This window comes from Pseudopodoces humilis, chromosome 8 (assembly GCF_049639895.1).
Source record: "Pseudopodoces humilis isolate 2021_Gansu_Grassland_sample_001 chromosome 8, ASM4963989v1, whole genome shotgun sequence".
Lineage (NCBI taxonomy): Eukaryota > Metazoa > Chordata > Aves > Passeriformes > Paridae > Pseudopodoces > Pseudopodoces humilis.
Genome location: NC_142207.1, coordinates 27,113,513 through 27,382,500, shown reverse-complemented (window position 1 = coordinate 27,382,500; position 268,988 = coordinate 27,113,513). Strand labels below are relative to the sequence as shown.

Sequence of the window (268,988 nt, the reverse complement as noted above, 5' to 3'; positions counted from 1 at the left end):
GGCACAGCAAAGTTTCCACTCCTCTGTCTCTGCTGACCTCGCCACCTGCACAAAAGGCACTGTCCCAGTGAACACAACAGCAAACAGAAGAAACATATGAAGCTGACTGAGCAGCTTAGGAGGAAAAAAAAAAAGTTATTTGTAACCCATAATAAGCTCATAGCAACCAGATGACATACTAATTTACTGGCTGCTTTACACTGTGCAGTCCCCAAAACTAGTGTAAACAGTGCATTGCAGGAACGATACTTAGCTATGCATTTTCTCACCAAACAGTTCTGAGTTACAAATGTAGAGGTGGTTTGGTTTGTTTTTTTAAAACTATATTGCCCCAAGAAATACCAGCAATAGTAAGACAAGATGAAAAAGAAATTGCCATTTCCCAACTTCAGTAGACCCAAAGGCTGGCTCAAGCATTTTATTCGACAACTATGCCCCAATGCCAGCTGATCTCTTAAGTTTGCTCACCCCTGCCCTGACTTCCTTTATGCCTTTCAAAACATGTAGCATCTTCCTCTTGGCATGTGGGGACCCTGTGAAGCCAGAACTGTTGCTAATTTCATCTGCTCCACATTCAAAGACTCTTCCAGATTCAAGTTTATGTTACCACTACATTTTTTGCTAAATATCCTTCTTCCAGAGTCCCCATCACTTATATTCTAGAGTTTGGGAAAAGCATCACAGACAGTTGGCAGAGAGCAGCCAGGCCTGTCTCTACCAGGTCTCCCCATATTTGAGACTACCTTATTTATAGGCCAAATAAATTATAAGATTAAAATAACCATGTTTTGTTCAGCCAATTCTTGGTGCTGAGAGGAACTCGCAAAAAATAAACTTATCTACAGTAGTTTGTGGAGGAACTTAAATTACATCTGGCCCTTAGCCAAGTACTGCCATTAGAGAGCACTACACTTCCTTGTCCTTGTCTGTATGTGTCCAGCAGAGGAAAGCCAGAGGACAGGCACTGTGTAGGAACTCCCTGAACTTGTGTTCTCCTGGTGAGCCTCAAAAGGGTTCCCTAATCCCAACAGAGCATCTGTCCCAGGCAAATTAGTGCTAGATAGCTTGAAAATACACAGAACAACACCTCCACCTCCACCTGCTCTCCCTAGCACACACAGAAGTTTTTTTCTGCCTCATTTGCCTGGAGCACCAGGACAGAAGAAGCAGGTCTGACCCTCACAGGGATCAAATGAGACATCTCCTGCACAGTTCCATCTCTTCTGCAGACACACAGAATAATGGCTGTAAGAAGGCAGCACAAAACCTAGCTTGCATCTACTCTACACAAGACTCAACCTCTTACTACATAAGCTACTCCTATGTCCAAATAACTGCCTCTGTTTCTCTGCGAAAGGACTCCTTTTCACACCACACATATGTGAAGCTGTTATTCTACAGTTTCTCCTCAAATACAGTGCAGCCTTCCAGGTTATTCTACCTCATCCAGAGCACAAAAGACCCACTACTTCTCCAAAGAGCCACTACGGGCATCCAGCATATACAATAAATACACAAACAAACCAAAATAGAGGACATTTCCAGACTAAGGCAAAAAATCTTATCTCAGGAACATAAATATGCTATGCTCCAAACAGGCACTTCTCCCCTGCCTAACTCTATCAGGCTCCAGCCAGCCTGTTAGCAGTTAATTTAAAAGTTCACAGGTGTTAACAGGACAAGTAGTAGAATATTCTGCATATTTTGGTGTGACAAAACCCTACCATGGGGATATGGTTCACTCAATGCAGAAGAGGTGAAATGTTTTCATCAAATTAAGCTTAAGAAAAACCTTTCCAGCCCAGAAATCTTCATTTTTCTTGTGTAAACTTTTAAAATTTTGAAGCCACTAGCTGTTTTTATTCTCCCCGTCAGATGATTAGAAGATTGTGGGGATTTCTGTACAAGACCTTAATTTGTCTTTAGTTGTCTGAAACACACTTTCTAACCATGAAACTTTGGTAAGAATTGCTTTCTTACCAAGCTTCCTTTTCTTTATTTTTCCTCCCCCCACCTCTTCACCCCCTCAAATACATATAGCTCCAGTGCTGGTTATGCAGAGGGGCAGAAAACAGTTGCTTTTGCTTCAAGTTGACATTTACCTTTTGTAATGATTCCAGATGCTGAAAGCAAGTTAGAGACAAAAAGCTAATAAAAACATTAATTTCTGTCTTGATTACCTTTCCTTGGACCACTTCAACAAAAAGAGGAATTTTGCTTAAGAAGTTATATTACCTGCTTTGGTTTTCCAGGCTGTTGACAGGAATTTGAACTGAAAAGATGTGGGAAGAATATGCTGTATAAAACAAGGCATGATAATGAGGAAAATACACTGCTGAGATACAAATACTATTGGTTTTGACAGTAGATGCTAATAAAGCCTTTCTCAAAACTTCTATTGCCTTGTTCTGGCTGTGTGGGCAGGACAAATGAAGGAAGCACAAAGAGACTTTTAGCCTTTGACTTCCACTCAGGGGGTGTTGGATCGTGCTACTGAAGACTTCAGGCTGAGCTGTGTCCCATGGCTCCTCTGCAGGATGGGCTGGAAGTAAAAATGATTCAGCAGGATCAATTTTCAATATGGTTTGCATTGTGATTTTCAGGCAAATCCCTCACCTTTCCTGAGCTCATATTCAGGCTGATAATAGATCTTGTACCTGTGACAGGAACACCTAGCAGTCTGTTTTCTGGCCTCTACCTAGCTCTCAGAGAGATGTGGCTGAGTGGCAGCCCCCAGCACATCCTCCCCAGCATCCTAGGAGCATCTCAGAGGTGGAAGGAGAGACACAAATCTGTGTGGTTCACAGAGCAACAGCCAGATTTCATACGGGTGACTGCATCGTCTGCCTGTTCCACCTACCCATAACATGAACCCTGGTTTAGTGGCTGCATAAGCCCAGACCCAAATGTTTTAGATCACCCAAATGGAAATGAGTAATAATGCCCTCACTTTGTACTTTTGCACTCACACAAGCATTTTTCACCAGAGGCTCTCTAAACTCAGTGGGTCCCCTTATATGTATTCCATAGAAACAGCCCTGTTCCTATTACCCCAGAAACCATATACATGTGCTTCTTATGTAGTACAGAATAGTTTCAGCTACACAGCTCACAGTCTAAATACACAGATTAAACTATGCAAGGTATGGAAATAGAAAAGAGAGGTGAAACCTCTTGCCCAAGACCAGTGATGACACAAAACCAGTTCCACTCCATCCACCACCCTTTGCTGGATCACTCTCTCTTGCACTGCTTTAGTTGCTCCTGATTTTTTCAATGAAGCCGCATTGAACTGGAAAATGATGATTCTTTCAGGCCATTCACATTAATCCTAGCAGGCTAATGGCCTCTTGAAATAGTGGGTTTTTTTTTGTTTCTGCTACTAGAAGGATGAGTGCTGGAGACTTGGTCCCGCACACTGTTCTACACCTGGGGTGCTAACACATGAATTCTTCAGTAGTGGGATAACACCAGTTCCTGCAGAGAGAATGGGCAGGGATCCCGTAAGTTATGCTTGAAAAAGAGCTGACAAGGGATGCCAAGTTTTGTCCTTGTGTAAATTTACAGTTGGTGGCATTTCCACTGTAAAGTGCCATTGTCAAGATTTTAGGATTGGATCAGAAAAAAAAAAAAAAAAAAAGCATTTGACTGAAACTTGCCATTCAACTTATCATCATCAGAGTAAAATACCATACTGTACCAAGAATGAAAAGAGAGAGAGAGAGAGAGAGAAAACAACAACATTTAGCAGGTTTTAAAATTATGCAGATATTTTTAATGGCTTTGGAGTATTCAGACACTCACTCATATGTCAGAAAACAGATTTGATTTATAGGAATGACATTTGGCAGAGCAATTAATCCATACTATGTTCTAATCATGTTTGGTATAGGGAGAGGAAAAAAAAAAAAGTCAAACTTAGGTTTAAAGCTGATTGTGCCAGGAATTATTTTCAAAGAAGACTCATAAGGGTTTTCAGCAAGCTCAAGGACAAAATCTGGTCTTTTATTCCTTCCCCACTCCATCACCCAACACAAGAATGAAGGCTACATCCCACTTGCTAGTTGAAACTCAGCAATTAAAATTTTCTTGCCTCCACTAGATGTGAAACAGGAGTACGGACCTCTTCGGTTTCTACGCATAGACTCTCATTGCCACATTATTCCTCAGCCCAAATAAGACTGTCTAACAGAAATTTTGAGAGGGAAACTATGGGTGGTTCATCAAAAAATGTTGAGGTTTCATCCAGCAGAAGAGAAATTTGCCTTTGCATGAGCACTCTTTGATCTGCTTTGTCTTTCCAAGAATGAAAGTTAGTCTCCATAAGGTCCATTTTAAAAACACAATTTCCGACAGGAATTTCCAGCTCCCCACCTGGCACTGCTTAGATCACTGCCAGAGCATTTACACTTGGCTATAGGGGCTCCTGTGCTACAGGCAGCAGAGCTGCTGCTCAGGCACCTGCAGCAATTTCCACTGCAGCACAGAACAGGTCAACAGCAGAGTGACACCTTCCCATCTGAGACCCTGGGACCCTGTGTCCCCAAAAACGGATGCTTTGCTGAGACCCAGCCATGCGTGGGAGGGCACAGCTCCTTTGCCCAGCACCTGTCCTCACTCCTTGAGGTACAGCTGTGGCTGCTGACACCTTCTTGTTCTGTGCTGGGTTTGTGTAACCATGAACCTATGTTCTTTTACTCCTGTTTGAGTCCCTGATGTTTCACATCCAGATGACAATGACAGACCATTAAGACAAACTTCTCTGACAAATCCATTATGGAATACAAGAGCAAGCACCACATGGTAGTTTTCACTTATGGACTTTGCAGAAGCTGTGAGTTATCTCATGCAGTAACTACATCATGTCTAACACAGCACTTGTGCCAGTTTGCTGGGAGAAATCTTTCTTAAAGGCTATTTTGTCTCAAATCCATCAGATTTAGATTTAACAGCTGTTTCACAACATACCAGTGCTTTATCTGTACTTGAGCTTGTATCCTGGACTGCTCTCCGCTGGTGGTTGGACATTTATCAACAAACGCAAAAAAAATGCAATAATCTGATTTTTCTCCTGCTGTTTTTCTTTTAATTCTAATTTTTAAAACCAGACCTCCTCCCTTCACTAACTCCTTCACACCCTACGTTCAGAAACTCCTGCCTAATTTATTCACAGATGAAAATATATTCCTCTATACTTCTTCCAGGCTAGCTTTAAAAATCAGAGGTTACACTTTTAAGACAAATAAATAGTTATTTTAGCATAATGGTTTAAACACCTGCTATGAAGATTGCAAAACCATTCACATTCTACCTATAACTCAGTTTTCTGACACCCATAACTCAGAAAATATTTGCCTCTGGGTTTAATAGCTTCCATATTCTTTTCTGTCTGAAGATGTACCGTTAAGTATTGTTACTACTGGAGGTGTGTTTGGGCAATATCTTTCAGACGTATTTGAATTAAAGGGAAAAAGAAGATACACTGAGACACTGACCAGATACATTATTTTTGGAAGATGAGTACAGAAAACAGCTGTCCTGAGTTAGCTTCTACTGAAAATTAAACCTCTAGAAAAGAGTAAGGTAGGAGAGAAAAGTTCAAAATATCTTCAGGTGTGACTTTTGCTCCTCAGGTAAAAGTCACTGCCTCCTTTTGCAGGCAAACGAGGATTCACCCCTTTGCGGGTTTGTGCCAGCACACACAAAAGAGCTTCCTCAAAACCCTCCTGTGCGGTCTTGTGCCTGCAAGAAGGGAAGGCAGCACTGGGGCAGCTGCTGAGATTTGCTCCTCAGACTCTCAGGCTCTGCCCCACACTGGCTGGGGGGCAAGAGCACACACACAAATGCCCCAGGGATGCCACCCTTGGGCCACCAGCCAGCCCGGAGTGGCTGGTGTCTCTACAGAGTAGAGACCCATACTTCTGTCCTTCTATTGTCTTTCTATTGGAAAAGCTCCTACCTGTTCAGATGTTGGTCTCTGAGTGTCAAGGACAGTCCATTCTCTCTTTGCCCCCTTCCCAGCAGCCAGCTTTGTTCAAGCCCTGGCTTTGATCTCAGCACAATGCTGTGAGCTGTTTTCACTGTGTGAAGTCAAGCTGGAGGATGGGTTACCCAAGGCATGAATTCACAGATGACTTTTAGCACAAATAGTCTGACACAAAAAAACCCCACAACATAAAATTAGGAAATAATTACTAAATGTGGCATTTCAAGTTCCCTGCCTTTTCCAGAGGAGCATCTCAGGCTGTTATATTTCCAGAGAAATTACTCAGATAGAATTGGAACAGATAAAGTCCCAAATCAAGCAAAATTTCATAAGCAAGCATGAGGTCTAGTCCAGTGCTTAGCCTAGTCAAAAGACACCTATTTGCCTCTCTAGGCCATACTAATATGGAGTCTGATTTACATATTTTCACATATAACTTGATATTTTACCATGAAAGCTTTCCATTATACCTGCCTGAAGCTTTATCTCCTAGATTTACTACTGATCAGTGCTTTTTTCCCTGCACTGACAGACAGGCACTGTCAGAGGAGCCATTATTTCTCATACATGTACACAAAACTGGTAAGTGTTTTAGGTTTGATGTTACAACTGCTCACTGTCACCTTGGTATCTGCTGCTGACAGTTATTTCCTCCACAAAAATCCTTGTCAGAGTGCTTACGTTTTTCTGGAAGGCTTTCAAGTTCTCTTTGAGAGCCGAAATCCACATCACACGCAGGCACACAGGCATGCACACACACTGCTTTAAATATCATAACAAATGATGCCATAAGCCTTTCCAAAGCATCTAAAAGAGCTCTTTCACAGGATAACGTACGTGGATTTTTCTGAGAATGCTTTACACATTGTTTTTTAGTTGGCTGGTTTGGTTGATTTCTTGTTGGTTTCGGCTTGGGGGTGGCAGGTGGTTGTTTTGTGCTTGGGTTTTTTGTTGGTTTTTTTAATAATAGGAAATAAGTGTTTCCTCAGTGCCTGGATTTTGAAATCTGGAGTGTGGGTTCTTCAGTAGATGTGGCAGCATGTGGGTATTCTCTCCTGTTTTTAGAACTCAAGTTGCTATAACAACCTACGGCATCTGCTCAGCCCACTACCTAAGCGGCCTTTTTCCTTTCTTTCTCCTTTTTTTTCTTTTTTTTCCTGTTGGGTCTCCTATTCTTCTGAAGTCAAGTGCTTTGCTTTGATTTTTATTTAAGGAGCTAGCTTATGCTCCAATGTGTATATGCAGAATGAGCTGAAAGAAGCCAAAATCTGTGCTGAAAAGATCACAACTTTTGGAGAGTATCTGGCTGAGTGGGACGAGCTCAGGGCTGGGCCCTGTTCCCGCTGAAGTGAAGACACACCAGTTCCTGCTGTGAGCCTGAAATTCAGTGCCACGTCTCATGAAAGTGGGGGTTATTCTCTTGAATGACAGACAAGTGATGGACACTACCAGGGAGCCATCGACAGAACAAGAGCCAACAGATGGACAATCTTGTATAACTGGCTCTGTGTAATTATTATGTTTCCTCCTTATCAACTGCTTTCTTCTTTTCTGGAGAAAATTTTGATTTTACTTGAAATGGATTTTTTCCAGATTGGTGGAGGGTGGGAAAGGAAGAAAAAATAAGGAAGATTTTTTTCTTTTTTCTTCATTCATACCAGAGCAGCAGAACCATATTGGTACTGGGGCTTGGAGGATATCCCACCTCCTTCATGGGTTAGCTGCCCATATTTCATGCTTCATCATAGAGCTCTGCCTGTGAAAAAGAAGAGCTTGTCACTGCTAGAATCCCTGGCTGCAGTTCATCAGAGAAGGTACAGGACAAAGTCCTATGCACATACAAGAATGGGAATGTAGGTACAATTCCCCATAAAGAAGACAGACACTGGCTTCAATGGGAATATTTCTGGTTTAGGATGAAACATTTTGGCTGTGAGTTTTTAAAATTACTTAGGATTTTCTATACACATTAAGCACTTCCATTAGAAGTTTTCCACAAAAATTATAAAAGGTTTTCTCAAAATCATTTGCATTTTCTTATCAGTCCAGCTCCAAAATGCTCTTACTGTCAATCAGCAGATAAGCAGGGTTGGGCATTAACAGGTCTGCCCAGCCCCATAGTCATGGCTTCTCAGGAACCAGGAAAAGAGATGGCATTCCTTAGGGGCTTTAGGGCAAGCATGTCAAATGTCTTAGGAGCAATGGAGCAGTGTTCAGAGCCATCTGCTGAGCAGCCAGCTCTCCCATGTATACTTCTGCACACAAGTAACTTGTCAACAAACTGAGCTATGAGATGCCTTGTCCTGACCCAAATGTACCTTTGGCTTTGTCCCCAGACCAAGGCGCTGCCAAGGCATACACTCAGAGCTGTAGACAAGGAAACAAGGATTTGGAGGCTCTTGGCTGCCACAGGAGCTCTGCAGGGAAGCAGCACTGGAATGACAAGCTCCTTGTCATCTCATGCAGCTGTCCCTGCCTGAAAGGAAGCTCTGCAGCAAAAGGAGATCATACAGCTAGTGAGAAGCCAGGTGTGCTAAAGTGATTTATCGTATCACTCCAGCCTTGGTCATTCCATGCCACTCTTACACCATATATTGAAGGCAAGAGTTCACAGGGATCAGGAGGCTCAGCAGCCAGCAGGGCTGAGCCACACAGGCAGGAGACAGTGGCTCTTGGATCAGAAGCAGCACTTCTGCAGGGCAGGAACTGACTCAGAGCTATCCCATGAACTGGGAGCAGAGAAGTCTTTCAGTCAAGTCAAGACAGTCTTTCCTTTCTCCTGTGCTACCACTAACCCTAATCTTCACTTATACCTTGATACAGCACAATGTCCATATCTACTAAGGGAAGAGGTGTCTAGGCAAGGTGTCCTTCATCTCACATAAGGACTTTTAGAGCTAACTGTAATTCAATGCCATGAAAACTCCCATGAGGGGCAATGAACCTGGTTTCCCATTTTTCTCAGGAGTCATAAAATAATATTCTCTGAAATCACACCTTTCTCCTTCAAAGCTTCTGTGTATATTTGGTAACTTGTACATATGTCATTTCTGTACGACAGCCACAGCTCCCACCTGGAGTTTTGCAACATTGTCCACATGTTACCTTTCCTGGAGGATATAAATGTGTTACTGATACTATTTTTGCACTACAGAGAGAAAATGAAAATTAAGAAAAAAAAGCAGAAGGAATGAAGCTGCATGCCAGCTGCCAAACGGGGACTCACCTTGCCCTGTAGAAGAAAGACAAAGAGGAGCCATGTCTCCCCTTTACCTTTCAAACACACAGAGACAGGGTCTCTCTCTGAGCACAGGGATGAACACCATCCTCATCTTCCAGCACTGCTGTTGCTTGTCAGGGTCCTGAGGAGACACCTCTGAACTGCCACACCTCACCCCAGCAGGTAGCACTGGCCTCTGAGGAACTGCAAGGCTGAGGGCACTGCCAAGATGGGAGCATGAAAACCCATCAGTGCAGGAACCAGCAGTGAGTGAGAGAGGACCTTCATTCATCAGCAGCCAGCAACAGCCTTGGCCCTAGCACTGCCTGCTGCTTCTTTTGCATAGCTTGAGGGCAAGAAACCTGTGGGCATCCTCACTGTGATTCCAGCAGGATTTCTGTGGAACTGATTGGAAAGAACTGGAAAAGAACAGAAATCATTTTAGATATCATAGAGATCACGTAAGCTAAAGTGAAAGTGGGAAGCGCATCCCCAAGAAAGATTTCAGCGTTAGGGCAGGAGCCACGTTTAAGAATCTAAACAGTGTGCCAGCTCCAGATTAAGAGCCAAAGAGTGACTGCAGATGGATTTATCCTGCAAATGTTTCCTAGTGACAGCGTTTCACAGTGAAGCACATGGATCCTCACCTTTGGAGACACCCATGCACACGGACTCCAGAGTAGAACAAAAAACTGGGCTAAGAATTGAAACCATTTCCAACATGCATATGTTTGGCTCTATAGGATAATGACTTTTTCTTAATCTCTTTCAGTCTCACCCAGGGTTGCAGTAAATTGGCACAAATTTGCTTTACTCTGCTAGTTTACATTAGCTGAAGACCTGGCATTCAGCATAACAAATGTGTGATAAGCCTTTACAATGTTCCCAAAAACTGGTTATTGGAAAGGCAGAAATATCAAGACTAGTCTAGTGGACAACACAGCCACACATAAATTTGACTTTCACTCTGAAAAATGCTATGGTGACCAAAAGATAACATCTGAATATTTTAAACTGACAAATTTATTTCTATTCTACTTTTCCAAGCCAAGTGTTTGCCTCACTGATTTGGGCAGGAAAGAGGACACGTAAGCATCTGTTCATTCATCAACTTTCTCTAAATCCCAGGATTAATAGACTACTACTACTATGAAGCCTGAGCAGGAGATAATATAGCTAGAGTCAGAGTTTAGTGTAACTTAATGCCCCAGTCACAGAAGCATGACCTGACCCAGAGCCTTCAGTCCCAAGTGTAAGTTATAAACAAATTGAATAAAGATTTCTTTCATTGTAGACATAACAGTTTTGATCACAGTTAACTAGAGTTCCTCGTGAAAAGTTAACAATATTATAAAAGCTACTTTTTAAAATTTTGTTTCAAAATTTAGTATTAAATTTTCATCCCTATTCTGACAGAGTTTGAATCCAGACAAGTCAACCAATCTTCTGGTCATATCTCTGCATTGATACTTAGAAATCATAGATATAAAAGAACACATCTCCCTTTTTTAATATGCTGAACTAAAGCCCTGATGAGAAACATCCTGATCAGTATGGCTGCCCTCTAAATTAAGATCCAGAACTGGGTCTCAAATCCACCAGGTGTCTTTGGAGGTCACACTGGCTGCAAGAGAATGTGTTTCACCCTTTCAGGCAGAATTACAGATCCCTCTGAATATTTTGTGTGTTTGGTTCTTTGGCACCGTTTTGATTTCCATGCAGTTCATTTCAGTGGCATTAAAATTTGGACTCTTCCCTATGTGCTTCCCACTTCAGCACTGATCACTTGTGAAATAATTCTTCTTCAACCTAGAAAGATGAACATGAGAGATTGCCTGTGTTCCTTGGGCAAGTTGTGACCAAATACAGACCAAGAGATGTTTAAAAGTATTTTCATTAGGCAGCATTTCCAGCTGCACTACTAACACTGCTCAAAACAGAAAGCAATTCTCTTCCTGGCATCGTTTCAGAAGATTTAAAATGCATCATTCTAATTACTGCCTGACAAATAATCTTGGAATGCTAGCTGGGAAGTTTGCAGTGCAGACAACTGATATATTATCATCACACTGGTATATTGAACTTTTTATGATGTCTAATATCTCTAGATTATAAATGAGGGAAAGCATTCTTTGCCACTGGCGGAGTACAGCCCTCTCACACACAAACTGAAGGTTCAAACATTATCATGACACGGCTATAAATCCAAGGTCATTTTGTGGTAAAACAGTCTAGAAGAGTTGCCAAATCTGTCTTCAGACTACTCTTGATCATTCTGGACAGGGATTTCATTCAGTCATTCCAGAAATTGATAGTACTCCTTCACATTACCCCAACTCATTGCAAGTCTGCTGTTATAGAGTGACTGCCTAATCTCAGGAAGATCAGAGCTTCCTTTATCAAGTTCACACAAAGACCTGTAACTCTTTCTAGAAGCAGAGTTCAATTCAAACTTCTTTGAAGGTCTGAATAAGTCATTCTTTTAACCTCTACAGGTTTCAGACAGCAAGTGGGATTTACAGGTTCCAAAATACCAACAGGAACTTTGATCTCTTCTTATGTACAGCACTACTGTGGCAGTTCAGGAGATGCAGAAAATTCACTGGGTTGTGGATATGCCTGCTTTAGCTACATTTTGAGGAAGCTTCCATGCCAACTTTTCTAAGCACTGCCTGTCACCCACGTGAGGTGCACTCAGCATGCAGAGCTGATTCAAAGTCTAAGTGAATCCAAGTGAACAAGTGTGATTCAGGTGCCAAGAGATCAAAAGAAATTTCAGGTGGGAAATGCAGCCATTAGGAGAGGTAAGAAAGTGAAGACAGATTAAAGTCCCCCATACCCCTGCAATGCCCATGCAGCCATGAACCAAACCAAATAATGTAACTGAGAATTCTGCTAGCTGTCATCTGTAAACACCTCTGGCAGTAACTGCTTATCACTCAGGCTAGCAATGTGGACTCATTTAATGACAATCAATTAATTTAAGCTACCCTTTCTCCCTGCCTTTTTTTTTTTTACTTCACAGAAATAGCTATTTGACATAAACATCTTTGTTTGGCATATCAATAGATCTGCTGCTAATTATAATGCTGAACCCAGATGCTTGGTGGAGGAAATTAATCTATGTCCTGTATAGTTTGTTGGGCTTGTTTTAGTAGGTTTGCCAAATATTTAGTGAAACCCTCATATGACTTTTATTATCTGGAGATAGATATTAAAGGGCCAAATACTGTTCTTGTTCTCACTGGTATAAACCTGAACAGCTCCATGGAGGGAAATAAATATAGTTAAATTACTATGGTTTTACATGATGTTAATCTAGATTTACAGTACTGTAAATCCTCAGCAGTGGAACCAGGAAGCTAAACCACAAATACTCCATCATGTAAACCTGGGCTCTTCCCTTAGCTGAAAAGCACAGTCTTAATCCTAAGAAAACTGACAGTATTCATAATGTATGTTGCTAAATTGGCATACAAAAATCACTTTTTTTTTTTGCAAGTTGGCCTACAGAAAACACCTGTGGAATAACTGGCATCAAAATTCCTCTATTCAGAAAAGCAAAAATGTTTCATTACAAAACAGTTAAAACAGTTCAAGCTATGAGCTGCCTCAGGAGCCAAAGAACTCATTTGCCTGCTTGGCTCACCTGAGTTTCCCATAAAACCCTGTAGCACATCACTAGCGGAGGAAAGCTGCTGCTGATGGAAGCTGTTGTGAAGGCAAGACAAACCCAGGGTTAGCACTGGCCTTGGATACATGCACTGAAGACCTGAAGTCCCAGAGGGCACCAAGAGATCACTTGGGCCCAAGAAAACTTCACGCTCACCCAAAGGAAGTTCCAGCAGAAAATATAGTCCCACCATAGAAAATACACATTTCAGCTACAAAAAAATTGACTATATCTCTGCAGAAAACACTGGGGTTTGCTAATCTCCTTTTTCCCTATACATTTTTATAATATAATATTTTTCTGGTGAAAAAATGTGAGGTAGGGAACATGCAAAATAACTGGTATTTCCCACACAGAAAACAAATATAAACTTTTGACTCTAAGCTTTAAGCTAACTAAAAATAAACAGAAAACGCCAACAAGCTTTAAGCCAAAAACCCCTGAAGTCAGCATTTCCCACACAGAGGCCAATATATGTAGTGAAAAGTGTATTTTCTATGAGAAACAAAACAGACAAAAAGCTTCCCACCCTGCTTGCAGACAAAACTGAGTAAGCCAGAGGAGCACTCCTGTATGCCAACTGACATTTGAGGATCAGTATCATTTAGGCAATAAGACCTAAAGACAGGAAATTTCCAAGAGAAAAAAAAATTTTAAAAGCCTGCTGAGAAATTATAACCTCTGGTACAATGAATGGCTATTAACCCCAGCTGGTCATCATTTGCAGAAATGCCATAGACCTTAGCTGGAGGGAGGATTTTAGAAAGAAAATATATTTTTTTTAAGTAATAACATAAACTTTAAATAGATGATTTGGCCATTCACCTGTGTAAATGCCATTCACCTAAGGCATTTACAGTGCCCAGTTAATTGTAGTTACCCTGTTGGAAAGCCGCTTTTCAGAGAAGCACCAGGAGCTATGTTTATCAATGTGAACCAGGCTGCTGCTATCAGAAGGGGCAGCAAGACCCCTGCCACTAAGGCATGATTTCCCATCTCATGGAACAAGCTGAGGAGCCCAACTCACAAGTTAAAGAGATCCTCAGGGATCCACGTAGATCAAAGCAATTTACAGGAGCCTGAGGCTAGAGCTGTACAAACTGAGTGAAGTCCAGTTCTCAGCCCGACAGTAATTGAGTGGGACAGATTTTGGGCAAAACAAATTCCTGCTTTGTGCAGGAAGGTTTTGTTACTTAGAAGGCCTCCACACTTTATTCCTTCACAGGTACAGTAAGCAGCAGCAGAGAAAGTTGCCTGTTGAGCTGATCCTCTCTCGTTGCAGATTCAAAGACACTGCCACCAACCAGTAACTTCAGAACATTTATTCTCTCTCTTGCATCCTTTTGCTCTGATATTCTCCAGGGAGCTGTTTGCCACCCAGGTTTGTTCTGCATTTTTCCCAGACCACACAGGTTTAATTTTCAAGTGTCTTTTCCAAGCAAGAAGGGAAAAACTAATTTGCTTACATTAGCAGGAAGTTAAGTATCTCTCCATGCAGTGGCAAATGCTTGCCCTTTTTGATAGATGTGTCGTGAGCAATGAGTAAGTTCATCTTTGATGTGGGTTTGGAGAGCTACAGTGCTTTGTGTGCTCTTTTGGGCTAAAGCAAACACAAGATAATTTGCCTTTCTGCAGCATGGTTTCAACTCAAGCTAGAATTCGGCACAGAAAAACAATGCTAATAAAGCAAGTGTAAAGGAAATCCAGATATTTATGATTTGCATGACAATATCTTCTACATTCCTTTGGACATGAGAAGAAAAGTGGGACTTTAGACTCGCAATATTCTGCTAGAAGCCCAGCTACACATTACAGCTTCCCCCTCAGTAATAACTAGAAACTAGGTTGAACTAGGTGTTCAACCTTGCTTTCCAGAGGCAGACCTTCAACTAACACCTCATGCTGCAGCTGCTGACAAGATAAACCTTTCTCCCTGCTCAGAGATCTGAGGGACAGAGATTTTGACCAGAACACCTCTGAGGACAGTAGTAAGAGCAGAGAGGCCTCAGACTATTCTAAAGTGCACCAAACATATATTCATGAATGGAGTCAGGGTATAGAGGGTGCAGCTCACAAACCAGTCTAAAGGGAGAAAAGTAGTTCAAAAAGCAGTCCAGTTATGAGTCTAAAGAGCTGGAAACAGTACTATTTCTCCCTTTTAAACTGCGGCAGGGTTTCCAGAAATCACAGCAGAAATGTGGTTGCCATACATTTAAGAAACTGACTTCAGGTGGGCAACCTGCTCCAACAGATTTTGCATTAACACACCAAACTGTACTTGCTAACACTTCACATCAAAAAGCAGGTGCACGCGTACATGCGCAAGCAGCAAACTAGGACTCCAAGCCGTGATCCAGTTGGAGCTTGATCCAAGGAAGCATGGGACACTGCCAGGGTTCGAACATGAGGCTTGGCTCCAGAAAGGATGGGAACCACTAGACGACACACTCTTTGGCACAGGTGGAGCACAACCCCAGAGATCTGGAAGACAATCAAGTACAGACAAGCCACTGCAGCCAGCACTCAATACAGCTTCACACAAGCGTCCTTCTGTAACCCTCCAGCTTTACAGTCATTCGCACAGTGAAATGGCAGCAGCAAAATGCAGAATAAAGAGGAGCCAGACTTTCAGAAATCAGTGTGATATATAGCCCCGTAGAATAATTATTCATACAGGTAAATGTTGTGCAGTTATTCTTGTGGTATGCTTTTTACTGTGATTCAATCCACAGTGAATGCTATCAGTGTAGTAAGCTAATGGAACTGAAACCTTAACTAAGATTATTGATAGCGCCCTGTATCTAGTCCATTATAATCTCTGCATAGAGATTGTGGAGTTCATAATAGCTAGCAATAAAATATTTTTCTTCATAAAGAAGGAAGATAAACAATGCACAGATACTCAATGATTTAAAACATAAAAATATACAGTACTTGTTCCATGTAAAATGGCATTATTGTTTCCTAAGAAGTTCATTGCACTGTCCTTTTAGTTACAAATCCTGTTTTTTCAAGGCCAATCTAATACAGAGTCATTTAAATTGTTGGCATTGATATCTCTAATAAACTGCAACCTGATAATCAAGGACCATAAAGGATTACTTTCTCTTAAATTATCCCAGAGCAGCCATAAAAGTACAAAATCCATGGAACCATGTGTACCTAGTCCTAATGACAAACACAGTGCTTCATCCTTCTGGCCTCAGCAAAACCCAATAGAAAGGGCCCTGAAAATACTAAAACGGTTTTTCCCCTCAAATATTTACTCATACTTCCTCCTTTCTCAAAACAGATGCCAAGCTTCTGCTGCCTCTTCATTTTCAAGCGTGTTTGTCTCTCTGTTTTAACTCTCCTGGTGCTCTGCAGGAGCAGCAAGGCCTGGGGCAGGTTGCACCCCCTGTCACGTTCTCACCAGGAAGGGACTGGGAGAAGAGCTGCCGCTTCTGTTTTACAAGGGTGCTCTGGGCGTTGGCACGTACGCAGACAAACGGGCTGTTTTACTTCCTCACAAAGGCAGACTTTATTGACTTATTTATTATGCCTTCATTTTACTCAGGGTGGACAGAAACACCCAGATTCCCTTTTATACAGAAATCCAGTAACAGCAGAACTATGGTTCCTTGTGCTAATACAGTGAGAACCCAGAGAAAGTCTCAATGTGTTTACCCTGAGCCTGAGCCCACCTGGGATCCTTCTCCAAACATTAAATTAAATGCCCTAAATTCTGCATCAGCCAGATACTGATGATTTGCTTTGTTCACCTAATTTCCCTTTTACCCTGAGTGCCAGCCATCGACAACATTTCCCTGACACCTCTATGAGCTTTTCTTTTCTCTTTCCTAGAATGCCCTTTTCCCATTCACATTTTGTTGACTAAATTCAAGCTATAGAATAAATTTATGAGAAGAGGAAAATACCTTGTGGGCCAAAATAAGCCAAGATAGGTCTTACAGCAAACAAGGCCCATCCTTGCATTGGGCCAGTCCCACATTCCTGCTAATATGGAGGGAATGGCACTGCTGGCAGGATACCTGTGGGGAGCACAGGCTGCCCCTTGTGCTGTCTCCCCAGAGACAGCATCACTGCTACCAGACTCTCCTGGCCTTTCCTGTTTTGAAAGGACAGGAAAGGGAGGCCCGTGTAAAAGCGATACAAATAACGCCAAGTAGAGACATAATTAGACTGCCTTTTCAACAATACCAAGAATCACAAGCCTTTAGTAACAAGTGACATTTTTGGTCTTGAACAGATTATAAGTGCTATGGAATTGAAAGTCAACATGTTCCTTCCATTCACTAGCTCACATTTCTCTCACAATGGAGCCCCTTTATTAGCTAAACACAGTCACCACATCCAAGCAAAGGAAGAAGCAAACTGGCCTAAAAGTCTTCAGTTCTGTGAGGTACCAGCTGCAGGAAAGATTTCAGGGAGAGGTGAACTCAGCAAAGGCACACTGGGGACACCAAGGACAGCTGCAGCTCTGGGTACTTGTGCTCCTAAAGGCTTGCCAGAGTAAAGGGCTCTGAGAGCCACAGCCGTCTGTGAAGCAAATAGCTAAATTCTCTTTCATTGCAATTTTTGTTACTAATGATTTTATTGTTTCTCCACAACAATGCCAACAAGCATTCATTCTTCTTCCTCTTTGTATCCTTTGGTGCTGATATCTCCCTCTTCAGTTGTGATTTTCTCTGCCACCCAGAAAAGTGTGCCTAGGCTACATGCAGTCACTTACACCAGAGCACAGCAGATTAAAATTGCTTCAGGATCAGGATGGCATTTGCTACCTTGCTGTACTGCAGGCATCTGCCCTCCTTCAGCCAGACGTGGTGCAATGGTGATTCCAGCCTCAGGCCTTTAAAGGCTGCAGCTCTGCTCTGTCCCATTCCCTTCCCAAAGGGTCTGTCTATAAAGTTTTCAGCAAGACACAGTTATTGAAACTCTGAGTAAACCAATGATTCATTAAATGACCTATCAGATGTAAAATACATTTTTCATGGTCCTGCAAAGGAAATTTCTGCAATAAGATTAAAAGAAGTCACTGCCAAATATTTCAGAGGACTAATGTTTATAGATTAAGACTGATTCCATCCTCCCTGCTGGAGCTACAGCCACACAGTCAGTGTAAACCCAAGCAAAATCAGGTTCTGGCTAATTTTAAAGTGCTACATTACTGAACCTCTAACTAGGTGGGGCAAGTGGGTGGAAAAGCTATTAGTAGCAAACAGATAATTTTGGGTACCTGGGAACTAGGAACTCAGGGAAAAGTGGAAAAAATACAACAAGAACAACCAATCATCTTAAATGGGTCAGCATTTAGGAATGCAGAAGTTTGTCATGCCCTTTTAATTATAAGGGTAAGTTTAAGAATAAAAGACACAATTACAGCTGAAAAAACACCTCACTTAAAGACAAAGGGAATAGTTATGCTTCCTGCAACCTTCCAAAAGAAACATTTCTAATACATATATACATAAAATACTATCAGAAACTCAGTAACAATTGTTTTAAAACTTCTGACCCATGCAGGAATCCCTTCCTAAGAATGTACTCCAGGTTTGAAAAGTGACTTTGTAAACACATTATGATTTTACAAAGGCTGTGTGCTGGAGCAGAAGTGTTCTCCAGTCAAGCAAAATAACAAGACCAATCTGTAGAGCTCCCCAGGCACAGCCATCCTGTCCCCAGCCACAGCATCTCTCCACAGACCTTCAGAGATGGACTAAGCAACATGGCACAACACTCATCCTCCACTAATATCACACCCATTATTTAGCCTCCACTTTTCCAAGTTATGGATCCCAGTTCTGCTCATTCTGGTATCAACAGATACTAAAGCTCCTTCTCCACTACTTTACTCTCTCATTTCCTAGGTTGCCCAGGCAGTCATAATGTACCCAGCTAACATGGGAGTCACAAGCCTGCACAAGGAACCGTAGCTTTGGGTCTTCAATGTGGTTCTGAAGTTTCCTTTGAGTCTCAGAATTTTGTAATTTTAAAGTCCGACCTCAAGGGGGAGATGCCAGAGTTAAGGATCTTCATTGATTAGCATGTGCATATTGCAATAATCCTAAAATTCGGGAAGGCCCACATTGCATTGCCAAGATAATCCTACAATTTCCCTTAGCCTTTGAGCTGTGCTTTCAGTGACAACTCACACTGACCCTCTGCCAGCTGGAACCTGACACTGCTCCTGAAATACAAATCCACATCTGTGAGTTGATTCTACAAGCCAATCCTGAAATCCGTCCTTGTCAATGGAAGCCCAGAACTGACCCCATTGGTTGGAGCAGATTTATGCATCAAGCATACACTGATTATAGGAATGCCAAATGTGTTGCAGGATTACATCCTTAGTTTCCATTAATTAGCAGTGCGTCTTTCCAGGCAGTTAAAGTAGTAATCTTCTGCTCAATTTTCCACAGTTTGAACAAAAACACAGCTATTCAGTATCCTGCTCTCAGCAGCACAGACATCAACCCAAGCCTGGCTCAGTTAAATTGATCTAAACTCTCAGCTTCATTTGGTTCCCCATGGCACATTTGGCATTCTCATCGGGATAAACTTGATGCCATGCACTTCATGTCATTTATGGCACTGGGCAGCATATTTACATTATTCATTTGATATTGATAAAAAATATTTACCTTATTCATTTGATCAGGGTGCCCACAGACTCCAATCTCTACTGACAGATCATGTACTGCCAGGATACTTTAAGGAGTCTGAGAAAATAGGGAAGAGCCTTGGCTTAAACTGAGGTCAAAAATCTACAGATGGTTTTCAGATAGATTCAGCAAAGTGGGACACATTAGGTCAGCAATACATTGAGAATACTACTGCAAGGGATTTTGTTACTGAATGTGAGAGGGGTGAATGTGAGATACCTGCAGTTTGTGGGCTTGCAGGAAGGCAGGCATGCAGGTGATGAACCAATGGTGCATCAGTGGATAACAAAGGCTAAAACATGTTCAGAAGCTCTGGTCCAAGGTACTGCCCCTACATCACAAGAGTACACTCAAAAACCAAGGCAGACACTTGTGAGTGGGTCAGCACCCTGTCTCAAAACTCACAGCACTTAGATGAGATTCAGGGACAGAAAATTTTGACAGTCAAAGCTGAGTTTGGTTCAAGCCTGATCTCATCTGTTATCAGAAGCTGGACTTTATCTTGTTCATTTAGTATGGCAAAAACATGCACCTTCCTTTCAAACAACAGCCACATAGAAAGATGAGGTTTCAAACATCCTTTGCAAGAGAAAAAAGGGCTCTTCACAACCATCTTAAAGTTATGGGCAAATTTATTGTGTCCTCTACATTTCTCTTTCCCTTAAATATAAATCTGTGCTGTAACCATGACTCATTCTTACTCAGCTTTTCTCAGATTTCCATAAGCAAACACTTGAAGCATTTGTATATTTGTGCACTGAACATAACCTGACTTGCCTAGGTCTAACATAATATAAAAAGCTCAGTACTGTATGTAGCTCTGTCATAACACTCAGATTTGCTGGGGAGGAGATTGGCAGGTAAATCAGTGGGTTAATATTCTGGTGCTTTTCCAGCAGTCCCCTGCAGAACAGGCAGGCTTTTTCTAAACAAAACCAGAAGGGAAGCCATCCATGCTGCTGGCAACAGCACACACTGCTTGAGGTGTCCCCTCCTGCAGACAGAGCTGGTGGGGAGCTGTGTCCCAGCAGGGAAAGGCCAGCATGGGTGGGAATGTGGCCTCTGCCCAGCTGGTCACACGCTGCTCCCGGGCAGCCCATGCAGTCACACTCTGCACCTGTGGCAAATTCTCAGTGTCCAGGGCACATGGTAGGGGCTGAGAAAGCAGCCAAGCTAAGGGCAGTCTCCATACTGCATCACTTGTCCATTCAAGTTCTCCACAAACATTAATGGGACAGATGGAACAAGTGATTGGTGTCTAAGTGATTCAGCTTCTACTGGCTCAAACTGGAGCTTGAAGTTAACATGTACAGGCAATAAACTCTCAAAAGAAGATATACAAAGCAACAGATAATTTCGTTGAACAAAGCTAAGTTATAAGACATTTGCAGAGCCCCAAGCTCACCTAAAGGCACAAAGAACTCAAGAAAGTATCAAAAAAGTTATACAAGGAAAGAGAGAGAATAAAATAAATTCCCCTAATGTACCACAAATATCCACCACCACACACTACCTACAAACCATATGTTTTGCCCATCTGTTCTGTTATCTTCAACTAAATTTATAGTATTTGGGCTATCGGAAGAATTGTCAAGCCTGAGCTGGGCAGGATTATAAAACCTAGGTGTTATTACACTTTAAAAGACATTTTCCCCTCCCCCTACCACACCAGGCGCAAGATTATACATTTCTCTTGCAGCCTCCTGGCTCTGGTACTATAGAGGATGCTATGCTTGTTCTCAGCTATGGTAAGGAGTAAGGCATCCCTGCCCCCAACAAAAGAATAGTTCCTCTGCCTTTCTGATTTTGCTCTCTTCCCCATCCTTCTCTCTAGGCAGGTTGAAGAAAGAGGTCCTAAGGCTGAGGGTGCAGGGTCACCTCCTGTGGTGCTGCAAGCCAGTGAAGCTCACTCTAAGTCAGGAGAGAGCTCCTAGTTCTGCCTCAGCAAGGGTCAGCTCTCTGGGGCAGGGCTTCAGGAGCAACGCTTACATTCTCCAGCTGCTGAGCCAGAGCTTCAAATTTGAGCCATCAAGGGCTGTAGATCAGGGCTGTGATCATAAAATGGCAGTGCAAGCAAAGGATTAGGGCAGGAGAGCAGACATTTACTTCAAAAGCGTATGTGCAGTGGACATCTCCTTGGGAAGAAAACAGTAAGGCCCCCTAAGTGAACCCTTCCCACCAGTCCATATACATCATAAGCCAGAGAACACTGTGCTCCTAATACAGAGCCTGCTTCCACAAACTGCATGTTACTGCCACTGAGGAAGCCAACAGCTTTTAAGCTGGTCTAGGAAAAAGGATTTCTAAACACAGAATGTCTCAGTCTACTTCTTCACTGCTAATCCTATACCCACTCTTTTGGGTAGAGCTCAGCATGCCAGATATTTAAGAACCTTTAAAACAGAGCCCAAATCTTGGAGGCTTGCATTTCTAAGTGCTGTTCTCCACTGCATGCTTCCATGCATGGTGTGTTAGCTCTCCTCTGCACATGCAGCAACAGTGCTTTTCAAAATGTGTGCACACAGAGGGAAACTGCTTGGAAAAACTCAACTCTGACTGTCAAGTCAAATAACAGACCTTAATACTGAACCCTCCCCACCTTGTGCACCAAACTCTCCAGTTAGTGCATCACTCGCAGCAGCTGTCTACCTCTCAGCACCTCTTTCCAGAATGCAAAGTGACTTGCATAGCTCCAAAAGCATCCTAGGAAGTCCACAAATAAGTACAGCGGGGAAGATTCCAGTTTGTTTTTTCACTTGCCAAGGATTAGGGTAAACGTAACGATTTTCTGCACAGAAGGGCTTTAAAGAGCGTGCAGAATTCCAATAGGTGTCTCATTAATGCCAAGTTGTGGAGCACACGGTGCTGCACTCCTGCTGTCTGGTCCACCTGCCCGGTGCCAAGCAGTTCTCTCCAGTGCTGCCTCAACCTGCCGACTGCCAGGTGATGGTATCCTGCTGCCCAAAGCCCTGCTGTGGAACCAGTGCTGCCTTCACCATGTTCCCTCGTTTGCTTCAAGAGCTGATTTCTGAAAGGTGCTAAAGCTCAGCATCGACCCCTGGGAGAGTCCAGCTCCCCTTTTGCCCTTAAACAGCATGGACAGAGGATATGCTGGCACAGCATCATCTCTCTTCTGCTTTACCAGGATGGATGGCAGATTGCAATGCAATTTTCCTCCCAGTCCCTCTGTATTCATGATTTCCACCTATTGTAATCAGCAGACATTTCTGAGCCTGACACTATCACAGAAGAAGCAGTTGAGTTCAGAAACAAGTGAGAAGTGCTGTTCCATTTTTACAAATATTGCTGCACACAAGAGAGGCATGGATATCCATTCAAACTGCACAAAATTGAGGTTGTTTTATTGTTTGTTTTGAAGGGTCTTGGTCTTTTTACAGACCTTTTCAGTAAAGGGAAAGACTTGCATTGTGGACATCCATGTACTTGAAAGGAAGGCCAGGCTACAGAGTGAGTCCTCTCTTCTTATAATGTTCAATCAAGTCCAGACAGGTAGAGCATCAGACACCCTAGAATGCCCTGGAGAGTGGTAATCACAGCGGGGAGGTGATGTGGGAGCAAATCCTACATCTAGGCAGCAATCCCCTAGCTTTTACTACAAATAGAGCTGTGTTCAGTGGCTTAGCAGCAATATTTAAAAATTAAATTTTAAACAAACAGGAGGACTCTTAAGAAGATCTGCTCTTGATGAAATGTTTCCTTTTTTAACCCTTCAGAAAAATCACCTATGTTTAAAAGAAAAACATTCAAAAATATTCAAACTATTCTATTCTTTTCCGTTAGCAGGAGAAAATACGTCCTTTTATAAATCTGAAGTTTTAAGCTTGAATTTTCACTGAAAAAAAAAAAGCCAATCTTTACCAATGCCCCAAACTGAAATACTCCAAGAAGTGCAAAGCATGTTATTTTGATACAGGTATAGCTATATGGATATAATACAAAATATTTCAACACTTCTAGCCAAAGCTATTAATTGAATTTGATCCAAAGTAATAGCTGTCTTTGCTTCAAAATTGTATTTGTGGCAAATGAAAGTGATTAGGTAAAAATAATCAATTTTTTAGCCAAGTTGTTGGTCTTTTCATATTCAATAAAATTCAATATTACATTCAATGTTGTGTTACAAACATACTAAGTTCATAAAAGCTGTTCCATTCCTAAAATCTTGTTAGCAGGGTTGGGTCCTTTTTTCCTACACACATCCCCATTAATTAATGGCTCTAAATATGAGTCCAAACTCCATCCCTCATACTATCTGTGTAGGGCTGATGAAAGGCAGTCACACAGGCAAAAGAAGAGATTTCCGAGAAAGCAATAACTCTGCTCATCTTTATCCAAGGAAGTGGGCAGAGGGTTACAAAACATCTTCACTTTTCTAAAGCTAAGAAATCTGACCTGGAACTGACAAATGTGGATCCAGGAGTCCTGCAATGCCATTTGGACAGAGTCATTGTGATAGTGGAGCAGGCCATGGAAACCACCCACGTTTGAAGGAAATCAAAACTTGATTCCAAAGTTAATCCAGGATTTCAGAAGTCCTTTTGCATATATGACATGAAAGAGATCACTGTACAGGATAAGCAAAGATAAAATCTTGCACAAGGGCAGGAAAACAGGCCTTGGCACACCAGGATTTAGGAGCAGGGCTGTGCTGCATTCATTCCCCTACATGTGCAGGAGTGCACGCACATGCACGTGTGCTGCACACCTGCAGCTGTGCTCCCTCTGTTCACTGAAACCCTCTTCTTCTCACAATTGCTGCCCCTAAGTAACACTATGTGCTGCTGGTGTCACAAGGCAGGACAGTCAGCCTGTGATCAACCAGCCAGCCAGAAAGAACAACACCACTGGGGATGTATGGTTTTGCCTTTTCCCACATTGAATGGGGCATTAACTTCAAAGTCTATGACCCTTTAAATCTTTAACAATAATTAATAGGAGAAAGATGACTAATATTTGTGTTTGCCCTTAAACCTGCTCTTGGGAGAGAAAATAAAAGCTCAAAGAAAGTGACATTTTGTGCAAGCAAAGTCAACAATATTAGTTATTCCTGAATTAGTTTGTCTTAACTCTGGTGTTAATGCTTTACTTGGCCTTGTGCTCCCCAGTGGATTGCATTTAGCACTTCAGTTCCTACAGCATTAAATATTTCACTGCATGGATCTCTCAGTTCTAACTAGGGCAACCTCAGGGCTGCAGCAATGTCTGCCAGTTGCCGTGGGCTACTGCAGCCCTAAGAAACTGTCACAGTCCAAGAAAATCCAGCTTACACTGGCCAGTCCTGGATTCCAAGCCTTGGGCTTATGGCCTCCACAGTGTCCCCAGAGCTGGGTCTGGTCCCTTGGTCCAACACACCAAGTGGGCTGATGCTTTCTTAGCCCAGAGGAAGACTCACATTACCATCTCTAGGCATTGGCTTCAACACTGCCCACAGCAAGTCAATATTTCATTTCAGAAGGTTTGTTTTCTTAAGACTTAAATAGTGTGATGGGTTGTTTTTTTTCTTCATCCATCAAGATCAATGTATCCTAGTATACACTTGAATTTACAAAATTATTTTAAGAGGACTCTGTGTTCATACCATCTCCAATGTGCCACCTCAGAGAAAACCAAAAAAAATTGGAAAGCTGTTCTTCCACAGCAACCAGAGGTCTGATGGGCAAAGCCAGGCTTCTTCCACCCTGTGTGTAACAGCCCTACCAAGAGGCATATATACACATGTAAAGAGTTCAGAGTCCAAACCAATAAAGAAGACAAACTCTCCAGTTTTTCCTGTGCCAGCTTTAAACAGCCCTCAGAAAGAAGTAGCTCAATTGTAATTTTTTTCCTAAGCTTTCACTGCAGATGCACACAGACCATTTTAAGATGCTGTCATGATCACCAGATCCTGGCATTGTTTTTTGCATACCAGTATGTAAAGCCAGGTCAGCAAATTCCCTCCACTGCTCACTCCTGAGCCAGGGACAGCAGGCATTGAGAATTTATTCAAGTCTCCTGCAAAAAATCATGGGGAAGTTGGGAAATATAGGAATGCCCTGTGGTAAGGAGATTTTCATATCCAGCTCTGCTGAGTGCACTGCAAACACAATCTAAAGACATGTCAAAACAAGCGGAGTCTGGGCCAGAAAACATGGAGCTAAGCAATTGCATTCCATCCTCCCTCTGTCCCCTGTTCAGGAAAACTTGCTGCCACATTCAAGAATAGGATGAGCCCCAGGATCCAGAAAATAACCAGATGAGTAAATTAGCACTTCAGTCCAGCCCATGTTTCAAAGACGTCAACTTCCTTTGGAATTTTCAAGCCCACAATTTTTTTTGTTATTTTTGCCCTATTTTAGGCATCACTTTGTGCCAGGCTGCCATTTAAAGACTATTTAAATTACCGTAGGAAAAGAAAATTTAAATTAGATTTTGTCCTATTTCAGATTCCTACCAATCAATAATGCAGCAAAACTGAGATGGAAAATGAATGTCCCTTATTTCAGGAGAGCCCACTGCAAGGGCCTGATCCAAAAGCCACTAGGGAGTTAATGGATTACATTCTTAACAAGTTTCAGATGATCAGTCATTTCCATCAGTCATTTGCAGAGATGGGAATGAACTTCAAAGGGTTTGATGTAGAACTGAACTTCCAAGGCTTTCTATCTGAACATCCTGGGACTTATAGGTATGTTTCCAATCATCTGCAGATGCAGCCTGCAATGAAAGGAAACAGAACCCTAAATGTTCTGCATTTTGAAGACAGAGAGGTCAAAAAAAAGTGGTTTTTTTGCAGGAGATGGTCAGTTTATTCTCCCACTGATTCTTATCAGGCACTCACACAAGCTGGCAGTGAACAACAAACAGGAGCCAAACTACTGGAATTTAATGCCTCATTCTCCAAAAACCGTAATGGCTTATAAAGATACACTGTGTTCTCATTCAGTGCTAATTTACTTTAACAATAAAGTTATTGTGACTTGTATTCCCACTTCAAAGAGAGTTTTTATGTGGCAGCTGGGAGGGGCATAAGTGGGAGTTTTCCTCTGGTGAATAAAACAAAGATACAGTAAGGTGAAGGGAAAAAAGCTCAGTAATTATCCTCCATAGGGTGTAAGGCTATATAATAGCAATGCCTCAAATTATTTGCAGACATGTCCATGTATTTGAGAGAAATAAAAGCTTCCAGAGGATAACACACCTGTGCCATGGCTAACTGCCCTCACTTGCAAATTAGAGCTGCCCAACAGATGTTTATTCCACCACACACAGACAGCAGGAGCAGTAGGAAAACTTTGCCTCTTTGAGAAGTGGAAAATTATTAAGCCCACCCTAAACTGGTACAAAGCAGCTTTGCCTATGCCTCCTCCTCTGGCAGCTGCTTCAGCCAGAGAGCTGCTTATCCTTGACAGGATAAGCCCAGAGGTGAGCTAGCCCAGAGGCTGCCTGTGAGGTGGGGAAGACTCAGAGGGGACAAGAGAGGCACACCTGCACCAATGGAAAGGTGCCAACAGCACCTTCTCCTGCAGGGAGAGCAGCCTTGAAGTGCAGAGGGAAGAGGCAGGTGCAAGAGGGCTCCAGCACTCCTGCAAGACTCCATCAAGCCCATCACGGAGCCCTGGCAGCAAAGGTGTTCAGTGACTGAGCTGAGGCACGACCAGCCCATCAGAACAATTTGGATCCAGCAGCCTGAGCTTAAAGCAAATTGACACTTCAGCATTTTTGAGCCACTGTCCAGGATTTTCCAGCGTGGTTTACAACCCCACTCCAGCATGTCTGGCCGGGCCAGTCCTTACTCCCATTGATTTAGCTCCAAAAACACAGCATGAATATCTGTGAATAGCTGGCTCTAGCATCTCCCCTTTCTGTTATTAATATGCGCATAGCAAAAGCATTTTGCTCTCCTTTCTCCTGCCAAGCATCCCCAGATTCCTTTCACAGCACCACTTGATTCAATCCAAGCACCCATGGAGCACAACATCTCCCTAGCCTTATCAAAAACTAGTCTGGAAGAGCAACCCAACAGAAGAGCTGTTTGCAGGATGTTGGAAGGGACAAGGTCAGCCTAACTTCTGCCCTGTGGGCCTCAGCTGCCTGGAAAAATGCTGACTAAAACAGTTCTTCTTGAAAAAGATCAATATCATTTTGTTCAAACCAAAATGTTTGGGGAAACATGTCGATTATGATAAAACTGTAATGGGGAAAAGAGTGCAAACATTCCACTACAATCGTATCATATAATTAATGCTACAGTAAATATTTACCTTGACCCCTTGTAGCCATGCATTTCATATTTAATATGACTATTACATTTAACATTAAAACTAATAGAACAATTTCTAGGGAAATAATCAACATTTCCCTGAATTTGCTTAACACAAGATGATGAGATTTTAATTTTTCACTTCAATTACAAGTGAATTTTAATTTTTAAACACTTAGACTTCCTGCCAGATAGGAACTTTCCTTACCACCAACAGTCCAAAGTCAGAGTAGTTCACTAGAATTGCTGATACGCCTCCAGCCTCTTGCTACTGCAAGAGCCACTGGGAGGTGGTGCACCAAACAGGCTGTCACAGGGCAAAGCTGCTGCAGCACAGAGCTGACATAGCACAAGTGAAGAGGCAAAGACAGCACGACCGTCCAGAGCCTGCTCCTAGAACACTCTCCCCGAGGGTCTGCCAAATGACCTCCCATCATGTAGAGGTAATTGGAGACATGCATTTGGCCACCACAATTTTTTCATCTCTTGCCCCAGCTTGCCAGCCTGTCCCTGGAGATATTAATATTTCCTTCTAACTGCTGAACACCCAGTGATCTCCATCTTGCATGTGTCACACACATTATTAGAAACAGCCTTATTTCCCCCAAGTGCACTGGGAGATCCATCATTCAAAGCACCATGTTAGGTCCCAGCCTCAGCAGCACAGTCCAGGAGTGTGGTGGCAGCCACCACCTCTGAGTGTGTTACAGCCACCATGTGTGACACCTGTTCCATCTGCTGCTCATTTGTTGTGATTGCTCTGCAGCTGAAGTTCTTGCAAGTTGAACTCCCCAGATAGGGAGCTGGTTGCTCTGCACCACAGCTTTAGCCATGTGTCATTAGAGAAGTTTGCCTGAAGAAAAGGTTTCAAAATGTTTTGCAGAGTTGTCATCTACCTTTGTTAAGTGCAGCATTCACTTAAGCTTATCTCTAGCTATATAAAGTCTATACAATTATACATACATTGCCATCACTTAGCCTACCAAAATACAAAATCTCAGAAATATGTTTCCTGTCTTAATGGTGGGCATGGTAAGGTCCTTAATCAGAGGCATTTAAAGCACATTTAGAATAGTCTTTGAAGCCAGCCACATTTTCTTTTCTCTGAGCCCATCACCCTTTCCTCCTCTTCCTTGCCTTCTGGCAATTTTCTGAAATGCCAAGTGCACTGCCTGATATAACCAGCCTCATTTTCCATCAGAAATGCTCTAGCTGATCCTGCTTTGCACATGGAGCTTGTACTAGATGGTCTCAAGAGGGCCCTTCCAGCCTCACCTGCTTTCCTTCACAACAAAACCAAACCAGTGTGGGAGAAAAATCTGAGCAATAAAGCATTGTTACTTCCAAAGGAAAAAAACTCTGCTCTTCCTGCTTCATTCACAACCTGCTGCTGCAGCCTTTTCCAGATTACTTCCCAATACATCATCCAGTTGCAACTTGATGCATTATCTATCAGCTGGATGCAACTGGGAATTTTGCCAAAATATTTAACAGGTGTCTTGCAGTATTTGTCAAGCATCTTACAGCATCAACTGTGAGTCAGGTGAATCTGGGAGACTTTTAACTTGCATTTGTTTAAACCACATATTGGAAAGCTGTCCCACTTTCTGGAGTGGGTTGTGCATGCTTAAAACAGAAGCCCAGTGCACCTGAAAAAACCCAACCAGAAAAGGTCTTTTACTCTAAATTCTCAAAATTTTTACTATTCTACTTGGTGTGCTGAGTTTATCAATAGCTGGGCTTGGGAATATTGCTATTATCAACTGAGAATGTTTTTGAACATTATGAAACAAATAGCTTTGCCTTATAACTGTCATTTTTGTTAACTGCATGCTGTACACATTATAAAATCTTTCAACTGGATTAGGAAACCTAAGACTCAAAATAGGCTGAATAAGATGTAGGTGATTTCCTGGTATTTACTGGGTAATTTGAGCAGCTTCTTTTTTCTCTTCTCTTGCTTCACCAAAAGACTGTGACTTTGCTGAGATCCCACAAGTTTAGTACCCTAGAGGAGATTTCTGACCAAACTGCATATGTATAATCCCAGTTCTGCTTTGGCCATGACAACTTCCAGATTCTTCCAAATGCTTTGTTTGTTTCTACTGATAATTTATTCAGTGGAGGAATGAAAAGGAAATGAAAATGAGTGAAAATGCCTATTTGTTTACCTGTTTTACTCTGCAAATACCTCCATGCCACCTTAGACACTTCTGAAAATAATCCGTCTCTTACAGGCAGTATGGATGACCTCCTTGGCATCCCTGCTGCTTGTGGCTTCAGTCACGTTGAGTTTATCAAGAGAATTTGTCTGCAACACCCTACACTGACCATGAAATCATATTGCACGTTATTTTCTTTTCCATCTGCACTTCCCACAACAATCTACAAGGAAGCAGGCCTTAATACTTCCAAAGCATCTTTTTCTGACAGGTCTGTTACTTGAATACGGTCTGTACGTCCCACCTGGTGCCCTCCAGTCCACTCTCCCTGCTGGCACAGAACTGCCCACTCTGCCCTGCTCCCTTCCAGCATCCATGAGCAGTCATGGGATGCAATGGCAGGGATTTGAGGTGGTGAGATGCCACAGGCAGCAGAAGGAACACCTCAGTTGCTGACATGGCTTCACCCAGCATCCACTTGGTGAACTGAACTGGACTGTACTTAGGCTTTTCATGTTCCTGCTCATCCTTTGAAGTAATGCTTATGTTTTGTTTTCCCCCAGGAAGAGGCATGCCACTGTTTGTGTGGGATGGAGCAAAGGCTTTTGCATCCCTGTTCAGGCAGCTGACATGGTTATGAACTGTTCATGGCCTGACATGGTTATGAACTCCACACTTCTGTTGTTGCTGGTCCTCCATGACCTTGACCTCACAGTTATTCCTGTGCCATTGGGGTGGCTTGGCCCAAGCAGAGGAGCAGAAAGAATTCCTTAATCTGGCAAATGAAAAAGGGAAGATTTAAATGAGGTGCTACTGATTCTTCTGCCAACTCTGGACTGAAGACAACAGAGCATGCAATCAAGGGGTTTTGCATGGACTTCCTGCTGGAAGCTCCAGTCCAGGGAGCACAGCTTTCCACGAGAGAACAGGGAATTGCTGTATTTAGGTTCACCTGCTGTCTGTGCTCCCATGTGCTAGCATTATTTTAAGGGTCCTAGGAAGGTGCTGATAATGAGGACATGTACACTCATGCTCTTCCTTCAGCTGCAGCATAGAAATACCCTGAGATGCCCTGTGCCTCAGTTTATCTGTAAATATAGCCTATCTAATAATATTTCCCTATACCTGATTTACAGCTGAAAGGTGCTGAGATAGCAGAAAATGGGGGTGTAGGAGTACAGCAGTGAAGTGTTCTACAGCTGACTCAGGAACTCCAGGTAAAGGTGTGAACCACCACTGGTTGAAAGAAGTACCTTATATCAGAGCTATTGCTTTAGACAAAAAAAAAACCAAAAAAACAGGCAGAAAAAATAGAAAGGTGTTAATGCCAATAGAACAACACTATCTTCTAATGCATTTTCCACTTCCACAGAAAGTTTTATCTAGCATTAATGTCAGTGATATGGGAAACAGGTGTTCTTTCTAGGAGAGGTCCAGCAGCAAAGGCAATTTGTGTCTCTGCCATTTAAAATTACATGCTCTCTGCGGGAGAAGAGATGAGAACTATTAGATGAACATTTATTTGCTGCATTTTTAAACTCTGGCACACTGTATCAGAAGACAGGTTAGCCTACCTGGGATTCTGGTATCAAGTACAGCAGCCTACCAGTTAATAAGTTACTTAATAGTTCATAAAATATCCTCTAGACTCCCCTCAGACTATAACCATTCCCATGCAGCAAACCAAGCATTGATCACACAATTACAAGCAGTTTCATATCAAATGTCAGAAAGCAGAAGAAAGACAGTGCTAATATCCATTAAATTCTTGATACTTTTTGTTGAGGGGTGAGAAGACTGGCATCCTGTCTGCATGCTGGGGGACAGACCCTTCCAGGCTGCCATTTCATTTGGTCACTAAAATGTAGAGAGACAACTATACTGTGTAATCATCCCATGACACTTCAGCACAAGCTTTATACCAGGATTCTAATACTGAGCTAAATCAAGACACAGTTTCTCTCTTCCTGGACAATAGGCACAGCCCTTGGTGGCTCATACAGACTGCAGCAGGAGGAGACAGTGGCAGAAGCTAAGACTGGTTTCCTCAGGATCAAAGGGCACTATCCATTGGCACAATAACCCCAGCTAAAGTGTCTGGATGGACTTTGAAATATGGCAGAAAACGTGAAAGTTTGCAAATTAACTTTTATGTTCCACCCCATTCAGCTGGTGTGAAACGCATTAAATGCCACCATGGAGTGTGTCAGGGAGGGTACAGGATGGAGAACATTGCATGTGAACATCTGCACTCACAGGGTCACTGGCAATAGCAGTGGTTATCTAAGTGACTGACAAACCAAGCCTCTAGCTCAAAGGTTGTTATTTCATTTGTATCTTTGCTTACGTCCTACTACTAACACGTTGTTTCTCTCCTCATACACAAATCCTCACTAAGAAACCTATTTAAACTGGAGTATCTAATCAATAGTAGAATATAGTGCAGTCATAAACTATAAAAAGGATTAATGAGAATTTGAAACTATGTAGCATGCTGTCCTAAAGGGTTTTATTCCAGGAGAGGTCTGGTCTAAATGAGTATTCCACATGTAGTGACTTATGGATATGCCATGCATGCCTACGCTAGTATACCAAATAATGAATGAAGTTTTTGCAAGAAACATAGGGCATTTACTGGATGAAGGTTTTTCCAGACAACAGTGATTTCAACATTAGAATTATAAACCACTTCAAAAGTCAGTATTTCTTCATAGTACATGCTTGTTATACAGAGTCAGCACTGGATGCAAAGCACACATCACAAACGATGCCTGCTCACGAGCAAGTCGCTTATCTGTAAACATATATTCTCTGAACACATGCACTGGACCTTGCAGGCACACTTCGCAGCATCCAACATTCCTTAACTTCCTGAGAATCTGTGGGCTGTTTTAACAAGAGAATCAAATACCCTTTTCAGTAATAATCTCTCCTTCCCCAGAGCCTTCTGGAGAATTTTGTTGTTGTTGTTTGATTATTTTTGCTGCCAAATGCACACAGAGCTGTATAAGGTAGCTTTTGTCTTCCACAAGAGCAAGCTTCATTGACCCAAGAACCTCCAAGGCAGTGTCACTTCACTCATGTTAGTATGCATGGCTGTGCTGCTGGAGCTGCAGAGAAGGCCTCCAGGGCTTGGCATTTCAGCATGGTGCCAGAAATGACATCATTTCTCAGTGAACCCTTGGAAGAACCTCATAAGTTTGGATTGGGCTGAGCAGACCTGGACAGGTGCTGGTGTGTGATCAGGCAGAGTTTTCCAGGAGCAAGGCAGAACATTGTCCCAGTTCAGGCTCACAGAGCACAGTGTGGCCCTGGAGCCTCAGTGCACCCACTTGGGCAAGCTCATTCCTCTGCTACAGCCCCCAGGAGCCACTTCTTGCTGCTTCTGCCTTTTGCAGAGTGAAAGGGGTAACTGAGCTGGAGGAGGCCTGCAGAGCCTCACTGTGCAGGGGGACAAGTGCCAAGGAAAGAAGCAGGTTGACTTTAAAAGCATCACGATGCATTTAATGAAGCTGGCAGAACAGGAAGAAAGAACAAAAAACCAAACTCAAGGCAAACTGCAATCGATCTGGAAATTATTAATATTTGAGACAATAAAGGCAGACCCCCTGAATACTATTTGCATAGAATCCCTCCTCAGAGCCAAACCACACTTTAAAGCACTTCATCTGAAAAGAGCTCTGCTGAATTGAAACTGAGCTACTACCATGACTAGAGGGTTTTGGTGCCAAAAGATGTCAGATTGAACACGAAACAGAATTTTCATTCTTTTGTGTCCTCCATAAATATTAACAACTTGACACCCCATAATGAAAGCAAAATGCACTTAAGCACGGGCAGAAAAACCAAACCAGCCAACCATTCTTCTTTCAGGAGTACAATTGGAAATTAGCTGTAGAGGTCAGAGTTTTCCAGCATCACTGTAGGTTGGGATTAACTCCACGGATATTGAGCACACAAGAGGAGAATTTGGCCTTGCATGGTGCAAGACGATTGTAATTCCATGAAATAACCACCCCATCCTTCCCACCCTTAGCTGGATGGAAGCAGCTGCTAAATCCTTGTCCACCAACTGGCCTCAGCCCATGCTCATGGCCAACAAGCAGAGGAGTGAACTGCTCCTGAGGAGACCCAACCCTCACTGTGGCCAAGAGGCAAGAAGTGACAGGAAAAGCACAGCAGCCAGGATTTGCTGTGGCATTGCTTTGATTTATTTTCCTCATGTATCTGATAAAAGTATCTGAGTGTCTTTGGGGGAGGGGGGGGGGAATAAAAAGTACCTCAATTTAAATCAGAAAATAATATTTTTGTATTGGTCCCCACGTCCATCAAAAAAAGGACACTTTCTCTAGGTAAGAACTTCCACTCTCCAAGACATGCAACAAAATACTAACTGCAGTGGGAAAAATAAACACACAATTCCTTCCCCCAAAACACCAACCCCTGCCCCCCCCCCAAAAAAAAAGAGGTAAACCCAAATCAATCTGGAATATCCACAAAGCACACATTGTTCTGAATTCTGTGTTTCTCTTCAAGCATTTCCCAATAAAACTTTTCTAGATAGCCTTTGGAGAGAATGGAGGAGGGCAGGAAATTTCCTCTGTGTGGGAACAGTATTGGGGAATAAAAATAGTGAAATATTTGTTTCAATTATTCCCCCTGCATAAGCCAACAAAAGCTTTTGCACACACTGTAAGGGAAGAAACATTTAAAATACATAGGTTCTTGACCAGAGCAGCACAATTCACTAAATATATCTCTGTAGTACCTCAATGCTACTCTTAAAATAATTTAAAAAGCAGAACATTGCTACCACCATATTTAGTGGTACCATCAGATATTTTCTTCCAACAGTTTTAGAGCCAACTTCAGAAAACAAAACAAGAATTAAAGGGGCAGAGTTGCATCAGGCAATAGGAGTACTCCCCAGCCAATCACAAATATTTGAACCTTTTACTCTTTGCGCCTTGTAAGTACCCAGAGAGTCTTTTGAATGTCTGTCCGGCTTACCACGGAGTTTTACTTGCTGTGTCTGAGGCATGAGCAAACAAAGCTCATGGAAGGCTCTGGACACCAAGACAAAGAGCAGCTTTGCTCAAGGAGGGCTCCCTCTCGATAGGGTATGCATGAATGCTTTGCCTGCTACCTCCTGCTGCAGAGATCGGGGCCTACCTGAGCTCCAAGTTATGTTTCCACATTCTCCAGTACCGAAGGAAAGTCTGTTACCTAATTTCTTTGTGATTGATTACTGCATGGGAAGAGAGTAGCCTTAGGTAAATTTCTGAACTACATGCTAGAAAGATGGCCCAACATTGAAGAAACACAGCAGACAAAGAATCCTGTTGTTTCTACCATGAAATGAAGTCTGTTTAAAGTCTAGGAAACCCAGCAAACAGCTCTGTGCAGATGTATTTCTGCAGTGAGTCCCTAAAATTATCTGGGGACCAGTTACTGCTATTGTCCTGGCTCCTTCTTTAGCACAACCTTGAAAACACTGGCCTTACCCATCAAACACCTTCTGTAGAAATCTCAGACCGTCCTGAAGGGAACCTAGACCTGCCTGGAAAGTACCACCATCTCCTACTGAAATAAATTGTATTTTCATGCTCCAGTAAATACAAACTGGGGGTCTACCCCCTTCAAGGAAGAGTTAGAGCTCAGCAATGTTCCTAATCTCTAAATTGTTTAAGTAATTTCATTTGACTTTGCTGATAGATCAGGAATGTATTTTGCAGAATCATTTACTGATTGCCCATTTCATTCCTTTTGAAGTGTTTTCAGAAAGGCAGGGAAAGGACAGGAACATTTCCTATATTGTCTTTCCTCCACTTGCACCATTACAATATTTGTTCTTAGGTGTTTGGATATCCTCTCCAAGTAAAAGGGGATGTTCACTCTCTCACTCTTGCTGCCCACCGCTGCCGTTACTGCTCCCTGGCAGCTGCTTTAGGGGGATGTGCAGGAGCAGCTGCTGTAGGAATGCACAGAGGAGTGATGACCCCTGGCAGAGGTAACTCACACCAATGCTTCTAGAAGGGGCCACAAGCCACCTCTTACACCATCACCCATACAAAACTTCTGCCACAAAACTGCTCTGAGCTCCCCCAGCTGCCTGCACACCATGGCCTCCAGTATTCAACCAATCCCAGAAAGGGTTTCACCAGCTCAGCCTACATTTATTTAAGAGCATTTTGATGAGGTGTGCAGGTACTTTACTGCATGATCATGATTGGCAACTGTTCAGGTGAGGAGCTTCTGCTCTAACCCCAGCAATTGGATCCCAGCAGCCTATCCTATCCAGCAGATGCTACTACCCTTCCCAGGGCTCAGGTTTATTTGATCCAGCTTTTATGCAAAAGCACATAAAAACAATATAAACACATTTATATAAGAGACAAATGTGTGTGTTTAAATTAGCTCATTCCACAAACATAGGCTATTGAACAGCCCCATCTGCACATGGGTAAGGCAGCAATGGCCAGGTGCATGTGTAGGAGAAAGGCAGCATGAAGCAAGGAGGAAAAAAGCAGGAACAAGAGCTGAATGCAACATAAGGATGTGCAGAGAAAGACAGAAAGAAGACAGACCCTGTTGTTTCTTAGCCACAGATGGGGCTGACCTGTGTCACTACTGCTGAAGCTGGTGTGGAGTGGAAAGGCAATTCCAGGGCTGTGTGTGGGGATTCTGCAATCCCACTACCATCAAGCTTCACTCCTCAAGGGCTTTCTGCAAGATGCTGGGCCTTGGCAAGCCTGGCATTCACTTGAGTGTGTCCCACAGCCCTGTGGGCTTCCTATGCTGTGACAGCCATGGTATTTCACTGGGAATGAACAGGCGTCTGAAAGAGTGGAAGAAGAAGAAAAAGATCAAAAAAAACAATCCAAAAATCCCGGTGCACCTCTCTGCCATCTGCTGACATACAAGTGGCCTGTCTAGAGAAAGATTTATAGTAGCCCTCAGAGTGGCTAGATGCCAAACCCCCAGGCCCCAAACTTCTCTGGGAACACCAGCTGGGACAGAGTCCCCAGCATTACTTCATTCATGAGTTTGACTTAGCTATGTCCTTTCAGCTTGAAAGATATTTTTTGAAACATGCTAAAGCTGAAGTAGAAAGTTAGAACTTCCAAGGTGACACCCTCAGCTCTGACCAGGAAGCCAAGATGACAGGTGCTCAAGGGCAGCAGGGCTACAGCAGAGCAGAAAATCTCTCCTCTTGAAAAGGAAAGCAGCACTGAGACAGAATCCATAAATACTCTATGCCTGGAGTCTGGTCTGGATAAAAACCACAGGGAATGCCCTCAGGACTAAGTGTAATGCTCTATACTTTAATGATACCTATCCTTGCATTGTTAAATCTGCTCTTTGCTTAGGTACAGATGCTAAGGTGCAGACTAGCTGAGCACTCCCTTGGAAAATCTGTGGCATTACATACCCAGATATTTGAAATGTAATGGGCATTGGTCCCTTAAGTCCCACAGGATTCGTCTCAAGAGCTTATTCTTAATTCCTATGCATCTCCACCTTTACATGAGTGATTAAAATGAGCGTATACCACTGGATTGTACTACGAGTATCACTGAAATTTACATATTAAACATGCTTGTCCTGAACTGGCCTTAGACAATCCTAGCCTTTTACCAGAGAAAAATTTAGTAAATTTTTTTTAAAATCTTTAAAATATATGTAATTAAATTATTCTGTTAAACCTTTTGATATGTATTAAAGCTGCCATATTAAAAAAAAAAATCACGTTGCTAATTTAATTTAAACCAGCCGTGAAAACAAAAGATTTAACTACACTGCAGTTAATGATTCCAATAAAAAAAAACAACCAAAAACTAGCTGTTTACATGTTTTACACAAAGACTTTTCCTGGCCCCTTTTAGCTGTCCATACAATACATTGTTAAGTTAACACTTAATAACACCAGCTTAATATATAACAGAGGGAAAGTGCACTGCAGCCTCATTTGCTCTATTTAGCAAGTCCTATTAAATTCTGGTTTTCTCCCTCAGAAGATCGTAAATATACCAATGTTCACCTTTGAGAATGAAAGTCTAAAGTGCAACATAATATGGGCAAATCGTTTGACAAGTAATTTGTGAGCCTCAATTTGAAACCACATTAAAAGTACCTATTGTGCTAAATGGGAGATCCAAGGGACGCCAAATGGAGCATGAGGCAGAAGAGGGCATAAGCTGCCATTTCCCTTCTCTCCCGAACCCTGAGAGCCCAACTGGGAGCCAGGCTGACTGACACTACCTGCAAGCCTTGGCTTCCAGAGGAATAGTGCTGTGAAGGCTGGCACAAGTTAAATCCCCAAAGAAACAAGTGTAGGAGGAGAAAACACATTCTGGCTAGGTCTTCACCAGAGATACGGTTCTCTTGTCAATAGCTGGTGGGACACCTTCAAATATATGAAAGAACTATAAACAAAGCTAGGAATATGTCTGGGTTTGAGTAGCAACAAAAAAGTAGAGCTCCTGCTAGTGCATTCCTGACAGCACTGACTGACACTCAGTGTGGGTTTTGGGTGTTTCTGAGGGTGGTGGTGGTGTGTATTAGCTCCTTTGCTGGAGTCCAAATTCTTTCAAAAGATATTTTACTGCAGAGCACTTAGTGCCTCAAAGCCTTGCCTGAATTCCCAGACAACACAAGCATCCTCAGACATGAAGTTCCAGGTCCAGCTCTAACATGTATATATTTTTACCAGTTGTTCAAGGTATAATGTAATTAATTATAACAATTCAGCAGCAATTGAGCATGCATTTGACAAAATATTATAACAAACACAAATGAAGAGATAATTTCTAGACACATTTTTTCTTTCTAAACCCCAAACTTTTTTGTGATATGTTCTAAATGAGGCAAATTGATACAGCTGCAACATTACCAGGGCTCTCTTGCCTCATACTGAGGTTTGGCTGGTAGAACCTGAAACTTCCCTTTGTTAGGAAGAGCAGAGAAAGCCTCTAATACCCTTTACTTCCAGGTGGCTATATTGTAAATGCAAAGCAGAATCTACAGGTACCCCAAACAGAGAAACAGAGAACATCTCTAGCTTTGATTCTCCATCACCAAGCTGCACTTGACAAAGGTGAGAATGTCTGAATCATGCAATTCAGTTCGGGGCAGACACCCAAGACCACTGGGGACCTGAAGTCCAGCAGGGTGATCTGCCCAGGCTAATTATTTGGTCTGCAAAAGACTAAGGCAGCTCAGCTGCTGTCCCACTCCCATCTTGCTCCAGCGAGCTGCTCTGTGCATCTGTTCAAACCCCAGCCAGCCTGCATGTCAGCTGGGCTGTAACTACAGCATGCATGAAGCAAAACACACAGGCAACAACTGCAAGTTCTCCCTTCAGAAGGCTATACTGGGTTTGGCTGGGATAGGGTTAATTTTCTCCATCATAGCTTTATCATGCTATGTTTTTGATTTGTGTTGAAAATGGTGTTTTCATTGCACCCCTGAGATCCCTGGTTACTCACTCCTACTCAACACAGGCCTGCTGCAGAAGAGCTGTTCCAGCTAGAGCATCTCAAAGGATTTGTTTGCCTGAGAGATTCCCTGGTGTCCCCTTTTGAGGCTTAACCCCCTTTGTAGGTGGCACCAGTAAAACTCACCTCCACTCCCCATACATTCAGCGCTTACACTGTGACCCAGCTCTCTAGAAACTGTTATACACAGCATGTAGGGATGCTGTGGATTTCATAGGATGCTGATTATACACAGCTGCAGAAGACATCCAACTATAATATTGATACAGGGTGGATCTCAGGGCTGTAAATTTGCAGAGACATTCCATAATCAATTGGCATCCAACATTACAACTTGCTGGCCCTCAGGAGCTCTGTCAAATGCATGTGAGTTTTAATTAAAAGACTACCCACAACTTTGTAAAGAGCTAAAGATCAAGAGCCTGCAAAAACTGAAGAGCAATGAGGATTGTCGTGTTCTTTTTACCTTCAGATATGCTACCAGTGGCGGTCACGTACTAATTACAGGTCTCTTACAACAGCACACCAGGCAGTTTTCCAGGTATCTCCACTGCAAACAGCCAAACTGCAGCTTATCAGACTCTGTTCACTTTGTCCCAGCTGGAGATGTTTCAACACCTCAGGTTCAGTTCTGGGGAATTATAATATTTTATACTTCAGGTATTTAAGTTCTATAATGGATAAACTGATGAATTTATTGCTCCTCTTGGATGCTCACCAGAGCAAAACTTACCTTGAAGAAGCTAAATGAGCAACAGGACCCACATCAGTAGTGCCAATATACCAGAGGGGATCATGTTGTTCAGAGTGCCTGCATTTGGGGTAAGGGGAGTTGAAACCCAGGTGGGCCATCTCCCAGCTTCAGGGGCATTCAGCACTCACTGGTAAGTCAGTACAGCACACAAAATACCTGAGAGCAGCAAAAGGACATTGGACAAAGCACACTATTTGAGCTGAGTCTGCTTTGGTAAAAACCAAAATATGTTTCATGCCATGGCATCTTCAGGTTGGTGGACAGCTGCAACAGCTCTGGATTGTGTTTGCCTTTTTTCAATTCTATGGTGGCAGCACCAGAGAGGTCTTTATGTAAGAGCAGAAATCTTGCTGCATTTTGCAAGTTAGCCTGATGTCACACAAGGGAATGCACAGGAGTCTTTTCTAATGGTTGTTGAGCCTCCAGAATTTACACAAGTGGTTTTTTGTCTACACCCTAAAACATGTCTACCTTTTGCTAACAGTGATGTTTAGAGAGGTGTTGGCAGCTGATTGTATCATTTCATATAAGCTTCAGGTGTTATTTGTGGTGGACTCCAAAGGTGTCTCTGAAAACATTTTTGTTCAGTTGCCTTTCCAGATAGCAGAAATCCTAAATTCTCTGTATTTGGCTCTGCATAATGTGTAAAAGAGACTGAATCTTAATGCACAAAACAATGACTATACATTCATTTACCAGTGGAAATGACGCATTAACAGTTGTTAATACACAAATATAGCTAAATTGCTAATTCTGAAGCTTATCTCTGTTCTCTTGGTTCACTTTAGTCCACTAAACCCTATGCATTTGTGAGCTGCTCAGTAAGGATCCACAAAGGTTTTCTCAGAAAAGCAAAGTGTCAAATCTCAGCCAGGAACCACAGCTCTCCAGAGAAAGGAGAAAAGACATTAATAAAGAGGGAGAGTTGAGTCTGTGTAATCAGGGCTCACATCACATATTACTATGTATGCTAAACCTCCTGCCTATAATATAGATGTATCAAGAGCCTGTAGTTCTGGCCACTGCATATTTGGAGATATACAAGTTTAGATTTTAAACATTTATAGAACAAAACTAATCCCACTTTGGAGCTAAAGAATTATTATAGGCAAGAGTCTTTCATATCAGAAATCTTTCACATGTTTGTTATCACATAAATCCTCCAGAATATATTCTAGCAGAAATACTTGGCACTGTTAGAAAGCTCCAATGTACTCGTTCAGTTTTAAAAAACGAGTTAAGATTGCAAGGGCAGAGATGCAGTCATATCCCTGAATATAACCTGAGATGCAGACAAACCAGTAGTGGGAGGACCATTTATACTTAGTGACTAGGTTGTCAGCATGAAAACCACAAGTGGGTTGTAAGTGTAGGGCTGGCTGTATTTAGCTTCTTTATATTTGCTGATTCAGCTCTGACAATCAAGGGATGTTGTTGCTCAGTTTGACTAAGCAGACAGTTCTGTTTGCCTTATCTCAATCCATTTGGCTGATAACTAGGCCTGACAAGAAGCAACAGTGTTTTCTTTAAAGATCATCTTCTCCAAATGCAATCTTGCTTGTCTTCACCACTCGTGAAACCAGACACATGCAAGAAAGACTCCAGCTATGTCCTCTTTATGCCACACAAAGCCAGAACTAAAGACATTTGGTCCACAGGAAGGACTTATATTCTAGTGTCACTTGTGAAATGCACTGCCAAACAGATCATAATTTGGGGGTTTTTATGTTTCAGAAGTGTTTTTCAAAGTGTTCATTAAATGCCAAAACACTTCACACCATGTTTTTCTTCAAGCCTGGCTGTATGACAGATGTTGACCTTGCCCACAGTTACTGGTCACTATTAATCAGAAACAGCTCCTCTTCCTTTTCCCCTTCATTCAGGAAACCTTGCTCTTAAGTGGTTTTGGTGCCATTTTTGGAGAAGCAGTTCAAAAAACTACGAACTAGAACTTTTATCTTTTTTTTAAAGGTCTAATGCTATTTTGAAAGTTTATAAGCAGTCAGAAGTGACATCACTTTTCTAACATATGTTCTTAAGCATAAGCGGTGGGAATTTCAAAGCACATTCAGCATTGGCCTTTTTTTTTCCCAACTGAATCAGCAGTCAAACTTCTATTGACCCTAATGGCAACTAAATTCAGCAAGTACCATAAAAGCCTCACTCAAAGTAAAGCAATTAAGGAATTTGATAAAACCTGCAGTCCTGGGTTTCAGGATTAAAGGACTCGTCAAGTTGTTCCTCTTCCCCATTCACGACCAGCACCATCTGGGCTCCTCAGACATCGTGTGCCTCCACGCAGCAAACAGACATGGTCAGGGGCTACAGAAGCTGGATTGCCTGCCTGGGCCCTCCTGCCTTCATAAGGCTCTCTCACCTTCCTACACAGGATGAAAAAATAATAAGGCACTGTTTTGATAGAGACAAAATGGTTGTTCAAATACTTCTGCTAATTTCACAAAGATGCATGATAATGCTTCACATATGGCTCTGTGCCTTTTAATAACAAAAATTGAACACACATTTCAAGACACAAGTTTTGTTGATATGCTGCTGATAGTCCAGAGTAACTGTTTGCCTTGTGGTTTTAATTATTCTAAAGACAGCCCAGGGATCATTTACCCAGAGCTAATGGGTTTATGGGCTCTTTAAGAAGCATGATAAGCCCACAGATGTGGCAGGGAATGGCACGGGGGTCAGAGCCACCGTGGGGGCCTACACTCTGGAGGATGAGGAGGTCACAGGGAAGGGTTTATCCAGCAGCCTCCGGCCTCTTAATTATCACATGGCCGTTAGGATAGCTGTGTTCTGTGTAAACATCCCTGTTTTCTCTGGAGGGGACTCTGATCTGGAGAGCACAGTCCACAGCCTCGAGAGCCGCTTCCCGGCAGCACACCCAAGGATAGGGCCGGAGCGCTGGTGTGGGGAGCACGCCCTGAGGGCCCTGAGGGCCCTGATCCTGCCCAAGGCCCTGGCATTTACCCCGGCAGCCGCCCTGGCCTGTGCTGTCCCTCACAGCGCCACAGCGCCTCAGGGCACCATGGCTGTGCCGCTCTCCTCAGGCCCTGCCTGCCTTGCCACTACCTCCTGCCAGTCCTGGGCCTGTTTGAGGCAGAAGCTGAGCAGCTGGAGCAGGACTAGCTGCAGCTAAAATGACAACACTGCGGCTATATAAAGAGCTTTTTTTTTGCCCTGTAAAAGGAATTAGGCAACGTGTGACTGTTGTCACTGTCCTGGTCATCAGCTGCACAGCTCACAGGGAGCACACCTGGGCCTCTCCAGAGCCAGGAGGACAACCTCTCTCTCCCATGGCTGCAACTTCCTCGCTGCAGTGCTTTTACCTGGATAGCAAGTTTGGAGGGTTTGAAACTGCATCAGGATGTTTTAGGCCCAGCTCTCAGTTAGCACTGATCTAGCACAAAGTCACGGCTGCAATTCCTGGATCACACCAGAAGAAGGTGGGTAGGAATCTGGCCTCTTCTTTAAAGACTGTGTTACACCATGTTAAGCACAGCTTCTTTTAGAACACTACCTGTTAATTATTCTAGATAATTACTTTTATTTTAGGGATTAAACATAATGAATTTATTGTATAAACCCTGGAAACATTTTGCAGGCAGAAGATGATTTTATCTACAATATGAAAAGTACAACTACAGAATGGTTGAAGCCCTAGCAGGTAGATGCCAACAATATTTTAGGATTCAAAGTTAAAAACAGATTTAAAGTCAGTAGCTTCACAGACGGCAACATAGTCATCCTCTCTCAGGAGCAGAAGAGTAATCAGACTTGCCAGCTGCAAAGAAATCTTTGCAGTTCATGTGGGCCTTAAGAAAGGGATCAGGCCTGCCACATTATAAGTTTCTCCTTCTTTGTGAGAGACCCTATCAATTTTGCAGAGGTTTTCAGCCCATTATCACATTACAGGTAGACAGTTGTCATAAAGCATTAGATCTAAGCAAGGCTGACAGGCGTAACTGCAGGGTAGCTCCAGGCTTGGCAGTCTGTGCAGCACCTGCAGGCACAGGACCAGAGTGTGCTCCATCAAGAGACAGGCTGGTGTAATCTGCTGTGAATCACTTTGAATTGCTGCCCTTAATTGACAGTGCACTCAAGACCTGGCTCACTATGTAGACAAAACTCTAAGTACCAGTACACACACAGTCCTGCCAGAAACCTGCTTGCCCTCGGATGAGCAATGGCTACAGACCCACCTTTTCCACAAGAGCAAGAGCTCTGTATTTTGTTCTGCTTCTTCATCATTGCAGGCTCATCAGCACCACGAGAATAAGCAAGAACAATGTTTCTCCTAAAAATTGTTGAGGCTTTATGGAGGAAGAGGAGGGTAGGGATTGAGCAGTCAATGTGCTACTGTATTGGGGAAAAGGAGACAGACACACACACACTTCAGACAGGTTCAGAAAGCCCAGACCCAGGGGAAGTGCACAGCCAGTATCAAAATGCTCTAGGACAAGACCTTTGGGGTGAGATTGCAACCCCCTCTCTCTCTGGGGATATCAACATCCCAATTCAGGCTTCTCAGCATCATTTTTTACAGAGTACACAGGGAAAAACACATCCAGACAATACAGAGAGCAGAGGACAGAAGGCATAAGTGTCATCCTTGAACTCCACCATGAGACTAATCCTGCTCCCTCCAAATAAGCAAAATCAGGTGCTGAAATTTCCTTGGCAAGGTGAAGAGGATTCCTTTTATTACTGCTGTCTCAAGTCACCTCCTGAACAAACTCTCACCTCCTTATGTCCCAAAGTAGGCTGTAAGCTGGACAATTCCTTTAGCTTCAAAGCTTGTTGTCATCATTGGTATCAGAATTTTAATGGTCTTTTAAACTCAAATTCTTACGTCTGCTCTCCTGGAAGCTTCAAAAAAATTGAAAGTGCTTAAACGCCTGCCTCCCTGCTGCCAATGGAGGATGTAGAAAGGCCAGAAAACAAAGGGGATTCAGGCCTTAGAGGCCCCTTAAGAGTCTCAGTTTTTTAATTGACGTTCCAAAAACGTTTGCTGAAAACATTAGGAGGAAACACAGAGCATACTGGGTGGGACATTCTGGTTGTTGAGCCAAGTGCCTTCTCTGCCACAGATGCATTTTCTGGCTTCCTGGGGAGAAGCTAGCTGAAAGAAAAGCCATAAAGAGATTGCATGGCTGAAGGAGCAGTTTCCATGACCAGACAAACCTTTCTCCTTATTCTCTGAAGGTCTGCAGGGCCCAGACTACAGTACCTGACCAGACTGGCAGCAGCTTGCTCAGAGCCACATGATCTACCCAGGGCTGCCTGCTGCATCCAGCACAGGCTCTGCCTCCCTTAGCACCCACAGGGATCCCTCAGAATCCAGCCCCATCTCCTTGGCATTTGTTTAACCCCATACGTTCATTTCAAGGGCCAATTTGTATGAGGGACCACCAGCAACAAACGTCAGATATGGTTTAAGACTTGGTTTGAAGGCATTTAGATAGAAGAATAATCGCACAGGGATGTGGTTTACTCTGGAGAAATAGAGGCTGTGCTTAAATGTCTGAAATTCCTGGTGACTCTAATAATTGTAACCTCCGCCTCAATAAAATGCACAAATGATGTTGTTGAAACATTTCCAATCAAAAGGTATTATTTTTGGTTTAAAACATATGCAGTAGTCAGTATTTAAAAGCAAGACGTCTGGGCAGGCTTACCTCTTTCAGGGGAAAACTACTGGAACACAGGTCTAGTCTCTCTTTCTCTGTTTTTATAGCCTTAGTACAACATTATAACCTTCATACAGTTCCTCTGTTGCTTTTTCTTACCAACCAAAAAGTAGCTCTACAGTCATTTACTGGAGAGGTTTTTTCACTTTAAGGTGTGTTTCAGAGCTTGGCCTGGGAAGACATCACATCCCTGGAGAAGCACTGTCCCTGGAGTAGCTGAGCGTCCTCAGTACCACAAAACCCAAAACTTGGCAGTGCTCCAAGCCTGGTTATTGTGCCAGTCTAGCAGGCACCAAACTAGTTCAGGAACCTGAGAGTCCCTTGCCCCTTGACTTGGCAGATCACAGGGCTACGTAACACTGGCTTGTAGGAGAGGATTTTATTTTCAGTGGCATCTTGAGGCTTCGTGACACCTACAAGGAAGTCTCAGAAGGTATAAGATGGTAAAGTGCCCACCTGCAGCTTTAAGTGCTTAAATATCAAGCACATGTATTTAGTATGAAAAGAGACCTCAGGATCCCCAGCACTCTTGGAATTTTGCCTTGAGCTCTCTGCTGACCTGCATTGCTCACATGAACAAAGTCAGATGCATCCCACAGAAGCTGGCAGAAACTGGGCCAGTGTTTCATGATTCACATGCCTATAGGATTAGTTATAATTAGTGTCTTCAAGTAAGACAATAACCATATCATGCTATTGCACTCCATGGATGCAGTATCAGAACATATGGAAGACATTTATTACTATAAATATTCGGGCACTTGATAGTTATCCAAAAATATAAAATCAGGTTAATCATTCTATCCTACAATCCCTGGCAAGAGATTTGAACTCAGGTTTTTCTGGCTCAGTTTAAGGTTTCACATATATGATCACTTCTGCCAGCTGGCAGCACTAAAATCTTAGGCTAAAGTTGTTCTCCAGGAGCCAAATCTATCTGCAGAGTAACGTTACAGAGCTTAGCTTTTTGCATGCCATATACTACCTAAAGATATCTTGCTGTTGCATAGAACTATGAAAGTTTATGTAGGCCAGATAGAAGAATTACTTTTCTTTTCAGAGTTAATCATTAACATCTCTCAGGGAAATAAACAACCGAGGTTATTGTCTTATTTCCAAAGGTTGTCCTGGGGCTAATGAAATAATTAATTTGCCACATAATACAAGGGTAGCTATGCTGTCCCCACATTCATATATGTAAAATTGTTTCCAAAAATAGAAAAAGAATAGATAAAATGGAAGACAAAATTTCTGAAGAATGTATAGCTACCCATCGGAGCAAAGGCATGGGAGAATAAACTAACAAACTTCCCTTTTAAAAACCACTCAGCAACAGGAGCATCAGTTGTTATTTGACTTCCAGTAACACAGCAACCATCCTTGGACTTATCAAGTCTCTCACAAATGCAATAAAACTCAATGGCCATTTTACAATCTATTAGGTGTCATTAAAGATACAAGACCCATGTATTCCTCTCCAGTCCTGCTCTTCAAGGGAAACTGCTGGGGTTTCAGTGCACTCAGCTCATGATTTGTGAAGTTACAGCAAATGCAGGTCCACCCTCAGCTCCTGGACCTGCCTCAGCCCACCTGCAGCATCACCCACACATATAAAATAAAGTCACTTTTCAGATACCAAATATTTAGAGGCCTGGCTGCAGCTCATGAGCCCAGTCCCAGCACTGCAGAACACACAGGCCAGGACAGCTACTTTCACAGGACACAGAGTCACAGACAGAAAAAAAAAAAAGGCACTGAAGGATCAGTGCCAGCCCAGCATGGAGGCACCCCTGCAGGGAGCTTCTTGAAGTGGGAGGCGGGCGCAGAACCAGCAGGACCCACACACAGCTAAAGCCTCCAGCAGGAGCCAAGCTGGCTCTTTACAGAGGCTCTGTGACACATCTGTGCCCCATCCTCCAGTGCATCCCAGAGTGGATGTACTACCTAGGTTATTGCATCAGCCATCAGCTTATGGACACTTGACAGGAACCAGAAAAGATGGTGAAACCTTATTGCAGATGATCATAAAAAGAGAACAGCATCTGCAAGCTGGACACAGTGATGCTGGGATCTCTCTGGAATGGGGATTCCCCCCAGTTACAGATAGCTGCTCAAGTATTTGCCTTTGAAACTTTTTTTTTTTTTAAAGAGTGTTGTCACCCTGACATCCCTGAAGAACAAAACTTTCCTGTATCATCAGAATAACAAGGTGCCAAGCAGATAAACACCCTCCCTTTGAGCCACATAAAAAAAAGGCTGAAGCAAGTGAACACATGCAAGGTTTTTGCACTACATAACACAGGACCTCATTTTCTCTCCCTTCACTGGGAAACCTCAAGTAACTCAAATAACCTGCTTAAAGGAGGTTCAAATTTCCCTTTACTAGTCTTCACCCGTTTTACAGCTTAGAGACTCATCCCCACCATCTCACATCTGTGCTCAGAAGGCATCCAGGCTCCCCCTCTTTATCCTGTTTGCTTCCAGGATGAACCTGCCAGCATTCTCACCTTCTGTAGCCCTTCCTGCTCCTCTATCAGAATGTTGTAGGTAGCCCAGTCTCTCCTGCTTGTGGTGGCAGGTCAGCACATACCCACAGGCTGCAGAGATCCCAGGAGACCACCTCTCTCTCTTGCCTGCCATTCTCCTCAGAGCTCTTCACTACCTGCTAAGTAAAAGAGAGCTGCCTCAAGCCCTGGCAGCAAGGCAGTGGGCTGAGCTAGCCAAGACTCCTCACAAGCTCACCTTGAGGCATTTGAGTGGCCTCATCCCATGCACCACTCGGGTGCTGAGTGAACAGAGCTGAATGAATCCCTCCCTGGGCTGAGCTGCTGCTTTAAAACACCTCCACATCACAATTCGAGCAATGTACCTCTCCCAGCACACTGCTGCTATTTGGGCCCCAGGGACAAAATAGCCAAGGCACTACACTGCAAGTTCTGTAGCTCAGTTGGGAAGGCTGGATCAGCAACTGGATATTGCAGTGGCTGATGTGTTCCTTTACATGGCCATGCATGCAATATATGCTGCATTTTACCACATACGTGCATTTGCAAGACAATATGTTCTTTTTATCCATAGAGCCTTAACTAACATTGATCACGCATCACAAAAAAGGAATGATTTTCAGAGGGTAAATGCCTGTTAATCATAAGCTAAAGGGGAAAGGAAAAATTTTAAGTGATATATAAAGGGAGGAAGTGACTCAGTGGGTGGGAGGGAGGGGACAAGCATTCCAGACAGATGGGACATGAATAACTTTTCCATCTCCCTCTCTCTCTCTTCTCTCCCAAGACTTGCAGGAACTGCTGTGTTGAAATAGTCAGTCATTAACTATTTGATGAGGTTTTAAAATCTGAACTGAATTCTCTGGATGTAACCAGCTATTATTACAGGGTCTGCCTCATAGCAATGCAAGTGTTGGAGCCCTTTGGCAAGCCATAGCGGTGAGGGCAGGACAGAGCACTCTGGAGGAAAAGCCACTAAATGGCATCAGCTGTATAGCTCTGCACAGCCCTGGAAACGCTGAAGGAATCAGAGCAGTAGTGATTAGTGAGTTTGCAGATCCACTGTGACCAAGCAACAGGGCATCCATCCGCACAGCCGGCAAAAGCGCGGATACGCCGGCACTGCTCATCCCGTGGGAGAGCCGGACTCTGGGTGTGCTGGGTGAAGGTCACCCTGGAGGAAACTGCTGTGCTTCTCCAAAAACTCTCTGGCTTTTGCTGTCCTCCTGAAGGGCAGTCCCTGGGGCAGAGTCTCCCACTTAACAACATCCACCTTTTCAGAGGGCTGGGGTACAGCAAAAATACCCTTTTGGTGCCAGCTCAAGTGCAGGATTCAGACCATGGGGAACCCCTCCTGCTCAGACCACCTTATGCTACGCAGTCTCTAAGCAAACCTGAATGAAGCATTTCCCTCCATGGATGCCAAAGGCTAATTGACCAGCACGAGACCTGCTGAACTTGGTGGAACCAGGGTAGATATAATCACTCAGGAGAGCCAATAACCAATTAACTGAATGGCTCCAGCAGTTTTGAGGTCTGCCTTTTTATTCAAGAGCAAATCAAAGATCAATTTCCTAATAAGCTTTGTAATATCTGCTATTCTTTCTCATTATTATTATTAGCATTGCAGCAGTGTTTTGTGCATATAATGAAAGAGTAAGATGAGTTGGAGTGGCCTCAGTGGTTGGAAAGGAGTGGGGGAAGTGTCAAGCTAAAACAACCCCATATACACATCCACACACACATATATAAACCAGGGATGGTATACAAGCTCTTCATAGCAAAGGTCAGGTCATGAGGGGATTCTGACCACAAAATAAGAATCTACCCCGCCAATAACTTTTTCCAGTTCAGGTTTTGCACAAGGAAAAGCAAAAAACTTGATTACATTCATCAAGTGTTGCAATGTCATGGTTTAGCCTGGCCCTCCCAGCACTGCTGCATTGTCCCGTGGGCTTGGTCAGTTGCTGCTAGCAGGCAGAAAGCAGTGGGAGACATTTGGGAATTGCATGGCAGCCCAGAGTCCAGCTGCTCCTGGCCTTGTGGCAGTGACAGAGCACAGCAGGCACGGTACAAGGACACGCTTCCTTCTGCCACAGATCTCTAACAGGGGTCAGGGGCAGGGAATACCTTCCTCTGCCTCCATCACATGCATCAGAGCCCCAAGAGATGTGCTCCTCAAATCCCATCATTGCATGCCCTGCAGTTCCCCTTTGCGTTTTGCTTTTGAAATTGCAGGTTCCATTCTGTCTGCAGCTACACCCCCAGCTCAAATCATGTTCCCTTTGTCAGAAAGTCTCCAGCACTCCTTTCAGTCTTATGCCTTGCAGCAAGGCAAGAAACAGCAGCCCAATGTACAAATTCTTCCCTGCCTCCCACTCCCTCTTCTTCTCCTCCGGAGAAATCAGGGACTCTTGGAGATAATGGTATCACCTATAAAGATACAAACAGCATCATCTACATTTTTCAGCATCTCCAGCATATTCCATTGTCTGTTATCAGGCAGCCTCTGGTGAAAGTGCAGGTTTCTCTTTTGGATGCATGACTTTGCATGGCTCTGGGAAAGTCCCCTCCACAACAGCAGAGTAAGACTGCTTTCATTTCTCTTGTGTGCATTTTAGCTGAGTGTTTTGCTAGACTGCACAAGAAGAAAAACATTGCAAAATAAGTCTCTGAAGGAGAAACTGAGAACTCAAGAGAAAGGGGATGATGTTGAAGCCCTTTCTTAGAGGAGCTGTAGTTGGATAATTGTCCAAGATAGACTGGCTTGTTGACTTTCTCACAGCAAAAGGCACAAGGCTGTTTAATTGATTTTAGCCTGTAACTAAACATATACTTCTTTCAATATAATGAACAACAATGCTACAATACTGCTCTCCTAATGTAAATTGATCCATTACAGATGAGTGTTTAGATCAATGTGTGATGTCCTGATTGGAAATAAAACTGTTTGCTCAAGATCACTATAAAGACAATGGGCACTGATAGATGGTCTTTATGTGACAAGGAATGGCTCTTAGAACGGAGATTGCCAAGACCATGCCCATCAATTATGAAACCAGCATTCACCCGGCTGCCATGCGAGTGTTTTGAAAGACTAGAAGAAAGAGGAAGAGATCCCAATTACTTCTCTCAGCCCCACCGTCCTTCTCACTCTCCAGCATGGAAACTCCTTAGCTGCGGGCTCACTGGTGTGGGAGCCACAAGTGCCTGGGCAGGGCACCCAGCACCCGTGGTTGTGTAGGGCTGAGTGATGTTGTTCATCTGCCTGCATTACACTGGGGCTCATTTTCTCCCAGAGCAGCTGGCTTCCACTGGGGAATTGTGCCATGGTCTGTGTCCTGTATGCTCATAGGCCGTGTTCTGTCATCTCCCTGCATTTAGAGAAAAGTTAATGGCTCCAGCTACTTTCCCAGTCCGTTGTGATCAATCCACGTGCCTCTCTTGCTGGTAGCTACTTGCTGTGGCCTTTCATTATCTCTCTTGCATGGGGCACTTCTGGATTTTCCCTTGTGTACTGAGGGGGTTGCTGGAATCCAGGCTAGCCTGGACTGTGTCCCAGCCATTCATTACCGGGGCAGCTGCAAGCACTTCTCTTTCTCCTGGGGCTGAGCATCTCCTCTGAAGGGCTCTGTCAGTGCTCGTCAGGGCTCTCAGTGGCATGGGGCAGCGCCTGTGCCACCCCTGGGACCTGGCAGCCTCCTGCCAGGGGAGCCCCACAACAGCCCGGTGGTGGCTCGGTGGTGGTTTGGTGGTGGCTCGCCCCAGCCGGGAGCAGCCACCGAGGGGCAGCACTGGGAGCAGCAGCCGTGCCTGTCACTGCGGACCCAGGCAGCCACAGATGTCCGTGCTGGGACAGGGCTGGGCTGGCTCAGTGCAGGGACACCCAGCTTGCAGGGGGTGCAGTTGCTGTCTATGAATATATTGGGTGGTGGGTGGCCAGAGGTCAGGAAGGGACGCTGGGTGGGGGAAATTAAATGAAAGGACGATGTTGACACAGAACAAATGATGCTAAATGGCTTGTGAAAAGAGATTCATTGAGGGAACGATATTCTGCAACAGCCTTTAAATACTAACAGAGGAGGTTTGGTTGGTTTGAGAAACCAAAGGCTGAACCCTGTGGTGAAAGACTGCATTTGCTGGTCATGTCCTGCTCTACTTCCCTTCCAAGAGTCTCCTTCATGTCAGTGAGACCAATCTGCTGCATTTTTTCCTCTCAAGGGCTAACAGATTCCAAACACTTCTCTGGTCATTTCTGATCATAAATAGCTGAGTCTGTGATGAGTGTAGCACATACTTCATCATATGGTAAAGAGGCACCAAGGCTGGACAAATAGGGAACAATCTGTTAAGGCATGAAAGAGTGCTCTCTCTCCTCTCAAAGCCAAAGGAATGTGGTCTCACTGACCTGGTCAAACTTGGGCCATGGAGAGGTCACCTCTTAAATTTAATTGTAAGGAAGGTGACAGCATGGTGGTTGTTGCTACTCAGGCACCATGGCTGATGCTCAGGCTACTCAATTATTTCATCCCAGGAACAGATGTCCCGAGGCCATGACAGAGGAGCGCTGTTGCTCTCAGCATCCTTGTAGCTCATGCAAGCTTCTGTGGGGTCCTTCCACTTTTTCTCAGTCCCATCCTTGTTAAGAAAAACACAGCATCAAAGTAGGATAGAGGGGCTCTCTGTGACTGTGGACAAAACAGTTCAGCTGATTTTTGGGTGACTGAGAAAGATGCAGCATCACCTCCAGCACTCTGTCCTGCTACCTCAACAGCTAGGTAGGGCTCAGACTGGTGTCGGCCTCTGGAGGGGTCCACAAAGGGGACATTAACCTTCTGTCTCAGAAGGATTGTGGTCCATGCATGTGCACTTAGTTTGTGTTTGGCTGGCCCTTCCACCCTGAAGGAAGTCAGTTCCTCAGTAAGCCCCAGGCTGAAAGTTGTGCCCAGAGTCACCAAGTGAGGAGACATTGGCTGGTGGCACGTTTAGTCTGGTGCTGTAAACAGGAGTAGTGAACACCACCTGCATTTCTGCTCTTGCAAATCAAAATTGTTGATTGGTCATAAAAATAAAATCTCTTTTCTGAGAACATTTCATTGGAGATCTACACTCCATGCCAAGGAATGTCATTCCTCATGGCTATGAGATCAAAATCTACAATTATGTAGAATTTATGCAGAATAGAACTATGGATACCTTAACTGTGACAGATACTATCTGTGAGCATTCCAGGCTTACTAGCAGCAAATAACCTTTTCTTTCTAAAGCTTTTCTTTCTGTCATTTTTCTCGATGGACTCTCAAAAGGAGTACAAGGGGGAATTCTGTCACTAGCCAAAGCAAAATTTTCCTTGAAACAGCCTCAGCTGAACAATAAGGCCTCAATTCAGGGAAATTCATTTGATCAGGACAGCTACTTCTGAGAGAAAAAAAATATCTATCATTACCTGCAACTTTCACCCAGAAGAGAAAAGCCTGACAAAAGACAACACCAGGAAGGGAAAGCCAAATTCCCCTTAGAATATGGTACAGATTTAGTAGGGAGAGAAACCACCATTCAAACAAACTACTGAGGGCAAAAGTGATTTTCCAGCTCCTGAGGTCTTCAAATCAAGACCAGATCCCTCTGAAGGGTAAATTACACCACTCCTCTTAGGAGGGACCAGCTGTAGCTCCTGAAACTGTACCACAGCTCACAGGGGATGACTCTTGCCTTGAGCGAGCGCTGCCTTGCAGACAGAGCCAGCAATTGCGGGGCTGGAGCGTGGAGTGCCTGGTGTGTGTCCCTGACCCTGGCAGGCTCAGGAGAGCCTTCCAAAGACAGACCTGCCAGGGAGCAGCAGCCACAACTCACAGCTCAGCAGCTGAGCCTCACTTTGCCTCCCACCACCTTCATTGCCCCTGGCTCTAGCGAGCCACACCCACCAGTCAAGCACGACCGGCATTCACCCATCAAGAACCAAAAAATTTGGAAGGAGGGGAAAGCCTGCAGAAATCTGCACTTGAACTGCTGCTGTCTCTCCCTCACCCGAATCCTCTCTTTGCCTGAGGTAGGGCTGACTCACCCAGAGCAAGCTCTGCAGTTGGCACAATCCCCACCGCCTGCACCACAGGTTTCCTGCCATCCCAGAGAGATGGGGCTTTCACACGCCTGCACCATCTCTGTGTGAGCAAAAAACAAGGGGGTCTTGGCAGGGAAGCCAGAGCCACCTCTTTCCATCCTTGCTTCTGTGAACTTTCCCAAAGGTTTCAAGGGTGGCCTGCATTTGCGGTTCCCTGTTGGCTTCGTCACACTGCCTGCTCCCCGAGTCTCAGGCTGCCAGTGTCTCTCCCCTGGATGACTTGGCTTGTGTTATTTTGTGTTAAAACCACTATGTTTTTTTAATGGCTATAAATAAGTTAAAACTGCATCTTTAATTAATCACTGCACTTTATACTATAAGTGGAGAGTTTTTGTAATGATTCGTTTATAATTTTAAGATGCCATTTGCTCACTGTCAAATGTATCCAGCTTTTATCCCTCTATGTTTAACAGGTTCAGGATAGAAACAAAATTTCATCAATGAGTAATTTTTATCCATTTAGTCTAGAGCAAATAATTGGTTATTAAGGAAGTGGAAAGATTGAGGGATACTTTACCTAAGCAACAATGAACTTGAGACACCAGTTAGTATGTTCATCATCTTAAAACATTTTAAACTAATCTTAACATGTTTATTTTTCACTGACACAGGTTTGAAACTGGAAATACATATGTCTAGATGACTAAAACATGAAAAACAAATAGGAGCAGCAGCATGTAAAGTATAGAGAAGTAGAAGCATTAATAGAAATATTTCTGCTATAGCAGCAATTGAATGATTTTTTATTTTTTTATGGTTTGGAAGAAGAACCCATATGTTTATAGGATTTTTTCCCCCCAATTAAAATATGTGTGTATGAGTGTGTCTTTCTCTAAGTATTATTTAGCTACACACACACAGGGCTCATCTATAAAATTCTCTACCAGTGAAGTGAGAGCTGCTTCTCCTTTGGTTTCTTGTCCTACTTGCAGGCAGAAAGGACACCCAATCCAACACCATCAGCACCTTCACAGCACCTGCAGGTGCAGTTTTCAACGCCAGTTTATGCCCTCTGTCACCTCCCGTGCCCATGAAGGCCGGTGGAGCCCCAGCCTTGGGCCATTGACCAGCAAAAGACTGCCCAGAGCTCCGAGCACAGGCAGCAGAGCCAGGCACCAGATCTGCATATGCACTCCTGTGGGAAGGGCACAGGTATCCCAGGACCCCTCAGAGGTGAGTGCAGGGACAGCAGCTGTGCATCCCAGTGAGCAGCACTCCACAGGTGCTGTTGTGCACAGCCTCAGGTGCCCAGACATTCCCCAAGACACAGAAAGATGCTTGGTTTTATTTGGTCTCAGATTAAATATAAGTGGCATGCAGGTGGCTGGGAACCCGAACATGAGCTTATTCCTTCACCTCCCTTTATTTTTTTTCTCAAGAGAGCACACAGATATTTTATATAAGAAATAAATAAGCCATAAAAAAGGGAAGAACTGTTGTATTGGAACTAGAGAAAAAATAATAAATGCTTTCAAAAATTGCTCTACCTCAATTCCTAGACAAGTTTGATGTGCAGTATATGATTTGTATGCTAGGATTGAATCCAGGCACTTACCACTTTGTTAGCTTAAGAATTTTGAGCAATTTTTTCCATTTATCTGTATTCTCCCCAAAAACATTTCACACATTTCTCAGATACATCAATCCTTCCGGCATTCCTCTACACACTCAGTAGGATGCCCCGCTATAAATATAATAAAGCCTTTTATTATGTCCATTAACCATGGACATGTGTGCTCCAAAAGTTTCCTGACACGCAGTCATTTGTGGCTTTTTAATTATAAACAGAAAAAAAAATCTACCAGCAAAAGAAGACAGCAGACTGGAAGTGGATGTTTATGTGTGTGTTTTGAGTATATTCCCTGACAGGCTGAAGGCACCCCCACTCTCCTTCCATCCCCACCAGCAACAGCCTGTGCAGGCACCTACGTGTGCACAGAAAGCCAAGGACACAACAGGTTAGTCCTGGTGACACACATTCGTCACCTGTGCCAGCTCCAGGGGACTGAGGAAGGTTTTCAGGACCCAGTAACACCGATCAAACCTTTTTTCAAGAGGCAAATATGCCCCCTCCATCTTGCAGACCTTGTTCCAGCTGAACTCAGGAGAAAAGAAAAAAGGCCCAGTAAATTACTTGACAAATTAAGTCATATTTATTGAATGCGTTTTATTTCAACAACCAAAAAATTCTAACAGCCTAACAATGCACATAAGTTAAAAATTAATTATCACTTAGTGATAACGAAGATAAAGTTGATTTACATGGAAAAATGAACATTTACAATATGTTAATCCTTATTCACATTGTTGATACCGCAATAAAACACAATTTCTTTTTTTTATTTTTTATTTCACAAAAAAGGCGGAAAATTGTGCTTTGTTAAGAGGCACTACAAGAAAAGTTTCTTTCTCCAAATAGATATTATATGATGGATATTGAATAAATAGACATATATGCATTGTAATTCGCAAAGTTCTGGCAAGACCACAGGCTAAAATGCCCACAGATTCACTTAGAACCACTGCAAAATTGGCAGTGAAATTAAAAATAAAAAGGCAAGACTCAGCATTGAAAAAATACCTAATAAAATTTTTGGTTGAAGTGTAAAAGATACCAAATGTTGATGCCATCATCAGATGAACAACTTACACAGCTTGGCAAAATTCAGTTTCCTTTCAAATGTATGGAGTGATTTTAGCTACAGGATAAGAAGACAGTTTTGAAAGCGTAGCTCTGAGAGAAACATAAAGCAGCAACCATCGAAATTCTGATTAAAGCTGCAGCATACTACAGAACTAAAGGATGAAGAGCAAAAGGGGCATTAAGTAAGCAACCCACCATAATTTTGCAAAGGTATATGAAATTTATGCAGAGATACTCATGTTTCAAACATTAGCTCTGAAAAAATCTCATAAAAACTCCAGAGGTTACTGAGCAGCTAGAATTAGCTTGTATTGCAACGTCTTCTCCCTGTATATTGTCTGTTCTGAGTAAATATCTACACGTAGAGGTTTGTCTTTTGTTTTTAACTCCTACCTTTTATACCTTTCAAATATATAAATAGTATTAACAGTTATATTACATTGCCTGGTGTAGTAAACAGAAAGTAACTTTCAAAGTGATATTGCATGAGGTCTTTGTCAAGATTACATGAAAAGCCCATGTGAAAAAAAGGAAGAAAAAAGCCAGAAGCCTTGTTGGTTATGGCTGCAGTTTACAGGCGTCTGAAATCGATCCAGCTGCAAGGTGAGGTCTTTGTCTCGGAAAGCATTGCACGGAAGTGAAAAGTAAATGCTACTTGGCGTCTCTCTCGACAGGGTGCCTCAGAGCGGGTGGATGCTATGGCAGACTGCAGCTTTGTGCTCAGGCCATCCAAGAGTCAGTCGGGCTCGGCTCGGCTCTGTGTACCGTGTGCTGCGGAGCGCCGGGGCCCGCAGGGAGCGGGGCTGCGGCTGCGAGCGCTGCGCTGGCACGGACCGCGGGACACGGGGAAACCACAACGGGAACACGGGGAGGCTGCGAGGAGGGCGAGCGGGGAGTCGGCAACGCAAACCCTCGGGCTGTCAGCAATCTACCTGGACGGGATTCTCGGGATTGTGGCATTTTGTGTCGCAATGTAACTTTACACGTGTGAGTGTGTGGGTGTGTTTGTGTGTGGGTGTGTGTTTCACTTCAGTATAAGGAAAAAACAACAACAAGAAGGAAAGCTTATAAATTTTAAGATCTGAAACAGAGAACAGGTAAATAAAATCCACGGTAAAATGTGGTTGGTAGTATGAATTCCATATATCAAATCTCAACACGTTTATCTTTCTTCTCTTTCTATAAAGACCTTGTTAATGGAAAAGTCTTCTATGCACTGCATTTCAGTTTTAGTCATTCTGAATCCCATGAAAAATCATCTGTTCACTACGGAAAGGACTATCTGGAATGGAACATGCTGTATCCTTTTAAGTGTGCACTGTGTTCAAAGTACTTTTAACTTAACTTACTTGTTTTCTCTTTAAGGTGCCCTGATTTCTTTTTCCGTTTCCTCTCTTTTTCTCCTCTTTTTTTGGCAGTGTTGATTTACGTCTTTAAATACCTCAAAAATTACCCATCAAGTTGCCAGATAGGAAGCCATATAATAATGAAAAAAAAAAAAAATCAGGGATAAACATAGAAAATAAATAGGAATTCAAAAATAGTCACCACACCCTGAGAGCAGGCGGCAGTTTATCAAAAAGCCAAAGCAACTCATTGTGAAGTGGTTTTAATACATAAACAAGTCTCATCTTTAAAGAACTCATTTCACAGTCTATACTTTCAGGTTGTAAAGTTCCGTCCCATGCAATTTAATATATATATTTTATGTAAATATATATATACACACACAAAGTTGTAAATTTCCCTTCACTGATTTCATAGGACTTTTTCTTCCCATTTACTTGCTAGCTGTCCCTTTCATAAGTGCAAGATTGATGAAGGCATAATCCTATGTGACTACAACGATTGCTTCAGTCAGATGTAGGAAGTGTAACACTCGAATGTCTGTGTCAAGGTGATGTCTGATTGGGCAATGCTGAATTCATTCGGTTTGCACATGGATCATGCGCAACAAACAAACAAAAAGTAAAATGAGGAAAAAAAAAATCAAAAATAAAAACCAGAAAATCCTTGGATCAATGTATTGCTTTCTGCACTCCTATCTCACATTATCTCTGGTCGATGTCTGCTGGAGCCACCTTGCTTTTGTCGGGATTCTCCTCCTCAGCCTCTACTTTGTACATTTCCTCAGAGCCTTCCTCACTGTCGTTCTCCTCCGACTCCGTCAGCAGCTCCTCATCCTTGTACTCTGCCACATCAACCACTGTTCCTAAGTGCTCTTTTAGCTTCCCGTGGTGCTTTACGTGGTAACGCTGGTTCTGGAAGAATTTGATGATGGTGTGTTTGGGGAGATCCAGCTGAGCAGAGAGGGTGTGGATGGCTTCCTGATCAGGGTAGAGACCCACGTCGTGAATAAAGCTTTGAAGGATACCTAGAGCTTCCAGTGAGATCTTGGTACGGGATCTTGGCTTTTTGGCACAACTGTCCTCAGCAGGTGGAGGAGGAGCCTCTTCTCTGGGTGGGGAATTCTCCTTGGCAGGCTGGGACTGCTGTCTGTGCAGCACCTATAAGATCAAACAGACACACACTTCACATGCTGACCCCCTCAGTGCTTGATGTAAGGGCACTTGTACAGGTCTGTACACAGGACCTACTTTGTTTTGGTCAAGAAAAACACAACTAATAGGCATTTTTCCAGTGCCCTTCTCACCTGTAAGACAGCTATACCTGTCTGTACAACTAAAGACTGAAAGGAGGAAGTGATATAAAAGGAAAACAATATAACATAAATGTAAAGCCACAAAATAAGTAAGAAATACAAAATGTAAGTAACAAAAAGAAATATAAAATAGCCAAAATAAGAATTAAGTCAAAAGGTATTATAGTCTCATTGTCATGATGACTGGCCAGTCATCCCATCTCAGAAAAGTCCCATCTCCTGCTTTGCTCCTCCTCTCCCCATCCTTATTTCCTCTCATCTTTTCAGGCTAGACACTTTGACCATTTCTTCAAGACTTCAAGTACCACCAAAGGGCTAGGCACATGTGGGACTGTCAGGTGCTACTTTATGAATAATGATTTTGCATTACAATCCATCACAGCTACTTTATAGAAGTGTAAGAAAAAAAGAAGTAGAAGTGCAGAGATTTGTTAGGATTTCCCTTCTCTCAAGAGAGACAGCATAGTCAATGCTGTTGCTTCACATAGGTGGCTTTAATGTGTCTCCTGAACAGATTTCTCTGTATTACATCTGTAGTAATTTCACTAGTTGAGGAGCTCTGAGTTCAAATAATTATAGCCCTCCATTCTGAGACACCCTCTGGGCAAACACACTTTGCAGTCTTGTAACAGATTTTCACCCACAGTATCTCCTTTTTGGCAAGTTTAAAGAAAGCATATGTAGCTCTTAATCTTCCTAACAGCCACTTAAAATGACTAAGAAAGGGCCTCGTGTAGCCCTTATTCCAGGGGAAAAAATACCTGCTCTGAATTGTTCAAAACACAGAGGAGCTCCATATGCTTTCTTTAAAACCAAATCTATACAAGAGAGATTAACAGAAAAAATCCCCTACAGGACTGAGCTGTATTTGCCCAGAGGTTTCTTCAGATGCAGGGAAATAATTATTAGAGCTTGACACTCAAAGCTAACAAAATCAATATGGATAACTATTTTCTCCCACAAGTAAGAGGGAATTCTGGCTCTTTAACCAGGAAGAAAATGTCTTTGTTGCAAACAGTAAGGTCCAGAGACTCAACCCTACATTAAAGCTAACAAAAAAAAACCCAAAAACACAAAGATATATAATGGAAATCTGCTGAGAACTTTCACTGAATTTCACACGCATACCGAGCCCCCAGTAAAATGCTACACTAGTCAAGTTATTACCGCAAGAGGGAAGTCCGCTGTGGAATATCAGCCTGTTAGGCAAATAAATGAAAAGGCTCTGTGCCGAAGAGCCCTTTATTCATTTCCTTCCTCAAACGTTCCTGCCATAACAGTTTGTAACATCAGCGATCTCCAGTCGCAGCTTTTGGGAAGCGGGTCGCAGTCCCCGGGCACTGCCCATGGCAGCGTGGCCGAGGAGCCGAGCCTGCCGGGGATGCTGTGACAGGCCAGGTCCCTGCTCCCCGGGGGCTGCAGCTCCCCGGGCACACAGGCAGGAGCCGGCACCACGTCCCGGAGCAGCGGGGCTGAGCGAGGGCTGGCAGTGCAGGGACACAGCTGCGCATCCTGCTGCTGGCAGCGCTGCCCGCTGTCCCCACGGGCACAGCCGTGCCAGGACAGCGGCAGGAACAGCCCAGCAAGGAGCAGCTCTGCACGGACAGCCGAGAGCAGGTGCCAGCACAGGACTCGCCACCCTGCGGGCGAGAGCTGAGGCTGGGCAGAAGCGCCACAAACTTGTTTCGCTGCCAATATGTACGTTTTCGTCCAAAGCACAGAAACACTCAGGGTGCCATAGAAAGGGCTAACCAAGGAGCGGGGGGAAAGGGGGAGCTCAAATGGAAATGACAGATACTCTGGTTTATGTTTTATTACATCTCTTGCAATAAAAGAGCATAATGTTCCAATGAATGGAATCGCTCAGCTGCTCTTTGAGGAGTTCTTTTTTGTCCATGGATTGCTTTCAAAGAGAAGGGCTGACGTTTCCAAATAGAGGGTTACAGATGAGGGTGGGATCCATACCTACGTCAGCAGGGAGCACTGAAAGCAGCAGAGCCCAGGATTGCAGGCTCCCAAGCCCCATAAATTTGTCACACAGACCCTACCTAATCTCCTCTGTTGTGGCTTCTGGTCCTGTCCCCTGACAAAGTAAGGCCCAGAGCAGCCAAAATCAAAAGGATTTAACACCACAAATAAACTGCCAGGGAACTTACAGACAGCGTCACACAAAAGCTGCAAGTAGCATTGCTAATCAGAAGCTGGATTCAAGTAGCATCTAACAGAGATAGAAACACATCCAGAAAGGGTGCGAATTACTCAGTTCATTCTTGTTGGCGTTGGAAAGGGGCTTTTTTTTCCCTTTTCAGTTGACAAATAGCATGAGAAATGATCCAGCTTGAAAAATGTTACAAGACTTCCAATCAAATATAATGATGAAAAAAAAATCCAACAGTACGGGATTCAGCAGCAGTAAAATGTTTAATTTGAAGGAGATGAAGAGATGCCTACAGCATCTATAAAGCAATCAACCAAAGAGAAGGCTGAGTGCGGGAGGGAAGAATAATTTCAATTAACCCTTCCTTTTCCAGAGTGACCTCTCCACCTTCTCCAGAAGAGAAAATGCAAAACCTGGGGATTATCAGTGTAAAATGCTAGAAAAATGTTGTATTTTATTTTATCTCCTGTTATCCTAGGTAATGAAAAAAACCCAAAAACTAAACCTGCTCTTCTAACAGACCAATCCCATTGTTTCATTAACTTCTGGGGGTTTTCTCTGGATTGCCAGTGAGATTAAAAAAGGATTTCAGCCACACTGTATTTTTCAGCAACAGAACTTTAGCCATATAGAGAGAGATGGATAAATCCACAGAATGTCCTTCAGATCTGGGCTGTGGTCAGTTTTGCAATTCCTTCTGACAAGGCAGGCTATTTAGCACAAAAGAGAACATTTTTCTATGCAAACCAGATCAAATGCTGAGCATATGGTACAATATGAAATCTAAATTACCTTTATGTTAAATATTTGCTTTAAACTACACTTGATTGACGAGCATGCTGGCCAATTTGAGTGATTGGCTTACTTCATGTCTGGCTCTGCATGCTACAGCCTCAGAGGAAATGGACCATTATTGGAGTTCCAGATTTTCAGATCTTGGGTCATTATTAGGCTCCCACATCTCCAGGTAAAATTTCCAGCAGCTTCACACACTGCTGTGCACACCCTGCCATATCACTTTGGGTTTTGGGTCAGTGCTGCTCTGCCTCTGCACTGCCAAGAAGGAAACATCACCGATCTTCCGTGTACAGGGTGCATTTCCCAGCACAGGTGAACCCTCCGTGATGGCTGGACCTACCACAAAGCACCATGTACATGATGGGCTTCTGAGATAAGGGATAACAACAATGGCCATGCTCAGCTCTCCTTTCCCCAGGAAAGCTGGTGCTGGGCTCAGAAGGGTGCACTTTGTGGCACAGATGCCCCACGCCCCCCTTCCCACTCCCGTTTCCGTCCCCCATGCCCTTCCCCACTGCTCCTCAGCCACAGGTGGGGCAGCCTCCTCCTTCTCCTCCACAAGCCAGCACCATCTGGAGTTGACTTCCCTTCCTTTTCCTGACTTCCTATCTACTTTCAAATCAAATGTGAAGATACAGATTTCCTTCCATGCCCAGAGGACTTATTCATTTCATTCCTTCAAGAGACTTAATTTTTCAACTCTATAGGCATGGCTGCCTTTCAACATTTGAGAGCAGAGCATCTCTGGAAGATGCTGCTTCATGAAGGTTCATTCAGGTAGACTTTCTCCTCACAGACAAACTTAGCTTTTTGAAACAAATTCACCAGCCTTGGTAGAACGCTTGTAAGAAAATGACTGTGATGGAAGTTGACTTTAAATGATAAAGTGACTGGTCTTAGATCTCACTGTACTGAAATATGATTTGAAGGCCGCAATGAAAAGCAGCTGGAAGCCATGTGTAAAATATAATAGTACATGCCTACAGGGAAGGAAGTGAGATATTGAATGATTAAATTTAGGAGAGTATATAATATACTGTATCATTACAGGGGTGATCAGGATTATTTGTAATAAGCTAAGGGTTTGTGGTCCATCTAAAATCCAAAGAATTATTGGGGGAAGGGACTGTTGCACTGTTTTACACACATCCACTCCCCATGTCTCCATGTGCTCCCAACAGAAGAAACCTGACTTTGGCATTCCCACAGAAAAGAGGTGAGCAAACTCAAACTGAAAGATGAACGTCATGTAACTGCAGTCTGTGCCTGTACTTTATTTAATTTTGGCTGGATTCACTATGCCACTGATGTTTGTTTCCATTTCCACCCACTTTCTAGCTAGAGCTACACACGTGACAGTGAGTGGCTGAGGGAGCCAAGCAGGATGCTCGAGCAGGAACACACACACACCCGGACACCACCAGCCGTGAGGCACCAGCTGACAGCACTGGCTCAGTGACAGGTCACCCTCCATTGCCTGGACAGCCTCTGCAGCACGCTGGAATCAGGAACCGCATTTCTATGTGAAAACTCCAAGCTCTTTTGTTTCCTAGTGTGGTTCTGCCCTTCCTTTTGCAGAGAGGATTGGTCATGTGAGCCCCCTTCCGCTGGGATTTGCTGAGATGATGAGGTGCCCCTTGCCAAGAGAAGCACCAAAAATGTTACATTCTTGAAAGACTGTGCATTTGCAACAGAGACTGCCCTTGCTGAACAGACACCACCTGCCTCTGTGCGCAGACAGTGTGAGCACTGACAGGTACCTTGACGGCATGTGGTAGTCAGCAGCAATTTTGATAACCTGAACCCACAAGGAGCAAAGTTGAATGGATTGGCCTTCTCTTTGCCAGAGGAGGTTTAGATTGGGTATTAGTGAGAGGGTTGTAGAGAGCACTGGAACAAGCTACCCAGGGAAGTGGTGGAGTCACCATCCCTAGAGGTACTTAAAATATGTGTAGATGTGGGTGGCACTTAGCGAGACATGGTTTAGTGGTGGACTTGACATTGGTGGGTTAATGGTTGGACTCAGTAATCTTACAGGTCTTTTCCAGAACAAATAATTCTACCAATCTGTTCTCAGTGGTGGGAAGGGGTCTCACCCTTCTGTTTTTCTTCACCTTTACACTGTTCCCATAGTAACACTGTATCACATCAAGGACTTCCACGCCAAAGACAGCAAGATTTTAGCCTGCTTAAGGACCCCAAAATTAAGCTAGAGAGAAGAGACACATACTACAAAACATAGGTCCAGAACCTTCATTTCGTACACCAGTCATCTATTACTGCCCTTCAAGCAAGCGTTCACGGCTCATCAGCAGGAGTTGCCACCAGTTTGACCCTATGCAAAAACAATTCACCACATCCCTCCTGTCAGCAAGCCACTGGAAAATCTCCTTCCCCATGGCCAGCTGAACTCAAAGGCAGCATGGAAGACAGGCCTAAACAAGGTCTTCAGCTGCATTTTACTGAGCAACACCTCACCTCTGTAAGCTGAGAGTCCCCCGGCAGTGTCCAGCTATCCTGGTAAGTTTACTGAAGAGACAAACTCCCTTTTGTTACAAAAAAAACTTATACCAAGAAGGAGACACTGTCGCTCTTACCAGAGTTTACAGGACTAATCTGCAGGAGATTATCTATTCAAATGAACGGCCTTACACTCCCTAGCCCCGGTCTCTCTTCACATATAGAAATGTGCAAGAAGAGAAGAGAGGCAGCAGCTGCCATAACCAAGCCTCCCCCCCGACAGCCTCCCAGGCCGGGGCTCACAGGGCTAAGAACATTAATTACACACAATCACTGTGCCAAGACTCTTTACAGGTTTCTAGGAATGTCTGCACAAGAAACTGTAGCAGAAGTTACAATTTGCACCTGTGTTCATTTCTTTCCTATTAAAAATGCGGGTCTTAAGTCTACTCTTTTTTCTTCCCTTGCAAAAATACATTCATTTGGGTAAACACTGCAGCACTAGTCGCAGCACCAAAGGAAGTATTTTCTTTGGGCTCATTCTCAGAGTGATTTCACACCTTGACACCATAAAGCTGTGTTAAAGACTGTGGTTTAGTTTCCTTGCTTTTCTTGGATTATACAGTATCCTAAGGTCAAAACTCAGGGAAATCCAAAACTGTTATTAAAAAAGAAAAAGTATCTATGAAGTGATGACAAATTGCAGACTACAGGTGTTAGATTACATTTTGACTCCAGGCAGGTTTAATATACTTTAGTTTCCTTTTACAATTGCCCTTAGCAGGTACTGTTATCGGTAAGGGATTTAAAAAAATATATGGTACTCAATAAAAGAAGACCGTGTCAAAAGAAATCAATATGAGCGTGCAAAATGGTAGGAAGTCTGACATGGATAAATATGTTCACTTTCATCTAACTTGAGTCTGAGCTTCTTTTAATTTTGTAGCTTAAATGCTGGACACACATCCTGTGCATTTTCCAATGCAGCTCAGTAATTGCTTCACAAGAGTAAACACCCTTATTAGAGATAATTAAAATACTTGTCTGTGATATGATGTACCCCATCTCATGAACGCCAGACTAAACCGACAACAAGAACTGGCGGCTACACCGCCTGGTAAGCCAGCAGCTCTGGGTACCATTCATTTTGTCTGCAAAGCAGTCACACACCAAAAAAAACCCCAAATATTCAGGCCTTTCCTATCACCCTTCATCTGCTCCTGACCACCAGTGCAGCCAGAATATCAGATCAGACAAACCCTGTGTCCTAAGTCTATCAGCTCTGAGGTACAATTCACACTCTGAGCTACACAAAAAGGGACTTAGAGAGGACTCTTGAGGAGAGGAATGAGTTCCACAGGGAACCCGAAGTCAAAGGCAAGTTTGGTTTCCAGGCTGGAATGTAAACTGGCTGAAGTGATTCATTTCAACATCTTTGGAGCACACTCACCACATGCTTCCCTTTGCTTTATGGCAGCTGCCTTGCTCAAGGGCAGGAAATAGGCAGGGATTTGAAAGCATGGCAGGACACTGAACACCAAGCCTCTGAAACAGCAGCCCCATCCTGCAATTCTCCAGGACCAAACTATCAAAAATGGTCAAAAAGGTGACAAAAAAGACAACAGAAATTAAAAAAAGAGGGAAAAACCCACAAAATTTTCAGTTGTACATTGCTTTTGGCATCCCACACAGTGATAAGTATAAGCAAAACATAATTAATCTTGACTTGAAGGCAGGGGGAAGGTGTCTCTCCCCCTCTCCAGCACACACTGCTCCCATTAATGCTAACAGGAGCTTACCATGCATCAAAGAGCAAATCCACCACAAAACATTTTTAAGCGCTATCATCACTGGAGATAAAATATAAATTACAGCCTGATTACACAGCACTGCTAAGAGGCCACATGTGCAGCATAGCTTGCAATGACAACTTCAGATGACCAGATAACTTTGGGACAGGTCTAAGAGGTTACTGTAAAACATCTGTGCAGAGGAATCTTTCCTTGTCTTTGCTTTTCTTTCAAGAAGCTGTGGCACTGCTGTCTGCACAGTTGTTTGAAGAATGTTTACAAATCAGCTTGACAAAGAGAAAAAAAACTTCTGCCACCACTTGACCACAATCATGATCTTATTCTTCAGTAATGCGTGGTTTATTTCCCTTTCCTGATCTCTGTTAATAGACAGCACGTGCCTACACAATAGCCACTATTTTGTCTGTATAATGTTAAAAAAATAAATCAGAAAACTCTGACAATGCAGAACAGTGTCCCGGTGTTTCCTGGGGTAACTGTTCTCCCTCGAATGCTAACTCAGCTCTTCCCACAAAAGCACAGAGGCACAACTTTCATTGCTGTGCAAGTGCTTGAGAACTGGCTGATTTTATGGGGCAGCATAAATGAGCTCATGCTGATGAACATTCATGTATTAGCTCTGAATTTCCCATCCTGGGCTGGTTCAAGCCAGATCCTTAAGTTCACTGAAGAGTAGCTGCAACCAGCATGGGGTACCTCTTCCTCTAATACCTGGCTGCAGCCTGGGAGAGCTGCCAGCAGCTCTTGCCCAGCCCTCAGGTGGTGGCAGCACGTACCTCCCACACCCATACACACCCGGCCGGATCCATTCCGGCTGCTGCTGGCACAAACCAGGGCGCTGGTGACAGAGCGGCCGATGCGGCCAGGAAGCGTTGCACAACCTCACTGCAGACTCTCTCCTGAAGGCATCGGTGATGGATGGCTCCATTGTCTGGGGATGGGGCACAGCCAGCACAGCTGGCACAGGGGCCAGTTTGCTGCACCCCTGGCAGGCAGGACTCTGCTGGCCTTGGAGAAGCCACATGAGTCTCTCCTGCCCGTAACCTGTGGTGGCAAGGCAGTCTCACCCACAAGGGGAAAAGCAGCAGCCTCAGAAACACTGCCCTTCTTCATGGTGATGCTGAGTAGAGACCCTCAAGTGGGACTTTTAACACCTGTGTGCACCTTGAGGGCCACAAACCTTCCAGTTCACACCTTCTCCAAAACAAGACCATGAGCTTTGTGGGCCTCTGACTTGCCTCTTCTGTGCTTTCTCTCACAGTTCTAGAAAGGCTCTCTGGGGTGCTGTGGTGTGCAGAGCTTTGCTTAGCACTTTCCACATAGAGCCTGAGCTTGGTTTTGGCTGAAGGGAGGGTCTGACAAAGATTTCAAGTCAGTTCTGCATTTCCCCATCCCAACCCTGATAAATCCTAATGAGGAGCTGGCAGAATGCCACAAGAACTAAGGAGGCAGCAAAAGGTTCTTTGGTTTGGTTTTCTGCAGACAAAACACTTTGGGTGTCCTCTATGCTTTCTTGTTGAAATAGCACTACACATATTCTCCTTTTCTTTTGAAAATCAGAAGAGTATTTGTGGGCAGTGTGAGCAAGATCTTCCCTGACAAGCCCCAACCTAGAGCCATGCTTAAGGTCAAGCTCTAAACCCCTAACTATGGTGGCATGAATGGCGCCACTATAATCATGTTGTTTTCCAGTTACTCAGACCAGGAGAAGGCACTGCATTATTTCAGGAAGGTTATGTTTGGATTAGACACTGGATTCTTGTGGGGGGGTAATTATTTGTCCCATCAAACTGTTTTAGGTCCTTACAGATGGCTATTTGGGGTTTCAAGAATACCCAACTGTACTGCTAATTTTTACAATGGGAGCAGTTAGAAGTCAGGAGAACCTGACTGTTATGGTTAGTGAAAATAGCAGATTTGTGCTGATAAAACACTACTCAGCATGTTTTTTGGCTTTTGAGATGTAACCACCAATGCACTTAATAACAGGACTTGTGCAAACTATACTGTGTGAATCAAACACATAAAAGTATAAATATTCCTTTTTTTAGAAAGCAAGTCTTAAAAAGTGCATTATAATCAACTACCATGGTAAAAGCAAAATATCCAGTATTACCACACACGCAACTGGCATAATGTGCTTTATTATACCCTTAGCTTGAAACCGGGTAAATAAAAATCAAATGGCCAAAGTACAGTCTCCTGCACAGATTAGGTCACTGAAGACAGGATGCCTCAGAGAATTAGATCTGAAATCCTTCGTCCTCCCGATTAAGCTCTAGAAAAGGTGAGCATGTGAGAAGACAGAGGGAGCTACCCTGGCATCTCATTCCCATGCTGAGCTCCACATCTCACTATCAGACCTGTACCTATTTTACAGACTCTGGACGCTGGTAGAAAATGACTTTGTGGGAAGTCAACAGCTTGTGCAATTTATATTCAGTTTTTTAGTTCATTTTTAATAAAACAGTTTAATTTAAGGCCAGAGGGGCAGTATTAGGACAAAGCAGAAGATGCCATTGTTACGGCCCTGGGATCCATCCAGCTTTGCTGCTGGCTGCTGTGGGGAACTCCATGGACTGCTCTGTCCACGGCTGGCTACACAGACGTAACCACAGGGGTAAAGCTCACACTTCATACAAGCCTGCAGCTACTGTAGGTCTATGTGCAAGGAGCCCCAGCTTTTGCTAGAAATGCAGAACACCATTCTCTGCTTCAATAAGGTTGGGATTGTGTGGCATTTTTCAGTCAAAAATCTGGTCAAAAATGTTGACTGAGTGACATCAAAGTATTGACTAAGTCTACTTTGCCAAACTGCTTGCCTGGGGCAGCAGAGGGGTGAATATTCTGACAAAGTTCAAGCAGTTGTTTAGGCATTTTTTCATGAAACAGCATATTCTGGTTGCTCTTATTCAGAAAAACTTTTGCTCTTCAAATTCCTCCTATTTCCCTTCAAAGCATTATGTTGCTTGTTGCTCTAAACTGCCGCAAACCTTTTTTATTTTTTTATTTGAACTGAAAATAATAATTTAGAAAGGACCGACATATTTTTTTCTTTCAGCATTTCAGAAATGTCAGCAACCTCTTTAACTCAGCTCAAGCAGTTCTATAGCTCTAGGCTGTACCACCCAAGAAAGAGCAGCTCACAGCCATCTATCTACCCACCTACCTCCTTCACCATCGTATTTACTAAGGGTTGTACTGATGGGAGCTCTGCAAAATGTGATGCAGTTTATAAAAGGAGATGGATGTGACTCTTTTCTATCTCAAAATCCAATAAAGCTGATGATTTTTATTGCATGTGGGAGTCCTTTTGTCAATGTAACACTGATTAGCAGCTTGGCCAGTAAGTCTGATAAAACCAGAAAATACTTCCAAATATATTCTGGCCAGAGACACCTGGGAGCAAAGTGTAAGTGTTGCAGCTGAAGGCTCCAGGGTCACACATGTACCTTGGGATTCCTTCACTGGTTCTGTCCTGTCTGGCCATGGTTTTGTTCCATTCTCTCCAGAAATAACTATTCCAAACCTCTCTTATCCTTTAATCTTCCTGAAAAGGGGGCATCATCTCAAAACTCTTCCCCGTCACCTTTCCAACATGCATGAATGAAGACAAAAGACTTATAGTCTGCCTTGGGCAGGGGTCCAGACTAGACTCTAATGGATCCCAAACATAGCAATGCAGCATTCTTACTCCTCATCTCATTTAAACAAGGGAATACCAGGAATAACATTACTCCAAGTCAGCAGTGCTTCCCTGGTGCTAATCAGGCCATTAAAAAGGCATAACCAGTTTGTTTGACACAGAGGGACAAAGAGAACCACAGAAATTAATCAAAACCAGGGAAAAATTAGAAATTAAAAGTAATAATACTCCTTCCAGCAAACCACAGTCTGGGTGTATGATAAGTGGCTAAAAAACACTGTCACTGCAAATCTAAAGACAAAAAAATGTCTCCTGACTGCATGAAATGTAAATTAAACTTGCTCTGATACAGCAGCATTTACTTCACATGGCAGTTACTTGCTGCTGTCAGGAAATCCAGACCCCTGTGCTGCAAACGAGAGCTGCCACAGCTGACCCTCCCTGATCTCTCCTGTGGAAAACACACACGCTCAGAGTCAACAGTTGGAGGGAAAGGAAGAAAAACCCAAATGCGGCAGACTTGCTAGAAGAGATTTCCATGGAGGTTTCCTCCCCAAATAAGCAGATGGTTTCCAGTTAGTCAGGGTCAGGGACTGCCCGTGTGGTTTCCTGCCTGCTTGCCTTTGTAGCTTATCTGGGCCTCATCAAGATATACAGTCCGAAAAAATTAGAATGGCTAAGTACAGGAATTAGGGAAACTAAATACAAATGAGCTCTGGTCTGCACTTGTGCAGAGGAGCAGGGGAATCTGTGCCCGCAGGTGCTGACCCCTCTGCCGGGGCAGCCACTGCACTGATGTGCACAGCTGGGCTGCAGCACTGCACATCTGCAGGGGCCGGGCCAGGTCTCGTTAGTGCCGCAGTGCCTCTCCAGGCACCAAAGCCATGCCTGACTCCATCCAAAACACCTTCAGCAACAGCCCAGCTGCTTTGAAAACACCCCTGACGTCAGTTTACAACCCTGCCTGCTTTAACCATGGTGCCGGTGCCCAGCGGCAGCCCAGCTCCATGGCCTATTCCCAGCCCAGCCCCATGGCCTATTCCCAGCTCCATGGCCTATTCCCAGCCCCATGGCCTATTCCCAGCCCCATGGCCTATTCCCAGCCCCATGGCCTATTCCCAGCTCCATGGCCTATTCCCAGCCCAGCTCCATGGCCTATTCCCAGCCCAGCCCCATGGCCTATTCCCAGCTCCATGGCCTATTCCCAGCCCCATGGCCTATTCCCAGCTCCATGGCCTATTCCCAGCCCCATGGCCTATTCCCAGCCCCATGGCCTATTCCCAGCTCCATGGCCTATTCCCAGCCCCATGGCCTATTCCCAGCCCCATGGCCTATTCCCAGCCCCACTGGCAGCACAGTGCATGGCTATAAGATTTGCAAAGCTCCAGGCACATGCTGGCTCTTGTAACGCTGTGCATGGGAGCAAAGCAGAACTCCACCAGGAATGTATGCACAAGCTGCCATATGGAAAGGGCATTCTCAAATTAAACCCTGAAACCCAGATGAGATCTGAGTGAAGGACAGTTTCACTTAAAGGAAATGTCTGAGGTCAACCAGCAATTAACTGAAAGGTTCTGATTGAATACGCTATTGACTGCGCTCACATCAGACAGCTTCCTGTTTATTATACCTTATGGGCTGTCTAGGTGCCAAGACATTAAGCTGTCAATAATCTATTAATACTAAACAGCTCCTCCCTCCTTACTCCCCCCTTGCAAATCCTCTTAGGCTAAGAAACTGCACTAAAAAGATGGAAATTTTTGAAGTGAGATGGAAATGAGCTTTTTAGGGTATTTCTTTGCTTGGTTCCAGCTGAAAGTACAGCAACATTCATAAACAATATAACACGCAGTCTATAACTACATGGAAAAAATTGTGTTAAAAAAAATCAGCCATGATTGAGACCATATCCTGAAATCTGGCTTTCTTTTCCAAACCATCTTTAAACAGTCTAAGTTAAATTTAATTAACAATTTACAACAAGGAGAGAGAAGTTATTTAAAGACAGGCCTACAGGTCCTTAACATTCAGTGTCTGGGAAACAGTTGTATATAAAAAAAAGTTTTAATGAATTTAATAGAGAAAAGCACTTTAATTAAATGCTGTCAAAGAGGATTGTATTAATGACTGCACACAAAGGAATTTAAAGCAAGCCAAGTATATTTAGCAAATAGGAAGTAGGCTTTCAGAGGCTGCAACTATTTATGTTTCTGCCATTGCAAATGCATCTAGGAGATCGTGTTGCCAATTGAAAGCAGTTATGTTATTAGATATGATTTTATTTATTATGGATTATTAAAATTTCAAATGCTGCAGGGAATATATTTATTTCACTTCTCAAATGAAAGAACAAAGATATTTCCTCCTTGTTCAGTAAGAGGAAAATTAGGAGAGGAAATAAATAATAAATAATAATAATAACTTAGCACTTAACTAGTAAAGTGCTGTCCAGACAGATCTTTTTATGGGGCTTGTTGAGTCCTGAAATTTTAGTGTGTCTCTTTCCTTCTGTTACAACTGGATGAAGTCACAGCTGATACCACAGCTTCCCTCAACAAAGTACAGAAAGAGGAGACAGTTCTTACTTCTTGTGGGTACAAGGGACTTCTGTGATACCCTGCATGGTTCAACTCTAAGAACTACCAAAACCCCAACAAAAGGAATCCTGGCTGCCAAGTTTTTGCCAGCAAGACTCAGAATACCAAGGTTTTCCAGACCTAACCATGAGACAGCCACATATCGCTCATAAAAAAACAGAACAATTCTGGCTCTGCATTAAGACTTTGTGCACTATGTGCTCACTTTCCTCAACATCTGCATGATGGGACCTCTAGCAGAAAGGAAGGGGCTCTTCACAACTCTCTCTGCCCTCGTGCCTTGCATTCAAGTGTGGCACATCCAATAGGCACGGCCTAATAAGTGCAAAATGTAGAGCTTCAAAACATAAATCTGAGGGAAAAGCAACTAGAAAATACAAGGGTGCCAACATTATTTTGGATTATAATGGCACAATGTGTAAAACTAAATTTAGCCTCAACTGGAAATAGAGGAATGTTTTTTTAACACAAATTTAATGAGATGGCTGGGTCTGTAATATCCAGGATGTGTTCTGTGATTTACCACATCCTTTTTGCCATATGTAATGGTAAGAGGTTAATAATGATTTTAGATGATTCAAACTTCCAAATGTTCCACCAGAGGCACCTTATACATTCTTGTATTCCTTTGTTTCTGAACACCAAACCCTTTTTAAGTTAGGCACCACAATGGGAGTTAGTCCCAAATTACTGGTTTCTAAATGTAGTTACTTGTAGTTAAGATTTTCATCTTCTCATTTGCAACATGAAGAACTGAGTAGAACTGGGAGAGAAATCACTGGAAAGGAGGCACAAGGGGATACCAACTTCCTTTCACAATGTGAGTAGCATCATAAATAGTGAAGTTTAATTTTCTAAATACATTATCTGATTTTTGTTTAAGACTTTAATAAAAGTCATGTGTGATGTGTGTAGCCTTTGTTGTTCCACAGCTAGGGATCTTGCAAACAGCTTCGCTTTGTCTGTGCCAAGATATTTTGGAATATTCTTTGAAACACTGTAAGCATAGATGACTGTGAGAAAAAATATGTGCTACTGTACTTCTGGATACTTGATGCGTGAGAATAGTGCATGCACACAAAAACACTTCTCCTTTCAATCTGCAATTCCTGTAAAAGTCCATATAAACATGGAACAATGTACACAATATACTGACCCTGGGGAAAAAAAAAACATATCTCTGCACACATTACAGTCTCTGGATATTTTCAGCCATTCAGGGGACAAAAAAAAAGCCCCAAAAAACCAAAAACAAACCAAAAAACCCCAAAAACAAACAAACAAACAAAAAAAGTAAAAGGATGCAGCAAAGAATTTCCAAAAAAAGACTGGCCCTGGGCAAGGAGACTGACCATCTATGTCCTGCTCTGTCACAGCCTAACTCCCAGCACTGTCCAGAAGCTGCACCATTTCCCTGGAGGATGCTGTCCAACACGGAAGGAAGAGTAGCTCCTTGCTCTTTGAGGGTCAAGCAGTGCAAAGTGCTTCCGTAGCACTATTCTCAATGGTTTCCCTCCCCATGTAATTTTTGTAATTGCCTATCTGCAGAAAAAGACCAGCTGTAATGATCCAGGGCTCTAACTTTATCCTAAGATTTCTGCATACAGCCTGAGAATAAAATGTTGCATACAGCCAATAGCCTATAAACAGTTACACATCTCTGAAGCCTGAAGTGTGGGGGACATAGAGTAATTATGGAGCATTAAAATTAAAATTAAATTAAAAAGAGCAATATTTTTAACTGCAAAACTTTTCAAATGTAAATGGAACAGAGGCTCATCTAGCGCCTTACCAGCCTTCAAGGTTTGCCTGCTGCTGGCAAGCTTCAAAGGTTATGTGAATTTCAAGAGCTTTATTTAGTGATCTTGCTCTCTATGTTTGCTCATCCTCAACCTACTATGGCTCCTTACAACACTAGCAGCTTAGCATTTACAACGGGGTCAGGACTGTAAGAAATGAGGGCTAAATCTGGTCAAATTGTGTGTGAAAGGCAAAAGGGTGAGACAACAGGGGCCAGAGCTACAGTGATGTCATTTGCTAAAACAACAACTTGTCAGAGCAACACCAACACAAACCACCACCCTGCTGCTTCCTGCCAAATCTCAGCAGCGCTAAATCTGCACATTCAGATTTTAAGGGAAATTTCTGCCTGGAGCATTTTGCCATGGGAGCCAGGGCAGCCCAAGCAGAGCTGCTCTGGGGCAGCCTCATAGAAAATGTAGCCTCAGAATCATCTGTATTGCAAGATGCTGCTGAAGAAAAGCACTAGTCATATTCTCAGGGCTCCTTCACGTAGGAGTCCCACCTCATTCCTGCCCTGTCCTCAGTTGATCCTGGACCAAATGAAAGCTGTTTGGGAACAGGTGTCACTGGAGTGGCCTCATGGTTTCAGGTTCTGTACAAATGTGAAAAGGATGTACTATTCTGACAAGACTGAACTTGCCACCACAGAAAAACTTGAAACTCTGCAGTTTACTTGATCTCCCATTTCTAGGGTTAAATGGAACAGTACTAAACCTAAACTGATTTCAGAACAGAGGCAGTTTGGCTTTAATTGCAAGTACACTCCCCACTATCATTCAAGGGGAATAGCAGGCCTAACATTAATAAAAATCAGCAGCATTTTCAGCCACATTAGATACCCACACTAAACAGAAACAGCTGAAATGGCACAGTAGGCAGGTTTGGCTGTAGCAGTCACAGCTCAGCGCCTTTCCCTGCAATTGTGGTAACTATCAATCACAAGAAGATCTACTGGATACTTCAGAGTCAAATACAAGGGGATTGTTGTATTTGTGCCCTTTTGTCAAACTTGTGCAAGGCTCCTGAACTACTGTAACCCATCAGAAAAATGGTATGCACCAAGAGGATGGAGAAGCAGAGCATGCAGCCACAGCTGGTACTTCAAAATGCACCATCTCTGGCTATGGGGCACAGGTACTGGAGAAATGTGAGAAAGCAGCTCAGAAGTGGAAGATCCCTGAGTTGTTTTTGGTTTTTTTTTGCATGTACCACATGCTTTAAAGACAGTTCCCTTACCCTGACCCAAAAGCAGTCACACACAATAGAGATAAATGCAGTGTGAGTGGCATTTGCAACAAATATTGCTTTCAGCTTTAACACTGCATAGAAATGGAAGTTACATAGTTTGACACTTTTTTCTGTGGTTTTTTAATAGTTTAGACTGAAAGGAGATACTGAAATTGGCTGTTGTCTAATTTTGGTAGGACAGGTAACTAACAACTAAGAAAGACAGATATTCTCTACTCACAAAATTCACAGGCCTCGTTCTGACACACATTTCCCTCTGTAGCTCTAAATCAAAAAAAACAATAATCCAAGTGCAACCCTCCCAAACCAAAGCTCTGAGCATTTTGAGTGTAATGAATAACCTACAATACAAGTTTCTCTTAAAGTCCATCTGGATTTGCTGAGTACAAGTTGTGTCACCAGTCTCGACGACCTCTGTCTGAGCAGACATCACATCCAGCCATGGATTAAAGAACTGGGGAGTCAAAAAGCGGTGGGTATCAATCTATGGTCTGTCTTTTGGGTGCAGAGAAATAATCAAAAAGCAAAACTTTCACGGTGCAGCCATTGAGAATGAATCACAGGGCACAGCATCTCCACAAAAAATTTGTCTCAAAACAGTAAGGACCAGACTCAGAGCTAGCGGTTTGGGAAAGTAATTTTTGTCCAAGTCTCACAGACAACTCAGTCCTAATTTCTAGTATGCAAAATCCCCTGGTGTAACTCAAACACAGCAAAACCTCACTGTGCATATCATCCTATAGATCATTAAGCACACCATGTTCCCCTATGGAATAACACAGCTTTGCTTCACTCATCACATATGATTGCCTAAGTATTATTAATTAATATTATTTTTTAAGAAATTTTAAGTCTCACTGGTTTTTCCATCTGTGTGCTATGCATTATGTGACCCATGAACTCCAAGACATTATTTAGAAACAGATATTTCATTAGGAAGCACTACTGATGTTCATCCCCCTCTTTATTACTTCTAGAAAGAGAATATAAAATTAGTTTCATTGGGCTGCCATTGCCACTTGCCTTGACCCATTTTTACGAGGGCTCCATGTTCTGCTCTTTTGCATTTCATTGTCATTTCTAAAATACTTGTTCCCTTCCATCCCTCACAAATTATAAAATTAGTATTTTATTTACTTCTGCAGTATGCTATTTTCTGCATATTTAAAGAGATCACAATGTTTGCAGTGAACATACAATACAGAAGAGCTTTCCTAGAGCTTTTTACTATGCCTTCTTTTACTTACTAATGTTCCTCCTTGATTTATGATCTGAACTATTATACATTGTCTATATCAACATTTAGACAAATCAACTACTGTCATTGTCTAAATCAAAGCTTTTGAGAAATAAGGGGGTGGAAGGATGTTGTTTTTAAAAAGTGACAAAAGTAACAGTGTATCAGAAAGCAACATTTGATTGCTCTTAGGTAAGTACGTACCTACCAGCTTCAGCAGATCTACCTGTCAACTTCAGAGAAAATGAGAGGCAAGGTTTCCGCATTCCCTGAATAGAAGGTACTTTGCTGCAGTGCTGGCTCATTACTCCAGAGAACCGTCTTATCCACCCGGACACTCTAGAGACAACAGCCTGATTCATGGCTTTCCCGATGGAGTCAGGTTTCTCTGCCCCAGCAATTAACAATGAATTAGCACTATATTAAAGTGCCAAGCAAGATGGTTACTCTCTGGAGTGGTCACCTTGGACACAGCAGAGGAATAGTGGGAGAAGGGAGAGAAATTAGATTTACTGTGTCCCAGCATGTCTGTAACAAACACGGAATCCCTGGCTGGCAATGGGAAGCAGCTGTAGGCACTTGTCAGCATTAACACTCCAGAAAGGTCCAATGCCAGGAAACAGCCAGGGAATGGTGGGATTTAGCAAGGGATGGAAAGTAAGACAGGGAAGGCTCACCTCTGCAGAGCAGGGAGCTGATCACAGAAGCACAAGGACTGCTTGCTGCAAAGGGACTTCTTTGCACACCATTAAGGGCCAGGCCAGACCAAAGGGCCAGACAGGATCCCACTCCTGGTGGTGGTGGTGGAAGAGGTTGAGAACACAGCAAAAATGTAATAATGCTTTCCAGGATATCCTCCAGGAACCTGTGGCTCAGGCACTCTGTAACTCAGAGGTGATGTCCTTGTGGTACCCCAGCTAGCAGCAACCTCACTGCTCTTCTTAGCAGCACTTTGCTATTACACCACATTGCATGGAATGGAGGGAGAGCCTCTTAATGGACACCTCAATTTTCTTAAAAACCAAATGAGAGGCTGTGGCAAGCTCAGCCTGCATGCACAGCAACATGTAGGTGTAGCATGGATGCTCCATAACCAGTGTGTGAAGGAAAATCCATACTCTGACACATCCATATGGTCACACCCAGTGCTGCCAGAGAACACAGCCATGTCACAGAGCTCCACAGGGCTCACATTTTATGACTTTTCAGGACAATAACAAACAAATCAAGTGTGCAGGGAGGAATTTTTTAAACACTCAGCTTCCACTATAGATATTATTCATTTCAGAAACAGCAAAACAATTAAGTGGATAAATATATGGCTGATGGGAAAAAAATCTAATGGAAGAGAGAAAAATAAACATGTTTGTTTTTAAAGCCCTGAACCTAAAGCTAAACAGTGAGGTGCAGGCTAGTAATACCAAAGCAGTGAGGGCAAGAGCCTTCCACAAAGGAAACAACAATCCCTTGAACACAAAGAACCAGCCTGTGTCCAGCTAATCTCCTACAGCACAACTGCCCCACTGAGCACACCCGGCCTTTTCCAAGACAGAAACCATACCCAGCCTTGGGGTTAATTCCCTCCCTGAAGTGTCCCCAACACTGTAAGCAGCAAGTGAGCTACACAAAACACATCACAATGATATCTTTGCCATTTCCAAGAAGCCTTACTGAGGAAAAGGCTGCAACATAGCCTGGTCATGCCTCTTGTGACAATAGGCTAAGATATTCTTTCAAGTCTGACAGGGGGATGTCCTCAGCCCAGACAGGTTAAGTCATGGTGGCTGGGAGCTCTGGCAGCAGTGAGGGACAGCCTATTTTCAGGCTCTCCCAGTCTCTCAGCTGAAGGAGCAGGAGACCCAAGCAGCAGACAGAAGTTACCATACACACACCTAAGCCACCAGAGCCAAGAGAAAGATGGGCTGGGCAGAGAGAGAGAACAGAGGTAAGATCCTGCCTGCTTATATGTTACAGTTCTGCACCTGCTGTTATTCACAGCACTGCTGCTTGTATCTTCTTCAAAGGACTGTCATTTTGCTATCAAGACTGCAGGTAAGGGCTTGACTTACAGCACACTTCTCACCAGCAAACCTGCAAAACAAAGTAGGTCAGTGACTGCAGCTCTTGGATGTTTCCACCCCCCGCTAAAATGCAGCCAGGCACTGTGGCAGACATTCTGCACCCGCCACTGCTTTGAGGAGGAAATGAGAGTTGCTTTCCCACTTGACACTACAGGGGGAATTTCAGATAGGCAGAATGTAATTACTTGGCCTGGAGTTCAGCCAGGAGCAGGGCCCAAGACCCCTACCCTTATGTAAAGTGTCACAAAATCTCCAGTGACTGCAAGTGTGAGGACCTCAGCTTTGCATCTCTGGCTGCTGTCATTGGTTCTTCATGGCTAATTACCTAATAGTGACCCTTGCAGCAAAGCTAAAAAACAAACCTTGCTTTTTTAAACAATTCAAGTCCCAGAGACTGAAAACTACGCAAAAATTACTTGGTGTTGGGTATCTTTTGACAGTAGGTAGCAGGTGGACAGCAGACCTCCCGTGCCTGGCACTGGTAGTGTGTCACTCAGAAACCTACTGGGGTTTTTGGATGGGCAAGCATAGCTTTAAAATGCAGCACCCCCAAAACACAAGTCTACTGTATCAACTGCATACCAGTCTCCAGAGTTTTGTTGTATGTAGTTGCCAGCTGGTCCCATTTATTTTTCTTCATTTTTCATATTTTGACTGTAATAAATAATTAATCCATGGCTTTGTAACTTGCTGACAAATACAAATGCACAGCATTCCAGCACAGCGTAACTTGTCACTCACAAGAGCCAACCTGCATGATGTAGAAAAGTGATGTGCAGAAGGCTTTGGAAAGTAGGCTAATCATCAAGGTCACTCACAATATCCCAGGGAAACTTTTTCTGTCCCTTACAAGGTATTACCACTTGCTGTGGGCATAAGAACTGTGTTAACATGTTCAAGTCTACAGAGGTCTAGCTGTCTTCCAACATGTTAGCTTGCCCCTTTCTTCACCTGTTTGTAGCTTTCTGCTTCCAAGCTCCCATAAACTTTTTGGGATGTGGAAGATAAAACTTGCTACATTAATTACTTAGAGCACTTTCCCTTCTTTATAGCCCTGAGAAGCTGAACCCCAGGAAACAGGAAACAGGTTTTTTTCTTCCAGGCAAAGACACAAAGGAAAGCAAGGAGGAAGAAGTTAGCAGAAGAGACAAAAGAGACTGAACTAGGCAATAATTAATCTGAGTGAGACCAACATGTTTCAGATGGTCAGGACAAGACAGAGAAACCTCTTGCCTTTAGGAAAAGGTGACTAGATAGCTGGCAGCAATGGTAGCAGCACAAGAGCAGCAACAAAGAATAGAGGCTGAATGCCAAGGTTCACAGCAAGAATAGCAAAGCAGTGCAATCCACCATCAAACAATGGGCAGAGTGAAGGTGGGAAGAGGAACTGCAAGATTATCAGAGAAATGCACAGTACAAACAGCTCCCAGAGTGGTCACATAATCTGGCATCAAGTGAATGGTACCAAGTGCCAGGGGCTGAACTGGAGGGCTGAAGGGAAGGAGGGCTGCTGTGGAAGGTGTCGCCTCAGCTTTTTAGATTGAAGAAATATCTCCTGAGCCTCTCTTGACCATCTCTAGATGTTTGAGTTTGTGACATACATTATTAGTTATCAGGAATACACATTAGGCTGATTTTCTCTTCTGACTGAAGCTAGAACTGCAAAGAAAAGAGTCTGTAGTATTTTCACTTTGTTTTCCATACACATATTTGTACTTATTTATTTCTCATTCAACTAATACCTGAGACAAGAGTAGAACAAGGGTGTATCAACCAAAAATTCATACTAGTTAGAAATGCATAGAGGAGCGAAACAATCCCAATGAGGCTGTGAAATGAAGGCCCATTCCTCACAAAATGCTCACCATGGTCATTTCAGAATTACTTTTAAGTCTCAGTCAATACATAAAAAGCCTATCACCGTGTCACACTGTTGAACCCCCATGTGTTACCCTAGTCCTCCCACACACAGACACCCCGAGGAAGCAGACAGTGCTCTGACCTGCACGGGCTCGGGTGTGAGCTGGACCACGTGCTGCATCCGCTCGCTGTGGTGGTGTCTGGACTCTTCCTCGTAGATCACGTCCCTCTCATGCTGGGGAAGGTTCAGGAAGCGGCGGATGGTGCACAGGTTCTCCCAAAGGGTGCGGTTCTCCGGGCTTGGGTTTTCTTTCCAGCGCAGCAGCTCACACAGCCAGCCCTGCAACGGTAGGGTCAGCACAGTGAATTCACTGAGCAGCCAGGAGCCACATGGGAGCTGAAGGTCAGCTAGACTTAAAGCTCTGTGCTGAAAGGTTTGTTGGTCTCATCTCACACATAAACCCCCACCACCCCAAGCTGCCCTTTGGTCTCAATAAATCCGTGCTATATTCTATTTCCTGCAAGTTGGAGAAACTGGGACAAGCAGCAGCGCTCAGCAAAAACCAGTATCTTGCCCCCATCATATTCAAACCATGCTCAAAATGCTCATGTATAAATATTTTTCCTACAGAAAAGAAAGATGAAACAGAGATGCACCTTCACTTCCATTTCAGAGCCCCTTTCATTTCTTCATCCAAGCAAGAGGAAAGGAGACATAACTCCTGAGACTTGCTAACAACCCTCACTGCAACCTGCAGCTGCAGAACCAGAAATTCAACACTATTCCAAATGTCTAGTAGAATATACTGTCAAGACTTCTGATTTGCTGACCCTATGTTGCACTGACTCCCCCAGCTCTGAACCCCACTAAAATTTTACAGCTTTAAATAATAAAATCTAAGAGAAGATGCAGCCTTACAGAAAGAGACTCCTTTAGCACAAAAGAAAGAAAAAAAGGTTCCTGCAGAAGTTACTAGAAATACCAAGATATTAGGCAGAGGTAATTCTAAACCCAACTACAGATCATAATAAAAGCAGACTTTATTTCTGCTGTCTTGTTTTAAGGTCAGTTTGAAATGCTTTTAAAAGGTTACTGCTATATGTGAGGAGCTGTAGGACCTCTCCAGAGGGAGACTGCTCAGACCTCCAAGGTGAAAGCATCAGCGCTCCAGGAAGAGGAAACGACCCTGGACTCCAAGGGCAAAAGCTGTTGGGGTGAGGAGAGCCCGGTGTGTGCAGAGCGTGCCCTGGAGTTCCCAGCAGGTGAGCCAGGGATCACGGCTGCTGCTGCTCCTGCCCGGTGTGGGGGCACAGCCAGCCCTGCCCTGCCTGCCAGCAGCCAGCCCACTTGGGGCTGGGGACAGAGCCTCCCCTCTGTGCCTGCACAGGAGACGCAATGCAAATGACAGAAGATGAGAAGATAATGCCGAGGATGCTGTCAACGCGCCTTACTGACTCCTGTCAAAATATTTTACCTAGTAGCTTTATAACCCATCATTTTCAAGCTACAGCTCAGCATTCTGACACCATTTTGACAGGCACCTTACAATACCTAAAAGATAGCTTGATCAATGTTAAAAACGTTTGGTAGAAGAAGTAGCCAAAATTGTGTTTTTCTGAACAGTGACCAGAGCAAGGTGAACAGCGAGGTTCATTACCAGCCCACAGGGGGGCTTCTCGGTATTGCTTTTTTGTGTAACAACTTGTAAGCCATTGACAACTTCTACCGTGCACTCTAAACCCTGTGTATAATATCATAAGCCGTTGTTTGTCTTACTCTCCACTGTGTCTTCTGCCTTAACCCCCCCAAAAAAGGCAAGATTTGATTATCTCCGCTGCATCAGCCAAGACAGCAACACCAGCTGTTCGCATTGTGCAGCCTCTTCCTCACGGCCTACATGTTAATAACCTGATCATTCCATTTTCTCCTTCAACTGCCGGCTGCAGCACAGCGAAGAGACAAAAACCCAGGCCCATCTGCAGCAGCTGTAGGCACTGAACTGTGAAGCCACCAGGGATTTATAAACTAATCTGTAACACAACACTGCCTTGTTTTTACAAGTGAGAGGCCACATTTGTGCAGACCTGATCTTTTCTTGCAATAAACTTGGAGGGCTGGGGGGTGGGGGGGGAAAGGATGAAAACAAGATATGTAATTTACTTAGGGAAAAAAAACCTGTTGTATTTTCAAAGTGTTTTGATTGGTATTTGGGCAATCTCTCAGCAGGTGAAGTCTGCATTTTAATGTGGTTTGGCCACATCCCTTACTCTCAATTCTCCTCCTTACACTGCTCAGAAATCCACCAAAACTTTGTCTGTTTTAGAGAAAGTATAGGAAGAAAATCTCCCAGCTCCACAATGTTTTCTCAGGGGTTCCTCCATACATTTGAATTTCTGAAACGGAAAATAAACCATCTGTAGAAAAAACTGGCTCCTGTTGCTCCCTGTTTTCAGTGATCTGAGCAAGTCTCCGAATGAACTCTTTCAACATGTTTCAAGCAGGTATGCTTAGCACCTCCTGGGGGCTGCTGCAGCACGAAGACCCATCGTGTAACAGAAAATCCAGAATGAGCCCTGCAGCTGGCAGAGCTGGAGCCCATTGCTGGGCAGGCCTGTGGGAGGATGGGGTGCCTGGCTCTGGCAGAGCCCAGGCACAGCTCGGCAGGGCCACCTCCTCTTCCTAGCGCTGGACCGGGCAGCCCGATGGCGACTGCCGTGCTTTGATTTATCTGTCCCGTTATAATCAGCGCTCATTACAATCACTTAGAGCAACACTACAGGCCTCATTACGGACTAGGCACTCGCTGCCATTACTCTTTAAGAAGGATAGCGCTCAATTTGCCTGGCAACATGCGAGGTCCTGACCTTGGAGCTATTAGGGAAAAGATTAGACTGCAGTGTGACCATGTGTGCAGACATGAGCAAACCAAATTAATTCCTGGCAAAGGGAGGCACCAGGCAAAGACCCTGCCGTCCTGAGGACACCTGAGAACTTCTCCATTCCCCAAAGGAGATAAGCTAATGGCACGTTTAAAGGAGCCTGGTTCTGAAGGTGAAGCACATCCGTGGTATTTAGAGAGATATTAATCCAGTTTCCCCACAAAGTATTTGCTTGGCTGATCAGATTAAGGGATCTAGCCTTCAACAGCACACCCCCACCACAGCAGGCCCCAAGAAATCTGTGATACTTCACAGCCTCAGACATATTGCACCATGTGTACCCAGCTGCTACAATAATTAGCTTATGAATGTATCAGCTGGTTCTGTGATTTTTATAAATAATAACTAACCTACAGAGCAGAAAGATTTCCACGAGCCTAATATTAGCAAGAAATTGCAAGGTGCGCCTAACTGAATTGTCATTGTGCTAAATGCCCTGTCTTCTCTCATGTTGTGTGGGACTGGGTCTCCCTCAATGCCATTTATAAATATTTATTTTTTGCGATGTATTTGTGTCAGCTTTCTTCACAAGAGCCATTTTTCGCTCACCCCCCTGCCACGTACACACACATACCCACTGCGTGCATGTGTACACTTATCTGCATCAAATCTGTCCTTTCCCTACTCTTTCTCTATCCTTCCCTCTCTTTATTCAAGCATTCATTCAAGACCTTCTCTATCCACCTATGGGGCTGTTTATTAGGCAATAGCTTTGACTAATACGTGAGAAAACACAGCGTGCCGCAGCTTACTCACACGTTCTTTATGGCTGCAAGTAACCGCCTTCCCCATGCACAGATGAAAAGTCTGCATCGGCTTTTTAAAATTATTTATTTAAATAATCTTAGCACGCCATCCAAGAAAGTTTTGCAGTACCAGGCAAAAAAAAAAAAAAAAAGTGTAAATGTCAAATAAAACAGTGACAGATGACAGTATTCTCTATTGAATAGCACCGTTTCTTCGTGCATGTTCAATGAGAACTCATGAATTATTAATACACAAAATCTCCTTTTACTGTTAAAAATCTCAACTTGGCGTTTTTTGGTTATATTTTTTTTATTTTCTTTTATTTATTTCTTTGGGGGTCTGTGTATGTTACACAGAGCTTTCCAGGAGGATTATTTCATTTAAGAAATACTAACATACAGAAATTTTTGGAGCTACAGCCATTCACAGTGAATTTTTATCTATAGCTACATTTATTGGCATGAAGAAGGAAAAGTGAAGGAGATACTATCTCACCACCTTTTTCCCCACTCATCCACAGCATCTGAACGTCCTGCATTACAAGTAAATACAACTTCTGTGAACGTATTCTGAAAAATCTAACAAATAACACACCCCTCCCCAGACGTACAATACGCCGTGTTTCTGGTTCTGCCTCCCCTGCACATCGCAGGTCTCGCTCCACCACACAAACAGCCCCCTTGGCTGCCAGACTTACCAGAGAGTTTGATACACACCAGTGTCAATATGGGTGGCAGAATCCAGCCCTTAATGTCAGCTTCTAAGGTTCCCAAATGGGAATGTCTTCCATTAAAAATAAGAGGAGGGAAAAACAGCACAATTAAAGGATGCTTTTGGCTCTACATTCAGGCACACCCTGTGCTTGCGGTTACAAGGAATTCTGCTCAGAACTCCCATCATTTCACCCCAAAACTTCTAGAGACATCAGGAATGCAGCCCAATTTAGCTCATTAAAGAGAGCTGCAGAGAAGTGCTGGCCTCTATTTTTGTTGTTCTCATGAGACAAGATAAACATTTTCTAAGCATTTTGTTTGATAAAAAAATAATATCATATTAATGTCCTATTTTTAACCTCTCTCTGTGTCTTCTAATCAAATACATTTCCACACATCTAAGCAAACAACAACAAAAATCTGCAGAAAGCCAGCCATTCCCACTGTGCTTTTATGCTGTTAAAGAAACAGCATGCTTAGAACACCAAAGCGCAAGGCTTGGTGCCCTCAAACCCCCTCAAGGACAGCGAGCTGGTGCAGCAATCCTGAGCCATATCCTCTGTCACTTATCCCAGAGCCCTGCTTAGCAGCTCGACCCTTTCACTTTTGCTGTGTTTACCCTGGAGCACGGCAGCCAGAAGTACCAGACTAGATTAAGGTCAGTTTTTCCAGCGCTCAGTGAAGGTGTGCAAAAACACACTGACCCCCAAAACTGCTTCTTGCAGATCTGCTGCCCTGCAGCCTGCCAAGGACCAAATTTCTGACCAAGGACAAAGAAGGCACATGGGAAGAGTTCAGGCTCACAGTCATGCTGGGGTACAGGCCCATGTTTACACTTTGCCAAAAGCCACTGCAGGAGGTGGCAGTTGGGTGTCCACCGTGACTTATTCACAGGCAGCTGTTCTGTTTTGAGCGTGGATAAACCTGCAGCTTAACTGACCTTGTGTTTCCCTGCACTTACATTAAAATTAATAACAACAACAACAATAATAGTAACAACAATACAGCTGGTTTTCTGCACTGACATTTTCTAGGGTCTCCAGTGAAAGCATGAGTAGGCAAATGAAGAGTTTTTAGTAAGAGTGATTCAGGAATAAATCTCAAAAATAAATGTAAAAGGCCGTTTCCTCACCCACATCATCAGTGCAGAAAATGTCAACATATGTGATAAAAGGGAAAAAAAAGCAGCAATGATTGACGCAAGTCTTGAAAGATTAGTAAAGAAATGCACTCCTAAGAGAAGGCTCCCTTCCCACGTGGGATCACAGGAGTCCTCTGGACAAACTTCCTCAGCATCTCTTCTCTCCGCTTAGTTTGGGACTCTACAGTACAAAATGAGCTAGATAATATTCAGCTCTTGTTCCTTAGTCGCCAAACTCTCTTACCATGAATCCAATAAGTGTCTATTAAAATAAATAAACCCCCTAATGATTCAAGATAACCTAATCAAGAAAGCTGAAATGGATAAAAGACTAACTGTAATGGAGAGTTCTGTCATGGCTTCAATGAATTCTTGATGAGGGCCGGGGGAGGGGGACTGAACCTGAGAAGCTTTACTCGGAGAATTTTGATACAGTTCAAGGTTAATCACTCCACAGTCTGGATTTTCTGAAATGCTTGGTACTTTTCCTCCCCAGAAAATGCAAAGCACTTTCATGAGGGACACTTGCTCACTAGCCTCATAAAGCATGAAATTACACAAAAAAAGGAATGAGATATACGCATCCTGAAGTACCTTAGGTTCATGGAAACACCGAGTCTGCCTAGAGCTCCTGGCCTCAGAGGGAAGGATGCTGTGCATTGAGGGTATCTCCAGCATTCCAAGTTCGAACTAGCTTCTCCCCACACTAGAGAGGAAGTATGGGCTTGTGGTTAGGGCAGGCAGCCCACCATCAGCTCCCACATCTGCCAAGGACCTTGTGAGCTAAACCCCAGCTCCACAACTATCCCTTATTCATTCAGCTGCTGAGAGGCCAACACACTGCTGCAGATGCTGACATAGAACCATGGAATAGTTTAGGTTGGAGAGCTTTAAAGCTCTCTAGTCCAACCCCCCTGCAATGAGCAGGGACATCTTTGATAGGTAAGGTTGGAGTCTAAGCAACCTGAATATTTCAAGGGATGGGGACGCATCTGCCATTTCTGTGGGCAGCCTCTTCCAGTGTTTCACCACCCTCATTGTAAAAACCTTCTTCCTTATATATCTAGTCTGAATTTATTTTATTTTAGTTTCAAACCATTACCTCTCGCCCTGTCACAACAGGCCTGGCTAAATAAACCTCATTTAAGTACTGAAAGGCTGCAATGAAGGATCCCCAGGCCCTTGTCTTGTCTAGGCTGAACAGCCCCAGCTCCGCCCGACTTCACAGGACAGGTGCTTCAGCCATTCATCATTTTTGTGGCCCCCTCTGGACTTGCCCCAACAAGCTGAAGTCTTTCCTGCATTGGGGACCCCAGAGCTGGATGCAGCTCTCCAGGTGGGGTCTCACCAGAGCAAAGGGTCAGAATCACCTTCCTCAACCTGCTGGTCACACTGCTTTGGCTGCAGGACAGAGTTGATCTTTTGGGCTAACAGTGCACTTTGACAGCTCTTATCCAGCTTTTTACCTACCAGTGTCCCCAGTCTTTCTTGGCAGGGCTGTTCTCAATCCCTTAATCCCTCAGCCTGTGCTGACACCCAGGTGCAGGACACTGTACTTGGCCTTATCAAACCCCATGAGGGTCATATGGGCCCACTTCTCCTGTCCTGGATGGGGTCACACTGTGACTGCATATGCAAGACAGTAAAAAAGAAGCTTCCAAAGGTACTTCAAAGAAATTCCAAGTTTAGTCAAAGAGAGAAATGTCTTTCTGCATTTCCTCCATATGTGACATGAACATCGAAATATCAGCACAACAGATATGGCCAGCTGTAGAGATTCAAAGCATCATAAGGCACTGTGATAAAGCTGTAAGAAGTGCCCTGTATGCACACACTATATACACTACACATCTTCACCACCAGCTGCTTTTTCTAGCTGCTGTTCATCATCACTGGAAGCTAATTAGTTCAAGGCCACAGAAAACACCTATTATAAGCTAAAAGGAAGAGAGAAGGCATCCCATCCTATCAAATGAATACAAGGCAATGTAAGTTGGGAAGGAAAGAGAGGAAAGGATGAAATTAAGGGTTTCTAAAGCTAATCCTTCCTCAAAGTGACACTGCTCATTCCTCTTTCATTGCCTGTACTTCCTCCTTGGAGGATGAGCAGGAGGTAAGGGCATGGGAAGGTGGCCATGGTGTGGAGTCCCATCTAGCTTGGGATCCTGCTGTGGGCTAACACCTTCCTTGGCTAGAGTAATGGCAGTGAGGCAGGGATCTTGACATGGAAAAGGAAAGTCAGAGGAAAGGCAAGGAACTATCATAGTAATTTCCACCCACCCATAAACCTGTTTTGCTTTTTTTTACCTGACAAGCCTCAACTGAAGGGCTTTTCTGTCTCCAAACTCAAACCCTCATCAAGTTTATTGTTTGCTTACTTTTCAACAGGATAAAAATATCAGAGGGTGGAGAGGTGGTGGAGGGAGCTAAACCCAACCAAGAGAGATCAGAGATCTATGGTAACTTACCATTTTTTTCAAATGTTGCTCCAAGGGGTCTCTCTTGCTTTACTCTGGTGCTACTGGAATAAACTCCAGTCCCTTGAAAAGAATTTCAGTTTCAAGGCTATACTTTTTGTTTTCACTGGACCGGTGAAGGTACCACTTGCCTTTCCCAGGGCTGATCCCCAGCAATGTGCTTCCCCATGCCACCCCAGGCTGATTAAGAAGAGTCTCTTGCCCTGGGAGAACTGTGGGAAGTTTGATCTCCATGTCCATACAAACCCTGCCCTCCCTCAGACTGTCAACAAGAGCTTCAGCCAGCTGTTTATTTTGATAGTCACTGTTTATTATGAACAGAACTACATTCCCAAACCTATTTTGCAAAGACTAAGAAAAAAATGTCTGCTGAGCACAGCACAGCCTCAGACAGGGCTCTCACTAGCAGAGGTCAAAGGGGTAATGCTGCTGCACAGCATTAGAGGCACACGGTCATGGGGGAAATGGTTTTCCTGAAGTTGCACTGTAAAGCAGCTGTAGAACTGAATGTAGAAGCCAGTTGTAAAACCAACAATCCAAACTTGCAGTAATCCAAGGCCATAGTCTCTGCCTGTCCCACTGCCCAGCTCTGCACACACACAGGCCACCCAAACCTCTCTGAAACAGCACGTCAGAAACCTGTCTTCTTGTGACTTAAATATAACCAGGGGAGCTCAAGTCGTAGACTGGAAACCAAACCCTGGTGCTCCAGCCACACTCAGAAACATTCCCAATGTGCTGATACAGGTTTAGCCACTAAAAGGGCACTGGCAGGCAGCACCCCCAGACAATCCTGCTGTCCATCGGGTCCATCCCTAACAGCTGGCAGCTAAAATAAGAGGGCAGCTGTGGAGGCTGTGTTGTGAGGGCACTGAACTCTCAGCTTCTGACGGCTTCAAAAATACAAAGGGATGCACATCACAAAGGCTAAAAATATCTAGATATAAGGTGCAAGGAATAAAATGCATATTAAGGTAAATAAGTGATGAATAAGTAAATGTCTAAAATAAGTATCTTGAAATCTTTATGAAGGTGGATTTCCTTGAATTCTTACCATACTACTTTGATACATCCATGAGGCCCTGAATCTTGCCTTTATGTTGACTTGTGAGCTTTGTGATTTGCAACCTCAGTTTCTAGAAACTGCCCCTCTCTTCAGTTGTTGAGACTCTGCCATGGCTTAAGAATGAAGATGGTTACTTGTTAAATTAGAGGTCAATTAACTCCACCAGTAGATGATGCCACTTGCAGTAACTGTTCTCAGTGGGTACCACTCTTCCTGTACAGAGACAGAAGAGGAAACGAGGCCTCCGTTTCCTCTGGATGTTCTCTCGGGTACATGACATACAGCCCTGTGTATAAAATGTCAAAACATCCCTGTCGGAGATTCACTGCCTGCTAAAACTGTGAAGATCTCACAGCACCGTGGATTGCTGTTGACAGAACAGCAGCGCCCAACATAACACATGCCTTGTTAGCAAACTGGAAGCCTCTCAGTAGTCTGGGGTGAGGGAATAATAGAGGAAGCCAACGCAACACAAGCCAGGCCTGTGGAGAATAGCAAGTGAGCAAACCTTGGCGGAGAGTCCAAGCAAAGCCTCAGACTAGTTCTTTTTTCCCCCCTTTCAAACTCTTTCTTCTGCAAACATGGGCAGTTTTCAATGAGCGCTTCCCACCATATAACTCAGCTGCTGAAATCAGCAACATTTTCACCAGAAATGCCCACAACTGGCACAGCTGGTCTGTGCAGTGCACTGGGAACACCCAACTGCTAGTTTTCAGACAAGCTAGACTTAAAGCAACACACTGACCATGACACCGTGGCTCTTCCCCATGCAAGCAGCTTTGCCCTTCCTTTTGGCACTTGTCCGGGCCACACAGCTCCCCAGCCAGCAGCAGGGCACCACAGGCACACCAAGCCAGGCCTGGGGCAGGCACACAGGTGGGCTTTGAGGCGGGGGGGCCCCGTACCACTGTGGTTCTTGGCTGTGGCCTCCTCTGTCCCTGCCTTCCAGTGTCCCCATAAACCACTTTCATGCTCCAGCAGAGCACTATGACATCTCAGCGTGGCGAACGCTGGGCTATCCCAGGGAGCCAGCACTGCTTTGGCAAGGCTGCGAAACAAAAGAAACATCAGCCTCAGAAACACTTCTTTATTCGCTGCTGCTGAAGAAACAAAACCTTTATGTGCAGTAACTTTGCTTTAAACAATAACATTTGTGGATCCTGTTCTTAACCTTTTGCATCTGGTGTTCAAAATCTGCCCTGCTTTTTTTCCACGTGAAAGACTACAGATCTTATTTTTGTTTTGGCGCTGGTGTGCGATGCTGCCAGAAAAGTACATAAGCTCAAGCTGGCACAGACCAAAGCTGGTGAGCCACCCAAATTATTGTTGGGTGGTTCAGTCCCTCTCTATTTCAAGAAGCCTCTGGGTATAATGACAGGAAGCTTGCAGGCAATTTTAAGCCAAACCTCAGAGAGGCTGGCATTCGGTCTGTGTTAAACACTCCTTATTAAAAGCTGTCCAGTCCGGATTCTGGGTGGAACTTTGATATCTGCATGGAGTAAAGAATAAGGGGCACGTTTGCAAAATCAATTGTGCAGTTTTTATATTTACTGCACGTTTACCACATATGTCATTTATTACACAGTGGAAAACCGTTAAATGCACAGTAGTTGTGCCAAGTGGCATTATGCTTTTAACAGCTTTATTCGTTTAACAGCTCCAGTTCTCATTATATTTTGCCATGTGGTACATGAGATTTTTATGCATTTAACAGTTTAAGAGGGTTCCATGGTATTTTCCTTTTATGTATTTCATACTGAACCTGGGATTTGGTTTGGGGGGTAGAGGGGCTGTAACCCCTGCACCCTGACAAGAGAAAGCAAAAGGCAAAGAAAATTAACGATCACACGAAGAAGGAAAAATTCATCAGATCTCCACATGTCAGGACACAAATACCTGTAACAAGGACAAGGCTTTCCCATGTGCTTTGATAGCCTTTGATGCTTTCTTTATATGCCTTTCAACTGCTTATTTTACATCTACTTTAATGACTATAACGTTGTTTCCCTGCAGAGAGGGAAGTGTGTGTTTTCCAGAGTGCATGCACCTAGATACTTCTATCCCACTCTCTCATTGTCACGTGCACATTTGTGCATTTTTGTGTGCATATTAATGCCCTCTCCTAGCTGAACTGAATCATTTCATCCAGGATCAGAAGCAGCTCTTTTCACTGAGTAAACAATTCCTTCCAACAATCTCCAATCCACTTGCTGCCCTTCAAAAAAACATCTGTCTGTCCTCCTTGCCACAAAATCCCTTCTGGTGCGTTATATTTTTTTAAAGAGTTGAATGAAATTTTTAAATTAATGGATTCTCTTCAAGATTTCACCCGACCTAGGCTTGCCCACATGTATTTTTTACACCCAAGGTAGAAATGAATCCAGCAGAACTCACTGCAGTGCCTTCATATGCCTTTTTGTAAAAATGATTGGATCCGATGTGACTTATTCACGTGGCAATACTGTATGCAGCACATACAACATGCTAAAAAGGAAACACCTGCCTAATATGCTTTTTCCCATTGCCTTCCCTCAGTTAACCACTTGAGAAAGCGATTTCATTACCTGCTGAATGAGTAGGTTACTGCCATTTTGAAAGTTCCTTGTCCTGCTAGCAGAGGTGTAAGTTATATACCACACATGGGAAAAGAGAGACATGTTTGTACAAAAGGGGAGGAAAAGCTTGGTTGTGAACTGACCCTTTCCTCAGCCTCTTTTAAAGGGGGAAAGGAAACCACTTAAGCAGGCAAAAGCCAAACATGACAGGTTCCCCAGAGATTAGAATTATTATTATTATTGTAGGAACAGATGTAATTTTATTGATGGGAGGAAGAGATGGATCTAGTCCCAACCCCAGAGTTTGCTTTAAAAACAAAACCCTAGAAGGCCCCACAACAATGAAATCCCCTATACCACTCACCTGACTTTTATTGGCAGCCACTTTGGCAAACAGAGCTTGAGATACCTTGGCCCTTTTCATCTCCTGTTGGATCTCATCATAAATGGCAGCTGTGATGTTGACGTTGGAGCTGTCCGCCTTAATGGGGAGGTCTGTTGTTGGTGTCGAGGTTTTGGCCTACCAAGAGACCATGAAAATAATAATTAAAAAAGTGCTGCTTTCAGCCCAGCCATCTGTGCAGAAATTATCAAAGGATTTCAGTCAGCTGATGCCAAACTGCATTAGCTACAGAGGGACACTTCCTGTCCATTATTCTAATCAGGTTAATTGTGATTGGAAATAATTGCAGTGCATTCCTATAGGACATGCAAGGCCCTGTCAACTCTCCCCCTCTCCCTCTCCCAGCATGTTTATTGAGCAGCTCAACAACAGGATAGGTAGCTGGGGCACTGGGCTGCAGGCACACGCTGACATTGGCTTTGCCAGTCAGCTACTGCAGCACAGCCAGCAGGCTCTACCTTCTCTCCCCCCTCTCTAAAAGTGGCCTACACCTTGGAGGAAGAGCCAATTCTCCCAGAAAAAATGAGTAAATGGGTAGAGGTCTCTAAATAATAAATTATTACTCAATTTAATGCACTCCCTCAAGTCTCCCTCATTCTTTATTAAAACTATACGTATGTCACTTGAGTATGTATGGTTTCCCAGCCTTATCATCATTATGCTAGCCAGACAGTCACCTAATTTCACCTAGGAAATCAGTGGAAATGAAAAAAAAAAAATCATTTCATAAAGCTGGGCTTTGGCATGCCTTTGATGTGCTGCCCTCATTCTCCTAAACTCATATTGAGATTTTGTGTATTCCACTGCACTCCTTTTAATTGAATGATTTCCCATCAGCTTCTGTGACAAATGAAGGACAATAACGGACGCTGCCAGTGCTTTCCCTGGGCTGGACTACCCCTGCAAAGCTTCTATCAATACAGTTCAAAAGACTGCTACAGGATGTCAATTTAAAGCCCCTTGGACTGGTGGTCCCCAAAATGCACTGGCAGGAGAGGGAGTGAGGGTGGTGTGATGCTCACTGAGTGCTCCCAGCAGCAGCTGCCCCTTGGAGACAGATCTTATTTACTTTCCCGGGCTCAAAGAGGAGAGATATCAGGGCTGATCACTGCACCCCTTATACCTTTTAAGGGAAATGTGGGTTACTGATGTAAAATCTGTTCTGTCTTGAGACACAAAGGTCTTAGGAAAGAACACAACCTAAATTGCAAAGCTCACACTTCACAATAGACCCAAATCACCCATATACCCCAGTGACACTCATATTTGGCTCAATTATGAATCTTTTCAGATGAATCGTGTTTTTGTGTCAGAGTTGAAATCTGCTAGAGTATATCTAATGTTAATTTTTAACTAGGCAGACATGCCCAAATGTTTATTTGTTAATAGGAAGGTTAACTAGGCAAAACCAAACCTTCTGAACTTCTTCTGTTCTGTTGTCCTCCAAATCTTCCTTTTCCTGCCATCTCTTCCATACTGAGGCCACGTTAACAATGGAGCCAAAATCCAATCAAGACTCTAGACTAATTATGACTTCCAGATAAAGCCTTAACCAACCTGTATCTTCTCCCTTTCCAGGTTCAGCAGGCACTGCTCTGGGTTTGCTCCCTGCCTGTCATAGGCAGGACACATGCAGGAAGGGTGTAAGATTTTCCTGTTCCCTAAGGCCAGGCCCGTGGGCAGGCAGAGGCAGCTGGACAGCAGCTGGGGCAGAGCATGGCCACCGTGCGCCAGAAGGCCAGGGCTAAACCTGTGCCATCCACAGCCCATGAGCTGGGTACAGTGCAACACAGGGACCGGCAGGGACACCCTGCTCTAAAATTCAATGCTTACAGATAGATGAGAGTTAGGGCAACTGTGGGAAATGTAAGAAAACAACAAAGACTTCACAGAAAGGAAAAGGACTGTCCAAGTCTGTCAGGACTGATTTAATGGAGATTTGTCGGGTATAGAAAAGTCTTTCCAGGCGCTGGAGCCTTTGGCTAGCACAGCAGCCAAGGTCACCATGGCCTCAGAGGCTGTTATAGATGTCTGAGATGCTGAGAAGAACAAAATTAGCACATAAAAGAAAGATTCAAAATATAACTCCATCCTGCATGGGTCTCCTACACTTCTAGGTCCACAGCTACATGTGAGGAAAAAGCTTGCCCTGCACACCCGGAAAGCTGCACCATTTTTTATTTAATCACAAATTAAATTAAAATAAAAATTAAACAAATTAAAATAAAAAGGGAAAATACCAACCAAAAGTCACTAAAATAAAGTATTTAACATTAAAACTCCTAGATTCAAAGCTGGTCTTGATATTAAGAAGTAGTTGGCCACTACTGAAACATCTTATTGTAAACAGTGGGGGAAAGAAGAAAAAGTGTTTGCAACCACAGTGCCAGAGCACTGCAACCCAGCCCCTTACTGCTGGAGTTCTGTGTGGACACAGCTCCTAACAGCTCAGAGCACCTTCCCCACAACAGCTGTATCCCATTTTCTGGATCAATCTCCCATTCTCACCTTGAGGCAGGTCCTGAGCCAGGGACATCACAAAAGGGTGGCTTGGGGCTGGCTCAGAGTCAAGGAGAGCTGAGCTGGGTTACTCTGCACGCCCTTACACCTGCCTGCACGACAGCCCCAGCACAAGCATTTCCACAGGTATCTGCCATTCCTCTCCTACCCTGCACACTCAATCCCAAAAGCACTGCTGCAGGATATCAGTATCTATGGAAACCACGTTTCCAATTGCCATTCCATCACCTTCTCTGACACACTGACACAGTTCCTGCAAGGCTGGTACAGCTCCTACTACTGCTGCCCCAAAGCACCCCGCTCCAGGGTAGGTAAGAGCTGCCGGGGCAGCTGACGCTGCCGGAATGGCCGTGCTGCCCACGAGGACAGCATTTTTCTCGTCACAACCAATACCAGGCATATGGGGAAGCACAGTAGCCGTGCTGCCTGCCCGGGAGCTGGGAAGAGCCTCATTTGCAGAGGTGTCCAAGTTGTCAAAACAGCACCTGTGCTGACTGGTGCTGGCCCTCTGAGGGCTGGGGAAATGTTACACAGCGGGCACAAGGCAAGCACTGGGTAAACCTTTGTGTGCTGCTTTTACTGATCAAAAACCTAACAATATTCTGTTGGATTCTTCACACTGAAATAAGGCAAATATGGGCTGGTTTATACTTCTAGAGTATGGTTTTCTAGCAATATTTAGCTCTTACAAAGGCAGGTAAAATTTCTATTATTTTAAATCATGTTTTAGCTGTGGCTAGAGCATGGGAAAATGGTATATATATAAACACAGAAATGAAATGGGCCAAGAGATACAATTTTTATTCTCACTGGATTGTGTCTAAAGTCTCCATTTCCTTTCAGTGCTTGATTCTAGTACAAAACCTATTGCAACCAATATAAGCAGGAGTTAAGCTAATTCTTCAATGAATCAATACAACTGCAGAAAAGTGGCTACACTGCTTAAACAGTACAATGGTGTACTCACTATAAAAATACCTATATATTTTTATTTTCAGTTATAGGTAACTAAAAAAGGTAAGGATCATACGATGAATTTCCCATGTAATGAAAACAGTGTCAAACTGGCTTGGCAGGATAAGCTTGCTTTCAGTGAAAACAGTTCTTTACATCATTTATTCAGTGAAGCGCACCTACATGTCTGGGTTAAACTAAACAACCTCAATGGTTTCTAAAAAAGCAACACACCTTCCCTAAGGACGGTCAGTTTGAATGTAAAACTTCACTCTCCCCAGCAGTGCTTGCTTGCTTGCTTACTTTTAGCAGCTGTGACTACAGAATTCAATGAGAAGTGATCATTGATATGATTAGAAGGGTTACAGGGGCCCATTTACTGAAGATCAGTAAAGTGCTAGAACTGATGCATCATGCCTGTACTGTTAGAAAACTCAGACTCCAGTCAGGCAAATGTCATGACAGGAGTTGAGTGGCAGCCCTGTGCAAGCACCCTCACTTTACAGAGCACACATGTGGGACTGCATCAGCCTGGTACAAGGGGGGATGACTACTACAGTGTAGTTTGTGGATGCTCTTTCTTAGTGCAAAGGAACAACCTACCCAAGGAAGAGTGGGTGGCAACAGCACATTAATAAACACATGCAGTTAAGTCAATGAGACAACAGCTGCTTGGGAGCTCTAAGCATCATCTTCCTTCCCAGCACGCTGTCCATCTCCACTTTCTGTACCTCAAACATTTACTTGTAAAAGCCTCTAACTCAAGGACTGTGATTTCCTATGCAGCACAGTATTTTCTAACAACATCTATCTAATGCAGTATCAACCCCTGCTCACTAGACACTTCTTATGGCAACACGTATGGACCAGAAGCCCAGAAATTTCCTGTGTTCTGAAGAAGGTAATGGGCACAGGTGAAAAAAGCCACATGCACTGTCTTTCCATAATATATTCTATAATAGCCATTTAATGGACATATATCAACAGCCTGTATGTAATGCCCACATGCACTCTTTCAGGCACTAATGTTACATACTCTTTGGTATTTATGGCATTGATTAAAGATGGAATGATCATCACAGTCTCTTGCTGACATCCACTAAATATGTCTTAATAGCCACTCCAAAACCTTATGAAAGATTTTCCACAACTCATCTGGGCAAGAAGAGCAACAGACGGGGGAAGAGTGGAAAGAAACTCCTTTCCTGGAATTATCTGGACAACAAACAGGTAGCAGGGGATTGCATCTTACCTGGGGTGTTCTGGAGGAGCTTGGGCTGCTGGCAGCTGAAGACACCATGCTCACGTTTGGGTTCATACTTCTCTCTCTCTCATCCTGATAGATACGATCCCGCTCCGAGTCAGGCAAGTTGAGGAAATTCTGCATTGCCCGTAAGTTTACCAGGAGGGACTGAGAAGCTGTCCTAGGATCTTCTTCTTTACGCAGGATCTCTGACAACAAACCCTGGTTTTAAAAAAAAAAAAAAAAAAAGCCAGTCATGCGTTGATGCGTTTCTTTGGTTTTTAAAAATTTGTTTAGTGTAACCAGCTGGGTTGCAATACTGAGAATCTACATCAGAATCTCATGGGCTCTCCCTGAGGGGATATTTTGTAGGAAAGTGTTTGTCTTCTGGGGGCTGGGGTTTATTTTGGGACTGTCCTATTCTGGCACGGTAATAAGCTTCTGAGTATGGAGATGCTGGATAGGAAGGTAGGTGCACTGGTTACAAGAAATTGCAGTTATCACCAGGTGCTTGCTGCAAATATTTTAGGAGCTGTTAGATCTCTCTCTCTCTTTCTCTTTTTACTTGAAGCTGGGAACACTTGGCAATCCTGTTCATCTTTGACAAATCTGCCAAGGTTGGTAAATTTAGTTTCGACATTTAAACAGTACAGGAGGTTTATAAAGAAAAATGGTTGGCTAGGTTTTGATGTTACAGTCCGCTCATTTCAGTTTGGACAATCATTTCTGAAAGGAGAAAAATGAAGCAATAATAAAACCTTGAAATCTAGCTTTAGGGATTTAACCCATCCTTTCATGCCTCATTTTAAAATACCACGGGCTTCACACTGCAACTGTGAATGAACACCATATTAATCTAGTTTTTACAAAAAAAATTTTCCAAAAAATAAAGAGCAAAAAATATGGAAGAATTGGAGAGATGAAAATTCAAAATATAACTCATTAGAAGAGGCTTAAATCTAATGATGGGATTAAATTTATGCGTAAGAGTACACACTTGCTCACACTCAATAGTTCCATGGATTATCTAAAAGCTAAAGGCACAACACACAAGTCAGGATCAGGGCCTACAGAAACTACCAAGGGCACAGCATGTGCCACCAGTTTCTCCCAGGCACCCCTTCACATCTAACACTTCACAAATTGGGATTTCATTCCAAATAGCAGGAACGGCATTTTCCTGAATTATACCTGTTTTAATATACTGGCGTGCAAGGAAGCAGAGAGGGAGCATTTCTGCCCATCAAGACTACTTTTATCTTAATGTAACATATCATTACGAGATCAAAACAATATCTTACGTTAACATGCAATTCTATGTGCTCATTATTTCAAAAGGCTATTCTGCCAATATGCTTCCCTGAGCCATCTGACACCGCTCCTGCTTCCCTCCTGTCACAACCCGGAGGCTGTCGCTGTCTGCACCGCTGCTCCCAGGAATTCCAGCCACAGCAGCCGTGTGAAATCCCAGTTGGAGCTGGGAGGGCTCACCTTGGGCTGCGCTGGGAGAGGAGCAGCTCAGCAGGAGGGTGCACAGGGAGCCTGCAGGTCCCGACACAGCCCCGCTGTGCCTGTTGACATGAGTGTTTTGCAGTTACTTCACAGCCAGGACCCAGGCAAGCTGCTTCCCAAGGACAGGCAAGGCTTACTCCTTTCTTGTCAGAAAAATGTTACTAGAAAGCAACCACATACCCCAAGCCCTGTAATATTTAGCTCTCATTTCTTTTCTTCCATATCAGAGAGCCTCTTCCAAAAAGCCTTGCTAAAAGCACTGTCACTACAGTTGGCCAATTAACCAAATTCCAGCATTTTTGTATATATTGACCTTATTTACCAGTCTTCCCAACAAAACCAAATGACCAACAAATGCCATATCTCTATCTGCATTTATCTGCTGTTGAACACCCACACTAAAATACACATGTAAAACCTCTACTTCAGCAGACTTTATACCACAAGTGCTCTAAGTTCTACACATAACCTGAAGGTAGGCTCCATCTTTTCAGCTCCTCATCTACATAATCAAGCTGAGACACTCACAATTACATTTTTGTGCAATGATCAGTGTAGGCACCAGAAGGACTGGAGCTGGGAATGGAATCATGGTTAGCACCACTCAGAAGTGGGATGCTAGAGAGAAGCTGGGTGGTGAAAAAGATTTGCTCTCTGGGAAAAAATCTGAAGAAGTTGCAGTGCTGGGCTGTCCTCTGGTACTTTGTGTGACCTCAACACAACTGCATGCTCATACCTGGCTTCTTCTTCAGGGTTTACCAGCTCTCAGAGAAGCTAAGGAAATTCTGAAAAGCTTTCTAAAGTTTGGCAGGCTCATAGGCTGGGGGAGATTAACCAAAAAAGGACACACAGGAGCTTGAAGCCACAACCCGCATGATTATAAGACCAATGCAAGTCTTTATTAAAATTTTCCCCTAGAGTCAGTGAAAACATCTTCATTGCAGTAAATAAAGGAAATATTGGTTACACCAATTCTTTAGATTTCCCATTCCCCGTGTCTTTGAAAGAATATATATGTAAAACTTCTTTTCAAAAGAAAAACTCAACTTCAAAAAGAAATGAGTTTAGTATGAAAGAAAGGGACCTGAAAGTTACTGGAGCTGAATCTAAGACAGTTTTTTCTCCCTCCCATTTTAGCCTCACTAAATTTATGGTCCAATTTAAAAAATAGAGAGCAGAAACATATGTGAAAGCATACCAGCAATTACTTTTCTGTGCAGTCACTGACTCTGTATGTAAATCAGAGGCTCACAGGTACGAGTGACTTGGTCATGGCACTAAGAGGTATCTCACCACCTGAGATACCAACCCTTGTGCTTGAAAGCTTTGATTTATCACCAGAAACATCTTATCACGCGGTAGATTTGGTTCCCGCGCTCCTGCTTCCGTGAGGGTCTCATCCTGAGCTGCTACAGGGACACAGCAGTATTTTGATAGCGTTCCACCAGCACACCGGGAGCCTCTCCTCCTAAGGCAGGCACCTGCTCCAGGGGGGCACTCGCTGCTTCCCCAGCACCGCGACACAGCAGCCGCTGGCAGGGGCGAGCCCTGCTCCCCGTGCCCCGCTCCAGGCACACAGGTAGGAAATCTGGCTGCCAACAGGGTTCTTCTGCAGCTCCTCTAAGTGCTTTGGCAGCTTAGGAACCATGTAAACAGCAGGAGAGCTAATAAGAGAACTGACTCACGAGGGACAAATCTCGCGTCCTCCTGCAACTGAAGATAAACAACAACGCCGGTAAACAGCAGCAGCAGATAGCTGAGTGATAGGGGAGGACAATAAAATAAAGTGTCTTGAGAGCAATAATGTTTACAATAATATAATTCTGAGCTAGTGAAGTATATGCAAACTAACCAGTGAGCAACATTATAAAAAATAAAGTGATATTAAATAATCTGTTCAGCCTTTTTGTCACCTGCAACAAATTAGGCTTTCAATATGCAAAACATCTTCCTTCCAGAAAAACAAATGATCGTGATTTCATTTAATTGTAATTTAATGAGGCATAATGTATTTTTTAAAGTGATATACACCAGGTGTGTGGTGAGGAAACTGGCCCAGCCAGACAAACCCTACTGTTTCTATTTTTGAGAAAACCCTAAAGCCAGCCAGAGACTGTTTTCATTTCTGCAAATTATGTTTCTGCTGGAGGGGGTGAGAGAGGGAAACCCACAGCATTCATAGATTTCTTATAAAATTCCATTGGCTAAATTAGCTCATTCTGACTTACTTACAACTCACATATTAAAAAATAAAAATAAAAAAATGGGCAGTTTGCAGAGTAACTGATTCTGCAAACCTAAAAGATCATCTTCAGGGACTAGAAAGTCTCAGTATGACTTTAAATAGCCAAACAGATCTTCTACATAGAACGCAGCTCCCAGGATACATTTTAGGACATGTAGCTTGATAATATCTTTGCTTTTCCACTCCTCTGCATCATTTTTAAACCGGCTGCTGAAGAGGCAACTGATGAAGTTTAATGTTCACACAGGCTGTGCTTGCAAATGAGGGGTGTGATCACCCTGAGACAAGGGCTCTGCACAGCCTGGTTTACCCTTGGAAGTTGCACTATTTTTAAAATTACACACTGGATCCGTAACTGACTTTAAGAAAATAATACCTGTGGTGGAGAAAAAAGCACATGTCCAATCAAAACAAAAAAGTCACTGAATCTATTTAAGGCAGGAGTAATTCTGACTGTGTTTTTTCAAACTAACTGAAATGCAGTTCCTTCGGGCCAGCAAAGTCACTGTCACAGGGGTTTGCTTTGCATTTATTCTATGAAACCCCATTTGTGAACTTCTTTTACTTTCATTAACTACAAGATTTCCAGGACAAACAACCCAAACCTCACTGGCACTTAATCTTTTTTTAAGCAGCTTCTGAGAGATGATACAGCACAATGTAGAGCATTGCTATTCCAACTGACTCCAACATCCAGTGCACCAACTGACCAGCCTTGGAGGCAAACACAGGCTCGACCAAAGCACACAGAATGAGCAAAGCCTGTGTGCCCTCTTCCCAGAGTGCTGCTGCTCAGGCCTGGGAAGGGTGTCAGTGAGATCTCAGTGGGACAGCAGACTGCACTATCCGTGACCAAAGGCAGGACAATTTTGCAACTGGAACTTTTGAAAAGCAATCTGGATGGGGGTGAGGCGGTGCTGCTGGAGTGCAGCCCAGGCACTCGTGTCCTGGGGACAGAGGAGGACGAGGGCCATCAGGCAGCAGGAGACTCCCAAGCACTGGACAGGGCCTCACACACGTCAAGTTCAATGACTTGGATAGAAGTCCTGCTCTCCCACTTACAGACATAAGCCATTTGACTACAAAACCAGGCACTAATGTTAAAGAGGTTCAGAATAGGCTTTGGACAATCAAAACACTGGCCAAGGCAAAAATTTAAATAAACCAAACTAATGTGCTAAACCTCAGTTTATATGTTCTGTATAAGGAAATTATATATATGAAGGACTGAAAAAGCATAAACACTTTTTCAGACTTTCAGTCTATTTGTGTCATTCCATACTTCAGCTATGGCCAAAAGCAACAAAGAAAATGCTGAAATACTAGAAAAATATTGCTTCTGAAGTGCTTAAAGTTCCAAGTACTTTTAAACCGTGCACTTGTACTATCAAGTCTCAATAGAAAAGTTATTCTGCCTTCCATCAGGGATCGCTGGGACTCTGATCAGGATGAGAAAATGTAGGGATTTATTCAACTTCAACATCTGGCTCTTAAAGGTCAGGGATGTCCACCCATCCCCTCAGCACAGAAAGCCTGTTTCCAGCACAGAAGGCAGCACACAGGGAGCCCCTGGTTAGCTATGTGTTTCTACCAAACTACATCATAACTGTACCTTGAACATACAACAACAAACTTGATTTTGCCAGGCTAAAATGACCATTTATATTTACAGTTGTCCACTACTTGCAGTTGCAAGCTGGAGGCAGCAGGTCAGTGCAGGACCTCTGCAGCAGAAGTGCTGACTTCTTACAACCCTTCAAAGGAATAAAGCATTTCCACCTGCTGTGTTTTTCTCACATCAAGGCAGGATTTTATAACGACATCTCTCTGCCTCTCTGCATTTACTCCAGGTCTCACCTTCAGTATTGTCTTCCGGACTGAACAAGATACATTCAACAATTCCAAAATATTTCTCTTTGCCTCTAAGTATACAGCACTCGCCAAGAACCTCTATATATATGAAGTACTTTAAGGCTTCTTGGGACTCAAGCTCATTTTCAAATGCTCACTGCTTTGTTTCCATACCCTTGCATCTCTTCCTAATTCAGCTAGGATATGAAGCAGAAGTGCTGGAAGTCTATCAGAAATGCTTATCCTGGCAATGTGTCCAGTCTAATTTTGCTGAACAAAATTGCTTTAGATAATCAGTGGAAAATTTTGAGTGGTTAGCCAAACCAAGCACCTTCATATCCATTCTGTCACAGTTTCCATCAGGCAAAAGTGTTTTTGTACTGGGTCCCCTAACCAGCTCTTCTTTCTCAATAGTAAAAATGTCTGTATCAGTAAAATAGTAAAATAGTAAAAATTTGTATCAGTTTTACAAACCTCAGAACTTGAAGGGTTCTGACTGAGGCTAACTCCCCGTGAATGGGAGACCAACAGTCTCCCAGTACACTTCAGTGAACACATCACATCAGTCCTTTATTTAGAAGAAATCTTCTCATCTCCAGATTCAGTGCCTACAGCCAGAGTATGAGCCTTGTTCTTAAACTCATTTAACTAATGCTAAAATACATACATCTCAGGAGAGAGCTGCTTAGGCACAAAGCATTTAGAGGCTGATTTGAATAAAACTTATACAGGGTGCAACAATGACAATTTGATTTTTATTATTAAAAATGAAGTGTTTAAATCCTCAAAGAAAACGGCTTTATTACATTAGTTTAATAAAGCCTCTTTTTTATTATGGTATCTGTTTTTATGAGGGAAGACAGGATGTGCATGCGGATCTGAATGTGGATGCATGGTGAAAAGGAGGCAGAGAAACATGGACCACCTGCAGCCACAAAGTGCCACCATTTATATGACATGCATGTCAGACCTTTCCCCTGAAATATGCTGGAAAGTGAGCAAAGACACACAGCTTGTGCACACTGCAGATCTGTGCCTTTGCTTCCAAGGCTCAGGACTCCTGTGCATCAGCTGAGCAGGCAGCAGCCACCTCCTACAAGCACACATTCTGAAAGCCTGACTCACATGCTACTTAAGATCTTTTCATTCAGCCTATTGAATACAATTAAGTTAATTGAAACTGAAATTTTGGGCAGTGCAAAATCCACTGTTGGAACAAATATCCCATGTACCAAAAATCTGCAATTTATTAAAGTAAGCACTTCCCTTACAGACTGCCTTCTTTCCTGTGAGTACAACAGAATGTTGCTTGTGCCACATTACACCCAAGAATAAAAAAAGCAGGCAGCAGGAAAGGGTTTCATGCTGTAAGAGAGAGTTTTCTATGAGGGTAAAAACCATGAAAAAATTCCCCCAAAAACCCAAACCAGAAGCCTTGCTAATTGAAAATCTGTACACAATGGGGCAGACACCATAGCAATGAATGCAGCATGACTGTCTCACTAGATACCAGGCAGAGAATTAAAGCTCCTTGTGCTCCTCTCATTTGAGTTAAAGGGAAAATTATTTGCAAAAGTAATTCTGTCCAGGATTTGGCTCACAAGCAAATAGAGGTGGAAGAGTCAGTTATTTCAACAAACCATATTTCTGATCTTAATGCCTTGTAGAGGACTCTTTTCTGAATCCACTTCTGTTTGGGGGAATTTTGCCAAAGAAAGCAGAATTAAAACAAGGAGTCACAACCCACAGCCTTATTTCCTTAGCAACCACACTCCTGCTCTCAGAGCCCCCAAACCCACTACAGGTGACCAGTGACACCTTTGTATGCCAACAAATGTTATTTCCCTCTTCCTCACTGCAGAACACTGGACTTGCCTGCAGTTGCACCAGAAGTTGGGGCAAAACCCAGCATCAATCCTGTGTTCCCCTATGCCTCAACCCACACCTGCAGCCAAGGTGTGACCAAATCCCTTGAACAAGGAGGATCAGTGCAGTTTATTTCATCATAAATTTCACTACATCTGAAGCTTGTGGAGTTTCCTCCTCCTCAGGCTTTTACTTCCTTTAATCCAAAGAGACGTGGCTGGCACCAGCTACGCAGGCAGGAGCTGAGCTGGGTGTGTGCTGCTTTCCCATCTGCAGGCTGGGAAACCAACGCTCCCACATGGAGCTGCTCAGGGGCAGGAAGGAGGGAGCAGGGCTCTTTGGGAAGGAAGTTACAAGCAGCCTGAACACGTTGGTGTTTTTATCCAGCTGTCTTTGTACCTGGCCCCACAATGATTTTTTGATTTAAAAAGCCTCAGATTCAAGGATATTTCCAGTTTCAGAGGCTGTTCAGTTAAACAAGCACTGGCCACTCGCCCAAACATTTTACTAGTTTTTGCTATTATGTCACAACATCAGCCAAAAAAAAGATGCTTGAAAAAAGAGAAAGACACAAACTGAAACACTCCTTCAGTCTGTAGGCTTTGCAGTCCACTGGGCACTCCCAAGGACAGCAGCAGTTCACTGATCAAGTGATGTTAAACTGTCTGGACTCTTTGTAAGAGCCCAAGAAACTGTCCTGACTACAACTCCATAAGCCTGCAGCAAAGAGAAATGCTGAGCAAACAAGAAGAACAATATGTTCATTTTCTTTATGCAGAACAGGATTCAAATTACCTATTTTCCAATATGTATTTTGAAGAGTGGGATCACTTCAGCCCCTCCATATTTGCTGAAAAGCTTTCCAGCAAAGTACAAGGTAAATACAAGAGAGCATTTTCATGCATTTCCTTTAAAACAGTCCTCTTAGTCCTACTTTTTTTCCTGTAACCAACATCACCTACCAATTTATCAAAACATAACAACCTGCAATAAGCAAGTTCTGGTTATTACAACCTTTTGGTTGCAATCTGAATGCTATATTAGGAAACAATAAATTGCAGGATGGTACAAGGACTCTGCCCTGAGGATGGGCCCAACTCCATGTGTGTATTCTCCTCCAGGAAGAAGTCCATAGCCTTGGCCATCAGGCCCCTTGTCCTGCCTCCCATTTCAGAGTATCTCCACTGGCCAACGTGGTGCTCATGCTTTCAGGGGCCACCCATTACCTGCAAGTTATCCTGATGGAAAGACACTGCAGGCTTCAGCCAGGTAGACATTTTTTGAGAACTGCAGCTTGCACTGGAGCAGTACTGCACTGTACTGACAGCCTTTTGACTTCACTGCCTACTTGAGACCAAGGAGAGACATCAGCTCCCTCTGTGCACTTACACCTCCTCACCCTGTATGGTCTGTATATTGCAGGCCCTTCCTTCACTCACTTTGATTGCTTTTTAAAATGTGCACAGGGCAATTCCAAGTGTGAGGTACACCTGCTCTAACTCCGACAGTTGTGCTTTCCTTACAGATTTGCAGTATTAATCAGAATCTTCCTTGTTTTTTTCTCAAGATTGAATGGCTTTATACAATCAAAAAGTGCCAAAGTCTTACAGAAATCAAGTCTTTCACTCATGACTGTTTAAATAATAACTTCAGTCTACAGCTTGGTTTCAATGTCTACGTGCCTTACGAAGATGCCTTCAATTTTAAAGGTATCAGGTATGACTGATATCTAACTCTCAGGTGTCTGACGGGCCTCATAAAACTGTCTGCCTTCAATTCAAACCCACTCACACTCCTGCATGCAGTTTTTAAGGTCCAGATAAGGATGCCTAGCTTTCCATTAGGGAGCTGTTAGTTCAGAGCAGCAGTCTGAACAGAAGGAACAAACTACTTCAGTAAGCGACACATTCTTCTGACTTAGGGGTCAGAGGCAAGAGGGAGCCAAGGCCAAGGATCCTGGCCATAAAAAACTTGGGCACAAGCAATGCAATCACACAAGCAAGAAACTGAACCTCCTGCCCCAATAATACTGCTAACTGCCTTAGCCATGGCAAGCTCTCTCCATGCCACAAGAGCAGGGAAGGCTACACAAAGCCCAATAGGGTGTTACTCCAACAGGCACCATTCTCACCACTGCTGAGCAGATTATGGCAACACCATCTTAGACAAACATGGCAGTGTGCACCACCATTTTAAGTATTTTGAAGGTTGTGTAGGAATTGCTTACTTATTGAAAAGTAATAAGTGTATTGACTCTGTGGGTGTGCTTCTACCTATCCCATGTGCTGAATAAATAGGCATTTAGATTCCACAACAGTGTGAATTAAAATTATGGCACTAAGTCTCTAAATATAAGAAGCAGCACAGGTTAGCCCAAGACACTTATTAAAAATCAGGCATATACACTTTGAGGGTTCTTCATTCACACTTTCAAATGAATGGGGAAATGTTCACTTTGGAACTTTTTGTTTGAAAGAAACCCTTTTCATGGCTAACTCAGCCTGGGCCAGCTCCTCACCAAACAGCCTGTGCAGCTCTCCTGTGCATACAGCAGGTACTAAACCACCTGATGTTCAGTCTGATTTGCTCCAGGAAATCCAGAACTTGTCACAGAGCCTGAAGTGCTTTGTTTCCATGTGTGCAGACAACATGGCCATAGGTATAAGCAAATACTGTTGTCTTCAGTTATGTATTTCCAACTTCCAGAGGAAGATTTGGATGTTTCACAAACCATACAATTTTATCTCTCCTTCTTCTGACCCTCCTCACGTTCTCTCTCCCACGCACACATGCATACATACAAGTGTCAGCCACTTGTTCCGATGGATTTAGCCTAGTTTGGATCAAAGCTTCCTCTACTTCATTTAACAGATTTGCTCAGATGGAAGGTCTCAGGGGAGAAATAATGTTAGTAAGAAGGGGCTTTTCAGCACTGAGTATGTAGGTCATTGGACTTTAAAATAAATTAGAGAATAGTTTATCTATTAAACAAGCCTCACAGTACATATTTCATGAAGCTATACTTAATTATAGGCTAATGTGCACCACAGAGCTACCACGAAGAAAGATTAAGCAGTGGCCCATAATGCAGTGATTAATACCATTATTAGCTGGCTGGCACACAGCATCTATTATTTGGTACCATCAGGAGCAACAACAGACCTCCAGTTTCCAATGCTGGCACTTCTGTGAAATGCAACAAACCCAAACCTTTCCAGAGAGAAAAACACATGCCTCTCTGTACCTCAGAGGCAGCAGGGGGGATGCAAGGAGGTGAGAGTAGACTTGAATTTCCACTCCAAGTGCCCTTTACAGAGTCTGCTTCTCCACAATGGATATGTGGGAATATCCCACCCCTTCTACTGTGCAGTGCAATACTGACTGCCTAAGCCTCTCTCCTTAATAGCCTGAACAGTCCCTGATGTGTGAGGGGAGCTCGATTTGAGTTGGAATTAACAGCTGAGGACAAGGAAAGGTAAGTGTGTATCTACACTCTTCTGCTATAGTGATGGCTCCTGTGGACATGATGCACAGTATGTATGACCACTGGTCTTCGGTATTAGGGTGCTGCTGAATAACAAAATACTGTTGTGAGATGAACAAATCTTTTATGGATGCTGTCCGTAACACTTGCCTGTTCTGGAATCAGTATGCACATAGTATTACTTATGATGGAAGGTAAGAAGCGGGTAGTATCTTTCTTGTTGGGGAATCTTTGATTTAATAGCAGACTTGGGCCTTCACAGCCCAGGTCTCCCAGTGTGGCTAAAGGAGAGCTTCATGTTCATTGACAGTGACAAAAGCCTCACTGGCAATGTTATTGCCGACCTCTTGCTCCAGTTCAGAATATGTCATTCTGTCAATACCATCCACCTTGATTATACCAGGCTTTATATACAACGGGTTATGATCCCAGAGGGATGAAAAGCTTTTCCAAATTAAAAGCAGCATTTTAAAGAGGAAATACTCATACATTCCTATGTAGTTTTCATTTGATATCCTCAAGGCTAACCCCAGAACTCGAGTGTTTTTTTCTGAGTGCAGCCATCTTATGAATTTAATGGAAGAAGGGAAGTAATAAAATGTGCTCCATACTTTAATTAGTTCCCTCGTAACATGGCATTTCCAAAATGGCAGTGCCAAAGAAAATCATTAATCTAGGAGAACAGACGAAGGCACTGTATGGGGCAAGGGACAGACCTCCTAGAGATATACACTCCCCTTTTTCTTCTCTTGCTGGTAAATCTTACCTCAAAGAACAACTCCAGCTACACAAAAGGAATTTGTACCAATATTAAATATTAAGCCACTTTCCATTTCTTAAGCCTTGCTACAGAGTACCACAATTGAGAGATCACATATTGTATCCTGCAGGATAAATGTAAATGGCCTGTCTTTCCAAGCATTCACCCTGGGTACTCCAGGTGCCAGGCTTAAGCTGATACTACCATGCAATCATTTCAACATCTGCATTTCACTAGATGAGTAAGAAAACCTGTGTCAGATGTATGAAAGCAAACACAATTTGCTACAAAAGGCAGACACTTCCCAGCACACTTGCATTACACATTTCTCATGGGAGCAGCCTCTGGAACCAGTTGTGGCATCAGTTGTACCACAGGAAGGAAGTGAGGAAGCATCAGAAGGAAGCTCAAAAACACCTCTGACTCTCAGTCTCTTATTACCTCCTCCTGGCAATCAGGTAGGGCAAATGTGGAAGTTTATAACCACAGAGAGGAGCTCAGGGAAGAACTCCCGTGAGTAGAATGACTGCCAGAGAACAAAGCTCAGGTAACGGCACAGGAGTGGCCAAATGCAAACAAACAGCTGTTCCAGGAAGAAACAGCCTTGTTCAAAACTGACAAAGGGACTGGAGAAAGGACTGAGAGTGGTTTGACCTGTTTCTGTGGCACACCCCCTGCCCTGATCTGCAACAACCACACAGTCCCACAAGAGCCACAACTTTGCCCCTTCTTGGTTATAGAATAGAAATTGATACCTGTGTTCGGTTGAATGCTACTCTTGCAAAGACAGCTTGAGACACACTGGCTCTCTTCAGCTCATCTCTGACTTGCTGGTAAATATCTGGAGAGACTTCCACCGATGAATTTGATGGCTCTGGTTTGACAGCTCTAGGGATGGGTGGATGATTCAAGAACTGCTGGTTGATAGCCTGTGGGTGCTGGTGAGCCAACAGTCGGCTGACAGCAATCTGCTGGTTTATCAGATGGGCCATCGCTATCTGCTGCCTCACCAGTTGTGGACTGAGCTGAGGAGACAGGAGGCCAGGGTTTATCATTGTTTGCATCGTTGGCACTTGGTTTCGGATTGGAGTACTGTGGTGAATTTGGCCATGAGGAGACTGTTCATTAGATTTTCCCAAAGTTGCCAGCTGGTTGATATTTGGTAAGTGCATGGGACGTTGACCAAGAACACAATAGTCTGAAAGGTTTTCTCTTTCCACTCTTTCCACTGTTAAAAGAGAAAAATTAGCTTGCTGTCATTTCAGTTTGCACTTAGGGCAAGGACTATATTGCAGGTGACTGCACACAACAGCACCTGCTTTACTTTGTAAGTCTACACTTGCACAGAAGTATCATAGAAACACAAGCAAAAGAAACAGAAAGTAAAAGCAACAAGAATAATTAACATTCTTTTTGACTTCCCAGGCTTCACCCACAGCTCATGAAGATTCCTTATAAACCAGCAGCAAGTACACTCTCCAGCCTCCTTCACTAAAGAAACAAGCCTGGACACTTCCATTTACACTCTTACTAACATTGGAATCTGTCAAAGCAAATTGATTAACCTTTCAAAGTGGTCAGTGTTTCAGAATCACTGTCATCTAGGTAAAGGAAAGAAACCCAAATTGGTATCCACTCACACAAACCAAATGGAAACAAGGTCATTCCCTGCGCAGCTCATGGCACTGATTTTCATTACAAACTTGGCAGCTATTACCTTTTCCACATAAACTCTACCTTGCACTGTGTGTGGATAAAGCCATCTAGTACCATCAGCTCACCCAGGTGCACCACAGCAGACTCATGCTGGTTGTGTGAAAGCATGTTACAAAATAGTGAAATTCACAGATGAGAAAAGTTTAAAGGAAAGGTTCCTACAGCCAAAGTTTCATTGCCACAGCTCTGTCCAAAAACTTTAAAGCACTTATGCACAAATGCCCACTTGGAAGAAAGTGCCTTCACTCTCTTCAAAAAAACTTTGTTTAGCACAACACTGATCCTAAGTGACAACATGTTACAAAAAATTAAACTACACACAAAACGCGTATACAGTAATTTTACATACTGATCTGCATTGTCCCTGTTAAATATCTTACGGCTGCAATATCACAGTATCTTTTCAGGTAACTGCAAAACTAAATGCACATACTACAAAATTAAATTTTCTCTAAAAGTACCATTTGAAACAGGAAATGAAGTTTAGCAGGTGCATAGATATAACTCCTACCTCAATAAATTTAAGCAATCAGAAATCATTTTACAGCAGGTTGCAGATTCCATAAGCCTCCCTATATGCAAGTGAATAGGCATTTTTATATTGATCTGATATAGAAGTGTTTAGAAACATGTATCATAGAAAACCACTACTTCACCCCTGCACTGGTCTCAGCAAATAACAAGATAGGATTTAGTTCAGAATATTATAACTTGTGTAATGATTAACAACTGCACAAGGTTGTTTTTTTAAAAATATTCTTTTTAAAAACCTAGTCTATATAAAGCTTTGAAGTTTTCCACAGTTAATACTCAAAATGGCAGCTTACTGATGACCTGCTCTGTTTTCTTCTAAATAGAAAAAGCTCTTTCCACCTTCCAGAGTTAAGCTAAGACAGAGAGGGAATCATTCCCTGAACACATACAAACACACAGTTACTGTCTTTAGAACTGTCACTCCGGAACATCACAAGTACTGAATTTTACAACTAGGTGAATTAATACTCACGATTTCCTTGTATGAAATTTTAACTCACTCTTCCCATTCTTTAAAAGGAAAATCCCATAACATATTTAGCCTATTAAATAATCACTTTAAAAAATTCAAAATAATTTATTTTTAAGAAAACTATTAATTCCACTTTTCCACAAAACCTAATGCTTCAACCCAACTGAATTTCTATTTAAGTGTTTATCTGTCTTTCAACTATGAAAGGCAATGCAAAATGTGTGATACACAAATATTATTGTCATCAAATGACCATTTTGCTGTGTTACTCACAGGCTGTCAGATACGTAACGCAGGTATTTCATCTTGCTGAAAATACTAAAAAATCCCTATTCAAAAGCTGCTCCTCATGATGTCAGTATGCCTCCCTGCAATGAGGTACAGAAAGCTCCATACCACTTCAGGAACAGACAGAAAATCAATGTGAAATATGCAACAGGAGTAGTGCTAATTCCAGGGATGGACCTGTCAGCAATACAGAGGTGTGGGCAGGGGAGTGAGGAGGGGCTGCTTTGTCACAGCCTCAGACCACGTTCTGCAATACAGATGATTCAGAGCCAACATGGCCATACTATCACCTCCTCACCAAGCCTGCACCTGAGTAATGCCATTAAATACACACAGGTGGTAGCCAAACGCAATTATTCCAAAGGTACAATAGCCACTTGGCAGGTGTAAGTAGAATGAAGCTGTTGCTCATTGCAATGAAATACTTGGAGCATCCTGCTATATCACTGACAACCCTAAAAATCTAGAGTTCTTCCGCTAGGAGTTTCAGAAGAGCTGAAAAAGTTCTGAACTATTTGTAGTTTGAGGAGCACACAGAGAATAAGTCACTGAAACCAACAAATTATTACTTGTTAGAACATAAAAACAGAAACCAAGTGTTTTTGAAAACTTGGTGAGAAATAAATATAAATAACATTCACTTTCTGGGCTCAACCACATTTGCCAAGTTTCCACCCACTCTTGACTTCAATGCCAAGTTATAAACCCCTATAAAAATAAAGTTTAAGATGAAAAGGCTGCCAGGCTGTTAATCTCTGCAGTGCTACTTGGAATTACACAGAAACATCACCTGACTTGCTTCCATAGGTATATTTTTCCCTTATTATCAGTTTCCTTTTTTGATCACATTAGACTATACAGCCCTGCATGTACTCCCTATAAACAAACCAGATTCTAGTCACTTTGACCACTTTAGTAATAAAAGGTTACCATTAGCAGTTACACTGGATGGAAAAAATGTGCATTACTCAACTCCTCAAGACTCTCCTTCTCTAACACATTGCCCGTATCTGATTCCCTGTTGTTCTTTGGTAACCATGGACTGGTTACCAAATCTGCAGGGCTGAACAGGAGCAAGACTGAGACAGCCCTGAGATGGAGACTGGCACTGTCCTGAAAGACAAGACAGCTTCCCAGCAATGTTCTAAGAAAAAAGGGATACAGGAGCCACCAGCATTCTGCCTCAAATCCTCCTGAGACAGGACTTTTAGCTTTGCATCGTCCATCTTCCATGTTCACACCTGATTACGGTCTTTCCTCTGTTCACTATTATTCTACTCAAACTGAAGATACGTTCAGAGCTCTTGTAGTCTGTACTGACTGGAATGTAAAGTTGTACTGACTGGAATAGAAGTATCTGAGGACAGAGCAGCAGGACCTTACACTGGGAAGGAAGGGTTCCATGGATACGTGCTGTCAACATTCAAGTACTGCTGGTAAACTACTTTTGCTAGCAATGCCTGTGGAAGATAAATAAAAGCTGGTTCAGGAGGCTGTTACCTACCTCCATCTGTGGTGTGACCACAGCAAAAGACATTGCAGTGTTTTCGTTTTCTCTCTGCATCGCTCACTTGGTATACAATTCTGCAGTTCTTTGCTTGAAGAGCTCATCTAAACCGAACACAACAGCACTGCCATACTGCAGAGCCATCCACCCTTCTGAAGCCAATCACTGGGTAGGCAGAGACTTGTGGCTAGACAACAGGTACTGTGCTAAGCTCAGCAATTAGCCCTGACAGCACACTAGAATAGCATCTGCCCTTAATTTTTCTATACCTCCCTAACATGTCACTACCTCTACAAGAGTCAGAAACCAACATAATCCCCAGAATGGGAGCAGCAAATTATTGAATTTGAATATTCCGTTCTCATCCTATAATGATTACCATGTGTGTCAATGTATTTCAACTCCATACTGAGTTAAAACTTCCTGGATACAGCACAGAAAGAATTCACTGCACCCTTCCCCTGTGTGATGCTCTTAACCTCTAGCCCAATCTTCTTTGCACAGTCAAGCAGCTGACGCAGACCACAGCACAATAGCTTGGGGTGGTCTGCATGCAACTTTCCATTTAAAATAAAACCAGCTCAAAAGATTTAAAATAAGATTTATTTCTCCACCTTCTCTTCCCCTCACACTTTATTGCACTGAGTTGTTAATAGGAACATTCTGACAAACAGCCCGTGGGGCATTTAGGGCTCATGCATGGCACTGAATTGACTGACAGCACTGGAAACCAAATTCCTATGCACAATAAGGGATGCAGCAGGAAGAGCAAGAGTGTAACACGTCTCCCAGCACTGCACCACAAGTGGGGACACAGAGGACCCGCCAGCATCCATGACCCAGCGTGTCCGGAACTTTTCAGTCCCACAGGCACACAGGCACTTTGCCCCAGAGTAAGAAGAAGCTGGTAAAGAAACGTTTTGTAATAAGTTACTAGCCGGCAGAATTGCCATGCTTCAATTGTGACAGGATGTCACCACCCAGGGCTGTTCTCCAGTGCTTCAGTTTGCTTCTTTGTTTTATTTATTATTTAAAACCTGGTGATCATAAAAGCCATTTCTAGCAGTGGTCATGGCCAAGTCGGGAGAGCTCTGTGAACTCTGGTATACCCTGCACTAAGCTTGAGACAGAAAGATTCCCACAATTTCTCCTGGCTTAGCACCATCCTGCTCACTGGAGCAAGACTTGAACTTTGGAACCATGCTTGGGGGACAAAGCACAGCACCAGCTCCACCTTGGAGAGGCTGCTGCACTACACCCAGAGGGTGCCCTCCTGCTTACGCTACAGAATTACAAACCACCACGTTGTAAATAACAGAACCACTCCAGAGCACAGGAGGTGCTTTTAAAGTGCAAATTCCCTATCTTTTTATCTGTAATTGGGAAAATTACTTATTTCTTTTAATTACAGCCCACTTAACCACTTCAGTGCAAAAGGCTGGTCTGAGGAGTCTCATTTTCATTCAATATCTAATCTTTGTATTTATCCATAGTAATTTACTGGCTTCAGTGCCTGATAGCACTGAGTGCCTAGGCCACTTGCTCCGGCACTCAGCACTGGAGGAAAAGCAGGTTGACCAGAGAGGCAGACATGACATGAAGCTGTAACTTTTAAAACCTTTCCCTTACCCTACTCCTGCAGGACCAGCACAGAACTTCAAAATAGCTATAGAGCACATACAGAAATTGTTTGGCTGCTGGCTGTGGGTAGCAAAGGCCTTTATCCAAGCCTAATGGAAAACAGACAGGAAAGGCCATTGTCTGTTCTCTGTTGAGTTGCAAACCATTCAGTTCCCACCAAAGCACAAATCACTATTTTTTAACTTAGAATCATGATTAAATGTGGACCTTTAACCACCAATCACCAATCTGAGGTAAACTGAACAGAGTGTACTAACATTGCTGAGTCTCTGTGCAAGTGACCTTCTCATCCCTTATCCTCAAGACTAGCTCTGAGTCATCCCTTGGGACACAGGGATGCTAACACATCTTCCTGCAGTTCCACTCAAGCAAAGGAAGTCATATTCTTCACATGGGCTGCCCCAGGACAGACTGCTTCCAAAGATGCTTGTCAGAAGACAAGCATCATCATCTTATTTTTAGGTTTATTTTTGGGTTTGTGTATAGGTTCAAGAGGCACACAGAAGCATGAACTCAGTTCTTCATAATCATGTTAACAATGTTTGTCAAAAGGACATGCCAGATCCATCTGGCGGAGAAAACCATTACACTGAAGGTATTCTAGTGACCACCTGCTCTAACCCATGAATACTGGTCAGGTGAAATGGAAAAGGAGAAGCAGCAGAATTGTTAGTTAGAGCTGTCTGACAGAAACACAGGCAGTACTGGTTTAGATGGACTGATGTTATCATCTGATATAAAAATATCTCACTTCCTGTCAAAATATTGTAACAGTAGACCCAAATCTTTTGTGGGCATCTCAAAAGGGAGGTACAAACCTCTTAGATGACCCAGCCAGTTGTGCAATCCCTCTGCGGGATACATATGTGTGTCTTCCTGATTCACATCAGAGATGGTGAAAGGAGGGAGACAGAATATAAACATCATTAAGTCAGAGGCACAAACTCTTCAGATATTTCGAGTGAAGAGAATGCCATTCTGCTCTTGGAGTTACATATTCTATGGAATACATGGGATCTGAGAGACACTTTGTAGCTTTTCACATAGGAAAGCTTATGCCTGTGTACCTAAGCTTCAAGTTATCCTCCTGTTTCAAACTAATCTCCACTAATTCTTACTTTGTAAAAATCAGTTTTCTTCTGAGCTAGCATGCCACTGTTTGGCAACACAGAAATAGTTTTTTTAAATATGAAAGAAAATTAATTTTGAGATTCCGAAGGTTAAAACAAAAACATGTTTGCTTTTTAGAAAATGGAGATGACCATTCTTCACTAAGAATTCAAAAGGGCAGAAGTCACAGCTGCAGCACGCAACTGGTCCTCACTGAGAAAAGCACAGTACTGCAACAGAATACATTGTAAAAAAAAGTTCAGTGTCATCATTTGAGCAAGACACAGGACAAGTGGCTAGACAGCTTCTCCACAGAAGGATTTCCAGTCTTTACTGTGTGGCCTGTGTTGCCTAAAGCAGCACTGGCTGCAGCTCCAGCCACACACAGGCGCAGGAGATGCCACTCAGCAAATCTCACGTCTCCTCTGCCACAGCACAGGCACCATGAGCAGTGACAGCCACTGCTCCAACACAAGCCAGGGAAGACTTTCTGCAAAGCTAAGATTCATATAGGCATTCACCTTAGATAAAAATTACTCCCAATTAAAAAAATAAACCCAAAGGGTGTGTTTTATTTCTTTTTACAGAGAGGAACAGCCAAGAGGGCCACAACTCATACACCCTTGGAATGCAAGGCAGCAGCTAAACTGGTTTTTAACAATACACATGCACAAATCCTTCAAACTGGCACTTAACATTACTGACAATGCTGAAATACAAAATGCTAATGTGGGTGGGGACAATGGCAGCCAAGAGGTCTATAATTCTTGCTGAATCTTGACACTTTTAATTTATATTTAAAGAGAGAGGCCACTTTTTCCTCACCATTAGTAACAACTGATGAACTACACTCCTCATAAAATAGCACAGCAGGCCACTGACTAAGAGGATGTCTCAGAGTCAAGAGATGACCTTCAGGTCATGTACATTACCTAGATGCTGACAAGTTTGCCTGTGATTAATGTTATTTTTCTTCCTTTTTATTTAAGAAAGTTAGGAAAGTTCTGTTTTTAGGGAAATGAGTACACAGTAAGGAGTGTAAAAGTAAGCAAAGGAGAAGTTACAGCAATGTCAAGAGCCCCACAGCCGACTCTAAATGCTTTAGTGCCAGAGCGACAACTAATATCCAAACAAGATATGAAACGCACTTCCTTAAAAAACTTAACATTTCCGCAAAAGGTCAGGATACATGCATATAAATACATAATATATCTAATAAACCCCTCTACTTACATGGAGAGAGGTAAACACAGACGCATGTATCAGTAAAGAGGGTATTTTTAAAAGTCAGGAACACTGTTGGGCAAAGATCTGGTGTGCCTTTTCAGGAGGCTTCCACAACATCTGCTTCAGAGAACAATTAAAAACTCTTCCTCAAGGCACATAATGACAGTTTTCCCCAGGCTCACACTGGCATTATCACTGCAATCCTCAGTTCCTTCAGCCTGGAAATATGAAAGCTGGGAGCCTTTCTGAACCCTGTTTCTAACCTCTCTGAAACTACACTGGCCTCTAGGAACACATTAAGAGTGAAACAGATTGCTCTGTCTATCCATTATTGGAAGTAAGCAAACAAACGTTCAAGAATATAAGAGCACATAAACAACAAATCAGTAATATTGGAAAAATCAAAGAGAAGCCAAAGCAGATTCTCAATTTAAGAAAGCTATGAAAGCTTTTTTTTACATTCTTGATATGTTGAAATAGAAATAATTGAGGCCTCCTCCTTTAAACAAAAAAGCCTCATCATTCCACAAAAACTTTGAGACAGCCACAGTCTCAAAACTCACATCCACAGAAAGCTATATTTTGACAGACACTGATGGCAGGAGCAAAGATGACATGTTCTTCATACGCAGACAAAAAAAGCATGTATTTTTATTTTTAAGTCCACAATGTATTTATTTCTTCCCGCTGCCTTCCTAACTTCCTCCCACCGAGCTAAGTTGTGTCATCAGGCAAAAAGAAAATATTCACACCAGTTAAGATTTTCAGTTGTGAAAGAATTCTGATACAGTGATAGTCCTTCTGATAAAAATAGAAAGCATGACACTTGGAAGTGAAATATCTATTGAGAAAGAGAGCTAAAAAATATTCTAAATGCTACAAACACAAAACACTGGGACACAAGTAGGTAACTCATACGAGTTTGATCCTTAACAATTACCTGAATTGCATGGTTAAGTTCTGAAATACCTCTCTCCATACATACCTATATATATATATATACATATATAGTTACTTACAAACTGTTGTTTTTATTCCTGTAACTATCTGTTAATCAAATTTAAAATCAATGCAAACCTTTCAAGCAATTACTAAAATCCTGCATTTCAACAATGCTGAATGCCTTCCCCCAGCCTCGGCAAGTTCAGCTTCTAGAGAAATCACGATGAGCGTTTCTCAGATTGAGAGAAGCATCCCCATGGGACTGGGCAGGAGAAAAGCAGTTTGAGAAGCACTGGAATAAGCCATTGGTCTGTAGTTGTCATTGATTAGTATCTATTCTTTAGTAAAATAGGGGGATCTCTGATTCTTCACTGAGGCAGGTTTAAACATAATTAAGCCTTGTACTAAAAAGCCTTGCATACCTCAAAGAGAAAAAGTAAATAAAAAAGCGAAAAAGAGGCTTCAAATAGTAAGATTAATTCATGGTGCATATTTTGAACAAAATTACAACACATAGCAAATAGCTTAATTACCACCTCATGTGATTACGGACACTCATGATTGCAAAAAGTCCACAGTAGAGCTGTTAAGCCTTTTACTTCCCAACCACTGTACACATTCCACTGGAACTGTTTTAATATAAGCTCTCCTTCAAATATATACTTGTATCCCAAAGAGACTGGAAAGAGTGGACATAATCTCCCTCATGTCTTCACACACATCCCAGGTGGCAGACCCAGGACCAGACAAAAAGCCTCACACCTGCCAATTCCCAAATCTGGCTGTACACTAACTCTCACGCCGCTGAGTAAACTGTGAAAGTCTTAAAACATCAAGGGGATGGGGCAGGGTGGGAGAAAAAAAATTCAAGCAGAATTTTATTCTAGCATCATCTGACACAAGACAAAATTGTCATGCTGAGCTGAACTAACTGAAAACTTTTTTAGAATTATGAGCATAAGTAGTTCAGCTGTCTTTTCGGTGAGTTCAACAGAATGCACACTGAGAATATTTACTTGAGATTTGATACAATTCCATTTGTGTACAGCTTTTACATCTGTTGCTAATTATATCAAATTATTGATTGTTCACTTTCTTATATTATTTAAACATTAAGTATGCACTCAGCAACCTGATGCTTTTCTTTTTATTCTTTTTTTCAAGAGAACTTTTTGTTTCTGTCTGCCTTTGGTTGTAATTACTTTGATCTTCCAGAGAGTATAATTAATTTACTGTTTATTTATTTCTATGAGAAATGAAAAAAATTTGACCTAGTAGATCTATCTGTGGCAATTTGTAACAGAATCACATAGCTTATGTTTAGGAAATCATGGTTTTGATTAAGAAGCAACCATTTAGTTCCCACTGTTTTATTAAAACAGACATTAGCAGATAATAGGAAACACATTTAGCACTGTAGGCTGCATTTAGTTTGCAACGTCAATAAAGTTATTTTGAAGCCCCTTCCTATTTTGTATTTACCACAGCTCATGTGAATTGTTTTTTGCTTTTACTTTCTAGTAACCAACTCTAGAGTTACACAAGAAGAAGGCTGCTGGTTCCAAGGACTCTAAATCATCGTTTTACCTAATCTATCCAGCTACAGCTAAAGAAACAAATCACCACATCATCCGTTCACCTTCGTGGAAGTCCTTTCTTAAAGTATTAGTGAAGGAGTTCGTGATGACTGATGCATGTGACTTGAGTCACTGATTTTGCACACTAACTGAGCTGTCCTGCAGGACTATCTGGCTATAGAAAAGAAACAAAACAACATGAAATGAGAGATGATGAGAAACTGAAACTACCTAAAGAAGTGCAGAAGTCTTCCTGTTTGCAGGCAGTTAAGATTACTGCTCTGAAGTTGCATGGCTGTTTATTCTCCATGCACCACTGTACCTGCCACAGACTCTTTGTTTTCTCTCCCACTCATATGGTTGATGAATCAACACTACTTGAACTGCTTTATAGCAGCTTGTGTTTACTTCACACATACCTTAACCTTCCTTTTTCTCCTCCTACTAACACACACATAAACTTCCAAACAGCCACGACTGGCTGTGTCTCTGAATAGCACAGATACAGAGTTATCTGGCAACCTCTTTGGGTTTGGATCCTTGACCTTTTGATTGAGGTTTCATTCTGCTTTTGCTGCACTTAACAATTTAACTGTGCACTTACTAAGTAAAAAAAAGTAAGGGTGTAAGCTGTAAGAATGGAAGAAAGTGGAAGACAACAGTATGCTAGAAACACTCAGAAGCTGTAGTAGCATCTCTACAGTTAAGAACACTACAGTTAAGGGCTTCCAGTGCCTCTGCAACTGGCACCCTTGCCCAGTTTTAAAAAAAGAAAAATGGGGAAAAAAAAAAAAAGCCTATTTCTGTTCTCCCAGAACAGCAAGTAAAAGCGAATGCTGATGACCTCAAAGCTGTTTGATTCCTCTGATTGCTTTTTAACCATGAGGATATGTTAAAGCACTTTGAATAAAATTCTGTTATTAAGAGACACCATTCAGAGAAAAGAAACACTTCTGAGTCGCACAATGACAATTTAGAGAGAAAAGAAAATTCCCAGTTTATTTGGCATGAGGGTAACCACATACTAAAATGTCCAATCAACATTTTAACTTCTAGCCTAAGCCATTTTAGAAGGTGAAAAGCAACATCTCCATTTGCTTGCCTGCATTGTTACCCCAGTCCTGCCTGGATAATTTTCCTTCTAGACACAAATAATTTCACCACGGAACATTCTTTCCTTTTTTCCCCTAAGTGAAAATCTAATCATTGCAGAGCCCAGGCATGAGTGTCTTACAGGTATGCTCTGCACAAGCCAGACGTGCAGAGAAAAACCAGATGCCTCAGAACTTGTTCTGATGTTTCACGCAATTTTGTTTCATGCGTTCCTAACTCAAGCAGCAGACTTTTTATGGCATTACTGTGCAGATTTCTAGTCTGTCCTAAGGAGACAAAACAAGCAACCTTTAATAGCTTATGTTTGCCAGCCTTTTATGAGGAAAAGATGGCATGCTCTTTATGAAAGGTGATAGTCTTCACACAACTGAAAATACAATGGTTTCTCAGGAAGGACATGACATTGCCCCATTTCTTCATAATGTTTGTAAATTCTGTTATGATTTTCCTGGGTACTGAAAGGATCACAGACAGAAATGACAGTAACAGTCTATGCCTTCTTTCAGACAATGAATCCTCCTTTCAGCTGTGTAAGAGACAGAAAAACTATGGAAAAACCCTATCCAAGGATACAACTAATCTCCAAAAGTGATGGATATTTGGGTAGAGAGGAGCCAGGTGGAATTATGAAAAAGTTTTCTACTGTCCTCTAACTTCTGAGAATTTAAAGCACATGAGTGTTTAAAAAAAAACCAAACCAAAAACCTACTAAAACAAACAGTCCGCTGCACACCTAAGTCCCTTGCCAAAGGAAAGTGAGAATGAAAGAACAAACCACACACAATGGATGCTTGTCACATCATTTTGTGCACCACTGACAGGTGATCAGACAGTTCAGTGGGAAGAATGGGATGAACTTTGAATAATTTTACTGCCTCACACACTGCAGACCGACTAATACAATTTCATTACAGCAAAAACATAAACAATGGGCTATTTTTCTCTTAACTTCAGTGGGTGCAGCACCTTGTTATTTGCATGTGTCTCCCAACAATCAGTATTAAATCCTCTGTATCCAGATTCCACAGGATAAAATACAGCAGGAATGCCAGTACACTTTGCAATATTAAAAACAGAGAACAAGCGTACATGTAATTAAAAAAGTTAGGTTTTCAGCTTTCAGGAACAAAAAAAAACAAAGGCAACTTACATACCAATTTAACTTTTAAATCCTGAGATACTGTAACATTTTCTTTCCAAAATGTTTTTGCTTAATTTAAAACACAGTTGATCTTTCAGCACAGTTAAATGGGATACTTTAAGCATGTTTTGTGTCCTGTGTTTTCATGCCAGCCTTGTTTGTAAAGTATCAGATTTAATTTCAAATGTGCTGTGACTGTGTCCTCTTTGTAGACAAATTCACAAATATTATTATTGCTTATTACTTTTATTTAAAGCAAATCATCTCAAACTGTCAGCAGAATTCCAAGAAGCTGGAAAGTAACAAAAAGAAATCAAATTACCTTTAATCTTCTTGTACTTTTTGTACCATCTCCCAAACTCCTGGCACTTGGTTGCTGACACATTGGCATAGTATGTACTATTTACAATGGATGAAATCATACTCTGGAAGTATAGAAAGAAAAACAAAAAAGTGATTTAAAATATCTTCCACAATTAGAAATCTTTTCCAGGGAAAGCAAATGACATGCGAGTGCATAATGATCATCCATTTGTGACTTTAAACCCAAAAGAACTGCCTGATGAGTACAAAAAATTGGTTTTATTCTCCAGTCTATATGCCCAGCCATGAATAAAATCACAAAATAATAATAATTATTTTGTACAATTATGTAAAAAAAAAATGTAGTACAAACCTACACTGAGACCTGCAGTTCAGGTTGGGGGAAGAAGTTCTACTTTGCTTTGTACTTGTGATATTGCAAAAGCTAAACTTCAGTTGCATAACAACAGGCAGTGCTGTGCTGAGGAACACATGCTCACTGCACCAAGCACAATTTAGGAACCAGATCCTAAAGGTAAGATTAGATGCTCCAGCATGCATAATACAAATAATGCTTTTCAGTTGTCACTGTTCTGCTTCCAAATGCAGCAAGGCTGCACAGCCAAGAACTGGAGAACATCCGTGCTACTCGCTGCAGAACAACAGTTAGGCAAATAAGTTAAATTAATATAATTTATAGAAACGTGTGATTAGCCCTTGTGTGAAAAATCACCCAGAAGAGAAATTAGCAGTGCCATTCAAAGCACAGGGAACTACACATACTACAACACAGAGCAGTCAAAACCTACAAGAAAGCTCAACAAAACTGAAATCACTTGCCTAACCAGCACCCCTCCCTACTCTGCAAATTCACTGACTGAAGAGACAGCAGCAGACTGGTTTTCCAGTACCTGATACCAATAAACAGGATATTTTGTATCTGGGGTGCTTCTGCCATAGGGTAGCAAACAGCCTCATTTACTGGTAGTTTTTCCATTCTCTTTGTCCCTTCTCTTCCTCCATGCTATAGAGGAGGCATCCTTTTAAAAACGTTTTGCTCTTCTTTTCCCCTTTCTGATACCTTCCAGGGTCAAATCATTTAGGAATGACTGTGTACACTGTCAGCAAGAAAATGCAATCTAACAGCACCAACACATAGGAGCCAATGCACCTTCTCCACAGATTGTATTTTATTTTCTTCACACCCTCCTTCTGCACTTATGTCAAAGCTCAGAGAAAGCTGTGGCACCTTGTGCAACCCTTCTGCACCGAGAGGAGAGACCAAGTATGATTTCACAGCTCAAACCATGGCTTCAAGCTCTGGCCTATGAGCTCCTGCAGGCTCTTGGCCATCTCTGGAAAGCTACAAGGCTTATGCACTGGCTCAATGAATTTAACCATGCTTTAAAAACAAAATCATCCCTGCCCTCTTCTAGATTTACCCAGCCTCCTGTCCTATTCACTGCAGTATCACAGGAGTTAGGAGAGTTCCTAACTCTCGAGTTTCAGGAACTTAAAAAATGTGAGCAAAACTGAGCAACTTAAAATAACTCGGTGATACAGATTACTTTCAGTCTTCAACAGGTAATTTCACTTACACTAAAGATGCCCTTCTGCCTTTTCACTCTGCCTTTTCTTCTCAAAGGGTGCTATGGTGCACTGCAGTAGAGTTTGAAGGCTATGAAGTAAGAGCCTTGTTAAGCAGCAGCTCCAATTTCTAAAACTAAGACTCAATTTTCTAATTAAAATCAATATTTTGAGACATAAACCTAGCATTGTGGCAGTCAGCAGCAATTCCCTGCCCATAAATCTTCCCTTGCTCTACAGCATTTTAACAAGCAATAGAATTCTGAAAGCCTGATATGGCAATAGCCTCTGCTGAAAAAGGCTTTTGAAAGTGGAGCAAACCTGAGGTTTTTTTGCATCACTTCAGTTAAATTTCCATTCACTGAGGAAGGATGGGGAAACTGTTGAACTCTGTCTACATATCAATTTGGTTCTCTTAATTATTTTTTTTTTGGGGGGGGGGCAGGGGTGAGCTCCTTCTCCATCTAGCTCTGGAAGAAATCAACATTACTGAAATCATGGGGCTACTAAGTATCACAGAATATATTAACCCACCGACCTTTATTTGAGAAAGCAAAACTTCAACTATATAGTAAAATCAAACAATACATCAACCATTGGTGAAAAAAACCCAGGACAGATTCTCTTCTGCAGAGGAAAGAACTAGAACATTTTTCAAACCACCTCACTATTATATGTAAAGGAACACTAGGGGTATTTCTCTTAGGAATCTTGATAAGTCTGCAAAAATGTAATATCCATTTAAAAGAGAGCAGGGGAAAAAAAAAATCACTCTCTAGTTGCAAATTTCTAAATAATGCATAATATTTCTGGAAAAATCCTTAAGGAAGGAATAAAGCAGAAGAGATGTTTGGTATGTGTGTGGCCATGACAGCCATGTGGAATGAAAACTACTTAGACCAGGAGCTAAGAAATATGCACACAAAGAAAATCTGGTGCAGTAAGTTCAAGGAGAAAAACATGGGACAGGCTCACATCCCAAGAAAGACTGGTCCAGCAAAGAGACAAAATGCATGGTCAGTGCTGAAATGAGTTATATGACACAGGAAAGACAGAGATCTCTATGAAAAGATGGAAACACTGAAATAATTGGATTTCTTTCTGCCACACACACTCCCCCCACCCACCCTCCTTCCCCCCAGCTTGGTTAACTGGGATTTATTTGTTTGAACAGGAGCCGTATGCTAAGGGTAGCTAAGCTGCAGACATGTAATACACCTAGCAGAAAAAAACCAGAACAATTTTAAATCAAAGTGAATGATTACATTTCCCATTAGCAGCAATCAGAATCCCCATCTGGGCTGCTTGGAGAGCTCAGGCACTGAGAACCAGAGACGGAGCACTGTCGCTGGTGGGAGCGGGAGCTCCCTGTGCTGCCCCTCTCCACTTCTGTACTTGAGGCACTGTGAACACATTAATAAACAGCAGCATTTACTCTGCAGTTTGACTCCTAAGAGACCACTCTGCAATTTGCTGCTGTCAATAATATATTAACCACAAGGGGGTTGTAATGACGTTTCACATTTGGCACGGTATTTTTTTAAAACTGATTTGGGAGAAGGAATTGTATTAGAGGCATATTCAGATGATGGTAATAGACAGCTTCTATACAACCTTCCATTGTATCTTATGCATATTGTAAGCTAAACCAAAAGAGACCGAAACTTTTTATGGCAATAATAATAATGATACAAGCTGCATTCTGCAGTCTCAGTTCAAGGGTTAGTCACTACCCAAGGTCATTTATACCTGTGTTTAAAAGTAAGCAAGTTCTGTTACCTGCAGAAGGATCTCCTCTTAGCTTTGTCTGCTAAATAAATACTGGGGGGCAAGGATTTTGGCTGCTACACTTCTGCCATCAGTAATTTTGTAAATGCATGTCAGACTGAGGCTATAGAAAGAGTAAACCAACTGCAGCGTTTCCACCTGGTAGGCTTTGAAACTGAAGTGGGAGGAAACAGACCTAGACAACAAATGAATTCTGCATATGAAATGATGCAGTTTAGTTATGCTGGATATTGAAGAAGACTGGGCAGAGACAACCATATGCTGCAATCGTCATTAGCTGACCAGATTCCACAGATAATTCTATTTAAAGAAATTACACTTAAACTGTGTGAAAAGGAAAACACTTGTATTCAACGTGTGTTCCACACTACGTGTATCTACAGTGACTGTTACTCCTTTACTAAATCAGCAAGTTCCGTGGCTTTTCCTTACAAAACCCTTCCATTCCTGTTAGTTCTGCAGATCCCACATGGCTAAAGTAGGTGAAGAATGTGATTGCTACCAGCTCTGTATTTCACTCTCTGTGTTGTCCCTGGAGTTGTAATCATACCACAGTGAGGCAAAGTTGTGGTGAATAGAAAGAATTCTCTTGGTTTCTGGAGGCTTTGGATCATGAATTGTAGGATGAACATACAGTGCAATGGAAGACAGACAGTCACAGGATAAATAAATGTTGGATATGAGAAAACAAAGCAATGGATTTCTAGGAAGCTGGAATTACCCATGTTTTGACTTTTAGAAGACACAGAGGACAGATTAACCTGATTCTAGTACATGTTTTGGAATGCAATATATATTTATTTTTTTTCCATGCCTAGCAAAGTTACCTGGTCTCAGTGATAAAGTGTTACTCCGTTTTTTCTGAGAGGCAAGGAGAAGTAAGTCATAAAAATTTTATGAATGTCTCATTATGACAATCTGAAGTACAAATAGAGCTCGTGACATCTGTAGGAACCTGTGTCTTAGACATGACATCACTGCCGTTTGTAAAGCAGTCATAGAGAATGAGGCTGAGGGTTTTGTTCTTTTTTTAACATAATTACATATACATGTTTTTGTTGCTGTTTCCTAGAAATTGGGGCACAACTGTTAAAACTGCATACTTTTTATCATGGTTGCAGGCTGATGAGAGGTACCCATGGGTTAGAGGGAAGGCAAGCCTCTGCTAGTGGGAAGAAGCCACTCAAATCTTGCATTTGAGGATCATCAGTCCTATTGCAATAGGTCAGATAAAAGTCTAAATAAAGGATTTACATGTCTATGAAAACCAATCAATTAATTCATAAGTTTTACCTGGCAACCCGCTAAGGGAACATGGTGTGAAGATACTATTTAACATGTTCATTAGAATTTCTCCTTTCTAAAGAAAACAAGAAATTTATTTGGTATTTATGGCATTGTTTCATGTAGGCTCTTTACAGAACAAGTATGAGCTTTAGTTTGAGCTTTCTTTCCCTAAGCCTGGTGAAAGCACTCACCTGTGAGAGAGGGCATTCTTTGGCTAATGTGCTCTGATTCATCTCTTTGAGCAGTTCCTTTAAGGCATTGCGAACTGTGGCATGGTTCCACTGCTCTGCTGGCAAGTCTTCCAACTTTGAACAACTGTTGAAACAGAAAGCAAAAAGCAGATAGAAACATCACTTTCACAGATGCTTACTTTTTGCGTGCAAGTGCTATAGACCTTTAAGCAGCAAGCACAACCCTGGAGTCTCCTGCTTGGCCAGCCCAACAAGGTGCTTCTCCCCTCTATCCCTCTCCCACCAAGCACGATTACCAGAAGATGTGCAGTTCAACACGCGGCTGCTGATCCTCCTATGGTATATGCGTGCATAACCAATCTTGCTGGGGCCTGATGGAGAGCAAAGGAACTGCATAAAGCGAGCCCCAGGAATGGCTGAGTAAAGCCATCCTCTCCAGACAAAGATACTCCTGCTGGGGTAGAAAAATAAACATATATGCTGCACTGCCACTAACAAAATCCCTGAACAGTGAGGGCCCTCACTGTGTGACTTTGAAAAATTAGTTTAATTTTATACAGGTTCTTATGCTGCCCTTATCACTGAAGTATCCAAGAGCCTTTCAGAAACACATTAAGCCATATGCCCAACATCTGTCACGTGCAGTTCATTCTCACTTTGATTCCACAAGAATTGCATATGCAGTGAATCTTCTGCCTTCATATGACTTGTGCCTCTTTTAATTTAACAAGCCTATGGTTTGTGTCTGCATGAATGGGGACAGACCCAATAAGCACATAAAAAGGTGGGAGAAGTTTGGCACTGCCATTTCTGCTGCAGAGCCTTAATGCATGCCCTCCAATGGCCCCAGAAGGTGGTTCTGCCTTCTGCCCTTACAGCTTGGCTTTTCCCTCAGAGCTGAACCTTTAGTTGTACTTGAGGAGTTCAAGTATCTGTGATTATTTTTATCTCAAAGTCATGGAGACTGTCTTTTATTTATGTGGCATCTGGGCATTCAGGCACTTTGAAGATAAAGAATTAGACCTTAATCTCAGGTTCATATCCTTTGCTAGTACAGATGTGACAATAGACTACATGAACTCCTCGTAGCTCACACTTCTGAGGAAATGAGTTATTACACTCGTTTCATAGCAGCTATAGGGTCTAGACACTCTTTTACAACTACACAGCAGAGATGCAGCCCAACTGAAAAATTTTAACAGCATAGAAAACCAAGGAAAGACCTGCTCATGGAAATCAGAAAACCCAAGCACCATTAGAGATTCAACAAGAAAGACATGTTGCTGTTTGGAAGTTTAATGTCACTGAGGCATCAACTACCTCCAAATTCTAAATTGAACTGAACAGTTGGAGGGTATGTACCTGTCACCAAAGGACATGCACATATCCCTGTGGGCCCCTCTTCTGTCAAAGCCAAAGCTTCAAAGCATTGTCAGCAAGTTATTGCAGACTATCTGCTATTTTTCACTCTTTTCTCTGTCATGTTCTAGCCATACAGCTATGGGAGGCTGTGCAATGTAGGCTTATCTGCAGCTCTGAATGCACTGCCCTGCCAGGGACCTTACATTTGAGGACTCTTTAGGAGGCCAAGGGAGAGAAAGAAGAAATAAAAAAGGAAGGAAGAGTGGGAGGAAAGGAGGGTAAATAAGTGTAAAAGCGTTGGGAGCTTTTGCTTTGCTAATCAGAGCTAGCCCTCAGGGAAGGAAAATATTTTCCAAACACCAAATGGAGCTGCAGTGACACTTTCCTTCCCTGTCTTCTGTTTGCTGGAAAGACCACTGGAGAAAAAAAAAGAAAAGTAAAAAAAGCTCCCTTCCTCCACATCTCAGCAACTGGCTGCAGAAGACCTGGATTTTCACAATGCAGCCCCTAGAAAAAGGCAAGGAGTTTATTATTTGATAAAATTAGAACTTAAGAATCCATTAAATTATGGGCTGTAGAAAGGTCTGCCTCTAAAAGCCCCATACCTTTACTTGACAGTGTTTCTGCCCTTCCCCTCTCTGTTGCCATACTGCTACTTCAGAAAACATACAATATCAGTTGGAACATGCACCAAAAAGCTGCCAGGTGACCCACCCTTCTCTCCATTTTCTTTTCATTTCATCAAAAGCCCAGAAATTAATGAAGGCAGGATGTGCTAATCTCTGTAGCAATGCTGTAACCAGCAGAGTAGCTCAGAGAATAGGGAAGGACAGATGTTCAGAAACACCCACCTTTGTAATTGGATTTTCAATGTCACAACATGATAGACATCTTGTAGCATGTCGGCTACTGTCGCATCTGGTGCATCAGTCACATAACTGAGAGGGAGGGGATTCCACCTCCCAAGCTTGATTATTCCTGAAAAGAAAACAAAAAATCCATACTTTATATTTTATCAGCCATTTACTAAACCCTTCAGACAGGTTGATTTTCCACAAGATTCAAGATCTGTCTTCAGGTTTATTGCAGTCTTGCCCAGTAAGACATGTTCTACTGACTCTTGAGCCAACGAGTGAGGAAGAGCAGGAATAGGTTTAAAATTTTTAGCAGACAGTTGCTGACATGTTCCTGACTTAAATTTCTTCAAGGAAGCACAGGCGACTTCCTCCCTTCACATCTTTCACTAGCTCTAAAGCCTAGTTCTTTAAGTTAGAATAAGCTTAAGTACTCTCTAGTCCTGATTTTGCAGTCTAGAAAAGCTTTCCAGTAAATAAATGTATTACTTTTGACTTGAACAGGAAAATTCCTATGCGTGGGCTCTCAGCACTGTTACAATCTAAGCATGGTATGATTCCCAGTGTGGATGGATGCCACTGGAAACCCACCAAGTAGGAAGCGTTCACTCCCAGATACAAATTGCACTATGCAGACGGTTGCTTTTCTTTGTGGGGAAAAAAAAAATAAGAACCAAACAACAGCAAGCTGCTGACCGCAGATCCAAAATAGCTTTTTGGAGGCGGGGGAGAATGCTGTAAGTTCTATTTCTACTTCTGTTCATTCTTTAATAGGGATCATCACCTCTTCTGGATGAGCTTGTCACAAAGACTGTAAACTTGGATGGCAAACCATTTGGTGCAGAGGTATTATTTCTGTTTAGACAATTGCAGAGAGCCCACCCACACCAAAAACAATGACTAATCCCAGGAATGACTTCCAGGAAGACACCAAACAAAGAAAGCCACAGTGCCATCTTACATGACAGCAAAGCAGTTCAGCCTTGTTCTGCAGTACTGCCACTACTGCTTTTATTTCCTCCTTCATTGTGCTCCCATTGTCCCACTGTTCTGCTCGCTTAACTTTCCTCAGCTCAGCCCTACAATTCACAGACACCATTCTCCCATTCAGACTGATGCCTCCTGAGGTTTCTTTATATACTGTTTAATCTCTGAAAAGACATCCATAAACTCAACTGCCAGAAAAAAAGGAATACACTAATGCATGAGACGACTACTTCTGAGATAACAGGCGCGCCAAGAACTCCTCTTGGGTATCTGGAAGAATGTTGTGATGCCAAGAAACTTCAACCATCTCCTCCTCACTTTCTCCTCCCAGCCCTTCACCAGCTCTGGAACTAATTGAACTGCCGTAAATGACAAAAACCTTTTATCCTGATCTCCCAAAAATGATCATAAAATAAACACCACGCTGAAACAGTGAAACAAAGCTTCTCACAGAGACAATAACAGAACACAAGGAGCCCATGAAATACGTGCTATAGAGTACTTTTCCCCATTCCTACACAGATTGAAGAGGAAATAATTTTAGTACAACTCCTTTTCTGTAGCACTTAAATCTTTGCATTTACCACCAACGTACTGCTTTGCAAGGCATTCTGTCACCACATACTGAAAGAAGCTGAAAGTGACCTAGTTCATCCTCAGTGGCACAAAGTTTCACTGTAACATACTGGTACAGACAGGCTAATATTTCAAGAGCATATTAGAAAGCTTTTGGCAAAGAGAGATATTGTCCAAACGAAACAAAAAGCTAGTAAGTGTTGCTTGATATCCAATGCTTAAAAATGGGACATAAACAGAACAAAAACATTTCAATGATGCACTGTTTCAGTATTAAGATTTAACAATCTGGTGCTGAATATGCTGCAGTATAAATAGTGCCTGGACTCAGATCCAGTAGAGTAACACACAGCACTCATTCACAGCACCGTATGTCTCCAGTGCTGGCTCCTTGAGTCATATTCCACTTGCCAAGAAAAGCTGTTTTTCTTAAGGGGATAGTTTACTTAATGTTATCTCTGGTGACAACAAGAAATGCATATAGTACAGCATATATTAGTCATGAAATGAGCATCAAGGGTCCACTGAGTAAAATACATGCTGGAAAAACACAGTTTAGCTGCTGACTTCCTTCACCTCCTCCTGCTATATAATAATGTAAAACAAAATCACCCAAAAATCCAGAAATCTATACTGGCTTCACAGAACACTTGGCTTCCTATGTTCAACCTCGCCAAGTTTTCATGTAATTGAAAAAATAAGCATCATATGTGCCCCATAAGTCACATCTAAATTGGTAATATTTTACAAGAGGCTTTATTTTTCATTCAATTAAGGAAAGCACTCAGAGAGCACACCATCTGCAACTGCTTGGGCCTGGCAATGCTAGCAAAGGACAAAGAGATGGCCGGGAAGCACTGACATTACTAAAGGTGTCCCCAGACTAAAAGGGTTTGAAGAAAAAAAAAAATCCCAGTGCAAGCAGAGTGCACCATGGGAAATACTATGCAAATTGTTTTACAGGAATGTCTGCTACTACTGGAAATTAGGGAGATTTTTTTTTTTTTTTTTTTAAATCCTCCTCTACAACTGGAGAGGAAATTGTTTTGGCTGGATTTAAACAAACACAGGTGTTACCATAATGCTCAGTGCCTCAGCACGTTAACACCTGCTGAGAGTCCTCTACTCTGTATTACAGCACTGCTGATGCACGCTATTTTTTCAGCAGGTGTGATGTGACGTGTGAAATACTTTTTTCCAGAGCACATTAAGCTGGTCCAAACGATAGCCAGAAGCCATGGTTTCCATTCAGCTCCTCAGCAGACTTCAGAGGTGCTTGTTTCATGGCACCAATACTGTACTTCAGGCAACTCTTGGGCTATGTTTGGAAAGATGATGCCAGCTAATTGAGCAAATGTGTTCTCTGCATACTAAGACATCTCTGAATGACTACTCAGTCAAAACTGAGTGGGCCAAAATTTTCCCCCTTAAAAAGGTCCCTTCTTATCCAGACTGAGTGTTTCTAGCATAACAGCAACCCTGAGATGAAAACAGCCTGGTAGCAAGGCGTCACTTTCACATGCACATTTTTTATTGTTCCTCTCATTGACTTCAAATGATATAGCTCAGGCCTTTAAAAAAATCACTTCAACTGGCCGGGCTGAGCTTGTATCCTACCACAACTAACACTTGGGATGGGGAACAGGAATGAGCAAAGGTCACTGTGTTATTAATGAATACACTACTGCTCCAAGAGTATCACTTCGCTTTCAGCTCCAGACCTTCTCAAAATTATGTATGGATAATGCATATCAGATCAAAAAGCTCAGGAAATCAAAAAACACACCTTCCTTGAGTTCCCAAAACTCTTCTGTTAACAAATCTGGTTCTCTTTCCTGTAACTATTGGGTCTTTTTTCCTGTGAAAGTTTTTTGAAGGGAAACCTAACAGATTTCAAGGCTTGCATACAACTCAAGATATGGCTATACACTAGAACAGCTCTCAACTCACCACAAAATGACTGAATGCAGCCCAGGCCAGTCAGGCAATAAAAGACAATAAAGACATCAGTTTTCTCAAAAGACTGTTTTCCAAAATCTATTTTAGAAGAGATCCTCTATCCACACTGGCTGTTGGTTCTTGAATGGCATGTACTTCTACAGTCAGGTCTTTCATTAACTTTAAGCCTCAGCTTCATCAAAATGCAGACAGGGAAAAAAGACAAAGTAACTTCGCATAGAATGTGTGTAACTCCCTTTACCCATAAGAATGGCAGAACACACCAGTGGCAAACTTCTGTGAGCTCGAGTGTCAGGTTTGTACATAAACAACCACTGCAATTTACTGCTGTTATTCCACTTAGGCCAATGATGTGCCAGCATGTTTCCAACTGAGTTTCATTCAAAAAGCAGTTCCTTTGGAGAAAAAAGTGGTAACTACACAAGTGAGAGCACAAAGAACTCTACACTGAACAGAAGCCTTGCCCTGCTATATCACAGCTGACCCATTCTATATTCAGCAGAACTCATCACAGGATCCTCATAAGCTTTATTTTATCACCTGAAGAAATGATGCCCCTAAAGTACTGGGATTATTCCTAGGACATCACCCTACTGAGATGTGAACTGAATGGATACAAGGCTGGGTATAAAGCAGACTTCCAGAATCACTACTCAGATCAGGAGCATAAAATGACAAAAGGCAGAAAGTTGCTTTCTAGAAAAGCACAGCTAAGCTGGCAAACCCTTTCCATTATTATGTAGTTCACACTGTCCCATAAAAATTATTTATCTATATGGGCTAGAAACCTCATTTGTCATTGCAAATGGAAAGACAGCCACACAGTACACTCATTCTAAGAATGCCACATCTGGGGTTCAGAACATACATATCCTAGTCTAGCTATGACACTTGGTCCTAAATGGAATGAAGACCAGGTCCTGCATGTCCCACTCAGCTGCAGAGGTAACTTTTAATATGGACAGCCCCATAACAATTACTGGAGTCACCTCAGGCACTCTCCAATACATCACTGCTGTAAAATCAAACTCTTAAAATGGGGTATTTTCCAAATTCCTTTTTATGGCTAAACAGAGCAAACAGGCCAGAACATGCTTCACCCTTTCAAACTATCCCCTGCTCTCACCATGGCTATACTCTTGATTCCATCTTTCACAAATTATGAGCATACCTGCATTACATCTTAAATGGATACTCATAGTGTTAATGCAAATGCATGCACAGCATTAATGTAATTTATTTTAAATGCTAATCTGCCAGGGTTTAAAGTTCGTCAGGTGTCCTAGAATTTGTTTCTTTGCATTCCAGGGATCCCAGGACCACAGCCCCAGAGTGGTAGACTACAAACATGAGGCTGGTTGAAGAACACAACCAGCATTTGCTGTTGACCTGTGAATTCAATCAAGTAGTTTTGATCAAACATTGTGCTTTTTAATAGCAGCTCTTATCAAAACAACAGACACTCTGGAGAAACTGCAGGTTAGCATTAACACCCAAACACTTCTGATTTCTTTTACAGCTCCAAATGAAACACCTCAAAGAGATACCAAATAAAAGCCCCACTTCTGGGACCATCAAGCCGTCTCTCTATCAGCCACTACTGCAGGACTTCCCTTCAAGACGGGTAGGGTCTTGTGACAGTGATTGCATCTGTTTATCCCCTTCAAAGGCCTCTTGTCCCTATGCTTTAGTATGTAATTTTCTTTTGTTAAGCTGTGTTTTGTTACAGAAATTGAAACTGCCTGTCCCATGTAGTAAGTACAAAGAATTATTTACTCATAAATTAGTTTGCAGAAAATCAAATCCCCTGCAGTACATAACAATTCAGCCTGTGTTTCTACACTAGCTGTAGTATATCATCACACTGTAACAACATAAAGCCATAATTTGTAGTTATTACTGTTAATCCAGCAAAGTGAATGACTTTTCAAGCAGAAAGGATGAAAAAGCAATGGGAAAAATTACAAGAAAATCAACTGATTATAATAATTTTTGTATTATATTATTGAGCCGTCTTTTCTAGCTTTTTGGGAAATCTAAGAAAATATTATACTGCCTTTGCCCATTGTTATAAGGGTGCCTATATTATTCTATTGAATTTCAATTGATGACACATTGGTGGAATAGATGAGAAAAAAATAATCAGCAGAATCCTACCCTGTACTTCTAAAGCATCTTTCATGAGAGGGCCCCAGTGCACTTTAAAAACATTAATTAATCAAACTTTGCAACATCCTACATGTGAGGTAGACTGTATTCTGCCAATTGACATATTGGTGATGTAGTGATTGAAAGCATACAATGAACATAATCCTATACTTATGCCAATACAAAAGAATCCCCCTCTTTCCTCATTTCAGTCCATAATAAATAATTCAGTGTGAGAACAGGAATAAACTATGTGATCACACTGTGATGCACACATCCACAAATCAACAGGAACACCCACAATCCCCGAATGACGAATGCTTCACCCCAGCTCATGGGACTTGTGCAACTTCAGGGCTCTGCACAAAAGGGTGACCTTCACCCAAGGGGAAAGCACAGCCGAGCTCTGGCAGCACAAAGCCCCTTGAACTGCTGCTGCTGAAGTCTTTGCTCTTGCTGTTTAAAAATCCTCTCAGAAATTCTGTGTACCAGTGATGGTTTAGAGCACAAAACAACACATCTATGAGCCAGTCAATTTAAACACTTTCTGGCTTGCACATCTGTATCAGTACACATACTGTAGTATAGACTATGCATTTACATCATTACATATGATATTTATATGATTACATATTAAAAATTTTATAGAATCATGGGTGTAACTATCAATAGAAAGACTGTTTGTGGTACAAGGTTTAATGCCAAACTTCAGAGTACTTTCATAGATGAAAATCACTTTGATACATGAAGCTTGGTTTTGCATTTATAATTTTTTGAATGCTAGCATTGCCCCTTCCTTTCCTACAGCATGACTGTACTGAAGTATTCGACTTAAATAACATACACTAAACAGTTTAATGGCTTGTAATTCTACATATCGGGTTTACATTTTACAGTAAAAAGATTGTGCCTCGTGTAATAGATGCTGCTTCACATTTGGGAAACGTTATGTGAGGACCCTGACTTTTATTAGATTAATTCAATATAGGCACTAAGTTACTAGACTAAATTAATAAAGATCTTCTTAAAAAAAAAGAAAAAAACTAGAGGGGGAGAGAGTGAGTGAACAGAATGAACCTACAAATTAAATAAAATTTTCTGGAGCTTGTTATTTTGGAAGTCTTTATTTAATTTTCCAACCTCTATTCAGTATGAAAAAACAGTCAATAATTGGTAAGGAAACAGGAAAAAAAAATTGATACTATTTACTTCAGGGGATTATTTTTAAACCTGTTATATGATAGAACAGGAATACCACAAATAAATAGAAGGGCAAGGAAGCAAAGGAAGTACTATTAAAAAAACAGCAAGACAACAGGCCATTCACTTAAGTTTCCAGAGGAGATTCAATGATCCTTGTAGGTCCCTTCCAACTCAGAATATTCTGTGCTTCTGAAGTATTTTTTACATTTCCTGTATTACTTAGAAAACTACCACCTCCACTGAGGAAAACCACATGCAGTCCTGCATATTATCTCCCTTTTGTCATTTTTGGGATAAGTGTGGACTTGCCTTGGACAGCAAGAATATTCACAGAGAGAGAGAAGTCCACTTCTCTCATCTGAGACAGAGAATCACTCCTCTAAATACCACTTCCACGGCAGAATACAAGGTCTTTTAAATCATGACAACTCAGAACAGAAAGGCTACTGCATCCAGGTATCTTTCAGAACCCTACCAGCCTGGAGCTCAGCTTCACGCCCCACCAGGTGTCTCCTGAGAGGCACCCTCACACTGGGGCTTTCTCAGTGGTATTATTCAGTATGCCCATAGGATTGCAGCACCCACTGCATGCCACCAATGTCACCCCCACATAATGCCCAGAGCAGGGCATTCCCCCCAGCTGTGCATGAAATTACTGTCTTTTGGGTAATCTGTGCTCTTGTGGTAAAATCTTTCCTAGCTTAGTCCTGGGACACCTGAGCTTGCTCAGCTGCACAGGAGCACAGGCTGTGCCTCCTTCCAGGGAGCAGTGCCTGCTGAATGCCCTTGAAATCCAGAGTGCCACAACTCAGCTTATTCCCTGATCACAGCACTTCTTTAGCTGTTGCCATGAGTAGAGGTTTGCTTTGCCACCTTAAAATCATGGCTGTTCCTCTTGCTTCAGACACCAGCTGTCTCTCCTTGAGTCCCAGGGTCCCTGGTAAAATGTGCTCCTTCTCTGCCATCCCAGCGTGGCACCAGGACCTGTCTCTAATTTAGGGCCTTTCCAAAGAGCCAACATAAGCAGATACAGTTAGTGGGGACCTGCAACGTGCTTCCAGATCAGCCTTACAGACTGAGAACTGGGGCTTTAGTGTAGTTGCATCAGTTGCTAAGAAACATGAATGCAAGTGTACTCAACAGGTGGTGCTTTTCTCCACTGCACATGTTCCTGAACAGCCATAAACAATGCCTGGATCATCTCACCAGAAATTTTGGACCTGGTGACCATATTGCCACCTCACCATCTATAAAGGGCTGCACATGAGTAAAAGGACCAGAGTTTTACACAAACATTTGCTGTCGAACCTTCCTTGTCAGCTTTTTGCCAGCCAGCCCATTGCTATGAACACAACCTGCCTCATGACACATTCAGCAAAAAAAGGGTATCTGGGCAGAGAGCCTTAGACCCCTACCTTCCAGAAGCCTTTCTTGAATTTTATATGATGTTTCCCAATGGAGAAGAGGAGAGGTAGAAGATATTTTCCCTGTCTGAGGAAAACCCTGCATCTGATTTTAAAAAGGTGCCAATGTCCCAAACTCTTTCAATTCACCCAACTTCAATGCTTGCCTATAAGCTTCCCACAGAAAGTCAATCTACTGAGCGGAAAAAACAGCACAGTAACATGGCATTGCAGCTGAATACATAAAAGACATTTTAAAGGTTATAAAAGAGCATTGCTAACAGGACATTGTAGAGGATAATAAGCTTAGACTTAAGCCTATGGACATTGTTTGGCCTTGTATGAATCTGAATATCCTTCCCACTCAAAGCAACAGCTACAGAGAGCACAGAAAGTCTGGCTCGGACTGCAAACATACAGTAGCCAACTATCTTTGTGTTGAGTCAACTACAAGTAGATTTGAAAATTCATGGGTCTCAAGTCCAAAGAAAAATAAGGGCATACAGCATGCTGTGCTGCACAAACAAACCTCTAAACTAATGCAGTTTTATATTCTGGCCCATGTAGTTTAACAGCTTAATCTCTTTAGTTTCAGATTTGTGTCTTGGGGTTTTCCTTACGCTCTATAAAGACTAGCAGAATGCTTTTTTCACTAAATTCTACTTCTGGTTTGCCTTCTGTCTTTTCTTTCCTCCCACCAGACATTCAGTTCTTGACTTCCATGAGAAAAAAAACAACATGAACAACTGAAAAACTAGCAGGACAGCATCTAACTATCAGGATAGAAAAGCAAGTATTGCTGAGGAAATAGAGGGATAGAGGACTTTACTGATAATCTCAAATGACTGCTTCCACTAATTCAACATGAATGCAGTAAATGAAGATACAGTTGCTGTAATTTTTGTCATTCAACCTTGAAGCCCTCTGCTCTTTGCACCTGCCTTACTGTAAGAGTATATCCAGATCCATACAAGATCAAAAAATATCCACAAGCATGATCCCAGTATCTCTAATGACATTCAGTTAAAAACTAATTCCACCATGAAGCAGTTAACAAGGATGGTTACACTTGTATTTTAGTATTTTATATTAAAAATTTTTATGGAAGCAATAGTATCCCTGAAAATCTGCATACAGATGTATATTTAAGAACAGGCAACTGACCTAAGACTGTTTGTTGATACTTAGGCTCAGACCTCACTCACAGTTGTTTTACAAACAGGTAAAAAGTAAGGGACTAAACCTCACCCCTCCCTTAGAAGTTGATCGACTAGAGAGAAACAGAGAATAGGATCTTTAGGGTTGTAATATCTCTTTTCAAAATACATTTTAATAACCCTTGTTCTTAATTTGGGCAGCATTGCAAATTCAGATGAATTTGATTAAATTAAATAAGAAATTTTCCTTTACTGACGCTTATTTCAGTTGATAATCTGATCTCAAGTTCCCCACCTCTCTCTTTTATTCCCAGGAAGAGCAAAAAAATTGCATTTCTGACAAGTCTAAATAAAGCTTTTCTGGTTACTGAACTATGCTACATTTCCTATCAACAGAAAACAAAAGCGGAAAAAAAAAAAAGACTAGTTCACCACTAGAGGAGATGACTCAGAGCAAGCAGGAACTGTTACCAGACTCAGAAAAAAACTGTTTTCCCTTGTACCATTGATGAGCCCACATTAATGCTGAGATGAACCTAGATTTGTTTTCTTAGCCCACATCTTCCTAGAACTGAACCTATTTTCTTACAAAGCCACCAGATCCTTTTTGGATTCTGTTAGCATTTTAATTTCACGTTAGTCATTTTGTGAAGAAGAGACCAAAAAATAGAAAGACAGAAATAACTATTTTTTTTTTTTAATTTAAATGATAAATTTCTGTGCACATGGCAAAGACTGGAAAGAGTTACTCACATTTTGGATCTGGAAGTTTGCAGCACACACACATCATGCTCAGAAGCATTTCCAGTTCCCCACTTCTTTAGTAGCAGCTAAGATTGTCATGTAATCACAGCATATAGAAATTGTGGAGCTGCTATGAAGAAAAGTAACTCTATCCCAGAGTGAGTGTTTAATGGACAGACACTCCAAGCCCCAACAGCCTGAAGCACTGGTGGCACTGTGAACACCCTTTTGAGATGGTGGAGAGCTCTAACACCTCTTCTCACCACTTCTTCCTCTTTCCTAAACTCTATCTCATGTTCAAATCGAAGAGATAAGAAACTCTGCATGGCGGTATTTCAAGAGAAAAGGGAGGAGAGACTGTCATTTCTAATCATCTCCCAAAGCCCCAGGTGTCCTCGGTTCACGTATGCACAGCTTCTACGTGTGGAAGAAGAAAATTAATCTAGAGGCCCATTCCCAGTTCTGGAGAATATAATTAAAGAAAGATACCGCAGGATGATGCCTTATTCAGAACATGGCACCAATATTGGAAAATCCCTGTAATCTACCAGAGATACCATTTCCCCATAAGGCACAACCTATACTGCTGCCAGCATTCTCCTATGTACCACAAATATAGAGTATCTGATTGGGGATTTCAACTACTAAAATTGTGCTAAAGGAGAAAACAAGATATAAATAACTGCTTCACAAAGTCCTATGTAGGAAGATGAAGACACTGCACGCATCTTCTCAAAGAATAGGCTGAACAGCTCTCATACAATCCAGCTATATATTCTCTTCTCCTTACTGGCACAGGGAACCAGAGCAGATCTCAGCACTGAGGGAGCATTACTAGCCCAACACACCAAGGAAGCTTTGGGAAGTTTATCGTTTTCACAATCTGATTGATTTCAAAGGTCACCCTGGAGGAAAAGCCTCAATCTGGTTCCTGCCGACACAGTCGTTTCCCACAGCCAGTATCTATTCTCTGCTCTTGGCACTCACTCAGGTGGTGGGACGTGGGTTGCACTGTGGGTATCTGCATCTTAATGAAAGTCTATTTTACTCCCCCAAAGCCTATTGTTCATTTGGAGGCATGGAGAATTACTGGTTGTTTCATACTGGAGGTCTTGAGACAGGTATACACACCAAAGAAGCAAAGACTTTCTGCGTAAGAAAAAACTTTGGAACTAAAGAATTATCCTAAAAATCTGAGATGCTTAAAATACTATAGTAATTCAGGCTTAAAACTATTTGGAATTTCTTCTAATCAGAAAAAAAAAAATACCCTCCTTTCTTCATTTGACGTCTGAGTTCATGGTGGATGAAAATCCAATCAGGGGAGCCTATCAGCACTAAAACAGCTCTCATGTTTCCCAGGTGATGACCTCAGTTTACAGTTTATCACAGATTAACTCATTTGAAAAGCTTATGCAGTACAGGTCCCAATCAGTGTGACCAGTCATCACTGTAGTGTAGATGGAAAAGATCAAAGCCAAACCATTAAAATTGCAATCTAGGAGAAAAAAATTCAGTATTAAACAAAATTGATAAATTAGAGATTAATCTATAAGATTTTTTGAGAAATGGTTTTGTCTAGATGAAGTGTTCTAGACTAAACATGTTATACTGATGAAATTCAAGAGGCTGTTTGGTCAAGCCATGCTGAAAATTAAGTTTTACCCAATCTCATAATCAGGAATAATTTTATTGCTGGAGGTCCAAAACAGTGACCACTTTGTTACCTCCTTTACCTGCTTCTCAGGTGAAATGTTTTTGATCACATGTTCAAAGAAGCAAACTGAAGATACCAAGGCCCATCATCTGGAGATGTCTAGAGAGCACTGCTAATTTAGAAAAAGTAAGGTAAGAGTTTGAAATCTAAACACTTTGTGTTAAGGCTGAGCTAACAAACTCTTTACAAATGAAATGGGGGCACTTAGGGACTCAAGCCAGCTTTTATCCCAGTATGTAGTGTACAAAAGGCTTCATATTCCATTCACTGTGGTGAGTACCTCCATATGACCTACATAAACAAAAGGAATGTCATACCTGAAGCATCTTTTGAGCCACTTTTATACTGAAAGAAAGTATTAGCCAATGTAACTCAGTATCACAACCTAAACTTTTGAGCAATCTTGGCAGAACTGCAAAATTATGCTATTATTATGGCTGAGGAGTTTTCTGCCAGTAGAGGAAAGGGAATTTTCAGTGCTGTGTCTCACAAAAGACAGGAAGGCTTGACATATTGATGGGAAGAATGATGTACACTCTCCCTCAGCCTCAGTGAGACAGCAGAACCCTCCACCAGCAACTGCACCCGGACAGAAAATGGTCTCAACCTTGTTACCAGCATTTTAGGCCCTTCTGTGTACAAAGAAAACCATTTCGATTTTGAGCTTGCAAATCAATGAATAGGTCTTCTTTCCTGCTGAAACAGACCTCACATTTATCATAGTGAATAAGATGCTTTTGACCCCATCTGAGAATCCCCCATGGCAAGCAGTTCTGCTGGTCAGTGCCTGCTCACCCATCCACCCAGGACCACATCACTGTCACCTTCCTCCTCCCGCCCACGCCTCGCTGTTCCCGTCTCTGAATGACAGCCAGCACCTCCCAGCTCTACAGGAATAAATCTCCAAACCACAAACCTCTAACATCCCTTCCTCCTCCTACCCCCAAGGCAACGAGTTACACTCTGTTTAGCTTGAGTCACGACTTTTCTTCCCATCTTCTTCCCGTGCATTTTACTCAAATTTATAAACAGAGGAAGAGGGTACTAGAGGTGCTGTAAGAGGGATGAGCAAGGGACGCCTGCTCCACAAGAGCCGTGCCCAAGGGTGCTCACTCAGCCCATACAGAGCGGGGCAGCCCAGAATACACCAAGCTGCTGTTCCCAGGGCAGGGAAAGCTGCCGTGGTGGAGGAGGAACAGGGCAGGCAGGCGTGGCGATGGCTGCCAGTCAATTCACACCTCAGCATTAGCCTTCTTCACTGTGCACATATGGGCTGCACAGCCAACTGCCCAGCTGCACACACCCCTCCCTCACTGCAGCCAAGGAGAGAAAAACATCACTGCTTTCCACTAAAATGACCCACTTTACTGCCACAACAAATCTTTTTTGATATATTCTCTTCTGGATCTGCTTTCATGTATGCATTTTTAGATATTCAACAGAATAACTATTTCTAAATAGCAGGTGTGATGTCTTTTAAGTGAATGCAAATATTATGTGCAAAGCCACAGTAAAGGGAGAGTACACAGTAGTCAGTTTAAATCCTGCTCCCTTTACTGATTTTCACAGTAGAAGCACTAAAGCATTTGTAGGGAGCTGATACAATATAACACAAAGTGGATTAAAATTAAAAGAGGAAAAAAATAAAAACCTTACTTCAGGGACTAACACTTTCCTGCACATAAATACATGTGTAGCTGTGCTAACTCTGGACACTACACATTTGATATGTATGTTTTAAACTTAGACACAAGTACACAGCTTGCTGTTATAACTTGGAAGTACATAAGTTAAAAAAAGAAAATTGAAAAGCAAACAAGTTTTTTCAGCTGTTTCTCCTAGAAATGCCAGAAAATTTATTGTATTTCATCTTGGGGTATGGACATTAGTAGTTATTCTCTGACAATATTTATATGAGAAGCTTGAAAGCTATATGAAGTTGATAAAGTCATTATTCTTATTACACAAAATTATCTTCAATCCTTTTGTTCACCAAACCACCACCAAAAGATGATATTATTTCAGAATATTCCCTGTATAACACAGAGCAGCAGACTGTGGAAGTAACAGATATTCTGCTTTGGTGGATATAAAAATCGGGAGAAAAAAAGAGAGAATCAGTTCATAAAACCACAACTTGCGTAACTGGCTTTGCTTAAATGAAAAACAAATCAACTGATCATTTCCTGGCAGATGAAGCATTACATTCAAACAGAATTTAAGAATTTTATTCTTTAATTATTTAGCCATATTCTTACTGTCTCCCACTATATTCCCTTTTTATTTAAAACTGTTTATAAAGCAGATACATTTTGAAGGAGAAACTCTGTCTCAAACTACAATAAGTTTGAAAAGGAAAACATCAAAACCAAATCATCTCGAATCAACGTATTTTAAAAACTTACAGCCATGCCTCCTGTACTGTTTAACTTTCTCTCTTGGCAAAACTATTCCAAGAATTTTATAAGACTACAAATATATTTGTTTAATCCCCCAGTCCCATCTCTCCACAGACGGCTTTTAGGTGGATTTGTTAATAAATTGTTAATAAGCAGTGGCACAGCCTTGGCGGGGGAGTTTCCCAGGTGAGAGCTGAGCCCTCATGGATCCAAGCTCATCACTCGCCACATTGCTAATGAGACAAGTGCAGCCCAACACGAGGTTAATTGTCAGAAGCAATAATCTAAATTAAACTGGCCAACATTCAAGTAAAAGGTACCATTTAAAATATCCTCGTCCAATGAAAGCAATCTCAGGAGTTTATTTGCCTACTCAATATAGAATTCCAGGTTTTAAAAAAGCCCTACTTCTTCCCCTCTAAGGAACCAAAGCAATTATTTTTAATACAGTGACATATGTTAGACAAAAGTATTAAAGAGGGGGCTTCAATTCCACTTCAAGTCTCAATGGAATTTTCCCTTATGTGATCACACATCTGAGCTCAGATTTTGCCCTAACCAGTGAAGATTTTTTGTTAAACAACTGCTATTAGCTGATAAGAAATCTTTTCACAAATAATCCCGAAACATGGAAGACCTAGTGTGATGTTCCCAGCACTGAGAAATATAATGAAAACAACATGGAGAACTAAAAAAAAAGAAAAAAAAAAAAAGTGAGAGTTCACAAAAACATTTGAGAAACAGCTCAAGTCAACTCCAAGCTCACTTGGTTTTGGCTGGGACTCTGGGCTCACAACAGCTTCAGCCTGCCAAAGTAAATATAGCCACCCGTTTGTTCCCGATGCTTTCGCCCAGGGAGGGACCCGCTCCTTTGCTTTCCCCTGCTATGATAATGACATGTCTGCTAGGATTTAACTGGGGTTCACATCCCTGCCTGCCTTTGAAACAATTATTATTCTGTTAATTGTGAGAAGAAAAGGACTTAAGTGCCACCTTGGACTGACATAATAACCAATACCTTCCAGATAATTATTATGCGCTGTAATTAAAATAATGCACATCATTTAGGCAAAAACTTTAAAAATACCTTGGGGTAAGTTGGGGATATAATTCCACACAGGGAATCTGTTTAATTGTGGTTGTAACCATAGAGGAAAAATATAGCATTTAAGATAAATATTATCCATTTACAATGCAGAGTTAGTATAAAAAAGCATCTAATAAACATGAATGTTGTGGTTGTAGCTACAATGTTTTATGCACGTTTACCCACAAGGAATGACTGCAACATGTATGAAAAAGTAGTTTACAATTAACCATTTTTGTATTTTCAAAATTATTTAGTTCTTTGTCATTTTTAAGAAAAGCTGGTAAGTGGAAAAAAAACTCCTTTTCAAAGCACTCAGTCATCTGCATTAGTGACCATCAGAATATCCAGGTTTGCAGAACTCCTTAATTTTAGCCTTGAACATGAGATTATTTTAAGGTGGGTAATGCAATGGAAAGCCTCTCAATTAAATAACAATAAATGCAACAAGAAAGAAAAATGCCTCACAAAATACTAGGAAAGACAGTAGATTCAAGTAAGTAATATTAAAAAAAATTGGCTCAGCTTTTAATGATATTGCACAAGTGCCTTTCTTTTTCTAACACAAAGTTGAACTCTTGAATCACTACAGATGCCTTAGTCTAAGAGGTAGCTGGCAAACACGATGGCATGAAAAGCATCTTGCATTAGACACGGCCAGTTCCAGATTAAGATGCTGACATGAACTAGTTAGAAACGTTTTTACATTTCTCTTTTATTAAATTCCCATTTGGGAAGCTGCTGGTCCCTCTTCCAAAGTTGTAAAATTCAATCCACAACACAGAAGCTCTGTCACATTCCATTCCTTGGATGCACTGGCCAGTCGACTGCCTACTCAGGAACCCAAGGAGAGCGTACAAAACGATACTCTCGGTGTACTAAAATGAACCCTGGAAGTTTGACAGAAGCACACATTTACCTCTGTTAACCAGCACAAACACCTGCAGCAAGCCGTACTAGTAGGACAACTAAAGATGATTTTTTGAAGACAATTGGCAGTGGCAAAACTGAGAAGATTCTAGAGTTGCTGAACTTTGATGCAGGTACTAATCCTAGGCTACTGCCAGCGCTCTTCCTGCCTGATTCTTAAATGCATACAAAAGCAAACAGCAGATGGTCAATTCATAAAACCGGCAATATTGGCATAATCAGCACAGAGCCACCGGCCTGTGCCTGCATTCAGCCAAGCAGAGGCTGACTGATCAAGACTGAGCCAAGACCAGAGATGCTTGGAGAACACCTACAGAAAGGACTTCACTCACCAGGGCACCCTGAGGAAGGTTCTTCATGGTCCAAGGTAATCCATTTACAAAAAACATTTTTCATTTCTTTCCCTATATAGTGGTTTGTTCTCTTTCTCCTTTTAAATCTGAATGTCCTATTTCAGATGTGGGAAACAAGCATTTTAATCTTCATTTCTCCCTGAATGTTATCAAAGGACAGTAACACGGTCTCACTTAAAAATGTAAGGAAGTAACTTAGCAAATAACTGTTATGGATGTAAGGACAGTGTTTTGTTTCAGCATTTAAGGCAAAAAAGAAAAGTCCAAGCAGCTTTTTAAATTGCACTAAAAAGACACTAGGCAGCATCCATTTTATCAGTTCTGTTTCTGAAGCTTATTCTTCATTGTTTCATTGCTGATTTTAAGAAGGGCGCAACTGCAACAAGGTCAGACCTGTTAAGTACTCAGGACACAGGGGGTCAAACAAGACAAGCAACATAAAACAGGCTTGTTTTTTTTTCCTTTTTCTCTCAAATGAAGTAATGTCCCATGGAAGTCTTCTTCTTGCCTGACACTTTGCACCTCCAGCAGCCAAGAAGCAAAAGGCACATTAGACAGCTGTAGGACTTCTATCTGGAAGAAACGCAACATTTCCTGTCCAAATCCAAAGACAATGAACACAGCCTGGCAAACTATCCAGCAGCTGTGTAGGCCAGATTGGTGAGGTTATAGTTAGCTATTTCTTTCAGTTTAAAGCCCAAACTGCAAATGTTTTTTCAGTCTTACAGATTTAGCAACTCAAGCATGCCGGATGATGATCACCTTTGCAAGGCTAAGCTACTATTTATCACTAGTTAGAATTAAATAAAAGCACAAAGACAGATTTTGAAAACCTAGAGCACATTCAAAAAATTACACTCTGCTCCAACACCTAACACAGTAATAGATTCTCACAGGAATAGCTATTTCACTGGCAAGATAGTGCAATAATGCAATTACTGCCATTTAATTAATTTATATTCTCAAAATCTGTCTCCTTACAATTTCTAAGTATTTCACTTTAACATCAAGACAGCATTTTCTGTCCTGGTTTGCCATAGCAACCCTTGCAACAAATGGCAGTTGTCTATAAAAAGGGGGGACCCTTTGAGTATGCATGCATGGTTTAGTATGGTTTGTTTTAAAGCAGGTCAGAGCACAATGGACCTTTTCTGCCGTGTGGGATTGAACACCAACAAATCTCACTTCAAGGGCTGCCACGCTCTTCTGCAAAATGAAATTACACCGCTGCTAAGTCTGGATGTAATTACAGATATGAAAGGATGGCTATGAAAGTTGTTTGCATCTTCCTCTCCCTCCTCTACTATAGATGTATTTGCCATACAGCTGGTAACATCCTGAACAAGCAACATGCAGCAGATTTAACATTTCCTTTCATTTTAAGTATTAGTATACATTGGTGGCTGTTAAAGCACGTTTACCAGTAAAGAATGAGACCTTTGTCTGTCTATTGCCAGCAGAGCTCTGCCCTGCCTGCCTGCCTGTGCAGCCCAGGGCAAAAGTTATACCAAGAAGCCTTGACCTCCAGCCCAACAAGGACACTTAAGTAGGGCTAAGGGTAATCCCAACTTCTCCTTGCTCATTCAGCTTCTCGAGCTGTTTAAAGCAATCATTACCAACACAGCTACATTTTGCGGTCATATTATAAAATGAATCATTGTTCAACAGTCCAAGATTGCTAAACTTCTTTTATGTGTGGTTTAGAGTAGAGTCACTGGTTGCTCAGACCCCTCAGAGCTGTACTTCCCCCAGTCCAGTCACAGCAGGGAAAGCGCTCGTCTTTGGCGCTACTCCAAACATAAGATGGTGTAACTGAGCAGCATTTGGCCTCTAGTGTTCCTTCTCACCAGATGCCCATGAGATAGCCAAGATTTTTTTCAGCACTTCTATATGAAGAGCCTTTACCTCTAAGAATCTCTATTGTGCAGTTTTAACACATCTTCTTTACTTCTGGGAATTAAAAAATAAATATAAATATCTACCACTCTTTTTGAGGTACTCTGATTATACTCTCTGAAACATTACTTCTCAGTACATGTTCCTACAGGCACAATTTCTGTTTTAAGAGAACCTGTGGAATATCTGATGTTGGGATTTGGTAGGAGTGAATGAATGCTCCATTATTCACCCTGGTGGTACAGCAGTGGTTGCTCTGAAGTTTTATAATGCAGCATATTGCTGTAATGACATCATATGACATCATAAATCTCCTACAATTTCTAAAGCTTCCGATGAATGTTTCTCCATAAGCACCTTGCTAATAAATTAAAAAAAAGTTAATAAAATAAAAATCTTTTTATTTAGAAGTCTAAAGACAAGTACTAACCACCTTGTGCTTTAAAACCAAAACTCTTTTACCTTAAGCTTCACAGAAAAGAAGGCACCATCTTTACATACGGATGAAGTCAGATAGGATACCCTGCTTTCCCCCGCTATTTGAAAACCTCACAAAATATATGAATCTTAATTTGAATTAGTATTTTTAAAAAGCTCTCTGTAAAGAAAAAGTTACTGTGTTTGTCCTTATTACAAGCAAGTGTTCATGTCTCAACCACAAATAGTCCAAATTAACAACTATTTTCTCCTTCTTTTAAAACCTTCCTACATTACATACACACTCAAAACTACTTCAAACAAACTTCTCAGGCCTTGCCAAAACGGTGGATATTTACTATTCCCACCTTCAATCAAACACAGACACACACAGACAACTAAAGCAACACCTTACCCTACTTTAAGGCTCTTAACCCCAGGCTTCACGTGTCTCCCTCCTCTGCAGCTTTGTCCTTCCTCCAGTCTTAAGGGAAGTACTTGAAATCAAGTCAAAGCTTACATATATTAAGACACACATGGCTCCTTACTCTCAGTCTGAAGAGTTTCCCACACTTCTGGCCTCTGAGAACACAGGCTTTCTCCATGACTCTGAAGTGGCAGGAGGATTACTACAGGCAATCCTGATTTTGCTGTCCCAGTCTTCGTCACTGTGTCTCAGATATTCACATAAGCAAGCAAGAACCCAAACCCAAACTTTGAGGATATATTAGAAATAACAATCAAATTACTCTGAACATCATTAATCAAAAAGTATCCTGCAAAAGGATGGCTTTCAATATAAGGAAAAATGTTCTGTAGTAAAATGGCTTTGGACTATATCTCCTGTAGCTAAATAACTCATTCCAGAATAGCTGTATCGAGTTTGCTTTTCCATATTAGGATTCAGCCGAGAACTTACACGGATAGAACACCCTAAACAAGCTAATATACATAAAACTGTGTGAACCTGTGTTGCCTATGATCCTAACCCACCTCACAGCACATTATTTACTTCTTCATACAAAACAAGTTTGAAATACAGCTTGAAATACATCTGGAAACAAAAATCATGTTTCAACCTCTGCCCTCAAGTGCATTAGTGGAAATCAAAAACTCCACTGACTTCAGAAGCATTTGACTTTATATTTACAGTTTGTAACTGAAAACATAGCTTAATTTTCTGGTAAAGAATCCCTTATTCAAGCTACAGCACCAACAACTATGAACACTAACAGCACTGTGTGAGCTGATTCTGGACCCTACATCACAGCACTGGATGCCCACTTAATTTTCCTGTTTCACCTAGTCTTCACACCAAGACAAAACTTTCTAGTTCCATTGTTGGCCCTACTACAATAGTAGCAGAACCCTGATTCCAGTTTCCACCGTTGTGAGAAGTATTTTTCTCTGAGATATGCACCTCATGCTTACATTTTAAGAGGTCAGAACATTATGTCTACTGCTACCAGCTTTTTCACTCCTATTCTTAACTCTTCCTACTAAGGATGCAAATGACATTGTCAATGACATTGTCAGCCTGGACTTCCCTTGGCTGAAAAAGTCATGTTCGTGATGAGCAGTTCCTGCTTTGGCATCTCTGCTCCTTTCTCACCTCTCTTCACAGGACATCTGCTGGAAAGCTGTGCTTTTCCATAACCTTCACTAAACACTATTAGCTCCCTTAAGTCACTTCCAGCCCCAGTTTCTGCCAATCCATGTGCTGTTCTGCCAGAACATCTGTAAGATGCTAAATAATATGTATAGTTTTAGGGAAATATCTAATCTGCTATTTTTGAAAGTTCAAATTGCTTTGCTGCCAACAGCTAGGAATATGATAACAAGGTATTACTTCGTACTGAAATCCTCTTTTTTTCTGGAAAGAATTAGAAAACGTATGAACTGTCCTATAATATTCAGTGGTTTGCTGAGCATAACTATGGTCCAGCCACATGCCATAGTGTATATATAGCCTTACAAGTTTATAACATACTGAGGTTTCTGCTTAATTTAAATCTGCTACTGAATTCTAATATCCATTTCTCTCGTTTCCTTGTCTCCACACATCCCCCACTGACACTTGGTGCCAAAGGCTGAGAAATAACAAAAGGGCCACAGGAGGCCCTAGGCATGCTTGAAATTAAGCAAGCCCCAAGTACGATTACACTGTCACATGCCTGCACGCCTGCAAAGTAATGTGCTTCAGAGAGCAAGACTGCATCCCAAAGTTAACAACCAGCTCCTTTTTGTTCCCAGCAAATTAAAATGCTTGGATTCTTTTCTATTCCATGTTCTCATGCCAAAGACAAGATCATGCTAACAAGCTTCTGATGGAATCCTCTAAGAATTTTTTTTTTTATCTTTACAAATTAAATTTTTACAGAGAAGATGAAGCTCCCCTTGTCAAGAGCCCCAGAAATATAACAAAATGTCAAGAATTAACAATGCCAGATACTACACTCCTACACGGGGTTAAATTTTTTTTCCGAACAGCACACAGAACTCTGTCCCACCCATCAGATGAGCTACTATACTTCTATTAGCGTTCTGGCACCTCCTTCTGTACAAACATAGCCCTTTTGCTATAAAACATGTTATATAAAAGACTTAATCCATCAAGCACAGAAATAAGGGATTTTTTTTTTGCTTCTAGACTTGAACTTATCACTCCTTGTATAAAACAGCATCTTCTTCCCCCCAAATACTACATCACACAACTAGCTGGATGTAAAAAGACATTCAGTAGGTGTATGAAATAGGGGAAACCAGGACCAGCCTTCCTTTATATAGAGAAATTGCTACGACACAAGGCCTGACTCAATGGGCCAATGCTCCACGACAAAATTAGAATATATTCCATCTTTCTCCCTGTTAAGTGACAAACTGCACCCCTCAACTGTCCTGGGAAAATACCTGCAGGTTTTGTAAAAGATAAATGCTATGCCAGTATAAGAAGTTATTCTGTCATCAACCAATTAGGTTTTGTACCTAAAAATATGTGGACTGCCCACCTACTACAGGATACACATGCCACGGCAACATTGCTGCAAATGCACATTTAGATAAACATCTTGCCATACTGCACACACAATGGTTTTAATAGTCCTAAACACAGTTCAGTTAACAGCAGCTTGCATCCATACCGAGTTCCTGGATACGTGACCAGATAAAATCTAGCTAAAATGCTAAGCACTCAAAGGAAAACAAAGTACACGCTTTCTATTAACTGCACTGGAGTTAACACTGCCATCATGTAATCTGTGGTGAAAACATGACTTTTTTAATGTATTTTTTAAATTTCTTGTGATCTATTAAAAGACATTCTATTTAAACAGCATTGCACAATTTCCAGACAACTGAATCTGTGAAAAAAGCCTTATGGCTTTGTGTCAGGTCTTGCCATATTATTATGGTGCAAAGGCTACATAAATTTATCTCCTTCTAATTCTGGATTTTTTTAAAATATGAAGACACTGGAGGGTTTTTTTTTTCCATCTGCAGCTAAGATTTCTCTATCTCCTTCACATTTACATGCAAAATGTGAATTTGTGCACAAGAGACCCAGATTAAAAAAAAGATAAGGATTCAAGGAGAAGCCTTGAAGATGTACGGTGACAATTTTGTTCTGTAACAGCCCCTCCTTCCACAAAATTGACATTGGGGGCACCACAGTGCCAGGACTGTACCTGCAACTCCATCCCAACTCTGGTCAGCAAGGAGAAGAGTCGGACAAGGATTTACTGGACCTCAGTGGCCTGGTGCCAGTGCTTACTACACTACCAAAAATCACACTGAAATCCCTCACAAAATCACGACATTGCTTTTATACACAGTGTAGAAAAACTTGTCTCTCTTCATTTTTGCTTTCTCCCTCTCTGCTTTCTTGTATTGACACACACTCAAAACTGTGAAGTACGAGAAGTTCTTGCAAAATAAAGTTTTAATACAGAGCTACAGAAAGCTAAGGGGAAAAAAAGTAAATCCCACGTTTGTATGATTACAAAAATGTGCCTTAACCTTTTTATTGAAATCACTTTGGATTATTAGGCACACTTTTTTTTAAAAGGGTAATCCACATTTCACCATAAATGTTAAATTTTTTATCTCATACCAGTCAAACCAGAACACAGAAACTCTCTAGCTAAAATTATTACATTTCTTTCCTACTCACCTTTATGAAGTGACATACTACCTTTTTGGCACCCTCCTACAAAAATTCACAAATCCATCCATACATAGGGATTTAGACAATTTGGCATTGATCTTTTAGTATCTAGGAATAACAGTCAGCTTAAGAGAAGCAGCTTTGCATTAGTAAACTTCATAATAAAAGTACTTCTGGATAAATAAATAAAGAAATAAATAAAGGAACGTCTCTGTTATGCAATTCCAAACTAATCCTTCTGATAAATTTATTAATTCAACTCTCCAAAGGTCAGTTTAATATTAATTTGTTCCTTGCACTAAATGATGTATTAGGGTTTAATCGAAGCTGGTTAAACAGATGTTTAGCAACATTCAAACAGCATTAGCACCAACAATGACACAGTGCAGTACAAAATGGCAAATGTACTATACAATATTTTAAAGTTTCAATGCCAGAACACAATTCTATACACACACATATATATATATATATAATTCTATAAAAAGTTACAAAAGACAAGTCTTTAATAAATGCCAGCTTCTAATGAATTCTGCCATAAGGTTAATATTCAATTCTCAGATTACTATGTCACTTGATAATGTTCAACACCCCATTGTTTCCAAAGCTTTTTTTACATTGTTCACAAAACCTACTGTGTTTTCAAGGCAGGAAGGCACAGTTGTTCAGGATTCCACCTGAGGGGGGGATGTCCTAACTGTGCAGCAGAATGGCATCCCCTCCAGTTGTGTGACACCAATGGAGCCAGGGCAGGACCTACATTTCCCTTTGCATCAGGGAAATGCCCCACATCCAGCAAACTGTTCTATACATCATCCCCAAGAGAAACCAGACATGAAATTCTTCATCTGTGTGCTCCAGTCTACACAGCAGAACCTCTCTTACCTAGCTGGAAATCATTTTACATGCAGCAAGTCACTTTTTTGCTGAGCTAAAGCACACTTTTGGAATCAACAGGTCTTTGCTCTGTGAACAAGAAAAAAGTTGTATGTTTGATCCACAAAGCAGATCCCACTTCAATAAACGCACATAAAATGTATTTCCCTTGGAACAGATTTATCTCGTTCTGCATAGGGTTTTATTTTATGGGTGGGCCTGGGTTTTGTTGATTTGGGTTTCTTCCTTTCATGGCAATTAGTTGCAAAACACCTTAAGATGCATTGCTAGAATGGCTGCTCGACAAATAGCACCTTGCAACTTATTGTAAAATATTCAGACACTCAGCCCAAACAAATGGTGTCTGTAATAAAAATACTGCCATATATCTTCATTTGTACTAGAACAAATCCATTTTATTTGTTTCTGTGTTTTAGTGTCATAGGTCTCTTAGAAAAGATGATTTATAATTCCTTATGCAATTAGATATGAAATTGTCTTACTCTGCAGAAAATTTATAACGAAGGGACCAGGTTCAACCAGTTCCACGGAAAATATTTTGATAGCATCAAAATAGAAGGCACAAAGATCTTTAGTGTTTTAACAAATTAACACATGCCTTTTGGGTAAATTATTGTACATGCTGTTAATCTTTTAATTAGGTTCTCAATTTCACATACACATTTATGGTAGGGAGGACTTTAGTGATCAGAAAATGCAAATATATGGTGTTGCTATGTTATTTTAATAGATATATCAAAAAGGTAAACAACTTCACCCCCTAAAAGAACTCTAGTAGGTGTAGTCCTTTATTTGAAAGTTCCACAATAAAATATTAATAAACCTCTATTAATATTACTAACAAAATACCACTCTCCATTTTGTTATTCAAATAAATATGGTTTTCAGATGGAGAAAAGTAAGACTTGTTCTCCACGGTTATGCTACAGAAAAGGAAACTTTTATGTTTGTAATGCATATAGCTTTTAGACCCATCACCAACATTTAAAAATATGTAATTGATGTTATCTATATACGCAGATATATAAATAGTGACGTTTCAAGCACATTCTATGGTAGCATTTAACAAAATGCCAATTTTCTCATGCTGACTGCCACATAATACTGCCTAAGCATCTCCTTCCAGAATCTTGAAAAAATACAGTATTATCTATAGCTCATTATTTGATAGAATTTTTTCCTCAAGCATTTGGTCCAGTCTCAGTTTCAAGACAAGATAAACACTTTTTTCTCCCACAGACTATTTCATAGATTCTATAGCTGGTGCCGAAGAAAAACCTACTCAGAAAGGCAGACAAATTGCCATCAGTTAACAATCCCTATGCCAAGGGACATTTTTAGCATGGTGTTGTCTCTGTAAAAGTAGGAATTATCTACTAGCTATGCCAAATAATGATTTTCTGTTAGAAAAAGGAAAAAGGCCAAAATGTGGCTAAGCAGCAAATATATTATAAAAACAAAGTATGAAAGCAATTTAACTGTGAATCCTGACTGGCACACTCATCTTCCTCCTAGCTTACTTGTTTGAATTTAACTCTTCGTTGGTAACTTGGAAACAGCCAGGTGAAGACAAAGGTGCTACACATACAAAACAGTACGGGAAGTAAAAACAGAATGAGATACGGACCCCAGATCCCAGGGCTATTCTAGCTTTATTGACAGTTATTTCATTCTAGAATAATTTTTCATTTGGGATAAGGTTGAAAATAAAATTGCCCATAAATACACAGAGAAAAATGCCCCAACCTCATCTCATCCAACCTCATGCAATGCCTTTTTTAATCACACCTGTATAAACATGTATTATTTTAAATTATCTGGATAAATCAATGTCATTTACTGGTCAAAAGACAAAGTAAGAGCAATTCTCCGCAAGCCCTCCACCAGTAAAGCAAGGAAGAGACACGCACCCTGAACAATCAGGCAGCTCAGTGGATGGGAGGAGGGTACACACACCCACTTCTCTCAGACATAGCTTGAATGTGAATCTTCATCGGTACTCTCCAAGTGGGTTTCCAGTGAGCAGGATAGGAGGTAAGAGGAGGTCACTAATAGCAGTCTTTTGCTCATCCTTTCCTATTCCATTCCATTAAATGTGGCCATTTAATCTGCTGCAGACCCCCAATGACAAACAATGCAGGAGGGCAGAACGCCCTTGTAAAATTCAGCCGGTATGAAAGGACTCAAACATCAAATACAGCTGCTGATTGACAGCTTCATTTATATTCCAGTAAGAACCAGGAGGATTAAAGCCAGGTCCTTTCTACAATGCTCATGTACAGCGGTGAGGAACCATCTGAAGTGACCCTTTGCTGTCACTGCCAGGAGGATCTCTCCTGAAGAGAAGGAAGACACTGAACAGGGGGTCAGTGTGTTGGCCTCTCTTTTGCTTTTTTAAACCAGGGAACATTTTTAGCACCCTCCGATTTTCTATGCCTACTTTGTTAGGTTCTCAGTTTAAAAACAAAATGGTTTTCATGCTTAGTTTGTCTACATGGTTAAAGGGGACTGAGAAGTATTGCTTTACACCACAAGTTTGACAGAGGCCCTGGAGCCAAGCACCTTTGCTCTCCACAGGCTCAAACCAATTTCCCTGAACACAGGTAGCAAGATCCAGAGTGGGGCACTGATGATAAAAAACGGACTTCAGACAGACCAGCCAGCAGAAAGAGCTTTCTCTTCAGCAGCATAGCCACTAAAAATGCTGCACAGGGAACGCACACCCGAGGCAAACCAGGGACTCTGAAAGGTGGGATTTACTTCTAAATAAGCAGAAGCCAATCTGGGGGATGTGCCCTACCTCTGTTAGGTTAAAGAAAGAAGCAGCCGGGGGTGGGCTCGGCTTTGTGTGCCTGTGGGGAAGGCAGATGGGGCAGGGCAATCTGCAGCTGGAACAAAAACCAGGCCGTTCACGCCACTGGGTTAAAATGCTGCTTCCCTTATCTAGAGGAGGGAATGGAAAAAAATTTCAGCAGGTAAGAATATTTTAAAAAATCAAAAAAAAGAAAGGAGGAAAAAAAAAAAAAGGAAGGGGGAAAAACTTACTCTAACACATTAACCAGAACCAAGCTTTGCTCTGCTCATCCTACTGCATGTTTAAATATTTATCTTGCTAGCTAACAGGCTGTTAACTGCACCTCATTTTCCTTCTCTGGACAGGGGAAGACCCAGCCTAACCTAATTTATTTCCACTTTTAAGTAGAGCACTGCATCACTATCAGATTCGTGAAGAAGAAAAAAAAAAAAATGAGTAAACAAAATTTTATTTTTAATTAAAACTAATAAAGACCATTTATCAGTTTTACTCAAAACTGCTGGTGTTTCTCGGACATGTGGGTTTAGCTGAGAGGTTGGAAAGGAGACAGGAAAAATCTGAATTTATTACACATTGATCTAAGTTTTTAATTGAGTACACATAGGCCTTTCAGAGTGAACTTGATTTCTATTTCACCCCAAACTACTGTAATGGTCGCTGTGACACAAAAAAGCTTGTGGCTCCCTTTCCCCAGCATTTCTTCACTGGTTTATAACACAGGCAGAATACAGGCAAATCTTTCCCTGAAGAGTACAAAGCTTCAAGAAACCTGTCCTGTAGTGTTATCTTTTCGCACACAGCCTGCCACATAAAGTGAATGGAAAGCATTAAAGAACATGGCCCTCATCAAACTAAAGCACTGATTCACTGTTATAGCCTGTGCAATATTGCTCAGAAACAAAGGAGACAAGAACAAAAGGTTTAATGATTTCTTCCCATAGCACAGTGCGAGTTTGATCCATTATGACCACGGAACAAACAAATGGAGCACACACCTCTGCAACAGGTTCACTGGAGCCCGCGGGGCTGTCACCAAAACACGGTGCGCTGCTCCAAAGCACTCGACACCAAATGCCCTTTGCAGGTATGTGGGGTCTCACAGAGAGAAGGATGAAAGGGTGTCTCACTGGAACAACCAAAGCCCATTGTGTCCACTCTGCTCCCTCCTTTCCCCCTGCCCCCTCTCCTGCTTACAAGCCTGCTGTGCTCAGTCACAGACCGCAAATGAGACGGAAAGCAGCGTCAGAAATGCTGAGCTGTTCAGGACTACCTCTACTTACCCTCCTTTAAGCTGTTCAAACACTAATAAATTACCCATTTACTTATACTACCCAGATGTTTGCCATCTAGAAAAATAGATTATTATTTGTAGAAGGGTTTGTTCCATCACAAGAATCCTGTAAATAATATATTGGGATTTGAATGCCAATACCACATGCTAACTTTTGTACGTCAGTTTAGGGGGATGGCAGAGAAGAAAAGGAAAGACAGACACTTCTTGACCACTAGTCAGAAGTTAAGGACTTTCAAAGAGAGTTTATCAAAAACTCATGTATTTATGCTGTTTGGATAATGAGGTTATATAATATAACAGCACAAATGGAGAATAAGGATGACAAGTAATCTGAGATTAAATAATTAATTTAATTCTGAGCTTTTGCTTCCTCATATATATTACACTTTTATATAAATATATATGCATGCATGTATATGTATAAAGTGTGTGTATACTAAGCTATAAATATATCATATATGTTTATATATATAAACCAAAGTAAAACTTAAAATATATTCCATTTATGTATCTATAAATATGACATTCTAACATTTCTTTATATGCCACATTTTCCATAAAAAATGTGACCCTAATTTTAGCAAAGCCTACAAATATAAGGAGCCTCGATCTTCGTTGCTTCTTTTATTTTTTATGTAAGATTTCTTAGGAGTTCTGAGGAACTCTTAAAAAGAATTCTAGGGCTTTAATTGAAATGGCATGAGATGCTGAACCTTTAACAACAGTGTCTTTCAACCCCTGTGTCCATTATGCACAGAAATGCCTATCAAAACCCACAAAGAACCAAGAGGTTTTCAATATTCTCATTAAAACGTGACTTTCTCTCATAGTTCCAGCTAATTGAATTTCACTTACAGTTGTCATGAAGTTTTGTAGGGTAGACAAAACAGTGATTTGCTGGTAAATGATGTATATAGGGAGAGAAATAAATATTTGAGAAGTTCTTAGCCTTCTTTCTTCAAACGTCAGGGAGAAAGACAAAGAGTACAACTCAAGCAATGAACAGTTCAAGAAAGAGCAGCTTTTACAAGGAAAACTTTGATCTGGATGGCTGAGTATCACTGCAAGAAATCCAGTCTGCTTAGCAATCTCAGACAAGTTGTCATGGAATTGCAGGGCAGAGTTTACTGCAAGATGTTGGTTCGAGCCATACCCCTCACACACACTACTGTTAAATTGTTTGACTTGGGTCTTTTATAATGCCACCTGCAAAACTGGAGAGAAGAAAGGAGAGTTTGCCCATTACAAATATCCCAGTAGAGGCAAGGGGGACAAAGGGGATTACTAAAGGTAAGAAGGTCTTAATTAGAGATGGTATAAAACCTAACTGATGAAAAGAGGTGTGAAGAGAGCTGGGTGGATTTCTTTCATTTGCTTTGGGGTGTTTTGTTTTTAATCATATGCATTTAGTAGGGTGAGAATAGTCCATGTCAAGAGAGTTTGAGCTCAGAGAAATACAGCGGCTTTCCATGGATTGACAACTCTTAGGTAAGACCAACACGCTGTCTCTATTAAAATGAAAAAGTAAGAAGTAGCAGTAAGGAGTGACAGTCAGTAAGTGACCCAATATTTAGCTGTTTGATCACTGTATCATCTTGTTATTTACGGTCTTCTATCACCAATGTCTCTCTATTATTAAACTCTTCTCACTAGAATGTCTTTGATCACATGAATAGGGTGCCACAACTCAGACAAAAGTGACAGCGGGCTGAGGGGTCAGAAGATCCCAGATTATAGCAGCCTTGTAATTTATTGCACATTATTCACATGAGAAACCTGAACTCAGGTTTCCTCTGATTTTTCCCATACTTTTACCTTGCACTTGTGTAGAAAATAGTGTATCTGGCCTTCCCAGCTACAACAAACTTGGGTGTATACATCAAGCACAGTTCAGCAGGGTTTCACCACACTTTTACTGTACCTTTCTCGATACAGAAATATAAAACCAGCTTGTGCGTGTGTGTTCAATACAGCCCCCAGCTGGTATGTTCTCCCTTTACCTGACATTCAGTTGGAAGCTATTGTGGTTCTGGAGACAGCACAGATGGGAATATTTCACAGGATCTTTCCCTACTAATCATCTGCTCAGGTCCTTCCAATTGCCTCAGAGCCCTACCCTCTTGTACCAGCTTAGGCAAATCCATTCTCCAATCGGTATTTACACCCTTCAAATATTTGTACACATGGTTATAATCCCATAAGGGGCAAGATGGTCATGCTGCTCTCACAAAGGCTAGTCTGAGTGGAGGAGCCCAGCACTGTGGCTGCCACATTCTTGCACACAGCAGCCTGGGGCTTGAACAGATTCACTGAACAGCCCCATATCACACAGATCTGGCCTGCGCTTTGAAGTAATACTAAAACACAGGCCACAAGCGTGAGGGGCCTCCAGTTAACAGCAGAGAGCAGGGCTGAGCTCACGCACATAAACCTTTGAAGAAAACGAACACACTTGCAGTCTGGGTTATTTCCCGCCCCAGCCATGTGCACCAGAGGAGAGTTCTTAACCTGTCTGTGCCTTGGTTTCCTTCCTACACACTCAGAAAAGCCACCTTTCTCTCTTATAGCAGCTCACTGCAAAGACAGCTCCATCAGTGCTCCAGAACACAGTTCTCTGTAGAAGCACTGAAGCCAAACTGCACCACAAGCAATATCAGAGCTTCACAGTCAATGCAGCTGGAGTAGAACTGGAGTAGGTCCTGAGGTTCCTCTGGGTGTCAGCTACTCTGGCCAGGCACTGATCAGCTCAACAGAATTCTCCTCTTTCCCACTCCAGTGATGCAAAGCTGACAGGGCTGAGCCGCTTGATCTCGGCTCACTAAGCCACAATCCCCAGAGAGAATCACTCACCTCTGTGTCCAGCTATTGCAACTCCACATGGCAAGGCAAGATACTCCTTTCTTGTTCTTGTACTACACTTTCCCCACTGACCACTACCAACCTCTCCTTCCAGCCTTTCACTCCACCCACCCATGCACAGCTCCTTGCAAGCATAATTTTTCCCCCCTCTTAAGTCTGTAGACAGCATTAGAAGAAACTGAGCACAAGAAGAGAGGCCTCTGAGGCATGAATGCAAGGCACTGCCCCTTGCAACAGCTCTACTCAAGGTAACGCATTGCTTAAGAACCAGAGCTTGACAACCTCTACAGTGACAGGGATGGGAAGGATCTCTTGCTCTGTGTTAACTTCCCTCCACTGTTTTCTCACTCCTCCTCCTGTTCAGCTTGACATCTGAGCACCATTTCACTCTTCTGTACACCCCTTTCCTTGTCATGGCCACACATAGCAACTAACCAAGCAACCATCCTGTCTGTGCCTGTCAGTGCCTGGTTAAAGCTGCCCCCAGAGAGCAGTCAGGGCAGGCACTCCACTCTGCCCTGCCAACACACCGAGCTCAAGTACCTGAGAGGACAAACTCCATTTCAATGATCCATTCAGCTCTGCTAACTTCTGCAGACAATGCTCGTAAGTTCTATGTACACACCCGCAACAGCTAACAAGCAACTGGTCAAAAGGAAAAATGTATATCCACAGGACTTCACACTATTTTCTTTTTCACATGGATTGTAAGAAAGTAGATACTAAAAGCATCAAACTAACACTGTTCTTCTTCCACCCCACACTGAGGAGGGAATCAGCTTTCACAGCAGGTCCCAAAGCCACAGGACTGCACGCAGGGTACACCAGATTGCAGTTACTTTCATACTACTTTGGTCCCAGCACTCAGCACTGTGTATTCTATGCACCTCCCATCAGTTCCGTTCTCTTGCATAGCCCTGTTAGAATACCTTACCCACAAAAAAAAAAAAATTTAATATCAGGGCACGTAAACTTTATTAAACCACATATAGAACAGGTGTCCCTTTAAAGCATGACTCTTTTCCTCTCTAAAAGGCCCATGCAGCAGGTTCCCTACTGTCAGGTGTAGACTCAAGTGATGAAAGAAAAATACATAAATGTTTATTAAACCTTTGTTGCCATTTACACCACCAACTTTCACACCCCAGTGCCAAGCTGTTAACAAATTCCCATGCTGTTCCAGAAGAAATTTCACAGCTCCTGTCAGAAAAGGGAAGTTTCATGAGGGCAGCACTCGCTGGAAAAGTCTCTGCTCCCACCACCATCAACAAAAAATCAGAACCAGCTGTTTGTGGAATAAATGTGTCCTGCCCAAATTGTATGGGAATAATGAGCTTCTTCCAGGGAGGCATGGGGCCACCTTCATGTATACGTCCTGATCCATTCTTGTCTCAACACTGTTTGTGCTACAACTTACCAATTTACCTAGCATGCAGGAATAAAAATGATCCACAATAAGGCGAGTGACCACAAGTCAGTAGATGAGGCTCAGGCCAGGTGACAACGGTGTGTGTGTGCTACAGATCAAATGTTCAGACACAGCATCACCTCCTCAGGGAGCTGTGCAGCTCCAGGCTGCAGCCCAGGCCAGCAGGGCCCCTCCAGGCACACGGCCCCCTCGGCACACACCACCTACCACCCGGTGCCATGTTCCCTTTATGCCAGCCAGGCTCTGCTGTGCTGCTGTACAGCTGGGAAGCACCAGGCAGGGCTGCACATGAGGCACACACCAACTCGAACCTCCGCAGCTCTGCAGGCAGAGCAAAGGCAGTGAGAAATCTACAGCAATTCTCTCTGCTGCCACAGCTCTTCTATCCTGCCCAACTCGCCCTTCTATCTGCCACAGCAGACCCTGTTCTAGAAAGAAAAGGCAAAAGCAAAACGCTTCTCGCAGGATGAAGTGAAATTGCAGTTCCCCCAAAAAAAGACGGGGCCGAAATGAAACACTTCCCCAATTCAAAAGGTGTTACATGCTAAATTACAGCTTAGACAGCTTTTACAATACCAAAGCTTTGACAAACCCATTTACTTTGTTCCTGGAGGACATGGGGACACTTCCTCATGTCACTGCTTTGCAGAGCATGATGCTCAAGAGCATTTTAAAAATGCACCTGAGGACCTTCAACTTCTCATGCAGACCCTGTAATTCAGTTGATCATAAAAAAGAACTGACCATTTATTAATATGTTGTGCTAATGGAAATCAATTCCAAGCACTAGAACAAAAGCAGACTTGTCCTACAATCATAATGAATGAAGTAAATAGCTTTATTTTCCCCACCTTTTTAGCATGAGAAAGTTGTGTTCCCAAATAAATCCTTAGAATACCAATTTAGTAGCACACTTCTGGTCAGCCTTAGTTAACAAATTAGCACACTGTACTCTATAAAGCTTTGCATTAAACAAAATAATCTCAGAAATCTATTGGCCGTCTCTGCCTATACCTCACCCCTCAGCTTACAGACAGCTAGCACAGAGGCAAAATACTACAGAACATGCTGCATACTTCAGCTTCATACCTCAAGATCAGCATGGTCTGCAGTATTTGTTCAAGATGCCTAAAAGACACTGGTGGACTGGCCCTTCAGTGTGAAGGTAAATAACCTGACCAAGAGATTTGTTAGCTGATGGATCTTTAAGGTTATTTTCTGTCATTCTAAATATTATACCATGTGATGTTGCCTAGAGGAATGTAATTGCTGCCTTAAAGATGAAAATACCTTAGTCTTTTCTTCTAGACTAATTGCAATAATTAGAGATTCAATTTCTGTTTTCTAGTGGAGATATTTGAGCAGCACATCAAGCGACAGATCAGTATCTGAACCTGCTCATTGTTAAAGCTCAGTGGCCATTTCCTCCCTGCACAGTGACTAATTTCCTTCATGAGTCAATCTGTCTCCTCCTCTCTATTCTCACAACAGAGCGATGCCACAAAAGCGAGGTTCCCCCGAGCGAGATGCTCAGCCAGCGTGGGTCACTGCACTGGATGACATGTCCCCTTGGAGCAGGTTTTCTGCAAAGCCCGTTCCCCTTCACAAGTGCCAAGAATCAAATCTTGGCCACCTAATGCAGCATGTTCCACATGTTAGCTCGCAACATGTTGGGCAACTGTGTTAACTGAGATGGATAGTGCTGTCAAACAGAAAGCTGGCTCACCAGGATGGAAACAGTGGGATATGCTGACCTTTTACATTCAGGAAAAAAGAGTCCCTAAGATGACACAAAGCATTTTGTATTGAAGCCCAAAACAACTACCTTCTTGCAGGGTTTTTACTACCATATTGTGTAAATAAACACATGTACATAAGCTCTGTCTGTATGAAGAACCTGAGCCTCTCAGACCAGAGTCTGACAGAGGAAATGAATCATTATCACCCTGCTTGGAAAGAAGTTTGCACAAGGAGCCCATGCGATTAACCACTGCCTGGAACTCCTGGATTCAACACCACCATTGCTCCTTCTGTTCCAACATTCAAATACCTAACCATACAAAACAGATCAACAGACAAAATTCAAATCCCCAGGCAAATTGCTATTAAGCTATTCAAAATGTGCACAGGTTTTATTGGTGATACGGAGATAAAACAAACTTACAGGCTTCTCATGCAAAAGAATAAGCACTGAAATAACCTGTTTAGTATAAAAAAGCCTCTTGAAATTCCAAGTTCATTCTGGAAAGATTTTTCCCAACCCACCACCTCCTGCCCATTTCCCTCAAGATTACGATTTTAGGTTTGGGTTTTTTTAAGCTTATATTTTGGGTAGAGAGAGGAAAGCTTTGTTTATTTTAAGATTTTGCTGCTAACAGAGAATCATCTCTGAGTGGAAGGGACTATGGAGCTCTATAAAGGGTTTTACAGCAATATAGTAGGTAAGCGAAAACAGAAATCAGCCTGCACATTTAGTCCTACAACTATTTGTCATAAAGACAGCATGCATATATATGTAACCATTATCTACAATGCATAATTTAAAAAATTAAAAACTACAATATGCTGTTCAAAACTGCCTTGATACAAAGAGGAATACTGGATACCATCTAGCTGTACACCTAAAGGTTCTATCTTCTGTGCTGACTTCCTCGAAGCAGCAACCTGCCTCATGATACAGAACAAGTGTGCCGTGAATATCCTGACTGATCATTATCACCAGATTTCACACTTCAGCAAGCTTTCTAGGCAGGCTAAAAATGTAGGGCTTGTTGTGCACCTAGTTTAGGATTAAGCAATTAACACAACTGATATAAACACTTTCAAGATTTGCTATCAATTTTCTTACTTTTTCCTTACATCAAACAACCTCAGGTGTGCTGTCTTCTGCAGTGCAGAGAAGTGGGAAAAAACTATTGAATACCTTGTGCCTGAGCTGCAGAGCTGTGGGAATACCCCAGAGCCAGGAGCGCTGTCTCCACCAGCTGGCTAAAGAGCACATCTTTGCGAACCAGAACGAACTCAGCATGCTCTTCTCGATTATCGTATTCAAGAGAGGCGTCTGACTGCTCCACCACACAAAAGACTGGAATCATCAAACCTACATGGAAAAAACACCAGGAAAAAAAACAAAAACACAAAGCATCAATAAGAGGAACAAGAACTGTGTCATACATGTCTGATTAAACTTGTAAATTAACACACCTCCTAGAAGACTCATCGTAAGTGGAAATCTGCCTTTCTTCCTTGTGAAATAATTTTTGTTTTCTTTCCAAGCAAAATACTGAAGTCTCATCACTTGACTCATTTAAAAACCACACTAAAAGCTCTAGAGGATACAGTTCAGGAAAAGAATCATAGCCAGCATGAAGATAAACAAGATTTCCTAATAGCATTTTCAACATTGCAGTTTTCTACAGTTCTATCAATGTCCCTGCCTCTTTCAGGTCATTTCTCCACATTCAGCCATATGAAAACCTGACACACAAATGCCACTTCTGCTTCTCTCTACACAGTGAAGTTATGAAGAAATCAGCAGAGTCTGATCCCCTTGGGGGACCCTGGGATATTTGTGCATTTTCAGATCATTTCCAGTCTTCTCACTGTACAAGGAAAAAACTCTTGCATTGATTTTGTTGAAAACTATAATCTTGTGTTGGCAGCTGATGGTCACTCAGACCCAGACAGAGACAAGGCTATCTTTCTGCTACATCCATGAAGAGCATGAGAACAACTCTTTTGGAAAAAGGATTGATGATGAGGAGCAACTACAGAAGTGGAAGACTCAGGGGGTGGTCCAGATTCAATTTTGTTGTATTTTATTGTAAATCTACTTTTGTGGTTATAGGATCAAGTTATCTATGACATTAGATAAATTGTGAGTTATAAACTTCAAGGGATTCAATACTACAGGCAGTAGAGAAATGTGCCAATTTGCAGGAAACAGCCCTACAGCATATTCCCAGAAGGAAGAGGGAACAGACGGAATTCTGCACGGCCATTTCCACCACCTGCTACAGGTCCATCTACCAGTCACAGACATTTTTTAACTGGCTACATATAACCTCTGAGTCCCTAGGTAAACTAGAAAATATTGATGCAGAGAACAATCTCAACCTAAAGCACTTTTCCAAATGTGCCATCTAAGGCTCATAATGTCACCAGCAAGTTCACCTCTTAATCTTGCTCTTCAGAATGAAATATAACCATTTCCACTACCTACTAACTACAAAAAATATCTGAGTATATTGATGAACTTCAGACACAAATCACTCTATTCTTGGACCAGACACTTCTTTAAGGGAAAAAGAAGAAAAAGCCACATTTCAGTTCTCCTTCATGAATTCTATTAAATATTTTTGAGCTACTGTCAGTAGCTTCAAAACCTAGTATCTCAAACCAATAGCTATATATTCCTTCAGAGGAGTCACCCTGCCCTGAAATAAACAGTCATACCAGCATCTGCTAAGGAACTTAAATACTCCTTGTCTTGAATTTTGAGATACTAGATCTACTTTAAAATATATTTTAGATAGACAGTTCTCAGTTAGTGATTTACCTAGCACAGAGAGACTCTCAATTTGACATTCTAGCTTCAGGAGCTATACACTACAATACCCACTTGATGTGTTTCAGTTCTTTGTTTTAAAACACATCTCAAAGTAACATGAAAGAAGGTTACAGCATCACATTGACGCTGCTCCCTCTTCACGGCTTGATTCTGGGTTAAACTGATACATTTTGCAAGTTCAAGCAGCCAAATTCTAACACATAGTGCTAAAAAAAATCTCAGTGAAATAAAATCTCTAGGTGATTTCCTGAAGAGACAGCACATGGGTGATCATATTCCTCTGAAATCAGTGACAAAATTTTTTCTCCTATCAAAGGTTAAAATTTGAATTCTATTTGTCCATACACCATTTAATTAGTTAAAACGAAAATAAGTCTCTTTAAGTGACAAACTTCCAGTCCTGTCGAACATACAGGCTGTCACAGCACTTTTGATGGGGCTATTAATGTCTTAGCAAAAGATTAAGATAATTGGCCAAATGCTGAGGCTGTAATATCAGTTGTGTAAATTACATTTTGGCAAGACAGAAAAAGTGGTGAAGCAAACTGATGAGAAGGATGTCACACTGTCTTTTATGCTCCTGCTGGATGCTTTCCTTGTCATACAACAGTCTTTCCTTTCCAGCACAGAAGTTGCACCTATTCTCTGCACACATCCTTTACTGTGTGAGTACAAACAAGATCTCAAATGCTAGAATGGATGCCATTCATTCTATCACTTTATGGATAGCACAAAGGACCCCACACAACTCCTGCCCATGATGACTCTCCTCTGCCCATGCTTGCAGGAACCCTGCTAAAGAAACAGCTTTTGAAAAAAACATCTCTGAACTCAGTGACTCAGAATAACTGATGATAAGCTGCTATTGTACCTTAAAAATCAGAGAGCAAAGGGCAGGTTACCACATCTGTCATTAATGACCCATTGTCATGCCTCTTACCGTAGCACCTGGAATCTTAATACTGATTTTAAAAATAAAATACAAAGCAACAGTAATCAAACTTATTTCCAAGCCAATCTCATTCCAAGGAAGTTTCAACTGCTTTGCTCTCTATTTCACATTAGAGAGTTAAACTGTCGTATCTCCAAAGAACTTACTACCTCAAACTACTGTTTCCTAATGTTATATGAAAATAAATATACTTTCAGTATCTTGGAATCAAAAGGAAAAACATCTGCAGACACCAATATGCTCTTTACATGCTGATATACACCATGGCTTGCTCCTACATGCATATATTACACCTCCAGCTCGCTACAAGGCCCTTAGAGAAGAGCAATACAAGTTAGTCACTACTCACTGTCATTCCAGCTGAAGAACTTGGAGCGGTACTCAGAGAGCTGGAGACCAAGCATCCATAGCAGTCTCACATGCGGCGCTACCGCAGCGCAAGCCAGCCTTACTCATAAATCCTGGAACTCCTCAGCTCTTTCCCTAACGAGCGAGCAGCCAGAATCCCTGTCATCCTCCCTCGCCTGTGCACACGCACGGAGCAGGCTGAGGTCTCCCGGCACTGAACTCGCATGCACTCCTCTCCCAGCTTTAGAGAGAGGTTGCAGGGACCGATGCTGCACAGCTCATGGTACATCACACGCTGCTTTTCACACAGGGAGAAAACAAGGAGTAATCTGAGGGCTAAAAAGGAAAGCGCTTGTTTCCTTAAAGGACAAACACATCTCACACAAAACATTAACAGCAATTGCAAATCATACTAAAGGCTTTTTCTCCTTGATTTTGATTAACGTAACTGACTCATGGCCAGCTCTTTCACGCTTCCCACAGAGCTTTGACCCCATATAGATGGCATCTGCATAAAATGCCAGGGGAACATAAACCAAGATCTACAGAAAGGCTTTTATAAGGACATCCATAGGCAGCAAGAATTCCATCTAACCCACGAAAGAGAGCAATGCAAAACTGTTCCCACCATTACCCAGAAGAAGAGAATGGTTAGCAGCAATCAGTACCTCTGTATTACACATTTAAAGCAAATCAGAGATGTGATTTAAGCTCCACTGTTGCTTTCACAGAAAAGCTGCAATGTACGGAGACTTTGTAAACAGACTTGCGCTTTTTGCCAAGACTCTTCTAAGGGGCAGAGAAATTAAGAAGAAATTAATTATGTATCAAGGAGACCAAATGCACATTTTCTCCTCCTTGACCATTTTAATCTATAGTTTTATTTCACTGAGAAGTAATCAATTCTTTAAAAATGAAGGAAAGAGAAATAGATATTTTATTAGGGAAGTGAAAACCCAAGATACTCTGCTACATGAAGTGTTCATTTCTACAAAAAAAGACTTAGAGTCAGTTAAAAGCATTATCAATCTGCAATCATACAGCTCCCTGGAAAACATTTTCAGTTGTAAGACTTCCAAATAAAAGCTGCAGATTTCTAATGACAAACTAGAAGGAAGAGAAGAAAGCAGTTATTAAAAAGACCTGCACTATTTCTTTTGTTCATTTGCAAGTAATACTTTGTCCAGCACATGCTTTTTTAAGTAATAGATATGATACTATTGGCACTTAACTTCTATGCATGGTCTGCTTGCACAGAAGCATCACAGGCAGAGCACAAAGCTGAGAGCTCTTACAGCCACCCACCTCTCCGGCCATTAAACAGGGAGCAGAGCTTGTGTATCCTAGTAAGAATAAAATGAACATCAACTAGAAAGAAAAAGCACCAATAAAATTTATTTCTTTTTAGATTAAAATCTCTTTCCATCAGGTGAAGTTTTGAGTCCATCAAGGTGTTATTTAATTTTATCTAATTTGAACAATTTCCAAACATTAGGTTGATTAATTTCAACAGCATGGTGTTATGGAAAGATTTACTGTACAGGGGTTGTCTAGCAGGGAATTAATAAAGAAGCCAGTTCTTTGCCCTGAGTAACATGAGGTTTTAAGACTTCCCAGATTTCTAGTGGGAATACTTCACAGCACAAGCATGTTTTCTTCTGGGAGTAAAACCCACCAAAATTATTAAAAACTGAGATCAAATGGTGGTGTCAAACCCAAAGGAAATCATTCTACAGTGGAGAGATTTTTATCAAGTGAAGAAAGTGGAAAATAAAGTTGTTGTTGTTACTGTTATGCTTTGGGTTTTTAGGTTTTGTTTGTTTGTTATTTTTTTGTTTTGTTTTAAACAGAACACAGACATACATGCAGAGTAATCTTCCCCGAAGACAAAGCAAATTTCTTTGCTTTGAATGGTTTGGAGTTCAGAAACCAGGACATCTACTTGAAAATTCATAAACTACTGAAAATTCTTCATTGCTTTATGTAGAAAACATTTTCCTTAGCAGAGACTGCAACGTGGGCCACTCTCTAAGGCTTTTCCACCACAGAGAAAAAAAAAATAAATAAAAATCTTGGCAATTGCAAGAGCAGAATCCACAAATGCTTATGTCCACGCACACCTAAAAACCACTGAAGTACAAGCAACTTTGGTTGGACTTCTAAGATGAGACCCTTACTCTACAACAGAAACTAAGAAGCACAATTAGCAAAGCATGGATTGTCTTGAGGAAATTATCTAGATAAAGATTCCATATATTTAACAATAAAGCATGCTTCCACAACTGGCAGTAGCCACAGGAAGCAATCAAACTACAAACATTTCCTAAACCTAATCTGCTTCTGTTTTTTTCTTTAGAGAGAGACCTTTATCCAGCAAAGGCAGTCAAGGGAAAGCAGTCCATTTATTTATTTCTCTCTGCACTGCAGTAGAGCTGACCTTACACATACCAATTTGGTATTTTAACTGTCTTTCCCTTTCTTCTAAACAAATTTGAAAAATGAACCTAAACTGAGAAAAATGCTTTAAAAGGCAGAAATCAGCACGGGCAAGGTTTGCCAGTTCTCCTTTTCACATCCAGCAGCTCTGATTTGAAAAGGAGAAGCCAATTAAGTTTGACAGCTTTCAGTTACATAGAAATACCTGAATTTCCGTGGCAAAGATGCCATCCTGCATTCTAAAGTGTAACACAAATCCGTAATTTCCTTTCTGAAAGACTTAACCCCACCACTAAGTTAATAAAAAAAAAAAAAAAAAAAGGAAAGAACAAGAGAAGCTTTAAAGCCTCAGTGTGTCACTTCTTCAAAACGGTGTAAACTGCAAATCCTGAAGTGATAAGAAATTCAAACCTAGTTCACATGCTAATAATCAGGAGGTTTCTGTTAAAGACCTGACTAGCTGAACATAGAATCAGAATCATTTCAGTTGGAAAAGACCTTTAAGATCACATGTAACAACTGAAGATAAATTCATAATTTAAAAAATCAACTGCACTCCAAAACGTGGGGTATTTTGTCCAGTTGGCTAGGGCTTTTTCAAGAGGAAAGACATCAAATAGTATTTGAAAAAAAAAAGCCAGTTGTTCTGATCTCAACACCACTTTTGTTTAAATTACACCGTAGCTAGCTGTAGCTGATGGTGATGCGAGATCTTCTCAAAAAAAATCCTGCAGAGTCCAACTGAGGGCTGCAGATGCAGGAGACACAATGACAGGCTAAACAAGCACCATCACACCGTTTCCACAGGGCCACACACACATGACTGTTCACACTCAAGAAGGATCTGGCTTGAAGCAGATCCCAGGTTCAGCTCATACCGGTGCAATTCCATGATAAGGTGGAAGAGACGCACCTCTCTCATTTCAGCAAGCATTAGACATTGTCCATTAAGGCTCACTTTCAAGTTACCCCATGAATTATGAATACAATTAAACTGGACAGAATATAAGTTGTTGTCACTTAACTTATTTACAATAAATGCTTGGTTTGGGTAAATGGACTGCGTTTCAGCCTCTTACTTATCAAGCACCAGCTTACAACAGTCTCATTATGAAGCTGAGAATTCTTTCACTGTAAATCTTTTTAATGGGGACTGAAGGAATGACTTTGCAGTTGTTTGTCACTAACCACTTGGAACCACGTGAAGAAAGCCGTGTGCACACACCGACAGGCAGCCAGCGGGAAATCGCTATGTCAAGTAACAGGAGACTCTACCAAGATCTTCACAACTGTAAAATCCTACGCAGCATCAAGCACCTCATTACAGCAAAAGGTTTTGTTTAAAAACAAGGAATTACATTCTGTTAATCCTCTGCTCTCCAGTGTGCTCTAGACAAAATGCAAGGTATCTGATTTTGCATATAGGCAGTAATGTGATGCTGTTAAACTCCTACTCTTCATGGGTTTATAAGCCCGCTGCAAACAATTTGTTCCAGGATGCAATTTGGTAAAGAAGAGCTCAGTCCACAGATGATTTTAATACAATGTTTGCCAAAGAAACAAAATCATGTTAAATAACATTACATTGTAGAATTTTTCTTCTTAGGAGGGCCAGAGGAAGTAAAACTAAGGACAATATCTTTCTACTCCTCCTCGGCTATTTTTTCTGGCTTTACATATTCAATAAATCTGTAGGCAGGAAATGCATTTCTATATTTTATATTTTAGCCAATGGCGAATGCAAACCACAAGGTATTATTTACATCTTTCTTCAGCTTCCAGTCCTTTCTGTGGCTTCAGTCTCCCAGCCATCACAGCTATCCCAGATCTCAGGAAGTCTTATAAATAAGTCACTACCATCTCTGCAGATGTCCTCTGCTTCTGACAGCTTAACTACCCAAAGAATTCTTCTCCTAGCTGAAATAACAGCCTTACCATTTAAAACAAAGTATTTCAGGCCACTATCCCACCAGAGAAACATATTATGAAACTCATAACCTGATTTGATAATGCTTGAATTTCTAAAAAAACGGTATAAAAGAAAAGCCATATTTAGAGCAGGTGCTGTGACAAACAAGAAATGAGAACTAGAAGAACACCAAGCATTTACCTCTGGCACAGCCTCTCCTGCGGCGTGTCTGGGACAGAAGTGTTACTTGCAGGCCTTTCCTTAGTCAAAGCAAACCAGCTCCTTCAGGTAACAAATCCCCTTTGCTAAACCAGTTGCACTAACTTAGCCTGAAATTTGAATCTCTCACACCGGCTGAGTTCACAGAGTAGGAACAGGAGCCCCACTGGGGCTTTGTGCCACCCTGTTAGCCCAGGGACAACCATGCATGGGGCAGCCAGGAGGTAAGAGCAATTAAACAGGAGAATAAAGCACTTCCACCTCTCCAATTAAACAAGCAAAACCAAGAGCAATGATAGCCCAGAGCTCAAAATACTGCTTTGAGGGAGCCCAAGTGAGAAGGCAGCACAAACAGCTGTCTAGGTTGCTCCAGCAGAGAGCTCAGCACCGCTGGCAGGCAGGAATCCTGTGGGGCACCAGCACCATGCTGTCCACCAGAATCACACACAGGCCTTCCAATCCATGGAACAGAATAGCAGAGAATAAGTTAGGTTGGAAAAGAACACTTAAAATAATTGAGTCCAACGATTCCCATTGAAAGGAAAAAGGTGAAGACATTACAGCTATATTTTTCCTAAATAAAACAGCTCGGTTCTTTCAACTTGTTTCCCAGTTATAAAAGAAGAAAAAATACTCCATAGCCATACTTTATAATATGAACTAAATGGAAAATCCACTCCTTTTACTCAAAAGTGGAGGAATGAATACTTCTCAATCAGATGACTTTTTGTTAAAATGTCATCTTAAGCCATTAATTTCCTGTAAGTTTTAGGTTTTGGTTTCTTTAACTTAAAGACAAGTATAGAGTTTGTGAGGGATTTTTAGTTTGGGGGACTACTTTCTGTTTCTTTTCTCTCGAAAACGTAACAGAACTCGCCTAAGGGGCTAAGACTCTCTATGCCAAGTTCCACCCAAAATTATTTTTAATGACCAACATTTTTAAACCCTGAAAACTGGAACCACTAATAAGCCCTTAAATTCAGTGGTGCTAGCAGATGCCACCATATTATGTAATTTTTGAAGGAAAAAAAAAATCTTCTAGCAAAAGCATTTTAATGAAGGTTCTATTAACTAGTCTCCTGGTACTGGGGTAAGTCCCCTGGAATGCAACAGAAAAGCTTTCATAGCTGGTTTGAGGTTTTATTTCTGGAGAAGTGCTGCAGACCACACTCGGGCCTATTTTGGGGTCTCCACTGGGACCCACCAGCAAGTTCTTTTCTCCTTCATGTCCATCCTTCTGTGAAGCACTCCCTGGCAAGAAAAAGTATAAATCTTATCACCCCTTCTCCGTGTTACAAAGTAAATGTCTGCCAACATACACCTCTGCCTTCAAACCCACTTGCAGGTTCCAACAGTGAGACAAGCTGAATTATATGCAACCACTGTAACCACTGCCTCCTTCCCTCCTATCTGACAGATACCGGCAGTGCTAGAAAATGTCATTTCTAAGTGGCAATGTCAAGAGATATGGCAGCACTGGCTATGGGCAAAAGTTACAAGTACGCAAGCAAGAGGACAGGCCACATTAAACTCTCTCTGAATAAATGTTGTCAAACTCAAGGGTAATCGATGAAGCTCTTCATCCTGTTTCAATTTCAGCAAGGGTAAGGCTATTGCTGTATCATTACTAGATGGTATTTTTCTAGTAGAAAGAGACCACAGAAATCTTCATCAGATCTTCAGTGGGAAAAAAAGTGGAGGAGAGAATTGCAAATGAGAAAGTGTAGAAGCCATTCTGTCCTCCAGAATGCAGCCAACTTCCCCCTCTGTCTCCCTTGCCACCAGTCAATATGGGGTCTTCAGACAGACTGCAGCTACAGCCCATTGCCCATGGCTCAGCAACTGGCCTCTGGGGTTTGGTCTTTCCTCACAACTCCCATCTTTTACACCCTTGTGGACAGAGGGCAACTTCTGAGTGGCCTTCTCTTATACTGTCTTACAGCAGAGTTGTGGGGGAACCACTCTACAAATATAAGATCATTTAACAGCTATCAGTTTGAACATTACTCCTTTAGGAATATTTACATTTATCCGCCCGCAGGTCACATTAATCTAATAGGTTTTAACAACTACCAGATCTTTATCAAACAAGACATGAGGTCAAGGACAAGTTAAAAGGTAACATTCTCTTTCTCAGGTATGCACAGTACACTTCATCCAGTCAGGAATATTTTGGGGCAAGGGTGTGAAAGACCTACCTATAGGCTGACCTACTGTGTGTGGATTCACTTGTGAAGAGTTAGCAATGCTTCTGGGGCTCAACAAGCTGAATTGCTATATTATTATGGTACACAGGGCTACACCAAAGAATTAGATACTTCTGCTAGTGCAAATCCATGTGCTCATTGAGAGGTGTTAGCCAAAGAACGCAGATTACATCTGTGCTCCAAAGGCCAAACGGGATCCCAGTTCACTTTAGGATGCCATTCCAAATGTTGATTTATAAAGCTGTATGATACAGGACTAGAGCCAAGGCTACTGTAGCAAGGCTCTCTCTTCCCATGTACAGTACAGCAGAAAAAACACTTCTGCTTACAGCTCTAGGAGTCAGAGAAAATGGAGAGCCAGCATCCCTCAACTTCGGGCCTTCAACTACAGTTCAGTCCCTTTGCAAGAGGCATACAGACACACGGTGCCTTGGCACAGGGCCTTTCTGCCTTTTGGGTTTTAATCTGAACCCTGAGATGGTGAGGTGGCTAAAGGGTCACAGAAGAATCAGACCCAGGTAGTGATGGCTTAAGAGACCAAGTACTCTTATTTGCATTCATGTCCACAGATTTGAAGACGGTACAAAAAAACAGTGAAGTATATGTGGTACATGAAGTAGCACTGCTTTTCATTTTGAAAGAGAAGGAAGTAATTTTTACTACTTTCGGCATGTCCGTGGCACTCTCAAAGCACATCTAGATAGCAGGTCAATATGACACTGTAATCATAATTAATGTCATCAGAAAGGCTCATTATTATGAGCCTTATATAATTCATTATTATGCCAGACCCAGAAACTCAGATAATGCCGAACTTGAGCGTTACTGTCAAGCAAGACACCTACTTACTGCACACTTGCTCACAGGAGCCTATATGAAGTCTACTATCCAGACTTCTAGCTTGAGAAACAAACCACTTTAAAAAAAAAAGGAAAATTTAAAAAAAAAACTCACACTTCTGTTAATCTGCATTTTCTCCAAGTCTAAAAATTGGTACCATGTATGACAGGTCCACCTCATTTTTCTTAATGATGTTTTTATTATTCTTTCACTCAATTAAAACAGAAATGGATATTGCATCTTCTGACTGTATAATTGTTATTGTAATCTGTTTTCGATCACTGCTTGGGAAATGGGTCCAAAACAACATAAACTATCCACAGCCTCAGAATACAAGTCATTTTCTTTTACTACGATACTTAAAGAGACATCTATCATGCTGCTCCGCTAACATGTTTGTATTATGGCAAGGAAGTTATTTGTAAGTTGGGAAAAGACATTATGAAAATCACCTTTTACTCCAAAGTATTGTATAACTCATAATTTATAACTACATTTCTTAATAACCGTTCAAAATAATACGGCTGGAAATTGTGCACATCTAATTTTAATATATAAATAATGGAAATGCATATAAACCAAAATATGTTCAAAATATGAATTTATATTACTCTCAAAAAAATAGGCTGGTTATAGTTTTGAAAATAACATGCTTCATTTCCAATATATGCCTGTCAGTTAAATTTATGGCAAAACATTCTCCGTGAGTTTAGATTACTAAGATGGTAAATACTTCTTTGTGACTTTTCTCACTTATCTGAAGCTTCCATCCAAATGCTGACAAAGTCAGCAACTTCTCAAGAGTCAAGTTTTGGTGATACCCAAGTAAAGACAGACTAATCCAGCCCCTTCTCAGCATTACAAATGGAACAGCTGAGAGAGAGACAAAGTAACCTTGTGGCTGTATGCAGCCATACAAACCATGCTTTTGATATAAGGAACTCCCCCTCCCGACATTTCACGCCAGGTTTAGTACCTTTGAAAAGATTTGCAGTCAATAGTGCGTCTTTTCATCTCAGTGTGTGTCTTTGGGAAACAAATGAGGGAGCATATTTAAGTGGAAGACATTTCTACTGCATTCTGAAAATGCAGTGGGTATGTGGTTATTTCAAGAGATGCTGTAGCTTCATGTGTCTGACAGGTATTAAGATTTTTCTGACCTTCTTTACCCACGCTGACATTGCTAATAACAAGGTACAGTTGTGCTTAAATTTTTTAATATTGCATGTCCATCTGAAACAAGGACATCAGTTAGAGCACAATGACTAAACATTTTTAGCCAGATAATTAGCCAGATAATTTTCTATTTAGAAAATAAGTCATATGCCTAGACTCTTACCTAGAGCTACCTGCCCCTTCTCTTCAAGTTCTTTCTGTTCCCTTCATACAGCTTCTACAAATAATGACAATCTTCTCTTCTTCCAAACATCGCTGTATGAAACACCAATAATCACTCAGCATTCGACAAGAAATTGAAAATCTATCTTGAGTTCACAGTACTCCTGCCCTAGCATCCAGCTTACCATAACATCGACGCAGGGCTCACACTTCATTTTTTAAACAATCTGTAAATTATTTGTGTAGTTTTATTCCAAGCAGAAGTGTGTCCTGGAAGGAGGTTTTACATAAGTCCTCTGACACTAGCAACATTGACATTCACACCTTTAAAAATCAGAGTAAAAACACGATACCAACCAACCAACCAACAAAACAAACAAACAAAACCTTTTTATAAGAGTTTTTCAATGTCAGCAGCCCTAAACTGCTAATAGACAAATATCAAAATCTTGTGTATTTGCAAATCTTCAGGGGACACTCACAGAGCTAGCAAATATATTTTAAAAGAAAAAAAAACCAAACAACTAAAAATACTATTTCATGTTTTTTTAAAGTTCCCTGAAATAGAAGAAATAACACCAGAAATATAAAATATTTTTTTCCTCACCAATATTTGGATCAATCCAAATGAAGATGGGGACAAAATATACTCAACAGCTGCAGTAAGTGCTTTCATACAAAGCACAGGAACTCTGGATAAAAAAAAAATAAAAATCCCTAACTATAGAATAGTGACAATATGGACAACATGCCTTGCTGGCTGAGAACGTATCACACATTAAACAGTCAACACTTGGGAACAGGCACGAGAACCTCAACTAGATGGGCTAACAACTGCCCCCAAATGAAACGGCGAAGAGTATTTTCTGTCTTTCATACTGCTAATCAATGTAAACTCATTTGTCTGCAGCCCCGCAGCAGAGACGCTGCTGATGAGCATTCTGCAACAAGTACAAAGCTTCTTGCAGGGCAATTTTTTTTAGTATCGCTAGAGGCTAGAAAACATTTCTCAAAAGCCATCAAATTCTCAGCTGCCTTTTGTCTGCTATGACTATTTCTTACATCTGCACTAGTGACACATGCCACCGTGGGGACTGATGCAGCTGACCCCGGACATTTGGTACAGTAGGAACCAATTACCACAAGGCGATTTCTTCAGAGCTAGAAAAGGCTCTGGCTCCTTGTTCAGCACACAGGGCTGGTTTCAAAAGCACTCCGAGCTTCAAAAGGAGAGCACGCTCGATCAGTAGTTACAGAGCATGAATCAGGTACAGGTTATCTCCAACAAACCCCCGTCCTATCAATTCAAAGGGACTTGGTAGTACTTTATACATTGAAAAACTGGGCCTTTAATCCTAAAAACACAGCAGTGGTTACTAATTTAACTAAATTATGAGGGGCAGTAATTAAAGGCCTAACTTAGCTATGCCTTGCAATTTGAGATTCAAAAGAAAATCTTCCCAAGTTTTACAGATTTTTAGCTATTTTGAAAAGTTTAAAAATAAGATTTAAAAGCAGGTTGGGGACTGCTCAATCACAAAAATAAGAATTTTCCTAAACAGGTCACACAGATGTTTGGTGAATATAAATACATGACTGCAATAAAACTCTTCATTTTACAGCACCATAGTTGCCATATGGTATTACCATGTCCTCTGTCAATGCGAGTGGCAAAAATTTTACTGGTTCAAGTATTTTACTTAAGCTCCAGACCACCGTTGTGGCCCTTTTTCTCCCTATTCCACACAGACAGCTCTAAAGAAAACATCAATAATAGAAATTAACTGCAAAAATAAATATTCAGACTAGCATCTCCATGAAGAGTACTAAACTCAAATACTTTAAAAGGAATTTCAAAATAAGTGATACCATCTGAAAGTCTGTGCTACAGACTAGAAAGTTTCAATATGACATAGCTGTCTGTTGAAATGATGACTTGATTACAGTTACATTATGCCAGGTTTTTTCTATTTTTAAATCAAGATAAAACATTCACCACAGTAAGAGTATTTACATAGAATATAAGGATTCGACAAAATTAGGTATTTGGGAATCTTCAAACTTCACCTCTAAGTGTTTATTCATAACAATAGAAGTTTGATACTGTTGGCCTTCCTTCAATGTCCAAATTCTTCATCTAAATTCTGAGTGGAAGATAAGGTACTGTTTAATTTCTTGAATATATGTTACCTCACTGGCATCTTTCTGGTTTTCATTATTTTTCCACCTTCTTTAGGAACAAAAACAGTTCTGGGGAATCACTGAAATCTCCTGTTAAGGTGAGTTTGTCAAAGAATTGCCCTGTAAATAATTGAGAGTAAATATTCTATGTTCTATCCCAGTGAAACCAAGAAAAGGCAGAGACCAACTTAAAAAGGGAGGAGTAAACAGAGAATTATTATGGATTATTTCAATTATATTGGTTGCTTTTTCTTTCCTTTGGTTTACGATAAGAATAACAGCATGCAGTTAACTAACATGGCCATGGGTGTGGAGAGGAAGCAGGGAGATGACTTGAAACACTTAGGAACTGTTTCGGGGGAAAGAAAAAAATCTTACTACCACTAATCTTAAATCTTGAATTCAAAATTGTTGGTGTCTTTCTGCAGATGCAACTTAAGGGTTCCAAAATTATCCTAAACATCAAATTATGTCTAGGTCATTGAATGGGTGGATACCCTATATTCTGTTTAATGCGTATGTTCAATTGCACACGTACTTCAACCGTGTCTTTATTTTAATAACAGACCAAGTACTGAAAACACATAAAGAAAGACTATTTTTCTACCTCAGCAAAAATACAGCTGATACACTGCATGACCCTTCATGAGTGACTGCTCTGTTTGTTCTGTTTACATGACATAGCCTAACTGGAAAAGGGAGAGAGGGGTGAAGATCAGCAAAAGACCAGAAACTCATTTTTAACAATTGATCTCGAAGAATAAATCACCGTCTTGCTCTTCTTACTGTTCCTGCTAAATTAGCCATTTCTTCCTCAATATGTATCAGAAACATGTAAAATCCAATATTTTACATTTCTTCCAAATCCCTACTGAATTATATCAAATTACAAAGCAACGTTTTCCAACTATGCAGCCACAGATAAAACATATATGTAAAACATAAAAATACATCTATGCTTGTTCCTGAACTAATATGGATTTGCAGCTTTCACGCTTCTGTATTTCAACGTGCTTAATTCTTTCAAACAGCTACATATTTCTTTCAGGCAGCAGGAAGGTATCCTCATCTAGGATCTGGGCAGGAATCTAAAACTTAACCTTTTGCTTCGCTCAGTTCCTTAGGACAAATGAAACATACTCCCTTGCTGCGTTCAGGATGGCATGTTAACTAACCATTTAGAACAGAGGAGCAAATTTGATCAGGCTGTATTCTTCCATCTGCATGGAAGTGAATTTTCGCTCCGGTCAAGTACTTTAAATCCTTGTGAAGATATAAAAGGTAGTACAAATTCCACAATATTTTTACAGAAATATGTAGAATGGACCTTTACAAACAGCTCTTCAAGCATCAGCCTGTGTTTCTGTCACCCCAGAGATATATTAAAACTGATTTCTAAATACACTTACGCAGACATGACCACGATATGCTGAACTTGAGGGGGCTCACAGCAATCAGCAGCAGCGCTCTGAAGAGTCACTGCATCCACATTTCTCTTACATCTGACTTTGTACAAGCTCCATAACTACAGCTACTGATTAACATACAGATTGTACACTTTGGTTTGAATTGCCTGAAAGCTTTTCCCCCAATTAATATTCTGTAAATTGAATCACAGTTTTTAACAGTTAAATGAACATATTATCAGACCGCATCAAACTAATCTAAACTAAAAATGTTTTGCAGTCATTTCCTGCTCCAAATTTGAACATGCTCCCTTGGCTATCATTTGGTTCTATGTTTCTTTTTCAGCAAAATCAAACTTCAGAACAGCTCATTCGGCATACTGGCCTTTTAAGTTGCTTTCAGTGGCTTTTGACGCTTATTTTCTACACTCTTCAAATCAACACACACATATATATATGCACATCCACTCTTACACAAACAGGTTCACGAACTGCAATCAACAATTCTGTAAATATAAGTTTCCTAGTCATTAATCATTCCTCTTTTTTTTAATCCTTATGGAGTGAATTACTAACTGAGAGGAGACGCCAATTCTAGTAAGTGAATGTTACCCAACAGGGATATAAAGCTGTCAACACCATAGTGCTCTTGCTTGCTCTAAACTCTCTCCCAGGCTTCATATGTTTTTTAAAGCGATATTAGCCTTTTTTTCCAAGGAACCTTACTCTCCTTAAAATCTGAGCGCTTGTGTTTTATTACATACAGGTTTTAAAACAGACTGATCAGATAACTGTTGAAACACTTCAGAAAGCACTGGGTTGGTCAGGCAAACCAAAACTGGACTCTAATACATTGGACTGACGCTAACAACATTGTAAACAGTACCAAAACTTTTAAATCCCCTATTAAACACAACCTTTAACACCTCGTTTATCTTCTTAGTGACCTTCACTAGATTATTATAGCTGCTGTAATGGCCCTCTGAATTAAGTACATTCATGTTAGGAATAAAAAACCAGGAAAATCATAAGGCAAAATTTCTCATGAGAACAATTGTTTTTCTGTCTGCATTACAAATGCTTGTTTTAAAACAGTTTTTCACTCATAAAACTAGAGAGAAAGCTAGAAGCACCGATAGCATTTTATTTCTCTATTTCTCAGGGAAGTCACTAGAAAAACAATTGCAGTACGATTATAAAACTGGTTACCAAAGGTCATCAGGCTCATCATAGCAGCAGGTAGTTGAGAGCTTATTGCTCTGTTCTCACGAATTAACTTCAGAAACTGATATTATTACAATAAAAAGACACTTGACAAACAGGAAAGAATTTCAGCGTTTACATATCTAAGGCCCAAAATGAGATGAGAAAATTAATTGCCAGCATTTGGCTTTGCTTTCAAAATCCTTAGATACACATTATGAAAATAAAAATAAAACAAAGCAAAACTAAAATGGTCTCTAATTTTCAGTAAAGTATTACCATTTCTGTCCCAAATGCAATTCACATTCATTAAGTATTAGCTCTTGATAAAGCCCAAGAAATAAGAATAAACAGAACCACTGACAACTGAAGCCTCGGGTGTCACTTCACTATGACTTTCAATAGTTTCCTTTTTGTCAGACTCTAGGCACAATAGTAGGAGAGTTCCTATCAATATTTATTTCAAATAATTTTACACTAATTTGCCAGTAAATTAAAAGTAAGCCCTTCCACAAATGTCTACAGATGCATTTCACAATTTCAGTGAAAAAACAACTAACACCACAGTAATCACTGCAAAGACTTCCAAAAATACCCGAAACAGGTGTGATCCGCATTCAGGAAAAGATCGCTTGATCATAACAGGTTCTTAAGGATCAAACTTGAAAAAGAGCAGAAAAAAATATCTGGAAATTAGCTGTGTTGATTTATTGTGAGAGTATTTCCAGGAGAAAAAAAAATAAATCAATTTTAAACAGCACCATTATCTTATTAAAAAAAAAAATCTGCCTTAACTAATTTAGTATTGAGTATTATAGAACCTAGGTAAGTATTTAGACAAGAATAATTTTCTTCTTGCTTTCAGCATCAATAAGGAGTAATGAATAACCTTTATTATGAACGGCCCAAACCCAAAGAGACTGTGACTGCTTAAAGAACACCAGCTAAGGAAAAAAAAAAAAAAAATACTCTTGCATTTCTTCTGCATTTCTTATTCCCCCACACTTCTACACTCCCATCTACAACACCTTTAATAAATGAGCTGGAGAGTAATGAATAGGCTCTTAAAAGTTTGCTTTCAGAAATGAAAGTCTTTTTCGTAAGTGGAAGAAATCTTCCATAGCTTAATAGGCCAGACTCAGGCTGAACCACCGATATAACTATAAAAGCTGTTGAATTTCTCTTGGATAACACAGCTGCAACTAGGAAGCAAACATATATTCCAAAACATTTAAAAGAGTTCTCTTAAGGTATATTTCTATAAATGCCCGAAGGAAAAAGATTTCAGCTCTAATTCTAACATTCCTTTAAAAATCAAGCAGCTTTAATGTCCAAGCCTTGAAAAAGGCATCTAAAACTACATATGCTACTTTTTATATGATTAACTAGTTCCTTTTTACAATAACTCAAAAAATTATTTCTTCACCAATTTCTAAGTGGAATAGTATTACAAGTCTTTCACTGCAAAGCTGTTTCTTCTTTTTCCATACATTGGAAGAACACAGAGAAGAGGATTAAAACTAGATATATAGAAACATAAAAAACTAGTGAGCTCTCTTACCCTTCATTAGGTATATAAATGAATCCTATGCTTTTAAAATAAAATCTGCAGCTCCTTAGCAAACTTCAGCAATTAGGAAGCCTATAGAGCCAAAGAGGTCTAAAACAAGCATCTAATGGTAAAATCGCTAAATAAACCTCACGTAATAGAGAGTCATGTGACAACCATTTCAATGTATCTCTCAAAATGCCATTTACACGAACTCCTTGTGTATAAACAACTACAAATATGTGTTACCACTCTGCTCATTTTAAAACACAAATACAGAGATTTTTTTTTTTTTTTTTAAGGTAGAGTTATTGGTGGACTTTCCGGCTGCATTCTGCCCACATCATCTGGCTAATTGCAAGGTTTTTAAATATATTTTTCCTAACACGAGGCTGCACTGTCTTAAACACGACAGCATCAGAGTTAAGAGAAAAAAAGAAGGCATTTCAGAGAAGTGTCTGGAAAGTTTATCTGCTTGGAAGAAAAGGAGGGGGAAAAGCAACCACGTACTTAACATGTTCTTAATACAAAACTGACCAGCAACTTGATAGCAAAGTAAGAAAGATAAAGTATTCTAGAGAAATGCAGGAAAACTGCAAAACTAATGCACAATATATTTGCTGAAAGAGATGAACCTTGAACACTTCCTATCTTCTTTTACAACAACTGCTACAAAACGCTACGAAAGAAAAATAAATTCCCAAAATGCTACCATAAACGTTACCATTTTTCCCGCTCTGCTGACCCCATTCTTAAAGCTGTGACGGTGGGTGTTAACGCACCTAACTGGTGTCACCCGCATCCGTGAAGCAGCCCGAGCGCCCGCGCTCAGCCCCGCAGGCGCTGCCCTCTCCTGCGGCCGCTGCCCAGGCCCGCTGCCGTGCCCTGCGGGAGCGCCACCGGCCACGGGGATGCCCGCGGGCTGCCCAGGGCGATCCGCACCAAAAAAGCGCCGAGCGCAGGACACGCTCGCACCCCGTTACCCTCCGGCAGGATCAGCTCCGGCCTTCTGAGAGCCACCCGGCCAGAGCCCGATCCGGGGTGGCCTCTTTCGGCAGGCGGCCTTCTAACGCCGGAGGGCTGCGCGCCGCACTCCCGGTCCAAGTCTTCCCGCGGATCCCCATCACCGCAGCGGTGCCCAGCAGCCAAGTGCTCGCCCGGGAAAGCGGGCAGCAGCCCTTCCTGCAGCTGCCACTCGGACCTGCCGGCTCCTCCGCGCACGGTACCGACCCGCCCGCCACGCGCTCCCCCGGGCCCGCCGCCCTACGCGCCCCGGGCGGCGGAGCCGCACTGTTACCTCCCACGGGCTTGGTGACGGCGCCGTTGGGCCTCCCGCGGGTGCCCATGGGGCTGCCGTTCTGCTCCAGCCTGGCCACCTTGCCGGGGGGAGGCCCTTTGACATCGGGGCTGCCGCTGCCTCTGTCGGGGCTGTCCCGCAGGCAGGGGCTCTCGCTCCTCCGCTCCATGCTCGGAGACGCTGCTCCCGCTGGCAGGTCGCAGTAGAAGGAGCACGGACCTAGGGCGAGAGAAACAAGGGGCGCTTCAGTGGCCGCCGGCCAGTACCGGGCCCCGCTCACCCGGCCGGGCGCCCGCTGCGCGTCTCCAAGGCGCTCAGCTCCGTGAAGCCGGGCGAGTAGCGGCCGGGTGCGATGCCGCCCCGCTCCAGCCGCCGGAGCCGGCCCCGCTGGAAGCGAATGGTTCGCTTCACCCGCCCGGCGCCAACCTGCCGCGGGCGGGGGCAGGCAACGCTGCGCCCCGGTTCCCATCGCGCTCGGCAGGCGAGCAGCCCACTCGCTTGCCGCAGCCAGGTGCTGCGCCCCGGGTCCGGCCACAGTCCCGGCCCGCCCCCGGGGGCCGCGGGGAAGAGACTGCCAGTCCAGACGGCCCCGCTGGCACGGCCCCCCCCGCGCCGGCCAGCTGTGCAGCCACGGAGTAGCCGGCTGCCGGCGAGGAAGCCTCTAGCGAGCGGCTCCCGAGAGCTGCCGCTGTACTTACTGCTTATAGCCTGTCTGTAAGTTGGCTGAGTTGGGCTCTGTCCATGGATCAGAAGTAGAGAATCCAGGGTGGAAAGTTTTCCCGTTTCCTTCTCCCACGCCGCGTTCTTCGCTTCTACTCCTTCCCCCCACCCCCAGCCCCCTCCTCGCCCTCCTCCGGGGGTGCTGGGGCGGCGGGGCCGGGGCGGCTGCCCGCGGGGCCGCAAGGGCAGAGCCCCGTCCCGGAGGGTCCCGGGTGGCGAGCGGAGCGGAGCGGGGAGGTCGGGACGAGGGGGCGGGGAGGCGCGGGGCCGTCGGCTGCGGCGCGGAAGAGAAGGGAGAGGGAGCCGATTTCTCACACCTTCAGCCGAGAAAATCAATACCGGGGGAAACAGGGGGAGGAGAAGAGGAGGGAGCGCCGCTCTCCCGGGCTCCGCGGCGGCGGCGGCGAGTGCCTGGCGGCGCGGGGAAGTGGCGGCGGCGGCCCCCCGTGTGTCACTTTCAATCGCTCCCTCCTCTGCCAGCGACAGCAGCGGCAGGAGGGACTCGCCACAGAGAGCGGAGAAACGGTTATTAGTTGCGTTGAGTCATCGAGGCAAAGTGAGTCCTTTTTGGGGTTGTCCTTGCTTTCGGGTTTGGTGTATGTGCACGCCTGTGTGTGTGTCTGCCTGTCTGTCTGCGCGGCGTTCCCGTCCCAGGGCTGTGCATCCCAAACATCGCCACCCCTCCTCGCCTTGACACCCCTCCCCCTCCCCGCCCCCCCGCAAAAATCAAGTCTCGCTGCTACCTCGGAATCGGGCACAGACGGGCGCGCAGCAGCCCACCTCCTCCCGGCCCGGCCCGGCCCGGCCCGCCCCGCGGAGCCCCGGCCCCGCTGCGCGCACGGGTGGGAGGCAAAAACCCACCTGGCAGGAAATTAAACACCAATAAATAAATAACACATCTCGCACGCGAAAAAGGAGCGCGGTGCCGCGCGAAGGGAGGGCGTAGGGCGGGCTGGGTGGGGAAGGGGAAGCGTGGCAGGACGAGGCGGTGGTGACAGGAGAGACCCAGGGCAGAAAGGCGCAAGGGCAGGGGCACCCGGGCTGGGGGAGGGCCGAAAGGGAACGAGAGGAGGAGGAGCCGGGAGAAGGGGAAGGGCGGGGGGGAGGGGGGGGGGATGGTGGGGAAGTGAGAGTTGGGGGCACCGGACCGACCGAGGAGGAGCAAAGCTGCCACCGGCATTCAGTCCAGTCGCCCGGGTTGGCCCGATGCAGCCCGTGCGGCCTCACCGCCTCCTGCCACCCCCCCCCCACCCCTGTCCCCCTGAGAACCGACCGACGGCGGGGATCCTCCCGCAACCTCTCTCCGCCAGGGCGAGGCGACAATAACTTTTCACGGTGCGGTGGGGGCTGCCGCCCCGAGGGTCGGTCGCGCTTCCTCCAGGCCTCCAAGAGCCAGCGACCGGCCCCAGGTAGGGCCCCGCCGTCGCCCTGTTCTCCGCGCCCGGCTCCAGGCAGTTACCGGGGTGGTCCTGAATAATTGATGGCGGGGGCCGGGAGAAGGCGACAAGCGGGCAGGGAAGCGCTGCTGCTGCCGCCGCTAAATTATTTAATAGCGGAGCTCCGGGTAGGGCATGACAGCGCTACCTAAGTGCAGACAGTGGTGCGGGCAAAGCTCCAGCCGGGAAGTCGCAGCGGGGCGGGATCGAGCCCCTCACCAGTCCCGGGGCGGCGAGCGGTCACCCGGCAGGCAGGCAGGCAGGCAGTCCCCTCTCTCTCTGATGCAAGGTGCACCTCGCCGCTCCCTGGGGCCGGCGGCGGCGCGGGCGCGTCTCCCGGCGGTGCCATGCCCCGAGGACCCGCAGCGCCCCCTGCCCGGCCCGGGGGGCGCGGGGGAATGAGCCGGCGGCCCCGCGCCGCCGAGCCCTCGCCGCCCGCCCGGCGGCGGAACGAGACCCGCGTTAAGGTGGACCGAGGGGAATCCCTTCTGGCGCGGGGGGCGGGCGGCGGACGGACGGCGGGGAAGGAGGCGGCGGCGGCGGGCACCCAAAGTGCCCCGACACCCCCCTCCTCCGCCTCCCCCGCCGCCCGTCCGCGGCTGGCTCCCTGCGCGGCGCCGCCCTCCCCGCCGTGCTCCCTTAAGAGCTCTGCCTTTTACGGTGGCGCCGGAGGGTCAAAAAAAAAGGGGGCTACCGGGGGGGGTTAGTGGGGAGCGGAGCCCCCCCATCTCGGGCACGGCGACACTGAGGCCGTCGGGAGCATCACAGGCACCGGGCAGTCCTGGTGACAGATCTTCGTTCGTCCCGTAAGCGCCCGGGGACAGTAGTGTGGGCAGCAGTGGTTGCCCCGAGCCCGCACGCAGTCGTCCCAGTGCTGCCTCGGGGCTCGGAGGAGGGTCCGGTCCCCACAGGAGATCGGCTGCCGCCGGTCCCGCTGTGCCCCTCCTCCCCTCCGAGTGGTACTGACAGCCCACACGCCCGCCGAGCGCTCCGGTGTCCCGGTGAGCTCTGGGCCGCCCCTGAAAATAGTACCAGGAGAAGCAGCGGATCCCCGGGCAGGGTAAGAGAAATCATCCCTTCGTTCCACATCCGATCTCCGGGCCGGCCCCGAAAAGCAGTGCCAAGTGCGGCTTTCCCCGTCTCTGCCGAGGCTCTCGTGTCCCTCCCCGCCTCGGCAGGGGCAGGGGGACCCGCCGCCGAAGTCTGGACGCGGTGTCAGCTTTGCCCCGGGACAGCAAGCCGTGAACGCGGGTGGGAGCCGCGTTCCATCGCCGGCCGAAGTCGGGGGGAGCCAGAGAGGATACGGGGAACAGCGGAAGGCCGAGGGCGGGGGGGGCCCGGGACACCGCAAGGGCCAGGGCTCCGGGAGCGGTCGGAGAAGCGAGCGGCGGTGCCGGGAACGCGCAGGATGCGGAGGAGAGAGCGCGGCGGCTGCCGCCAGCCAGATCCCCCGCCTTCCCTCTCAGAAAGGAGCCTCAAAGTTTGGAGAACTCTGTTTTCTTTTTAAATAACCCGATCTAACTTTTCTCCCCTTCCCCCCCCGCCACCCCTAAATTTGATAAAGCTCAGCAGCATGGAAGTTAACGTTCTTATATGGAAGTTAAAGTTTTCCACCAGCTATCGAATAATTGAATAATGTTTTGTTCTTACCTTTGATGTTGAACTACGAATGCCCGCGGATCAATGGCCAGAAAGTTAGAAGAATTGGTGATTTAGGACTTCAGTACTTCTGGAAAAAAAAATGCCAATGGTTTAGCCAGGATCTTCCCTGTCTGATTCGTTACTATTATTATATCTGATGATGTGGATGGATGGAGAGATTCAATCCAAGCCCATTAATGAGGTATTTTATAAACACCACCGTCTGAAGATCTTCATTTACATTTTGTCAGTGATCCTTTCCTTAACAGCGGAGACGTGTGGCGACAGCACGATTACAGGACTTTAGTAAAGCTCCTATAAGAGTACAACTGGCTTGTTAATCGATTAATATTTTATTAAGTGTAAATATTTTATAAAGTTTTTAGGAAAACTATCGATTCTAAATTATTAAACTAGTCAGAAGGGCATTTGAATAATGCATACAATTAAATACATTTAAATATATATGTAGCGATTGCTTCATTTGCAATTAATCCCCTGCACCTTTCTCTTGCTTTCGTTTTTTCTCCACCGGCAGCTGGTTTCTCATTTGCACATTCACTGGAATATCAGGACTACCGAATATGTGTTTAGTCCGTATTTATAAACTGAACGTTTACATAAAATACTCTGAGAAAATATCTTTGAAATCGGGAGCCATAATAATTTGAAAATTTCGATGCGGAAGCAAAGGGGCTTGTTAGTGAAACTGAAGGAAACTTAACCGAGTTTGTATAAATGTTGTTTGGTAACTTCTGTTGTGTAAACATCACTTAATTTATATGGATTTTATGAAGCATGATGCTTACTTTTCTTTCACATATTTTTTCTCAATAAAAGACTTCTCTCTGTTTCGAATTACAAACACTTTTTTTCCCCCGTTGCATGACTTTCACATGTCCTGATTTCCACTGAAAAAAAAATATTGTTTCCCATTGCTTTCCTCACCCGTCTTCAATGTCGCTATTAAAAAAACCCATAATTTTTAAAATAATAATAATATTAATAACCTATTTTTCTTTTTCTAACACGAACTTCGGAACGAGAATTTTTTGCTCTCTCACTGTGATGGGAGCAGAAGTGGATGCGCTCCGAATGCCCAGCGCTCCTTGTTACTGAAGTTTGCAAACGCCTTAAGTCGTTGATTGCCAAAAAATTTTGAACAAAAACACCTCCTTGGCAAGATTTGGTTTTCATTAACTACCGCTTTTAGAGCCAAAACGCATGGAAGCGATCGCAGCTCTGTGCCCACACAGGCTTCAGAGGCGGGCGGCTGCAGCCGGGGCTGACGCGACCTCCCGGGCCTCCGCTGCCCGCTATGCCGCCCTCCGGGCCGGGACAGCTCTCGCCTCACGCCGCCGGCCCGAGAGCCGGCCCTCGTGGCTCTCTCCCCGAGGCAGGATCCACCGGGTGCCCTCCTCGCCTGCCGCTTTCTCCGCCTTCCACCCGGTACTTCCCAGGGATCACGGCGCCCGCGGGACGACAGCCTCGCCGCGAGGCTCTGCCGGGGCTGAGCGCTGTGGCCCGGGCCGAGGCGAGGTCCCCGGCACCGCACGCTGGAGTCCCGGGGAACACCGGCCCACCGCCCGCGGGCACCGTCTCGAAGCGCAGAGGTCTCGGGCTACCACGAGGCCACAGCGGCCGGCGGGCTCGGAGCGGGGTGGTCCTCAGCACCTGAAAGGCAGCTCCGGGTCCCTTCGGGGTGGCGGCTGCAGCCCGCACTGCCAGGAGACCGGGTCAGAAGGAGAGGGGAGAGCGGATCCCACAGGCTTGGGCTCCGGTCTCCCCTCTCGGCCCGGGCTCCATCGCGGCGGGACCGGTCGCCCGAGCTGTCCCGGAGCCTTCGCCTTTGCACAGCGCCATCGCGCGGGCACTGGCGCCGGCGCAGCCCGAGGCGGCCGCTGCTCCCGCCCGCCCGCGGCCCCGGCGGTGCGGGAAGGGCGCAGCACCTGCCGCGGGGCCGAGCGGGCCCCTCCCGCCGCCCTCGGCTGGGCCCTCGGCCCTTGCAGCGCCGCTCCGCCCTGCCACCTTGCCCGCCGCGCCGCATGCCGTCGAGGCTCCGACACCCTCTTCTCTCCCGCGGCCCGGCCCGCGCAGAGCGGTGGCACAGGCAAACCGGCCATGGGCAGCGCCTAAGGACCGACCTCCTGCCCAGCCGTGCCTTCTACCCTCGCGGACCGGGAAAAGCGCTGGGCAGCCGAGGAGCCAGGCCGCCTCTGCGTGGTGACCCCGCCATCAAGCGCTCGCTGTCGGGGACGAGCCACCAAACCCTGCCGCCGTAGGAGGGGTTCCCGTCCCTCCGCATTACCGCGATCCCTCTTTCGGCGGCAGGTTCAGGAGGGAAAGCCGAAATGAAACGAAAATGTCCTTGAGCCCAATGGCGGGAGGAGCCCGGCTCTGTCCGCAGCACTTCGAGGGCAGAGCTCTGGCTCCAGCCGATAGTGCCGGCGAGAGCACGGCGCCGGCCATCGTCCTTTCCTAGCAGTAAGCCGCTGCTTTCCCCCAGCACCCCAAGCCTAAAGCGGCGGCTGTCCGGAGGAGGAGCGCTGGGGCGGCAGCCGGGCCGGCTGGCGAGTCCCCCGGCTCTGCGGCATAACGCCTCGGCCCCGCGGGAGCCGGCTCCGCATCCCCTGAGCACCGCCGGCTGCCTCCAGCCCCTTCGGGATCCACGCGGCTCGTTCGTGCTGTACCAATGGAATAAGAAAAATAATTTTTTAAAAACAGAACCCAAAGCGTCTTTACGGCGTCCGAGCTCCGACCAAAGAGTTTCGGGACAGCAGTATCTCTGCAGACCTACCCACGATTCTATCCTTCCCCCCCACTGGTTTTATTAATGAGCTTTTTGCTGTTAACGCTGGTTCATATGGAGAAGGAGCTGCGGACAATAGAGAAGCAATCTCTACAGCCAGACGTATACAGGAAGGGAACGACTCGGCCGAAGCCGAGTAGCACGTAGCTATTACACCGCATTTCGGTGCCCAGAAGGCAGCGCAGCCCCGGCCGAGGTGGGAGCAGCTAGCGGGGCTCACCGGCAGGCCGGGCCGGCTGGATGCCTAATGCGGGCTTGAGCTGGCCTCTGCCCGAGTCCTGCTAGGCTGTCTCCTGCCCTCCGGCTCCCCACTACGATCTGCAGCTTCCCCGTGTTCCTCACACACGTCTCCAGATCTTGGCTTTCCCCCTGGCCTCGGGCTTGCGTTTTCCCGCAATCACACGCTGCAATGCTAACCGCAAGGGATTTCCTCCGTGAGATATCAACCATCGACCCACCTCACCTTAACAGACTTGCGAGACTCTTCAGTATTGCATGGCTTCTTTCAAATAGTTCTGTTTAGGTTTGTAAACTGTCAGAAGCAGAGAGCACAGACCAAAGTGCCTGTGTCCTGTGGCTCTGTTCCTTCAAATTAGCGGCTTATATCTGGAAATGAAGGAAGAGTTTTGCCACCTTCGTTGCAATTAAGGAAAGTTCCCTAGATCCGAGAGAGAACTAGCTAACAAACCCCTCCACCCGAGCACCAACTGCAGTCGCTCCTTCTCTGCAGCCTGAGGCCACTCCAGTGCCGTTTGCCCCGTTTGTCCCTCCAGGGCCGGGCGGTGTCCCCCGCTTCACCCCGGAGTGGCCACTCCGAGCGGCGCGAGGGCGGGAAACGAGCGTTCCGCCTGCCGCGCACTGCCCGAGCTGCGGCGTGAACGAATGCGGGAAGGGGCTGCAGCAGAGAGCCGCCACTCTCAGCCCGGGAGCCAGCCCAGCGCCTGCCTTTACACCCCTAATGTGCCTACGGGACGCGGGGTGCAGGGGAAGCCTGCTCTTCCCTTCCAACCGCGCTCTCGCCCGGGGTGACAACACGAGTGACGGCGGAGCTCTGCAGGACATGCCGAGCGTGCATGGCTGAGGACTCGTACCCCGAGACACGAATCGTTTTAATTACAATGATTTACGTCAATTAGCAAGATAGCATCCTTGCTGCCCCGCCAGGCTCCGACCTAGAAAGCAAAACATCACCCGCACAGGTTGGACACCATCGCCTCACAAGGGCTCAAGCGCTCTCCGGGTTCCTACGGCCAGCGGAGACCAGATGGGAGTAAAGACCTCAAGAGAACCGGGAGGACAGAGTCGATTCCGACCCCCATCCCCGTGAGCTTCCCAACGAGCTGAGCTCAGCCCTAGCCCCGCCGCGCTCAGGACGCGGTGGTCATTAGCCACTGTCCTTTGGATAGAACAGAGTGCCGTTTTCCTCCTAAATCCAAACTTTGCCTCTCAACAGACACTCTTATTTTCGTATGCCCGTGTTAATGAAAACTTCAGTAAATGCGTAGGGAGAACCCCCTGCTCTGCGGCACAAGGCAGCGGCTCCCTCTGGCTCCTGCCACTCGAAATGGTGCCCAGGGAGCAGAGCCGTGGAGGGACCGCACGGGTCCCCGGTGCCGGCCCCCAACTCCCGCCCTCGCTCCCCGCCGTCAGGCTGAAGCCAAAGGCAAGGCAGCCTGTGACAAAACAGTCCGGCCATTAGCTGAGGTACCCGACTGAAGACTTAAGAGTTTTCTGCGCAAGTAACTGAAGGCTGCGGATCTGCTCAGGAAAAAAGGGCAGGCAGTGAAGGGGATTTCGAGTGAAGATTAACAACAGGGGTTTATTGAACTGTAAAGGCTGAAAACGCCGTTGAACAGATCGAGGAAACGCATCCTAACACACACAAGCCGCAAATATCCCGCAGCCTGGCTCCAGCAAGAAGAAGGTAGCTCAGATCCTCCCGTCCGCGCCACGAACCTGGCTTGTCCCTGGCGGAATCACCGCAGATGGAAAGCTGACAGGGTAACGCTCTGTCTTTTTAGGCTTTCGCAAGCCCTGTGCTGCTACCTACGGGGCTCAGCAAAGCGCTCTCTGAAGAGGGGTCACACATGGGGCCCAGGGCGGCAGGAAAGGGCCAAATCCTGCCGCTTTTCCTCCTGCAAACAATCCTATTGTCTTTTCCTGTGACTTCAAAACTTTGCCAGCCAATGTGTTCCAACACTTATAAAGAGTTTCGGGGCTTGAGTTCATACTTGGCCCGTGAAAGAGCCCCTTCGGGGTTCGGGGCTGTCTACACAGTCTTTAATGTGTCCCAGCACATTAAAGGGTGGCCAAAAGGTGGCCCGCCGCCCGAGGCAGCCCCGGTAGACCTTGCCAAGGCGGCGTCCTTCAACCTGGACGTAGCTTCTCGATGCGGCGAAGAGGCAGAAGCCTATGAGGCAGGTACCGGGACAGTCGGGAACTGGGGACGCTACCCTGAGCCTGCCCGCCTTTCGCCCGCTGGGATCCGCGGAGCTGATCCCCCCCTGCTTCCACAGTCTCTGACGGCGCTGTGTCCGTGCCGCCCCCGCCCCGTTCCTGAGAAGCAAGCAGGGAGCGGAGGGGACCAGCAGCAAGTGCTCGGCGGCCGGCGGGGGCTGCCACCTCCCAGCCCCGCAGTGCGGCCTCAGCTGCCGCTGGCGGAGCCGCCGTGGTCTCGGTAGCTGCGCGGCCACCCTGCCCAGGCAAGCCACCACTGTCGCCAAGCACCGCTGTCTGGCAGCGAGAGCAATTCCATCTAAAGCCTCTTCTTCCTCCAGCCCTTGCGTCTCCCCCGGCCGCCCTGCCCCCTCTCCCCCCCGCCCCCCTCAGCCGGAGGGGCCGCCGGCCTGCGCGCAGCGAGCGCTCTCCCGTGACAAATTTCAGGTTTGTAAAGGGACGGGTGAGAGTTATCCACCGTTTGAAATCCCATTATAAAACCAGAGCAGACGCGGTGCTCGTGTGCTCTCCGTCACGGAATCGCTCCAACTAAATCAGCATCTAACAAGAGAGTTTGTTCCCAATGGGGACAGCAGCTCTCACTTACTCCGTTCCGTGAACCTCTGCACTTCTGCCCCAGGAAGAGCCCTTCCACACCGTCTCTGCGGGGTGACACTGTTATTTCCTCCTTATTAGAGTTTCGCTGGCATCCAGAAGCCCCCCAGTTCCCCGGCCGAACGGGCCCGCGCCGCTGCCCCTCTCAGGGGTGCCAAGCCCCCGCAACCTCCCACCCCCCGAAAGACGAAACGCTCCAAGATCTCTGCGCTTTGTCAACGCAACGGAGTGTTTGACAGTCACAATTACCTGTAAATATTCTGATCGTTTTGTATACGGGACACTTTTTGCCTTACGCCTGTCAAGCCTCACACGAGCGGAACTGCAACACTACCGCAACTTCAGCGCGGCAGACGGCAAAATTCCGCTCCCCGCTCTCGGCACTGAGTGCGATCTTTCTCGGTACCTCAGAACCCAGGAGCAGGAGAGAGAGCTACCGCTTCCCTCTCTCCACACCCTGAAGCGCAACAGCTAAACACTCGATTTAAAACGCTGACATTTAGGCGAGAATTCAAATCAGTCACAGGAAAAAAAATAAAAAATAAGAAGAACAAAAAAGGATGCCTGTTATCAAATCATCCTTTCGGACAGAATAAACGGCTTCACTCGCTAGCAAATAAGGTGCCAGATTTTCCAACATATTGGCATCTGCAGTTTAAGAAAAAATAATCATGAGGTCTGAGGTGACCACTGCTAGTTAAACTGCAAGATTTCATAATTTGTCTTCCTATTTTTCACTACAACCTCTCCCTTCCCTACCCATCACACCACAATAATTAGCGGCGCGGAATTACCTGTCTGCTTCTTTGTGCCTCCTTCAAGTAAAGAAGGTAAAAGTCACTTCACTTTATAGCTTGTACAAGTAATAAAGAGGTGGTAACTTGGAGCTACCACATTTTGAAGATTGTGTCACATGCTTTAGCATAAATAACGATGTTATAGCCCTAGCGATTACTGGATCAATTCATTTGTGCAACAACTTATGGCGCCTTTGATTCTCAGCGGGTATTTGTTCTGTCCCTGGGAACAGTTCTGCACATCCCTCCTTGCCAAGGTGGACATAAACGACAACCTCCCGATTTCTGGGGCGTCTTTGCACGCATTTACCGGGAAAAGCCTGTTTGTCAGCATCCTGACATTGTATCAACCTATTTTGAACGAGATACGGCGGGATTTCTCGGGCTGCAGCATCTCCCTCCGCAGGCAGGAAAAGGCGAAGTTGCAGCGGCTCCCGTGCGCGCTCTCACTCAAGAGGGGGTTATGGCGTGCGACTTTTTAGTCTTCCCTCACAGAAAAGGGACGAATTTGCCCAACTTTCTCAAAGTTCCTCGGCCTTGTGCTTTTCCTAAGTCGCTTTCAAGAAAGCCCGGGAACCTTGTCGGTCAGCCCCAAGAAATTTCACAGAACTGACTCAATCCGATTGAGGGACCGCGAGTGGGCGCCCAGACTCGAGCGAAGCGCACGCCTCGGAGGGGCGAGCTGACGGCACCCCGGGCCCCGGCAGCTCCAGCCCTGCTTGATCCACTCCCAGAGCTACAGGCACCGACTCGGGCTAGTCTCAAGCCGAGCCGAGTCGCCGATAGCCTGGCTGTGAGACGGGCAGCGATCCCTTCCCAGGCAGTCACTGCTACTCCTACAAGCGGGAGCCCACAGCCCTGCCGGCTTGCCGCAGTAAGAAAGGAGGGGACACTGAGCTCAGTCAGGCAGAGGACTGACGGGAAAGCCTTCACGCAGGTGGAGCCGGGATTCGACTCCTACCATATGGAGAGAGGATGGACCTGCTCCTGCCACCCCGGGAGGGAAGTGTTAGTAGCATCCGGATTTTGGTACTTTGGGTACTTTTGGCCTCGACGACTGCCGGTGGCACCGGCGCGACACGGGAACCAGACCAGGGCAGGGCGGCAGGTGCCGCGGAACGTGGAGCGGCCAGAGGCCAGCACGGCGATCCACAGGCCTGGAGGCGACTCCCGTCCTTTTGGTGCCGGCGGTGACACTCCGCCCCGCTTACACTTGGCGTCACCTCACAGGCAAGAGAGAGGGTCGGGCGTGGCCCAAGGGTGTGGGCCGGGCCGCGGACAGTTAAAGAACTTTTCCCGGCCCTCTGAGAGCCTCTTGTCCCCTCCGTCGTTTCCCTTGGACGAGCCGGGCCTTCCGTACCCTTCCCCTCGCAAGCCGCCACAACGCAGGGCCACGGGAGAGGGTCCATCCCCAGCCCCTACACCCGAGTATGGCCGAGGGGCTGAACCTTGGCACCGAGGCAGCCTCCCCCTGGCACTCCGCAGATCCCGGCTAAGGAGCACCATCAGGCCGGTGGCCCGACCCTGTCAAATGCCCGGGGCACGGGGCTTTCCCACTCTCCCCGTGTACACTCTTTCCCTCTCGTGGACTCTTCCCGGTCTCCCCTAACGCTACCGCCGCTATCTCTGCGTGTCCACTCTCCCTGCAAAGGCCGATCTTTGTATGGGATCCTTGATGGGAGAGTGCAAGCAGCATTGCTAACTCCGTCAATTGCCCTCGACCTCCTCAACCTGCCTGCAGGCTATGTCAGCCATCTATATATCAAAGAGTGAAAGCTGCTTCCCCAGGTTTTCACCGCTGGGTGTTTTCCTCCGATCCGCAGGATATGCAGCTGTATCAGCTGGAGAACGGGGTGAGGGGCGCAGGGGCATCGCACTGCCAGTCTATCTTTAAGGAAGATGGAGGCATGCATGTCTCTGCTACACAACCTGCCCGGGCCCACCGTTTGCTGCCCGTTTGTCCTCTCCCTGCCCACTCCAGAGGCGGCCGGGTCCTGGCCCGTGCCTGTGTCAGGGAGCTGTCAGCAGCCACGGCATCGGGGCGCTCCAGCCCTCCACCCTCACAGTCCCGGATGCGCCGCGGGGCTGGAGGAACGCGAGTCCCCGGCTTGCAGCTACCCATAGACCAGCAAAGGCTGGCAGCCGAGGGCCCTGCGAGCACCTCCCGGAGCATTTGCCTGTGGGGCGCCCGCAGTCAAACAAATATTTGCGGACTACTTTGAAGCGTACGAACCAAACCAGACCTCTGGTAGGTCCCGAACACCGGTAGCAGCCCGGCTTGCTGTGCCCCGGCCCCGTGGGGCTCGGGTGCCCCGGCCGAGTGGCACAGAGGCTCCTGCCCCCCGCCTCCTCCAGCGCCCAGCCCCGTTAAGGCCGTGAGAAGCCCAGAGCCAGGCGGGACAGGGGGCTCTCGTCCTCACTGACGAGGACGAGAACCAAATAAATCACTTTCTCAATTTTCACCTTGCTTATATGGTCCTGCTTTTATAGGCCCACCCGACAGTTTGTGCACACACATTTATACACGTTAGAAAGCTTGGCCAATAAAATCCCAACGAACTCCCAGCGCCTGTCACTCCCACAAAGCAAACGGGAGTGCGGCGCTGGGCCGGGCCAGCCCGACCCCGCGGGCTGCACCCTTGATGCCTTAAGTTTTGGCTTTCATATTTTCCAGATTCTGTACTGCATAACTATATAACTGAATTTCATATAAAGTGCTCACAAGTTCTCTTCACACTTTAGTTAAACAATCCTTTTCCAGCCCAAGAACCAAGGACATCGTTACTTCAGGCCCCAAAAGTATAAACAACAGCAAATTGAGGAGAGCAATCTGGGAGGATGGGACTTTATAACCTGAAGCTGTAATTGGACAGTTGGCCCCAATATGGAAATTATCCAAAACTTATAAAAGTGTGAAACGTGTGATCTGTCATCCATCTTTGGTGTAGCCTTGGCCAGGCTCTTGTACTGCCCAAGGTGTATCCTTTGAAGGCCTTTTTAACAAATACCTACTTAATTCCTTTAATATTGTCTAGCCTCTGTTGTAGGTAGCCTCTCAAGGTATCACCCTGAGCCCCACCACCTTCCCACTGCCACCCAACAGCCCTTAGCATGACTGTGGCCATGGGTGGCTTTCAGCTTGGAGAGAGGAGAGGAAGTCTGAAGTCTATTCATATTAATATATTTTCGATTAAGTCAATGTACAACATCAGCACAATGTAGCAGGCTCTTCCTCTTAATCTTTCCCTCATTCCTTCCAAGACAATTCACTCACTGCAGCTAAAACAAGCTTCCTGAAGCCTTCACAAAAATTAGAAACAACATCTAACAAAGAATGAAAATAAGAGGTAGGATTCATGGGAAATCAGGCATGTAAAGTAACTGTGCAACTGCCAGGCTGGATTTATCTTTCATATGTTCATGACTGATGAATAACACACAACTCATTTCCACAAGTTCTTAAATATTTAGGCCAGGCTGCAGCTGACCATCTGAGTGGGCATGTATAGCAGGATAAAACCATCAAGAGACAGGGGGGTGACTTTTCTCTTGGAGATGGCAGTGGGAGTCCCTGGTAGTTTGTACTTCAGTCCCTTCCCCTCCGTTTTGTATAATCAAGGATTTCCTAGGAAGATGGTAACAGGTCTGAGGAGATCTGTGGTTGTGCCCTCTCAGGGGGAATGAGACTCCTACATTTTTTTACTCTCCAAGCACAAAAAGGGTGGAATATACAATAGAAACCTTTTGATGATTCCCATTGCAACAAAGAAAAACTATGCTAGTGCCCACAAATTAACAGGTTTTCTTCTGAGATAATTTCCAACAATGCCTGCAAATAGCACCAGTGAATTTTCCTGCCCTCCTCAGTTTCCTGTAAATCAAATTTCACACAGTAACGATACATTCACAACTCCTTCTAAAACCTTGTGGATGATGGTTGAAACAAACAATTGTTTAAAATTTACAAGAAAGACCTGAAGTACAGAGGTGAAAGGGATCAGTAAGTTCCTGCCTGCAAAGAACGATAAGGAGAAGGGTAGAGTAGGGAAGTCCTGTTATTTCTCCACCAGTGTAACCTGCCATAAGCAAAGTTGCAAGATGAACTGTCTCATTAGACAAGAATCAACTGAGAAGAAAAGCAGATATAAATGGGCCCCCTGCAGCAAAAAACTTGTAATGACAAAAACCATGAGAAACCATGTGTCACTGTTCCTGTTCATAAACTTCAGTGTTCAAGATGCCAAAGGTGATCACTAGTGATTGTAAAAGATATCAGGGGATACTTGAGATATCCTAGATTTACCTATATTCAGAATCCTAGCTCAGATGTTGACTTATGTCCTCCATAATTCAACATCCAACAAAATCTTAGTTGCAGAAAGAGGTGAGGTTTTTTTGTGGCTTATGGTTTTTACTTTCCTGCCTTAAGCAACAGCTAATACAGACAATATTAGGCAGTTTTCTCCCTTTTCTTTCAGTAGTTCCTGTGCAGCACAAGCTGAAGTGACTACAGTAAATAATTTGTCTCTGGGTCAAGATCATGATCTTGTGTCAACCTGAACACAGCACTGCCTTTGAAGCCAACAGGGGTCTTACACAGGCACAGTTAAGGGACCATGCTACTAGTTTGTAGTGCAAGCTGGAATGTCGTAGAATGAGAAATCATTCTAAGATCTGAAGTTATTATCCTGATACAGCCTATTTGTAAATGGCAAAAAAATTATTGGTACCATGCCTTCCGTTCTCTCTATATTCTCATGACATCTCTGCTCTAGAAGTACCTAAAAGTTCTTGGGTAATGGCTGCTTTTATGCAGTTTCTATTGTGCTAGAAAAGTAAAGTTGTTCAGATGTGTGTTTGGTGTTCTTTACTCCTTTGTAAAAGATTTTTGTTTGGTTGTTAAAATTAAAAATAGCTTGTCCTCTAAAAAGATGCCTTTTCAAATCACTAGAACAGGCATGGGAAACAGCCTTTGAAAGAAAAATTACTTTAGACAAGTTTCAAATTTCAAACATAGCCTTTGTTTATATTTTACTGACAAAATGCCTCTCAAATATTCTTTGAAAGGTGATTACATTAGGCAGGGGCTATTCTAGCAATTTCACATCTCATAGCACTATTGTATACAGGGATCTGTCCACCCACTTCCCTTGTTGCAGACATAGCTCCTTGAGCCTTTACTCAGCTATCTTTCATCACTTCTAAAGCAGTGAAGACTTTCTTTTCTTGCAAATTGAAGCCAATCTTTTCTGTACCACCAAGTTTTCTCTAGGACTTCTGGTGGGATGCAGAGTCACTTTTGTCCTCTTGGTGAAGTTCTGTTTGAAGGTCTGTCCCAATATTTTGCTTGGAGTTCAGCAAAAAATGCTTTCCTGGTTTAACAAAGTTTTAGGATAACAAAACCCAATTTCCATTTCAAATCTCAACAGAAACTTGAGATTTTGAGTATTTCATAATTTTAAGGGAAAAAAGTAATTTTCACTGCCTGTCCTTTCCAAATTACATATCCTTCCTTCTCCATTCTATTTTTGCTGTAATTTAAGAAAAGAGAACAAAGCCCCTCCTGCAAAGGCACTGCACAGCCATGATAAAGTAGCACATCTAGTTATTCCTACCATCAGCTCAGCTGGTGAAAGCTTCAATATCCATTTGAGTTCTAGAGAGACAGGAAAGCTCTCAGTGTTTTCAGTTTCTGCGTAGTCTCAATACCATCATATTTCAATTTTCTGTCTTCATTTGTCCATCTCCACTGCAATAAAAACTAAATTTGTTGACATGTTTGACATTTTTAATACTCTTTAAATACTTTTAGAACATCTTTATCAAGAAAAATTCTGTACCAGCTTGGGATCCATCAATGTGGGAAATACCTTGCATTTTTAGGAATGTTCCTAGGCCACAGAACACAATGGTCTGTGCCACCAGACATTGAAACTGATTCTTTGCATGAGTTTGGAGTTTGCCAACAAGCACCATCTGAAACAGCTCTTGTGCAGACCTCCAGAGCTGTCTGAGGCCAGACATCAATGTCAATAAGCAGTTTACCTGAGGGTATCTTGTTTTGGTGGGCAAGACTGTAAAGCAGTGGCAATGGAGGCTGCTGTGGGCAAGTTACAGAACCTCAGCAGCAGAAGCATTCTGACACACCAGCAGACAGTGCTTCTGCCAGTTCTACATAAGAAAGGTGGAGTTGCAAGAGGAAAACATTAATGATGGTTTTTGAACTCCAGGTTCCTGCACAGTGTGTAAAAATGCACAGTATAGTGCATATAAACTGGAAGATGAAAAAAAATGGCCACTCAGTGTTGCTGTGATGTGCTTCTGTATGGCTGTACCAAAGCAGATGAAGTCAGAATTTTGCTCTTTGTTGTGCTATCAATATTTAATTCTTCATGTCTTTACAACATCTATCCTTTCTCAGGTATAGCAGTTATGTATGTTTAGAGAAAATAGATTACATACCTACTTTAGTAGTGAACACAGTGTAAAACCCCAAAACTTCTATTTTTCTATCAGACATAGACAAGACAAAAGCTCCATTGGTCTTCACTGCTCTGTCAATGCTATCACCATTCAGAATTCACTGGCAATCCCTTACATTATCAAACCTTTTCCATAAACTGATCCATTCTAAAATTGTCTCAGAGACTTTTGATCTATTATTTCTCCTGTCATACCAGAAGAGACAGACCAGTATGCATTTTCGGGGCCCGATTGTGAAGGCTGCAGAAATTTTGCTGTGGGTCTTCACCACATTCAATTTATTTTTCATTCTGTTTTATGGTTCATTAGAAGGATTCCAGAATTTGGTGGATGGTGAGGGGGTTGGAAATAAGAGGTACGAGGTATCTCAGATACTTAAAAGCACAGAGATTGTCAGTAAAGCAAGATATGCTAAGAATTAGGAGATATTTATTTTTTCCTTCCAGTGTCATAAAAGCAGATGAAAGACATTCCACATATCCAAGTTTGGACCTATTCTTGCTCTCTCTAGCATAAGTCACTGAAGATAGCAAGCCCACACCAACTGAAATCTGGCCTTAAGATATGAAGTATGACCTAGTCAGAGGCGATAGGAAGGGTAGGATATGCCCGACACACAAGAAGAGTCAGAGTGGTCTGAGAGAGATTTACCAGATATGGGTTACGGCTTAGTAGGGATGAAACTACAAAACTAATAACAGAATTTATCCTCTGAGATGCAGTAGTGATATTTGACAACTTTCACATGTGCACTTATTAATGTGTGGTGGAGCTCAAGCCTCATTAGCTCCTGTTTTGAAGATATGGTCTAAAGATTAGTGCACAATCTGGCTATTTAGAAGCTTGAGCTACAGACATAGTTTGGCTCCCGTTCTCTTTCTACAGAGAGATTTCTTGAGTGGCATTTTAGAAGTATGTTATTGATCTGGGAGAACAAGACTGACAAATAGTCTACCAGACACACCCTCCTAAGACACAAAAGAACAAACTGAGAACCTCTCAAGTCACCTCTTGTTTTTTACATCTGTAAAAGGAAACAAACCTGATCCACCTAGCAATCAGAGAGGCTCTGTTAGCTGGAAATCATAAAGTCTTAACACTGAACTTGTTAAGACAGCTCTTACCCTTTCCCTGGCTAAGGAGGAGCAAAGTGCCTGCAGAACAGTCACATTTCTGTTCTGCACAAAGGCAGACTTGAGAAAGACACCAAGGATCCTGCCCTGCTGCTTCCCAGCTTCCTGCCCTCACATGCACCAAGGGACATTTAGTGCGGGAAGAAAAAAGAGGCAAGGAGCCGAGTGATTGCCCAGGGCTATGCAGAGGACCACTGGAAGATTCCCCAGTCATTCCTGATACCCTATTCCCTGCATTCTTCCAGACCAGTCTGCTTCCCAGTCTGGCAGAACATTTCCAAAATGCAGGGCAGAATGCAGACTCTAGAACATGAATGCTCTACAAACTTTCTGCATTTAGGATAATTTTCAACTCTTAGTTGGAACACAAGTATTTGGATTAATATAAAAAGAGAATGATAAAACGTGCAACATATAGAAATTTCCCAGGACAAATAGTATGTTCTTATTATCTCTTCTTTCACACATTTCAAATATATAAAAACTTCATTTGACCCATCACCTACTTTGAATCAGGGATCAAGTCAATACGGGAAAGATGCTTCAAAAACAGGGCTGAATACTACATGTAGCAATACCAAAAGTCCCATTTCTACAGTTGCCTTACGAGTAGGTTCTGCATGGTTACACAAGTAACTAAACTAAACTTATCCTTTCAATGATTTTAAGAACCAATTTACTGAAGGTTTATTGACAATAAATATAGTTGTGTTTCCTTTCCTACACTGACAATTGCTGCTGTAGAGAGCATTCAAACTTTGAATAAGCATTCAGATGATTCCCTTCTCATCTATTCTGTTTCCAAAATCCGGAATTTTTGCAGCCTGATACAAATGAAAACAAACATGTTGATAAAGTAAAAAATAATTTAGAATATGGAACACTAAAAAAAGTTTTGCCCAAAATTTCTGCCTTCTGCTGTATTTTGGGTTACTCCATCAGACCTCCTTAAGTCAATGAGTCACTTTTGTCTAATGCAAAAGTACTTTTGCTGTTAATGAGCTGTAGGTATCGCCATCTGCACCCCCTTCTACACAGGGAATAGCGGTAGCCAATATCAAAGAGGAGAGGTTTTAAGCAAAATTTGCAGGCACATTGACTGCTGTGTCCATCCTTCCTTCCCTCAGCTCATAAACAACAAAGACACCAAACAAAGATTATCACTGCAAAAGAAAATAAAAAGGAAAGGAAAATCAGGTAACCCTGACTAGATACACCAGAGGAGGAAGAGCATCAATGAAGAAACTCCCACTTGTTTACCAGTCTCTACCGCAAGATGAATAATGTTCAGCTATAAATGAACTCGGGAAGCCTGGCAGAACGTAGCCTGAGATCCAAGACTTCAAAAGGGTCATTCTTTGGCAGACATATGTAGAGTTTAATTCCCCTGGATTATTCAGTAGGATAATAAGTGTAGCCACTCAGCTACCATTCAGACAGTACTGTCTCACTGTGGTACCTGCCTTGAAGATATCAATTTTCTTTTTTTGTCCCAGTGGCCAAGCTGCAAATCTTGGATAAACTCCCCAGCATTTGCAAGTTTCCAGCATGTGTTCACCTTGACTTTAAATGGATACTATCGTTTTGCTGATTTATTCTCTTATGTGTCTTGGTTTGAAATGACAGGTGTATGCTTAAGGAAGGCAGGAGCCTCCCTTGAAATGGAAAATGTAAATCCCCTCCCTCCAAATTATTATAATTTCAAAATTAAGGGGCTCTCAGGGAATGGAATAATAGCTCTTTACTAGTATGTATAAAAAAAATTAAAAACCCTACAACTTCATAGGAAAATTAGAATAAAATGCAGTAGTACAAAAACCACTGACAGAGTCAGAATATAACCTGCCACCCTGTTGGTCAGGGTGTTGGTAGCAGCCTGATTAAATGGTGGCTGCAGTCCTGGAGTGACAGACGTGATTCTGTTTAAGCAGTGATCCTGTAGCAGGGTGTAGTTTTCCTCTGAAGGTCCAGTGGTGGTGTAGTTGTGTCCGGTCTTCCTCTGGGAATCCAGTGGACAAAGGCTGACTGTGGTGTTCCAAATCTCAGATTATATCCATGTGGGAATGCTTGGCTCCTCCCCCTGGGTGGAGCATCTCACAATGGGATGCTATATTTTTATCAGCCATGCATTGAGACTCAATGACCCATTAACAGAAGAGATCCCCCTGGAATTATGAGGGATGGGTCATGGGAGAGATAAAGAACATCGCTCCACCCCATTTTAACAGATTATAATAGAATACATACTTTTGGTTACATCTTGCATTGCAACCTAAGACAGATCCTCCTGCCTTAGGTGTTTGAGACATTCTGTTTAAACAGGTGGCTATAATTAATTATTCAAACTTTTTTTTTTGGAATTTGGATTCTTTTTCCTGACAGTGCATTAGTTATAAGCATTGTACAAAAATAAGGCAATTGCATGCTGTTTGGGGTATTTGTGATTAAAAAAACATGCTCTAGCTCATTGTAATGTTTCTGTAGGCTGGCATTCTTTGTGAGAAATTTATTTCTTGAAGCTGCTTTGGGTTTATGTCAGTTGTATATTTTAAGAACAACATCCGCTAAAGCAGTTACATGTGAAAAATGGAAATATACTTCAAGAAAGTATTTATACTCTCAGCTTCTTTCCATTCTCAGTGGGTCTTTAACAAATACTTGGTTGGTAGTGAAAAAGGTCAAAAAGATTATTAAAAAATAATTAGGGACTCAGCAGATGAGGGTGCTCCAAAATATTGTTCTTGCAAGCAACAGTATGAAGAAATGGGAAGAATAACAGAAGCTAAAACACATACAGAGAAACCATTACTCAGAATGTATTCACTGTATTCTTGAACTTGTAAAGAAGTGGGGTGAATCTAGCCTTCAGTTAAATAGTCCTGAAACAGAGAAGACAGTAACCTGCAGTGTGCAGGTCAGAAGCCATCAAGTTCCCATACAGCTCCTACTGTATGTAGGAACAATAGGGAAGGAAAAGAGATCTTTGAACTATTGGCCTTTCCCCCATATTCCCCCAGTCAGATTATGTATTTGTAGACAAATACCATTCTAGAAACAACTGTTTCTTCACAATATATTCTAGGCATCACTTTTCATTCTAATGGGATTTTTTCTGTTAAATGTAACCTAATTAAAATCCAAATTATTTAAAAGTGAGGCCAACAGCTAAAAACAAACAAAAGAGGAAATAAACGCACCAAACAAACCAACCCAAAAGCCCTCACAAAAATATTTACTATTTTATTTCAGTATATATCTCATTTGTAATACATTAGGCTAACATTCTCCATTTTTTATTCTATTTATTATTCAGTTTTATTCTATTTCTTTAACCACCACCACCATTAAAAATCTTTTAATCTGACTTTAAGTGCTTCTTTTCCTGGATGGAGTGTTTGTTTCCTGATTCACAATACGTATTACTCTCAAGAAGCAGCCTGAACTAGCGAGGGCTGAGCTCAAATAGAGCCCCTGGTCCATGCTATGGTTCTGTCTCTATGGGCAGGGCATGTAAGGGCCCAGGTGAAGCTGATCATGGTCCCTAGACCTTTTGGCACTCAGGGCCCTGACAATTATTGATCTAGCACTAAACTGTGGAAAGAAACTGAAAAGTAAATTTGAAAAAGAAATTTTGGTGTTCTGGAAACTGTGTGTACTTTTGCATTCATCGAGTGCTTAGACCAGGTGAGATGTGGCGTACATGTGCATACGCATGTTGTGCTTGGGTCGAAAGGCACTGTAGAATTTATCTTTAGCCTCAGTGTTAATAAATCTGCCTGAAGGATTTTCTTTGGTAATGTGAGCACTGAAACTTCAATAGATAACAATTGTAAATACTATGGAGGTTGAGACAGACTTTGGTCAGTGGTGTGTGATGCCCAGTATAATACTGACAATCTGAGATGAAATCCTGTGTCCCTATGCTCATGCAAGATTTGCCACTGCTTTCCATGGAGCCAAGATCTTGCCTCAGGCAAAAGCAAAACTGCAGAGGTTACAATATCTGCTCTTCCACTCCAACTCCCAGAAACAAGACCTGCATGGCAGATGTATTATTATTTATTAATGTGCAAACTTGCACAAACCTTATCATCTCAAATGATAACTGAGTGCTTTTCTAGTTGATAAATCATATTTGAAGAGTTTTCCAAATAAAGCTTAAACTGTTTTTCTTTTTGGAGTAAAGTGGGATGACAAAGTATCAACTCCAGCAAGAGCTGTTCATTACAGGTATACTGAACACACACAAGCTTCAGTTGGCAAAATCTGGTCCTTGTTACAAAGCAAACCTTATCTGGAGTTGTGTAGTGAGTTTGGACTTTCCACTGCAGAAGATATCTGTATTAATTTATTTATATGGAAAAACAAGATTTTTGAAAGAATTATCTGAAAGAGAATATTAGGAATTTGTTGTGGCACAGGAGACAGGGATACATAAGAACTGTGGAATAATTATAAGAAAAACAAAATACATCAGTAGAAACATTTAATTCACTGCTCAAACTGCATGTAAAAGATAATTCTACATTTTGCTTTTCATTTCTGAAAGATGGAAAATCTACTTGTACATTGTCTTGGCTTTTACTGATAACAATTTTACCAAGGGAAAGATGAGGCTTGTGATCTCGCTGAGCACTGGCCAGCCTGGGACATGCCTCTGTCATGAAATGCAGTCTGGACAGTCCTGTCCTGCTCTCCCCACTCTCATTTGAACTGATTTGTTTTCATCCCAGAATTGCTGGTCAATTGTTAATTGTATGACCATGATGAAGCCTGACAGTTGTCTCTCATGCACTTACATTTTGCAGAAAACAAAAGCTAGATCTTACAAATGCTCTGGGAAACCAATGTTCCTTTGTTGCAAACAGGAACTGGGGGAACTGAGTCAAACTAACACTTCCAAGAAGGAGATGAATGCCCTCATCTCATGGCCACACATCCCCTTCAGTTCAGAGATGTAAATGCCACTGACAGCAATGTCCTCTGGAGGACCAGTACAGCAGAATTAGAAGGTCACTGAAACAGATGACTTTTCCCATAATTTTTCACAGTTGCTTTTTTATTTTTTTAACTTGGCATCTGTTCTCCCATGTGTGCATACATATAAAGGCTGCTAACTCTAGCTGTTTCTTCAGGCACGTTCCTATGATGGGGATGGAAAAGACCTTTTCGTTGGAGAAAAGGACATCAAGATTTGAACCACCAAACCTTCTCTTGCTTTCAAACGCCTTGAACTGCTGCAGTTATGTGACACAGCCAGACAACTGGCTTAGCTGGCTCATCACATTCCTTCACAGGTGAGAAGGTAATGGCTTAAAAGAGAGAATAAAATTCACAACTTGCAAAGCACCTCTGGGTCTTCAATATACTGTGTACATCATTTGTACACATGTTTGCGAGATGGGGGAGGCAGGCCTGGGAGAGATATAGAACAAGTAGGAATATAATTAAACCTAAAAACTAATAAGGTGAAAGATCTATAGGAAGCTAATATCACCTTGTAGTTTCACAAGTTATTTTTAAGGACTGTCTAAAATCAGTGAGAATTTGATTGTGGCATTCACAGTTGTGATATTAATCAGTGGGCTCAGCAACAACATAAATCTGGCCTCAGGTTTATATTGATTGAACATCTATTCAATCAATAAAAAAACATAAACCATTCCTTTATTTCATCTAGTCTCAGAGTCTGCTGTCCCACACATTACATCTGGATAAACTGCAGTTTATATTGTTTGCAGCAGGAATGACTCAATACACAAAGAATAGCGTGGTTCTACCACCTTTTCTACACTCTGAGCTGTGCCACTGGTGCTGCAGTGCTAACCAGCAGGGACAGATGCTGAATGAGAAATTCTTCTGATAAGAGCTTGTGACAAGCATTTTCCACCTAGTCAAAACTTGCAGCAAAAGGGGGTGGGGGAAACGGGACTAGTAGGGAGTATTTGCATAGCAGCAAGCACTCTACATCTGTGGCTTTTGGGCCTTGGGACCAGGAATTTACAACCTGAGCTGCTTTTGGATTGCATGACAAGGCCCTAAGTTTGGATTTCATCCCAGCAGGCTTATCAGATATGCATGATAATCCAAATAGATATGAAAAAAGGTCTTTATTGAATTAGGCAAACAAAATATTATTTTTTTAATTTTCACTCCAACTCACTTAAGTGTCCAAAGGGCTTATTCTCTTATAAAACTAACACACAAAAAAAAGCAGAGGGTGCTTTTACAAAGTACACTTGATCTGAGCAAAATGAAGAAAGATACAAAATGAGAGAGGATATAAAAGACACAGAAACAGAATAAAGGCTGCTATTCTGCCTTCTCTTTTGTAAATATAGCTTATAGCTTATTATTCATATCAGTTCTGTGTACCTCATGAGATTAAATAAAAGTTGGTGGAATACAGTGAATGAAGAACACAACAGCTTCGCTTTCCTGTGAAGGTGCACGCACGCACATGTGAGAGTGTACATTTCCACACACAGGAGCCCTCCCAGAGAACGAGGAGAAGCAATGGTTGTGAGCAGGACTGCTACTGGGCAGGGCTCACCCTTGTCCTCACTCTTACCAAAATTCAAGTACTTATTCAAAGCCTCATTCTTTGAGACACCCTTCTTTAATCCTGCAATAGAAATCACAAGCTTGAAATTCTGACACCCAAAGAAATGATGGGTAGGGAATAAAGGCAGGTTTCAATGGAAATGTCAGGTTCAAGCAGAAGGCAGACATGCCCTTTTTTCCTAATTTCCAGGAGTTTTGGCTTTATAGCAAACATTTTAAGTGACTACTACTAAAAGCAAGAGAAAAGTACCTTCAATTGTGGAAAACACAATAGGGCAAAGAACCCAAGACAATCTGGATTTCAGAACTAAGATGCACAGGGTATCTTCCTATAGAAACAAACAATGGATAAATAAAATGGATAAATACTTTTATGGGAGCACTGCCTATGTAGCACGGATTAAGCCCTCCATTTTACATCCCAATAACAAGGATGTATTCTAGAGGAAGGTATTTTAGAGACTGCTGTTGAGTCTGCCCTGGAATGCCTGTGTGTAGCAAAGCAAATGATTGCCCTGAAGGGATTTTCCCACTGCTCATAAAAAATGTCACAGCCTAGCCTTGTCCCATCTGTACTGTGCTTTCTCAGGGCAACATCAGTGCAACCCATTTGGAGAAGCCTGTGCTGTAAATAGTGATGTTTAAACGTTACACAGAACAGTGGCAATTTTTTTCCCCACTTAAAATGTTAACAAATGAAGATATTAAAAGCAGAACACAATGTGGTGTTTTACCAATAAAAACATAGCAGGGCTGGATCAGCAAAGATTCAGAGCCTGCCTTCATTTCAAGGGAAAGGTTCAGGAAAACAAGGAGTTGACAGGAGAAATGATGAGTGTACTTTGCATATACTCGCACAAACCACACAGTTTCTACCAGAATTGCAGCCAATAGCTCTGCCCTGCCTGACCCACCTTATTTCCTTACTGGATGTAGGGAAATCTGAGGTTTGGCACACGAAGTACTTCCAACAAGAGAGGTCTAGGATATGGTAGGGTCCACACAAACCCATATGTGTGCCTCACGGTCCCTCTGTCACAAAACCCATTGGATCTAAAGTGTAAGAGCAAAATAAGTTTGGGTCTGTGAGGTCTCTTCACTTCCAGCAAACGCAGGAGTGCAGCTTAAGGCTTCCTTTTAGAACAGACTGTAGGATATGGATGCAAATTCAGCATGTCTGAAAAGGAGAATAAACTCAAAGCTGTACCGTACTCCCAGGATCACATGAGAGCCCAAGATCCTCATCAGGTCTCCCTTTTAGACCAAGATACTTGAAATGGGACCTGGGAAACCTTGTCCTGACAAAACCTGCCAGGTCTATCTACTGGCTAAAGCATTAGTCCTACATATAAACTGCAAGGCAGCATGGTTCCCTCCACCACAGTGTCCCAGCTCTGCACTGAGCATACAGAAAGACTCCATACGTCCATGCAACTTCCTAATTTGTAGTGGCACTTAAAACAACAAGCCAAACATGCCCACAGCTATCAGAGGAACAGCCTACTAGAGCAAAACCACTGTTCTAATATTTACAATTGACTGCTTGCTGCAATTGCATAGTGACTGCCAGGAGGCTTTGAGAGGTGGCAAGAACAAGGCAATAGTCACAGGTCAAAATATCTGTAAGGGAGATAATGTGGCATTATTTGTTTTATACCCTTTGACTTAAATTTTTTCACTCCCTCCTTCCCATACAATGTAATACTGTCCGTGAATCTCCCCACAGGTATCTCAGAGGTTTCTGCTGCACTTCTACAAACATTTCCTCATGGTGTGTCCATTTAGATACAAAATTGGTTAAGTGGAATGTGACATACAAAATGGACTTGTGCTTTTGACAAAGTAGAGGTAACCCCACACCTTTTGCCCCAATTCACTCAACAAACTTGTTAGTAAGCAAATCAGACTGGACTTGCCAGACTTGGGCATGTGCAGTTGTGAATCTCCAAGGTAAAACTTTTTGATTTGGCAATCTAAAACCTTGGGGAATACAGAGATTAATATACACACTCTCTGATTTTGGGGCCCTTTTTGCCTAGTCTGAAATCCCTGTTTGTCTCTTACTGTCTGCATAAGAGGATTGAAATCCCTGTAGAAATAGAAAATGGGTAGAACTGGAAACAATGGATGCTGACAAGCAAGCTATCATTATAGGTATTTATGTGCTGAGCATCAAATTGGTAGTACCTTCATTTGTAACTTTTGCTCATCTGTTCACTATTATTAAATGAGCTCAGAAACCAGAGGAGATTTGAGAGCGACAGAGTGTAATTACACACTTTAGAAGAAGATATTTTTCATTGTGGTTTTAGAACATAACAATCTATTAAAAAAAAAAAAAACACAGCAGAAAGAATGTGGGTATTTCAATTCAGCTACATTGCTGTCCTCAGAGCAGACTCATTAAAAAAAAATCTGCTTTTCACTTTGGTTCTAACTAAATGTACAAACAATGCAAAGGCAACTAAAAGCTTTTCCCTTGAAATAGCCCACTCTGCCTAATGTAGAATTTTGAAAATCTTGTATTTAAATAGTGATTATTTTTGTTGTTGATCAACAATCTTACTATTTTTAATTTTGTTGAGTGATTTTTCTGCTTACTTTCATAACATCCATCTGTATAGGAATTTGTATAATCTAGCTGTAAAGTAGCTGTGTTTTATTTTTTCTATTTGATCTAGCATAAAAAGCCTAAATATTTTTTAACATTTAAGTCAGCAATGGCAGATAGGTATATTGAGGATAAGGATCAGCAACAACGGATAAGAAGAGATGTGATGGAAAACTAGCAATCTGATCCATATGACTATGTGAAATTATTAGCTTTAGCTTGAAGAGGATAGTGTCAGACATCACTTCTTTAGGAAAAATGTAGCATAGTTATTCTTGGTCCTGTGCAGTGAGGTCCTCCAGTGGCAACTCACCTTTAGTTTGAAAGTTCTGTGTCACATGCTGAGCCAGGTTTTACTCTTCACATGGATCCTGTGGATCCATGCTGCCACAGAGAGCCAGAGTCATCTGACTATTGCTTTTTCATACAGAGATCATTCAGCTGCTCCTCCACACACCATACCTGCAGTCTGTCCAAAAGTGACAGGAAAATATGTGACATTGTGCCTGAAAAAAGCACAGAAGTCCATGGGCAAGGGAAATTTCATGTTGTGTATTTTCCACCCTTATCAAAAGTTTACTGTGTTTGTCACAGTGTAGGATATATCTGCAAAAGCAATGTACTACAGAACTACTTGAAAAATACCAGTATTTGCCTCACATTTAGGAAAAAAGAAAGCAGCCTCAAGAAACATAGACTTCCTAAACTGATTCAGCCAGCACATGAGAATTGTGAAATGATTGCCATTTAACAACCATCCAGTTACCAGAGACAGTCTCTTCTCTGCAACCTCCAGTGCCTCCATTCCATATCATGCAGTGTTGTGTTACTAAGGCTCAGCAGAATCAGAAGTCTTGATATGGTACCAGTGACTACAAGATGGTAGCTGTTTGCCTGGGCAAGATATTTAGCACTTGTCATTTGAATACTTTCTCAATTTGTGCAGGGTCTAATGAGCTAATGCAATTATTTGAATTCAAGGAATAATCAGAACCACATTTCAGGTAATAATTTTTTAAGCTACAAAAACTTTCTCTCAATTTCTGATGAATACATGAAAATTTGAATATTTCCAAAGGGAAGAAACTTCTGAGAGGACTTGTGATCGGTTTGTATGGGTACTTGTACACAAGTATGGTTCCATTTCAGAGTGAGGGCAAAAGCACTAAGTTTTCAGTCTTTTCCTGATTATTGCTAATCCATTGCAAATGGAATAGTTTGTCTTTTCCCATCTCCTCATCTTTAGAACTCTCCAACCCAATCTGATACTAGTGGCAAACTAACTTAATAAGATGGTTTATATGTATTTCTGAATCAAAATAAAGTAAAACATTAAAAGCATTTATTGTGTTGAAATTTTCTATGCCAATTTTCTGCTAAGAAGCAGAGATTCAAAAGGTCAGGCTCTTGCAGTACAGAGCTAGTGGTATATTAGTTACAGTAATTCAGCCTGAAAATTCCAGGAGAAACAAACACAATGGAATGCCCTGAATTACAGGAGGCGACCACAGCTTTAATCAGCTCTTGGGAAAAGAGAAACATGCATTTGGTTATTGACAGTTGATAAACTTTATTATGAGGTTTGAAGAAACAAGGAGTTCTAGGATTTTTTTCTTTAAGTAAATAAGGTTTTGTTTTCTTGCTTTCCTCCCCCTCCCAGCCCTGATTACAGAGATTTTTTTTTCCTCTTTACTATACTGATACACTTTTCAAACTGTTATGACTGTTCCTGATATTCAGGATTTTCAGACCCTCACTGAACTGTAAAGACTGGGATGAGTATGTCTCTAAGCAATGTCTTCAAATGAAGTCCAGGAAGGAGAAGAGATCCTGAGATGATTGATTCTGTACAGTGGAACTGTACTGATTACATAAAGGTCTTAAAATCCAAGGTATGACTGAAGCCTTTGACAGATAATTCAGTCAAGACTTTTAAGTCAGCTTAACATGTTTTTTTTCAGGAAACACCTATTTCCACAATTCCATCACTGAGGAAGTTATCACTGAATATTTCTCTTTGTAAAAAGTTCTGCTTCAAAATGTTAGTCATTATTTAAAAATGAAGATAGAGGAGGAAATGGCATACACTGTCATGGCTTTCTCCACACCATCATCACCATCAATATAATAACCCAATACAAAATAATCACCAAAAACAGAAGCGGTGCCTTAATGTAGTATTTGAATTTGCATAGACTGTGAAACACAAGCTTGGAGAGGTACAAATGCCCCATTCATTTCCAACATTTGATTACTCCACAACTTTAAAGTTAGAATGTTGATTTTACATTAAATTGCTAATTATATCAGAGAATTTCAGAAGATTGAATAACATCCTATGACTGTCCAGAGTGAAATATGAGATGTCTAGAGCAAGCAAACCCAACTTTATTTATAGGTGGGCAGGTTTAAAATTTCATTATTTTCAAGCCAATAGAGTGATATTTCTTCCTTTTGCAACTAACTAGTACTTCCAAATGTTTCATCAACATTTTCTGCCTTGTCCAGAAGCATTAGGAGCTCATACACAATACCAGAAAATGAAACAAATAAGGAATTACCTAGGAACATCACAAAGCCATGAAAGGAGGAAACCAAGGCAGTTTGACCATCTTTTTTTGATATCATCCTTTGACAATTACTTCCACAGGACAGGTTTTTTTTTGGTTGTTTTTTTTTTTCCAGTAATGTTTCATTACATTACTTTGCAAAATACCTATGTATACCAGCTGTCAGGTTTTCTCCTCATTAAGCAATGCTGCCACAATTTCCCATCAAGTAATTGCCCTCACAAGCAGGTATTGGAATAACATGGGACAAAGAGTTTTGTTGTGTTCCCTTGAAAGACATTTGAGTCAGAGGTTAAAGAAATCACTGCTCCAGAGGCTCTTAAACATGTCATTGTCATAATATAAAAACTGACTTACTAACTTAGATTATTTGGAGAGTTAAGTGCTTGTGTTATTGCAAATTAAACTAATTAGTATCGTTTCCTGACAGCTGCAGTTGAGCGATAGCAATTCCATGATTTTTTCTTCAGCCGCTCACGTGGGATGAAGAGAAGAGTGGAGACAGCTTTGTGATTTAATGGAATGGGATCAGTTTATCATCATAAGGGCACATCATTCCATTCTTAGCACAACTGTGCTGTTTCCTCTGCTCCCTCTCTGTTCATCAGCTATTATTGCACTATTAACTTATTACATGGAAGCCAGGGGAGACAGATGGAAGTTGCTGGGAACCTCACAAATAACCAGACAAAAAACTACACTGGAATTTGCTTGAAGTATTTCCTGCTTTTGGAACTGCTGTAGATTATATTCACCATCCTCTAAACCAAGATTGTTGCTGCCAGTAGAAGACACAAGAACCCATTTCAATACCATAACTGGTTTAATTGTTATAAAGGCAGAATTGTGAACTAGTAGTGATTATTGTAGTCTCTAGCTTATATGAATAATTGTGTGAAAAGGGAAAGTTACAGTATTTAATTGGCAGGCATTTAGCAAATCACTTGCATTTATCATGTGTGGAAAATGTGTACCAATCATGGTGGTAAAACCATTGTGCTTACCGCTGCCCAGAATTTCCATAAGATTACGTGAGGAACAATTGCAGACAGCCCCAACAAACTCTAATAAAATGTCATACAGAAAACTAAAAGTAATCTGATCAGTAAGGAAACGTCTTAGATTTCTTTAGAAGAGCCAGAATGAAATAAAACTCTTGTCCATCTCCCACTTCACAGAAGCCCACACAAATGGATAAAATTACTCTGAATTCAATTATTCTGGAATTCTAACTTTCTAGAGACCATTGGGTCGTGCTTGAACTTTTCATTAGATCGCTTTGGTCAGATTTATGGTCTACTTATATTACTAAACTGGCTCCAAAGATTTGCTCTATCTTGGAGTCGTTGGAATAGACTGTAGCTTTGTGGTTCACAGACTGGATTAATGTTTTCAGCTGCTAATTAATTGCTGATCACCAGCATGGAAATTGAATTATCTATAATCATATTAAAATATGGGGTTTTGTTCCTCTCCTCCATGAATCATTTAGCTTAGAAAGTCTTGATGGAAAGAAATGCATATTTTTGAGTCAACACAATACTTAAGTAAAACACTAAAAGGATTAGAGAAATAAATCCTCTTCATCATTGCTGAGCAGAAATTTAGGCATAATGCCAGCTATCTACTGTCCTAGTATGGTCACTGTTAGCACAGGGTCTGCGTACTTTCCACTTTTCATGCATTTGTTTTCAGAACACTCCACAAAATAGGGAATTTTTATGATTTCTAGCGACCCTTTGTCAAGGGAAGAAGCAAAGAACAATGAGAAAGGCAGCACTGGAAATATATGAGGGAGTTAAAGCTGCTTTCTCCATGTGACAGATTTCTATCTGTCCACATAGTTTTTCATATCTATAATCAAGATGGCAATAACTAAGTCCATCAAGGGAGAAATGGCTGTGGATCCAGTTTCCATTCACTGGTTTCAGGGACCTTACACATTCTGAACCAGGAAGAATCTTCCACGCCCACTTAGGAAACACTGCTTTCCCAGCATCTTAACACTTTCAGTCATTTTTTTTCCATCAGGATTGATTCCCATCAGGTATTATTTTCCTATGTTTTTTCCAGTATAAAAGGCTACAGTAAAGCTGTACTGTTCTAGCTGCTCTGCATCACTGAAAAGGAAAGATACTGTTCATCTTACACCCACCAGGCTTCTTTCTGTCACTGATCTTGACCACACAGAATTTTCTCCTTCTTGGCCAAGGACCCTTTGGTGAGTTCCTTGGTGAGCTAATTCACCTTGCTGACTCAGCACAAAACTATTTCCCTATTTTTTTTTTCCTTTCAAAAAATGCATTCCCAACCACTGTCACACAATCCAACCCTTCACTCGAGATGCTATGTTCACTGCCATGAGACCTGATGGCTTGCATTCCCACAAAAAAAGTTGAATTCACCTTTGCAGGAAATCCCTTCGAAAGACAAGAAGCTTGTGCTGTTACACCAGGTCTTAATAGATGATACCACTAAAATTTTATTGGGAAATAGAAAGCTTTCTGTCACCTCAATGATACAGCTGATTAAAAATATCAGTTCTTTTCAAGTGAAGAGCTTACTTAGGAGTAAAGAATATAATAAGGAGCAATAGCAAATTTTTCCGCAACAGTTCAATTCATCTTTCTGAATAAATTGCTACAAATTTGGCTTGAAAAATGCCTGTTTCTTTCCATCATGAATTAAGGTATTGGTTCAATTAAAGCAAAATAATTTTTGATAAAATAGCTACTCCTACATGGAAGCCTTCAGAATGAATTAAAAAATGAAAGGACCTCAAAATGTTCCTTAGTACTGCCCTGATGTTATTTCATAATTTCTGTTGCATTATAAATGTCATTTGGTCAAAGGCAAAGGTAAAAGTGAATAAAAAGGAGCTATCATTACTAGGACCAATATATACACTTTTCAGGTACACCAAATGGGAGAGATTATACACTTTCAAATTTGTAATTGTTTAAGTGAGTGGTCCAGCTATGAACAGCCTAGAAATAATCAGCACATTCTAGACTTAATTACTTTAACTGAATATTTATGGTCTTTAGACAACTCTTAAGAAAAACAATATGTCTCAAAAAGAGGAGATATAAAACATGCAATGTTAAAATGCATTGTATATTGTCATCTAGTAAAGCTGTTTCTTTGTGAAGCTCTTGCTCAATTTGTCAGCCAGGACAGAAACCAGGAATACATTCAGCCTTGGACCAACCAGAGCTTTAATATCAGAGATGGGTGAACCTCTAAGTTTGTGATTTTGGGAAATTCTTATGATTCATTTTCATGGCTGACCCAACCACACGGCAGTGGGATTTCCTTTTCCTGTGTTTTAAAAGACATGCACTGTGGGGGTTTTTTCTCTGTAAAGCTACATTTAAATATCTACATCAAAACTTTCCCTCAGTTAGAGACACCATGGAAGCAGAGATGAGAATACATTACATCCTCTAGGACAATATCCATTAGGTAAAAGGTAAAATCAAAGGTTTTAATAACAAATTAAAAACAAAAAGATTGTAATAACAAATCAGCCATGTAGAAGCAAGTCTGGATTCTAACTTCTTCTGGATTCTAACAAAAGAGTTTGCCTTCATTGTTTCCAGCAACAAGATTCTCCTCTAACCTCCTTGGCATCAAACTTTACCCAAAGTCAAGAGACACATCCCTGCAGAAATTAAGGCACTGTCAGTAACAGGGACTTTGCCCCACAAGCTCCTCAGGACTGCAACAGTGACTACAGCTGTGAAGTTTGACCAAATGATCCTGCTGTAGGCAAAGCCTACCTAACTCTCTGTTTCTGTCTCCTCACAGGTTCCTCAGAACTGTACCTGTGTGTCCAATTTGGTTTAGAAATCTACTAACTTGTTTGTAGTTTGCTACTTGGGCCAATCAAGGTATTTTTTAGTGAGTAGTAAACACACCTCAGTGTTTCCAGAAAGCAGATAGGAAGTTAACATCAAAATCAGCTGAGACTTTTGCTCATAGAAATTCAGTATAATGCTTTTAAAATGAATGTCAGAAACAAAAGTAGTCTGGTTTTAATTTAAATTAATTTTTTAAGAATATATTTTTATGAACTATTGGCTCATATAATTCTAGATATCTTAAATCATTATGAGCTTTAGGAAGTAATATTTCAACATGATACATCATGGAAAAGCACTCACTGAGGGTCTCCAGCTTTCAAAACTGACTAGTCATTTTGAGTATCTGATATATCTAAAAAGAGACTGTATTATGTTTTAGTATCTATTATCAGAGAGGCAAACTTGCTTAAGATATCTCAAGACAGCCTTTTGCAATCTGATTTCCAAAAGTTCTTGAAGATTAGTGAATTGATATCATAGATGGAGACAGGCACTAAAAACATACAATAATTGCTTTGAGATTCCATGAAAATTTAGACAGAGCAATCCTTCATAGGTTTTTTCAGAGGCATAATCTCAAGACTTTAGTCTCAAAATTTTTGAAGAAGTGAGATCTGGTGAACACAATGTTTCTTTATGGACTGGAAGAAACAGAGCTGGGTTTCTTTACCAGAAGCACATTGCCATTTCTTTATTATAAGATAAATTAAAATAAAAAAGTCAGCTTTTGACTTCTTAGGTTACAAGGGTTACCACAATAACAAAACAAAGCTCACACTGCTGATCTATTCCAGGGGTTATGGCCAGTCCTGTCTGGAAAAGTAGCCACAGCAGAACCCACACAGTGCAGCAAGGATGTGCTACTTAAAAAAATATAGCTTTGCAGAACTTGTGTTTCAGTGGCAGACATTCCTGAGACATATAGTTCCCTCATGACAAATATTGTCTATTACTAAATTAACACTTCTTTAAACTGAGAAGACAGGCTCTTGGCAAGAGGCACTTGCATTGTGTAGTTAAACAGATAAAATAGTTGCTTGCCTCATTATAGAAAAATTCTCAGCAGTTGGGAGTGTGCACCCCTCCCAGCTGACAGCATCTCTACACCAGGGTGCTGCTCCAGCAGCTACAGCACCGAATGCTCCCCACCAGTACAGAACAGGCCTTGCCTGACACAGCTGGGTACAAGTTTGCAGTGTTGCACGAGTGCACTCCAAGAGCCAAAAAGCCTCAATGCCTATCGGCTGCAGTAAGTGCCATCCACTCTCCATCCACTTTTCTACCAGCAGTCAATACTGCACCTTCAGAGAGTTATACAAGGCTTTGCCACAGACTCTGATTTGGGTGAGGAGTACATGTCAAAAGCTCATCCAACATGGCTGGCTTGGCACACCTTGTTTTCACTTTCTCTCTGCAGAAAAGACAAACTTCTACCAATATCTTTCTTCTAAGGCCCTATAATCTTAAATATCAGAGTTAAAAGCATCAGGAAAGAACAGACTTCTTCCAGATTTGTGTGATTGATTCTCTACCTGCTATCTACTCAATTTCTTTAAAGAGTTCAAGGTTTTAAAATCAGGTCACCAGTCTATTCTCTTCTTTTCAGTGCTCTAATAGTTACATACCACTCCATTATTTTTTTAAAAAATAGCTAAAGTGGTGAGAAGGGCGGGTATTTAGGGCTGTGATCTTCATCAGCAATCTCTTGGCTTTCATGTTAGTCACATTTTGCTTACTGGACTTCAATTTGCTAATTTAATGATTTAAATAAGAATAAATGCTCTGAGAAGAGGAAGAAACTAGAAAGATAATTGTGCTCTGATCCTATTCCTACTTGATCACATAGGATTCATTAACCATTTGTTCTCATAGTGTCTCCAGACGTCAGAAGTGGCAACTAATACAGGAGAAGCACAATTTACTCTGGAAGTGCACCCCACTAATGTTCAAAACAGCCAACTTAGGAAATGCTGTGTTATTTTTAGAACAACAGCAATAATAATAACTATTCAGAAATGCAGCCATGTAAACTGATTAAGACAATGCTAGTCCTGGATTAGTGAGATTTGACTCTGGTAAAACTGCTCTTTGCTGTGGCAGAAAGCTGTCCTTTCTGGATGTTATTGCTTCAGTACAGCACAATGCCTCGAGCAGACACAGTCCAGAGCAGTGAGGAGGGATTGCTGCTGCAGGACTCTGCACTTTGGGCAGCATGATGCATCCTAAGGCAGATTACTGTGATTTGCCACCATGCTATCCACAGATACGACTGCATCTCATTTCAGAGCTAAATGGAACAGTCTGCCCCTTTGTGTTCAATCAAAAGCTACGTGTTGACTCTCAAATTACATCTGCATTTACCACCTAAAACATGAAAGGAAGCTTGTGTTTTCCAGCAGCATCTTCACTCTTTGTGCACCAAATTCAGCAACCCACCTGCTCTGGTGTGCACAGCAGTTCCCTTCTTCTCCCACAGACAAGATGATGGGATTTGTATCGATCCAAGAGTATATTCTCCCCTTTTCCCTGTTGGGCAATTCCAGTTTCTCAGGCTCCGGCTCTGGCCATTTCTGTAAAAATATAGGTTTCTGAATTGTGTAGTAAATCGCCTGCCAATGTGAAAAGCCTTGGAGCCAGTATGTAACTTTTCTCTTTAAAACTAAGCTTATATAATATGACAGCTGTATTTCACAGGTACCATTATTAGCTGTGTAACAAAGGACAACTGTAATGCTCAGCTTAAATGAGGTTCCCTCCTAAAGAATACCTTGTATCCCCATAGGATGAGGCAAATGCCTGTTGTCAAACCTCACACATGAAAACTTAAATAAAATGAGCCTTATCACTGTATCTTTTTAGATGGGAACAAAGATTAAAGAATGTGTTCAGGTCACCTAGGAATTCTTCAGTGGAACAAAATGGACACGGATCTGAATCCTGCCTCAGCAACTTAACTACAAAGCTTTTCTTGTGTTTAAACAATCAGAAGCAGTTAAACCAGCATGACTTTTTATCCTTTTATAAACTAACTAAAGTGCTTATATAAGACCATATATTTTCTGGTAGATGAAATACCATTTCTGGGGATCTCTCTGCCATGTTGTTTTGCAGAGTTTTAATCAGTTTGATGCCAGTAGTGATAAGATTTACACCTACCCAGAACAACACAGAGTCAATCCTCGAATCCATGGATCTGTGACTGATGTTTGAAAGACTGTAGACAGCATTTTCTATTCCTAGCACCATTAAGCAGAGCCCTGCAGGAGACTGTGGCTTCCTTGGATTGACAGATGATAGCTGCCAAGGGGAACAAATGCTGGGTATAGATTTTCCTATTTCCTCATACAAATTTCTCACCAAGAGAAGGCTCCTTAGGAGGTGGGAAGGAGGGGAGAGAGGGTGGTGATGCAGAAGATAAAAACAGCAGCACAATCCCACTAATCATATGTCTGAAGATAGCATTGTTTGAAACAATGAAAACACACAGGATAACACCCACCTCTCCTCATTTCCTTTTCCCAGAACATCTTCCCTTTGGAATATATGAGTCACCTGAGTAAGTGTCAGGTCTGATTGTTGTTAGAGGTAGTGTTGGAACACATACCATAGTAGAATCAGGTTTGGAAAGGACCTTAAAGATCAACTAGTTGCAACTCCCCTGCCTTTGGCAGAGACACTTTAAACTTGACCAGGTTGCTCACAGGCTCATCCAATTTGGCCTTGAGCACTTCCAGGGACAACCCTGTGGGGCATCCACAGCTTCCCTGGACAACCTGTGCCAGTGCCTTACCACCCTCACAGTAAAAAATTGCCTCCCAATATCTAATATGAAACCTACTGTCTTTCAGTTAGAAGCCATTTTCCCTTGTCCTGTCACTACATGCTCATGTAAAAAAGTCCCTCTCCAGCTCTCTTGCATGCTTCCTTCAGGTACTGGAAGGTTGCAATTACCCCAAAGCCTTCTCTTCTCCAGGCTGAACCAACCAAACTTTCAGCCTTTCCTCAAAGGAGAGATGCTCCATTCCTCTAATCATCTTTGTGGCCCTCCTCTGGACTCACTCCAAAAGGTTTATGTCCTTTCTGTGATGCAGGAATCCAGGTAGAGTCTCATGAGTAGCTGCTGTGATAGATAATTTCGTAACAGTTTACAATTTAAAAAAGCACTCATTTTAAAAGTGAACAAAGCAGGCCAAGATTTCCAAAATCAGAGATTCTTGTGCCATTGCCAGACTAGTTTCTAGCCTTCCCAGTAATGTCAGTCACTAGGAATCCTCATGACTTAGCGTACTGAAAAACATCTCATGGCTGCTTACTAAAAACCTACAGCCAGGGCAATCTAATCAAGGAACTGGCATGTCCTTCAGTTAGCGCCAGCTTCCACCCTCCAGGGGTCAGCTGTGCAGACATGGAATGTGTGAGTCAGTGCACATACAATAACAAGCAATGTTCAAAGCAGCACATTCTCGTTTGTGAACTGTATATGTCTGAGATCTCCATCCCAGCACACTGATTGCCACAGTTTTCATTCCTTTTTGTTCATCATCATGAAGCAACAACCTCTAGTGTTTCAGCCCAAGAAACAGTGCAGTCTCCTCCCCACATCAAAGAGACCTCTAATATTAGTGCCTTGCAAAACAGGACACCAACTGCTATCCAGAACTACTTAAAAACAAACTGAAAACAAAAGCCAAAGCCTCCTCATCATTATACAACTGCAAATGTTTTGGTCCTGCATGTCAAACAAGCTTAGTTTTGACACAGACTTCTAAAGTTTCCGCTGGCTTGGCAATCAACACCCCTCTCTCACAAGCTTCTTAATATCCTAAAATTCCACAGCTGAACAGCAAGAAATGATTTGATGAGGAATGATGGATTAATTCATCTCACATATATGTTTAAGGAAACGACAGGAATTAAATAATTTAAAGCTAAAAGCCTTTGCATGTCCTTCTTTTGAAGGAATCTTTGTATCAAATGCATTGAATTCATGTTACTCTGCCACCAGTGAGGCTTTTGCAAAGTAGCAGTGGCAGTAAATGACATAATAACCTGTGGTGAACTGTCATGAACAGTTAATTTGATACTAAACACAACAAGTAATTGACAGAGATATTTTCTAGGTGTTAAAGTATTGTTATGTCACTGAATTGGTATCACAATTGTCCCAATGCTGTCCAGCAGAAGTATCTGCAGTATCTGCAACCAAGAGGATTCTTTTTAGTCATGGTTTTGGCACGTTCTAGAGGTTTCCTATTCAGCTAATGGCTCTAGCACAAGTTTACAAACCCAGAGACAGGCTAGATGCTAGGAGAACACTGCCATTCCTCCCAGGGAGCAATTGGAGGTCTCTCAGACCAGCTAGGGGCAATGCAGAAAACTTTCCAGGAAGCCACAGAAATGTTTATTTCTCTGTAGCCTTTTAGCTCTCTGGCAAGCATTAGAAACTCCTGCTTGCATTAGCCCTAAAGAGGACTGGCCCATGCTACCACCCTGTAAAGAATGCTCTGAGGTCCCAAGACCACCACATCATATGTAGGCCATCAGCCCTGGTGGCAGCCATCTCCACTTCACACAGATATTCTAATTTGCCACTTCCAAAGCAGCTGTGTTAGTTCTAGCAAACTTAGAGGGGGTCACACTTATCCCTGAGGGAGCAGCAGAAGGAATTTGATGAGCAAACTCACACTTTTGCTATTACAGCTGAGAACATGGCAGAGGTGCTTTCTTACCTGCCTACAGTGGCTGAAATCATCATTTAGGCAGTCACACAGTACCTGCTCCTGCTCATCTTCCTGATGGATTAGAAATGCAAGGAGTTTGTCATAACACAGTAAGGAAGCCACACACCAAGGCTCTACATCAAGACATTTGATAATCATGTTCATTACATATTAGATAAAGAGATAAATAATCCTCTTCTGAAATGCTGGTTTCTATCTACAAAAGAACTAATAGAATACTTACTAAAAGAGCAGCTCTTACAAACTTCAGAAAAAGGGCAGAGAACAAGCAAAGTGCTGTGTATGTGCATTCATACTGAGATCCTTGGGTATTAAAAATGCCATAACTTCTTTTTCCAGATATCATCAGTTGCATTCTTGAATACGGTCAACCTCATCCAGAGACTTGGGCAGAAACAAAGCAAGCATATGGAACATCCCACAGAATTTTATATTTTTATTTTTGTGCAGAAGTACAAGGTTTTATGCAATTAAAAAGAATATTTACCATACTTTAATATGTATATCTGTACCTCAAATAATCTATACAAAGTCACAGGGTAGATGGGAGTCTGATGAAACTATCCCTCTATATGGAGGACCCATGACCACTGAGAATACACTGCATTGTACTGAGAAAGAGAAAAGATCAAGAAGTGTATTTTATTTTAGCATTACGATCTGCTTGAATTGCTTAAAGGTGCCTACATACCTAAACACCAGATATATGAAAAGCAGGAATTTTGAGTTGATATTGACACAGTCATCAACATAGATATATTCACAGGACAGTCCTGCTCTCCACATTCTGTGCTTCAGGAAAGGGATCACCACCATGAAAGCTTGGAAGGCCCTCATTACCATGGGATACACTCAAGGAATAACATTTACAGATGTATAATTCTTAACATGTCTGTGTTGTGGGCTCCCTTCTCATGAAGTGCTCTCTTCAATTGTCCCTGTTTCAATCATGATTATCCTGAGCCACAGGAGTTTGTTTATGTTTGGAATGTGCCCTTTGGCTGTCACACCACTTACCTCCTTGAGTAATGTGCTCCACATTTATCTTTTCATTCCAGTGGACTTACCAAAGCAAGGCGTAGCAGATCAAGACAAAATTTTATATGGAAAGTGTATGAAGTAAATTTAGTGTTTCAGTTTTGTAGTGGCCAATCTGAAACATTTTCAGTTTCTTCTGATTAGGCGTAAATGTTGTGACACCCAGAATCACACCATATGCATCATACTGTGAACCCATCTATTTCAGATATCTAAAATCCAGCTTGGTTAAAACAAGAAAATTATTTCAAATACTCCAAAATTAAAAAACAATGTTCATACTGACATACCAAGCTGAAGAGTCAGTCATAGAAGCCAGCCTCTGACAGGATAGTAGAAAAACCCCAACATCACTATATCCAGACATCTTAAACACAGGTTTGGCTGGCAGTCTGGAAAGTACTAGGTTTAAATGCCAGTGTTTGCACTTGATAGTACACTAAATGCATAAATCCTTTAACATGATACTTTGCTTGAGTCAGAATTCTATGCCTATAAAGCTATTAACACTAAACCACAAATGTCCCAGCAGTTTAAGAGATGGAAACTGAGTTACTGACATGTTATTGGGGTTTTATGGAAGCAGGTACATTACGGAAAACTATTGGAAAATAATTAATTTTTTAAGTACCGTTTTGTTAATGACATATCATCTAGATATAAAAACTGTTTATAATTTGCTTTTATGGCACTTTGATTATCATTCATGTGGCTGTTGATTATTTTTATGATGACATAAAGTCTTGCTCTCAACACAGAGTAATAGAAAAATTTCAAATATGGAAAATGTTTTTCATGTTACTTGAAGAATCAGTTTACTCAGGATTTTCACTTCTATTTTTTAGGGGAAACCAAAGTATCCAATTTGTCTTTTTTATTTATTTCATTTTTTTCCTCTGAAAAGGTTTTGACATTCTGTACTCACTTGTTTTAGAAAAACAAGGATTTTTTTTTCCCTTAAACCCACATCTCTTTGGTAAAAAAAACCAGACATTTAACAGAAACCGAAAAATTCTTGTTAAGAAAAAATAGACCATACTAGGTTTAAAAATCTTTTGACAGGAAACTGCTGGCCAATTCTACTCCTAGAAGTTTATTGATCCTTTATTTGTGAAGAATTTGCTGTCTGAGAGCTGCCAGCAATTTGTAGTGTGCTTCATTGCATAAACAGTATTTCAGCACATTTCAGCAGAAATTTCTGCATCAAGCTGAGCATTTCAGCAGTGAGTTGTGGAGGCCCAGGAGTCTGCCACCAGGGTGGTCCTACCTCAGCCCTGGAGGGGCAGAGACAAAAGGGGAGAGACGTACCTCTAGAATAGAGTAAGAAAAGGCCTCCCTCCCATGGGCCTTTTGCAGCCACATGTTGGTGCCTTTTGGGTTCTGGTGTTCTGATAGTGTGTGAGGATTGATGTCAGCCTTGTTCAGCCCGTTTGCCATTCATGTACCATTCCTAGAATGTTCTTCCTTCCCTTAACCCTCTCTGGCTCTGTTTTGCCACATTGTTCACCCGTTATCCCCTTGCTTCTCCTGGTCTTTATCCACCTCCCTGCCCCTATTGGATCTCGACTCTCAGATCTGTCTCTTTTGTCCCTCATTTAACCTTGTGCCCTTAGCCCAAACGTTTGCCCAGGATTTGTAAAGACAGTGACACATCCAGTTGAACAGATAACTACATCTGACACATTAGTTCGTGTAACAAAGAAAAGGCCGTTGTATTAGTCAGTACCAGCAAACACCTTTTGAGTAGGGAGTCTGATATTTGGCTCCAATCTCAGACACTGGAGGGCTTTGCTCCTCTCTGCTGCACCATGACTCTATGGGCAATGCACATGGGACAGTGGGTTTCAGTGACCTGCACTAGTTGTGCTCTGCCCATGAGAACACACCTTAGAAGAGGCTGCACCTCTGCACTGCACCCCTGAGGAAACAAAACGCTAACTACACAAAAATGTAAGGAGAGAGTCAACTTATTAATGTGCCTCTTGGTGTGTACTTATTGTGTGTACTGGTGTATCTCCATGGAGAGGGTGGAGGGTAAATCAGTTCCACTGCAGATGGATTACAGCAACTAATGGCATATTCAAGCAGGCCCTCATTTTTCTCACTGAACATGCAATAGGACAGGCTCCAGCAAATAATCTGTGGAAAAACATCCTTTTCCCCAGAGAATTTTGCCGTGTTACTCAGGTTCTACTCCCAAATTTAGACAATTATTTTTTCTTCTCTATACCTCATTTTCATACTCAAATCACTTACTTCACTCTAGTGCTGAATCAGTATTGTTTTTCTTCCTTTGCAAGAAACATGGAGCTGAAAAAGCAAGATTATTATTGTTGCCAACTGATTCCACCTTCCTTCAGAACAAAGGGAGTGTCCATGCAAAGGAAAATAAGCTTACTGCGTAAGGGGCATACAGTATAGAAAAGAAATTGTCAGTCTATTATTTTTGTTTATTTCCACTACACCATGAGTCTGTGCCAAACTGAGTCTCTTTCTCCCTAAAACCAAATTAAAGTATCCTTGCTGGATGGCATGAGTTCTTGGTGGTTTTTATAGGCAGCCACAGGAAAATTAAGTTATGTGAATTTTAGTCAGAAAATCTTGTTTTAGGTTCAACAAAACTGGGAAGTGATTAATCCTCTTCTGAAATATTCCAGATGAGATCTGACACATAAAAAACCCCAGTTCCAGCGTGATTACTTTCCAGCAGGGCAATTCCTTGTCTATTGGCTGAAACTGTACCTGCAGCAGTGAATAAAGCAGCTAGATTTTTCAGTTCCAATCGAACATTAGTAAGAGATTTCACCTAAAGATATGACACTGACAGCACGCACTGAAATCATCATATTTTAGTGAACTTTTAAGTTAGCTTGAGAGGTAATGAAACACCCAGGCCAATTCCTAAAGGCCAGGGCTACACAAAGTAGCCCTGAGGAACACAGGTCAGGCATCCAGAGAAACCTCTTCTTTGTATATATCATATAACCTTTTTGAAGACCTCCTTTCAGTGCATGCCCAGCATTAGGGCTTACCTTTAGTGTGGAAAGAGCACATGTGTGTATCTGCCATTGTCTCTGTTTGAAAACATCAAAGAAAATTGTCGTGCAGGTCAGCAGAGCAGAAGGAGGGAGGGAGGTCATGGCTACACAGAGTGTTCAGTATGCCTCCCTCTAGTAACCTTGCCACCAGCCTGCATTCCTGAGTTTCCCCTGTTGCACAGCACCAGAGGTATATTTGCAGCTCACAAGGCCATATTTCTGGTCCTCAGAGCTAAATTGCTATAGCTACACAATGCTGCATTGTGTCATGTAGACATAACTCACATTTCTGGTAATTGCAACCTCAGTCCTAGATGGAGTTATGATGATTACGTTTCATCGATCATGCTGCTCACAACAATCTAACTATGAAGAAGAAACCTAACAAGGCTCCAAAAATCAGTCTGAAAAACACCTCAGATATGCAGCTGTAATCCTTGTTCTCAGTCAGCTACCATTGCTTCAGCACTGTGCATTAACATGCTTTCATGTGTGATCCAGTCACTACTGATCCGTAAGAAAGTTCGGCCAGGTAAGTCAGGTAAAATGGAATTAGAAAGCAGACTGCCATCTGTATGCTGAAAATATTCCTCACCTTTCCAAAGGTTTCATATATGCATTCTGAAGGAAAGAACAGATCTTTTGGAAAGATCTTATTAAAAGAAATCCTTGGCATCTTCATTTTCATATGTGTGTAGAATATATTGTTTTGTAATCTGAATCTGTTAAAAATGCATAATTGAAACAAATCTCTCTTTTTTTTTCCAAAGGAAGGAAGGACGAGAGAAAACACTAATAGTTTGCTTACAGAGCTTTGACATTGACTTGGCATTCTGTTGTACTTAATGATAGCTCTACAAAGAAACAAGTTACTGTCTTATGTGGGAAAGCATATTTGTGGCTGAGAAAGTGCTGCAAAAATTGCAGAGAGCTTTGATAATTTCATACCACATTTTCACCCCTGCTTTTACAGCCAATTCCTTTAGTCAAAAGTCATGTTTTCTGCTGCTTATTTTTCATTTCATATCCCCTGATTTAATGTTTTAGTTCTGGGCTGAATATCATTTTGTGTGATGAAAGGTACCAAGATGCAACTAAGGCTCTAACACTTAGTGAAATTTAATTCCTTTAGCTCATTCCATGCAAGGGTTCTTGAATCAAAAAACAGGTTGCATTGCATTGCTTTTACATTCTCAGATCGCTCCTAACCCAGTCAGGCCTTTTTCGCTATGTGAATGCCTTTATCACATCCACACTTTCTAAAAAATCAGTTTTGCACCAGCACATCAAAGTTCCTTTGGGATCCAAAAGGGAGTGTCTGGCTGAAGTTCAGACAGCGTGTTCTATTGTTTTTAATTTCACTTCACTGCAGACTTTTTACTAGCAGGAGCTAATAAAAAGACAAGATTCCAGCTCCTACGTTTTGGAAAGAAAGACCCCAAAGGATTTTGCATCTGATTCAAGCCTCTGCAGTTTCTTGGAATTTTTTCTCTTGATTTCAGACAGTTTTCTGAGTTCTCAATCTATTTCTAGAAAAAGCCAATAGATTATATTGCCCTCCATTGCTTCAGAATTTGAGACTTCTTGATAGAAAACAGATAGTAAAGGCCAAACCCTTAAATCATACAAACCTTTTGAGAGGAACAGCTAAAAGTTGGCCATAATCTTCTTGATTTTTGCTGTGTTTCAAATGTCATTATGTTGTTGCTATGGCTGTTGTGTTTCCTATCAGAATGACTTTTAGTTTTAAACATGTTTGGTTTAATTCATATTTCCTAGGATTCCCTATTTCTCTGAATTTCCCCAGAACATGTAAAATGAAAGCTTTTACAACGTAAGAGATAATGGTTCCCCTCTCTCTAACAAGGGCTGCTTTTCTCCACTGTGTTAACTACTAAAGCTAAATAAATATTAAAAAAAAAACCCTCCAAGCAAAACATTTAAAGGGCTCTTTCTTTTTTCCTCTTAGATTATATGTAATTATTTTATTCATTTCACAATTACAGCCTTGCCTTCAGACTGGGTAAGACTTTTTTTTAAAATATAAGGACCAAAACCACAACTTTTTGCTTCCTTTACTTTAAAATCTTGCCTTTACACAGGCCAAGCCTTCTATAAGGGAGACTAAATATTGCTTGGATTATGGGGATGGGGAAACTGGACCTTGCTCTCTCTTCTATAGCAACCAGTTAAAAGTTATGTGTTTAAATTTTTGGCTTAACCCCTAACCATATTTCTTTATGTATGTATTAGTAGATACTAATAAGATGTATGTAGTATTAGTAGATACTAATAAGAGAAATCCAGTTGAAAGAGTCCATCATAATTGTTTAGTTGTGCATCCTTCTTCCTGGGCTAGTGTGAAGGGTATGACACCCTGTCCAGCAAGGGGAACCACAAGCTTAGTGCTGAGTACTGCTGCTATTAAAGTGACCCTGGCTTTTTTGGGTAACAGTAATCAGGTCCATCATCATCTTTCTTTATCATCAGGAGTTGCTACCGAGGTCCAGACTTTCGTACAAAAAGAACTGATGCAGGAAGTCCCTCTCTGTCATGGTGTTAAACCTTCACCAGAGTTCTGTGCAGCCTCCAAATTAAGGAGCCCACAAACTGCTGGTGTATCTTCAGGTAATCTGTTAGGCAAGAACTCCATATCCATGCTTCCATAAGCAAAGCCTACATCATCTTTCATTCACTCTTCACATCTCCAGGAGATTACAACCAGAAGATGGGCTTGTGATATGACATATTTTAATGTAGAATCACTGCGGTATGATCCCCAATGTGATTAGCACAGCTCAGCCTTAGTTGGGATAGATTATTCCTATTAGTTTCCAACAGATCCTGGAACACAAGTATTGCATCTGATTTTAATGAAACACAAGACTTCGTTGTTTGCAGTCAGCTGATGAAACAGTTGAACCTTCTCATGACTTGCTGTAATTTTACCAAAGGCTGTGCATTATCATGAACAATGCCAACCTCTTTATAAGATGTAAAGTCAATCCTCCAGTACCTGTGTATTGACATGTTTGGAAATGTAAACTGAGGAGTGAAAAGAAATCCGTGCTACCCTGGTGAAATGTGAACATACCTGGCATAGCAGCTTTCATACAATACGCTGTGGCAGCCTCTTGGTTACATGTAACTTTGTGTTAACAGGAAAAGTCACTTTAAAATATGTTTTGTTCATGAAAGCCTCAAGCACATACACAAGTTAATCACATTTTAGAAGATCATGTTAAAGTACTTGTAAAAAACAGAAGTGCATTATGAGGAAAAAAAAATCAAGGTGGCGATATTACCAAGGAATTTCTTGCTCTCAACAGCTTTTTCAAAGACTCTGGCAAGATGCTGTACTTTCAAAACTAAAAGCTATTTCCATTGGGTGGCTTGTTTCCTGGCTTCTGTAAAACAGCTTGGTGGTCCTGGGACAGCTCTTACTGGATTAATGTTCTTCACACAAAAGCCACGACTCTAACTGGCATTAACTATAATTGGCATTAACTGTTCCCTGCTTTGGCAGCCTCATCTGAGAAACCAAAAATCAAATCCACAATGTAGATTGAATTGTCCTTAATGGCCCTTCCACACCAGGGTTAAGGGCATGCTGAGGGTAAGGAAATGTTTTTGTTTGCTGAGGCAGGCAGAGAACTGCGGTTTCTTCACCTGTCCAGTCTGCAGAGAGATTAAAGGTCTACTAAGTGATCAGTCAAAAGACAGAGCACCAACAGATCCTCTTTGGAAAAATGGGGCATTTTAGTGGCAAGCATTGGGAAACCTCTCTCTTCCACTGAACTGCAAGGCGGTCTTTGTCATACCAATCTCTGTGCCTTCTGGCATTGGTAGACCTGTTTTAAAACATCATCTCTCTGGCAAAGTATCCACAGATGGAAGTGGCTGTTTAAATACCAGCAAACTTTACTACACATTTTCTCAAAGTTTAGAGACCTTATAACCCTTGGGGCAGGAGTGTGGGAATAGCAAGCATCCTGTGTAAAGTAACCCTGTCCTGCTTACAAACCAGTACAAATTTGAAAGACTTCATTCTTTGTTTCTCTTTTCCCACTTCATTTTTTTTTACTTGTGGCCAAAGGTATCTGTGCAGGTCTTTTCCATACATTTAAAGATCCCCCAAGGGGTCCACAGTTCAAAGGCTGACAAGCATAAAGCACAGACCTGCAATAAAGCCTTCCTGACAGAAGGAGCAGGAGTGAATGAGGCTGAACTGGGTGCATTCTGGCCCAAGACTGCAGCTATGTCTTTTGTAGCTGCACTGGTGGCTGATAGCCACTGCTGCCAATGGTTTGCTTTATACAGTAAGAAAACTCTAACCATGGAAAGTATTTTAAAACCACAGCGACTTTCTCCTTCCTGCTGAGTTAGGGAAGAACTACATAAGTTCTGTGACACCAAGGAAGCAGTACAAAACCATTCTGCCAAAAAACATGACCTCCATATTAGCCTTAGTCCACTGATTTCATACAGGCCCCAAGCCCGTAAAATGTTGACCCTGGATTTTGGAGGGTTTCCAGTGAGAACAAACAGCCTGTACTCTCAGTTCTCTTTCCACCCAGATAAACAGTTCTATACTAGTATTTAGTAAGACTTTAACCACAGCCTCATAACTATATACTTTCCTTTAAAAAACCCTACATTTTTCAACAACAGCACAGTTAAGAACTACTCCTTCAAATGAGTTAAGAGCATTAGCAGATGGAAAATCCAAATGCTGTTACATATAAAAGATAGAGGCAAGGTTCATGCATCCTTGCATCAGAAATTTGAATATATGGCTTTGCTCAGCCTTCTTATGCCTTCATACTCAAGATCATTCAAAAAATACTTGTAAATGCAGTATGAACAACTGTCCATCTTGCCTGCCCTGTATTTTCAGAGGCAAACGTAAATACTAACTCCCCAGCCACTAAGTCTAAGTAGTAATTTCAAATGCAAGCAAACCATCTGTTGTCAACTACTCATTTGTATGGCCATGTCACCAAGGATCTCAAAGTACGAGATCACTGTTGTGTTAGGTTTTGAACTGGTACAGAAGGAAATAACTTGCATCAAGAAATTTCAAGGATGTAGCTATGCTCTTTTAAAACTTCACATCCTTCTTAAGCTTCCATAGCTGTAACCTTGTGGCTATTTTTTAAGGCCAGCTAACCAACTCCTATTTAAATCAAAATCACCAGGGCAGCTCTATATGCCAAGCTGGATACCCTTTCAGTGCTGTGGTCTGTCTCCTGCTGTGTCATCCCATTTGGAAATAAGGGAAGTTGGTCTGGAACAGATCATGTCCCTCTACTGTGAGCATTTGGGGATAAAAGAGATAAATATGAAGGAATTAGCTTCATAATATTACAGGGATTGGGGACTACAAACAGAAGGAAACTTGTAAATATTGTTGATTTATCAGCACTTGGGATTGTCCTCCTCACCATTAAGTTCACAATTCCCCTTCTCCATAATTGAGGACATTATGTTTCTGTAAATTGGTTAAAGTACTCCAGTCATTTCTGTCTTATATTCATTATATTGAATGCATTTATATTCATTCTCTCTCTCTACAAATGTGGTGGAAGTATTTTTTTCAAATTTTCCACAGTCACATTTGTACTGAGGTCTGCTATGGAACAACATGAAATTTTCAAAGTAGAATTCTCTCAAACTTTGAAGTCCCTAAAAAACATCTCCAAACAACTAGCTTATAACCAAGTCTTTCTTAAACCATAATTATTTTCCTTTTGGGATTAGGAAGGCTTCCTTTTCCTCCTCTGACCCATTTTATGGTACTTGTTTTGTTGCATTCTGATAAATACAGATATGTAGAAATAAAACAACAGATTTACAATAAAAGGACATACATTTAGTTCATAAAACTAGTATAAAAATGGCAAGCCTCTCATGACACCCTGCAGACACTGGTCTACATAATTATGGGTATTTAGATGGAGCTTTCTGTGGCAGGAAAGCACAAAAGCTGCCATCTCATTGTTGCTACACAGCTTCAAACACACAAGATACCATAAATAATAATGGGCTGATACTCCTTGTCAGCAGCAGCAGACAAGAGTTTCTCCTTTTGACTTCTAGTGCTCTTGTGGCTGTGAAGTTTAGCCTTTGCAAGGGTTATCTTCCTACAGAGGAAACAAAGCAACATAAGATTTCTGCTCCTTTGGGGTTCACTTTTCTCTAGCCAGCTTGATATAGGCCACTTCAAGTTTAATTAAAACATCTCAAATGAATTTCTGGCACTTTATAGTATAAACTGAATTAAAATATCTTAAGAAACCTTGCACCATAAAACTAGTAAATTAATGAGTGGAAGAATAGTAGCATGTGTGTGTGAAAAAAAGATTCCAGATCCATTATCTGGTAGTCTTGAGGGCTGCAGGCAGTAAAGTGTTCTCTTTGACTGCATCTCTCAAAAGCCTGATCATTGCTTATTCAAAGTTCTTTTTCTTGACTGATCAGTACTATTCCCTGGAAAGGAGTAACACAATGGGTGAGGTTGGAAGGCACCTCAGGATATCACCAAGTCCAACACTGCTTCTCTAAGCAAGGCCAACAGAGCAGGTTGCCTAGGATCTTTTCCTGAGACAGAAATACTTCCTTTTTTTCTGCCACTAAAAAAAGCCACAGGATTCCAACAAAAAAGGAAGAAAGACTTTGTAAGCCTTAACCTTTACCTAAGCTCTCTTTATGAATCTGTGGGTCGGGGAAGTGACTGTTCTTTTCCACTCATTCTGCTGCAGGTCAATACTCTGATGTCCGCTCCAAACACAGTGAGCACTACTGATAACACAAACTGTGTCAAAGCTGTTAGCAAGAAATCAATAAACCTCCTTATGCTTAAGGCCATGAGAGACACAGAAGTCAAGTGGATAAAGCTGAGCACTCAGAAGCCTGTTGATTAGCGTTCTGTTCCCAGTTCATATCAAGTTACTTTAAAAAAATGTGCTGCACTGTAGTGTTTTGAGATCCTGTGAATAAAATGGTCCTCAGTCCCATTCAGACACACAGGAATTCACAGCAGGTCATGAAGTGCTGCTAAAACTACTTGTACCCCTGAGATCATGATGCATGTGCCGATTTTTTAAACTGTGCTTATTATCAGATTATACAAAATTACATGCAAAGAAAATTACACTTCATTAGTTAATTCAACATAAATTATGCCAGACTGCTCAGGAAGATAATTCCTAAAGAATGCTACTGTTGTTATAGTCCAAAAAGCCAATCCAGTCCATCTTCAGCAAGCTTTAGAATAAACCTAGAAAAGTGCTGTTTTCTTGAATGTGGATAATTTTTACGTCCAATTTATTTGTTTGTATCTCATTTATTAGGCAGTTTCACCAAAGATGCATTATATTGTCAAAGTACCAAAATATAATGATCCTTAAAACAATAGTAACTGACTGGTGATACCCTCATGCAGCAGCTGCTGATAGATTATCTACTTGAAAAGAAACGCTGTGGACAAAAATCTAATACCAACAACTATAAACACAGAAGTTACCATTAATAAGACAAACACTTCAGGAAATTAACAACAAGGGGAGACACTTATTTTGGTTATCCTAACTTTTCATCAAAAAATACTGGCTTTCTAAAACAACTTGTAAGGAACCTCTATTCCTCACATATTCATTAAACTAGACTCTATACAGCTAAACTGTGTGCTAAGCAAGCAGTTGTGGGAAGGGTCTGGTTAGGTCAAAGTAGTCTAGCTAAATTTTTCCCCCTCTAGTTTTTAGTTATTTCCTTGAATACTAAAGAAAGCACAGCAACTGCTCTTGAAAGAAAGATTCAGAGGCCTTTTGTCTGTAAGTGGATTTTCAAGAGACAGAGAAGTTTGACTTTTTTTAGGATAAAAAAATGAACAGGCTGATTTTAGAATTCAAGTCAGCGGCCTACAGGAAAGAAATATATCACGCTAGAAATATATCATGAACAGTAAATTGATTGCATTTCATAAGCTGGAAAGTGCTTCCATGTGAATTCCTCCTGCTTTGTTGTGAATGGGACAAATGGAAAGCTACTTCCAAATTTCATCTGACCTACCAGTTGTTCTAAACATGCTTATGCACTGCCTCAGAATGGAACTTACAAAGCAGATTTAAAAATTATTAACTTCCTGCCTCCTAAAAAATGTAGTTAAGTGACAAGCAGGCAATTTCCAAAGACCCTACTTAACTGAGAATGGTCAAATTAAAAAAGAGAATAATAAAAGTTCCCTCAGTGTCATTTCTTCTGACAGACACATCCAAATTGTGATACCAGTATAACTTTTATGCTGAGAGGAAACAGGAGGTCATAATGTTACATTTTTTTCAGCAAAGCAGAGGATTAAATCTTTCCCTGTAATATGTGTAACATTTAAATATAAATAAATAAATAAGCCAGCTGTGAAACAAGAGTACAGGAAACAAGTTCGCAATCTCTGACTGATAAGGAACTTATCTAAGTTGAAATTAAAGCAGATGCTCCTTTTTTCACTATTTTATATAGACTCATTCAGACAGTACTAGCCTTCACTATACTATTCACTATGTATACTAGCAATGATACAGCACATCTTCCCATGATAAAAATATTTTAAAAAAAGTTGTAAAATAAATAATACATAAAGATATGAAAAAGCATCTGATAGCTTGCTTGCTCTATTGCTTTATAAGATTATTTTTTTTCTGAGAAAATTTTCAGTGTCAAATGATGAGTACCCTTGTTGGATAATCACAGAACTGCCTTTATAGCAGCTATTTGTATTATTGTATACTTAAAACAGCTCAAGCTAGTTACCAGTTTTAGCCAAGAAACAGCAATGTTCTTTTAATAGGTAACTTCATCAGGTTAAGAGAGTCTGTTGTGAAGTGATTATACCACCTCCAGGGTTCATCACACAAGTTCCTCATCCTAGAAAGTGTTTTGATACCCACATTTAACAAATACTCATCATGGTTCATCATAAAGTTCAGTTGGGAGGTGGCTACAATAGGTCAGGATATGCTGGCTTAAGGATTTTAACTAATTGTTTAAAACTGTGGACAGAAATGGGGTCATTTAATTAAAAATTTGAGTGAGAAATTTCAAGTGACTAAAATAATGACTGAAATAAAGTTCATATAAGCACAGTGCATACATTTTCTTCAAGATGATGGATCTGCAGCATATTTTCCAGGGAGTGCAGCACAGAAGAAACACAGTAGGAATGCAATGGCTGGACTAAAGAAAACCATTACTGTTACTATCCTCTAAGCAAGAGGGCTTATTTTACTTTAATAATGACACAAATAGTGTGTTTGAATATTTTGTGTTTCTGTAATTGATTACTGACAATGTATTATAGAATTCTATAGCTGCAAAGGGTTGCTGTGAATTACTGCTTAAAAAAACAGCACAGTCTGTGAAGCAAAAGGTGGAATGACAACATTGCAACCACAAGGATGCCACATTTTGAAAGCCAACTCATACAGACCCTCACTACTGTGAGGATGTCCCTCACAACAGTTAGTACAATGCCCAATGCCAAGCAGTCACAGGATTAAGTTAGACATAGTCAGTGAAAGGACCAATGATTAAGGACAATAAAAATGAGTATAAAAAAGTGCTGAAAATTGGCTTGTCACTCATAAATCCCACTCCTGCAAAAACTTTTTAGTCTAGGCAATTTTCTCCACTTCAAAGGTAGAGAAAAAAACCCCCACTTGTAGTAATCATAAGAACATATAGAAATACCAAGTATTTCCAAGGGAGTTAGGCAGGCAAGTGTTACCACAGCAGTATATGGAAAGAGGAACAATTACATATCTTTCCAGATCTTCTCAAAGCAAGGTAAACCAAATGGCTGACACAAGACCTCCTTAGAGCTTTTGACTGAGTGTCATTGTAGAATCAGAAGAGTTCACGCCTAATAGAACAGCAGTATTTTTAATACTAAAAGCAGACAGGTGTTTTTCGCTCAAGCAGTGTGGAGGGGAAGAAAGAGAAATGGGGTGTGCATATTTCTGCAACCTTAATTTGGTCTAAACCAATGGACTAAATTCTGAGCCAGGAAATACCTTGAGTAGCCTACCTAATAGAAATTTGCTGTTAACTACTCCTTTTTGTTTACAGCAAGAAGTGATGCATTAGGAGATTTCAATCACAGCACAACTCCAGCAGTGGCTGCAGGTTCATCCATTACTACCCTCCTGCACTATCTTTTGTTGCATACCATCAGGAAGGTGCTCCCAATAAGGACAAACCATGGGCTGATTTTTTAAATCTGATTCATAGTTTAAACTATACTGCTTTCTGATATAATTTTTTCCATCTCCTTTCTCATAATACCTTTAAAAGATTTGTAGACTTGTCTCCCCAACACAAGTGTTGCCTAGAAGGTTTTTTACATAGCTGTTAAGCTTTAATGCTTCTAGTAGTCAGTTGGAATTTAATTATAGCAACTATCCAAATAAATCTGATTCTGTAGATTAAACAACAGTAACTCTTAAGTAAAGAATATTTGAATATTCTCCCCTTTTGTCTGTCATACATAAGCATTACTTGGAACACTAACAACCTTGCAAAACTTGTTGTTTTTGCTAGGATCATTTGGGTTAGAAAGGACTTCAGGAGGTCTCTAGTCCAACCTCCTGCTCAAAGTAGGCCTAGATATGATGAAATCAGATCTAATTGGGATAGATTCACAATCGCCCATTTTTTAAATCATGATGCCTGAAGCCTTGACACAGGGCAGGAACAGGGTGATTAATGGCTGGTGGCAGTGAGCATTGTGCCTTTAAGCAGAGTGGGTGTTCTAATTCCAACCAGCATGGACTAAGGAAACTGGTGTTATAGAATGATCATTTGGGGTTAACGTATGATATTTGGAACATCTGAAACCTGTTATTTTTCCTAGCTGAGGTTTATCCTGAAGCTTCATAAACTTTCCATTTTAAATTACAGAGCTTCCTTTTTTACTATAATAAACTTTTATCTTAAAATGGTGTGTGCCTTTTAATCATTCCAAAGTATTTACTTTAATTAGGTTTTAAAAACCCTGCAGAAGACAGCACTGTTCTTAATTTTGGCTTGTGAGAGTTTGCTCTGCATTCAGCTAGCAGCAGTTCCTAATACCCCTGCTGAACGTCAGCCAAACAGAGCATTTGAGGCAAAGCAAGATGGCGTGAATTCAAAAAAGAATACTTGTTTTTATGAAAACTTTGGTCCAGTTTCATGGCATTAGCTATAATCCACTGGTTTAGTAGAAGAAAAGAGTTTTCGTCTTTCTTTCTCTGCAGACATGCAGCATGTGGCGTTCTTACAGTGTCAATGTTTTCCTTGGTTTTCCCATGCTTTATTAAAGATTTGAAGTTCAGAAATCCTGAGAATCCCCAACCTAGCAAAAACCCCTGGGAGCTGCAAACACTTACCCCTTAGCAAATATGATTCAAATGATATGTCTAACCAGAAAGAAAAAAACCAACTTGGGGTCAGGGAATAAAAAAGGTTGTTATCTGGGGTTGCTGGAACTTCTTGCCTGAGGCTGTAATAGCTTCTAACCTGAGACTACAACAGCAGCAAAAACAAGATATCTAAGATTTAAACCGAGGTTATCAGTTAAATTACAGATAATTGAGTAGTTCAAAGCAAGCACTCTACCCCATGATAAAAACCAAGATGCCTTCTTTTTCTGGCATTTTAAATCAAGGTAGTTAACCTAGTCTGAGTTAGCATAGGCTACAGAAAATTTTACACGTGTCAGACTTTTCTATCCAAGCTCTCACAATAGTTCTGTCCCTTTTCTGGTGTGGGGTCTTGCACACAAAGCCTGAGATGGGAGCACAAGTATGGGTCGAGTTAATTTCTGCATCACTTTCTTACTGAACCTGAAGTTGTCATACTGGACTAACTGCTGGCCACAGCCAGAGGTATGGAGATGAGCATGAAGAGGTGTGGGACTAATGTTCTCCCCTGTTCATTCTGAAGAGATAATCTAGCAAAGAAAAACTACTACTGCTTTTTCTTTAGGATACTTTTCAGTGGGCCAGAATAACTAGAAGTCATTAACTCTTGCAGAACCATTTTGTAAGGATTTTCTGTTACTCCAGCTGTACAAGCAGAAAGTCTATCTGCAGATACTCTCTGATACAAACAAAAGAGAATGTTGTTTCCTACAGTTCTTTTCGGGAATATTGTAAGAAAGGATATCAACACAGCAAGGCCTATTGGCTCTTACCCTTCTCCCACTCAATGCATCTGAAACTTCACAGGCTTCAAAAACAGATTACTTGCAAATTGAACTGAGGAGCAGGGCTGTCAATGTTCAAGAACATGGATGAGGGAGTGCTTACTTTGGCTGGGTTATAGGCCTTGGCCCTCAAAAGGAGGAAGTGGGAATCAAAATATCTTAATTTAGGGACCAACTTAATGTAAGGGTCACAGAGTTATTGTGTTTCCCTGGAATGCTACTGCTCAAAAAATAAAGATGCTTGTAATGTAGATTCCTGGGTCTTAGATTGCCCTATATGCAATGGTATGTAAGATTTCTGCATTAGAATTAGCCTTTTTTTCAGTTAGTCTTTGTTCTTGTCTGTGCTCTTAGATGTCAGTTCTGCACAGGAATAATGAGGCTAATAAAGCTCAAGGAGGTATGCTTGCCTAGTGTCATTTAAGAATTCCAGAAAGTGAATCATATTATTTATTAATCTGGCCTCTAGTCCTAATTTAGACTCAGAACAATAGAGTTCTCACCTAAAAAGAGCTAACATAGCCCTTGGATGATATGACTTAAAGTAGACTTTTAACTGAAGGGTAAGAAACATCCAAATAAATCACACATTCTGAAAACGCCAGCCTGACTTTTTCTTCCAAATTTTGCTGAGCTGGGGCTAAACATGCTCTCACTTCCACTAGTGTGAAGTCTCAGTTTGCACTAGCCTAAGCAATAAAAGGACACACTGAATTTTATATACATCATTTACTTCAGCATGCCAGCATGGAACTACTGAAATAAATAACAATTGCTATGTGCTTAAGCATCTTGCCAGTGCAAGAACCAAAATAAAGCTGCATGCCACTAAGGTCACAGACTTTTAAACAGATTCAACCTGATAAGCTGCAAAATTAATTAATGGGTTCTGATTTCTTTTTCTATTACGTGGATATACTTCTCTTGCAGTGTGCAAACACATGGAACTAAATATTTTACCAATAATATAATTTAGAATAATTCCTTCAGAAACTGGTGCAGCATATCCTTTTTGTCCATGTGGAAAGTTCAGATAAGGAAGACTTTTTTGACAATGAGTAGTACCTTCAAACAAATTTAATTTACATCAACCATGCAATGCCTGAGACAATCATTGAAAAAATACTATCATCATGTTTTCTTCTGTAGTTTTTTCTCAAAATTTAAAGCAGCACTGAGTTACTCAACAGAAAGGAAACAAAGAGAAGATGCTGATAACAGAGTGGAAAGAGGCTGAAAGGAGAGTAGTTTTGTTCTCTGCTTCTGAGAATTATCAACAGAAGATTCTCAGCTGTAGAAATTAATTTTTTTCCTATTTATTATGTAAGACATCTCAGATTGATCTTCAAAATACTCTTTCAGGTATTTTTTTCCTATTGATCTTCCCTGAAGGAGGCAACTGAAACCAGAATTGGGTCCTCTCTACAAAAAATTCATAGAATTTTGCATGACAAAAGTGATGGTTTAGTGGCATTACAACATCTTTCACTTCTTCCTTGCAGACATTTATAGGAGTAAAACCGTGTTCACAAGAACATTGCTAGAAAGCAACAGGACTAGGAATGCTCAAGTCATTCCAGGGTTCAGCAGGTAAATGGTCAGAAGAGGGATCCTGCCAAATTACTTAAGTGATGAGGTACACCAAATTTCAACTACTTTTAACAGTAGCTATCCTAGGAAATTAACAAGTAATTCACAGGCTGAAACACATTTTAAAAAAAATAATCAATCAGGGAAGTTCAAGTAATTAAAACAGTAAAGTCTGCTCTTGGAAACTTCAATCTGAAGTTACAGCAACTCATGTTTCATTTGTTCCAATTGAATTCAAAGGGTGAAATGTCATTTGCAGAGTCTTTTTGTAGGATCCTTAAAACTAGAAAATTTTCATAACCCCAGTGACTTCAGGGAACTCCTGGACTTATCTTGGCTTCCACAGAACCATGCAGATTCAGACCACCTAATCACCTGATCTTAGACAGCGGTTGATTCACTGCCAATTTTTATTGTGCTTTTATGAATAATATATAAGCACTTTGAGTTACAAGTAGGCACTATTTGTTACACTGAAATAAATAGAAATAATAAGAGTAATTTGGCACTTTTCTTTTACTATGAAGTAGTATATAATTATAAGTCATTGGGAAATTCTAAGAGAAGCAATTTGGAACAAATGTTGCTTAAACTAATGTTTAATATTTAGACTGCTGGGTCAACAGAAGGAGTTACAAAAGTCATTTATGGTAGCTAATTGAAGCCTATGAAAACTATATTTATATTCAGGGGTGCTCCCCTTTTTCATCTAATGAGCTTACTGATCTATAGATTCACTATTTGATCAGTGCATCTGGCTCCACAGACTTCATGGTTTTCAAGCCACAACCTACTAATAAGCACCCTGCTGCCTGTTTGCTAAACAGATCAGTGCTGGCAGGCACCCAAAACTCTAGCCTTTGAAACTTGGAGCTTTTTTGACTTGCCCAACCTATTGTGTGGCAAGAAAGACAATAAACTATGAACCTCATAAATGCTGAGCAATTAAACATAAGTTAGTAATAGAGTTGTGGTAACAGAGACTGCTTACCTCAATCCAATATATGCCTCATTTGCTCTTTGTGTCATTCCTGCTAAAAGCCAACCATAAGCAGTTTGCTCAAACCCTAATGGTTGAGATTTCTTTGTAAACAAGATGGTGGCCACCTACTAAGGGAACGCCATCATGCAAGTAGCAATAGGATTTTGCTTTCAGCAAAAATTTTATGTTTTCATATTCAGCAACAAAAGAATTCACTCAAGTTCCCAATCCTCATGTTTTAGCACACTGAGATAACTTCCACTGTAGATTGAAGTTCAACTTCAATCAAATGCCTCCCTTTGCTTCTCTAGAGAAAAAGTGATTTACTTATGGAAACATGTTTTCAGAATCAGCAGTTTTCCTTTAAAACTGATGAGCATCAGATCAGCGTGGTTAATGACTCACTCCAGTTTGAGAACGAATCATACAAGAGTCAGATTCTGGTTTCATGACTAGGCACTGCTCTAAGCATCCAGGAGTGAAATCTTTATTTCTGCATGAATCAGTTCTGCCTTGGTCTGACCACTATATAGTCTAGTAAAAAAAAAAAAAAGGAAAAAATTATCATCAGCTGCTCTAGGGACTGCAAAGTTGTTTAGGGAAAAGCACTCATGTAAAAAAAGTTAATTTGGCCTTTTCAAGATTTCAACTCAAAAACAGTTGTGACCTGTGAAGTACATTCAGTGTAGGTATTTTGGAGGAGCTACTAGAGGACAGAAAAAGGCAGGAAAATCTTCCTGAACTTCTATCCTTATAAATATACTTTGTTCTTGATTAAAAAATAAATGAAAGAACAAAATACAGGAGAGAGGGAAGTCTCCCATATGTAAAAGCTCAATTTCTAAGCATTGAAGTTATTAGTTTTTAGCTGGATATTTGGTCAGATATTTTTCATGTATTTATGAACTATATTTGGTGCCCAGGGAACACCTTTGGAAGGAGAAAGGAGCTGCACTGTGTGCTAATCTTAGTATTTTAAACAAAATCTTTTGAAAATTCTGCTTTCTTCAGACAAGATCAATAAGACATGCTCTTTGCAAAAAAAGCAATTGTTCTTCATCCGGTCCAATGTTTCCCTTTGAAGCTAAACAACTACATTTTTAAAGTATAAAGGCAATCTAAATTCTATTCATAACCAGAAGACCCATTAGCCTGAATTTTCTAATTAAATTACTAAAATATTTTCAGCATCTGTTTAGTGAGTGTGGCCATAGAAAAAGACCTCTACCACAGCAGACCTTTATTTAATACATTTGTTCTCTGTCCTGGGCTTGTAGGGTTCCACATACAACAGTGCACATTTCAAACATGTCACTCTAGGATGAGAGGCTGTTTTGTTTCAGCAATGTCCCTCTATGGGAAAGTAAGGGGTATAAAAGGGCACAGGTATTTTCTTCTGGCTTATACTGGAAATCCTATTAGCTGAAAAGTTAAAATGAGTTGCTCATTTATATACATCCCCAAAGTACACATTGTCTGGGGAGCTCCTGGACTGGAACAGAAGATGATTATGTCTGTGTGTGTTGGCAGAACAACAGTTTGTCACATAAGCTTACAGCTCCATAGAGAGCATTCATTCTACCGTTGTATTTCAAATGCTGACCCAGAGAGGCCCCTGCAGGGATGGGGAGAGTGATGCATAACCCAAACCATTCCATTTCAGTGCCTCCTTTAAAAAGGTAAACAGTGCCCTTTACAGGGGAAGTTTTAAGGGTATACACATTATTGCTAAAGACAGGACAGAAGCTATCCAACAACAAGTAGCTAATAACCAGCTTGAGTGAGTACTAATCTTGGTTGGATACAAACCTGCAACATACAGGGGAAATAATACCATGCAATATCAACCCGCAGAGAGCTTGGATCCTCCCCGAAATCTCTTCGTTTAGATATTGCTGATCTAAGTTTTCTTCACAGTACTAGTATCCTTATTTTCATAGAAAGCAAAATTATCTATAATGTCTTCATGTCTCACATGAAGCAATCTATCCATAATGTTAATTGCTTGGATTTTACTCTGCCAGCAGCCCAGTCACTAGAGAAAAACAAGTAATCAATTTCCTTATTTGAAAGCCAGAAGCATATAATGTTTATTAATAGAGAGCATGGTTTACATAGATTTTACTGTTATTGACCATAAAATGTTGTATACTATAAGCAAGGGTAAAATTTCTAACTAATTAGCCTGTGAAGATCATATTTAATGGCATATATAAACTTAGGCTCTTTACAAATCTTTAGGGTCTTTTTCATTAAGCATATGCACATGTAGTCTTTATGCTGAAACAGGATTTTGACACAATTCAAGGTTAAATAATGCACCTTGAGATTCACAAAACAGAAGACCTGTTCCAGTTCTTTTAGCCTGTAACAAGGAATCAACTGAAATATCATGCATCTTCCTTAGCCAAGGAACTCTAAATACATCTAGGGAAAAAAAGCTATAATCATCCAGATACCTTAAAATTGTTGTCAGCAGGAAAAAAATATCGTTTTCAATATCCACTTTTATCTCCTGGTGCCCTGATTCAGAATAAAAATTTGTTAACTCCTACAAGAAAAGCCCCTGCAGATGTTTTGCCTGGATCATCTATTGCCACTGTGTAGGCTGACAGCCTGGCTGTACTGAAGACCTAATGATTCAGACTTCCTCCGGCAGCTCTCCCCTCAGCAAAACACTCCAGCATACACAGAAGCATCACTGACATCAGTAGAACTTGTACATAAATTTGCAAGCACCTTGTTTAAGTAAAATCATGTGGTAAAATGACTAAATCTGACATGGGCCCATTCCACTGTGACGGAATGAATATGGTCGTGGGCAGCTAGGTGAGGAATAGCTAACCTAACAATTCAGTTACAGTGAATAAACTGTACTCAGTGCAGTCCTTGGACAGTCAAAACTTTGAGCAAATTTCCTTAAGTCATAATTACACAAGTACTTGCCCATTTTAGTCCAAATCTTGCATTTGACTCAACCCTGGATCCACAGCAACTAGATTCATCAGCAACCAATGTCCTTGAGTTCTCCTTTTAACTGAGATCCTTGGGACCAGTGTGTCATCACCTGTATCAATATCTAGTTTGTATAAGCTGTGACTTCAGTAGCATTTCAGCCACAAAACACTCAGAGTTTTTGATCCTTTTTTTCATTTTGTTCTATTTCAAAGTACCTGTAAATAGAAGGCCGTAGGTGTCATAATAACTAAGGTGTGGTAATCAATATTCTGAGAAATGTATTACTATGAGAAGATAACAAATATGTTATTGCAGAGACACTATAATACTCAATTGTGAATTAAGGATTTGATCTGTTACAATATCAGAATACAAACTTAACAACTGCACTTGTGTCACCTTCTGGAGCCTCTCCCGGTTATACTGAAATCCTTAAATTAAATGTATTCCCACTTGTTTAGGTTGATGCTGCCCTCTACTGAACATAGCAGATCATGACAATCACTACCCAGAAACTTCAGGACAGAAAGAAGGCAATTAGTTAAACAACAATCTCCAAATAAGAAAAAATCCAAAAAACGTTTCCTTTTTACTCTCACATAACTCAAATTTAATCGGAGTTTATTAGAAAGGACTAGGCTAAGAAACAATTTTCAGTCCAATTTGCAGCTGGAATGTAAACCTTTGAAACATCCAGAATCTGAGTTTCTCATTCACCCAAGAATTTGAACCGAAACAGACTTGTATGAATGCTAATCATAATTTGAGAGTGCCTCACTCAAATTTTTAGAGGATTCTTTTTTGGCCCCAGATTGACACTATTACTTCCTTAGTGGCTCTTTGATCACTCAAAGCAGACCATTGCATTTTTAGAAGTAATTGTTAATGTATGTCACTCTTCCCTTAAAAAGGTACTATGAAGGTTTACCTCTGTGTTCACACTCTCCAAGGTTTCCTTGGGTTTCATATACAAATGAACTGATAATATGCCAAAGTTACCAAGGTTCTTATGCCCTGGGCTATACAGTCATGGGAGCTATTCATAAAGCACACAAATACTTTTATTCTGGTGGGCTCAGCCTCATAATAATCCCAATGCTTACTTATCTCTTTGTAGCAATTTCTTCACAGCAAGTGCTTGGAGGAGCAGACCTCTACACTGTCAGCAATGGAATATTGTATTTTTAGGGCGGTAAAATAGCTAAATGCAGTTCACATGACCAAATGCCTGCCCAGACCACTAAAGATAAAAAGGAAATAGTCTTGCTTAAAAATGCTCTTATTTTACTAGTGTTAAGCTATTATCATATTAAACGTGTTAATATCCTGTTTGCCCCACATCACTAACTTCATTCTTAAGCAATACAGACAAGTATGTCAGCACTTTCTTCTGCTCTGCATTAATTTAAAAATGAAACTTTGATTCTAATTTTGTTTACTATTTTTCCTAATTAACTATTATTTCAGGATGAAGCATTATCTGCTTCCTTCAGGATATAAATTCATCATGATATATGTAGCAAAAACTGATAAACTCTTGAAGTCCACTCCAATGCTAACAATGCTAGCTAAAATCAAACAGTACAAAATTGCTTTTGTGAATTTAAGAAAAAGGAGGATAAATACAGAATAATTACAATTCTATGACGCTAACAAGATTGAGTGCATTCAAATAGTTAACCATCTGCAGCTAGAAATTTGTTGAAGTAACTCAGAAGGGAATTGCTTACCAAAAGAAATGGAGCAGAGATCTGAAATTGTTCAGCTCTCTGATATGAGAAACAAATGAAAGTAAGAGCGGTTTCTCTACTTCTTTACCCATGGAGTTAAATGTGGGACCACACAGAATGACATAATAAAAGCCACCTGATACCTGGCCTAAGGCTCTGATTATTAATATATTAAAGCTCCTTGCCCAAGCAGTAACTTTGTAATAAAGACAGTACATCACTGGAAGTCAAAAGGGCCTACCCATTAGGCAGAGTATGTGGATGTGCCTGCAATTTTGCACATACAGCCTGTCTTAACAAAAGTGCCAGACTTGTGTCAGAGCCCATTTATTTTACTTATAATACCTCCTATTATAAGTCTCAATAGGACTGAAAGATCACTGTTAATATTCAAGACTGATTTGCAAACCACCTACAGTGAGTGTTTAATGCCCAGTTTCTATTCATCTCAATGGGATTTGAATTCAAGCATACTTTAAGTAGCACAGGAAAGCTCAGCCCAAATCTCTGGGCCATTTTGGGCCCATTTGAAACTTGCATCCTCTCCAAAGAGACCTTGATTGGGATTTATAATTAATCCTACTACATGGGCCAAATGACACTGGCAATTTCTCAGCCAATTCCCTATAGCTCCTCAAGTTCATCAAATCAGATCTTTAGACTGATGGTGAATTATTTAAGCACCACACCAGAGCCAGCACATCACAGGGGCTTCAATAGCTTCTATTTGTGTTCTGAATACGCCCATAGCAGCTGTTAAAGTGTGAATAATGATTTCCATAGAGACCTTCTTTGCCTTCCTGTACTAAGCAAAAGCTGGAAGAATGCAAACAAACTGGGTGTTCTATGATTTGCACATCTCAACCTTAAGAGTGATAACAATCACCATTGGAAGCATTGCTTCACCAGGGAATGCCATGATCTTACAAGCCCCTGTGAGGAGCAACACTGAGCACCTGAAAAGGAATCAGGTCAAAGTAACCACTTGGCACACTACAATCAGTAGGATTTTCCATGAAAAGAGCAATGTCAGTCAACATTTTCAAAATATGTTCTTGCCTATCATGTTTCAGTATCAAAAATTACTTGATGTAGAAGTGCTATTTTTTTCATATATGATATGAAAACAGAATAAATTTGGTTCAAAAATGTTCATTCACTGCTAACAGAACTCAAAAACTCAAATTTATTCAAAACTGCTTTGCAAGTATATTTTAAAAGCCTACTGTAGTTAAGGAATAATATGAAAAATTAAGAAACTTTGAAGTAATAAAAACACAAAGTGAAAACAGTGCAAAATTTTAGCAAACATATTTTAGAAGTTGTGAAGTCAACTTTGAAGTCAACTTCTTAAAAACAAGAACGTGTTAAAAACTTTGATTCATTTTTGCAATATACTCTGTTGAACGGATAGTCTAAGGAAAATAGGTACCCTCAAGCAGCTTTAGAATTCACCGATTTGGATTAATGGCCTGTTTCACAAAAACTCCCCAATGCAAACAATGTAACATCTTCAACCTACTGATTGCAGAGAATGTTGCCAGCAAAACTAGTTCATGCGAACTACATAAATATTGTTTCACTTTGCATGGCTTCAGGCAGACATTAAGCAAGTTGATAAAAGGTAAACACTAAAGGTGAAGCTTTGGCTATACGGAGATGAAGAGCCAGTTTCATCAATGACTGTAATGAAGGCAAGATTTCATCAAATTGATATATAAATCTTGTTATCATCTCTGGTCCTTTTGCCATACAAACCTAGATCCAAAAATGAGCAGTGAAAAATACATCCTTTTTCCTCGCCACCCCACTCATGTGAAAATAACTTTATAAAAGTCATTTTACGAAGTCATAAAAAGGAGGCCTCCCAAACCTATTCCCCACTCCACCAGTATCTGTCAGTCCTTCTCCCTACCTCCTTGTTTTTATGAAAGCAGACCAGCAGTAGGAGTCAGAGGGAATTTACCACTTCCTTTCATGGAAACAAAGTTCCGTCTTCAATCCCTTCATTGCCTGTCAAGTTTTCAAAGAAGTGTTGCTAGAGGCAGGAATACTTTAAAAAAGCCCAGCAGATTTCTAAAGTCAGCTTTAAAAGTGTCCTTTAAGAGCTTCCCTGAGGTGTTTATGGCTTATATTGCTCAATTAGCTATTTTATATTGCAGTATTTTCTTCAAAAGCAATCTTTGACTAATTGTAAATTCTTAAAAATAAGTTTCACATTTTAAAAGTCCTACTTTTACAGTTGCAATAAAGTCCTTTAGGGCACATATTAGGGGCCACAATGGCACGTGACTGGACTTCAACACTCACCCCATCATCATGATGGGTGTCTCCAGCTAATTTCTGTACCTAGTAACAAGCTGATGTTAGCACCTGTTCTCACAAAATGGATTTTAATAGAAATGGTGCCAAGCTGAATGCATCTGGGGAAATTCAGTTCTGAGGGCTGGCTTAGTCCCTCAAACATGAGAAGGTTTTATAAAATCTCAGTGTGCACAGATTCCAGGATTTAGTGGTTTTCTCACCGAACTTCAGTTAACAAACTACTTGAATGACTAGCCCAAAATACATTTCATTCTCCATATACACTGGACAGGTAAGCATGAATGACAAAAAAACTGGAAGTAGCTAAAGTTCTGAATCTTTAAAGGCAGTCAGCCCCAGCACCTATCTCTTGGGATAAATGTTTCCAAGTTGAGTTCAGTTTTGAAATAATTCTGTTGATTTTCTATATGGTGCTTTTACTTGACTATAATAGAATATTACTGTAATGGAAGAACTAAAATTTTGTAATGTCTCAATTAGAAATTAATGTTCTCCCTAGAGTCACTTGTGTTACAACAATATGCAAATATGTATTGCAGGAGACTTACATTCATCTGAAACAGTCTGATTTAGTTTGCATAAAGAAAACTTTTCCACCTTCCTTTTTTTCTGCTCACATAAATAAACATTACAGTTATGTTCACAGAGAGTTAAGGAAAGATTTGCCTTGACTGAAATTATCTCTTAATACTTCCATATTGCACTGTTTGGAGTATCAATAGATCACTTTTACTTATGCCTGTTAGTTTCCATTTTGATATGCATGTATTGTATTACACAGACTATACTTTATATGCTCTTCTCACTGAGCTTACACAAATGAGAAGTCAACATCCTTCAGCCTGAGCTGCATGGCAGAACTGGGGCTCTCATGCAGTACAGCAGGCAAACACATCCTGACTTCTAAAGCTAAGGCCACTCACACTGACACAGCTCAACTATGCCCCTAGTTTCCCCTTGCTCTGTGTATTGGTAAAGTCAGATTTGTGCTACACCTCTGCTTATCAACTGGCACTGCATAAACACCTGAGCTCTCTGAGTGACATCTGTTATCAGAGTGAAATAAAATATTTATCTCGTTCAATTATAAACATTCAGAATACAACTCTAGCTGTAAGAGGTCTATTACAAGTAATAAACTGATATTCATTATATGGCAAATTTCCCAGATAAGACCAAAAATAATTTGATTAATAGTACTGTGGCATAGTAAAATATTTACATGATAAAATATTAATACCCATCTAAAGAAAAAAGAAAATGTGGAAATGAGGCAAGTCTCATTGAACATGAGGTAATGATCTGTATTTTCTAAAGTCTAGGATTCAGGGGAGCCTCCATAACCAGTGTATGAAAAGCCAGAGCACTGCAACTGAGAGATGAACACAAAACCTGAAATGTCCAGAGATTTATGCTAGCCTATCCCAGTCCCCTTCATAAAATCCCTCTTTTCATGTAGTATGTGACTGACAATAAGAAAAATTGTGAATCATTCATCAATAACATACCAATTCCCCAAAATCCAGACTTTTACAGAAACTTAGTTTTGAAGAGGCTAGTTATGAATTTCACAGTTAAGTATATATATTTATGCAAGCCTCCCCACTAATGTTCTATGGTGTTCTTCTGTAGCAGAGAAGACTAATTGCTATCAGACCATGCACTGTGGTCTGGAAGAAGACAAAATAAATAGTCAAGATCCTTGCTCCTCCTGTTCTTGAAAACTCACAAGTGAAGTGGCAAGGTTGCTGAACCAAATGAATGGAGCAGCACAATCACCCAAATACACACACACCAAGAGAATGAAGTAACGCTTTGATTCTCAGCTCATGTTAACCTGCATAGATCCAATACAGTTGAAAAAGCTGACACCGATTTTTGCCAGCTGAAATTCTGCTCTGAACCTTAAAGTAGCTTGAGAACATGGCTGAATATCAGATGCCTTCAATTTAAGGTGCCTACCATTGTCCAGCTCTTTATTAGAAAGCTCTATTCCTTGAGTGACTGAACACTGTTTTATAAAACTGATATATACAGTGGTGGTCCAAAGCACAAGCTTTGTGCTTGGAGAGATCTAAATATATTACCCAACTTAATATCAATGGTCAAAAGACATGGACTCTCCCTGAAGGTAAAGAACACCTTCTTAATGAAAAAAAAGCTTGCAATAATCTTAGATCCATCTTCAATTTAGACCTTGTATTTTCCCCTGTTGTCAGAGTTTCAATCACCTTTGCTATGAGCTCTGGGTTTCAATTTACAGAGCATTAGCCCTAGGCTCCTCATCAGCATCTTCAGGTCTACTGGGACATGCATTCCAAAATACTGAGCAGTTGGAAGAACAAATCAAAATTAACAAATCCTGAGTGACAAAGCAGACCAGTTGCTCAAGGAAATGAGGGGTTTCCTCAAAATTTAAGAGTCCCATGTAGATCCAAAACCATTGAGGCCAAAACAGTCTGAATATGTTGACAAGAAACTGTTCCTAAGAGAGAATGTCTACCAGTTAATTCAGATAAGCATCCAAGGAAGCCTACAAGGGAAGACTAAAAACACTGAAAAACAAAAGCATTCAGATGTAGGCATCAAAATCATAGGTATACAGAGATTCTATGAATTTCTGTAGCTAGTATTATTACATGCCACAAACAGTGCAGATAATATGCATTACAGTAGGAAGCAAGTAAACAAGAATCACAAGAGCCACTGCAAACAAAGGTGATTAGATCTCAGCTAGATTCTCTCTGCAAGCAGCCTTCCTAAAGCAAAGGTGAATGCCTTGAAGCAAAGCCTTACATTCCCGTTTCCCTATCTCACTCCTTGTTAACCTGTTTTCCAGTCCAGCATACTACTCCAAGCACTCAAAGGAGAATTTGCAGTGTGCTCCTTCTTGGCACTGACTGCACATGGCAGCTGCAAAGCTTGTAGTCAGTGAATTTTGCAGCTGGTCTGGTAGCAGTTGGCAAAAACCTAGTGTCCAGATGGACACTAAATTTGCATTATTTATAATGCTTCAAAAGTGAATAAACCTATATGAAAGTGACTTATAAGGATGTTTATTTAGTGATTTCTTTCTGACAGTTCTGAAGCCACTTTCATCCAAGCAATGCTTAGATGCTGAAAGATTTACTAGCACTTAGGAAAAAGTTCTACAGCTCTTGATCACTGTTAACCCTTATATAACACACACGTGGAAGAAAAGGTAAATCCTTCACTATTGACAGATTATGACCTACAAGTTAATAGACATTTATAACTGTAGTGCTTGCTTTCAACAGCATATATTGTACAAGGATCTGGCCTGCTGAAGTTTTCCTATTTGCAGTGTGAAAGAATGGAGAAGAAGCATTTGTAGTTTTCAAATCAAAAAGTAAACAGTCCCTAGAAGGGCAAGCCACTGGGACAGGCATCCTGATTTTGGCTGTGAGAGGGTTAATTTTCTTCTTAGCTGGCACAGAGCTGTGTTTTGAACTCAGCATGACAATAACACTGATAACACACTGAGGTTTTGGTTGTTGCTAGGTAGTGCATATTCAAATCAAGGACACTTCAGTTCCTCATGGTCTGCCTGTGAGGAGAAGCACAAGAAGCTGTGAGGGAGCATGGCCAGAGGGATATTCCATATCATAGAACACCATGCCTGGTATAGAAATTGGGGGGTTGGCCAAGAGGGTCTGATCACTGCTCAGGGATGGGCTGGGCATTAGCCAGGAGGTGGTAAACAACTGTGTTGAGCAACTCTTGTTTCTTTCGGGTTTTATTCTCTCTCTCTCTCCTTTTCATTGCAATTATTATTATCATTAGAATAGTTAAGTTTTTCTTTGTTCCAGACCCACAAGTTGTACATTTTTCCTGACTGACCTCCCCATGGTGGGTGGCCACTTTTTGCATAGTACTTAGTTGCCAGCTGAGGTTAAACCACCAGAGGCCAGTGCCTGATGTGATAGGAAGAGCTACATTGCACCAGAAAACATGAATTTCCTATAGTGTTCCCATCTCCCAGCCAGCTTTGAAAACTACCCTTTATCACATAGATGGTAAGGCCCACAATATCCTTTGTTCTTCAGAATTCACAGAAAACAGTAATTCTTTATGTTGAAAATACTTCAACTGTTCAAAACTGGGACAAAAGAGGGTAATGGAGAATGACCAGGCATGTCCTTTTTCTGAACAACTTGAAGAGAAAAATAATATCTTTTGTTTTGAAACCAATTGACTTTAAAAATAAAGTAATAGTCATTTCTATCTTCAGTTCTCAGCATTTCAGGACTGTCATTATACAATCCATTTTACTAATATAGGCTTTCAAAAAACTGAACTAAAATGCTCTGAAAACAGGTCTCTGGGAGATCGCTTTTGTTGCTACAGAATGACAAAGCAAGATTTCCTTAGGCCCAAGCAGTAGAACAACCAAGCACATTATCTCTTTCTGAGGCTACTGTCAGATCAGGCCATTGATACTGCTTCAGTCCCTTCTCAATACCAGCTATGAGTACATCATCATTTGTGTCTTTTTTATTCTCTCCTCACTCTGTTGAGGAGATAAAGCATAATAATAAGACTTTCAAGCAGGTGAACTGGCCATTTAGAGTACACCACCACAACACTCCCTAGTATTTTGACAGCATAAGTAGACCAAGGTATTATAGCACTCCCAGGTTGCTTGCCTTACAAATTACTCATTCTTCCATTCCACATCATTAAACACCTGATTCTGTTCACTGAAAAGAGCACAAGCTTCACAGGGAGAAAAATTATTAAATCAGCCATGGTAGCTTTGCTATAGACTCACTTATTCAGAATAAATAGAGTGCCAGTCACAAGTCCAACAGGATATAGGTGAACAACACATCTCAAGTAGCAGCTGTTAATCACAGTTAAATAGCTCTTTGATGGAGATGACATTTCCAGTCTAACAATAAGGCACTTCTGTCTGATTCTACAGATTCTGATTCTACAGCTAGCAACAACTATTTCTATCTTCACATTACTGAAAGGTGCAGCAACAGAAAAAAACTCGAAAATGCTTAACAATAATGGTATTGTGCATTGAAGGATGCAGCACTGGATTGCTGTTAAGCTTCCATTTGGAAAAATAATGCTATAAATACAAAATGTGCACTGAAAAGCACAACTTAGTTACGGTAGCACAAAGGAAGGACCAGGGAGATTTTAAGAATATATTAAAACCAGATCCCAAATTAAGAATTTGGACCAAGTTTCTAACCCTTCCAAGATACTAAAGTGCATGACTCAAAGCCTTTGGAAGACAAATTTCTTCAATTTATTTCTTCAAGCTACATGGCTTTGGATTACACCTCAAGTCACAGACTCCAGCTGGCTTTCCCATAAGGCAAAGCTTTGCCTTCATATACAGAAGGGCATTGCAGTCCAACATGAGCCAAGGCAAACCCCTCAAAAACACCAGATCTCCCATTCTACTGTCACACCATTACTGAGAAAATCCTGCAAAAACACATTGCCATTGTGGGAAATATGCAACAGTAGCAAAGTTAAGACCACTGCTCTCATGTTATGAAATTGTAATGTTTCTTTACAAAATTAAAATTATTTTCAAGCTTTAGTGTATGGTACCAAATTGAGCAAGAACAAATGAAGAATTGATCCAAGATTTGAATTGTGAGCAAAGGTATAGGACAAACAACACATGAAAAATGAGGAAAAGAAAGAGCCCTAGAGACAAGCGTAGTCTCCATAACCACTAGCTTCATGATTCTGAGTGGGGAAGAAAAAAATATTTCCTGAGGTGGTACCTAAAAGAGGGTCTGTTTAGCTCAAGGAAGTTACCTCCTGTTGTTTGCCTACTCCTTTGTTCTGAAAAGCAGGACTTGCCCTTACCTCTGAAAGGATATTATAGCAATAGGATTTTGGGAGGTTTTTTTGCATTTTCCAGACTATTTTTTGTCTCTGTCCTATTAATTGAAGAGTTTTTTGGAAATGATTCAGCATTCATTGTCACTTCCAACACACTGACTGTTGATGATCTCTACAGTGCAGAGACAAACTGTATCATTTGAATACAAATAAAACAGTGTAAGCTCATGAGTGGTTTTGAATGCTCCTTTAGTAATTTGAAAGTTAGTACATAAGATTACTATATGAGACATTTCTTGGAGCTTGCATTGCTGCACAAGAGTTATTTTGTGAACAACAACCCAAGCATTTGGCATGAAATCCAAATGAAGACAAGGTCTTCAGCCAGTATAATGCATCTCATCTCCATCAACTTTGTGCTACAGTATCACCAGCCCTTTGACAGTCTGTATAAATAGAGCAGTACATGATTTCTCATTTGGATTAATAAAATTATACTGGATGACCACAGAGACATTGTCTTATATTTCAAAATTAAACTGTAAGCAGAGTTTATGCATAAGAATGCCCTTACTGTAGATGCATCAATTGTCACTCTCAACACATGGTTTACATTTGGCACAGCAACAATACAAAAGTGTTTACAAAATGGATTGGAGCCAACAGATGGCTCCTTCAAGCCATCAGTATCAGAATCATACTCAGTTCCCACTCCTTTCCAGAAAAAGTCTGGGAAAACAGATTGGGATGATGCCTAAGTACATACACGTGGTGATTTATATCTGGTTTTGTATGTATGTGCATATATAGGCACACATGTAAGTCTATGTATAATCATGTACACAGGAGAAATACACAGTGCTCAGGTATCTGGGCTATCTATCAGGTATCTATTCAGCTGTCTACGACCCTCCCAAAAACAAACTTTATGCAAAGATTTATATTCTGGTCAGTAGAGATATTTTATTAAAAGAAAATGTTATTTGGGTAAGATGTCTTGTAACTACATATTCTGGTTTCTGCTAACAGGGTATTCCACTTTTACAGACAAGTTTTGCTGTTTCTTATCTTGGCTAAAGGCCTGCCAGGGCAGGGACTGCAACACCAGCTATGCTTAGGCTGAGCTGGAGGAAGCTGCTAAGCCATTCTTAGAAAGAGGTCAGCAAGAGGCACTTCTAAGATGCATGGCAAAAGCAGAGCCCACATGATGGAAGTTTTGAGCAGGTGACTGCCACTTCCCATGCTTCAGAAAATAATTTCTCTGGCATTGTCATGGGGAAATGTCTTCATTCTGACAGAAAACAGCAGCTTTTATTCTTAAAAAAATTCAGTAGCTGAATTTCCCCCTCTTTTTTTTTGTGCTGATCATCACTCTTAATGCTAGAAAAAAAGCATGTGCCTTATTTATAAAGCAAATATTGTCAGACACGACTTGTTGAGATGACCACTTGCATGCTTCCAGCTGGAGCCCATTCCTCTCCTAAATGCCATCAATAATAACAGGACCCATCCTATACATGTGATTCTTGCTAGAGTACATATGGTTCTCTTGAAATTGTTCTGTGCTTAAATCACTGATATTTACAACACCATGCATCTGTATCATAAGCCTCCAGAAAAACAGAGTGTGCACTGCAGATATTTTTACAGATAAAATGCATATTAATTCCAAAAAGCCCAACAACAAACAAGTTTAGAAATAGGCAAGTGTGCAGGGTTTCCATTTCAGACCTTAAAAAGGGTTTCTATTTTTAACCTTACAAAGGTCAACCACACCACACCAACAGACTTTTGCTTTAGCTTAATCTCCAAGATTCCCAGCTGCAGCTGAAAGCCTTGCAAGGAAGCCCTTCAAAAGGCAAAACACAGTGCCTTTCCCTACCTGTTTTCTCAGGTGGGGCAAGGGGGGGAGGGGGGCATGTGATACTCTCTTGGTTAGAATTTGAGGTTTGTACAAGTTATCCTTCCTCCTAAAGACATCATCCAAAAAAACCACAACATCTTTCTCAATCCTTTGCCCAATTGACATGACTGATCAGCAAAGGCCCATACCTGGAAATATTTGAGCCAGAAACCACAAAGCCACTCGTCAAGCTCCCAAGATTCAAAATGGGGAAAAAAAAAAAAAAAGTAATTTCTGCCTGGCTCAGGAAAAGAGCAAAGTGCAATCATTTTTCCACAGCCAAAAAGGGGCCCACAGACATGCCAAGATATATAAGCCATTATCAGTGACTAAGGAAATCAGAGGCACTTCCATCTGACCCATTCCAGAAACAGATGTAGGTCAGATATATGACAAGAAAGCCTCTTCCCCAGACGGGCTCTCGCTTGAAAGGGAAAAAAATTTCTAAATCAAAATCCAAAATGAAGTACTTTCTATTTTCCAGAAGACAGGCTATATGACTAACACAGAGTAGCTTATCAGAAAACAAGGTTAAAGCTTTCTTATCTATAAAGATACAATCTCTCAACCAAAAACCTATGGAATAAGAAATTGAACAACCCATTCATGTTTTGAAAATCATAGGCAACTGCTAAATAGAACTGAATACAAATTACTGAAATCAACCTAATATTGCTTTCCTACCACACAAGATTGCAAAGATTCTCTATTCAACTCATTTTCTAACAAAGGTCATCACTAGTCACCTTATGAATACAAAGAAAAGCAGCTATTTTCTCAATTCCAGTTTGGAATTTGTCTTGCCAGTAAGGCAAGAACCCTAAAAGGTTTTCTTTCAGTTCTCAGCCTTGACAGAAATTTCTTGAATGGCCTTTAAGAAAAGTTCTAATTATAACTGGGAATTAATTATAACTAGAAATTTTCTTATTGAATGAATTTTCATTGGAGAATATGATTCATAAAAACAATTTCTTCAAATATATTGTACATTCAACAAAGTTCAGCTGTAACACTGGCAACTCTCCTGCCAGCTTACCTGGCAAGAATGGGATCTTCAGAATCAGTTTTGCTAAAAGAATCTGTTTATGCAAAGAGATTTCCCAAGCTGTCTCACAGGAGTTGGGGACAGCTGTCTGCTCTACTTCAGTAACAAGAAAAAAACAAATTGTATTTTCAGGGCTTTCAAGAATATTAATTCTCTAAAATTCCTGTTTTGCGAAAAGCTTTATAATTTCTTTACCCCCCTCTGAAGCAGCATGACTTCCTGCACCTTCCTGAAATTCTTGGGGATTTTTCAATAGAACAAAAGGTCTGAATTCCCACTAACTTGCCTTTTGGTCCCTTTGGGCCATACTCAGTTGTAGCTTGTGTCCCATTCATACCACAGTGACTGTCCACATAACACAGGGCTCCATGCCTCCAAGAACAAGGGTGAATGACTCGGTATAGGTATCTTGGTATAGGAGATGGCTTGAAATAAGGAAGCCTTTTTCTCCCTTGGTCACTGCAGCAGAAATACTGAATACAGACATTATCACTCTCCTGTCTCCCTCCCTCAGTCTCTCAGATGATTTTAAAACACTCCAGGAGAGAAGTTATCTTTAATTCTGCGCTAATTTTTAGCCTCTGGGAAAAGTTACAGTAAGTAAAGGTCTAAGCAGAAACTTGATAGTAAATTGTTCCCAAGTTCATAATTGTTAGGATCAACAGTAAAGGGGGAAAAAAAGGCCTGTCTATTATTTTTAATTAGAAATACAGCTTAGAAGTATTGCCAAATGGAGCCATACTGAGGGACAATGTTAAAAGTACAGGAACAGATCTCCAGTTGTTAGAGATCTTTGGTAATCATTGGCCCTGCTCTGAGCTGTCCAACAATCTAAGCAGACAGAAAGAATCCAAACCACGTGCGAATTAAAAAGGTGCTATATTTTAGCATATTTAAGGTAAGGAACACAAGAAATCAAGAATTTCGGAATCTATTCCCTAATAAGCCAGAAAAATGAGAAAAAATATGAAATACTGGCTTGTTATTTAAAATCACAAACAGAATTAAGACAAGAAAGGAAAACCATGGAACTCTGGTTTAATTGCTATGGCAACTTGCACAGTTTTACAGAGTGGTTCTAGCAGTTCTCTCAGCTAGCAAAAATGTGCTTAACAATAAAATTTAAAGAGTAATTCTCATTCCAATATATTGTATCAACTTATTTAAGAGTAGTATAACATGTAATGTGAATTAATATTACATCCACATCATATTGAAGCACTTGAAGCTATTAATTTTGGGACACTGGACAGGGGAGAGGACATTTCAAGTTACAGATTCGATCTATGGCTGATTTAATCTCATCCTACTTGAATTCATCAAGCCCTTAATTAAAATTAGCAGGGTTTCCTTACTCCCACTACTCCTAATAATGCCATTCCAAAGCCTCACTCTAATGGTAGTTTGTAGCCTTCTGCGAAGTACCTGACAGAACTTATTTCATATTGTCTTTTTGCTCTTTACCAACATTTTCTGCCAGTTGAAGTAACTTATCCCCTTCAGTATTTATTCCATTACTAGTTTCTCCATATAGAAAGCTATCACACTTTGCTATGTTAAACAAGCCAATAATAACTTGCAAGAAAATAAACACACACATACATAAAAATATATATACAGTACATGTACAGAAAAAATGTAACAAATATAAGTGTATATTCACACATGTACATAATTATGAAGGAATGAGATTGGGTCAAATCAGATTAATAATTAATAATGTAATTAATTAATAAAAATATTAATTTTTAAATACAAGAAAATGCAGTTTTATAGATTGTTTTCATTGCTTGGGTTGAGATAAAAGTCAATCAATTGGAATGAAATGGCACATAGGCATAAAATGAGATGCTTATATGTATAACTGTCATAGGAATAATTCAAACATGTTGCAGACAGGCAATTATGTTTAGTAGTAGCTGGAACTCAAAGTACTTTGTGAAAAGGTGACTGCAGTAAAAGTTTAAATCTGGTTCATGTCTGGAAAATTAGGGATCTTTTCTTTGTACCCCTGCCCGTTGCAATGGAACAACAATTCTCATAGTCACAAAACAGCCACAAATTTTAAGACTCAAGTTGTTCAGTATTGTGTAATAGAAGTCCAAGATTTAATTATAAATTTGCCCTTTTACATTAAGAGCATCAGTTAACACTTAAGTGGATTCTTCTCAATATGAGAAATGGGAAACAAGATTCTACCTTCTCAATCTATGACAGTTATTTCTTTTCAGACACCCACATACTTTCTTACTCACCCACATTTGAAACTAAAGACTGCATTTTCATTATTTTCCAGTCACCTGTGAAAAACTTGGTGGTCTTTAACTGTTTTGCCTCCAAACACACTAGTCTTCTCTTGCAAAAATGTGCAGAGCACAGCAATTCAAATAAATGCAAATCTTAGTTTTCTACAATGTCATTTTCACCTTACATACTGTTTTTCTCTGTGCAATGTAACATTTTATTTATTCTGTGCAATTCTGCTCACTTTCCAAACTTACTCTAGGTTGCAACTGGACTGACTTGCAAGAGTGTTTCAGACATATTTAAAGATGAGTTTTACTGCATTGTCACCCATAAAATGCACAATGAGCAGTTGATATTAGCATGAAAGTAGTCAACATTCTCCAACCAATCACAGTGAAAATGAACAATGGAGCTATTCCCATAACTAACAGGTATCCAATTCAGGGGTCTCCAGTGAACTAGACAGTTTTGTCATTGGATTGGTGTTACACCAGTTTTAATTACTTAGAAGGAAATTGCAAAAACATGGCCAATGAAAGTACAGCACACAGTTCTTGTAGTGTACCACGTATGTTTGTTTGCAACCCGCCCTCAGCAAATACAAAGAAAATACTAGAACTTTTATTTGCTTTTATGCTTTTCAGAGGTCAAGAAAAATTTAATTTTGCTAGTGAAGAGTAATTAGATTATTAAGGTGACAGAGTGTAACATGTCTTCAATGGGCTCTGACATGCTATATCAAAATGAAATAGTTGCAGCATTAAACTGAGCTGTCATTTATTATATGCATTTACTGAAAACTTGAGATGATTTATCTGTCTCCTTAAAAGCAACATGAATACTGTTTTATCATCATACCATCTTCTTAAAAGGTTGTTGATTACACAAATTGGTCATACCACTGTTTTCACGTTATGAAAGCAACCCCTCATTCATGCTACAAGCTCTAATTTTTCCAGCTCGTTTTATACCAGAATCAGACAGTTCACTCTTTCTAAAGATAGAAAATCAGTTCAGAGAGAACTACATGCATAAACAGTTTGTTAGAAATAGAGCAAGGGAGAGAGAAATTTATTGGAATGATCAGATGGTTGGAATGAGAGTATAATTACCTCTCAGCAGCAGCATTGCTTCTTGTCATCTTAAGCAGTTTGTGGAATTAAAAAGTTACTTTGCAAGCTGAAGATGTTTTTAGTGCTTTGAGAAGCCACAAAAGCCTTGTTCAAACAAATGTAACAGATTAACAGCATGGTTATATATGACATATATATATATATCTATATATATATATGAAGGATATTCATTCTTTGGAAGAATGAATGTCCTTCTGGCAGTAATTGTTTGTAATTAGAAAACCTGTCTATCTGATAATTGTTATCCAGTTATCTGATCTTGGACACAACTATACAAAGCCAATGTCCAGGTTTCAGCACACAACTGGGGATTCCAATTCATATACTTAGACTGATTAACTGGCATGAATCCCATCAGCCCCATTGCCAAGGTTACCTCAGTGAAATCTACTTCATCATGAGTGGTTCACTGTGTTCCATCCAAAACTCAAATTATATCAGCATCTTCTTAGTCAGAAACCAAACATTAAAAATTGAAAAGCTCTCAGGTCTACAATTGAAATGGCCACCTTATTTAAAGTGTCATGGGCTTTGAACCCTCAATGACTGCAAAATGTGCACGATCTGAAAAATAACACTAATGCAAACCTAATGTTGCCCTTGCATAGTTCCTTGAGGAATTCAATGTGAAATAGTCCAAGAATAAAGAAACCTACATTTAAATTTCATTAAAAATTAAGCATCATAACAGAACCAACAAAACAGCATTAACTAAAGGCAGCATTTCTGAGCATATGATGAAGTAATAGTCTTCACTGAAGGAGGTACACTTGAATATTTGTGTGCACAGCCGTATGTTTTGCATTTATACATACACATAGACCCAAAAGTTTTACTTATATTACACCATGCATTTCATTATATTGCAGATTTCAAAGAATGCAGCCTTGCTTCTGGGCAAGTGTTGAGAGGCTACATCATGCTTTATTTTTCCATTGCCTCATTTAAGTATATATTTACTACTGGTAGTCACTAACATATATCCCACATGCAGCACTGTTGTCTGTTTCAATTCACAGAAACTTTTTCAATGCTTTTGAAGGTGTGGTAACATTAAAAAAAATTAACAGAAAATATTTAATGTGACCACTTTACTGCACAACATTGAAGTTGTTAGGAGCAAACTTTATATTTACTTCTAATACACACAAATTGCACAAAGCCATAAGGTCTATTTTTTATTTCAGCAAATAGACCCACCCCTCAAACATAGAACACAAAACCATTTTAACCTGATATTGAGAAAAAAGCAAGGAAAGCTTTTGTTTTTTTCTTTCAAACTGAAGGCTTAACAACTTTGGATCCCTCTGGAAATCCTTGTGGATTTTAAATTTGGTGTTTGAGACAAAAAGCCTAGATTTTTTGGGAAACAGGAAGGAATCGGTCCACTGTGCCTAATACAAGTAGGAGAGGCTTTCCCTAAAAGCAGGAAGTCTGATTTCCACATGCTGCAGGCTTCCACCTTTTGCCAGCAGGTGGCAAGGAAACAGGGAAAGGCAGGATTGCTAAACCCGTGCGACTCACATGAGGAGCCAGCTGCCGCCTTCTGATGTAACGAAGGGAAAGGCAGCTCCATACATGCTGAGACCCCAGAATAATGCCATTTTCTAGACTTACTAAATGCTGAGAAGCTGAAAGTAATTACAGTTGCACATAGCTCTACAAACCAATTTATAAAATGACTGACAAAGCAAGCAAGGGTTTCGTACTGCAGTCTGCATTGCGATTGAAGTTGCGTTCCACTCATCTTCCCACACACCCACTAAAGTGCTCAGTGCTACTCAGCTCCAGAAAAGACACAACTAATGAGCAAAATGAGGGGCAAACCCTAATTTTTAGAATCTTAATGAATTTTAACATATTCAAAAATATTTCAAAGTCTGTCCCAATATTCATTTGCAAATACATAAATGAGAAGACGAAGTCAATTCAATTATAGAAGTAGAACAAGGACAGATAAATAAAAACACAGGTGACAAAACAGTAGCCAAATTTCAAGTTAAAGGAAAAAAATTACCAAAGAATCCTTGCTGAACTTGTCTAAATGCTTACTCCTAGAATGCAGAATTTTACATGAAACCCACATCCATGGGCTCCTATTTTAAGTAAAACATAAGACAGGAATAATTGTCATTGTAAAGGAGGGTATCTATTCAAAAAGAAAAAGAAAAACAAAACAAAACCTCTCTTGCTACTGAAAACTTTAATAATTTGGGGGAATTTTTCAACAAAAAATTAACATAAAATATGAAGTTTTTGGTCTAGGGGCTATCTCCCCACCTATTCTTCCACTTCCCAAAACCACGGTGTACTGTACCAAAAGACTAACTCCAAAATCCCTTCTAGCAGCATTGTTCTGTAAGGCACAACTAACCGAGGTCACAAACCCAAAAAAAGCCTTTACAAAAAGTAAATTATATTGGGTTTCAGATGCTTTTGTCCAGACCTTACCTGCAAATAGAATGGAAGAACAAAGAGAGGGCAAATTGATGCACCTCCCTCCAAATGGATGCTAAAGAGCTACTTGCAGTATCTTATTCTGTACTGAGTAAGTCAGGCAGCACAGTAAGAAACAACACTTTGAGTAGCGACCCAGGTCTGATCTCACTGCACAAACCTGTAAAGCAGAAAGCATTCAAGTTGCACTACTGTAACACTGGAAACAGCTCTACAATGCCATTATGCATAACAATGTGCAATGTGTGGATAAGACTTAAATATCTAAAAAAGAAATAAAGATTCAGCAGAGAAAATCTGAAGGACCTTTAAACTGAATAACAATAAAAGGAATGCTTATACACAAAATTCATTATAACAAGCCTCTTACTACAATTCAGTGTTAAAATAAGATGTTTAAGCTGGGTATATATTCTTTTTACATTTCTTCCTCTCAGAAAAACTTTCAATTCTTGCAGTTCAAGTTAGATGCATTACCGTCACAGGCTGTAGTATTCAAAGTAACCAGCATATAGAATACAAGCATGACTGACACTCCTCTTGTTCCTTAAACCCTTGATTTCTTCCATAATGCTCAAGCACTGTTTACAGTGCAGTGTGGTAAACAATTTGCTGCAACAACAGCAAATAGAGCCATGTTTAATTCAGACATTGTCATTACATTTCCTTTAACTTCTGCAAAACTGCTCCAACTCTTGGTCTCATCCACATGAAATATTCTAATGATTTCATGAAGCACAGGGCTGTTCCCAGCGCTGTTCATCTCTTTGTTCCTTACTCCACAAACCTCAAAATTAGTAATCAGAGTAATAGGTGGAATTGCAAAATAAGGTGTATCTAATCCTATGCTGATAAGATACAAATAAGAAACAAAAAAACATTTCCTGAAGGAGAAGTATGCCATGTAATATGGAATACACAGTGATCCTTCCTACCACAGTTTTCTGCTTTAAGCCATGTTAGCCCTGCAAGTACTACTACAAATAGAGTTCAATATTAAAATACAGTAAAATTTCAAGCAAAATCAATACAAAAATGAGTGTTTGCTTTCATCCACATATGGAAGAAAATAAGTTTGCAGCAATTTGCCATGCTCTCAGACAACAAAGAGCCACAGTAATTGCTTGTATGACCAGATCTCATTGGAAAGGTCATCATGAGATGGAGACTTGGAATTCTTTCCTATGTGGACATACATGTCAGAATGTATACATCTGTTTGAATAAAATTGAAACATTAGTCTAATTAGGTTTTTAAACATTTACTAAATAGTGCAAAATGCTTTCTGCAAGACAGGTAAAAATTTAGGCCTGTAGTTACGGCTTCTCCAGAATATGGTGTATGCATTTTGGTACTTCTTCCTTATTTATCCTACTGATATCAAATTGAAAGCTGTATATAAATCTAGATTTTCTTTTTTTTAAGTCAGTTAGTTACATTGTTATTAATTTTACTGAAATTTTCTTTATGAAGTCAGTGAAACAGTAATGACTTTCAGTGACACACAGAATGGTGATTTGCACTGCTCATCCTGCAATGGTCTACAAAAGCACGAGCAATGTTAGATCCAGCTGAAGTCAGGAGGAACTGAGGACATTCCTTACCTTTCATATCTGAGCTTGGTATTATCAGACAGCTCTCCAGTGGCAGATGTGAAGATACACAAGGCATATATGTAACAGACTAAATAACAACAAGCTTTATACCATATGGCACAACAGTAATACTTTCATCTTAAACCAATACTAAGCTGAAAGGTTCAGATAAAATTATTACAACCCACCGATGTTCCATGGACAGAAAATGGTTTAGGACAGAAAAACAAATTGTTTGCATAAAAATGCACTGCAGCACTAGAGCATACTTTAATGTGGAGACAAGTGAAAATCTGTTTTACTTTTCACCCACCAAATTTGACTCAGACTGTCAATCATGGCCATTGCTTATAGATACTTAGTAATTTCAATTGTCAGCAAGTGATTAACAAGGGATTTTATCAGTATGAGGAATTATTTATAGATAATTTAAGAACCAAACATTTATTGAGGGAACTTTAATCAAAATAAATGAAAGTCATTCAGTCTGGGAAAGGAAATACATTGAGTGACCTAAACACCCAATCAAAAATATCAGCTCAGAATCTGAGTTGCCAGATGCACAGAATTGCCTATGTGCAAAATACCTGCCACAAACAAATGCCCACTGCTATCTGATTAACAGTTCTGAATACTAAGCTATAGAAAGTAAATTGCTCACAACATGGCAAGACAGGGAACAGCTAAATTCCTTTCTCCAAATTGCAGCTTTGCCATCTGTGTATCTTGATTATTATTCTTTTTAGTCTTATTCCAACAAAATTTGGGAGCTCCAAACCACTCACTACAAATTTAATCGAGTCCTTTTCAGAGAAAGTGAAAGATGCTGTGATAAAACTTCTAAAGTTTAAGCCATACCATGCTGTAACAGGCAGAATAGTTCCTCCCATGGTTATAACATCAGTTATAACTCAGTAAGTAAGTGTTCTCAGTAAGAGGTCCCATAGCAGCTCAATCTCAATTGCTGCTGCCCCACACATTTCTCCATCCCAAGAAACATACTCAATTCTAATGGAGAAAACTAACCAACAAAAGAGGGACAATCTTGAGCAGAATGAGGCCCTAACCACACAAAGGCCAGGAGCATTGTCAGGAAAGGGTAAAAAATGGAAATAAGAGCACAGGACTCTACCAGCTTTAACTTGTCTAGTGCTAAGGAACCGCATCCTGCAGTAGAAACTGCAAAAATAGAAGCAATTTTTGGTCACTTGAATTCTGAAAATGCAGCTTTAGAGAAAACCACATAGACCAGGGTAGTGGGAAAAGTACCCAGTGGAGCAGTTAACAGCATACACTTAGGGTGACTGTAACCACTTCTTTTGCTTTTCTTTGTATAATTGATTAAGCTATGGTATAAGAGGGTAAAATCCAGGCTGTGCTTCCCTTACTGAGGAAGCAGAAAAGCTTAAGCGCTCAGGAGATCACAGCAACAAATTATGTTTCTGGTCAGGCTAGTTTTAGAGGGGATCAATAACCAATTAAGAGAGATCCATGCTCCAAGTATTAATTGAAAGATGACTGAAATTATTATGACCTGCAAACAAGACAACTTTTATGTATGAAATAAAGATTCAGCACTACCAGAAGGGATCAGCCCTTTAACAAATTGTATTATTAGAAATTTAGGAGTTGTACATCAAATTTAATAAACAAAAAGCTCCTCTGCTCTTCCCTCACACTTTAATTTCATTTCCTCTGAGAGCCCAGCTATCCTGTATGTTACTTTTAGAATGTCTGACACAAAATGCATCCAGCCTTTGAAGTTAGGGTGATGTAACTCTTGAGATCAGCTGAGTGGTAACAGCTATGACAATACTTGAAGTCTCTGTGTAAGCTGTTCATATGAATTATGCTGCTTTTCACTCACTTCATCCCAAGTTGTCAAAAAGCACATATCAG

General features: G+C 41.8%; 1 protein-coding gene across 3 annotated transcripts; it reads right to left on the bottom strand.

Annotated features, from left to right (window-relative positions):
• Nucleotides 1–56,747: 56,747 nt before the first annotated feature.
• SATB2 (SATB homeobox 2) lies at nucleotides 56,748–190,069 on the bottom strand. 3 transcript variants are annotated; one of them, XM_088059060.1, is made up of 11 exons: nucleotides 189,360–190,069; nucleotides 185,554–185,772; nucleotides 166,022–166,198; nucleotides 130,664–130,790; nucleotides 128,451–128,574; nucleotides 123,617–123,719; nucleotides 110,782–111,254; nucleotides 98,318–98,530; nucleotides 93,553–93,708; nucleotides 81,692–81,889; nucleotides 56,748–59,695 (listed from the first exon to the last, which is right to left on the bottom strand). In XM_088059060.1, the coding sequence occupies exons 2-11, from the start codon at nucleotides 185,720–185,722 to the stop codon at nucleotides 59,240–59,242; spliced, it is 2,196 nt and encodes a 731-aa protein (XP_087915186.1). In that variant the 5' UTR covers nucleotides 185,723–185,772; nucleotides 189,360–190,069; the 3' UTR covers nucleotides 56,748–59,239. The 3 variants fall into 3 exon arrangements, with proteins under 3 accessions (XP_087915186.1, XP_005519976.1, XP_087915185.1); XM_005519919.3 differs by lacking the exon at nucleotides 189,360–190,069 and adding an exon at nucleotides 186,252–186,808; XM_088059059.1 differs by lacking the exon at nucleotides 189,360–190,069 and adding an exon at nucleotides 185,980–186,070.
• Between the last annotated feature and the right edge of the window lie 78,919 nt (nucleotides 190,070–268,988).

Excerpts from the sequence above, each read along its gene's own strand:
- SATB2 (XM_088059059.1), bottom strand. The coding sequence starts at position 186,022 with ATGGGAACCGGGGCGCAGCGTTGCCTGCCCCCGCCCGCGGCAG. Across the intron at positions 130,791-166,021 it reads CTCTGCAGCTCAGGCACAAG|GAATAATCAAGCTTGGGAGG; the intron begins GTATTCAATAGT and ends TTTTCTTTTCAG. Across the intron at positions 81,890-93,552 it reads TGGCTGCCAATAAAAGTCAG|GGCTGGCTGTGTGAGCTGCT; the intron begins GTGAGTGGTATA and ends CTACCGTTGCAG.